At 37.2% G+C, this 288358-nt stretch overlaps 14 protein-coding genes, 1 long non-coding RNA gene and 1 other non-coding gene across 30 annotated transcripts in view; 8 read left to right on the top strand and 8 right to left on the bottom strand.

Annotated features, from left to right (window-relative positions):
* The window catches only part of ctnnd2b (catenin delta 2b), a 75235-nt gene extending 32686 nt beyond the window's left edge, over positions 1-42549 (bottom strand). For 3 of the 6 annotated variants that reach the window (XM_039677319.2, XM_039677321.2, XM_089131247.1), the window contains exons 1-8: positions 42278-42549; positions 27038-27171; positions 19806-19918; positions 9812-9846; positions 8566-8682; positions 3107-3273; positions 1297-1837; positions 968-1111 (exon numbers count right to left, since the gene is read on the bottom strand). In XM_039677319.2, the coding sequence (XP_039533253.1) occupies positions 968-1111; positions 1297-1837; positions 3107-3273; positions 8566-8682; positions 9812-9846; positions 19806-19918; positions 27038-27166 (1246 nt within the window). In that variant the 5' untranslated portion in view covers positions 27167-27171; positions 42278-42549. Of the gene's footprint in view, positions 1-967; positions 1112-1296; positions 1838-3106; positions 3274-8565; positions 8683-9811; positions 9847-19805; positions 19919-22021; positions 22169-27037; positions 27172-42277 lie in introns of those variants that run through there. The other 3 variants (XM_089131246.1, XM_039677324.2, XM_089131248.1) reach the window with 3 other exon arrangements.
* Positions 42550-49289: 6740 nt separating this feature from the next.
* Positions 49290-51360, bottom strand: gpr141c (G protein-coupled receptor 141c). Of its 5 annotated transcripts, none has more exons than XM_039678043.2 (4): positions 51181-51360; positions 50805-50935; positions 50669-50703; positions 49290-50512 (listed from the first exon to the last, which is right to left on the bottom strand). In XM_039678043.2, the coding sequence occupies exon 4, from the start codon at positions 50499-50501 to the stop codon at positions 49602-49604; it is 900 nt and encodes a 299-aa protein (XP_039533977.1). In that variant the 5' UTR covers positions 50502-50512; positions 50669-50703; positions 50805-50935; positions 51181-51360; the 3' UTR covers positions 49290-49601. The 5 variants fall into 5 exon arrangements, with proteins under 5 accessions (XP_039533977.1, XP_039533974.1, XP_039533976.1 ...); XM_039678040.2 differs by having other exon boundaries at positions 50805-50882; XM_039678042.2 differs by having other exon boundaries at positions 49290-50509; positions 50805-50882.
* A 3977-nt stretch (positions 51361-55337) lies between these two features.
* LOC120483135 (retinol dehydrogenase 12) lies at positions 55338-59306 on the top strand. The gene is given in 6 exon segments (XM_039678037.2): positions 55338-55432; positions 55434-55494; positions 56420-56524; positions 56736-56945; positions 57052-57244; positions 57358-59306. Coding segments are annotated over 6 exon segments (762 nt in total). The 5' UTR covers positions 55338-55351; the 3' UTR covers positions 57470-59306.
* Positions 59307-60378: 1072 nt separating this feature from the next.
* rp1 (RP1 axonemal microtubule associated) lies at positions 60379-67253 on the bottom strand. Its single transcript, XM_039677625.2, has 3 exons — positions 66585-67253; positions 65986-66142; positions 60379-65840 (listed from the first exon to the last, which is right to left on the bottom strand). The coding sequence occupies exons 1-3, from the start codon at positions 67251-67253 to the stop codon at positions 60379-60381; spliced, it is 6288 nt and encodes a 2095-aa protein (XP_039533559.2).
* A 4979-nt stretch (positions 67254-72232) lies between these two features.
* tcea1 (transcription elongation factor A (SII), 1) lies at positions 72233-77582 on the top strand. Its single transcript, XM_039677986.2, has 10 exons — positions 72233-72427; positions 72971-73033; positions 73123-73228; positions 73744-73843; positions 74015-74160; positions 76158-76214; positions 76354-76508; positions 76612-76758; positions 76849-76920; positions 77014-77582. The coding sequence occupies exons 1-10, from the start codon at positions 72353-72355 to the stop codon at positions 77020-77022; spliced, it is 930 nt and encodes a 309-aa protein (XP_039533920.1). The 5' UTR covers positions 72233-72352; the 3' UTR covers positions 77023-77582.
* Positions 77583-81375: 3793 nt separating this feature from the next.
* On the bottom strand, positions 81376-85112 carry rgs20 (regulator of G protein signaling 20). 3 transcript variants are annotated; one of them, XM_039675436.2, is made up of 5 exons: positions 85002-85112; positions 83227-83390; positions 82753-82830; positions 81833-82067; positions 81376-81746 (listed from the first exon to the last, which is right to left on the bottom strand). In XM_039675436.2, exons 1-5 carry the CDS (start codon positions 85065-85067, stop codon positions 81558-81560), a joined length of 732 nt encoding a protein of 243 aa, XP_039531370.1. In that variant the 5' UTR covers positions 85068-85112; the 3' UTR covers positions 81376-81557. The 3 variants fall into 3 exon arrangements, with proteins under 3 accessions (XP_039531370.1, XP_039531368.1, XP_039531366.2); XM_039675434.2 differs by having other exon boundaries at positions 81444-81746; positions 82753-82842; XM_039675432.2 differs by lacking the exon at positions 85002-85112 and having other exon boundaries at positions 81444-81746; positions 82753-82842.
* Positions 85113-95289: 10177 nt separating this feature from the next.
* atp6v1h (ATPase H+ transporting V1 subunit H) lies at positions 95290-133647 on the top strand. 2 transcript variants are annotated; one of them, XM_039676468.2, is made up of 14 exons: positions 95290-95401; positions 95972-96105; positions 98036-98135; positions 98419-98508; positions 100797-100910; positions 102976-103080; positions 109224-109277; positions 110309-110406; positions 111592-111784; positions 119787-119965; positions 120051-120176; positions 121849-121950; positions 124301-124414; positions 133298-133647. In XM_039676468.2, the coding sequence occupies exons 2-14, from the start codon at positions 96002-96004 to the stop codon at positions 133362-133364; spliced, it is 1446 nt and encodes a 481-aa protein (XP_039532402.1). In that variant the 5' UTR covers positions 95290-95401; positions 95972-96001; the 3' UTR covers positions 133365-133647. The 2 variants fall into 2 exon arrangements, with proteins under 2 accessions (XP_039532402.1, XP_039532403.1); XM_039676469.2 differs by lacking the exon at positions 109224-109277.
* Positions 127959-128093, bottom strand: LOC120483288 (U11 spliceosomal RNA). Its single transcript, XR_005623580.1, has one exon. It is a non-coding gene; the product is annotated as a U11 spliceosomal RNA (small nuclear RNA).
* A 13815-nt stretch (positions 133648-147462) lies between the features above and the next one.
* Positions 147463-150842, top strand: oprk1 (opioid receptor, kappa 1). Its single transcript, XM_039675371.2, has 4 exons — positions 147463-147571; positions 147795-148087; positions 148793-149145; positions 150216-150842. Exons 2-4 carry the CDS (start codon positions 147843-147845, stop codon positions 150749-150751), a joined length of 1134 nt encoding a protein of 377 aa, XP_039531305.1. The 5' UTR covers positions 147463-147571; positions 147795-147842; the 3' UTR covers positions 150752-150842.
* A 4288-nt stretch (positions 150843-155130) lies between these two features.
* Positions 155131-158340, top strand: chmp5a (charged multivesicular body protein 5a). Its single transcript, XM_039675612.2, has 8 exons — positions 155131-155316; positions 155453-155557; positions 156318-156364; positions 156480-156573; positions 156897-156968; positions 157066-157174; positions 157288-157403; positions 157520-158340. The coding sequence occupies exons 1-8, from the start codon at positions 155251-155253 to the stop codon at positions 157568-157570; spliced, it is 660 nt and encodes a 219-aa protein (XP_039531546.1). The 5' UTR covers positions 155131-155250; the 3' UTR covers positions 157571-158340.
* Positions 158341-159279: 939 nt separating this feature from the next.
* On the top strand, positions 159280-162196 carry bag1 (BAG cochaperone 1). The gene is made up of 7 exons (XM_039677369.2): positions 159280-159393; positions 159730-159855; positions 160100-160182; positions 160265-160378; positions 160769-160876; positions 161078-161140; positions 161265-162196. The coding sequence occupies exons 1-7, from the start codon at positions 159357-159359 to the stop codon at positions 161352-161354; spliced, it is 621 nt and encodes a 206-aa protein (XP_039533303.1). The 5' UTR covers positions 159280-159356; the 3' UTR covers positions 161355-162196.
* A 310-nt stretch (positions 162197-162506) lies between these two features.
* myl12.2 (myosin, light chain 12, genome duplicate 2) lies at positions 162507-164810 on the bottom strand. 2 transcript variants are annotated; one of them, XR_005623492.2, is made up of 5 exons: positions 164732-164810; positions 163922-164134; positions 163302-163463; positions 162886-163181; positions 162507-162669 (listed from the first exon to the last, which is right to left on the bottom strand). XR_005623492.2 is itself a non-coding variant. In XM_039677370.2 (4 exons), exons 2-4 carry the CDS (start codon positions 164103-164105, stop codon positions 163009-163011), a joined length of 519 nt encoding a protein of 172 aa, XP_039533304.1. In that variant the 5' UTR covers positions 164106-164134; positions 164732-164810; the 3' UTR covers positions 162507-163008. The 2 variants fall into 2 exon arrangements, 1 of the variants encoding a protein (XP_039533304.1); XM_039677370.2 differs by having other exon boundaries at positions 162507-163181.
* A 1427-nt stretch (positions 164811-166237) lies between these two features.
* On the top strand, positions 166238-190894 carry myom1a (myomesin 1a (skelemin)). Its single transcript, XM_039677672.2, has 37 exons — positions 166238-166860; positions 170221-170346; positions 170974-171151; positions 171364-171521; positions 171613-171705; positions 171907-171995; positions 172621-172656; positions 172852-173013; positions 173185-173346; positions 174228-174369; positions 174449-174648; positions 174744-174800; positions 175498-175622; positions 175704-175887; positions 176679-176853; positions 177045-177166; positions 178973-179169; positions 179338-179464; positions 180020-180195; positions 180436-180550; positions 180649-180805; positions 181077-181183; positions 181440-181484; positions 181655-181791; positions 181920-182064; positions 182612-182671; positions 182795-182862; positions 182970-183095; positions 185794-185865; positions 186107-186194; positions 186821-186859; positions 187010-187115; positions 187332-187495; positions 187692-187728; positions 187985-188007; positions 188241-188296; positions 189184-190894. The coding sequence occupies exons 1-37, from the start codon at positions 166727-166729 to the stop codon at positions 189442-189444; spliced, it is 4449 nt and encodes a 1482-aa protein (XP_039533606.2). The 5' UTR covers positions 166238-166726; the 3' UTR covers positions 189445-190894.
* A 521-nt stretch (positions 190895-191415) lies between these two features.
* lpin2 (lipin 2) lies at positions 191416-212976 on the top strand. Of its 2 annotated transcripts, none has more exons than XM_089131244.1 (20): positions 191416-191691; positions 197037-197237; positions 202559-202654; positions 202811-203115; positions 203197-203301; positions 203470-203596; positions 203881-204223; positions 204536-204635; positions 204762-204949; positions 205114-205207; positions 205312-205381; positions 205484-205576; positions 206129-206214; positions 206543-206693; positions 207398-207546; positions 208521-208607; positions 208736-208888; positions 210127-210241; positions 210572-210675; positions 210855-212976. In XM_089131244.1, exons 2-20 carry the CDS (start codon positions 197046-197048, stop codon positions 211000-211002), a joined length of 2706 nt encoding a protein of 901 aa, XP_088987370.1. In that variant the 5' UTR covers positions 191416-191691; positions 197037-197045; the 3' UTR covers positions 211003-212976. The 2 variants fall into 2 exon arrangements, with proteins under 2 accessions (XP_088987370.1, XP_088987369.1); XM_089131243.1 differs by lacking the exon at positions 191416-191691 and adding an exon at positions 194208-194447.
* A 465-nt stretch (positions 212977-213441) lies between these two features.
* emilin2a (elastin microfibril interfacer 2a) lies at positions 213442-233435 on the bottom strand. Its single transcript, XM_039677653.2, has 9 exons — positions 232824-233435; positions 225635-225760; positions 222801-222988; positions 220451-222352; positions 215196-215567; positions 215054-215107; positions 214903-214953; positions 214548-214685; positions 213442-214364 (listed from the first exon to the last, which is right to left on the bottom strand). Exons 1-9 carry the CDS (start codon positions 232958-232960, stop codon positions 214036-214038), a joined length of 3297 nt encoding a protein of 1098 aa, XP_039533587.1. The 5' UTR covers positions 232961-233435; the 3' UTR covers positions 213442-214035.
* LOC148981459 (uncharacterized) lies at positions 228853-231935 on the bottom strand. The gene is made up of 4 exons (XR_016168559.1): positions 231518-231935; positions 230833-230908; positions 230166-230252; positions 228853-229456 (listed from the first exon to the last, which is right to left on the bottom strand). It is a non-coding gene; the product is annotated as an uncharacterized LOC148981459 (long non-coding RNA).
* Positions 233436-288358: the final 54923 nt, after the last annotated feature.

The following is a 288358-nucleotide window of genomic DNA, read 5'->3' as shown; positions in this document are numbered from 1 at the left end:
TTATAAATATAAAAAGTAATCTTTTCTCTCTTTTTTTTTTTGATTTTATAAAGATGGCCGTTAGAAAGCTACAATTTTTCAACTTTTTACTTTACTCACACTACATTTTTTGGAATGTAATGGTACTTTTACTTGAGTGTATTGATTTACCTAATCAATTCTGAATCCATACCATATTCCACAGCATAATCCATATTCGGTTTGACCCGGAAATACATTATAAGGTTATGGAAGAAAAATTAGTTTTAACAAACAGCATTTGATGTTGACTTTCAACACCAGTCAGGTGCACAAATTTGATAACAAAGGTTCAAGGTATAGTTCACCCAAAATTTAAAATACCATTTACTCGTCTTTTACTCGTCTTCATGTCATGCTTAATCTGTATTACTTTATTTCATCTGTGGAACATAAAAGCGGATATTTTGAAAAGCGTTGGGGATCTTTATATACAGTATATATATATAACAGACATTTTTCAAAATAGTTTCCTTTATTTTCCACTGAAGAAAGAAAGTCATGCAGGTTTGAAACAACATGAGGGTGATTAAATGAGTCAATTATTTTTGACTGAACTGCTCCTTTTCCTTGCATACCTGCTTGTTATGGTTGTACAAGTAGAAACCCATTCAGCCTGCAAAAGTGTAATATAAGTGCAGGAAAGTCTGTGCTTTTATGGTTTATAATTGGAATGATATATTACGTCCAGCTCAACTGATAAAACAAAATGTGAACGCAAGTACATTTACTTTAAAACCTTTAAAGCAAAACTTGTTACTATCTGATACTGATGATGTCTGGTTGCTCACAGCTATTAATTGGGCACTTGGGAAAACACTTCTATTCTGAACAAAAATAAAGCTGAAACAAGCCTCTTATTTCATAAATGCACAGTCTGTACAAGAGCCATCTAGATGAAAATATTTTGACTTTAAATTGTTAGAGAACCTGATGTCTGCCATCTTACCCTGGCCTTGGTTGAAGTTTCTCAGGGGGGCTTTCTGATAGACTCTGTCCTCATAAATGGGGTCGATGTGGTGCTCAGGAGACTGCAGGGGTCTGAGCTCTGAGCCCAGGTGACTGTGCTGACTGCTGTACGAACCCCTAGAACCTGCATCATGGACAAAGGCAGATTTTCAAGCACAAATATGCTATAAATGTACAATAGTGCCAATTTCTTATCACCACGTCTAATGGTAACAAACACCCGCTAAGAGTGAAAATAACCAGCGATTACGTGATTTTGGTAGTGCTAGTACTAAACGGAAATGTCTGTATCCGGCAAAGAGCACTGACCTGCCAGACTGCCAGGTCTCTGGAGTGTGGCGTTGGCGTATAGATCATGAGAGATTTTGTACTGATCGGTGGTGTGCAGCATTCTCTTGGTGGGGGACAGAGTGGCGTAGCTTCCTACTGCAGCGCTGAGCTGGTGTAGCGGAGACGAGCTGGAGCCATTGCCCGGTCCGACCATGTGCAGCGGCGAAGCGGACGACCCTCCTCCCACCGCCATGTTGATGGGAGAGCTGGTGCTGTAGGACTTGGCTAGCCGGCTCGGGGACTGCTTGGGCGACGACACCCGTGCCAGAGTGGCGTAGCTGGGCATGTCGGAGGCTGAGCCCAGCCTCTGCAGTTTGGAGGGGGAGCCCAAAGCCTGCATGGAAAAGGGAGAGCTCACTCGCTGGGCTGGTAGAGTGGAGCAGGAATAGTTTACAGGGGCTGTTGGCGGATCGTCAGGCATGTGGAATGCACTGCCATGACTCTGGGCAAAGGAGTCTCGAGAATGGGCCCGGGCGGCTGTCTCTCTGGCAGCCAGCTGGGCAACACGATTAGACGTCACCTGGAGGCAAGTGACATGTAAAGAGCTAGAATTTCACTCATCTACTGTAGGAGCTATGAGCTAACTGATGGTGACCGACATGACATTTTCAAAGGGAAAAAGGGGTGAATTTGCTAAATGCTTGCGCCACTTTTTAGTGTGTGGAATTTTAGAAGAAAAACACCTCACAGTCTAGAATAAATGCAAATGAGTATCTATGCAAAGTGTCTATGTCAGGTTAATTATATATATATAATGAAAAAGTTGGTCCCGAACAAAGTTGACGGAACACAGACCTGCTTTTTGGGGAAAAGTGGACTCTGTGAGCGGTTTTAACGGTGTTTTTGCACCCAGCACAAACGCAGTAATTCACCAACGTGAAAATACGCCTGCGTATACCTAACCAACTAACTTAAATAACTAAATAAATAAATAAATGTCCTAAACACTAATTCTCTTGCTCAATCACTCCAATTATCACTCACAAACTCACTTTCTCAGCGACCTGGGGAGACGTCTCCCTCTTATGACGTCAAGCGATTCGTTTGGGGGGAGGTTTTAAGTGAGTACTGAAAATAATGAACTTTTTCATCTTATATTCTGCCTTTAGGTATCGAAAAACATACAATACATCAACTTGTCAAACGTGTATCTCCCTTAACTCTTTTGTGTTAATCATAATTAAAAATTTAACCTGACACACACACTCTGAGTCACTGTCATTACACTGCTAATCTTGCCAATGAAATTACTAACAAGAATGTTTGTTTACTAAAATGAAAAACGTGCATCATGATGAACAATTTTTAATTAAATTATACTACAGATGAAAATATGAAGAGAAATAATACCACACTGATTTTAGAGAAATTGTGGTGCTAAATTTTAACATGGATCAGCTTTTAACAAAAAAATTAAAAATGTAGTGTTATTTGTCTAAATAAAATTATTTAATAAATAAAATATTTGAAATTTCTAAAATTAGATGCCATTTTAGACTGAGTAAAAATTAGTAAATTTATAAATATGAGAATTAAATCAATTTTTTGACTAAATTTAAAGGATATTTTCATCAAATGACAAAGGCCATGACAGAACAAAAGGTGAGAAAATGAACACTGATCAGACACTAAATAAATGAAGGCAGCACATGTACATAAACGGCACTATTAGCAGACTTAATCCTTAGTGAATTCCCCCAGAGGGTCTTCTCGTAAAAACAGGTGGTAAATAACAGTTTAAGACAAAAGGGTCAAAATCAAGAGTTTTTAAAAAGAGATCAATCCCCACCTGATTATAGCTATGTAAGGCTCCTCCCACCTGACCACTGCGCGGGGGCTGGGAGGCCGACGGGTCTCCGAGGGCCAGGGTCTGGTTGCTATGGTAACTGACTGGATAGGGAAAGGTGCCCTCTTGATTATTGAGCTGCAAAGCACTTTGAGAGAGGATGCCTGGTCCTGTGAAGGAGGAATTTGAGAGGAAGAGAAATACTATTAGTTTGACAAACACTTGTTTATATCCAACAGAAATGAAGAATTGCAGTTGATCTTCTTAATTTGAATACTGAATTGTCTTTTGTCATCTGACGTTTTGTCATCTTTGCATATATTTAACCATGTTTAACTTCCTTTACAGTGACTGGTGATTCTTGTGTGCAGCCAAAAGAAAACAAGATGCATGATGATTGCCACCATGACAATGTCAAATCGGCATGAACCAGCATTACATTTACATAGATTCAAAGCTTAAAATCTAAACTTGCATAAAACGTTATTTCTTTGGCAGCCTTGCAAGCTCAGGTATTTCCTTCAGGAGATGCAAATCTTGTTACCCTCTCCTCTCAGTCCATATAATTCTCCTCCTCACCTCATTTTACCTTCGTAAAATTGGTTAATTGCTTTACCATTTAATCTCATATTCTTTCATTGTCTTCCAGCCTCAATCCACACTACTTTTCTCTGTTTTACTTTCTTTTATACTGCTCATTATTTCAAGCCTCACAGTGAGTAGATGGACAGAAAAGGCATGCATAATTAATCACTGCTGGAAGACACTCAATGAGCACACATTCAGGGAAATGGGGTCAGCATGAACCGAAATCACAGTCCCTTCTCTTTCCTCTGCCCTCCTGTGCTGACAGCCTGACACTGTACCAAATAGCAGTGATTCCCAGTCCTGTTTAGTCTTACAGTATGTCACCAACGGCCACATTAATAAGGCACAGGTATTCTTAGAAAGGTGTTCCTTTGAACTCATCATTCAGAATTATCATATACATTTGTAAACTTGACACTATAAACATGATTCACTTTGAAACAAACAAACAAAAAAATCATTCTGATGGGGAAAAACCAACTGATGTTTGACTCACCAACTGAAGTAGTTATAGAAGCTGTAGAGACTTGCTTTATAAATGTATTTAGTTTGATTGGCTGAGATATTTAATAAGTGAAACAAGAAAACTGTTAGAGAAATAATAATAGAGAAGCGTGTTATATTATAATCACTTTGCTAAAAGTCTCATTCACAAGCAAATCAATTTTTTTAGTAGTTGGAAGTTAAATAGCCTTTTACCATATTCACTTAAAATCGTACATATAGTGTACATTGATATATTTATAGTTTATATTCTGTACACTACTGTTCAAAAGTGTGAGGTAAGATTTATCTTTTTAAAAAATTAATAATTTTCTTCTCAATGGATCGATTAAACTGATCAAAAGTGATGGTAAAGACTAATAATGCTGCAAAAAAAAATATAATCTTGAGGAAAAATAGATGCTCTTTTTAGCATTGGTAATACTTAGAAATGTTTCTTAAGCAGCAAATCAACTTATTAGAATGAATTTTGAAGAATCATGTGACACTGAAGGCTAATGTGCTGAAAATTGAGCATTGATTTGAAATATGTTAAAATACAAAACAGCAATTTTATAAATTGTAATAATGCTTCATAAAGCTATTGTTTTTACTGGTGAGCATAAAATACATCTTTTTAAAAACAAAAAAATCTTAATGACCCCAAACTTCTGAAAATAGTGCACATTATTAAAAACTTTTATTGAAGGAATAATTGATTAATAAATCAGCATCAAAATTATTGTTGGTTTCATCCCTAAAGCACAACGCACAATCCAAATTTCTGTACCCTTGTGGTTTGTACCCGTTTGGTAATCATTGCCTTAGCAGCACATATCACCTGTGTGCAAAGACATGAATTTAAATGCCATTTAATCTCCGACAACCAGCAAAGTCGATCATGATGGTGTGTGGTTTTGTGTCGTGTTATCTGAAGCTTATTGGTGCACTGTCAGGGCATGTTTCTCCTCTTCTGAAGATGTTTGACAGCACCCAAAGATGTTGCATCTTTTAAAGAGATGCCAAGTTGAAATAGCCTGACTTTAGCATTATTCTCTGTTTTCAAAACATCTACATGCCACAACATGCTGTAAAATGAATCAAAATTATTAAACAGCTTATTTTAGTGATATGTACATGCTATATTTTCATCTGTGATGCTGTTTCAAACACAAATGAGCCACAAGTATGAAGATTAAAAGACAACCAATAAAGGCCTGTGGTCTATGAAAAGATTTCCCATAAATGGACACGCACAAACACACACAACAGAGTGACTTCACAACCATTGAAGATGATAACTGGGTCATTTCAGCTGAACCAGTAATATCAGAAACTGGCCGACTGCGGTTATTGAAAATGGCTGGGGTTTACTACTATAACCACTTTAGGCACTTTCAAATTCAAAAGAGGCACATTTACAATAAAAGATAAAAGTTTCATAAATGCATTATCAGGCTTCTGGCCCTTCTCCAGTCTCAACCCAAGCGTCTCAGACATCTTAAGATGCCATTTGCTGCCATACAGAGTGGTAGTGTGGTGGACTATCTGGTGGACTAAGTGTCCAGGTGGCTGGTCACTTATCTTTTTGGGTGTAGGGTTTTATCGGCACACTATCTGACCTGCATTTTAGATCAGAGCTGATAAATATTTCACCTGAATTCTATTTATAACTCAAAGTTAGAGAGAGTGAAACCACTACAAGCAAGTAAATAAATACAAAATGTACTGTCTTGTAAGATGATTCATTAAAAACCATTACGAATCCATGTGCACTGATTTATTTAGCAGTTTTCTCAATATGTCATGTTCTATGTTGCTTTGGTTCAAGTTTCCTGTACTTAAGTTTGCTTACGTACAGCTGTCAAACACTGAATGTTGTATTAATTAGTTTAGTCAGGTATTGACACAATGGCTAGTGAAAATTATGTGCAGTCTATCAGTAATAATTAAAACTAGATTAAAACCGTCTGTTGGAGCCATGATCAGAAACATAGTTCACTTGCTTTGGTCCAGACCAAATAAATTATTATTATTATAATTTTTTTTTTGGTACGGTTCGCTTTCACACTGCTCTTTTTGCAAGTGAACCAAAATTTGTAAACCAAACCACACGTGTGCTAAGGTCGTCCATTCATTGGACAAGGATTCTCAAGGGAAATCAGGAAGTGCAAAAAAGGCTCAGCATGGAGATATTTCCATATATTTCATACTGCAATATTTGTTCTTTTACTAATTTTGTGTTAATTCTGTACAAACGCAATATGAAGAAACTATGAGTATCATATGATACAATGTCATCTATACGAAGTTGTAATTCGGATTTTGAGAAGACGACGAGTGTAACGTTTGAGTGGCTCTATCCACAAGTTTCCGAGGGGCGCTCCTGTAAAAAATAAAGTGGGTGAAACTTCCGGTGAGGCGGCGGAAGTAGCATTCCAATGGTATTTTGTGTGTTAGTTAGCGAAGAGGCTAGCTGTTTTTCTGAGAATTATTTTACTATTTAAAGACGCCAATCTTTATGAGAGATGTCGTTACGGAGCTCAGGGACAACATGTGCTGTTCGCGCGTATAACCGGACTAAACTAATTCAGTGGCTTAAACGTGATTGTTTTGAACATAAGCTGAAAACGAAATCACAGTGATCCTACCAACGACTGAAGTTTCCATCAACCTCCCAAAAGACAACGAATCATCCTGTGTACATTTGTTTAAAATCTTAATGTTCTATAAACTCTATCAGCATTTGTTTGGCTGTTCTCTACTGATGTTACACCTAAACTCAGGATCAAAGCCTGTGTTGACAGAATACCAAATGTGCCAGTTAATGTATTCAAGTAGCACATTCATTTATAATTTTGAATAAACTCCAAAGCACAATGACTAAGTGTGTATTTTTTATTTTAATTGTTTGTCAGCTTGCACAACTGTCAACATGCCTTGATGAGTATTGATTATTAATAATTATTATTATAATACTCCCAATCAACTACTGCGGAGGGTAAAGGTACTGTTATTTCACCCTTTTTAATTTCGTTGAGGTTGTGTTCCCACATCGTTAGCTAGTTTGGATCTCTATAACTTGAATGATTGTCAACTGTTGAATGAACGAGTGTCAAGCATGTCAAGTAGCGCTTTGTTTACTTCAAACCGGAAGTCGCGCCCACTTTTGACGCAAGGCCTCGTGGGGCGTAGGAAACTTGTGGATAAACGCGGGGAAATACGACAACTCTCGTCTCTCGTGCATCTTTTCATTCGACCACCTTCTGTTTTTTTTTATCTCTGGGCAACATCTCAACTTTGCGTTACAAGTGGCACTGCACAGAAGACGGAGAAGGTATAAAGTTTTCATTCATAGAGAAGGGCTATGTTCACTCATTCAAATAATGAGATTCTTATTGTGTACTAACAAGTACTGTCAATGTTAACGCTTGCGATTAAGTTTGTCCAGTTTAACGTAAATTAACGCATCATCATCCTTGTGTTGTAACTATCATTACATTAATAATAATGATAATTCATTACATATAGAATTTTTCTAGGCACTCGCTTTAAGGGGGAAACTCGCCAACCACCACCAAAAGGTGGTGAACTGCAAATGCTTTATGAACTGCAAATGATATTTTTTTTGCATCTTTGCGCGATTAGACATTCACACACGACGCGCAGAAAGACGCGCAATATTCTCTTTCGACGCAGTGCTTTCTTGCAATTGGGTCGGTTCATGTTCACACCGTAAACGAACCGTACCAGAGTTCGGTTGGAACCGTACCGAGACCACCTCTTCAGCTGGGTCTCGGTTCGGTTGTTTGGTCCGCACCCGAGTTCGATTGCTGTATTCACACCTGCCCAAAAGGTCCGCACCAAGGGGGCAAACGAACTAGAGTTCGATTCAATCGAACCAAACAAGGCAGATGTGAATACACCCTAAGATAAATGTAACTATAGTTCACTTTAAAATGTATATTTGACTTTAGAAGTACAGCACCTTTGAAAAATATCATATTTAATCAGTTCAGATGACGTCTGATATTCTCAGCCAGGTGAATACTTGTTTCTTTAAAAACTCTGTTGAGAAATTACCCGTAATTCATGCATTAAGCTACTAGCATGCATAATAAGAGATAGGGAGGTTAACTGATGAATTTCACAAAACTGGAGACTAAAGCAAGCTCATGTCAATACACTCTACAGAGCAACACCTGCAAGCTCATATTATGGGGCTGTTACACATGCATTTCTGACAAAGAACTCTCAGAGAATGTCAATTATCAATCATTTCAGCTTAAGATCACCACTCTTCATAAGAACATTTAGGAGTCATTAACATAGTTCAGTCTCAGTAATTTCTTAATTGTGTTAAACTTCCAGCATTAAAAAGTGCTGCTTACTTTCGCCAGCAGTAAATTCCTGTGCATCCAGAATACCAGACTCTTGAAGAGATCGAATGCAGGAATCTACGAGTTCCAGACCTGTGGTAAGCTCCTCCTCTATGTCCTTCTGTCCGTCTGTGAACAAAGACATAAGAGGTAACTTTTAGGTTTATAGATGTTTACATGTTCAAATCAATGTTTTATTTAGGTTTTGAAATCTGTACATCTGAATAAAAAATGCAGTAAAAATATTTGTATTTACAGAATGGTTTATGACCAAAAACCAAACATATGCTATTTATGCAGATTACTTGATTCATATAGAATAGCCAATGAACATTTATATAAAAACTGGATTAAAAAAAAATAATTTGAAAGAAATATGAAAAAAGCCAGCACTTGAGTATTTGATCTCTGTATCCAAAGCATTGTGACAATATGTATTATGTTAAAAAAAACACCCCATCTGACCTAATAAGACCAATTCACACTGTACTTACAGACAGTGACCAATGTGCATAATCACCAGATTACAGTATGTCACTTCTCAGACATTCCACAACACGACAAACGCTGATTGAACATGAAAACAAGTGCCGTCCAATGCCAACAGATGCCGACTGGGGTAACACTGATCCGACCAAGTTTCTGTTGCCATTGGTCGGCATCTGTCGGTTCGGTGTGAATTGGCCTTAAATTATACTGAATAAAATGGTATCTCAAACTTTTTACAATTTTTTTTTATAATGTAGTTGTGGTAGTCCTATTTTGAAGGCCAAAACTGGCATGAACTAAAACGATACAAATTTACAGTACAAAACCATCCACTGAGAAAACCACTAAATCATTTTCTCCTGCATGAAAATGAGATGCTTAATCTGGTTTTGTTTTGATTCTTCATCAAGAACCCAGTATTTTAAAGAGTGTGGCGTGACCGCAAGCTCATGAATCATTTATGTGCTGCACTTCTCCTGCTCTTCAATCTCAACCTCTCCTCTGTGTTTTATGTTCAGGAAGGCAGAGGTTGTCATCTTTGGCTAACATTTTGCTGTAGCACAATCGATACAGTCAAAAAGTCAACATGTTTCACTCTGACATGAACGGTTTACCACGTGGGCAGTTAGATTATGGCAACTTTCAAAATGCATTTCAGAAGGTGCTCTTCATACAACATTCACCTTCTTGTAAGGTTTCAAATCATGGATTTCAAAATGTGCTGAAGAGAAATAACATTCTCATTTTAGAAAGAAAACAGTTCAGTTACCTTGGTTGTTCCAGCGAAACTTCTCATCCGCAGAACTGTAGGATTAAGGATAGAATAGATTTGTATGCATGGTCAACACAAACACTGAAGTGATCATATTATTTTTTTTATGGTAAAGCAAACACAAGAGCATCAGTAAGGTCAGGCATGATGGGGCCTAGTTTGCATTTTATGCCAACTGTGTTCAATGGTTCAGACTCAGTGAACATTTCCTTTATTGCTTTCTGCACAGGATCATGTCACTTTGGAAGGGCCAATTTTACAGTAAATGTTTGTCTAAGGAGATTGTATAGCTGTAAGCGTGATTTTATGCACCTGTTATTAAGGGATATAACTGAAATAGACATCTGCCATAACTTTGGAATCAGTAACAGAAAACATAGTAATATTTCGCAATATTACTCAATTTTTATTACATAAATGCAGTCTTGATGCGAGTAAGAAACTTCTTTCAAAAAAAATGTAAAAATCTTACGGACACCAAAATACTTTTGGCGATGTGCTGTTACCAATTAAATACTTTGTCTTCCATAAGCTGTTTGCCCATCAAGTTCATAAATCTATTTGCACGCTTTCTGAATCACATAACTCGATCAATGAAGTATCATCTCTGTTGTAGAACACACAAACCGTAGCTATGATGATTATGGATTGGGTGGAAATAAAGGCTTGAGGAAGAACGTCAAGTCACATACCCCTAATCAATGTCCGTGTTTGCCACCACATGGTATTGGCCTGCCTTACCCATAACGCTATCAGGAGGCTAAACGCTCACCCATTGTCCTTGGATCCTTACAGCAGCTGCTAAATCACTCTATTGATTTTCTTCCGGCGAGTGTGTAAGGATTCATTTTGTGAGTCTGTCTGTGTTTGTGCGGGGGGGGGGGTGACGAATCGCAGAAGAAAACAAAACGCCACATGTTAATAGGGCCACGGCGTTGTTCTCCTAAAACCCATTCATCACCGATTCTTCTGCAAACAATGCATAGACAGAGACAGGCTCCCTGAGAGTGAGTAACAGAGATGAGTCACAAGGCATTTTTTGACGAACCCCCGTTTTAATGAGTGTGTCGACCTGCTTTCAAACAAGCATTAACTGTTTTCATCCTAATAGCTCCCTATAAAAGACATTTACTGGCTAAATATGTCCGGTAATTACAAGCAAAATAAATAAATAAGTCCTCTAAGGTAGATGAACACTGATTCAGTTGTGAGATATGATTATGACTGCCTGCGACACAAAATGCTATAAGACTGACAATTGTGATATCCCTCTCGAAGACATCTGGCTAGATAACATCACATTGATGGCACAGAATGAGTGGGGATTATTGAAGCCTTTTGGGATGAAGATATTTTTCTCTCCCAAGATAATTACCTTGAGAATGGTAGACATGACAGATGAGGCAATCACAGCTGTGGGTCATTGTGTGGTCAGTAGTTAATCACTGTTCTTTATGTGCTCCATTTCCATATTGACTCAACATATTAGCTAAAACATTTGGAGCAATGTGATTTTCGACCATTACAATTAGCACTCTGATTTAGTGTTCTTTGCCTCCTTCTGGGTAAATTTAATTATCTACTGTCACCATTATGTTCAGTTTGTTTATTAATCATGGACTTTTAGTTTACATTCACTAAGTTTCTCCTATCTCCTTTTGTTCCGCCACTCCTTGATTGTCATGGTTTCTGTCATTATGAGTTTGTTTGTATCAGCAGTGTGTCATTGATTGACTTGCTTGAGTTCCTATTTAAGTCATATCTTTTCCTCATTCAGTGTCCAGTAACGTTTGTGTTTAGTGTGTGTTGCTCAGCTTGAGGCTAGTTATTTGGATTATTATTAAAACTTTGTGTTGGAAGAGTATTGTTCTTCTTTGTCTGTTCTACAATTATTCATAAGATAGAAATATCTTCTTGGATTGCAAACAACAAAGTGACAAGAAACTGCAAACCAATGCTAAATTGATGAATAATGTCACTTGCAAGTGTGTGTGTGTGTGTGTGTGTTTGTTACAGCCTGTTTGCTTTGGTTTGTCATAGGAGAAAGAAAGTTGAGATTTTGGTGTGAAAGAGTGAAAGTGTGCTATGAAAAGCTGGAACAAAGCTGAGAGCGGCTTTTGTTCACTGCTAACGTATGTGAAAAGAGTGAAAGAGGGAGGCCATCCCTAAACCGCTGGGGATCAATGAGTGCCTCCCAACTGACAAACAGAAAGATAGACGCATGCCATCAAGAAAGAGAGGTTGGTTGCTATTTTAAGCTAAATATATATCATATAGAGAAGGAATTTAAATGAAAAATAAACACAGCTTAAAAGGAAGAATATCACCCCAAATAGTCTTGAAATTTAAAAGTAACATTACTTGAAACTAACACACATGAAACTAACTGGTTTGATCGAGGGGGTGGGGCTAACTACTTTCCCATGTCTTCAGGCCATGCTGTCAGACAAAGCATGTGAAAGGGCTTCACGTGATTGTATTAATGAGTGCGGAGCAGAGGCACTCATCTGTAAGAGCCAGGCCACCCATTATTAAACTCTACATGACTAAAATCGTCCTTGTTAGTCCTGGTACTGTATGTGAGATAAGTAACATGGAGAGTAATTTATCATGAAACATTTCAGCTAGGCAGACTGAAACAATCTATTTAATCCATTTAGTCATTAGGGTTTCAAGATTAGACCACCTAAAAAGAAAAGAAATCTGTCACTTGTAAATTCAGACTTTCTTTCTTCCATACAACACAAACTGTTGATCTAAGACGATCCTACTCACTCCTTTATTTATAATGAACGAGAATGTGAGCTGTCAGTGTAAAGCTTCAAAATGACTATAAAAGTATTACAAAAGTACCATTTTCCAAGTCTTCTAAAGCTATATGATTTTTTTCTGTGAGGAACTTTTGACAATCGAAGCATACCAGTCCTTAAAAAGTCAGTTTATCAAAAACATGAGAAAAGCAGAAACAATGCTGTGTGGGCTTTTGGACTCTTCATGGAATGATATAGAATACTACAAATCAAGAGAGATGTAACAGTCCTCAGAAAGGAATACATTTCAATCCTAGTTCGAAAGATCATCCCATAATGAGTGATCCCCTCTTGAAGTGCTGAATCATGGCCATCTTTCTCACAACAGAATTCTGTCAGAGGATATGAAAGCAATGGATGGTGCTGATACAGATGCTGTACAGCTGCTCTGTGATGGTGAACTCTCTTTTACAGTTTATTACTATGAATGACATGAAGGTAAAACACTTTCACTACAAATCAGAGTAACATAAACAGGAGTCCCCAGACACCTCTGCTGCCCTGGCTGCCACAAAGTGTCTCTCGTCTTGAAACTGACTCATGAAAATTTACAGTAGTGTTAATATAGTAACAACTCACTGTGGTAACTTATTTACCTAAAATGTATAACATGGGTATCTAGCATTACAGATTTATTGAAATGTTTAATTTAGATTCTAATACAATAGTATTTCATATTGAAAAAGTTCATAAATGATGAAATCACGAAATCTCAGTGCGTTCCAGTGTCGCAGCTCATTTACATGCTTTGTTTCTCCCCCTTTAGATGTAAATCAATCCTTCCCCCTAAAAATGTATAACATTTGCAATGTAAAGTTCTCTTAATCAGTCTTGACAAGGACTACAACCAAGTCTCCTGGTCTTCACTTCTGAGACTTTAGAAGAAAAAAGTTCACATCAGTAAACTTTAATATTGTGAATTTGAAATATTATGTGTCAAGTTTTCCTTTGGAAATCATTATAATATACTCATTTGGTGCTTAACTAACATTACTTATTATAAACGTTGAAAAGAGTTGTGCAGCTTAATATTTTAATATTTTTTTGTGGGAAAAAAATACTTTTTTTCAGAACACTTTCATTAATTGAAAGTTCAAAAGAACATCATTTATTTGAAATAGAAATATTTTGCAATGTTGTAATTGTCTACTGTATCTTTTGATCAATTATAATTAATTTAATGTATTCTTGTAAAATAATTTTATTTTGTGTTATTAGTAAGCAATACAAATCAATATTATGCAATCCATGGTTTTGAGCAAGTTGACAAAACAAATACCAGTTACACTTTGGGTAATATTCAGTAACTATGGTACAGTCACTGCATTTCTACTTTAAATGTTTCAAAAGAAGTTTCCGGACTGATTTGGATTTAAAAAAAAAAAATAGATCTCAGTGTGCAGTAACAAGGCTAATACAACAGCAGTTAGCCTGAGCAATTACAGAATCAATCACTCATTTCCAATTGTAAGTGTGCTTTCTAAAAGGACGGAATGTTATTTCGACTGCATCTGAGAATGTGGCGGGTCATTAGGCTGACAGTGTGAGTGATGTCACATGTTGGGAACTCAGTGGTTGAGATCGGCGCTGTGGTTGAGATCGGCACTATGCTAGGCCAGTTTATTTAAAGGGGTCATGAACTGTAGTGTTTCATTGTTTTTTAATGTTTCCTGGTGTGCACTTATAATGTTAGCATGATTTTTTTTACATAATTTTTTTCCTACCCTGATTTCAGCCCTTTGATTTGAACACTCTGCTGCTACACAGACTTCAGTGTAAATGCCCACTGCTGTGATTGGCTGACATCTTTACACATGAAATGGCTAGTAGCCTATTACATGTGGAACTCTCGAAAACGTTTAGCACATTTTTACTATTATAGCAGTCAACGTTAATCTTGAAAACTGTTGATTATAGCATTATATTTAGATCTATAACACTATTTTTAGGTCATGGCATGAAAGGTTGCAGTGATCTCTTTTCAAAATGTATCTCTAACCCGATTTCTGCACACTAACAAATGCTTTCATCATAACTAACACAATGTAAATAAGAAATTCGTTGATTAAACCGAGAGTTTTGTCAATATCAGCTCAAATGGATAGTTCATCTGAATCAGATGTTGAACATCATTTAGTTAACAATGATCGCGCGCGCAAACACAACACCAATTTTTGTCGTTTTTAGTCTGTACTGACAAAACTGAGCTCAATGTTAAAATTGACCAGAGTTCTCCTTTAAGTCTACATGATTAGACTAAAGTCAAACAGTACATGCATATAACTGAACTTGGGCAGCAGAAGAAGCTTTCATCACCTCTTAAGCCAGACAGATTGCTTGCTAAATCAATATGCTCTGTATTCCCTGTACTGTATGGAGAGACACTTAGTGTGAGTCAGCCAGTGCACTAGACACCCTTAATATGCTTCTTATCCTGTAAGAATGGAGAGGGATTGTCTGAGCACAGACTCCCTGGGTGCACAGGCAGATGGGAAGGTTTCTTACTCAACCCTGTCCCTTCGAGAAGGGTTCAACAGGATAAATTTCAATGGGTGCTTGTTGAAAACAAAACAAAATCCTGAAAGATTATATTTTGAAGAATATTTGGTAACACTTTGCAATAAGGTTTCATTTGTTAACATTATTTAAAGCTGCAGTCCGTAGCTTTTTGGGGTTATAAAATTATCTAAAATACATATGAGAAATCATATATATATATATCATATACAATGAGAAAAAACATAACCAGCCAGTGTTCAACAACGCTATCTGCTTGCCTTGTAATAATGCTTTTAACTCCATGGTGCTGGTGGATTTCCGTGGGAGATTCAAGCATGTCTTTGCGTCTTTACATCACATTTGTACACATAAAGAAGAGTCTCGGCTAGTAGTCTATGAGTGTGTGAGGATTTTGGAGGTGGAGATTTATAGCCGTTTCTCACAGCACTTGATATAATTAAACCTATCAATTTGATGGCGGATTCAGAAAGGTTCAAACGACAATCACCAATGACAACTGATTCACCCGCTGTAAAATGCAAAAGACTTCGGACTTCAGAGTGGCTTGCTTACGTTGTTAACATTAGCAATTTGAGAACAAAGTATAATTTGCACGGTTTTGTGTGATATGATAACTTGTAAGCGATTGTTAGATTTAATCAGCGTGATTAACTGCAATGTCAGAACCAAAACAAAAGTAGATGTTTCTTACTAGTTCAGATGACATTTTCCAGTGAAAATTCTTATGTTGGTCATACTTCCAAAAAGAATAATCTGTGTTTCTGAATGCCAATATCCACACCGGCGCAGTGACTGACAGCCTCACAATCTCCTCAAACATTGTGTTCATCTGCGCTGTGCCATGTCAGTGAAACTGACATAACAGTGAACAATACTTCTGAAGCATTTATTAATCTTAGTAAATGTTCATTTCAACCTTTACTAATACATTATTAACATAAATTAACTGTTTTAATTGAATTTAATAACTGCTTTCGTCCATATAATAAAAGTCAGTGGGGTCTAAAACAACATTGGACCCCACTGACTTGTGTTGTACCAAAAAAAAACAAAAAAAACACTGGCAATAACATCCGAATAGTCTGAATATGCCTACTTCCATACTATATACAGTAGTATGCAAAAAAGGGCATGCAAAAAGAGTAGTATGCTTAAAGTACACTCTTCTACGCTGCATGCCAGGATTTAAAGAACGACGATAACTTTATTTACATACTAACGATATACTCATGACTTAATTTACACATGCACCGCTATTTCAGCTCACTTAAAAGCCAGGTTAAAGTAGATTGCTGGTGGTAGCAGATTTTTGTGCTCAATTACTGCATACACACACACACACTCACACACACACAAAACTGTTTAGTAAATTCAGCCCACCATCTTACTTTCCGTCAATTTATCCTCTGCAACTATATGGTGAAGAGAAATATCATGCATTTCAGTACATTCTCAATGGAAAAGCCTTTCAATGTTTTCTTTTCTTTTCACATGCAATTTCAAGCAAAGTGGGTATCTAATACTAGACGTACATTCATGGATTTTCTTTTTACATTTAGGCAGATGCTTTTATTCAAAGCAGACTACATTGTAATCAAGGTACACGCTTTACCCATTCCCATAATGTTGCTAGCATCAACTTTACCAACTGAGCTGCAGGAACAGACAAAAAGATTGTTTCTACATATAGCAAATGCTAAATACATACTTTACGAATTGAATACTAATAATACTATTTTCCCATTGCCAAATGTATAGCCAGTAGCTCTCACTTGCCGTTTTACTATACTGAGATTAGGGCTGTCAAACACATTGTCTCCTCAATACAACTTATTTACACCACATGCCAACAGAGCATTATCTCTCCTCGAGGCACACATTGTAGATGTGTACAGTGCCAGCGCAGTCCGAGCTCACAGGAGACTGGTGGACTAATCTGGCAGAAAAACAGTCAAACAGCTTTGGCTTAATACTTCCTCGCTGTGCTCGACAGACAGCGTTTAGCAAGACAACTCCATGCTACCGGATAGGGCTCGACAGTAAACGTCTAGTCAAAGTCAAAGGCCTCACTCAGAGCAGCAGATGTTTGACGCTGTGCCAAGGTTCGGTCCGACAAGAGAAAATAAGACAACTTCACGTGCCATTTCCACTGTTGCCGCAGAGGCATTTTGCATATCGGGTAATCAAAGATTTGTTTTTGCTGAGTATCAGATAGTTAGCTGAAGAACTAGGCCAGCATTATGTTTTGTTCAAAATGGAGTGCTATTTGAAAAGACCCATGTTTCATTAAACAAGTGGGTCATGGGCTGAAAGTGCTCTCTTTAGCCCATGGTGCTTCTCCTGATGCTGAATTTCAGCTCGTTACCTTATAAAAAAAAAGAAACATAATAGTGCCGTGTTTTGTATCTGTATTGTTATGCAATTGAAATCGAACACCATTTAGTAGCAACATCACTGAAAGTATGTCTGTTGAAGTGAATGGCAAAAAAGTGCACAAAGTAAAATAACCATGAACTGAGAGCAATCAAGATCCATGCAAACCTTGATTACCGATTACTTGAGTACCGTGATATTTGTCTAGCAGATTATATTTTGGCCTTGAGCTGCTTGTCTGTCTGTAAGCTGTATTTGTCTTGAGAAGAGATCTGACCTAGCCCGACTCTTTAAGACTAAATGACGGCCAGCAAAAAAAAAAAAAAATGCAAGAACATTCATCGAGCTTCATCAAAAATGAAAGACAGGTAAAATCAACAACACTGAAGTCATTATAAATGTCTTTATTTTACCTATACCTATATATATATATATATATATATATATATATATAGCATATATATATAGCATATATATATTTATATATACACACCAAAATGGGTATAAATTCTAAAAATGCTCAGAAAAAAACTTAAGCACTCAACTGAGTCAGATAAACTTTTTATCCGATAAGAAAACATGCGCATAAACTAAGATGGAAACACATTTACAGAATAAATTCCTCGATGTACGTCAAAAAAGACGAGATTTGCAACAACATAACTTGACTAACCAACTGACAGATCTTGTTGCACTGTTTTGGTTGTTCAGAAATGACTGAGCAAAGTCTGTGGTCAAAAGCGGTTCGGTATAATTTCCTCCCAGAACTGTCTTATATGACTGTGTTCCCAAACAGCAGGTCTCCGCCTCCGAAAGTAAGATAACTTTATTGCGTTTCATCTGCCCACTCTAAGGCGCAAGTCATTTATTATGTACAAAATTATTATAAACAGTGGCTTCTCCTACAGCAGCAACTTCCAATATTTTGTGATATTTAGAGCCAGTTTATCAAGAAGTGACAATTTTGCTCTCATCTGCTCACTGGATGGAAACGGTGCTTCATTCGCAAATTTGGCTAGTGGATTCTAAACTTACTAGCAACTCAGCATTTTCACTGGCCACAATTCTGGCATCGATACCATGGGGAAAATACATTTTTAATATCTCATAATTTGGCCCCTGGTGTATTAGGCTGATGTCACTTTAAGACCTGAGGCACAGACCCATTATACTGTTTTATATAGCTATATACTTGGTTTTAGAATCTGCGGGAATGAATAAAATTATGCACAATACACAAAATCCCACGCCGAAATTCAAGCCCCATATAAGCAACAACATTTATCCGGAGGCAGAGCAAATAAAACAGTAAGTGAGGGGAGGCGGGTGTGTCCGTCAACTCGCTGTCGGAGAGATGAGATGAGAGCGAGAAAGTGCAGCTGGTATCGCGTGTCTAACTTTACGGAATATGAGTATTGGGAACATTTCAGATATATTTCGGTATGTATCGAAAAATCTATATTTTTGACAACACTACATTGTACTTAGCTTATTATCTCAGAAGACTTTTTAAAATACTAAGATTGAAAAAATGTATGTTAAATATAATTTAAATCCGCCAAAGTGGCTAATAGAAGTGACTGCGTTATCCGCAGTGAAAACCACCCGCATTTGGTGGATGGGTGTTAATGTCAAGCCCTCTATTCAAATATATAACTTTAAACCTGATATCATCCTGTACAACAAAATCTAACTGACAAAGCAAGCAACGTGGGAGTCTTATTGACTGAACAGCTGAAGGACATTTGATTTATTGAGTTTTCAGGCTTGATGAATAAACACAAAATATTCTCCGCAGCAACAAGAGGATAATACAATGGGGCAATTCAATTCAATTTGAACATTCGATCGCTGTAAACAGTGATTAGAAGCACTTATCAGCCTCTGAAGGGTCAAACTGATTGCATATAATCCATAGTCTGTTTTATAATTGTATCTGTTCTCGTTTACTGTTGAGAATTTAATTACAGGCTGAATTCAAAGCTTGTGACAACTTAACCCTTTGTTTACTTAGCAGTACTGAAAGAGTTTACTCAAAGAGATGGAGTCTCCTCTGAATATGGTTACATTGAAATATGCATGATAGAATAAGCTGGGAAAGGACATTAAGATATTTTCACAGATTAAAAAAAAAACATGATTTTAATGGCATTTGATGGACATGTTTGATGATGTAGGTCTAGGGGTGATTGCGGGATGTGAAAGATGGATGGTTTTAGCTGGTTTAAGTGGTGATTGTGAGATGAGACAGATTGAGTAACTGAGAGGTGTCAATCCACTAGACCCACCTTATGCTGCTCATGCTTCCGGTCTCAGATCCCAGCTTGCATCTCTCCAGCTGGGTGGCAACAATCTGCCTCTCAGCCTCCAACTCTCTCGTCAGTCGTTCAAATTGCAGCTCCTGCACACATAAAGCAGTCAGAGCATATGTGTTAAGCCCTAAAGGAATTATTGAATTGATTCTGTGTATAGCATTCTCCAGTAACTACTACACACACACAGAAAGAGAGAGAGAGGGATATATATATATAGAGAAAGAGAGAGAGAGAGAGAGAGAGAGAGAGAGAGAGAGAGAGAGAGAGAGAGAGAGAGAGAGAGAGAGAGAGAGAGAGAGAGAGAGAGAGAGAGAGAGAGAGAGAGAGAGAGAGAGAGAGAGAGAGAGAGAGAGAGAGAGAGAGAGTGTTTGTAGGATGTCGAGAAACTGTTCACTGTGTTCAGCCACTCCTTCTCACTCATTCTTTCCATATTGATAAAGATGAGTTTGCATTCATTCAAACATTTTGACATACACAAAACTTTTGTCTCCAAAAACTTGATTAGGAACTGCGATTTAAAACACGGTCAAACTGTAAGAATGACTGTCCCTCGCTGACATCAGAAAGGCAGGCAATTGTAAATCAAAAGCATACAAACCACCCACTAAAGAAAACATCTTTCATGACTTGTGCATCTTCTGACAACATTTACCTTTTATTTTTCTTCTCCAGGAATCGATATAGAGAAATGTATGTGGAATGATCCTAGTAAAACCAACAAAACAAATATACAAAATCTTGATGATACAGTTTCTAACCTAATGTCTTACTAACGTAATATTGATGGAACGCAAAAGACGGAACTCTGAAGCACGGAAGTGCAGACGGTCCATCCGTGGCATACACATAACAGACGCGATGTCTGAGCGCAAAATCCAAACACCCTCATTAAAACCTGACGTGTGGAAATATTTTGGCTTCTATGAAGTTGAAGGGGGGAAAAGAGCTGGACAAGAGCCACACTATTTCTGACGATAGTAAAAGTTATATTGTCAAATATTACTTGTTATTACTTTTCAGCTTCAGAAATCATTCTAATTTGCTGATTTGGTGCTCAAGAAACATTTCTTATTATTATAATGTTACAAAAATGTTGTGTTGCTTAATATGTTTGTGGTAATCATGATACATTTTTTCTGGATTCTTTAATGGATAAAAAGTTCAAACAACAGCAATATTTGAAATAGAAATATTTTGTAACATAATAAATGTATCTCACCTTTGATCATTTTAATGTGTCCTTGCTGGTTGAACGTAATAGTAACTTACTGACCCCAAACTTTTGAGCAGTGGCGTATATATGCTTAATTATGGGCCCTGGCCATAATGAGCTAATTGTTTGCAAAGTAATGAAATCATACATAATTTAAAAATGAAATCATACATTCTCTTTAACTACTCGACAGTTTCTCCAGATATTCAATGGCAGCCTTCTGAACTTTCATAGTCACTGGACCATTCCAGCACTATGCACCACTTTCTCTCCACTCAATTAGATATGCACTGCTTTACATTTAATGACAAACTTGTCAATGCTAAATCAGAGATGAAATCCCAGAGCTCCTCTTTAAAGTAATCACTGTGAAAATCCAGTCAGAAACACTGCACTATGTGCCTGTGCCCGGGGCTACGACAGTCAATGCAACGTTCCCACTTCTTTTGTGACAAGGCTGAAATGAGTTCACTCAGCCACAAGGTCAAAGACACTCTTCCTAGAGCGGTTAATGCTAAGAGAGCTCCAGAACACATCACCTGCTATTTTGGGCACAAACCCAGATGAAGGCTACAAAAATATCCATTCAGAGTGTTGCTGAAAGCTCTATGGACCATGACGACTAAAGAGGCGCTAACTGCAGCATTTTCAACAACCATCATACACGTCTAGGGTTTCAATTAATGACGACTATATGGCAGACGCATCTCTGTGCATTTGCATCAAACAGGCAAGCTGCACAGCGATAGCTCTTCTGCTAAATAACATGCTCATTTCAACTCTGCAATTATGATTCTAACAAGCATAATCTCTGACCTTTCTTATTTCACATCAACAAGTTCATGATGGAGCCACCAACAGAGAACAACAACTGATTAGACTCTAAATCTACAACAACAAAAAAGCTGCTCCAGCTTTCCATCTACCCACAATATAACACCTGTTGCCTTCACAAATAAAATGACACTGTTCTTACCGGCACATGTACCATACTCCAGAGTCCGTCCGTGCTGAGAACAAGCAATGTTGGCTCACTATCACTATCCCACTAGACTGCGTTCATCTCTGCTTATCAAGAGAGTAAAGTCATTAGAGAAACTACAAGAGTGGCAGTGACTGCCTTCCAGCGGGAAAAAAAAGTGGAGTGCAGTCAGGCACAAAGGTCGTCATGGCAACAGTGAATTTAGAGCCCCTTTGGCATTATTTATGCAACATTGCATCACAAAGGGTCCCTCCCACCAGCCAGCCAGCCAAATACCACTGCCCTCGAGTCCCTCTTCCGCCTCCTCCTAAACTCTTCCCCTCTTTCTGACGCCATCTGTGATCCACTCTGAAGAGGAGAAGGGGGAGAAGTGGGGTCTCATTGAAAGGGTCGTAGAATGCCAGAGAGAAAGAGGTGTTTTTTTTTTTTTTTTTTTGTGGGTCCTGGCAGTAAAAAAGCACCATTCCACTGAGCAATGCTAAGCTTTGTGCTTCCTCTAGGGATCCTAACAGGCTGTTCTGCCTCAGTAGCCTGCAATGGACAGGCTCCCTGAGCGGGGAGTAGCCTCCACTTTCCACTTGTCACAAAAGTTAGTTAAATATAGCACTCCGTACAGACAGGAAAGCACTCAGTGAGTCACCTGGACCAAAAAAAATGGTTATCCTTTAGCATTCAATGCATTGTTGTTGTTTTAATGAAATGCCATTAAACCTATTTGGCTAAAAAATAAACATCCAATGGACAGAGAAATTGGTTTGACCGCTTCAAGAGCTGAATGTGGTCTTCTGGCCTAAATGCCTAATTGCGCCCTAAGGACAAAGATTGACATTTAAGTTTCTTCATTGGTCCGTTTGATTGCAAAATGTCATTTGGGGTTCGCCTTGCGAGTTCCTTTAAGGATTTAACCCAATTTCTATAATTTCACAGGGTTTAATGAGTCCAGATTCACTCCACATCCTGACCAAACTGACTGAGCACCATGCAGTGTTACAGGCACCAATGACTCAAATGAATGTACACGTATTCCTGGTTGCAAATTACAGCAAAAATGAATATTTTCAAAAGACCTCAGGATAAATTTCAAATAAACTTAAACCATCTTTTTTGTTAATAATTTGCTAATTTCTCAAAACAAACTCAACACATTTATGAATATTGCAAGTAATTAAAAGAACAGCTTTATTTGATTGAATATGTGACATTAATTATGTGACTGAGGAAATTCTAAATGACTTCACTTCTGGCTAAAGTAAATCACTCCTATCGGATGGAGATATAATGAGCTGATTATCATACTTTCCCTAAAATAATGACCAAAAATGCAGAGTTAGAATTAAATGCCAAGAAATATTCGACCTTAGCTGTACCCCTTACAAACACTGACGCTTTCCCCAAAGAATCCTTGCCATGCTCAGAATAAAACTTTACATGCCTGTGGCTTTTTTTGAGTAGTTAATGTGTCAATTTAACAACACTAAGATACATTTCTTTAATTAACATCACATTAAAGGGATAAAAAGCAAGAAAAATTAAAAGCTAAGCTTCTACAGCACCACTTCTGAAAATTAATTAAACATAGAATGTCTGTACTTTATAAATATGACTAATATAATAATTATTTCAACATAGTCTGAAAAAGAAACCCTCAAAGGGAAATAATAAAATTAAGTGTTCATTATATAAAAGAAATCCCACTCATTGATCTTATACTGCCGATGCAGCACCTACTGTTCTTACCATATTGTGAGCATTGCATATAAGTCCAAGTTGTTAAACATGTTCTCCCTTGCTGATTGACCAGTGAATGTGATTCTGTTTAGCACAAGTGATACAGGAGAATTTATTATGGGAGAGAGTTGTCGTATACAGGAGGGACTGTGTTCTGCTTGCACGTGCAACCTTGAAAACTGCATACAAAGCACATGTACAAGAGACCTCGACATTTTGGTACATTGTTTTTATACATGGCAGAGGGGAGACATGTCTTCAGTGCTACAGAGCATCCTTTGTCTGTATAATCTATGTTGGTTTTAGATTAACAGTTCAGTTTATTCTGTGAATTTTGCATCATGACCTCTGTCTAAATCACTTTTACCAAATGCCTCCAAAACGGGAGATTGCCATCTAGTGGAGGACAAAAAAAAAAGGTGATTTATCATAATTTGAGGCAGTAGACAAGCAGTGGCAGAATGATAAACATTTATTTTCAGTGTATTTTGAAACGGATATCATGGCAGCTGCACTTGATAACAGTATCCTGAATCAGAGATACTTAAAATGACTATAATAAAAAGCAGACGTGAAAAAATACTGAAAAACACACAGAAGGTCATACTGAAACATGGATGTTGTTTATGTATACTGTACAGAACACACGAAATCATGAAAATATGAGTTTTTGGCTTTTCAGCTACATTTCTGGTCTTCTTGATGCTAGTGTACTCCTAAATGTTGATAAAACACTTTTAGTAAAATATTTCTTTATGTAAAAACTTTATGTAAAATATTTCTCATTTGGCAAATGGACCAGAAAAAAAATTATGATTTTTCTTGTAAAAGAAATTTTTGTCCAATAAAATATACACAAATTATAAAATGAATGCCCTGCCTGGTAACATTACCAACCACTGATTAGCAATAGCAAGAAAGGTCTCTTTTGTCTGAATATATAAAAAAATAAATGCATTTGATCGGGACAAGCAAAAACAACACATTTTGAATGGCCATTGATGGAGAAATATAATTTTTAAAGCCAAATGGTGTAGTTACGGCATCTACCAGCTGGGGCTAAAATACTATCCCTTGATAGAGAGTAGCAATTCATGGTTCAAAAGTTTGGGATTGGAAAGATTTCTTTTTTCAAAGAAATTAATACTTTTATTGAGAAAGGAAGGATGTGTTTAATTGATCAAAAGTGTAAAAAAAGTGAAAAAAATACTAAGTGAAAATAGCATATTTTCTTAGCAATAGATGCTATACCCTAAGTGCAAATATCAATAGATTCTATTTACACTGTAAAAATAGCAGTGTTTTCTTTGCAACAAGTAGTTAGATACAATTTGTACCTCAGTCTGCCGCCTTATTAGGATAATAAAGCGCTCCCTAGACCTATCCCTACCCGATAAACACTTTATTATTAAACAACTGGTTGGCACTTTAATTCCACTTTTCACATATTTGCTTCATATTTATTGAAAATAAATTCCTTTCCAATCTGATATGCAATGGAGAAATGTGTCTGCCATCTTCTACTCACATTATTCCCTACACCACTGAAGCTGACAAATTACAGCCGTTTTTAGTACTTTGGTACCCCAGATATTGGTGGACAGAGTTAGTGTAAATAACTTCTACCTACAAGGCAGGCTATTTGCACTGATGATAATAATTATAATAAAAAGACATGTTTCTTGAGCTAAAATCAGCATATTAGAATGATTTCTGAAGGACCATGTGACACTGAAGACTAGAATAATATTGACTGCTAAAAAAAAATCAGTTTTGACTTCACAGAAATAAAGTACAATTTAAAATATATCAAAATACAAGACAGATATTTTACAGTGCAATAATATTTCACAACATTAATGCATTTTTGATCAAGTAAAAGCCTTATTGAGCATAAGATAATTTTTTCAAAAAAATCGTACAGACCGAAACTTTTGAACAGTAGTGTAACTAACCCTAAATTCTGAAAGTGAACTGCAGTGTTTTAGCATTACATAAACAGTAATGTCACAAATCTGACTAAAAATCTGTAATTTTAACATTAAAGGGAAAATGTGTAGGAATTTGTCCCATCTAGCAGTGAAAATGTATTTGTGCTCTCCAGCGCCTCGCTTTTTCAAATGCGCATTGCATCTACGGTAGCCATTATGTACCAAAAACCTTTTTGAATTTTCTCTCAGAGAGAAACACAGTATACAGCATAGAGTCATAGACCCTGTCCACCAGTACCCTCTAGTGAAAAGCATCAAAAAAATGATGGCAGACAAGTTTTTCTCGCTCTGATAGGAGAGCTATTAGACTGGCCCAGCGCAACCGATGGCTGTGGCCTACTTTAACACTCCCATGTAGATTTCCAACCCTGAGAGCATGTCTCTTGTTTTCTGCTCCATAGTTAAAAGCAGGAGTGTGAGCTAAACGCTAGCAGGATTCGAAGGGCTTGTCACAATCCATTTTATCTACACATAGAATGACTCAAAAATGGCCTCCAGCCAATATAGACATATACATTATTCACTTTGCATATATATATATATATATATATGCAAACTAGTGAAAGTGAGAAATACTATACATTATTAGACACTAAATTCTGACATGCAATAATCCAATAAATCATTTCATAAACGACAGAAATTATTATTTTTTGACAGGAGGGCATAAGCAATTACAATCACCTGTCATTATTCCTGTGAGATCATGCCAGTTTATCATAAGGTTATGCCAATGTCTGTGAAGCTGTCCATCTGCTGACAAGCAGGTGACCAGTCTTATTAAAGATAAGCTGCAGCGATGCAGCGTAGTGACTAGCATGCCATGGAGACCTGATTGCAACATGCCGTGTCAAATATTTCACATTTCTTACACCACACAGCCCAAAAACCTACATCCACTATTCCCTCTCGTCCGTAAAACCATGTGATACTGAGGCGCAACGGCACATTTGCAGTGTGGTGACCGTCAAAAACCATTTGTATCTGTGAATTTAGACACAAGGCGCTAAATGAAACCGGTAGCACGAGATGATGGAAATGACTCACGCGAAAACCCATCAAACCTTGCGGCTCCTTAACCCAGATGGCATATGCAGTTCATCTGAGGGCTGGTATGGTACTGTGTAATTACTGTTTATGGTATATAAAGATTCAGAGAGTTTCTAATTAAACTGTTGGGAAATGAATGTTTCCATATAACTTCAGACTATGAGTGTGAGGAGAAACATAACCTTCTATCAGAGACAATCTGTAAGAATTAATACACAGTAGTTTGGCATGAAGTACCCACCTGTTCTTTAACAGAAGCCAAGATGGCAGAGGTGGTCTCAGTCTCAGATCCATCTCCATTGGAGGCGTTCAGTACCGGGCTCAACATGCTGGAGTTTTCTGTGTCAAAGGGCTGGTCTGGTACTGGCATTACTTCTGTGAACCAAAACAATAGCATCAATAGTTATAGTTAAGACAAACTCTGCAAGGCTTTTGTCACTAGAGCAATCCATTTAAAACCAGTTTAAACAGATGATTTACAAAGACAGATTGTCAGTTAAAATTACATTAATTACAATGTGTGGTTCAGCACTTTTCAGCTGCCATAATACTAATCAAAGTGTTTTATCTACATTTTGATTGTTTGTCGTGATGTAATAATTGTTAGACATATTTAATTAACAGTCTCAGTTTCTTTCAGTCTCTCTCAGTCTCTTCATTGACCTACTTTTGTCTAACAATTATTACATCATCAAGGTTTGTGATTCAAAACAAAATTTCTTAGCTAACTAATGTACTCCATAATAAAACTGTATTTTATAAATATTTTTTTAAATGTAATTTAGTCCTGTGATGAAAGCTGATCAAAAAACATTTCTTACTATTAGCAATGTTGTGAAACAATGAAACGGTTGTGGTGATATTTTTGTGGAAACTATGATTCGTCTTTTCAGGACTCTTTGATGAATAAAATCTTCAACAGCATTTATTTGAATTTTTTTTTTTTTTTTTTTTGTATGTCTTTACTGTCGCTTTAGATCGATTCAATGTCTTCTAGGTAAATACAGGTAACAATTTCTTTCAAAAAAGAAATAAATACTGATCCCAAACTTTGAACAACCAGAAATATTTGACCCATTGTGTACTCTTAGAAATTTACCCATTCAGATGATCTCTAAAATGTAGGGATGGCTGACGCGAAACAGACGTTCCGAAGCTTTGCGAGATCCCGAAGCAAAAATGATTCGAAACACTGATCCGAAGCGTGATTCAAAACACCCACAGTCACGTGACAAAGGCTAAATGAAGCTTTAAGTGTTTCATCAGGTGGAGTGCTCAGCCGAATCAGGGTTTGATTGATAGGTCGGTCGGGAAGGATCGCGTGAGCAAAGTGCACACAGAATGCCCATTCTTAAAGTCTTGTGCTGTTTTATGAAGGCAAAAATATAATGGTTTCGATTTTAGTTCATTGGCAATATAACGCTAGAGACAATGTTAGTTTATACTTTTTACATCTCATGTTCGGCAAAAGCCAGGCTCGAACTCGAGGCCGAGCACATCAATTGCTCTTTCAAGGGCTACATGCTCTATGATCTACGCCACTGTAACTGTTTGTGACAGGCCTGTTTGAGGCCTGACAGGCCTCAAAACACCCCCCCCCCCTCCCCCATACACACACATACATACATACAGTACATACATACATATGAAGAGTTCAGATGCAAAAGCCTCTAAGTGCCATTTAAAATTTTCTTCTAGAATGATCATTTTTATCAAGCTTGTATATTTAAGTTCAGTGATTTCACTTAAATGGCAATGATGATTACCTATTAATTGTTATTTAAGTGAAATTACTGAACTTAAATATACAAGTTTGATAAAAATCATCACTAAAGAAGAAAATTTCAAATGGCATTTAGAGGCTTTTGCATCTGAACTCTTTTCATATATATATATATATATATATTGTCTATAGCATTATATTTTGCCAATGAACTAAAATCGAAATAATGGCTTTTTGCCTTCATAAAACAGCACAAGACTTTAAGAATAGGCATTCTGTGTGCACAATATAGACAGATTAATAGAAAGAACAGAAGATAAATTAATATTTTTAAATAAAAATCTATAAGAAAGTCAGACATTGTGGCTTGATTTGTTGTGTGCACAATATAGACAGATTAATAGAAAGAACAGAAGATAAATTAATATTTTTAAATAAAAATCTATAAGAAAGTGAGACATTGTGGCTTGATTTGTTTTATTAATATTTTTCATGACCAAAATAACATTATGCAATGTGAAGAGACTACAGGTTACAAGCATCATATATTTAAAAAATACAATAATAATAATAATAAAAAAACATTGTTGTAAAGGTTGTTTCAGATCAACACCTGCAATTGACCACTAGGTGTCACCATGGAGACGGGTGTCGGATTGATTCGAAGCCTCGAAACAACATAGCACATTTGCTTCAACTGTTTCATTGCTTCACAAAGCCTCGATCTGCCCATCACTACTAAAATGAAGCCCCATCACTAATACAGCAACAGTGATGTAACTAAAGACTAGTTCTCTTGAGAGGTTCTCTAGTATTGCGTAAGCTAGCTTACGCTACGGGAAGTTGAGGCCAAAAAAAATTATCCTAAATTTTTGTATCCATTGCCAACGCAGTTGAGTTCACCTTCAGTTCACCTTCTGCAGGCTGGCTGCAGACCATGAGCGGACTAACTAGCAGCGAGCTCATTGGTTCGCTCTGAGAGAACTGCTACAGCCTATGAGAGGACTCGGCTGAACTCGCGGCCAATGAGAGGCTGACACGCTCTCATTGCGTCAAAGCCCGCCAAAACAGGCGTGGCCCGCGTTTATAAAAACCCGAGTCTCTCCCGCAGCCCGCTGTTTTCTGATTTTCGTCTTTTTAGCGAGGCTCTACGCATCTGCTGATGTCCGAGGGGAAGCCGTGTCGCCGCCGAAAAGGCATCTCTTAGCGAGCGTGGACAGAGTCTGAGGAAGCCGGCCGTCTTCGCCACCTTCAGCCATCCGGCGACGTATCCTTTACATGTGTATTATGTTTGTATGACTTCACAAAAGAGCAGCGAGTGTCTTTTTAAAGGTGGCCCGCACACCTGCGGCTCATGCCGCCCCCCTCTCAGCGCCGGAAACCGCCTTCTTCTGCGCTCTCTGTCTGGGACTGGAACACGCAGAGCTCTCTCTCGCCGACGGCTGATTTTACTTCTGCGGAAAGGCTTCCGTTATCGACCCTGCGTGCCCGACTCGAAACGTTAAAACCGCCGCCCCCTCTCACGAGCTGCATTGCCGTCGCGCTGTATGGGGGACGAGCCGCTTACAACTGTGCCAACCGCGGCTAGCTTTCTTTACGTTACAAGAGACCCCCCTCCCCCCCCCCCAAGTTTTTCGCGCCAGAGACCCATGTTCGATTATGGCTCTTGCTTGCTGATAATTTTATGAAGCTCTGATACAGCATGGGGGTGAGTAATTAATGACGTTCCAGCTGATGAGGGTAAAACATCGTCGTCTGTTCGCTTAATTTCACTGAGGATTTTTTTGTAAACAAGACTGGATTTGCAGACGATTAAGAGTAAAGAACGTGCTGTGCCGTCTATATTGGATCTGACCGGAATTGTGCTACAAGCAGACTCTTGGTTGAACATGTATGGGCGAATCCGGTTGCCATTTGACAACATTGGACGTTTTTCCCCACATACACCGACGGGTGAGTTAAACTCATTATAATATGCAAAACTGTTATCCACTCACAGCAGTGGGCGTTTATTTCCAAGTTTTCAGTGCGACACGCCCATAAAAACCGACCGTTTTTCAGGAAGGCTCACAACTTGGGTACAAAATAGCCTATTACTTATTCACTTTGCAGGGTTGCCAACTCTCACGCATCTGGCGTGACACTCACGCATTCAGCCTCAATCTCACGGTCTCACGCTCAACATAGAAATCTCACGCTAAATTAGACATTCTTCTGGGCTGTATTTTTTTGTATTACTATAAGCAAGTTCAGGCTCTTAACTACTGATTGGACGCAGAGAAAAATCGCGGAAAAAGATGACACCGACACCGACAGACTACAGAGAAGTTTACTCCTGATATGGAGCGTTTTGGCGCTTTTAAATGTGACAGAACGCAGTAGCGCGTCAGTTCTAACGGTACGTGATACAGTTGCCTAGGCTACAACACCCACAGGGCACGAGCAAAAATCTCCCGCTTTATATTAACAAACTGTCAACACGGGCTTTTGCGATGCACAGAGAGACGCTGCGCTGCCTATGACCTTGAACGTGAGTTGAGAACGAACATTTGCACTACGTGCCTGTCTTTTTAGCAAAAAAGATATCTTTCACTAAATATCTACAGTGGCGTAGGGGGAGGGCGTGAGGTGCTGATAGCAAACTTTGACGCGTTCGACCCGAGTTCGAATCCGGCTTTTACTCTCTCTTCTCATCTGGTGTTTTCTCCAAAATAAAAGCTCAAGGGTTTATTTCTTGCAAGTGAAGAAATTAGGACAAAACTATTGTAATTTTCCTATACAATAGTGTAAGTAAAATATACTTTTGAAATATTCATTTTCATTTATACAGCAGCCTACATTTATAAACAAGGCCTATATGGATTTTACGTAATAGGAATAATTATATAAATCATTATTACATTATTATAATAATCGTTTGGCATCCTAAAAGCGACTGAGACTTTATATCATAAAGTCTTTATATCATAGACTTTATATCATAACTAAAAAGATGTTTGATCCCTCTTTAATGTCCAGGACAGGTACAAGTCGAGGCTTTTGCTTTGTTGAATGTCACAGTTCATGATTTGAAGCCGGTTAAAACTCTTAATTTTAAGCTCTCAAAGTGCACCAGATTGATGCATTTAACCTAAAAATGTAGAAAATTTTCTTACGGGGGAGCATGCCCCCGAACCCCCCTAGAAGGACAGAGGTCTCTGTTTTTTTAATCAGTAAAACTGTTAGCCTAATGCCAAATTAAAATTGGACAAACTATACATTGTGCCCTACAAGATCTTGTGACAACCCCCCCCCCCCCCCAAAAAAAAATCTCACTCCAAGCAAAACTCAAAAGTTGGCAACCCTGACTTTGATGTTTTTGAATGCAAAAACCAAGCGAACGTCATAAGTTGACCTCAGACAACAATATAATAAGATTTTAAAAGCCAGTTCATGACCCCTTTAATATTATTATTATTATTATTATAGAAATGGTTGATATTCAGGCCCGTTGCCCATTTAAAGGAGAACTCTGGCGAACAATGAACCTTTGGTCTAATAAAACATCGGTACATAAGTCAACCGTTCTCTGAGATTTGTTTTCATGATAATCGATTGTAAAGAGTTTTATCTCTAAAAACTGTTTACCGTATAATGCTAGTAATGGGGGCATTGACTAAGTAAAAGAAATCGCTAGTTTATACCACTAATAAGGCTCAAAATAGCCCCACACTAACACAGAAACATACTGAGGCTCCATACATGCAAAACGAAGCATTGGGAACTTTGTAAGTGTACAGACCATTTAATAAGAAGATACTTTATGAAGACAGTTCACTTCGTGTATACAGACAGGGGCCATCTTGAAAAATAGTCTCGATTATTCGATTATCGAGAAAACAAATCTCAGAGAACGATTGACTATGTACCGATATTTTATTAGACCAAAGGTTGATTGTTCGCCGGAGTTCTCCTTTAATACCGGATTTACCAAGCGTGAACACCGAATGACATGAAGCAAACGTACAAGCCATATGTGACGCGCGTAAACCAATGGTGTAAACATGATGCTACGGGTTTTTTATTTAAATGAAAGAACGTAGCCCTGCATTGCCCAACATCAAATGGCAAATGTAATGTAAAGCCAAACGTAACTGAGCTACTCATTATTGTGTCCTGTGTAGTGTACTTGTTAGCACACTACACAGGCTCGAGACTAACGGCATTCTGTCGTCCTGGGGACGATAGAAAATGTGTTTAGGATGAACAGAAATATTCTCCAGGATGCCTACAGGACGAAAGACATTTTGTATGCGTTTACGAGGCTCGAATCTGCCAGACGCAAGCGTTCTTCCAACTCTTCTTTCAAAATGTGTTGTGCAAGGCAAGAATCAAGCGCTGCCACGATAATACTCGTGTTCAGGACTCGTGACATGATGGTATATTCCAACGCATTCTCATCCCGAGGCGTCACATACGACGCTTTTGCCAAAGCGTAGACATCTAATACACATGGCACCCTTTAGCGTCAATATAACATGCACAGAGTATGGGTATGTTTAGGTCTGGGTTAGTGTTAGACCACTAGGAGGCGCCTTCTGCCCCATATATATCTGCGTCTCATATTGACGCTAAAGGGTGCCATGTGTGTTGGATGTCTACTCTTTGGCAAAAGTGGTGTTAAAGGATTAGTTCACTTTTGAAAACTTTTGCTGATGATTTACTCACCCCCATGTCATCCAAGATGTCCATGTCTTTCTTTCCTCAGTCGAAAAGAAATTAAGTTTTTTGATAAACATTCCTGGATTTTTCTCCATATAATGGACTTGCATGGGAACCAGACGGTCCAAGGTCCAAAAGACAGTTAATAACAGTTTCAGATGCAGCTTCAAATGTCTTTAAACGACACCAGACGATGAATAAGGGTCTTATCATGCGAAACGATCGGTTATTTCAAAACTTATTCCAAAAATGTAACTTTTCTAAGGACAAATGCTAGCCTTGCTCTATTCTGTGAGGCGCGTTTGCAACGTCACGCAATACGTAATTGCGTTCAAAAGGGCACGGGCGACGTAGCCGGAAGTACAGAATCAAAATCGTCCGACATCGTTGTTTTACCTTTTTAATTCCTTTTTTTGTAAACGGCGTTTGAGTTAGTTTGCACGTTCAACCTATGCGTTCAACTTGTAAACACTCTGACTCTGTACTTCTGGCTACGTCGCCCGTGACCTTTTGAACGTAATTGTGTATTACGTGACGTTACAAACGCACCTCACAGAATAGAGCAAGGCTAGCAATTGTCCTTAGAAAAGTTACATTTTTGGAATAAGTTTTGAAATAACCGATCGTTTCGTATGATAAGGCCCTTATTCATCGTCTGGTGTCGTTTAAAGACATTTGAAGCTGCATCTGAAACTGTTATAACTGTCTTTTGGACCTTGGACCGTCTGGTTCCCATGTAAGTCCATTATATGGAGAAATCCTGGAATGTTTTCATCAAAAACCTCAATTTCTTTTCGACTGAGGAAAGAAAGACATGGACATCTTGGATGACATGGGGGTGAGTAAATTATCAGCAAAAGTTTTTTTCAAAAGTGAACTAATCCTTTAATGACGCCTTGGGATGAGAACGGGCTGAATATTTACCTGCACAATCGGGCCAGCAGTGCATCATGAATGAAGTTTACCATTTGCATGTCTTTTTAAGTCTTACCAGTTTAAACATTCAAGCGATTTTAAACTAATAATCAATGCCCAATAATCAATTTTATTTTGGGGCGGTTGACATTCACTTTAGGACATGTAAAGACTTGCTGAAACTGGATGGAGCACTAAAAACGGGCTGTGCCGTGGAAGCACTATACATCAGCTAGGGGAGTTATAGGATGCATTAATCCAAATGAACATTTAATATATAATAAGTACTCCGGTTCTGATTCGCAAGGATATTACACCTTAAAAGGAAATGGCGAAACTTTTAGCATACTGAATAGACCATACAGAAGATCACCACCTGAACACACCCTGTGTTTTTAATAGAAAAAGAGAAAAAGAAAGGCATTACTGAGAAACAGGTAAAAGAGTCTAATTGTATTAAGTCTCATGATTGCTACAATCACTCCAAGGCCACAGTTACCTTAGAAACAGGCCTGCTGCTCAGTGAATGTTAACTGTAATTTTACTAAAACGTCTTTCACAACGGCCCCTGACCTGTCAGATAAGGCTCGAGACAGTAGACGGGAGAGTCCCGTAACACAACCTCAATTTCATTGTCAAACACTAAACAAATTGAACAGTGCCATTGTTCCCAACAAGCGGTTATATCCCATTTCACTTCCTCAATGGCACTTTTTCATTTAAAGTAACAAAAGCTACATTTTTGGATTAACGTACTTGAATGTGCTTCCACAATGACTTCTGTGTGAAACCACTGAGGTGAATGTAGACATTTTAAGCCTTTTCACTAAATTGGCTGCAGACATCAAATAGCCGAAAAGGGGAAATTGATATAAATTCATCAAATTTGTGAAATGTTCATAATTAATGTCAGCCGATAATCGCTGAAAGCCCTACAACAAAGGAGGATCTCTCTATTGGGGCTCATGTCTGAATGCCTAATTTGTCTATGACATCATGCTTGTGCTTGCTAACGGGCTCCTGTTACCATAGTGATATCAATCCATTATGACAGTCTCTCTCCAAGAAGGCAACCGTGAGACTTACAGTGGATCATATCAGATGCTGCACACGGCAGCTAATTCTTCTCAAGATGCTTTGCACTGATGATTCAAAAAACTAGGCTATTTTTGACTAAATCTGCATGAACATAAAATTATTATTTTTTTAAATCTCAAATAGTGTCTGCGCTGTGCTCCATATCTATCTTTCAGCTTGCGTTCAGAATGCTATCTTTAGAGTTTGTGTTTGCTGCATGTGTAGGTTCATGATGGTGTAAGAGTCTCGTGATTGCACCCTAAGGAATTGCTGCATCTTCTGTCCTTTGGGATTATATACAACTCATAGCAACAGTATCTACAAAAACAGAAACCAGCAGAAATGAACCAAAAATCAGAACCGCAGAAACCTCAGTCCAAACATCTGATCAAATATATATATATATATATATTTTTTTTTTTACTGTTTAATCTTGTTTTCTGCATTAAACATCTGCCCTGCCTTTGCATTTTCATTCCCCTTAACATCCCATTAAGACTGTGGCCATATGCTTTTGACAACGGCTTCCTCCCCTTGGACATCCCCGTTTTGTTTTTCGGCAAGATTCGGAAGACTTACTCCCAAGATCTGATCACCCAGTGAAATGCCAGATGTTTCAGAAAAAAGCATCTACCTAAACCCACAGGACATGGTGGTGTTCATTCATTCGGCGGATGTTGCTATTGGCAGGCATCACACTTGTGATCCAAGGTACACGATTAGTCATGTGATCCCGCAGGATACTAAAGTATCAAAATGCATAAACAAAAGGCACATATTCTGTTTACAGTCACACCCACATTCACACGCTTTTACACACCCAGCAGTATTTTTAGTGTAAAATCAGGCTTTATTTAGTTGCTGGAATTAATGAGACAAAGAAAGCAAGGGCAGTTCATTAAGAGCTAGCATTTGGAAGATAAATATTTATGTGAAATCTCATGTGAAATCATTCAAATAAAATTAGAATTATTACAAAATATTTAAGTTATATAACATATGCAGAGGGATGGGAAAACAAATATTTTACAGCTTCATTAAATCACACACATTAATCGGTCCTTTGTATTCTGACTGCAGACATATTTGTTTATTTATTGTCTCGACACACGACTGACAAGGTTGGGAATGAAACGGCAATAAAATTCTGAGCACACTGCAAGATTAAAATGTTCAATAAGGTCTTAAAGGAAACTAATCTCTTTTTCTGTGAGGCTGGCAAACTGGGAGATGACGTTATGCTCTCCTGCACAAAGCACCGAAAAGAGACTGGAGATAATGCGTCTTTTATATTGCGAAAGGTATATTTAATTAACCGTGTCTTTGCTGTAAACATTTAGTGGACTTAGAAGTGTATGGTACATGTATGATACGCATTCATTTAAATTTAAATAAGAATGACCACCACAAAAACTCGGTGATGTCATATCACTGCACATTCTAGAGCTAATTAACTGTCTGCAAAAGTCTTGGTGGAGAACTGTATAGTTTTTCCAAGACATGTCTCCTTGCCTAAAATGTCAATGATACATTAAGAAACAGCGCAAATGCGAAGCAATTAAAATGCTCTCAGATCATGTTCTCAAAGGACAGCTAAGCGTGACATCGATGATAAAGAGTAATTATGTGAGACTTGCTGTGATCAAACAGGCCCTACTGCTTATTAGGGCTTTTTCTCCTCTATAGTCTCTGGTGTTGATGTTTGAGTACATTTTATTTTTTTTCAATGGCCACCTCTTCCACTCTTTCCCCAGCAAATTAAAGGTAAAGCCTGTGCCCGTTAAGAGCTATAATTGAAACAATTATCCATTTGGTGTCCATCCATTATCCGTTTGCTGACTTTTTCAGTCTCTAGTTGGATAAAAACAGATAAAAACTCTCTGTTTAGTTCTTTTCTAACTCACTGATAAAAAAAAATGTTAACGTTTCACTTTATGATTAACTTTTCAAATATGTCTGCAACCTTCAACTTCCATGAAGGAAACTACTGATGATTTGTGACATGCCAGAGAACTGACATGTATTTGAAATTCTGCTGTATGCCTGCCTGGAAAATGCATCATGGGATATCAGTATACGGCATGGATTTTTCAAGCGTGGCACGAGGACATTTCTGCCATGCCTGTGTAGCTCTGGGTGGAAATGGTTGGCTCAGTAAGAGCCCTGACCTAGTATGGGATTAATGACTTTGCTGCTGGAGAGAGTTGACATTGCTGAAAGCTGTGTTTACTAGTGTTATCTATGTATAAGTGGCAACAGTGGAAATGTAATACACTCACTGAAGTCTCCAAGACAAAGCAGTGTGTTATTCCTCAAGGATAAAGAAAATGAATCTAATGAAGACCTCGAACTTGCAAATGTTCACTGTGTCATGTCAGCCCATTTGCTGTGTTTGATATATGAAAAGCTAGTTTAAGACCACATTCTGCATTTATTTCATATTGCTTTCACCGACATTCTATAATTGGCCGCTGAATGATGGCTAAAAGGGACCCCTACTGGTCAAACAATAGCAGGACCCAAAATTCTCATTAATACATTTTTTTTTTTCAATTATCTTACTTTGAGAGATGTCAAAATCAAAAATCAAATATTTTTATTCTAACCAGTGATAAAGCTTGCCATCACAGGTCTGTGACAAATGCAGCATCTTAATTATGCATTCTGAAAAACAATTAAGGTTATTAGATCAAATACAAAATTGTGGAGCATATTAAGAAGTAATATTAAGTATTTTTAATAACAGGAGAAGTAATTATAGCAAAATTAACCCAGAACCCAGATCCGGAATAGGGTTTTTGTTAAATGTTTAACACAAGCTCAATTTATTTTTCACTTTTTAGTCTACGAAACAAAATACATCAATAACAAAGGCAAACAATTTCCATGTTTTACCAACTAAATTATTATCATTTATATATTATGGAAAGGTCTTTCTCTAAAACATTTGAACAGTTTTGAGGTGTGGTAACCATGGTAAAAGCATAAAAATTGGCTCATGAATTATTGAAAAATAATGCACACCACACTAGGTGTAACTCTGCTTAATATTTTTCAATAATTTAACAGTTGCCTAGTATTCTGTGCATGAGAGGTTGGCTGTAGATGACATGGATGCCTAACAAATAAATGCATAATTGAATTGAAGTTTAAATTATATTGTTTTACTATATACTGTAACAATACAGTGGTCAGTGGTTGCCAGTGGTCAGTTGTCCAGTTGAATGGTCACTATGCAAAAGCATGAAGTATTCCTCTAATAATAATATACCATAGTATAATGGCATATTTCGCATAAAGAGTAACACTTTTTGCAAAAGCAAGCTCATAATGGCTATTTGACTGACAGTAATCTTATACCACTGACCTATAAAAATATACTAAACGATCATTCAGATGAATTGATATTGCATAAATAATCTCCCAATTCTCATTTAGCAAATCCGAGATATCTCAAATGAAAAGCAAACTATTACGGATTAGGTTGGGAACTTTAAACCATCCTTTAAACAAAACAATAATGACATCTGAACAAAAAAACAACACTATAACCTTCCTTTTGAATTTATTTTGGTTGGCAAATCTAAAAATAGGAACCCAGGGCCCCACTGTCTCTCATATTTCGTATTTCATGTGTCAGTGGATTCCTTAACCATAAATGCAAATGCTCAGTGAGCACAGCTTGTCTCTCCTCACTCCAGGTCTGCATAATCCAGGCAGTCAGGTAATAATGTTTTTTCTGCCCTCCTATCAAGTCTTTTCTGGAGCATTGACAGAGGCTACACAAGCAAGGCAGCTCCCCAGTGCATTACCAGTGTGCATATAAGAAGATGTTTCTATGGTACACTGGCTAAATGAAGTTGGGTAAAGATCCCTCACTCAAGCACTTGATCTGTGTGGAAGGCAATAATGGGAAATGAGGCTCCACATTAACAGTAAGACAACTTAATGCACACAGGAATTTAACAAGGGGGCGGGGGGGGCTATTCGATTTCAAAATCGTATCTAAATAATTCTGTATGGTCATAATTGCAAAATAAACAATAACAACTACAAACTGAATAAATAAATTTGTGGGCATTAAATAATGATTTGAGTGGAAATTATAATCTTACCTATGTATTATCTTAAAGCTTCCACTAGAGAAAAAAATAGTCTATTACAATGTACAAAACAATTATTATAGGCCTAGCCACAAGACAGGCAATGTTATATTAATATAACTTGAATAGTGAAGTCCTCTGAGGCCTTTTTTTTACTAAATAACCAAGATGCAAGATGGCATGGTGTAATACAAGACGTAAAAAATAATCAAGTTTTTTTCATAATAAAAGAATTTCAAAGAGCTGTGTAATAAATATTTTTAATCAGCTACTGTAAATGATATACATTTGTTGTGTTATGAAGGAAAATGCTAGTCTACAATGATTTCACAGTAAAATTCTGAATACAGTGTAATACTGACTGCCATATTTTACAGTGGCCCTCTAAGGCAGATTTATCACTGTCAAAAAATATTTTCATGATTTGTTATCACAACTTTTTATGTTTTGTCAAATCAAAGTAGATTTAATGTGAGTTTCTATCAAATCAATTTCCTTCGTTGTATTTACTCAACACAGTAACTCTAACTTACTTTTTTAAGTATTTTTTTACAGTGAGATATTAATCTTCAAAAATGACTAATAATATATGCACACGTCGTGTACTCAAACTCTTAACTAATCTGTTCTCTTGCGCATCCTTTGAGTTTAACTTCTATATTGGCTTAGCTAAAAATTAGGTGTACACCTCAAGCCTCAAAATGAGAGATCAAAGATTCATCAAATTTCAAGTCACTAGCCTATATTCTGCAGATGTTCTTAGGGAAAACGAAAATATAAAAGAAATGTATGATTTTGCACTCTCATATCCTCCTGTATGTCAACTATATAACTACAAATCAGCCAGTGAGTGTCATGAGACAACAGATGACAACAAAGACAATGCTCATATCAAAGCTGTGTCATCAACAGCTTTGTCTCTGGGGTCATTATCTAAAGAGGAGACTGAGTCAGTCCATACCAAGTGGCTGGAGTCAAGTCGGATATTTATCAATAGGTCTATTACTAAATGAACATGAAATGACGCATTTAAAACTACCTCTATAAGTGAACAACGATCAAATAGAACAGAAAAAATGTTAAAAACCTAAAAGTGATGGTTTTGAGATAATGACAAAAGATTATTGTCAAATTGCCTATTATAAGCACCACTGCACTCAATCTGTTGAAAGTGCACCATTTTAATAATTAATACCAGCACTTTGCTTTTGCACAGTTTGATGTCTTTGCACCAAATTTAAGCTATATATTACCTAGTCATTATCCTGAAATTGCAGGGCCAATGATGGGCAATGTCAGGTCATAATCAAGACATGTAATTTTCCCGTATCTCGAACATTTGAACAAAACATATAACTGCAACTGCAAACATTATAAATGATGATGGGTGTTTTGAATGTATACTGCAATAATTTGTTTGCTTTCAGCTGCTCGTCTATTTCTCCAGTGAGATACCTCAGCGAGGTCTTCAAGTGTACGTGACCTGTTACAAAATGCATACAAAGCTCCTACATTCTAAATCATATGCAGCCATATAGCAAGCAGGTTAATACTAGTATGCATACAATATTTCACAGTCATGCACTGTTGCTCCCTGAGAGCACACTCTTATGTATCAGTACATTAAAATGGTGAATACCAGGGCCAGAGTGCTGAAACCTTTTTGCACTGGAAAAAAAAATTCCATGTGCAATGTATAATTTATGATCAACCTGAGAATGTCCGATCCCTTGAACAATCAATATTCTCTCTTTCAATATCTCTCCATTTCTCACTCTCTCTCTTTCTCTCTCTCTCTCTCTCTCAATATCCCTCTTGATTTTTCAGCAGAAAAGTACTTGCGTGAAAATTCACATAATTTTATGGCATCGATAAATCAAACCATTGCAACTACACTTCGCCACAAGTACTTCTTGTGGCTGCAAAAAAAGAAAAAATAGTTGCAAATAAAAAGTTACAGTAAAGCTGGGGATTCCCAGAATTTTACAGAATTTCCAGTGTGAAATATCCCAGTATTTTTTACAGTAAAGTTCTTGCAACCACAGAAGCCAGGTTTTTATAGTGAATTTGACAAAAAAAATCAAGAATAAAATCCATCAATGTCAGTTCTATCCATTAACAACTGCTTGCATCTAGAGCACCAACATACTGATAACATAGCCTACATGTGCCATGTGTGGGAAAAGATAGCACATTATTCAAAATTCAACAAATAAACTCATGAGGGCCTAAAAGCTACTATGAGCTGAATTATTGTTTCTTCTCTTCCAAGACGGCCTCACCTAAGCAAGTGCAGAGAAAGCAGGCGACCAGTCTAGCCACATACAGCCCTCCCATTTCCACATCAGCACACCTAAACTAATAAGCTGTATTCATCTTTCATACTCAATTTAAACAATGTTTTCTAAAGAAATTTTCACTAACAGACGGTCAAAAAACCCGAGGCTACACGAGCTAGTAAATCAAGAAATTCAAAATGAATGGACACAAACGAAACGAAAACGGCTCTTCACAAGCAAAATGCACTGACAGTTGGGTTTTTATAACGATTTGAAAGACATGCTGTAAAACTACACAAAGAAGCAGCGGCCATATCCGTGGACTGGTGTAATCTTATAAATACATCATTGAAATTTAGGTCAATAGGGAAGTAATAGGTTTTCTGCTCCTGCCATCCCACCCCCCCCCACCCGTCTTGGATGGAGAATGATGCTCTAATGGATTCCATTTTCAGTTCCCAGCTTGCGCTCATTGCGCTGTGAATACGAGCACTAAATGCGATAAAAACCGCTATAAACACAAACTCGGCGACATCAACAAGCAAATAAACTCACATAACATGCGCTGTTAATACGCGTGCCAGGGGTTTCATAACTGTTTCGAGCTTTTTCTTGGCAGATATCGAGGTTGTAGGTGGGGAATGTGACAACTGGAAATGCAACTGGAATGACATTGCGCTTACCGTGTAATATCCAAAGGAACAACGCTCTTCTAGCTTCCCTTCCCCGATTAATGCCGACAATTTACAGCGAGCGACGCACGGAAATCATTCCCAACGAATGGCATTGAAAACAGAAGAGATGCTGGTGTGCCGAGGAAAGGATAGCATCCGTTAGGTATCCAAGGAAAATCGTGTGGATAGAAGGAGACCGGAAAACTGCGGTGGGTAGCCACAGACACAGCAGCAGCAGCGCCCTCTCTCTCTCTCTCTCTCTCTCTCTCTCTCTCTCTCTCTCTCTCTCTCTCTCTCTCTCTCTCTCTCTCTCGCTCGCTCTCTCTCTCCTCCTCTTCCCTGCTGGACCATCCCCATACAAGTACCTTGCTGCAGTGATGACGACGCTTCCCACAGCGACATCTCGCGGTCATGTGTGGAATTACATATCTATGCTCCCGTTTGAACGCCAAACAGAGGGTCGGAAAAGGACCAGGTTTAGTTTAGGCTATACGTACAATTTCCAAGTTGACAAATATGGCTTTATATAATCGAATATATTTCTTAATACGATTCATTCATGTCTTTGAACGCTAAAAATTTGATTAAAAAATCCTGAAAAATACCAAAAGGAATTGATTATTTCAGACATAAAAAGTATCCCTTACGAAAAAAGTAGTATTCAAACTTGTAAGTGTACTATTTTAATACTGCTCGGGACTAAATTGGCCCCCCCAAAAATAGTTTTAGTTAAAATATTTTTTAGTTTATGAAAGTACACTTTGAAGTAGCCTATACTTTTATAGTATAAAACTACTGAACTAGTAGTTTACTCAGAGTAGCTACACTAAAAAAGTACTTGCAGTATTAAGGTACTAAACTAGTATTTACTGAGAGTACACTAAAAGAGCAAAAATGGTATAATTGGTAAACTATAAGTATAATGTTACGTTCACTTAAAAAACTTACCATATTAAACTAGTAGTGTACTGAAAGTTTTTTTAAGTGAACTTGACATTGTACTTATAGTTAACAATTTATATATTATTTTTACACTTGCAGTAGGCCTATACTACCATGTTGACATGTTATTTTTTATACTTCAAAAAATACTTTTGACTGTGCTTTAATTTATATATATATATATATATATATATATATATATATATATATATATATATATATATATATATATATTAGCTTCATACATGCTTTTTTATTAACACTTGAATGTTGGTAAGTTGATCATGATGATCAAAACACAGATGGAGTCCAACAACCCCAAAGTTTCACTGTCATTTTCTCTTCATGGGTTACGCTTTATTTCATTTGTTAACATTAAGCAGTTTTAATTCACGCGCTGTTTAATGTTTGATGATCACGTTAAAAGTATTTAATAAGTTAATCAATCAACATAGTGAACACAAGTACAAGCCAAGAATACTTAGAATACACTTTTAAGCATATCTCCATCAACAAGTATAAGCCAAATATACTTAGACTTCTGTCAGTATAAGTCAAGTATACTTAAGTGCAATTCGAAGTATATTTCTGAGAAGTACATAAAAAGTAGACTGGAGTAGACTAGACTTTTTTTTAGTTTTCAAAGAAGTATACCAATAGCACACTTGAATAAACGTCTTTTTCAAGGCATAGCCTAGATATGAGTCTAAAACTAACAAATCCAGTTATTAGTTCTTCTTCAAAAAAGATGATTGTTTTTTTTCACACAAATATGCCCTGGTTTCCAGGCAGACTGAGAAAAAAAAATTGTGTTTCATTATCTATGAAAGCTGTCAGCCAATCAGATTAGAGCTTGCCAGACTGAGAAGTATAGGCTACTTTTCAGTTTTGTGTGCAAAATTCTTCAGACTGTCATTTCAGAGAATATGGGCAGTTGGTGGACATGCCATGTGCAGCTAATTTCCCCACATTTGTTTTTTAAGATAATTTTAAGAATGTTTGTTAGATTTAAACTAATATATTTATAATAACATGAATCATGGTTGGATGATGTTTTGTCTTTTTTTTTTAGGCATGGGGAGTTAATGGAGGTATTGGACAATCAGATAAAGGACATTTTCTGTTTGATCAGTTTAGATCGCCTTTGTATGCCCAGACCAAATGTCAGCATGATGTCATGTGAGAGGCACCATGAAAAGACTGTTAATCCCATTTCTGCCTGCCATCAGCCAAAGCAACACAGAGAGAGACAGCGTGTCTGGACGGGGTACTTCCGCTCTGGAGCAGTGGACACAGGCATTCATTCACTCCAGTGAATGTTGAGTTGAAGAGGATGAAAAGGCACAGACTTAGTTCCTTAATCAATTAGCTCCAATTCCATTACAATTTGTCATTTGAATATGAATGTTCTGTTTGGATACACAATCAGAATCATAGTCATATTCATAATCCAATGCATGTTGGCTTCATAATGCCACTGCAAAATAACAATAATAATAATTCTGGGACCTCCAGACCTAGAAGCTAGCAAAACCAGCAAAATAAAGCTATGATTTTATTTATAAAAGCAATGAAATGACACAAAATAATATGGATCTCCATTAGACTTGTTATTAGCTAAAATAATAATAATAATAAATAAAAAAGGCTAGAACCACACAAATTGTTCAGAATAAGATTGCCATGTGTGCTTGCATACTCAGGGACTTTATCTTGGTATTGAAGCTTCCAGGACACAAATATAAATATAACAAGGCATATAATAACATTTAAGTAAAAAAAGACAGGTTTAGTCAGAATAAACATTTACAGACAATGAACATACATTGTGAATTAATATGAATAAATGTGTCTTTTTATAAGGATACTGCACAGAAAAGTGGGGTATTGCACTTGGAAGGTGTTTAGCTGTTCCAAGAGGGAAATAGCCAGTGGGAAGAAACTGTTCTTGTGCCTAGATGTTCTAGTAGTTCCTGTAATCTGAGGCGCCATCCAGACTGCAACAGTTCAAATAAGTTGTGGCCGGTGTTAGTAATAAGGGAATTGCAGGACAGACTCAATGACGGATTGAGTCTGTCCTGCAGTAGAACTGTGTCAGCTGCTGCTTTTTTTATTATTATTATTATTTTTTACAATCGAGACAATGTGATTGCCCCACATCAGGTCCTGAGAGATGGTGGTACAGAAACCTAAGTGGAGGGAGTGCTGGGGTGTTCCTCCTGAAGTCCACTGTTTTGAGCATTTTCAGCTCCTGGTTGTTATGACTACACCAGACACCCAGCTGCTCTACCTCTTGTCTGTATGCAGACTCATCACCATCCTGGTTGAGGCAGATGACTGTGGTGTTGTCTGCAGTAGGACTGAGTTGAAAACATTGTGACAAACGGTAAGCCCATGTCATACTTAAATTAATTTCCCATCATTTATTGATACAAGTAGATGTTTTACAACATATTTTAAGGCAATTCAGGGGCATCAATGTGCATGAAATGTGACTTCCTAGATATACTGCATCTTCCAGTATTTTAGGGAAAAATCATGTCCATCAGAGACGTTCGATAGATTTATTAGGCATGCCGAAAGAACACCACAGATAATGTAATAATCACCATGGGAAAAGCCCTCTGAGAGCATTGGGGCATCTGTCAATGTAGGGAAAGTTTTAGAGAAAACGTTTCATATTCAGATATGAAATAGTTGCATATTCCATTTATTAAAGCTTTATGTTAAAGGGTTAGTTCACCCAAAAATGAAAATTAAGTCATTAATTACTCACCCCCATGCTGTACCAACCCCGTAAGACCTTCGTTCGTCTTCGGAACACAAATGAAGATATTTTTGATTAAATTTGAGAGCTGTATAACTACCACATTGGCTCCTAAAGGACTGCCTCTTGACGGCCCAGAAAGTCAATGAAGAAAATGTTTAAATATCCCATGTGCCTACAGCGGCTCAACTATAAGTTTATCAAGCGACGAGAATACTTTTGTGCGAAAAACAAAACAAAAATAACGTCTTTATTCGACTATTCCTTTTCTTCCTTGTTGGCCTGAAACAAGACTTCCTTAGATTTCCACGACGCATGTGCGAGAACTGAACTGAAGTAGTTGAAGGAGATCGCAATTCTCGCGCATGCGTCGTGGAAATCTAAGGAAGTCTTGTTTCAGGCCAACAAGGAAGAAAAGGAATAGTCGAATAAAGTCGTTATTTTTGTTTGTTTTTTCGCACAAAAAGTATTCTTGTCGCTTGATAAACTTATAGTTGAGCCACGGTAGTCACTTGGGATATTTAAACATTTTCTTCATTGACTTTCTGGGCCGTCAAGAGCCAGTCCCTAGGCAGCCAATGTGGTAGTGAGACAGCTCTCAAATTTAATCAAAAATATCTTCATTTGTGTTCCAAAGATGAACGAAGGTCTTACGGGGTTGGTACAGCATGGGGGTGAGTAATTAATGACTTCATTTTCATTTTTGGGTGAACTAACCCTTTAATAGAATATCATCAATTCATTGAAGAAATAGCCTATCAGGAATATTATCATATCATTAAATGAATTAGACAGGGTGTTGTAAGCTGTTATCCAGATAGGGTGACTAGACTTCCCGTTTTCCCGGGATAGTTCTGTATTTTAGCTTTTTTTTAGTGTCCCGATTTATTATGAAAAAAAAAAATCATGTCCCGTATTTCTTCTTTCCTAAAATTTCCTTGCTAGGTAATCATATAAGCGAGTCGACTAGCAGTTATCTGTCACGCGAGAATAGCCAAAGGTTGCCAATCTCGTCATATTTTGAAGAACAAACTTACCATCCAATCACAATACGTTATCGATTAATTTTCAGTTAATGAAGGCGGGATATTAGAGAGCGTGGAGGAGATCAAGAAGGCTGCATTCGAAAACGTAAAAATTCCTTGGATTCCAAGGAAAGAAAGCATCAATCCTGTCTTCATCTAATAACCCACCTTCATTCCGAATCCAATGTTAGCTTCACTTTCTGTCTCCTGAGATGCCTTCATCTCATCGATTTTATAAGGCAGCATAGTATCCTTCGCTACTTTTGAGATCCCACAATCCTATGTGTTCCATTCTGTGACATTTGAGCTTGAGAAGATGGCGTATGAAAATGACGGTTTCTAGTCAGTTTGTGTGTAAATGTAAGTTTTTGACAAACATTTTCCACTTCTGATTTGCACTTCCACTTCGTTGGGGTGGGTGCCAGTCTGTTTTTTCAGAATTAAGTAATAGAAAATTAGTCTTCCAAATGTTTATATCAGCTATGCATTCCGTTAATTTCTTGAATTGAAAAGTTTCATCTGGGCATCATCGGTATGACAGAGAAAACTAATCTAATGCTTCCTAATGAAATCTCCCAAGAACAACAGCAACGGTCCTAGTACTAGAAGTGTGGTACCCCATACTGAATTTGTTGATCGATAAGTTTCTTCATTTACTGTTACAAACTGATAACGGTCAGATAAATATGATTTAAACCATGCTAAATAATTCAATTTCCATCATTTTCCAGTCTATTTAAAAGTTACAGGCTATTGTTGGGACTGTTTAGAATAATGTAAGGGAAATCACTATAATTTCATGGTAATTTCATTTGATAAATATTCTGGATATTATTCTAAAGATTGATGTTCCTGAAAGGTGAAAGTTCAGTTAGGATTATGTCATTGAGCCAGCGCGGTAGCGTTGTGGAGAGCTCGAGCCAAGTGAAGTGATATAGGCTATATTGCTGACGTGTGAAGATGTGTTGCTTCGTGTATAAAAAAAAATAATTCCAACGGAACTGGCAAAATAATGTTGTGAAAGAGAAGACCGAGTCTGTTTCAAGTGTGCAACACTATAAAGTTCTGCATGCCTTTAAAAAACCATTACAACAATACAGGGGTGTTATGGTGATGGTTTGTTTTACATTAATTTGTGTTATGTTGCAAGCTTTTTTTTATGAGAAGACAAATATTTATTTTCGTTGACCACTAGCCACCAGGGTGCTAAGAGAGACCATATCTGCTGTGTTGCAATTTATATTGGGTGCTGATGATCGGTCATGATAATGTTTTTATGGTATGACAGTATGTATAATTAAACATGTTTACTGGAAGTGGCTTCTGGGTTTGCCAAGTGTTTAGTGCAGGGATGTAATTTTTAGTCACCAACCGACTACACACGTGGTTGGACTCTTAACAACCCTGGGTCTGGCTATTCGCAACACACATAGCCTATTACTTTGACTTATTTAATGGTGTTATTTTATTTACAAAGATTCAACACAAAGTGCGCACATCAAACTGGCAATAGGTCCAGAGTGTGCTCAAGCAATAACACATTTTTGGAAAAGGAAAAAAAATAGCACATCACAGCTCCAAACATAGAAAACCACAGGTGAAGTTTCGAGCCAAATGGGTGAGTCATTGTCTGATGATGAGCCAATGGGCTCGAAACGTCACATGTGTAGAGAACATTAAATGGGCCTAAATATTTTGCTGTCTGAAGCTGTGGTGTGGCAACTTTTACTTTCTTTTCTTTTATTAATCTTTGTGTGACACATTAAAGCCATGGCCTTCACTAAACAGTGATGGATCTGTTGTAAACTTTATGGTTAACACTAGATATATGAGGAACTCACACCCAAACCTTATCACTCTATTTAACAGTTTTATTCCAGACTCAGTTCTCCACAAGTAAAAAAAAAAAAAAAAAAACATAAAACTAAACACACATGAATGTTGCTTCATTCAATACATATACAGTATATAGTTTATTTTCCAATCATTCTGACTTGCAAGACAATAGTTTTAAGCTTATAAGGCAGCAATTCCCAACCATCGGTCCCCAGACCAGAGAAAAAAGGAAAAGCAAGTCGAGCTTTAATTGTAAATAATGCCTCATATTAAGTATGGATTTACGGCAACAGACGATTCCGTAGCGCCAAATCCATTGTGTGATCGTTGTGGTGAAATACTGCAGCAAGGGCGTCATATCTTGTTTCAAAACGATGCATCTTAAAATGGGCTTTATGCCCAGCTGCACTACTTCCTGAACTTCAGCCAGCTCCTTGTTTCCTGTCTGCCATTATTGGTCAAATTGATTAATTCAGGTGTGCTTGACCTCAGTAGTCATGGCAACAATAATCAGACACACCTGAATTAATCAATTTGGCCAATAATGGCACACAGGAAACAAGGAGCTGGCTGAAGTTCAGGAAGTAGTGCAGCTGGGCATAAAGCCAATTAAAAATGACAATTTTATGCCCTGGCACAAAAAAGGTTGGGAATGGGAACCCCTGTTATAAGGCATAAACACATCAAAAACAAATAAAATAAAATGAAAGTAAATTCACTAAATCAATAACAATATAGAAACTAGATAAAGTAAACATAGTTCTTATAAACCGCAACACCATCCCCTTGAATTAATACGTTTGCATATATCTCTACCAGCAAAAATAATCATATCAAAGCAACTGAAAGCAGTGACAGCTAGAAAAATTTCATTTATATGAGAAAGTTTTTCAGTATTGCCATATACACTCACATAATATAATCTGAATCCTTGATAGGGCACAAAACAAAAAAACATAATGGACAGGAATACAATGTTTTTCAATTGTGCCCAGAACTGTTGATGTTGACACATGGCCTTTCCAAATCTCTTTCTCACATATAGCAGGAAGTAAACTTGGAACAATGCCAGCAGACTCCAACCCAGTATCACTACAATGCAAATAACATAGTTTAACGTCTTCACAGCAGGCTTATGGAGAGCCTGACCGAATTGAAAGCACTGAGTGGAATCATTCTGTGCGATTCCGTATTTAGCCATAGTTACTGGGAACATAGAGCCAAATATGACCAACCAAACGATTGCACTTGCGATCGTAGCATGAAGGATACGATGAAACTCTAGCCTGTGCTGTGTATCAGATTGCTCCACATAACGCACAATAAGAAGAAAGGCATAAAAGATGAATGCGAGATACATGTGAGCATGGACCATAAGACTGACAATTTTGCAGAAATACATGCCCAGAATCCAGGCTTCATTAAAAGCATAATAGTAAATGCGAAAGGGCACCGTGAGAAGGAAAATGGAGTGCACTGCTATTAGGTTTATCACAGACACTTTGGTGAAAGATAGACGTCTTTGTGACTGTAGCATACAGGATATTAGTAAAACATTAAGAGTCCCAGAAAGAAAGATGAATGTGTATAAGACCAGAAGAGCAATTCTGAAGTCCTCCGGCAGGCCAGTGTGGTTTGTGTTGTTGTTGTTGTTTATGATCATGTCTGACACTGCTTTGAAAAAGAGTCATTTTTGGATTTACTTGCTCTCAAAAAGTAAAAAAAAGAAAAGAAAAAAATAATACTAAACATATTTAAACAAAGAGTCAGAGAAAATAATCTTAGTAATTGTATTGTTATGCAATTTAGGGTGAAATAGAACAAACTTACCTTTTTCAATTCTTTTCCTGGTTAAACGTTTTGCCCTGAAAAAGAGATATATTCATCACATTTCTTTTTATCAATGTTGATCTTCTACAATTTTGAAATACATGTTGGTACATCCAATAGCCTGTTCATTTCATACCTGTAAAGGTGATGAATGAATTGAAGATCTGGCCTTCTGTGGTGTTTTAAATGAGCTGAACTTAGCAGTTCATTCACACTGTAATATTAGCAGAAGTTTCAAAACACTTCCCTAGTAACTCTTCTAAACACCTTTCAATTTTAAAAGGAAGCACAAATTAAATCAAATTGTGGTCAAGGTAGCCAGCCTGTACCTATTATTTGTAAAACAGACTACATATATATTACATATATATTGCAATAACGTTTTTTTTTTTTTTTTTACAAAATAATATGTAACTTCGTATAACTTTTATTTAAAGGATTATTCTGCAAAATAATACTGAAACAACTATTTTGAATGATTCCAAAGAAAAAAACATATTGCAGATACTTACCCTTTTACCCTATCAATATAATACTGAATATCAATAGTACTTCAGCAGACGGCAGACAGACAGTTTGATGTAACAGAAGCAGTTCATCCATTCACTGTAGGTTTAAAGAGAGCTGAAGATGATGTGATGTCAGCTTGTCAGTTCATGTGTAAATCTTCTGTCAGTGTCAAACAGCCAGCCTCCAGAGCCTTCTGGAAACACCTCTTGACTGTTATTTGCCACAGTAGAGGTTAAAGATTAAAAAAAAACTTGACAGCACATATGAGGAAGTTAGCCAGTTTCATACTACATTGCAATATATTCTTCCCCAATCTGTCCTTCCTGCTCTCTTTTTCTCTCTACCTTTCAATAATGCACTCATCTAGTAACGGTACATTTTTAAAAGTAAGAAGTAGATTTTTTTTCCGTGAAACAATGAATATTTTATTTAATATGGGTCATGCACTGCATTTGATCTTATCACAAAACATTGGTGTGTACCACCATTGGCCATACTACCATTATTATATTACCTAGTTTTACTAGGATATATTGTAAAATAACAGTCTTATGAGAATTGTAACGACTGAGACAAATCAGACGTGGCGTGTACCACCATTGGTACATGTGGTGTACCGTGGTGGTAAATAATCAGCCCGTTCTCATCCCAAGACGTCATCTAACTGATACTTTTGACCATACATCAACATCCGACGTTTTAGGGTACACTTTAACGTCAGTTAGATGACGTTATCTAATCCTAACCCTACCCCAGACCTAAATCTACCTGCGTCATCTAACTGACGCTAAAGGTAAAGCATCAGTTGGATGATGCCCTAGGATCGTCAACTAACTGACGTTAAAGGGTACCCTAAAACGTTGGATGTTGACATATGGTCAAAAGCGTCAGTTAGATGACATCTTGGGATGAGAATTATAGTAAACAAATTAAGCAAAGTAAGTAAACATATTTTTACCTCACTCTGGGATCTGTGGTCCCATCCCCCCAAAAGGGCAAAAAAGATCTTAGTTAAAATGACCATGATCAGATAAGTTGGTTTTATTGCTGTTAAAAATGTGGCCACATGAGAGAGACGATGGGGGAAGACAGAAACGGCCTTTAATACAGACTTTGCTGCATTAATCATAGACAAACTGATCTATAAATAAACATGCATCCCAGAAACTGTGTGAATGATTTTCAGTCTTGTATTTTATATATTATGTATTTGATACCAAGGTATGTATAACCAACGGTAAATGTAACCCCAGCTGTATCATGTCTCGTATCCACACTTTAATGTACATCACCTTCTCTTAGAATGCTGTGTGTGTTTGATATATATAGCTGAGCATTAATTGACACAAATGGGAAGGCATTTGTCTAACCACACTTGAGATATCGTCATAATTCCTCCCCACATAGGTATCTCCTGCTTAGAAATTTCCCCTTTCTTTATGGTTAAGGTAACCCTGAAAGGTGTGACCTTTGTCAAGCTTTAAAAATGGCCTGTCGACAAGCCCTTCCTTCTCTTGGCCTTCTCTCCTTCAGTACGTTCGGTTTGCACCAGACCCCAGGGCAGCAGGCCTTGACTCACACCCAGCCATGTGCTCATTCAGGAGAGAGAGGACTCTCTCAACCACAACAGAATCAAGGACAACCTCAGGAGTTTGGCACGACGCCTTCATTCAACACAGAAGGTTTGTCCAACAAGATGGGCTCAAGTCAGGACCCAGAGTCCCCTTCAAACATGAATTTCAAGAATGGTCTGTGATGAAGGACTATCTGGATATGAAAGTATGTGTCCTTCAGATCCACTAATAAAAAACAATCCCCTGGGAAAATCTGCAAGTCTTATCAAAGCGCCTGAGGCCGCCATCCTTCTTTTGGAATGAGGAAGTAGCAGCTGTAAAAGCCTGACTCGCTGCAGGCCATGAGAACTCGCTGCAGCGCCCTTCGCTAACAGAGCTTGTACTTTGACTCGAATATTTGTGTGTGCGAACTGGAGTTAGTAAGCGATGCACTCGGTGTGCTCATCCGAGGGAAGCAGGGTAGCCATACATTGGCGTGTGGAGAGGCTTTCTATGTGTGTTTGTCTGTCACACATTCACAGGAAATTCACAGACAGCGTGTCAGTACAGATTTTTAAAAAAAGTTTTTGTATCTTATCATGTTTGAATGGTTTGATAGAACTTGAATGATACACTGTAAAAAATATTGTTGGTTTAACTAAAAAAATTAAGTGGTTGCCTTAAGACTTTAAGTTCATTGAAAATGAAAAATTTAGTTAATACAATGAAGGAGATTGATTTAATAATCAGAAACTCAAAATATTATGTTATCTGAATCACATAAATTATGTAAGTTGATTTGACAGACGAAGAAACATTATGATAACAAATCATAATTTTTTTTTTTACAGTGTAGCGCATTTGTCTAGCCTGACTTCGTCATACTCATATTCAAGAGAGAATATGAGTCTGAAACTCCTCCGTTGGGCTTTGATTATGAGGCGTGTCGTAACCGAAACAGGAAAAAAAAAAAAACCTCTGCACTCAATTGGATAGTCGGACAGACCTACAACCAATCTTAGCAACGCATAAGTCAACGCCTTTGCATAGCGCAGTTTTCAAATACAAAACGTAGCCTAACTTTATTTATTTTAGAAGTTAAATAACGAGTGTTGCTTCTTTACTTACTTCTCCATGAGTGCCACCAAAGGAGAAACAACAACGACCACAGTCTTTTCATTACGTCCCATCTTCTTAACGACCGTCAGAGCCAGCTGATAAGTTACACTTTTCCCAAATCATGTTGGAAGGACACCAAAAATATCTTTCCGATCGACAAATGCCTTGATTGCAATTCTCTGTTTGTCTATTAAAATGAATGCGCTGTCGAAATATTTTACAAAAAACGCGACAGCGGAATCTATGCATCTCAATTCTTCACCTGCAGTCATCTTTGACAAGCGCTCTTTGATAACGTGATGATTACGTCCCTGCAGATCATCTGTCCATCATCGTATAAAGCCCGCCTCGGCAATTTGATTGGCCCCATCATTTTTTGACTGATCATAATTACTCCTCAATGGATCGAGTCCAGACCGAACTTCCCGGCCAAAAAATGTTGTGGGCGGAGTTCGGGCTGGCATCCAGGCTAGCATTTGTCCCCTTTCTATTGCATATTCCTTTACAACAGAATTAATATAATCTGACTCAGCTGTTAGTAATTTCATATTTCTAAATTAATAGTTTTATAATCCACACTTCTGAGCATTTCGATGTATGTTTTAGGTTGTTCAAATTCAACATAAATAGGTTCAAAACATGCAGCAAGTTCCCAGAATCTAGTGAGGAATGCATTCAAGCTGAGTTAATAGTAGATCAGTGATTTAAACTGATTAGCCTTGGATTAGTCAGTTCAATTTCTAATCCAAACCAACGTTCTGCATGTGGCTCATGCTAAACAATGCATTGTCTTTCATTGCCGTTTCTGTAAACTACTCCAGAGGGAAGTCATGTGTTGTCTTTAGAGCATATTTGCATTGAGCAAGATGCCCAACATATACACTTTGAGGTAGGTTTATAATTATCATTTCTGTTTTTTGTTTTTTTTAAGTAAACGCACAAATGTTATAACTAAAATAGCAGTAAAGATATAAGCCTAAGTCTAACTTTTATTTATTTTGCAACAGTGATTGATATTTTGGTTTAGTTCCGAAAAATTTGATAATTGTTTATTTTACATACTCATTAAGACCAGATAGGACCTGCCACTGTTTAAATACTGTTTGTTTTTTCATTGAGTCATTTACTCATTCACTTATTGTGATTTCCGTTTCTATTCACTATTTGTTCTATCTCTTGTTAATAAATGATTCTTGAAGGAAGTACACATTTGTACATTGCCCTTTAAATATATTTCTGCTTACAGAGAACTTTTCAGTGGCCAGTGGTCATCTAATACACGACTCGATGGCAAAACAGTCATTATCACTGGAGCAAATACTGGCATTGGAAAAGAAACCACAAGAGACCTTGCAAAACGCGGTATCACATTTATCTTATTTTTGTCTTCTCAATTGCGGTTCCCAAACAACTAAAAAAATGAAATGTATTGTACACAAATTTATCTTTCTTGGACACCAATGATAAAAGTCATGGTTGTTCCACAGGGGCCAGGATAATAATGGCTTGCAGAGACCTTGAAAAAGCAGAAAGAGCACGTAAAGAGATCATGGAGGACTCGGGGAACCAGAATATAGTGATAAAAAAAACTAAACTTATCTGACACAAAGTCAATCAGAGAATTTGCTGAGGTAATCAGCAATGGTAAGAGTTTTACAGTTACACTCAAATCTGATTAAGTGTATTTGATCTAACAATTTTGAAAAATACCAATGTGCCTCCTACAACAGACTACAGAAAAATATATAATTAAAGGGGTGGTTGATTGCGATTTCCAGTATAGCACCTCATTGCAGTACACGAGATCCAGTGGGCGGAGTTGTATCCAGATCTGAGGGGTGGACTTGTGTAGGTTTAGGAGTGGGTTTAGTGATCAGGGGGTGGAGCTGGGTAGATTTAGGTATATGTAAGGTGGGAGGAGTTCTGGATCCGATTAGCCACTTAGTTATGCTATTTTGTGTCTACGACGAACGCGTACAAACATTTTGGACCTGTTTGGAATTTTGTAAATGTATTTTTCATGTATGTAAATACTTTATGATGTTATTTTTCAATTTGATCAAGAACGTAAACCAATGTCAACGCTGTTTGTGTATACAGTAGCCAGTCAGTTCGAAAACAAACGTGTATAAAGTTATAGGCAAATTACCATTCAGAAACATTTTGTAAGAGCCGTGTTTAGGGAGGTTCTGCTTGACTCTCTTCATCGCTACTTTCTGGGTCTGATTCTGGCTCATACTGGTACTGCAGTATCAACACAATTATAAATAAATAAAGGTAATGGGCGTGAAGTATCCGGACAAAATGCACTACACAATTTAGCCAATCACAACACACCAGCCCAAACTAACCAATCTGAGCCCACTGCCTGTTTTTGAGGGAGTGGTTTCATAGAATCAGGAAGTAAACCGGTCGTTCAAATGACAGAGGAGAACACGGCTTACAATAAAGGTGAAATTTATCCAAAAAAAACCACAAATACATTATATTGCACCCCATAAACACAATCATGCAAAGAAAAAAAGCAGTAAACCACCCTTTAAAGTCCTCTTTTCTTCCTCGTTTTCAGAGGAGAGAGCACTCCACATACTCATTAACAATGCTGGGATCATGATGTGTCCCTACTCTAAAACAGCAGATGGTTTTGAGATGCAGTTTGGTGTCAACCATTTGGGTAAAGTGTAAAGTTTTTGTTCATTCAGACCTCTGTGCGCTTCTTTAATGTTATATTTTAACATTATTATGCATGTTTGAACAATATTGTGCCTTTGCATATCCTAACTATCTTGTTCCAACTTTAAAATCCTGTCTTGCTGCATATTTAATCCTGCAAACTCATAAATGTATAGTAAATATAAATGTAAGACATAATTGATGTCACTTAGGTCACTTCCTGTTAACCTTCCTGCTAATTGATCTGCTAAAGAGATCTGCGCCCTCAAGAATCATCAACCTTTCCTCCATGGCTCATAGTTGGGGCACTATAACACTTGATGATATCAATAGTGAAAGGAATTACCACAGTAGGAGGGCATATGGTCAGAGTAAATTGGCCAACATCCTTTTCACCCGTTCCTTGGCTAAAAAACTCAAGGGTAAGTGTTCATTAAAAATACGGAAGATTAAATAAATGGGGAAATTAAAGGGTAATAGGGCAAATTTGGGAGTACTGTTTGATCTATCATCACATTTTATCCGCAGACACAGGTGTCACAGCATATGCAGTCCATCCAGGAATTGTGCGAACAGAACTTAAAAGACACATGAATCTCGGACTTCTAATCATGTGGAAAGTTGTCAGACCTTTCACAAAGACCCCAGTGCAAGGAGCACAAACTACCATCTACTGCGCAGTACAACCAGAACTAGACACAGAAAGTGGCGGTTACTACAGGTAACAAAGTTGCAGAGGCCTCGTCACATATAAATTGACCGGCGTATAAATTGAATTAATTTTTGTGTTTGTTTTTTTGTTTGTCCTCTCTATTCCTTACTCATTTTCTATAGCAACTGCAGACCTTCAAGATGCACCAGAGCTGCTAGAGATGATGAAATGGCTGAGAAACTCTGGGAGCTCAGCTGCAAAATGTTAGGTATTCTTTGGGATGGAGCGCAATGAGTGGAATTTTCTTTGTTATACATGAACAACTCAGTATACCCATCAATATTTGTATTATTTATATTATTATTAATTACAATTCATGTCCAAGCAAAATGCCATGACACAAATCTCATCAACAAATATTTAATTTTCAATTCCATGTTTTTATTTCAAAGTTAAATGTCAACACGTTTGTCCAAATGGAATAATAATTATTTTCCATTCTTGCAAAAAAAAAAAAAAGAGAGAAAAAAAAAAGTAGCTCACCATTTGCATTATTAAATCAAAACCTTTTGGATAGCAGCCAAAATGGTCTAGGTTCTGATATAGGCAATCACATTATATGGCAAGCATAACATTTCCCATATACTGACATTAAAGTCAAGTTCAGCTGTTCAATTTTTCCTTAACCCCCACTCTGCTTAACGACACAGTTTTGTGGGAACCAAGCTAATTTGTCCTCTTATCCACAAACCTTCAGAATGAGTCCTGCTACATCTCTTTTTAATGTGTTTTGGTGATTTCTGGTCTTTATCTGATCTGTTTGTAAAACATGTTAAATCTGATCTGTGTGTAGCTACATTGAGTTTCAATTAGCCTATGCCAAGCAGTTGAGGATGTCTCCATGTATATTTAAAGGTGCTATATGTATTTTTTAGTGGCCTCTATCAGTGATGTTTCAGATTGCAACCAAGTTTTACAAGAGCGTTCGTACTCTTGCGCGAACACGAGCGAGCACTCATGGTACACGGCCACACCGTGACTTTCAACACACCGGAGAAAGCATCACACAACATGCTGGAAACTCATGTAAACTCCCACTGCAACGTTACAATAAAAATATCTTTCACAATCAGCAATGTCAACATAGGTGATTGTAGAATATGATAAAGATAACGGTCAGTGAACTAGACTGAACAATTTCAGTGTAACAGTAAGATTGTAACATTACTAAACGTGTCTGGAAATGTGTATTATAAACAATATGATAGTAGTGGGATGAGTCACATTTGACAGTAGATCTAAATAAAAGTTAAATCCTGAAGCACCTACTTTTTATTATCCTGAAACAGTCTTTTGTGTTCATTTCATGTCCCTTATATGTTGTGGTTTTTCTTGCTATTTCGTTACAGTTTACCATTATTTCAGCATATCTGAAAACTCAATTTATCACAAAAAAATTGCAGAGGTCTCTCCATAATTCAAATGCTCTGCCGATGTTGATCCTTGTTTTCATCCTAAGTCGATCCGATTCACGTTTGGCCTGACGAGTTTCAGGAGATACATTTTTATTTAGTTTTTTTATATTTACATGGAGTTTGTGTTGGAGTCTGTGTTGTGCTGGAGGCAGGCCGTTTTTTGGTGTTATCAGACTCCGCGTCGTTAGCTGCAGTGCCGTCGCATAGACTGTATATGAAAAGGAGAGAGGCTCGGGAGCGCATGCACGGCACATCCGATGGATTTCGCAGAAAATCCGACCCGGAGACTTCACATAGAAATGGGAATACTGGCCTTCAGAGGCAATGGCAAATTCCGACAATTGGATCATTTTAATGTGTGATTACAAGCCCTTCACACACATGAAATAAAAAAGGATTCATTTTAGAAGTAAAGTTACATATAGCACCTTTAACAACAGCTTTTGTGTTCTTTTGAAATAAATATATTAGACCTATATCGATGTAATTGATGCATACCATTTAATAAGATGTATCCTTTGTAGAGGTGCTTAATGTATATTTTATTTGATCTCTGAGTGATCAGCACAATAAAAATAATCACATTTAATGTGATAATGATGACATGCTATCATGCACAATCATATTTTTTTTTAATTGTGCACTTTCCCAGGATATTGTGCTATCTTAATACTGCATTAAAAAATAACAAACTATATACAAAACATAAATATTTGTTTCGTCAGTTTGATATTTTTGTGCAAAATTTACCAAAAAAAAAAAATGCCAGAAAACTGAGCATTGTTCACACACTTCCTATTAACCACATGACGTTAATTAAAGTAACAGCAATCACTATATATAATGTATGATTTAGGGATTTAATTCAATATCCACATTGAAATGTGGTTCAAAGAGTGAGGCAACACATCTTGAGAGATCATTCAGCAGACCACCCTTCAAAAGGGTATTTTGCATGTTGTTTTAAACTTGCACATTACCTGTTTTTTTTTATTTATAATAACAATAATTATTATTATTATTATATTAGTATGCCAGAGTCCCTACACCTCTAAAACAAAACAAAAAAATCAAGCATATTTTGGGGCTGAATGTGATTTTTTTTTTTTTTCTACATCTTATTCAAATAAGATACAGGCCCACATTAGAAAGAGCAACAACAAATACCACTTAGGAAGTTCAATAAATTCAAGTAAATCAGTTCAATTGTGCAATATAGCCCCTGTGAAATGAAAAGACATGTTTGAAAAAGCCTAAAACCGTTTAAAACACTCAAATGTTTATAACTGAAAGCTTAATGTCCAGCAGGCACCCAAGTGTGAAAATTAAAGTCTCATTACTGCAGTGCTTACATGTGCTGTTCAGACAGTTTAAGCATATAAACCTCTATAAATAACTGAAATCTGACAATACCAGCAGCTCTTGTGTCTGGTATATTTTCCCTTTTGAACTATACAACGCATTCTCATCCTTTAACGTCATATAGAACGCTATATGACAAAACGGCGCTATACTATGCACATGGCACCCGTTATCGTTAATATAACACACGCTGTGAGGGCTAAGTTTAGGTGTGGGGTAGGGTGTGCGTGTCATATTCACGCTAAAGGATTTATAACGTCTTGGGTTCGCGTGTTATATTAACGATAAAGGGTGCCATGTGCGTAGTATAGCGCCGTTTTTGCATATAGCGTTCTATATGACGCTAAAGGATGAGAACGGGCTGAACTATAGTATTGGGCAGTGCTGCCCACACCTGAAACTTATCCCCTCCCTGGACTCCTCTTCTCGTACTGCCTGAGTGTCTTGATTCGATCTGTTATTACCAGATCCTGACCCCTCCTGAGGATAAACTTTTCCATCAGGCAGTTTGAACTCAACAGATGCGAATGAAGACATACTTCCATTTTTCTTTGCCCACATTTTAGAAGACTCGCCCATTGGAGATACCTTAGGTTCCTTGTTCCTCCTAGCATCCCCTCTACTGCTGCTACTTTTGACACTGTTGGCATCCAACAGAGGATCAGAGTCACTGCAATGTGAAATATTGAAGTATGTACACTTCGGTGTAGGGGGCTTAGCCATGTCCTCCAGCTCTGAAGAGGATATAACCGCCAGAGGTGAGGCTTGGTTCTCACAATTCAGGCAGGGTGAATCCACACTCCTGTTGTCTTGAGCTGTGTCAGCTGATGTGGTGTCTCTACTCCCATACATTCCCATAGACACAGGAGGTGAGTTTCGGATGAGGTGGTTTTCTTTGAGAAGCCACCTTCCTTTATCAATCAGCACTCCGTCTCCAGAGTCCACATTATCTTTTAAAGTCATGTGCTGTACAGACTCTTCATTAAGTGAACTTTTATCACTAGGCAATCTACTGTGGCAAAGTGGTTCTTGTATTGCACTTTTAGCATCCGGAAAAGAAGCAAGGCTACTGCTTTTTAAACTTGTACTGGGAGTGTGTTTTGTTGGCGTCCATGTAGATGATTTCATCAGACCGTTCTCTTTTACATTTTGTCTTTTTGGCTTCTCTGTGCTTTGTTTTATAATTTCTCGAAAGACACGTAACCTCTCCACCTCCTCTTCTCCACTCTCTGTAAAAAGCTCCTGCGATTGGTATCCACCATTTTCAGAAGTCTCGGGCCTGTAATCAGAAAGATCTGATGTATTAGGGCTCGGGAGACGTTTTTGACCGTACTGATCATCTTTTTTTTGGCAAGCCATGAATATCTCCCTCATTTTGCATTTGTCTGGCTCTATTCTGCGGTTACCATTTGAATCACATGTGACAGTCAGGGTAGAGGACAACAAAGCTGAATTGATTAAGTCTAAAAGCTCTTGTGAGATCTCAGTTGGATGTGTTAGATAATTATATCCATGTTCCATTCCCAAACTCTCTTCCTTCTCAAACTGGTGCTCACTTCTACCAGTACTGCTGCATGACTCCCTTTCCAGTGAATCTTTAGAATCAGTATATGCAATAGAGTGTTGAACACCATTCACATTATTATTATGAGAATCAAGCAAACCGCCATAATAGTTATCTTCATCCTCTTCAGAATTGCGCTCTTCAGTGGAACTGTCCTTTTTATCGGTGGGTCTACCTTTCTCTAAAGTCTGAACTTTGTAGGGTTCAGAATCACTTGACTTTTTTTCTGTCACATTCTCATCTACAGCCTCAGGATCATTTACTGTACAGGAGTCTGGTTCAGCATCTGGATCGGTTTCTTCACAGACTTCAGAGCTCTCATTATCCACCTCATTAATGTCATGTTCTTCTTTAATTTGTGTTTTCTCATTTTCAGCTTCAGGGGTCATTCTATTATCATCATTACTACCTTGTTGAGGGCTGCCTTTATTGTAGTGTGGATCAGAATCCTCACCTTCTGCAACCTCTGGAGTAGAATCTTCTTGTTGATCCGCATCTGGAGACATCACCTGATCATCTTCTTGACTAGATGATTCTAATGTTTGATCTGTACAATCACCCTTTGTATCATGGTGAGGCAATGACGTCTCTGAGGGCTCTGAGTGAAGGGACTCATGTTCTGATAAGATGTATTTGGTTTCTTGTTCTAGTCCTCTATCACCATTGGTTTCCTCAAAATAAGAATGATCAGCTTGCTCTCTGACACAGTTATCAGCTGTACTGTACTGATTTTCCTCATTTAGCTCAGCTAATTCTCTGTCTGGAAATGGCACACGCTCAGTTTCTGATGCTGAACATAAGCAGTTGGCATCTGTGTCATCAGGTTCTGAAGTATCTGATTGTTCACTAGGTTCTTGTATGTTCTGGATGATGTCTTCCTCCTCAATATCAGTGTCTTCTACACAGTTCTCTGAAGGGGTCTCTGGAGTTATATTGTCCTCACTTTCAGAAATCCTGTCTTGGTCATCAGAGAGCTCTGAAACAACTTCTTCAACTACATCTATCATCTTTCGTTCTGATGTGGGGGAACAATTTTCTTTTGCATCTTTGTTTTCAGATTCTAGGTCTTCATACATCATACTTTCTTGCATGTTCTCTGCATTCATCTGGTTGTTTTTAGATGTTTCTAAAACCTCTGCTTTACTTGAATCACTACCATTAGCCTCAGGTGATTGATTAGGCACTGCTATGCCAGAATCTTCATTACCAAGGTCCTTTTCTATAGTTTCTGAGTCAGGGGAATGAGGTTGAATTAAATTTAGTTCCTGAGACTCAGGATTTTTTGGGTCATTGGTTATGTCATCATTGGTTGTGTCACTGACTTGGCCATCATGGTCCTTTACCTCTTCCATGTCAGCAGCTTTCTTTAAACTACCACTCAATGAGCCACTGTCATTTTTCTTTTCTGTATCTGAGATTTCACTGGTGTTACCAGCATCTTTGATTAAGTCTGTTTGATTAAAATAAGTTATTTCTCCTTCAACAAGTGAGGAAATCTCTTTGTGAAGATCTTCAGGCATGTTCAGTTCATCCAGTAACTGTTCTATACTAAAACTGTTCTGTTTGCCTTGATCCTCCGTTTCTTCTTCTGAGTCTACTTCTACAGCAAACTCTTGCTCTGATAGTTTGGGTGAGAGTGGTGGACTCCCTCCAAAGCCATTTTGCTCTTGGAAATCTCTCCAGCTTTGTTTTAATTTGGATGAAGTTGAACTTTGAAGACTGGTTAAGCTGGCCTTTAGCTCATCCTCATCTTTAATATTGGATATTTTTTCCAAGGACTGCATTACCTGCAGGGCCTCTGGGCAGATGTTGGGGTTGCTGGCCTGAGATTCTTCTCTGTAGAGGACTGAAAGGCCATCTCTCAGAGTCATCAGGGACAAGAAGGACAGAAAAGCTCTGGATGGAGAACCAAAGGCAGAGGCCACCTGAGATGAGAAGTCTGGGAGGCTATTGGACTTTTCCTTTTCCAGAGGTGTTAAGCGGGTCTGACTCAATACCCGCTTGATTGACTGAACAGATAAAGACAGCTGTTGCAAAACTGGTTTCATGCCTGAACTAACACTGATTTCTGTACTTTGTGATGTCCTAGAATGGTCTGGGGTAACCAAGTTCTCAGATGACTGGTGCGTTCTTACAAGACCCTCCTCTTCAAAATTTACTGTCAAAACTGGCATCGACTTACAAAAGCCTATTGGCCTTTGTGGCTCGGTTGACTCTCCCTCACACCTTATTTGTACAGGTGGGTGAGACGTTGGCCTCTCTTCAGCATTATGTTCTAGAGCAGGGTCTTCATCCTCTACACTTACTTTTTCAGGGTCACTTATAATCTCAGAGACATCAGTGGAGTCATTCCCTATATGGAATACCGCCCTTAGTACAGTCTCAGGATGGTCCGTCTCATCATTATAGGGCACATATTCTGGTTCCATTTTCTTCAGCCAGTTTTCAACATATTGATTTACACTAGAAGAAGAGGACTGTAGCACAGGCAATGAAACACTTTCACTCAACTCCTGTTTTTGTTTAGAGGATTTTGATCTGACAGAATTCACTGACCTTTGTTTCTGTAACCTCTTTATCAGTGGAGCTGGATGGGCTGGTGATCGAATGTCTAAACCATTCTTATTTAGTTTAGGCCCTTGGGAATTACTGCCATTTTTGTTTACTTTGTTGGAGATACCTTTGATGGTTTTATCTTTTAACTTGAGCTCTTTATCTGACCATCTTTGATTCCCATTATCAAGATTCAAGTTTCTACTCTTCGGAGAACTTTCCAGTGTTTTAATCTTCTTATTTTTGTCTCTTACAGCTTTGTGTTCACGTTTGTCACTTTCCGCTGAGCTAGTCTTTTTCGCTGATCCAATGTGGCTCAGTGTGTCTGACATCATTTGGATTTCTTTTGAAGAGCTTGAAGCACTGACCTTCATTTTTTTCTCAAGCCCTGCAGATGATTCAGAAGAAGTACTTTTCTTTGATTTTTTGGACTTTGGTGTATTTTTATTACCAATGCTTTTATCGTCCGACTCTTGTTCCATTGCTGCTGCTGGATGCATACTTTTATTTGTTGGTTTTTTATCATTAGTGAGGATGAATGGATTGTTGTTTATATTTTTTGGAGGTGTTGAACTGGCAGATGACAATGACAGCATATTAGTTTTTCTACCATCCTGGGAGTTGGAGCTTATGGAATGTCTAGTGAGATCTACATCACAATCGTTACTTGAAGATTGGGGTCCTGAGTCTGTTGAGCCTGGCTTACTTTGAGGCAAAGCTTTTGTGTGGTATCCAGGCTTGTTGTCCACATCCACCTGTGTATTTGCAAAGTAATTGTCACACATGCCCTGTGATTCATAAATGTGCACCACAGTCTCTGTTATTCCCATTGTCCCATTGTTTTGTATCTGGAGAACCTCTGCTATGCCTGAGGATCTGAAGGAGGAGTGAGACTTCTTCTGCTTAACTTCTCCGGATTCACTCCTCCCGGGTTTTGACACGGTTCTTGTGCTGCTGCTACTGCTGCGACTGACCACACAGTAACCTTCAGTCAGCTCTCCTTGTGCAGTTCGCTCCAAGTATGAGTATGCACCCACTGAGTTATCCTGAACTTCAGTCTCTGAAACTGTTGTGATGTTTTCGACTGAGGCCTCATTTCTTTGTTGTCTGGGGCCTGGAGTGGGCAACCTTCTAAAGATGGGCTTAGGCTTCTCAGATGATGTATCACTGCCATAAAATTCTCTTTCTTCCTTAATGAATCCTACAGATTTGTTAGCGAATGTATTGATTTCTTTTGAATCTAGGCTGTGAGGTCCATTCGACTCTTTGCCTGAGTCATTGGTTACATCTAATGAGTTTTGACTTGATTCTGGCTTAGAATTGCACAGTGCTCTCTGCTGGTTATTAATGGAGGTGCGACTCAGTGTAGTTGTCCAGTGGATAATTTCCTCTTGTTTTATAGTAAGATGCACCTTCATCTCCACTGTCATGCTGCCATCCTCATTGACCCGGAATGATTTTTCAATGTCGTCTTCGGTAGGCATGATGGGCTTATTGCTCTCCTCCACACCCTCCATAAATTCACAGGTCCCCATCTCATCTGATCCCACAGGCTGACTATCTTTGGTCTCCATTGATTCATTCTTAGTCCTATTGTGCTCTGTCAGATTTCCATGTAGTGACTTATTGATCTGCTCTACAAGGAACCTCTCAGAAGATAAAGAGAAATTCCTTGATCTTGAAAAAGTCCTCGCTGAAATATTTTTTTCTTCTTATGGACGAATGGAAGTAGAAGATAGAAAGTGGTTGGGGGGGGGGGGGGCATAATCAATTAATCAAAATGTAAGATCAAAATCATTTATAGCTAAAGAAAAGTGCTAAATAAATCAATAATAAAAAAAGTAATTTAGGCTTACGTAGTAGTGTCTCAGTTTGTGTTGGACCCAACGATTCAGATATCCTTGACTGGACTTTTGTAGAAGCTTGGAGATTGTAGTTTCCTATTCTGAAGGGTTCGTTACCAGCTGCCACAACAATCCCCGAGCACAAAATTAGTGCAGGAAGTCCTTCAACCTATAAATAAAAAAGAAAGGTAATATGTTTCCAAGAAAAATTTTAGTCTTTTTTACATTTATTTTTAGTCCAAATATTAAGATATAAGTTTGACAGGTCACTAATAGGTTTAAAATTCTTGATAATGCAAACAAAACACAATTATCTAAATTATATTCCAGGACAAATATTGTAAAACAGTTCACTAAAAAGAACTAAAATATGTTGAACAAACCAAAACATAATGGTATAATATCACACTTTGTTTTTCCTGTTAATCAAACATAGAGGAGTTTAAACTTAATTGAGTGTTTTAACAAAAAACAATAAAATCACTTTTAGAATGTATTGTTACTTATGCTATGTTAAAAGATGACAATGTTTAATCTCACCATTCTTCTGTGATCATTTTAGCCAGAAAAAAAAGTTTAATACTATAAATATTTGTATACTATATACTTACTCTTCTGCCATCTTCTGTGTAAAGCTTCACAACTGGGAACTGCATCACTTGAGAAAGATAATCCATAAGCGTTTCAAAATTTGGTGCTGTTCTTCTATTAACTACAATTACTCGCTTCATGCTCGGATCCCTGTTTTTATACACCGTTAGTCTTTTTGGTGTCCGCACCACCACAGTGTTTTCTGCCATTTTTACTGTCCTTGTGATCACTTCATTTTTCTTTGCTATCTGCCGGACCAGTTCTCTGCGTGCTCTGCGTCCCGCACTGACAGCTCTGGTAGTGTTCCAAGGGACCTGTCTCTTGTGGACCTCATCTAAGTTAAAAGGCTTGACTTTCTTCTGATCTGAGCACAGATAAGCACCCCCATCCTGCACATCATCAAGAGTACGAACAAAATGTGTTCCCCTTGGTGTTGTGATGGTTCTTACTCCAAATGGCAGAGGCACTTTTTTGGAGAGGGCATCTAGAAGAGCATCAAAGGTCTTAAAAGTGCGACTGTTAATGACCATCCGGTGCCCCGTAAACTGAGGGTCCCCGCTTTTGTAGAAGCATACCCTCTTAGTGGTAATGGGTTCTGGGTGGGGGGGCAGGGGCCTTGAGACCAATGTTTGCATGCTCCCCGGGGACACGTCAGGATGAGGTGCATCATTAATGGGTGATGTGCTCATTTTAAAAGATACTGTAAAAAAAAAATGAAACAAAAATACAAAAAATAACAAAATAATTTTTTTGTGCAAAATAACAACATAAATCCTGCATTACATGCCATAATATTGTTCCCATTAGGTCTCATTAGATTCTACAGTACTGAAATAGCTTCCGCATCCACTTTGTGCCACCCATAAGTGTTTTTGTAAATAAGTGTACTCTGGAGGTCTTTCAGCTGATGACAACAAAACAAAACCTTTAAATTATATGATATTTATAAAATTTTAATGGAGTCTTATTGGGCAATTCTAACAACAACAAATGCATTAAAAGAATCAGTCTGTAGTTCATTTACAGCAGCAACTACATTCATCTTTTAGGTATTGTTTTTAGAGGTAATCTTTCATTACAGTCATTAACAAAATGGCTTCTTGCAGACAATAATGAAATGGCCTCTCTAAAGGACTAAAAGAATTTGCCCAGGAAAAGTCACTTTCCATGGCCAGGTCTAAGAATGGAAGTCAAATGCAATAAACATGCTTAAGCTAATATTTATTGAACTCAACTTAAACTAAATAGAAATAAAACAAATGACGTAAATTTGATATACACATTAAAACTGAAAAAGGACTGAGCAAACACTAAAAACTGAACAAACACTGAAACGGGTCACTAGTCCTAAAATGTACAGTACGCTGAAAACATAATTTTATACAGATTGCTTTGTTGTGTGGCACATACACCCTCATTCAACTGACAACTGATGCTCCACATTTATTTTTTCAGTGCGGTAAACCATTGCATAACAGCTACAAGACATGTTATGGAAATCATGATTCAAAAACAAATATATAAAGCTCAAAATGTCTGCAAATGCTAATACATAAACAGTCCATAACAAAACCAAATTGAATATTTATGATAATTAGCATACACTTTGTTTAGCAGGTTAATTTACCAATATAAACATTAAAACATATCTGGAATATGCTACTATTTTAAATAATACAAATCATTTGAAGTTTCTCAACTTACCTTATTTCACATTTTCAGAAGGGTTGAGTGGCGAGTTTGTTGTCCATCTACTGAAGAGATTATGAACAACGCTCATGGCTATTTTGGGATGGCAGGCATCAGGGTCGATTTGTGTAATCTTTGGTCATGGTTAAACAGCATTTTAAAGAAAGAGAGTATCAAGATTTTTATTTTTATTTTTTCATTTTAAGCCTCTATATATTAAAATAAACATTAAAAATAAGAAAAAGAATATTTTTAAAACTGGTTATTTATATAATCCGTGTTTTCAGTCATTTAACTGTAGGCTAAATATTAAATAATTTAACTGTATATTTAGTCTAACAATAAAGTATTGATAATCATTATACCAGAAAGTATGATAATGAATTATATCACACAAAACATTGTAATTCAGTTTTGCAACAACCTCCATGTAAACCTTTTGTTTGATCTCTATAATATCTGTTTCTTTCTCTCTTCTGGCTCTATATATAACCAGCAAATCGAATTGCAATTGTAATGTATTTTAGAAGTTTTCACTCAAACATAACAAGATCTGAAGTATTTTTCTGCTGAGTGTGATATCCAGCAGATGGCTGAAGGTGTTTCTAATTTCTTGCAGAGATATAAGCAGATTTAAGGGCTCTGTTAATAGGGATTAGAGTGGGGTGAAGTAGAGAGGTTTTATGCTGTAGCTGAATATAAGGGAAAGGAAGTCTCAGCTGGTAAAGCATGTGACTCTCAGTGGGAACATGACTGTGACTACGGAAGCACAGCAGGAATATTGTGATTGTGATTGATATACAGCAAGGCAACACTAGTTCTACTTGTTACATCAGGGATTATGTTAATCTTGGATCATATTAATCAATCCGCTCCAGATATGGATATAAACTGCATAGCCTAAAAAGAGTGAATTTAGTCTTGCAATGACTTGCCTGACGAACTTATTCACTCTTTTATTTTCATGAATTTGTTTTAAATGAGACACTGATGTTTGTTCAGTGATACTCAGCGGTTTATAGTAATCTCAATGCCTTCCTGTCATGTCTCAGATAGTTTTATAGGATTTCCTTAACAGCATGGGGTGGAGATTAGCCGTGCTGTGTTTCTAGGGAAAATTCAAGCAGTTTGATTTGAGCAGAATGGTTTCACTCACTGATCAAGCTATTACTCTATTCTATAACTGCTTGAGTAAAGTTTCAGAGCAGTATAAGGTACCCTACATTCTTGCTGTCATTATTTGCTATAATGGCATAATAATTTTTTTGTGTGATATTTTTGCTCATGTAGGCTAGGTAATTTACTGGATGTGCAGATCACGTTGTCTTGATCTCTAAGGATTAGAGGCTTGGACACACGCAGGGCCCTGAGTAAGACAAAAAGGGGATTTTTTTTTATTTGTTTTTTTTTTTAGTAACAAGAAAGCGCTGTCAAAGTGTGGCAAAATGCATTTACTGTAAATTCCCCATGAAATCAAAAGTTCAGGTTTTTTTTTTACTTTTAGTATGATGTGTTAGCCTTAAGGTTATCTATAAGGTTATCTATCTCCAAAACAATGAAAAAATATGCATTTAGAAGATATAAGTTTTCAAAACGTACAGTCTCTCACTTCCGCTAGTATGGATCAAAGATTTTGATGACATCACTCTGCACTTCAGCTTCTCATCAGATTTCCTGTCAAATCAAATGCTCACTACAATTAAAAGCGTCCCGCTCCCTATAATATGAATATATGCTGACGCTGCGGATAAAAATCGATCACTTGTTCACACAGTTACTTTTTTTCTATATGGTTAATGGCACATTGCGCACTATATAGGGGATAGTTATTGGGAATGATTTAGACTGGTTTAGAGTTAACGTCACTCGAACCAATGCAGCGCACACACAGTCTGCTTTAGTTCAGAGACATGATAGTACAGAGCTATTATTGTTGATCATTTTGTTTCTGCTATAGTCTCAAACCCATTTGAATTCTACACAGAATGCTGTAGCCTATTTTGAAACGATTTGGAGGTGATTAAGAGGAGAAACAGTAATACAGACTCGGCATTAGAAACATGAGTAAAAGAGATAACACGGGTGCCTTGAACCAACATAAATTACACAATTTTCAGCAAGATTATGTTCCCTGTTTTGCTTTAGTAGTTTAATTTTAAAGGCACACTATGCAGCTCTGATGTTTTTGTGAAACAGCGACCCTTGATTGTAATGTAAACATTACAAAATGTCAGATGACATCAATAAAGTTAAATGAAATAATGCGACATAGCATTATTTCATAACATTGGCCGTTATGGTTTCATTAGACATGATTATTACAATTTATCAAAATAGTTAGCAAAATGTACTCAATTTCACTATTTACAACCTCCAGGCTTATATATGTCCTAATAATTATGTGAGATATTGACTATGTCATCGTGATAATCGCAGGAATCAACATCAACAGCGTCAAGATTTAATTGACTCATAATCAACACAATTTGAAGTAAAGTTACAGTCGGGCAGCTAAAGTTTGTATAAGCACAGTACACACGCCATAAGAAATCCGAACCAGACACAGGACTAAAGTTACAGCTGGTTAATATAAATTGTAATATATCACCAATATAATGTAATATATCACCATGAAAAATATTTCACCATGTTGAGCTTGAGATCATGACGACAATTTGCTGGCCAAAATGCTAATTTGAAAAAACGAATTGCTCGCATATTCAGCTACCCCAATAAAAGGCCACAACCCTGCACACAAACAAGAAGAAATACATTTGAAAAGTGTCTTGCATATGCATGTTAAAACTTTCAAAAATATTCACTGCCTATATTTCACTATCGTGATACATTCGACTAATGCATATGACACATTTTCTGTAGTTCCCACAATTTCTGGAGACATCCCTCAATATCTGACTTTCTGTGTGTGTGTGTGTGTGTGTGTGTGTGTGTGTGTGTGTGTGTGTGTGTGTGTGTGTGTGTGTGTGTGTGTGTGTGTGTGTCAGCCACCTCATTTCCAACAGGTGAAGACACAGCAGAAAAAAACAGTTACATTAACATCCTTTAAACTGCACAACAAAGAATTCATTCAGAGTAATATCCTCATTAACTTATCTTGAAGAGTGGCGAAGTTATGACGTCACTTTGTAGGCCAAAACGTGTAAGTGGGAGATAGCATTTTAGCACTTCCGGTTCCCTGCCCATGTCTGTGTTTTTTTTGTTTGTTTGTTTTTTATGGGTTTTGCGTGGTAAACAAAGCCTCTAAATATTTTCACGTTTTGATCTATGACAAAAAAACAACAACAAAAAAACACACATGTTAGCCTATCCTGCTTGTGTGTTTTTTTTTTTTTTTTTTTTTTTTTTACTTTAATGTGTCTGCTTGTGGTTCTTTAAACTTTCTATAAGCTTCAAATGTACAGATTTTGGATTAACTTGTAAAGAATATCTTGATAGACAAAACATGTAAGGGTCACAGATCTTATTTTTTGCGAAGTCTATTGGGAAAATGCATAGCTTGCTTTTCGATCGAGGAAACCCATGGGCCGCTAACTTTCGAGTTATTGTCCTACAAAGTGACGTCATAACACGAAAGGCAGAAGAATCTGACCACATCACCGCCTCATCCGACATCAAAACTGTCTATGCATCAAAACCTGTTTCCATGTCATGTTGTCCGCGCCTGTGTTCATCATTGTATAAAAAGCACGAGCGCACTCTAGTGTTGCAGATAGGTTGCGATCTCACCACAGTGCTTTCAACTCATAGCATATGATTAAAACTATTTTACAAGCAATTAGCATTACATTTTAGACACTTGTGTGTGTAACTTTAATGTGGCTCAAATTATAAGCTTCAAGCAATTCAATAATGCAAAACCATACGCATTTAATGCGCGTTAGTTTTCCCGATTAGTGTTGCCTGGGCTTTACGTCGATGAGTAGTCAATGGGTTGATTAGTGATGTCTGAGCTTTTCATAGAAACGCCTTCCTGCCAGAGCTGTGCTGGTTTCGCCGCCGGTTGAGTGGTGTGTGATTCTACGTTTTGAACATAACGTTACTTTATTTTAAATTTATTATTTGCTACTAGTCATAAATAATGGGTAAGAAAGAAGAGGAAGAGATCATCCGGATTGCAAAGAAGATGGATAAAATGGCACAGAAGAAGAACGGGGTGAGGTGTTTTGTCATGAATGAAGTCCCTGCTACATTGTAACATAGCAAGCTAACCGCTACATATTAAGGAAAAACTAATTTCATCATCTGCAGCGAAAGTGGCGAACTGTCTTGAGAATAGATTTAGTGGTTAATGTTCAAGTGTGTGTAGTATATAGTGGTTTAGTTTACTGGTTAAGAAACTCAACGCTTAGCGGGAAAGTTAGCAACATTAGCTACTGTTAGCGCGGATAAATACACGGGGTCAGTTAGCGGGAGGCAGTAATGCTACTGATTTTATAGCGAATACAAACTGGATAAAGACTCTTGTTTTATTATACACTTTTATTAACGAAATTGAACGCAAGGTTTTATCCAGACTGCGGCAGTGAAGTGAGTAAAAGTGGGATAATTTGCAAAAGTTTGGCTACAAAGTGACTAACGTTACTGTTGACGTCTACGTAAGCTTGCGCATGTGTTAAAGTTCCCATACAATTTATTGTGTCTATTAAAGCATTTTAATAATGCATTTTTGTAAGTCGTATTTTTTTATTATGACTAGGTTGGTGCACTGGACTTACTAAAAGAACTAAAGAATATACCCATGACCCTGGAGCTTCTGCAGGTATGTTTACCTTGTTTACTGCACGCCGTTCTCGCTTCAATAGATAAGTATATGTAACGAGAGATTTACTCTGCTTTTCTTATAAACAGTCCACGAGGATCGGGATGTCGGTCAATGCCATCCGCAAACAGAGCACAGACGATGAAGTGACCTCACTGGCCAAGTCCTTGATCAAGTCCTGGAAGAAGTTGCTCGGTAAATAACATTTTGTGTAAATGTACAGTATGAATGAATTATGCTGAGGTTCACACAGGTGAGTAAATAAACAATTGTATTTGATCACATAAATTATCACCATCTACTAATATTTGGCAACCAGACAAGGTCTAAATATTGTATGGCTTAATTTACAATCTAACACATCATTTTACAAAATATATTTTTTGTGCTATTTTTAAAAAAATAAATGACATTTGGTTTGATATTTTGTTATATAATGTAATGATATACACAGTGTGGCTTATGTGTCTACATACTTTTGGGGCCGTGTAATATAATGAATAACAGTGTGTAAGCGTAAATCTCCTCATTTAGTTATTTAACAATAATATAAGTTACAATGGGTTTTTGTTGTTGTAATACCACTAATTGCCTGTATGTGGTAGCATTGTAGTTTTCCTTTTGTGCAATGTCCAAGATATATGTATGATTTTCTGATCATTTATAGCACTACACTTATGAAATGACTAAAGAGTGGTTTTGACATCCAGATGAACCTGCTGCGGATAAAAATTCTGAGGAGAAAAAGAAGGAACGCACAACACCAGTAGTCTCGCCATCTCAAGCCAGTCCGGAGCCCAGAGAAGAGAGGTACAAATACAAGATTGTGTCAAGATTGGTCTTGAGATTATCATAAAATGAAATAATCATATCTTAATCTTTTGATCTTTGGCCCTAAATAAAACTTTATAGTTCTAACTCTGGTTTGGTTTTTATTAATTTTCCCTCAATCTCTTTATTTCTCTTTATCTTCTCTCTCAGCTCAAGCAGTAATTCTAGCAGTAAGAGCGAGTCTGCCGATGTTACACCCAACACATTGATAGCCACTTTCCCACGAGCACCGGGCACATCTGACTCAGTCCGTATCAAGTGCAGGGAGATGCTGTCAAGTGCTTTGCAAACAGGAGGCAAGTCATGGCAGGCAATTCTTCTGCAATTATTCAGTTTGTGTGTAATTTTTTTTTAAGAATAAAACATTAAACAAGAAAATGTATTTCAGTTAGATCTGAGATCTGTATACTTATGCTTCATATATATACAGTTGTAATCGAAATTATTCAGCCGCCATTGCAAATCAGGTACGTTGGCAAAATTTACAACTAACCTGCTGTCGACACTAAATGTCTGAAGTAAATCTAATGCTACGTAAGAGATTATTCTCAAGCTGTTTTATTGATATCTTTCCGCAAATGAAACACTGGTTGAGAGATGTAAACATACCGATCATCGGTTATTCTTCTGCGCTTTTTGCTACCGGTGCATAACTGCGCGCGCCCCCCTTCTGGATTAGAGTGTTGATCGCCTGTGACTGACTATTCATTGTGCAACTGCATAGATATATACACTAGATGTCGCCTTAGCTACAGAACGAATGCATCAAAAGAGCTGCCATCTTGGAGCAGGGGAGCCCCTCCACTTTAATGCATCAGCGTCAATGTAGACAAAGGTCTAATGGAAATAAAATCACCATAAATCATCATGAATGCGATTTTCTCAATGTTTTGGTTCGTTCCAATGGTCAGACATGTATTTATCATTGATTCCAGAAAAAAAGAAAAGAAAAAAAAAACATTCTTCCTGGTTCAGATTTCATTCGTGTGAACATCATACACAGCACAAAAGTCCGCCACCATCAATTAATTTGAAGTAAAGGCAGAGAGAGCAGCGTTACCTAGCTACATCCTATGACAAGACCCCTGTTGCAAGATGGCGACGGTTTTGATGCATGCTTAGAACCCCAAGGTGACGTCTAGTGTATAGACGAATCCGACGAGCGTTCTGTGTAGGCTGCCATCTTGTGGCGACGCCATTACTGAGCTGTTACACAGGCATATAGACATATGCACCGGTATGTTAACAAACCTCGGTGATAACGCGAACTCACCCTCGATGACTGCTACAGCCAGGCAGAATGACTTGTTGGTTTGATCTGTGACTGCTGTGGCCTCCAGTCACAGATGAAGGTACAAACGATCTTACAGATTAACGTTATTTATGAAAATAGCTTGGCAAGCTAGCTAGGCTAACGTTTGCTAACGAGGAAACTATAAAAAGATCTGTCCATTTGGCAACAATAAATAAATAAATGAATGAAATCAAATAAACAAATTCATGTTTTTCATTTGTGTCCATTATTTATCTCATTTTCACATTGCAACAGGTAAGGGTAAGGTAACGTTACAGCTAGAAAGTATACATAATATCGACCAATTAGTGTTTTTAAACCATGGAAAGAGGTCAATATAACAGCAGGAAAACAATTATGTCACATAACGTTACATTTAGCTCAGGAAAGCCATTTAATGACCATAGCATGTTAATTGAATAGAAAAAATAGCAAGAGAGGAGATTTTGCTGATCACTATATCACATATTTATTATATTTTTTTTTACTTATGTCGTTAAATAATTGTTATTATACGCGAATGTCCACGTCTTGTACTCGCCCAGGAAATCTGTAAACCGTACGGCACCAGACAGGGGCAGTCGACCCGGGGTATTCACAATGTTTTCTCTTCAAAATTGAAATTTTACTGCCACCATTGAAACAATTTATACCGGAAACTGTTTACCCACTCGACATTATACAAGGGATAACGTTGTAACGTTAGTGACAGTCGTAAATCGCGGGCTGTTTATTCCAGTGGACACAAGTTGCAACTAAAACAATAGGAGGCAATGGCGCAACGCTACCCAGCAACAGCTCAGTAATGGCGCCCCGCTTACTTCCGGTAGTTTCGCCGGATTCGTCTATATGTCTGTGGTGCAACTGCATGTGACTTCTGTACGATTTGGCACGAATATATGTACCGTTACACTCCCAAACACACACATGCATTGTTTAAAGTTAAGAGTTTTCTTGTTTTTAAATGCCTGAAGTGTTTTGTCTTTTTTTTTTTTTCAGATGATCACATTGCGATTGGCGCTGATTGCGATGAACTTGGAGCTCAGATTGAAGAATATATCCTTGTAGTATTCATCCTAAAAGTTATTATTGCTATTGAAATGTGTAAAGTGTGATTATTAATATAAAAAAATCCTCCACATATTATGTATAATTTATATTACATTTTACTTGCATTTCCTTGACCAATTTTCACGTATTTTTTCGGAGTTTAAAAATACTGACATGAAATACAAGAATCGTGTACGAAGCCGAATCTCCAATCTTAAGGATGCAAAGAACCCCAACCTGAGAAGGAACGTGCTTTGTGGGAATGTGAGCCCAGAACGCATGGCAAAAATGACAGCGGAGGTGAGTAAGCAGTGACACGGTAGTGCATTCACTTTGCCGTTTTCTAATAGTTATAGGAACATGTTCTCTCAGAGGTGACCGTGTGGAAATCTAAATCAAACAGGAAATGGCAAGCGATGAGCTGAAGGAGATGCGTAAGAATCTGACCAAAGAGGCCATCAGGGACCATCAGGTGGCCACTTCTGGGGGCACCCAGACTGACCTGTTCACTTGCGGGAAATGCAAAAAGAAGAAGTGTACATACACCCAGGTAACCAGACATGTTTTCTGAATATCTGTGGAGTTGATTTTTATAAATACTTTTTATAAACAGAAATCTTTTTTTTTTTTTTATTATTAGGTTCAAACTCGAAGTGCTGATGAACCGATGACAACATTTGTCTTCTGCAATGAATGTGGAAATAGGTGGAAGGTATGCGTTTCTTTTGATGTTTTCTATTGTTAACTTTATATTACCTATAAACATTTTGTATTTAATTAACATTGTCTAACATTATTTCCACAGTTCTGCTGAAGTTGGGGGTTGTTCTCTTTGTTTGAAGAGGTAGCTGATTTCCAGGACCACGTTTTCTGTATCATTGATGACAATTCAATGGCGCACCTGATGTACAAAGGCCACAATAGATCCCATCAACTGTTTGTTTTATTATAACGGTCCACAAACTCATGTCCTGTGTTTTAACTTGACGTATAGCTAGGCCATAGGCCTTCGGACTATGATTAATGTTGTCGGATTTCTGTTTTCTTTTACCATCACTTTTTATATTCGTAGATAAACATTTTGACAACATTCATGTTTAGATAGTTTTGCTTTTGCTTAATGAAAACTAGTCAAAACTATTTAATTTTCCTTGACAAACCTACCCATTTTAAAATAAAATACTTTTAGCGTATGTTTGTTTTTCGGTAACGGCTCGAGAATTATTATTTTTTTTTTACCTTGTTTATTTGGAAGATACTTTTGAGTCTCTTTGTCACTCACTCTTTGAATTATACATATTTATATGCATGATCTACAAATTTTTACTGTGTACATGGCTTATACTTTCAGGAGTAAAATGTTTTAAAGATTGATGGCGAGTCTGATTTATACATCGTTTTAACAAGACAGCACCTTCCACATCTGAGACGATTGTCAATTTTTATTTTATTACTCTTCACAAAAATAATTTATAAGCTAATGGATAGTCTTAGATTAACGTCACCGTCTTGGTTCTGGTCCATGCCAACATATTTATTTTAAGGTGTCTGTGTTAAGGTGTCCTGAGTAATAATAATTAACTACATGTACTTACTGTAGGGTTAGGGTTTGGTTTGGGGTTAGTTGCGTGTAATTATGCATAATTTATTGTTATTACTGTAGTAACTTGTGTAATAAGGACACTAAAAATAAAAGTGTTACCATTTATTTGTTGAACGGATTATTTAGTTTGTTAGAGGTCACAATTTCTCAAAAGCAAAAAAAAAAAAAAACTAGGCAAGTCTTGCATTCACCATTAACAAATTAATGATCGTGTTGTAAAGGAAGAAAACAGCTTCATATCTGATCAGTCATGGCAATGTTACTTATGATGTCGGCGATCAATACAAAGTGGATAGAACTTGCCATTTGAAGGTAGACGATATCGCTCAGTTTCATGAATTTCTATCGCTCTCTTCTCAAATGATTTTGCTGTATTACCCACTGCCGCCTTGATGTCCTAACAAGCCCCTTGCATTAGCAATGTCTCATCTGAATAACAAACAACCTTTTGGTGGTTGTTCTTGACGTCCTTTTGTGAATATGGAAAACAGGAGGTGATGGTTTATCTAATCCTAAGACCACTGCATCTTTGCTCATCATTTACAGTAATTTAAGATGTTAAGGAGAGCAACTCACCCATTCTTTAATGGGAAAAGGTGTTTACATTATGAATGCTCTTTATGGATACACAAACTTTGCGCTTAGAAATGGCTAAATGGGGAGGACACTTGCTTCTAGGTTCTTTTGAAAGGTTCCCAGGTGCATCCTCTCCAGAGCAGAGAAAGTGAGTGGGCAGCACTGTAAATGGAGACCAAACAGAACCCCCTGGGGATATTCTGAAATTTTTGATTTATTATTTACATGTTAAATGGCAAATAAAGCCTAAAATAATGTCACTGTCTGTATACTTTATTGTATACAGTGCTGGTCAGAATTATTTGCCCCCTTGGTAAATATGATCAAAGATTTTAAATCTGCATTGTTAATTCTTTTGATATTTTATATAAAAAATAAATAAATAAATAAACATTTATTTCATAATGTGATTTTCCCTCCATTTTCAATTCTTTTACTTAAAAAAAAAAAAAGGTTAGATTTTTGGATTTTATTTAAATGAAATATCAAATGGATAAGCAATGCAGATTTATTTTTTACAGCCACCTTTGATCATATTTACCAAGGGGGCAAATAATTATGACCAGCACTGTATATTGTTGATTATTTACGAATATTTTTGTCTTGGACAAATAAGGGCACTGCATTTTTGTATAATTTTATTGGTAACACTACAATAAGGTTTACTTTGTTAAGATTAGTTGATGTGTTAACTAACCACGAGCAATACATTGGTTACTATATTTGTTAATGTCGTTAACCAAAATGTTAGTTCACAGTGCACCAACTTATGTTAACAAATTCAACTTTTGATTTTAATAATGTAGTAAATGTTGAAATTAACATTAACAAAGAATAACTAGTACTGTCGAATGATTGTTTATTATTAGTTCATTTTAACTAACTAATGAAACCTTACTGTAAAGTGTTAATATTTTATTTTTGGACTTTTCTGGCTTTATTTAGAACAATATTGGTTTGTTTTACAGACAAGGCTTAGGCCTAGTCCCAGACTAAAAGGAATGTTTGAGCTGTTTTAACTGAAAGCTACTTGCACTTACATCTTAAAATATGTCAATGCCATTGTTTTATCTCAAGATGTTTTTTTTTTTTTCCTCAGGCACTTTTATTTAAGCAACTTAAATGTCCTCCTAATTGAACTAAAACCTAATGCTTGTCTGTAAACCTACGAGTAGGGGTGAGAGACCCCGGATGGATTCGTACCCGAGTTCCCTGATCCCACAAGTTCATATATGGCATATACTCCAATCCGCTATTCCGCAGCTTTGATAACAACCACACGTTTTTAAAATTATTGTGCTTTATTGTATCTTAAAGATTCCAAATGCCCACAAATCATTATTTTTCTCAATTCAATAAAACAAGAAAAAAACAAATCTGATTACTGTAAACATTCACATATTATTAATCAAAAAAGTATTATAATCTTTATGTAAACTGATTGGAAAATAACACTTTTTTTGTATACTTTACAGAACAACAACAAAAAAGAGAGAAAGAAAGAAAGATTTATAGGCAGTATAACTCCAAACCATTGGCTTAGATTGTGTTTGAGGTTGATCTATGTGGTGAATCCATCAGCTCAAATTGCACATATCAATTGCACATTTCATATTAAGTTAGTCTAAGACAAGTAGAAGCACCACCATGAAATACATGTTGGTAAAAGTACATCTGGACTCAGATCAACAATCTTAATGAATTGTCCCGGACTAACCGACAAACAGACGTACTTCCACAAAACCAATGGTGTTTTTCGCTCCAAAACTACAGGCGACTGAAGTACAATAGTTCAATTCAGAAGTCACTGTGCAGGACAAGTCATCTCATGAATTGATCAAAGGCCCAGAGTCTATGTGGCAAGAGTTTAAATCAACTATTGCCAAAAAAGAGATGCCACAAAATTGAATGTCAAGGCACTTCCTCGAGTGAGGATCTTGTCTTTGAACGACATGAAAGTCAGGCAACAAAGTAATTCACAAAACTAAAAGTAAAAACTTGGCAGCTCCAATTCTAGTCAGTTGTATTGGAGGAAAACTAATCACACAGTTTTACTGGACTTGGATGCTTTGGTGTCATCTACTAATGAGGGCCCTAACAATAAAACCTGCACCTCTCCATTCAGGACTCTGATCTGAACCACATTTGATACTGAAGTAAAATGCCTGCATGTTAAATCTCTTCAATTAGAGGTCATTCCTAAAAATATTACTACCTCTACATACTGTACACAAATGAGTTGAGTACATGCAAGGAATACTTGACATGTCCAACCGTTTCTTAGCTGCTCATTTTGGGTGCAGCAGGAATAAATGAATGCAATGATACACAAAAACACTTATGGGTAAATTATATATCTGTAAATAAATTATTGATATTTTCAAGCAGTACAAAAAGCCGAGCAAATAATATTATTAAGCTGTCTGAGATATATTTAAAAAAAAAAATCAATTATGATATTATCTTTTTCTTATCCATGACATTTCAACATTTTCACCTTTTTAAAACTAGTATATTTCCTTTATTATCACTTTTATCATTTTTCTGATAATTGTGATTTCTCATTGGAGATGCCAAGTCATTATAACAGGGAGTAGTTAGAAAAGTAGCTGAAACAATACTGTGTACAACGTGAGTAGAGCCGAAGTGTTGCCTTGACTTGAGCTTTGATTCTCATACGCATTTTCATTAACAGGCAATACTTGTTACCCATAATTCCCTTTTCTTTAAATATTGTAACACAACAAATGTAATACAAATTCATAAATATATCTACTGTATATACTGTCTATAGCCCACAATTGGTATCACATCTTCCTTCAAACATTGATACAAAAACTTTGAAATAATAATAAATAAAAAAAACGGTAAAATAAATCAAATAGATTGTTTTCTCAAAAACATCGAAACGCACTGGTAATCCTTTGGAGCATCGTTTGCTATGCTGATCTGTAGCAGTACTTGTGGTGTTGAGCCCTCAGGAAATTTGAGACTTTTTTTTTATTTTATCCAGTGACCTGGAGACCTGAGCGTCTTTTTTCAGGTACAGATCGCTATAGCAGTAAAATCCCTGGGAGGACCCACGCCGAGGTCCTTTTAAACATATTCTACACAAGGAAAGCTACCAAACAAAAGATAGGGAGGGGGCATTTCACCGGGATCACAGAGATCTAAGATTCCACCGACATCTCAGAGACTGACTGAAGCATGTTTTTGTAGACTTGGGAGTTCATGAATCGCGGATACGAGTCTCTTTGCATTAGTGTGTATATCTGGAGCTGGGCGTCGTCAAACGTGTGGGATGTTGGCTCCAGCATATTCCTGTTTATAACCTCCCGAACTCTAGAGTCGAGGCTCACCTGAAAAAAAAGCACATAAAACAATGAATCCTTCTGATTATAAATGTGATTAGGCTTTTTCTACACGTGCTGATGCGTTCACTCACCTCTTTGGGTGAGAGAATAGAAATGTAGTCTTCATAAATTATCCGCGCCTTTTCCTCGATGAAGCTTTTATTGGTTTCCTTAGTAAATTCCTCGCAGGCCAACCAGAAGAGCATGTTTTCCTCACTGAACTCGGTGCGTAGAAACTGCCGGAAGGCACTTCTTCCAGAGGGGCATTGCATTAGTTTGTCAAAGGATTGCCCCCACAAGTGTATCTCCTCCGCAGTCGGTTTCGGACTGCCAAAAAACAGTTGGGTCTTAGTCAGTTTTGGCAACAACAAACGTTTGCTAAAAACGGCAAAAAATAAAATAAAATTAAATAATGTTTTAGGTGCAATTTCTCTGAAAGCTTGTAATTTGTTTAAATAAAAATAAAGAATATTTTAGGTGTATAAATTTCTCTTTATTTCTCAGAAAGTTACATCTGGAAGAACATGTAAATTAAAATAAAGAATATAATTTCTCTGAACGTTGCATCTCAGAACTATAGTAATTAATTAAAATTAAATTAAATAATGTTCTATGTATAATTTCTCAATCTCGTAGAACTACAGTAATTCATTGAAATAAAAATAAAGAATATTTTAGGTATAATTTCACAGGAACTTGCATCTCACGAAACTAACTATTACTTTAAATATAAATAAAAATCTAAAACACAACTTGGCAAACAATTTGGATTATGAAGCTATGAAAGCCTTTTTGGTTTCAATTTTTAAATATTTTGTGTGTAAATGCTTGTATTGTTTGTTTGTTTTTTTTACAGATAATTATAAAATTACACCCATTTAACATAACATTGTAGCTATCAAAGATGTCAGTTTTTTTGTTTTGTTTGTTTTTAACATAAAAATAAAGAGTAAGTTACATCTCTTTTGTAGTTTTACTAAAACTCTTCCTATAAAAAGCTGGAATGACTGACCTTTCCTCGAAGTCTGCATTCTCCTCTGTTTTAAAATCATACGAGGCTCTCCGGTTCCTCTCTTCTCTGTCTTCATTCCTAACAGTGAGACTGCAAGGTAGTAAACATATCATAATCCCAAGACACCTAACAGTCAGCATTAGGAAGCTTTGGAATAGCTTTCACCTTCTCAATGTTCAGTTAACTGTTACTGGTGCTCATTATAAGCTCACAGCCAGCACGCCATGAGTTCTGCTGATTTGCAAAGCAGATGTCTTGGGATCTCTGACACCTCAGTGAAAATTGCATCATACTACATACATGCACAATGAGCATTTAAATCATATTCCAGGTGCATTTACTGGAGTAAACACACACAAGTAACAGTCTTGTCAGTTGCAGTGATTGTCTTATAATAAGGTGATTTCCTGGCCCAAAACTAACCTTGTTAGATAAGATCTCACATTAGCAGTGTAAATGAGAAAAAACTCCTACCAGGAGCAGCTGCAGCAACAGCACCAACAGAAGCAGCAGGCGTTGGATGCACGGTTCCCCTGGCCGGGCTGCTCGTTCTGCGCCGGTGCTGTGGTGCCCGCCACCGACTCCTGCTGCACCGACATCTGCCTCTTTCGCATCTCCATCCGCTCTGATCCCATGGGCTGCAGGAAACAGGATGCAACTGAGATGGAGCCAATACAACTGCAGCCACAGAGATCAACGGGACGAATTAATGGTTCAACAAGCAATTGTAGGGTGTAGATATCAGAGGAAGTTATTTTCCTCAAGTCCACTTAAACATTCTGTGGTTTCCAATGGAGAAAATAATGCTTTTAAACAAGCTGCGCAGAAGAAAAAAAACAGAGGCCGATCAAACAAATATGCACGAAAGTGGTTTCCATTAACTGACTATGCTGGGGAAAAAAGGATGGAACGGCAACCCCAGCAGGATGCTAAAGGCACATATAGATTAGATGAACAAAACATGCTTTAACTTGACCAGAAACTAGAATGTCCTAACATGTCACAAACACTAACATGACCTAACATGTTTTATCATACTTAACTCAGAATGCTCTCTGCAGCTGATTTGAGTATACTTCCCATTCTTAAACATTGGCCATAATGTAAAATTTTCTGCACCAGTGGCATCGTTTTTTTGCAAAGAATTTCTAGATTTTCATGTGAGAAGGGTGCAAGGTTTTTTTTTTTTTAATTATTATTATTATTATTATTATTATTAAAAAGTTCAAACCTTACATCTAATAACTACTGGATTCCAATTTCTTCCATATCTGAATCATAAGCATGTTATCACAAGATAGGCTAATTATCACATTCAGTGTTACAGTGCTTCTCATTCTGCAAACATGCTTAAGCCAACAGCACAATACATTTAGACGTGTTGCCATGTGGGTGGGTTTTCTCTATTTCTTCAAGCTTTGGTGTCTGTACTGATTTAAAGAACATGACTTTGGGGCTCAAACAAACCATGCCGTTCATGGATAACAAGTGACTGTTATTTTAAGCAAATGTATAGGGTCCTGAATTGAGTTATCTTTAGAAATGCATGCTAATGAGAGTTGTAGGCTGATTATTAAGAAACTACAGATCTATTGTTTTAAGCTTACTATATATCTTGCTGTGTTATTTCCAAAGAATTTGTGGCATCAAATTCTGAGCTGGAAGATGTTGGAATATTTGGGGGTAGGAGGAGGGGGCGCAGCACGCTTTCTGGCTGCAGTCGGATCTCACAGCCGCGGTGCATAAGAAATGCTTGAGCCGTGATTGATGATGATAAACACGGTTTTAAAACACAGACATACACATTTACGGAGTATTTCATCTCCTTGATTTAACGACTGGCCAACGTTGATGATTAGATTGGCTGACAGAAAAAGCCTGATATGGTCGGCTTCGTTTCATCGAAGCAGAATTGACGAAACAATTAATATTATAGTTTTAAATGTGAATCGCATCCATAAAGATGGGGCACACGCGGAAAATAAAAAAAGACACCGCGCATTCTACTCTTGTCAAAAGCAACAACAACAACAAAAACCCGTAATGTACTAACAGCATTTCCATCGCATATCATCGCATTGCAAAAATCAATGCCACCATGAAGCACAGCTCCAATATCTCTTTATCACCCAGGACAACCATCGAAAAGACATTTCTGTCAAATATGACATGCCATCTTTAACAATCAAAGTCAAATATCGTTTTATCCACAGGCACCTAATCAACTTATGAATGATCCCCATACTTACAATTTCACCATGTATGCCCAGAGATAAGAGATAGCTATTCTTTGCCTTGATTACATCCGTTGGCATAAGGATTTTTCAAGACCGGCTGTTTGTGTCAATGCGCATGCGTGTCTCTCGCGAGGCTGTGGCGAAGGTAAGGTAGCGTAAATCCTCTGGATGTCACTGATTCATGATGCACTTACATCTAACAGTGAAATATGCCATATTTCAATATTGTCCTACACTCCTGGAGAACTAAATGCGCTTACTTGCTTTAAAATTATTTATAATACCAACGCGAAGCATTCGCATGTGTTTTAAGAAAACGATAGCCTACGCAATGTCGCAAACGTTAGGTCAATAAGTAAACAATGCAGCTTAAATATAGTTTTGAGTGTTTAATGCAAATGGATAGCCAGGTTTAATACTGCCACCAATTAAATGATTGGTCATCAAATCCAGACCGATTCCCATGCAGTTAGCACATGTACGTCTGCAAGATGTCTGTTAAAGATCACTTCATCTGGAAAGCATCTGCTGTTTACTAACATCTGATAAATATCTTTAAGATGTCAGTTTAACATACATTCTAAATCATTACATCTTAAAGACATCTTCTAAACGTCTATTTGACATCGGAAACGTCTTCCAAATGTAAACACACACACATCAAATAGACGTCTCTGTGATGTACGCGTGTCATCAAGGATTATGTCCCTGTGTGCCTCACTTGAGATGTCAACGTGTCATAGAATGTGACTGACAGGGTTATGATGGACCACGGGCTTGAAAATCTGAGGAAGATCCCTGCCCTAAGCACAGAAACATCACACATCCCTTTCTTGCCTGGAACCAGGGCTTCATAAGATCCACTTATGTGTGGTCGGGGTCGGGGTGACATAGCCTTTAACCTCTTGGATTGAATTAGTGTGCCTGAATATAGTCACAATCAGTGTTGGGTGCGTGTGGTGTCCAAGTTTGTAAATGAAGACTAAATGGCAGCGTTTCATATATTTAGCCCTCTGTGCTCGCGCTGGCCTTTGGAAAAATGGCTAATGGGTGAAGATGTCATGAAGAAGACTGTAGGCTACATTTGCGAGATGGACGTATTGCGTATTGGACTCTATACGTTCTGTGTTTTCTTTCTAAACAGATAAGATTATGTTGTATTTTTCACGCAATCATGTTTTTGATGTGGTTGTGACGCGTTCATGTAGCTACCATGTAGGCTAAGGGTGGCGGCGGTGCTGCCGATAAAGCACCTCCTAAAAGCTGTCACAAAGAACCGGCAAAGCAATGATTATGAATATGTTAAATATAGCAAGGAGATATTTTAATTGTTTATCAATAAAGATGAAGTTGACGACTTGCTAGTGTCTTGCTAGACTTCGCAGCTAGTGAATGTGCCAGAAAGAAATGCACATTTCGTTTCATAAGCAGAGAGCAATCTGTTTTCTTTCGTTTTGCATTGTTCTGTTGACAAGTAGATATTTCAATATAGATATAGGTTTCAAGTCTGTGAAGTAGGCTATACTTAGCCTATAGCCTACACTGAGTTTCGGTTCATTTATGAGCATGCGCTCCAGTAGCAGCGCCTACGTGCGGTGATTATCTATAATTGTCTGCTATTAACTTAGGCTATTTATTAAATCCAGGCAAACCCAGGCAGGTTGATGAAACATTGATTAAAATTAAGATACAATTAATACAAAACGGAATTCACTTTAAAGAAAGGATTGTGTATTCTGTTTTGATGTCTCTGTGAAAGTTTTAAAGCATCTTTTAGTGCCACTTCAGAGCGGTGTAACATTGTTTTTTCCTCATAAATGCGAACACGAAAAATGAAAGAGAATGAATAGTTTATGTTCTGTGGAGAGCCAACCCTTCTTCATCGGATTTGCAATGTTTAATTCACAGAATTACAAATGTATATTATATATTGCCTCCTTAAAGTTAAAAATTTTGTCAGGATGAATGAATGCATGTCTATTTCCCTAACATTAAATATAAAATGCATGTCTGGACTCTTTAAGGGAGTAGTATAAAACAGACGTTTCAATATTGACATTAAATGCATTTTCTGAGAAAGAATTTATATTTCAAATTTTGTCTGCAAATACATGTCCATAACGCTTCTAAATTTTAAATAATTTATCCTCAACTTTTGTGGTGTAGGATAACGTATTTTATAATGTAAACTTCAAATAATAATAATAGGCCTAATTTAAAGAGATGGTCACATTGGAGACTGTAAGGATAATAAGGCTTGGAGTTGGAAGGGGTGTGTCTCGATTCTGCAGGTTCGTGGATCTGAGTGTTGCCATATCGGTTTCATCATGTCGCATTTCGTTACAGCCATATTCATTTTAGAATGTTATTTTTGTGAAAGTAACTCAAAAGTAATACATGAGTAATGTAACGCATGTAATGTAATTAATTTGCCTACTTTTAAATAACAGTAACATGTAAAATATGATGCATTGCAGTTCGGAAGTACACTGGTCACAATAATAAGCATTCACCAAATTCTTCTCAGAAAAACAAAATTAAATTTACTCTAGAAGTAAATTATGTATGTGTCTGTTTAAAAGCCAAAATTTTAAAACATTGTATAACATAACAACCTACATATCCTGCATTCTTGTTTAGCTATATGAAGATTATAAAGAATAGCAGAATAAAGGCGGATAGCAGAACCGATGCCTCTGTCCATGGTGCTGAAATCGCTTTTCTAGCAACCAAAAGCACAAACTCCTCCTTGCACAATGAAATCTCACATTTCACAAGTTCGAGTACCATCGACTGATCCTGATGAAAACGTTTACTACTTTAACCGAACAACATGACGTATTAATTTGCTGACATAATTAGCAATTGCACTCAGTCGTGATTACCATCTTTGCTGGTTTAGGGCCTTTATTTAGGATATAAGTGCACTACTGACATCTGCTGGAGCAGTGCGAGGAACTGCTGGGGGAAAAAAACGAATTTGAGCTAGACATAAAGACGAGCCTGCATCGCATATCAGAAATGTCGTATTTAAAGCGCATGACGTGCGATGAGACTAATTCATATCCATCGGAAATGCTTAGAAACGTGAAACTGTAGCTAGATAGATATACCCTATATGAGATAACAGTATAATGACATTCGACCACTGTGTGGGAAAGACAGTGGGAGAGGTACAGCTCAACGCAAACGCTAGGTGGTGGTGTTTGAGCGCTTAGATCTATGGCTTAGAATAGATCTATCTTTCCCTCAAAAAACATTTTACAGTGTTTACTTGCTATGCCTGAATATCATTTGCATCACGAAATACCACTCAACATGATAATTATTTTAGTTTGCTCTACAGATTTTAAATTACTACCTGTTTTTAAAGAACGTTGGAAAAATATGTTCAAGTCTTAGACTAAATGAAAAAAAGTCTTCCTCTCACCACACTGAGAAAAAGAGAATGACAGGCCAAACAAGCACCAAGAACATTATCTTACAATTTATACACCTTCCAAAAATGCAAACACTGGCGCAGGCTGCTGTATCCATGACAGATGAAAAGTTTTAATGCTTTAACAAACATTAGGGAACTGGAATTACACTTAAAATGTGTGTGTATGTGTGTCTATGCAAACAGTAGGCAAGCCTACCTGATGGAATCATTTATAGACAAGAGAATATAAAGCCTATACGGCTTATTTTAAAATGTGCTTACAGGTAGGGTATAGGCAATTTTCGGAGATATGAAATATGAGGGATAAACCCCAGAGCTAAGTTGTGCCTAAAGCATCAGCTACCGATATCCAGAGGATTTTGCATTTCCAATTTATGTATTAAACTATAAAAATATATTATTATATAGACCTACATATTCTTTCATTAATATTACTATTCATTTGCCCCGCAATAATTTCACAGCACATCACTGCATAACCGATGCACTGCGAGAAAACCCTGACATCACAAGTACATCTCTGAGACGTCTATTTTATGTCTTCATTTATTTTTAAAGGGGTGGTTTAATGCCCCCTTTTATATACGTAAAATAAGTCTCTGTTGTCCCCGGAGTGTGTATGTGAAGTTTTAGCTCAAAATACCCCACTAATAATTTTTTTTTTTTTTTTTTTTATCAGTTTGGCCGGAAGCTAAAATTTTCAATCATAGGCTTTAAAGATCAGTGACCTCAGTGATTCTTTTCGGCCTTGAAACGCATAAAATTAAGTCATATACCACAAGTGTAATGTCACAGGTTTCCATCTCTTCCAAATTACATGTAGTTATGGCATGAACGCAACATAAGCGTGTTGTTTCGGTTCAGGAGGAAATGTAAAAGATGGCTGCTATATATATATATATATATATATATATATTATATATATATATATATATATATATATATATATATATATATATATATATATATATATATTTAGACCACTTAAGTAGCTATAAGGATGTGAAGAGACTTTCAACCAGCATAATTATTATTATTTTCTTTTTAAAGGGAACAAATCGCCCACCCTGCCTTTAATTAAGGTAAAGCAGTTAAACTCTACTGGTGACATACAGCCACTGGATTTCTTGAGAGTTATGAATTAAGACTCTACATAATTTCATATAATTAATTGTATTTTGTTCAATTAAAAGTATTTATTTGAGTGTATAATGAGTGTAGGCATTTTCTCATTTTACTGTTTATTAGACCAGCGTTCAGTGACAAAGCTTAGGATTTCTTTAGCTCCCATTCATACTGTTATGAAAAGGGAAAGGTCTGATCAGAAATACATTCACCAATAGTAGTGCGACCTTTGAAACAGAAAGGTCAGAGGAAACAGAAACCGAGAACCGAGAAGAGGAGAAGCTGATTTTAAGGTTCATTGATCTCCACAAAGGTCATTAGAGTAACTTATGTGAATTTAAGGCATTCATTAAAAAATACACCAGACGCCCACTGCTGTAAATTTTAAGGCAAGTCAACTGTCTATGAAATCATCGAACAAAGAGCTTTTTAATCTAAAAATTAAAAGTTAATAAAAAGTAAGAACAAGATCGGAAACTGTAATTTTTCCTCTGACATCATTAAAATAACTAAAAGAGACTGTCCTATTTCCATCCAACATGCTGAAGATGGCAGAGGGCAACTGTGTAGGGCTCAGTCTAGAAAAACCTGTCACATTTACTCAGATGTTTCACAATGATGAGTGCAATAGGTCACACTAATCAGTACCGCCTATTCACAAAAAAAAAAAAAAAAAAAAATGTATATTTCCTGCACTTTTTATATATTTCCTGCACTTTTAGGTTTTGAATAGCCTGCCACCAAAAGCCTGAACACAAAATACTTAAAAAAAAGAAATGGACGTTACAATAATGTGTTCTCTTTTTGGCATCCAAGTTTCAACAAATAAATTAGGCTTGAATTTTAGATGATAATGTTTTATGACAGTTCATATGCCTAATAAAGATAATGATAATGGCTTTCAGATTTCAACAATTAATTTACAATTACTATTAGTAACTAGTATCACTGCAATGTATGCCCCATAAAGTTGTTTTTTAATGAACAGATTCAATTCTTAAATGAGGTTTTATGCGCACTGTAGCACATCCCACAAACACGGTAGTCCTACTTTCACGATCAACATCAAATATAGAACATTTATTCACAACACGAAAGCGCTAATCCAAAGAAATCCAAAGAAACTGCATCAGAATCAGAAAAAGATTTATTGCCAAACAAAGAATTTGTTTTGGTGCTGAGTAATGTAAATTGTGACTGTTATAAAACTGAACGCTGACGTCACTTGCCATTATGTGACGCTAAGGTGCCTCACGTGATCCAAGTTAGCCGTCATGTTTTCCAACGTCAAAAGCCGAACAGACCCTCTCATCTCCCAATAATGACATTCTCTGCATGACTTTCAATTAACTTCCTGGTTGAACTGCTTAGAGGTGGGTGATATGACTAAAAACTTAAACCCTGTTATGTTTCCTTTTAAATATGGCAGCGATACACATCACAAAATATTTTGTCACTACACAAACAATTTATAAATTGAAACCAAAACTGCAAATGGAGCCTTATGCAAGATTGTGGCCATTACTGGTACTGCAATCACTTTCAAATTACTGAAGAGCGGTGTATCTTTTTTTTCTCTGATTTTGAAAACTCTTTGTGATCGACTTAAAATGCTTCTAACATCAACTTGTCGACCGTGATTGACAGGTTAGTGATTCCTGTATCATTCCGTTTTACGGTAAATGACAAGGGTACTAATCAGCTGTCTCACGAACATAACCAGCTCATTTATCCCCACATAGCAAAGCCATAACACAGCGCGGGAGAAGAACTAAGTTACATGTAACAATCCAACTACATATTTTACACCACTGACAAGGGAAAAGTCACTACTCGCAGTGTCTATGGCTAGCTTCTAGTATTCTGTAGAAGTTCTGTAACTTCTCTATCAGGGTATGAACGAAACACGCTCTGTAGCGCTATTTGTTCGCTAGAAACATGACTTTACAATACGACCTTCATAGAAGGGGGTGCCCGCGGTTATGTAGATATAAATGTCTCATTCTAGGGTTATAAAAACATTACGGTTTATTAAGTAAGTTCTTTATTCACCACTGAAAACATAGTTATGGATGTCATATTGCATTTCTGTTAATAGATACTCAGAATTTTTACACATTGCACCTTTAAGCAACTTCAATTACTAACTTCAATTGACTCTTATACCTGACATACCTGAATGTATATGGGATCCTTGAATCTGTCCTGCGTGTTTTCATTCTCGTCCTCATTTTCATAACTTTCTGTCGCTAAGTAACCCTCGTCGGGTCGACAGGCCAAGAGAAGATGCCGTAGCTGCCCCCACATCAAGTAAGGAGAAAGCTGAACACTGTACCACAGAAGACCGCCCACTTTAAGACGATTCTGTTATTCCTCACCTAAACCCTTTCCATGTTGTCAAAGAAACATCACGTTCACAAAGATCCAAAGCCATGGATCCATGGCAGTTTCACATATCTGGTCAGCAGGTACCTTAAAAAAAACACTTAAACAGAAGACAACAAATGAGAACAGCACTTGGTGAGCAGGGCATAAAAGGGATTACACTTGTTCACGTCCCATGGAGTCTGATCCCCTAGTGGTTTAGTGCACTTCAAAGGCTTAGGACAGATTAAACACAGGATGTGTGTCGTTAACAGAGTGTGGGGTGTGAGCAATGTTTGGAATAAAATATATGCATTTTTCACTAGTCAAATGTGGTTGACTTTATACAGTACACACTATCATTCACTTCCATGCACTAAAAAAGTGTAAATTAAAGTCAAGTAAATAAATTTAATTTCATAAAGAACAGGCAATACATTTTATAGTAATGACTAGGTAATTTATCAGGTAGAAAATGTAAGTAAAAAGTATTATAAAAAATCCTTATCCAGAAAACTAAGAATGACTGGAAAGTCCAAATATAGCCTATAAAGCAAAAAAAAAAAAAAAGGATCACAAAGTTCACAAGGGATCCCTGTGAACATCCTGTGATTAAAATGTTTGGAATTCTGAAACTCTGAAATTTTAGTTACATTTTTTGATTACACTTAGGCTATTTAATGGTCTACAATACAGTTTTCTTAAGCCCTATGTTCGATTCATGCTTCTTTAAATGATTGTAACCCATTAGAATGGTTTAAAAAGTATATCAAAGAACAGTGACACTTATTGGAGCTATGGGAGTCACTATCAAGGACTATTTAAAGGTGGGACGTATTTTTCTGACACATGGTCACAGGAGCACATGGTGTGAGAAGAAGGTAAGATTATTTGCTTCAGTAATGTTATTTAAAATGACATGAACTGTAAATTAAAATGTGTGTGTGTGTTGGTGGGGAGGATGGGAGGTAGCCCCACACCTTGGAGTCAAAAAGGTTGGAAACCACTGATATAAATACACATGGATGTAATAAATGCACATGTAGGCTATATTAAATTAAACTATGTTAATTTATTTACAGAACTATATTATGTCACTGTATTATTTATGTCATACCCTAAAGGGTACCTATTATGCAAAATTCACTTTTACATGGTGTTTGAACATAAATATGTGTCGGCAGTGGGTGTATACAACCACATTGTAATGGTACAAATCCGCCCACTCTTCTTTTTTAATCCCCATAAATCATAAGCAGTGTAGCTTTTGTGATGTCAAAAATGTCTAGGCCACACCCACGACTGCTGACGGACTCTGCCCTATTAGCATAGACCCCGCCCTGAGATATGTTTATCTCCTCGCCTGAGCATTTAACAGCATTCAAGTTAGAAATGTATTAAAGGTACAATATGTAGGTTTTTTTTTCAGTAAAATATCCAAAAACTACAAGGCCAATGTTAAATATTTTGTTTAGTTGATTACTTACAATATCCCCAATGTTTCAAACTATTTGTAAATCGTGAGAAAAACTGCGATTTAAACCAAGGAAACGGGACGTATCAGCAGGGGTGAGGAGTCGCCAGTCAATGGTGTCATATCCGTGTTATCCTTGGTTTCCGCTTGCACTGCCATAGAATCCATGACGACAGATGTGGACAACTGGGTTAAGCTTAGCAGGACGCACACGCTGTTGTTGTATTGTTCAAACATTTTGGATCATGGCAAGCAGACTTTGAGACAAAAAGAGGACTAGAACGAAGATCAAAATCTTTCGAGATGCTGAGAGCTCCATGTCCGCGACTAACTATGACTTGACAGTGAAGCGAGTGTTGCATGTACTTTATTAGATAGGTGAGGAAATGTACATAAAACTAATCAATATTATTTAGTTCAGTATGATGAAATGTTAGAATATGATCTGTATGTTATTCTAATGTTGATCTAGCTTACTTCTAGTCTAATATAGACAACAAACAACCTAACTGACAACATTCAACACACTCAAATGCAGTTTAGTGTGATAGTGTAACTGTTGGAGCAAGTGAAATAGCGCTGCGTTACCTCAAGTTTAATTCGTCAAATAAACTGACCTCTGAGTTATTTATTAATTCAACACTTGCGTGTAGTTCGGTAGAATGAAATGCGCGTGGCACTAGTACGTCTCTCATTAGCAATCGTGCCCTGCTTCATATCACAGTCATGTTAAAAACATCACTGTATTCACTCATCCATAAAAGATCCATCACCTTATAAGATCCATAATTCCGCTTGATGCTTTGTGTCATCGATATACGTCTTTGTTATTGTAAGAGACTAGCAACCCCTGATGGCCAAAAATGACATACTGTATGTTTAAAGGGGTGGTTGATTATGATTTCACTTTTCTAACTTTAGTTAGTGTGTAACGTTTCAGTCTGAGCATAAACAACATCTAAAAAAAAGTTATAACGCTCAAGTTCAAAGGAAAGGAAGATGTTTGCTTTTATCGTCATTTTGCATCATCGGAGGATTTTTTATCCTATGAATCCCACGATATCTGCCTTTGATCTCAGAGGTGTCTGATCCACTGCGAGAAGTGAGATCTGTCCGGCTTGCCTGCACTTTTTTCACTCCTCCTCTCACTGCTGCAGCCACCTACTCTCGACTACATTTCAGGCGAGGCAAGGTGCATCCAAACAAACTGAGTCAGTCATCTGTTCTAGGGGTACTTTGATGCCATATGTCATAGTGATGTAGCATCAGAACTGTCTCAAGTCAGACATAATTTCTAACCAGCATGCACTGCTTCAAGTCAGCTGCTGGTCGACGTCGGTCTGTGCAGTCGAACAAGCCTATTATTAGCCTATGACTAACTGAAGAGATTAATTTTAGGATCGAGTTCTAATGCATGACAAAATAAACCACATTTAAAATAATTATTGAAGAATTATTAACCGTTAGAAAATTATTTAAAATATATTTGGTGGGCCTAGGCACATATGAATTAATTTAATAAATTTAGCTAGTTACCTAGCTTTCCTGGTAGGCTATCGCCTTTAGTAAATTCACTTGTCTAATATGAAGCATACAGTCGACCCTGTTTACCTTCTTCACTGACACAGATGTAAATGTATACATCAATGCTTTGGGAATGGAAGAGTAGGGCCAGATATGGAGACTGGGAGAAAAAGAAAGAGAGAAGGTGATGGAGATGAGAGAGTGCAGGTATGACTAGCCTTCTCTATTATCCTCTTTTTTTGTCCTTAAAACGTCTTAAAATTGAGATCAGGGAAATAAAAAAATAACCCCCTGCTAGTAAACTCAATTTTGGGACCTAGGCTACCTGCATATGGTCCTGGAGACACCGAGGCGAGTCACAATCCTTACCACTGAAATTAGCCTACTCTTTAAAGGGTTAATTCGTTGGCCCGCTCACATGACAGCATCACGTGACATTGATCCCGTGACGTCTTGTAGCAATTTGACAGCAAAAGGCAGCAGGTACGTGAAGTCAGATATATTTATAATATTTCAACTATAAAAAATGATTTTGGATCTACAATTAATTGCTTGATAACTGTGTAGCAACGTCTTATTGAACACTGACGCAAGGCGCTACCTTTACAGGCCGCTGTTTGCTTGCATTAGCTGTTGTCAGTGGCTTAGTCCATTCAGAAACTTAACGTTAGTAGTTTTAATTAGAAGACATATAACAAATATGATTATATTATTTCGAAATGACGTGCTCAGACCTCCTACAAATTTAGTTGATCTCATTTACATTTTAACTAATGTTGCAATTCGCCTTTTTTGCCCGTTCAACTTAGCTAACGTTAGCTGTAGACGACCCCTACTACGCTAACGTTAATTCAGTTTTATAGTGTCTGTGTCTGTGTGTGTCTGTGTGTGTGAACAGCATACACTCCCGTTTGCGCAGTAATCTAATATAATATTTATTTAACATATTATTACCGTGTTATCTGTTTCTAACCTATTTTCGAGCGGAGCTAGCTGGAAGTACAGATGCTGCAGTATTTTTCATGGTGGCACATTACGATTTATTGTTTTCAGTTTTCAGGTCCTAATATCTAAGAGCTTAAGATGGATATCCGAGGGGCAGTGGATGCTGCCGTTCCTACCAACATCATTGCAGCCAAGGCCGCTGAGGTCCGAGCAAACAAGGTCAACTGGCAGTCCTACCTCCAGTGAGTAACGTTACTTTTGTACATCACTTCTGCTTCTGTATTTCTCTCCTTGACAATTAATTCTGAAATCTGAAAGATTGTTTGGCCTCATAGAATACTGTCTCAAGAGACTGAGCTGTTGTAAAATGATGCTTAAAGTCACCATTATACAAACCAAATGTGACGGTTATTATTTATTTATTTTTTGAGTATTTATTTATTATAAATTATTAAAACGGTGCACATCATTCTTTTTTATATAAAATGAATGTGCCCTTGCATTCTTTAATCAAAATAACTTCTCCCTAAGAGTTGGAATGACTTCTCTTCTCTAAAATGTTTACTGGCAAGAGGGCAGGACAACCTTTGATTTAATGTGTGATTTCACACATTAAATCACAGCAATATTAAATCACAGCAATAGCAAACCACTACGATCCCATCAATACCCGATGGACAAAATCAACATCCAGCCTAAATGTTTTTCTTGTTCTAGAGAACATTTTTTTCTTGACTACACGTCGTAATAGGGAAGGAAAGACTTTTGCAACTTCAGTCCCATGCCGACTATAAACCTTCTTTATGGAGTCCTCAATAAAATTTAAAAAAATAAATAAAAAATAAAAAAAACAGAAAACTTGTTTCATTCATCACTGAAAAACTTGTTTCATTCATGAATGATTGTTTTAACAAATCTAAACTTTTGAATCCTATGATCCTATGATATGTATATGTGTGTATATATATGTATCTTAGAACTTGGATCACGTACTTCTCTGAAACAGGAACAAGGTCTAGATCCTTTAAGGACACTGTGTCTGTGTCATTGTCATGTGACAGTTATAGTCAAGGTTTTGTGTGTGTGTGTGTGTGTGTGTGTGTAGGGGTCTGTTTCTGACATTGAATGTTTTAAGATTTGTCATTTCGCATATGCATAGTCCTCCCTTAATGTTATTCACCAACTAAGCCAGCACGTACAACTCTTTTTAACATCAAGCACGTACTGCTCTTTGTTTTTTTTAATGAATTTATTTATGTATTTCATTACTCTGAAGTGTCAATTGTGCTGTATATGTACATTCCGTGATAGACACAAGATAGCACAATCTCTAACGATAGATATTATATACTGTGGTAACGATACTGTGGTCATACTCAAATAAATATGACATATATTATTATAATATATGTCATTTATCCTCATTTATTTGGGGATATTCAAATAAATTACCCATCATACCATTGATCAGCTCTACCAAATTTGATTGTCTTTTTTCCATGAATAAACAAACACTGTTAAGTTGTCTTGATTGACACTGTGAAGCAGCTTTGATACAATTTGTGAAAAGCGCTATATAAATATATTTGACTTGACTTGACTCATCCCACCCAGCCTTATGTCCAATGTAAAGAGATAGAGCTTGCCATTTCCTTCTTGCATTACAAAGGCCCTGTCTGCTAAGTTTTTTGTTGTTTTTTTAGAGTGTTTGGTAACACTTTATTTTAGGGTTCAATTGTAGGTATTAAAGGGATAGTTCACCCCAAAATGAAAATTCTATCAGTAATTACTCACCCTTACCCATCATTCTTTATGTGAAAATAATCTTTGCCAACACTGGAGTAAACGACATTATAAAATACAATATGTATTTTTCATTTGTAAAAACCAGAAATTGTACTGAAATTTGTAATACAGTTTTATCAGTGAGGACCAACCATCAGCCCACACTTTTTGAGTCCTGCAAACTCTTCACAAATGAGAGAAAAATGATTTTTTGTGGGCTCTTGAGAATTAATATATTGTTTTAATCTGTTTATTGGACCGATTAAAACAATGTGTAAAAAAAATAAAACAGGTGAGAGTGAATATGCTGAACTAATGTGAATAATTGATGCATTTTGTTAGATTGCCTTTTGTTGAGCTTATCTCAAGCTTACCTTACTTTTTCAGGGGCCAAATGATCTCAGCTGAGGACTGTGAGTTTATCAAGAAGTTTGAGGTTGCCATGTCTGAAGACAAGCAAGCAATTCTGACAAAAGAAGGACATCAGGTATATATCACATTTTTCCTGGATTTTTTTTTTTTTTGCCCAGCACATCTGTTTAGCTTGATAGAATAAATGTACCACATTCATTTTGCATAACAGAACGACAGAGCTTTAGATCATTGCTTGTATTTTTATTTTTGGTTAGTTTTGAGAACGGAGACCTTAGATACCCTTTTAAGTAAACGAAAGCTTTGTGAAAATGACTAAACTCACATAGGCTTACATGTTGTTTTTCTTTGCAATTCTATATATTTAACTTTTTCTTCTCTAACATATTTTCTTGTAGTGTGCAAAGACCTTCCTCAACCTTATGGCTCATATATCTAAGGAACAAACAGTTCAGTACATCCTGACCCTGATTGATGACACGCTGCAGGTAAAAACATGCACCATTTCAGAGATGTAAAAAATTCAAATCTAATCTAATGTCTGTTTTCTCATAGTCTGTCAGACTTAAAGGCCCCTTGTGGTGAAAATCAAGTTTTTAATGTTGTTTATATGTCTATGTGTTGTTTTTAATATGCTTTAGGACAAACCTTGTGCAAATTCACAAGTCGGCACCAAGTTGTTGAGTATTTTCTCTTTAAAACTGTAGCGATCTAATGGCAGCTGCAAATTTAAATCGCTGGTGTTTCTGACATCACAAACTACCTTGTAACCAATCACCTCAACGTGCCTCAAGAGAAACCAGTTTATCCCTGTATATTTTAAAATTAGCGACACATTATTAGTTGTTTGATAATAGTCAAGCTAAAGGCCAATCATGTTAATTAACGTTATGTGTCCTTCATTGTAAAGAGCAATAAGGCCTACTGTTACGACCACAGCCATAACACAATTCAGGACATCACAAAATAGCTCATTCCATAGGGGATTTATTACAAAAAGTGTATACACATAGTAGAAGGAAAATGAATCGGGGTCAATTCAAACAACAAGAGCGCACAAAGAACCGCCACCGAACACCCGCCCAGCGAGCAGATTTGGTTGCTTAGATGATTAATCCCAAACCGTACATGATCCATAGGCGCAGGAAACCGGTTCCTAATAAGACAAAGACACAAACAAGAACATTGTCACCCCCTAGAGGACATACAAATAATTATACAGATCAAATATATCACAAATACATGCACATGTAACACCTACCATCGTGCAGCGTTTACATCAGTAAGTTGGCCGTTTGGATCTCTGAGCTCATTTGAGTGAGTGGAGATGGGCTAATTTGCATATTTATAGGATTCTCGTATACTAAATGAAGCGAGGGTATAGAGTCATATTCAAGCTTTGTTAAAGCATGAAGACATTTTTTTTCACAGGAATAACATTTTAAATATTTAAATTTACATTTACATTTTATTTAGCTGACGCTTTTATTCAAAGCGACTTACAATTGCTATATATGTCAGAGGTCGCATGCCTCTGGAGCAACTAGGGGTTAAGTGTCTTGCCCAGGGACACAGTGGATTCGAACCCGGTTCTCTCACACCAAAGGCATGTGTCTTATGCATGACTCTGAAAAAGTGAAAAAGCAGAGGGGGTGTGCACCTGAGACACGTTTCTCTGTAGGCAAGGGCGTGGTTAGCTGGTACCCCTCTTACGCAACAGCCACCGTTGATGTTTCTCTGATGTTTATGATGTTTCCATACTCAGATGTTTTTACACCATATATTGTAGAATTAAAACACTTTATACCCCAAATGGCGAATAAATTACTTGAATCAATGAACAGCATTAATAAAGCCCCATTCCTACAGATCATTGACTAAAAAAAGTTGTTTTAGGGTTTAGTTACCCTTTAAAATCTTTGGAGTGTTCATTTATAACACATAGATTGACCCTGTACTATCTCAGTTGAAAGATGTAGAGTGTATTGAAATGAGAAATGCAGACCGTTGCTTGAATATTTCTATGACATTTGTTTTTTGTCTCTTCACAGCCTTGGTCCTGCAAAAATGTCAAGTCCACAAGCTGATTTTGAATTATAATGTCACTCAGTCAATACTCCTTTAGCTTAGCTTATTCCCTGTATATTTTGTCAATATTATCTCTTAAGTTTGTGCTGATAGATGGCCTTTATAAAACCCACTTTCAGTTGCTTATATGGAGCCTGCAGTTCTGTGTACTGCAGCGTCTATACTGAGTGTTTCTGTATTTATACAATGACTCGTCATCTCACAACTCATTTAGCCTATGCCTCTATAATGACATCTTCTATTCATATGCAAAGTGGTAATAATTTTAAAACCGCGACAAACAGCCTAATCTTTCCATTTTAAATATCAATTCATTATATAGATGTGTCTGGGGAAACGGAAGAAAGGAACAGTCTGTCTCACCCTCCATGTGCTGTTTTGTCAAGTATCTTTTACATGATTTTTCAAGGACACAACAGTGCTACCAGGCATAGCTCATGCTGTAGTACCAGTGAAATGGAGGTATACTAAGGAAAATAATCAGATTACCTAAAATAATTTGACTACAATATTTTCTTTAATCTTTTTTTATTTTATATAAAAGGAAAAAAAAAATAGTGTGCCATCACTTTAATGTCCATTTGTGCAACTTCTATATTAGAAGATGTGTGTGGGATAATTTTTCTGTAATCACTCACCTTTTCTAATTTATTTGTTGCAATAATGTGTCTTTTGCTCTATCATGCAGGAAAATCATCAGAGGGTGAATATCTTCTTTGATTATGCCAAGAAGACTAAGAATACAGCCTGGTCATATTTCCTTCCAATGCTGAACCGTCAAGACCTCTTCACTGTTCACATGGTACGTTGCTATCAGACAATAAATACATAAATATATATATATATATACATACATACATACATACACACACATATGTGTATATATATGGAAGTGTGTAGCTTTTCATTTCTTAAACAACCATGTAGGAAGACACATCATGGCCATATTCCAGGATGACAATGTCAAGATTTTCAAATTGTGAAAGAATGGTTGGGATGGAACAATCATTTTGACACATGAATTGGCACCTGGCTCAGTCCAGACCATAAATTCTTCTTTGGGATGTGCTGAAGGAGACTTTACAGAGCGCTTGACTCTTGCATTGTCAATACAAGATCTTGACCAAAAACCTATGCAACTCTTCATGAAAATAAATGTTGTGATGTTATTTTTTCATGTGTGAAAATGATTCTTCATGCTCCATGTCAACCATTCTTTCACAATTTGAGCCTAATGAATCTCGACATTGTCATCCTGGAATATTACATTGTTGTTTAAGAAATGAAAAGCTACACACTCCATCAATTAGATTATAAGAACTGTTCCCAAAGTATTATCCATGCAATAATTAAAGTATGCAATAATTATCCAATAATAGATTAAAATCCAAACAGGTTTTTTTTTTTTTTTTTTGGGCCAGGCAGCGTGTATTAAAATAATTAAAAAAAAAATTTAATTTGAACAATATTTTACATTTTCATACCCCAAACTTTAAACAGCTGTTCTAGGTAGAGTATTTAATAATTTAGTCAACTGAAGAAAGTTCCTTTTTACAAATATGTTTAAAAAAAACAAACCAAAAAAAAAAAAAATCAGCAGCAATATTAATTAAATTATTTATCATTGCAGTGAAATTATTGTATTGTATTTTAAGGAGCTCATTTGACCTGCTTTGGCCTCATATTTTCTTCTGTAAAAGAAAATTAATTTCTACTACTAGCACAAGAGCTTAAATTTCACAGTTAATTTCAGGAATGTGTAGATGGTGTTTACTGATGGTTCAGCTGCATTTGCATAACAAAGTCACGGTAGAATGTGGACCAATATCACACAATCTTTTTCCCTTGGAAATCCCCCCCCCCAAGTAATTACTGAACTGTTAGCTTTTCCTCTCTGTTTTCTATGATTACTAAACAGATCGACCAATAAGGAATCACCAGTTATTCCCAATTTCAGGTGTTGTCCAAGGTCTGCCACAATGTATTCTGCTTATTACATAATATCATTGAGATTTGTTCTTAAAAGCAACTTGTACATCAATCCAGAACCCACATTCAGGGCCTTTTGTTTGAGAGCCCATAGGTAGAATGGGTCCATCAATAATTCATCAAAGAGATTTCCATGCTCAGATTTGAACATTCGCTCAAAAGCTAAACGATTTCCCAGGATACTCTCATTTTAAGGATACATTCTTCACACACAGAACAGCATGAAGTCGTCACAGTTTAATTACCCTTCAGGCAGACGGCGGTCGCAGGGTGCTGAACTGCGTAAGGATGGTATTGATTCCCCTTGCCATCCTCACCTCAGCTCTTAATGAAACACTCTGAAGTTCCCCTTTTGCATGGCAAGCAGAGTAAATGTCATGTCTTCTGGAAACATCAGAATGGCTCTAAATGCATTCATTATCATAGTGCACACACAGATGTAAGGAGCGAAAGAGCCCTTAGAGAATCACTTCACCTGTCCAATAATTTCAGCATATTCTGCAGCAGTTGCATATTCATTTGGCTGAAATGTTCATTTTGTGGTGTTTAATTTCAGGTTGAATGTTTCAGACTGATCTAGATAAAGCAACAGTCGCCATTACTTATCACAATTATAGCTGTTAATTGTCCAGAGAAGAGCAGAGAGATGACAGGAAATGAGATTGAATGAGAGCAGGTTTGGGAAATGTTATAAACTCTATTTAAACTCTTGTCGTCATTCTGCCCAAACAAGTGTGCTAACAACTAGTCCACTCCACAGCCCCAATAAGCCATTTTTTGAAAAATATTCTTATGTTCAAGTATCTGTATGAAAGCCACATTTAACAGAAATACATTTTTCAAAGCACTGATGTGACATTTCTCTTCACACCCCCCAGGCTGCGAGGATTATTGCCAAGCTGGCTGCCTGGGGACGTGACCTGATGGAGGGCAGTGACCTGAACTACTACTTCAACTGGATTAAGACCCAGCTCAGCTCTCAGGTAGAAAACAAAGAGATTTTATTCTAAAATCATCAGACCTTCTCTCTCCAACCAATTTAAGATTTTGCAATAATGTCAATTTCCTCACTCTCTTGTCATTCCAGACCTGTATGACTATCTGTCTTCATTGGAACACAAAAGGAGATTGTATACAGAATGTTTATGACTGAGACCCCACAGTCACTTTCATACAGTGAATGTGAATGGAGTTTGCAGCTAACATTCTGCTTAATGTCTCCTTTTTTTGTCCGATGGAAGAACGAAATGTATACAGGATTGGAATGACTTGAGGGTGAGGAAATGATAGAATTTTCATTTAAAGATTTATTTTTACATGACATTTGAAGATATTTTAATGATTTTATTGAAGGGTTCTTATTTTCAAATTCGGAACGCTCTTGCTACACAGACAGCACTCTATTTTTTGAAAAGATCTTCACCTTATCTAAGGCATCTGCTTTTACTCTGTCACTGAACATAACCTACTGTATCTGGATCTTTGTGCATTACCAGTGTTGCCTCTGTGCCTTATGATGTAAATTTTCCTATACAATGAAACTTCAAAAGATGCCATCGCTTTCTTGTTTTCAATCATCTTTCTTTCACTGGAGTGTGAAAGGCAGGCAGAGACATAAAAGAACTTGTGATGTGTCAAAGCGCTGGCCATTTGCTGTTTTCCTTTTGAGTTTTTTGATAGGTTTTAAAAAGAATGCCTTCTTATGGAAAAAGGCAGTTTGTGTCAGTTTAGTTTATTAACTTTATAAGTAACATTAACAAATGAAATATTTTATGTTGTGTCAAGGCCAAAAGTCTGAGACAGCATTGAAAATTTGGGATTCAAAATCTGATTTATACCTGAAAATAAAAAGAAACGTACAAAATGTAAAATAAATTAACTTAAGAAATTTTCGATTGAACATATCTATATCTAGATGTGTTATTAAAACTGGGTTAAATGTAAAACATTGAAAATATCAATGACTTTTAAAATCGTCCTTTCTAGGCTTGGTAAAGTCATGAATATTTGCATTATTAGTATTATTATATGATATACTGTATTAATATTCTAATATAATAATTATGGCTGTCAATTTACTCGTTAACACATTTTCAAGCCATTGTGATATCCAGTTTGTGAGCATTTGAGCATGTATTGAGTCATTTGTTTTTACTGAATTGTTTTAACTGGTTCACAAATTTGTCTGACTGAGTCATTGAATAATTGACGAATAGTTTTTTTTTTTACATTATATAAAAAATACTTATCTAGAAGTCACAACATGCCTGGAAAAATCATTGGAGGATTGGTAAAGAAAATAGGCAGTCAGTTTGATTAAAGAAAATTCAAGAAATTTTTAATTATATAATATTAAAAAAATAATAATTGTGTATTTACAGTATGAAATATAATAAAGTAATTGCAAAATACAAGCATTTTCACTAATGATCTCAGAATTTTGGAGCACACCCGTTTGTCAAGCAGCACTTGCACAGGAACGAGTGAATTTGTATTTACTGTGTCACTCCTCGTATCCCGCGTGTACACAATAGGGGGTCTGAGATCTGAAGAGACAGCCGTGCTAGGGCACTACTGCAGCAGAGTGCTTTTATATAAAAGGCACAACAAGAAGAATGAACCGAGAAGTGTGTGGAGCACGATTTGACCCTGGATCCTCCTGACTCAGAATGAGTTGAGCTGTGAGCTCGGCTACAGCAGGCCAGCCACAGATACAGATTAAAACATTCACTCAAGGGTCTAGTGGTGCTAAGTCCCGTATCTTGACCTTGTGGTGGTACCAACTTCTTTGCTTTTAAAAAAACAATTTAGATGTGCCGGTCTACTTTTTTTGTTCTGTGCCCCACTATACCTAATCTATGTTCATAGATTAAGTAGTCGGCTTGAAATGGATCGCATATACAGACAGTTTCCTGGGGGGTTAGACTAATTGACTAGTTGGTTGCTAAATTTACATTTAAACGTTAATAAAATTAGTCGTTGCACACTTTCCTAATTGTGATATAAGATCTTGGTCATATCGCCCACCCCTATTTCCATGTATATCTTGAGTTTTGTCCTAACCAGTTTGGCGGGATGTTTTGTCACAACACACAACTGTACATTAAACATCAAATATCTATCATTTGCTGTAATTGTGTCACCTAACAGTTTAGTGTGTTTAGAGAGTGTTCTATGTGGACAGAAAATTTTTTTCTTTTTTGGAAAAGTCCCTGTAAACACATTTTAAATGTTAGAAATGTATTGCTAAAACATGCATTACAAAGACTGTTTGATTAGATTGACCTTTTGCCGACCCCTTCCCCAAAACGGCCACACATCATAGCCACCGTTACTATGTGAGCAGGTCCGTCAAACATTGACTTCAAGCAAGATGGTGAAGCGGTGCGCCCACAGCGTTTGTAAATCAGACACTAGGTACCCTGAGAGATTGTTAGGAGGAGTTTGGAGGAGCCGTAAACACAACGTGAGCGGTGCCTACAATGGATAAAACAGTGTGGACGGTACCACTCCCAGTTTGAATGTGTCGAACATGATTTGCAGCGTGCGTGAGACTGAGACACTGAGGTTAGTCAAAGAAACATGGAGAAAGCAGATCAAGAGGATCCACAAAGGAATTACTTTTTCTAAAGGGTTGTTGTTAACTTGATATTCTCCGGGGAAAATGAGCAGCAATCAACTATCAGTGCAGCACCCGTAGCGACAGTTTAGAGGAGTGCACGTTCGCAACGGGGAAATCAGTTCATATATCAATATCGTGATGAATAGAAATAACCTTAAATAATGTATGGTTATCTGCATCTTTCCGTCTCTTATGTATAGTTACTTTTCAAACACGAAAATCGCATTCAGCATTAAATCTTATTTTTTCGAGATTTTGATAGCTCATTTTATGGTCTTGCCGGCTTTTTTTATCATTCAAATTTGTCTGGGTGGCTAATAACACATTTTTCTGTGGTGTGACAAAGTCAGAACACATTCATTTTGACTTTGCAGGGACTTTAATGTTGCGCCTAGTTAGTAAGCAGTAAGAGTATGTTTTTGTTGTTTGGATTTGAGTATGTTCTTAATCTTATTTTATTTTAGATAACCTTCAAACATGTTTATGTTGATTCACAAGCCTGAACTGGAATCCATTTACATTAAAATGCAAAGATGTGATTTGTTTGCACATGTTTCAAATTGACCCTCCATTCACACGCAGTACCAGTAACAGGATAAGTGTTTTGATTGCATTAAAGATTTGAAGTCTGCGTCAACATGTCAGAATCTCGTTTTCACTTGTAGTCATAATTTACAGTGGGGGTTGGTGGGACATGTCCCCACCTCTTCTTGTCAAGGCGGATTTTATTTCCACCATCATAGCTAAATGGCTCATTTCAATGGCTTGTTATGGTTTCCAGCGAAAACACAGATTTAAACAAATGTGGTCCCAACTACTGATATACACTGCCTTATGCACTGAATATTTTTTCAATGATTTGAAAGTGTATATATATTGCTCACCAAGGCTGCATTTATTTGATCAAAGATGCAGTAAATACATTGATTTTTTGAAATAGTTACAATTTAAAAGATCTGTTTTCTGTTTTAGTATATATTTTAAATATAATTTATTCCTGTGATGGGAAAGCTGAATTTTCAGCACCATTTCTTCAGTGTCACATGATCCTTCAGAAATCAATCTAATTTGCTGATTTGCTGCTCAAGAAACATTTCTTCTTATTATCAGCGGTAAAAGTGCTCAATATTTATGTGGACACCTTAATACATTTTTTTAAAGGATTCTTTGATGAATAGAAACTTCAACTGAACAGCATTTATTTGAAATAGAGCCTTTTTGTAACAATGTAAAGTTCATTATTAGAAAATCAATCAAATGGCTTTGAAATACATATTTGAGCTCAAGTGAACGGCACAGTGATAACAACTCAGCAGAGTGTATTTCCTTGACATATCGTACTGCATTAGATGGCTTGATTTGATGCCAGAGTGAAACGAGTGAATGAAAACGACTGTTACGATTTGTATGAATTTGAAAAGAAATCTGTATAAATTTGTTTTTCTTATTATATTAATTGTGAATGAATAGTATCATGTGGGCCATTCCACCGAATGGGTGACATTTGCTTGTTGTAACTCTTCAAAAATAAACTTTATTTTTGATCTTTTTCAACATTGAATCTAATACTACACATATTTAACTATTCAAAATTTGTATTGGTCAATCTCAGGCAACTTTATTTATTTTTTTACAAGGTTTAAGCAGAATATGGACGCATGTTTTCTCAATCCTGTTACCAAAAATCATGGGTCATTTAAAAAGCAAGTTTAGAAGCATGTCAATTAATTCCTTTGTTTTCCCCACAAGAAAGTGTTTATTTTAAAGAAACTATTGGTTATATGTTCAAAAAATTGATATTTGTGCCAATAAAATCACTATTAAAGCAAGGTGTATTTTGATATAAAAAACACAGGCATTTTTTTTTCATTTTAAAGACCACCGAAGCCTCAAGCTTATATATTTATTTAGAATTAATTCATTAAATAATTATATAAATTATGGGCCAAACAAAAAATGATAAAAATAGTGGTTTAATTTTATTTTTTTAGAAAAATAAACAAATAGTAACAGGACTGAAGGTAACAGGATTGAGTTTTTAAGCAAAAAGTTATCAAATATATGGCATATGGCCACATAGCATTGATGCTAATAGCGTGAGGACACTGAGCCATTTCTAGTGCCTTACCAAAAGTTAATATTTTTAAAATAAAACAATTAAATCTAAGAAAACGTTTAGATAACAGGACTGTATGTTGAGATTGACCTTCTCATTCATAGTTACAATTTCATCAAATATACAGAAACGAAAATGAGAGGAGTGACTTATAGTCACCCCATTGCCTTCAGAAGATCCAGATGATGAAACTTACTGTTGAAAATGTGTCTTGTGGAATATTCTACGTTATTCAGCAGGGGGATGTAATAGTGTAACAGGACTGAGTGAAAACCTGGGGACATGACTAAAATGTGTATTTTATCTAAAATATTAGATCAAATGTTTTTTTCTTTTTTCATTTTAAAGCAGTTTGGATATAAAGTCATCCAAAAATGCAAGAAAAATCAGATTTCTGAAGGATTTTAATCATAATATTTCATGGTAAAGTTTAGAGATAGAGAGTTGGGACATGCAGAAAATGCTATTTTTTAGTGTTCTGTGTCGTTTTTGTTAATGTTTTTAATTATACGTTTTAAATTTGTAGTTAGCTTAATGTGCATGACATTTTGCTTAATAATAAAATGTATTTTAGAGATAATTTTCATGCAATTTTATACATATAAGGTCCTGGGGACAGAAATGTCACCCTTTCGGTGGAATGGCTCATGTAATGAAATGCCTTTTACAATCCATGAACTATTAAGGCATTACAGATCCTTTGTTCAAGGTACTAGTTGTAAAGTCAATCATTCATACAAGTTGTTTTGTATTCATATAGTGAATGTTGGTTGGCTTTTAGTGAATGTATCTACTCATAGATCATGTGATAAAGTCCAGCTTTCATATTAAGTTCACCTACAAATCACCTTACGGTAATTGGACGTTGCACTTTTGCACGCGGGCCCTATGAATTAATTAATGTGGAAAATCATAAATAGAAGACCTCTCAAAGCGGTTCATGTTTATTAGCATTCACAGTGCACTCCATAAATTTGGTTTATTGTAGCGAAGCTGCGAAAGCTGTGAATAAAGATTTTCAATGAACCAGGGATGTTGTCTATTCTAAGCCAAAAATGACTTTATATACTTCAGTTAAATTATGTCTTGTCTTGGTTTTCATTTTAGATGCCTGTTGCAGGTCTTTTCACCCAAATTGTGACTTGGCTCTTGTAACAGGCTTAAACGTTTCATTTTGCCGTGCTGTTGAGTTCGAAATGAATTTAGGTCGGCTCTCCCACATAATTTTAGATGATTGCCTGTCACGAACAAGCCTTTTCACTCACGCGGGAGTCATCTATATTCCTGCCATCATTGTCCGAGCATACCGCTCAATTTCAAGCTCTCCAACAAGAGGCCCAAAATCACAGATTTTTTTTTTTTTCTATCTTTTTTGTTGTTGTTGTTAGAAACTACATGGTACAGGTGCTGAACCTGGAACAGGAACCATCTCCCCCACTGAAGTGAGTATGTCATGGATGAAGGAGGCGGATGTGCAGCTGTGTGAACGAGCCTCTGTCCCCTTTCAGAGGCTGGGATCTTCACCCCTATATTTTTCTAGAACAGCACATGCAGTTTCTTGTTCACTGCTTTTTTCTCCATTCATATCCACTGCAAATCTCCTACAGCTGCACTTCTGTAACACACCTTTTGTGTCTGTCCATCAATAAGGGTTTTTTTTGTTTTTTTTAAACAAAGATTCTTTCCTCTCGTCTGGCTGTGGACTTTCCAAATTCCAATATTTCAGCTGCTTTTTTTCTTTTTCCCCTGAGAAACCACTAGAATTGATAGTTTGAAAGGACCTGAAGGCTTTTGTTTTTCACTATAGCAATCTTCCTCTTTAATTTCTATTATTACCTTTTAGAGTTCATTTGAAAATAAATATATTTTTTTCTTTTCATCATGTGTCGCGAGTCAAAATCTGCTGGCGCTATGCAAGCGGGCACACATTTTAATTCAATTTCCTCTCATGTCACTTAAGATGTCTCCACTTTGCTATTCTACATGACCTGCCTCGCTGTCTGTTCTATTCTCTGGACCACTTTTATGCATTGGGTGCTGATGTGCAGCATCATCTCCCCCAGTTAATGACTGAGTCTCTTCTCTCCTCTCAGCCACATCTCCTCTAACATCTTTCTATGATTCACTCGCTCTGTCCAGGTTTCAAGGCTGCTGCTTTTTCTCTGCTGCATTGTGGGATTGTCTCTTTGATCCAGCATGTTACCTAAAAGGCGTTTTTTAAAAGTCAGATTCTTACTGCACGTGCATAAGTGAATGCAAAATTGTGTAAATGCTGCCAGAGCAGCCTATTTTCACTGTGTTCCTTTGCTAGTACCTGAATAGTTATTTCTTGTTATTTCATGCATCCATTTCCCTGCTTCTCTGAACTGTTTTGTTCTTTGTGTTCTGATTGTGTTGTCCTTTTGTGTTTGTGTGCATGCTAATTTGTGCGTGTGTCGTGTATGTGTATTTTTTTTCCTTCGGACCCACACAGAGCTCCCAGTACGTTCAGTGCGTCGCTGGTTGCCTGCAGCTGATGCTGAGAGTGAATGAATACAGATTCGCCTGGGTGGAGGCTGATGGAGTGAACTGGTAATACTCACTTTCACACTAATATGTAGGTCTTGTTTTTTGTAATATTGCACATAGGCGATACATGATGTGAGTTATTAAGCTTCCATAGTTATGGAAATCTGGTGATGGTTATCTAGAGGTATTTGAGGATTTTATAATCGTGAAGGCCTGGAGAAACTATAGAAAGTAATTATATTTCTAAAAGCATTTTATCAAATAATTATGTTTTTTATGTTATTTTATTTTTTAAAAAAAGCACTTCTATTTTGCAGTCAGAAAGGTTTTGATTAAAAAATACAGTAGAAATAATAATAATTTGTGATTTTTTTTTTTTTAATATTAGAATATATTTTAAAATGTAATTTATTCCTGATATAGCAAAGCTGAATGTGTAGCATCATTAGTCTAGTATTCAGTGTCACATGATCCTTCAGTAATCATTCTAATATGCTGATTTGCTACATTTATTATTAACATTTATAATTATTATAAATATTAAAAACAGCCGTGATATTTTTTTTTTCAGGATTCTTTAAATAAAATGTTAAAAAAAAAACAGCATTTATTTCAAATAGTATGTATTTAAATCTATTTATTTAATGTTTTGTCATTTAATTTTTATTTAAAATTTGATCATTTAAATATTTCATTGGCTAGGAATTGCTCAGTTTGAGTGAAATCTGTAACCAGTAGTTTTGATCAACATACAACTGGAAAGTTCAAGGAAAAGTTATGTAAAATATTTGGTCAAAAGAAGAGCAAACCCTGTAATTTCTTTCTTTTTTTTTTAATTTGTTTTGATGCTTTAATGCTTACTGCACACAATTAACCATGTGCTCTACTCGTGCCGCTTTTATGAAAAAAAAAATCTTGTTGAACAAGAAAGCATCTCTCATTGTCCTAGCAGATTTTAGCCCTGTGATCATGAAGGTTCTTTTGTTTGCTAGTGTACAGATAGAGTAAAAAAAAAAAAGGATAATGAGGCTTCTCTGAAGATAATTTTCTTTTTCTTGCCTCTCAAGTAAAATTTCTTTCATGTAATGGTCTCATTATACATCACAAAAATGTGGTCTATCCCTCCCCCCCACACACACATCAAACCATCAGGACTAACTTTGTGAAGAGCATCCTCTCAGCAGACCATTAGGGGTGAGATGCCCCACTGTTTACTAACTTCGACTGTTCTGTTTGTGCATCTTTCAGCATCACGGCAGTGCTAAGCAATAAGTGTGGCTTCCAGCTGCAGTATCAGATGATCTTTTGCGTGTGGCTCCTGGCATTCAGCCCTCAACTCTGTGAACAGCTGCGGCGCTACAACGTGGTACCGGCGCTCTCCGACATCCTTCAAGAGTCTGTCAAAGAGAAGGTCACTCGCATAATCCTGGCTGCTTTCAGGGTATGTGTCATGAAAAACGTCTGCTTTAAACCGGACTCGTTAGGAACCCGGTCTCCTTTCCTGACTTTGAGAAGGCAACTGAATGCAATAGTGGCAATCAAATTTTTTTTTTTTTAAATCACTCTTGTGGCTTTTTAAAAATAGCATTATGTGATTTTAGACCCTATTTAGTGGGGCTTTTATTTCAGACCCCCTAAAAAGTCTGCGACTGACTCAGTGCATTAAACTAATAGGACATTTCACACTGAGTCCTCTCAGGCACTCCTACTCTATCACTCATTCGTCTGCTCTCCATTACATTGAAATTGCAAAATAATGTGCAACGAAACCTACCACTGTCCAAAAATCTGAGACCACCAGCTAAAATGCATTCATTATGCATATTTCTAAATTTAATTTATACAATTGAAGCAATTTCTATAAATGATATTATTAGAATAACAATTTATTTTTGTTTTATTATACATGCTTATTTGATTAGAGAACTATAAACAGTCATATAATAGTCTAAAATATAAAAAAAAATATTATATATTTTTTTATTAAGTTTCTTTCTTTCAAAATGTATCAAAATCCTTTATTTACAGGTTGAATTTTGATAATGAATTCCAGATTTTCAATATGATCTCAGACATTTCAACCCCACTAAATATCTGTTCGTGAACATTGCTGTTTATTTGGGGAGCGGAAAAAGGCCATTAGAGCAAGATTTGAACCGAGACCTCTCGGCTCAAATGTAAGACGTTTCTCAGAGCCACAACATTTCATTTTCAAGACACTTAAGAGAAAGACACTTAACCCCAATCATTTACTAAGCACTGTCGCTGTGGAAATAGAATGCAAAGCATCTGCTGAATGAAAATAAGTAAAGGTACAATATAAATGTATCTCTAAAACTGCTTAATGAAAGCTCATTAAGTCTAATGTAAAAATATTTATCTTTTTTTTTGTGACAAATAGTTAATGAAGCGGTGTACTGAATCCATTTCAGATGGAAGGCTGTATCTGTTTTCTCACTTTTTCAGATCAGGGCATCGCTCAGCAGAAGGTGTCCTCTTCAAAGTCCATTAGCGGATCACTCACTCTTTTATTCTGAATGGATTTAATTTTACCCAGAGCTTTCATGGTGAATATACTAAGAACCCCATTATTACCTTATTAAGGTTGCAGATTGACAAAAGCGCTCATTTTAATCTCTTCCACACTCTCGCGTTTTTACCCATTCAGTGATTGGTTTTTAGAGACTAGGAATGGAAAAAAAAAAAAAAACTTATCCCTCTACATTACTCTTCCTGCTCATGTTGATTATTTGAATTAGGATATAGTGCTAGACCAAATGTAGTCCTAAGGCATTTTATCTTCCAGCGGGCTTATTACTTTTCCTATGCCGGCGCATATTTGTTTAATACATAGCCGAGGCACAAAAACAGGCTGCTTGTTACTCTTATTCTGCATTTCATTTTTCCGCACATGGCTTTTCTTGGTGCAGGCTATGTTCAAATTAACCCTGAAAGCTGGGCTCCGTTGGTATTAGAGTTCTGTAATGAATTCATTGTCCATGGCGCTGACAGTATTGAATTAGAGTGCAGCACTTCATTCATCTCACCTGCTCAAGAGCTAATTAAGTTTTCCTGACCAGGTATTCTCTCTCTGTGTCTGTCTATGATTACATGGCTTCCATTTTGCAGCTATCAATGGATCTGCCTTTGCATATTTGCCATTATTATGTTTCACATTAGTACACTCTTCACCACTGTTAAATAGTCTAAAGCAGTACTTTAAATACTCAAGATTGAGGATATTGGCCTTTAGTTTAGCATTTTTATTATTATGTAGCCAACATTCTTTATCAATATTATGTACTCAACTGCACAGCCCTTTCTCTCTGTTCTCAGTGTAGAGATTGGGTACATCACCATTGTCAGTTCTCCACAAAAGAACATGCAATTAAATGAAATAGACAACAAATATGACTGATTAATACAATACAAATTAACATAATATAGTTATTTCTTTCTCTGTAGTCTATTCATAGTGTATATAGTACATTTACATTTATTCATTTTGCAGACGCTTTTATCCAGACTTAGAAATGAGGAAGTGCAGCAAGCGATTCATAGTGAAGAGGCAAACAAAAACAATAAGTGCTAAAAATACAAAGTTTCAGACATTGCTTTAAGTGGCATCATTTTTTTTAAGTGCTCATGGAAGAGATGAGTTTTCAGCTGTCTTTTGAATGTTGTCAAGAATTCTGTATTCCGGATGAAGGTCGGGTAGATCATTCCGCCAGCAAGGAACAGTGAACGAAAATGTTTCCTTCGTAGAATTTATCTGTTTGTCTATGTCTACCCATTTGTCCACTGATCTCTCTATCTCTCACTATCTGTCTTTCTCTATTTTTCACTCTTTTCATAATTAACTGCACAGCTTTGTCTTTGTTTTCAGTATAGAAATGGGATTATATAGGAATGATTTGGCAAATAACTTGGTCTGAGTCAGTTCTCCAACAGAACACAAATATAACAGATGAATACAATATAAATGAGCATAATGTAGTAATTTCCTTCTCTTTAGACTGTTTATGATCTGTATGTAAAGGATATTTTTCTATTTCTATATCTATCCTGCCCTACAAAGGCAAAATGCAGTAACTTAATTTTTGGTTGAAAATTAGTTATTGATATTTTGGGACACTCAAGTCCCTCTTTTAGGGAGTCTGTCTTTGCGAGTCTGTCGGCATTCTATCTTTTTTATTGTCCATTAAATTTTGCTGCATTTAAAGGGATACTCCACTTTTTTTTGGAAATAGGCTCATTTTACAACTCCCCCAGAGTTAAACAGTTGAGTTTCACCGTTTTCAAATACATTCAGATGATTTTCTGATATTTAGAAGAATATCAGTAACCAGACAGTTTCTGGTCTCATTGACTTCAATAGTAGGAAGGAAAAAAAATACTATGGAAGTCAATGAGACCAGAAACTGTCTGGTTACTGATATTCTTCTAAATATCAGAAAATCGGCTGAATGGATTCGAAAACGGTGAAACCCAACTGTTTAACTCTGGGGGAGTTGTAAAATGAGCCTATTTCCAAAAAAAGTGGAGAATACCTTTAAATTTCAGCCTGTCTACTGTCATACATATGTCACTGAAGCACTTCTGACTCCTACGATAGCTGAATGAAAGTGTAGGTAAAGCAAATAGTTGAGTGGTTGTTTTTACTAAAACCATTTAAGGATGGCCCAGTGCTCTAGAAGGAAAATGATTGTTGAGATGGCTTTGAAACGCAGACATCAAGGTCAAGTAACACAAAAGATGCATTAGACAAACAAACTAGATAAACACAATCTACTAAATTTAGCCAAATAGGCTAGTCAGCTATCCAATGGATAGACTGCCAAACTGCTCCATATAACAAAGCAATTGTAAATCATCCCAAATAAATTCCACTAGATTTTATACCGGCATTACTATAATTAATATTGTAAATGGTGATCAGTAACCAAATATTGATAATGTTGAAGTTACTGCCATTTTCCTTTGAGTGACTTCTAACTTTTTATAATACAAAGGAAGAGCACAGTAACTTCAAAAAGTGGTCAAAAGTCTTGTTTTGTTCAAGATTTCTTTATGTAGATAATTGTCATTACTAAAATATCTGGACATAAATCTTTTAAGTTGGGATGCAATGCACTAATGCCGTATCAGGCCCAATAGTAGTTCATGTACTGTATTCATACTCAAAAAAATGCTCCGATACCAGGCTGTGTTTAAACAGTGTTTGTGTCCAGCCAAACTGGAATCAGATTCGTTCTGGAAAAAGTGGTATCGGTGGATACCTTCTTTAAAGTCATTTTCTCAGTTCCATACTCTAGCGAGTTTGTCTCTATCTCTCTGTCGTTCTATCTATCCAGATATCTGACATTCTATAGAATCTAGCACTGTTATGTCACTCCATCATTTTTCAATTCGCCATCTGAATGTCTCTTTTTAACATGTTTATTTACTCTCATGCCATCAAGCCACACTTATTGCTCATTCATCAATGTCTTATTTCTATTGAATGGGAAAGCAGTGTTTAAGTATGCATAGATGCTGAATATCAAAAAGGATGTGTGTAGGACAGCACTATGCTAACAATCCATCATCTTGTTAACTAGAGCTGTGTGTTGGGCTGATCAGATTTCTGACCTGTCCACCGTAATTTATTATGTGTTGCCAAATGTCATGGAAATTCTCATAATACAAATACAACCTTCTAATCTGATATTTTAATAACGGACAATTCAAACAACATCATAATTGCCAAAATTATATAACACAACGGCACCAATACAATACTTTGGGATTATTCCTGTCCTGAAAATAACACAATATAATACTACGGTATATTGTTGTAAATAGCATCTATACACTCTCACCTCGCCTCTTAGATGTTCACTGGTCCAACACAGGAACATTAATACTAACTCTGAGTAATACAGTCTCACTCTGAGTGTGGGCCTATAGTCTTCCAGCACTTTCACTGTCCCTTCTGTGGTCGTCTCTCAAGTAAGAGTCCTTGCTGACTCCCAAGTTGCTTTTTGTAAGAATAAAGTTTTATTCACAGCTAGGGACCTCACTGGTCACAACCACCACGAGAAAGATGCATATACATTTATACCTTGCAGTTAGCACAAATCGGTGTGACTCATGTCTTCTTAACTGTTAATTGGTTATACTGATCTGATGATTAGTTTGTATAATCATATGACTGTTCGTTCTACTGTGTTTTTTCAACTGTGTACTTTTTGAACAAGTGTGATGTGCATAGATATACATGGACTTTGATCTGAGCATCCTTAATCTGCACTTTTCTGAAACATTTCATGTTGAAATTCCTTTTGACCTCTTCTGAGGCCATTTTATAAAACATTTCCATCACAAAAACAAGCATAATATGGCCATAAATTGTGTTACAAATGTATGAAGGAGACTTCCTCTCTCGGGATAGAGAATGGGTGCATGTCATGGGTGCATCTGGAATAGGATCTGATAAAGGATTCAACTTGCTGTAATACATAATTCAAACTGAACATTTTTTGTTCATCTTATTATAATTTGTCTTCTCTCAAAATGAGACCTCGTAACAAAGATGATAAATGTGTCTGAACTGCATAAACAACGTACGTTTGCAGCAAGACTGCCAAAATCAAGGCATGTCAAACAGTCTGCATTAAAACAAAACGTTAGGCTGCTGCAAATGAAAACGCCAGCGCTGCTCATCACGTCTTTAATATGCATCACTGTTGTTGTTGTTCAATGCAGCAGTTATCGCTCAATTAAGATTCTGCCTCTGCTTCCTAATATGAACTCTTCCTTTGCAAGCTTGCTTACTTCTCTTTTAAATGAGTCATATAATGGTACATGAACTTTTTCAAGTTGATTGTACTGAAATGTGTGTTGGCAGTGCCTGTACACAACCACCATATAATGATAAAAATCTATCCAGTGTATTTGTTTTTGTGTTTTAATCTCCTTTTTCCCTGCCTCAAATCGAGCCGTTCGACTGTGTGACGTCACACGATCAGACGCTTGATTGACAGCAGCGAGCTGTCATCATAGTCCGTCATTGTTGATACGCTGGAGAAGAATGTCGTCTAAGCGATTGTGGTGTTTTGTTCTTGGGTGTAATAAGGAACACAGGCATTTTGATGTTCCTAAATCCGAACCGCTGAAGACGCAGTGGCTGAGTTTTGTTTTCGAAAGGGAATATTCCCTACAAGCAATGTCAATGCTTTCATGTTTGCGACTTTGCGTTAATCATTTCTCACCAAATTGCTTTATAAACGGGGATCAGCATAAAGCTGGTTTTGCTAAGAAGCTGCTCCTGAAAAAAGAATTAGTACCAACTATTTATGTGTCTGCTGCACCTCCAGAAGAAGTGAGTGTAAAATTGGATTAACCTTTATGTTAATCTTTGCAAATGGCTTGCACGCTTCACAATGAATGCGGCTAAGGTTTACATTCAGTTTAACATTACATTGCGGCATGTTTCCTATGCACAACGTTCTCAATATAATTCATAATCCCACGTTTATAATGAACAATGTGTTTTGGTTATTACAAACTATACATGTATACATCATGTATCTATACAGTATGTATACATCAGTAAACGCATAGCATTCGTAATATTACATCTCATTAAGTTACTCTATCCTGCCAGTAAACAAAGACATTATATTAACATTTAAAGTGACATTATATTAACCAACCATTCAGGAATGTCCTGGTCGAGCCTTAATTGTCGAACTTCTTTGTGGCCGTCATCTTGTTTTGGGTGTGACTCCGGATCAAATTGATACGGGTGCACAGATGTGTCCTCAGAGACTCCCGCTGCCATTCTTTCTCCAAAATATACCCTCAACTGTTGTCAAGGCAACACTCCACTTGCATTGTGTCAAAACGCCCGCAGTAAAGAGGGGTAGAGTGAGCGACACTCATTATTATTTAAAGGTATATGCACTGAAATGGCGTGCTGAAAACAGAGCTGTTTTGGACCAGGTAAAATTAGTGTTTTCTTACGATACTCATGAGAATTTTTAATTAAACTATATTACAAACTTTTCATTTAGACCCTTAAGAATCAAATTAACTTGTATTAAAATGGCATTATATGACCCCTGTTACATCTTTGTCTCTCATACATGTATCAGTATGACAGCTGAGCGTTCACTGACTTTAATTGTTAAATTTTGGCTTTATTATGTTATAATGCCACAATTCTGATTAAACACTGCTGGAAAGCAGTGAGATGTCAAATAATTACTTGGTTTTTACTCCACTTGCTTCTAATTGAAGGGTCTCCGTAACATTGATTCAGGTTCATTCAAAATTACATATGGTTCTGTTTCATCAGTAATCAATACACAATAACTTGTTTGAGAGCTGGTCTTAGCTGCTTGAGAGGAAAGAAACGTATTAACCACCTTGAGTCTTTCTAAAAACTTTATTAAGCCAGCAGACATGAAATGTGATTCATTTATTAATTTCCTGGGGGAGATGTTCTTATGAATCCTTTTGTCCATTAACTGATGATATTTTGGCAGCGTGAGTTGATTTTGATATTTCACCCAATTTAATCCAAGCAATTTAACTTGATGACTACCGGGAGAATCTAAAATAACAACTAAAGAAGAATGTTAGTAATTTCAGAAAGGGCATGTTTTCAAGGCTTTTAGGTGAGTTTTCAAAGAGCAACACTGAATTTTAGTACAGCTAAGAGCAAAGGGTTTTTAAAAAGGAAGTCAATGCTTGCGTTAGCATTCACTGCTAAATGAACCATATCCATTAAGAGTGTATTGAATTCTGAGAAATAAAAGCACTCTTATTGTAATTTGACGAGTTAATTTCCTCTTCAAGTCACATTGCTCAATGCTAAAGTTCTTTTTTAGTTGTTCAAATGGGTGCCGGTAGAAAATCACTGTGCATTGTTGATGCACACAGCTTGATATACCATTTTTAATATTAGAAGAACCATTCAAGAAAAAGGGGAAATCTTTTAAGAAAAGGGAAAAAAGGGAGTGCACATTTAGAATTGAAAACCCTCGCTTTCACTGTACAACAGTCTCCAATTATAATTGTAATTCAAATTATAATTTATTCATTCCAATGCTGTGCAGTATTTCTCCTTCTGGGATAGTCTTGAATTTACTAAATCATTTTGACTGTAAAAGCCAAGGACAGATCTTTGATCTTTTTTCCTTTAAGAACCATTCATCCAATGCTTGTCTGAAATTCTTTGTTCATCTTTTGTTTTGATTTTTATATGTCGTCTTTGTTACTACAGAAATGAAATCTGATAAAATGCTTGCTTTAATTTAAGTAGTCATTTTTGAATATGATTATTTTGAATATTGCAAAACATATCTTAATAAATGGTGCTTAAAATATGTTCAGTGTTCTTAATTATATTGTACAATAACGGCATTAACCTGATTGATGGTTGTTCGTTGCTGTAGAACCTGTTGGAGAAGTCAGCAGAGAAAGAGACCCGTCAGGAATATGCTCTTGCCATGATCCAGTGCAAAGTGCTCAAACAGCTGGAGAACCTGGACCAGCAGAAATATGATGATGAGGACATCACTGAAGACATCAAGTTCCTCCTAGAAAAATTGGGAGAGAGCGTTCAGGATCTCAGGTAAAGCCCTCATACTCTCTCAGTAAGTTTTAAACGTTTCTTTTTCCTCGCATGTTGACAGTGCTTTCCATTTTTTCTCCTGCAGTTCTTTTGATGAGTACAGCTCTGAGCTGAAGTCTGGACGTCTGGAGTGGAGTCCAGTGCACAAGTCGGAGAAGTTCTGGAGGGAAAACGCTGTTCGCTTGAACGAGAAGAACTACGAGCTGCTGAAGTAAGAAGCACCTGCTGTTTGGGACTAGGGCTGGCCAGTGAGTTGTTGCATGACTTGCATCGCTAGATATTGATGCTCTTCACATTCAAAATTTAACATTATTCTCAAATGTGACCCTGGACCTTAAAACCAGTCACGTGGGTACATTTGGGTACAAGGTGGGTACAAGGTGGGCGGGGTTAGGATTTCCCAAGAATTTTAAAAGATGGCGCCGCCCATACTACCCCCCCCCCCACCCCCCATAAACGGCCTCAAAACTGTTATTCATAAAGTCTATGGGTGACATCACAGATGCTTTATCCATTTTCTTTTTTTTACAGTCTATGGTATTTAATCATGCGTCAGCTCTACCCCTTTGACCGCTCCATTTAAATCCTAATCTACTCATCTCATTCCTCTCATCACCACCCTCTCCGCAATCAGCACAAAGGCTCCATTTCAGCCATCAGCGATTTGTTTTACTTCAGTTCCTCTCTTTTTTCCCCTCCATCTCTTGCTCAGTGTGCAGATGATTTATAGTGCTTGAAACCTCTCTCCATTCTGCATGACTGTTATAATTTCATGCTTTCATGCAGTGGAGACCTGTCTCATGCTTTATCAATCTATTTCTGCTCACAAACAATAGAAATTAAGCTTGAACCTCTCGCTTGATGCAAAATAAATCATTTTCTTTAGCAACATTTTTCTGAAAATATCTCAACGAAACATTTACTTAAGATACGCACATTTGTTTATTAAGACATGTTTTCTAAATTAAATTTTGTAATTTACCCCAATAAAACTTTCAGATACATTCAAGATGCAATGGCCACAAAAAGTATGTGGTTGCTTAAAAAAGTATAAATATAATTGATTTGAATATACACTATATGTAAACCAAGTGAATTTATTTTAATAAAATCTAATGCAAAAAAAAAATACAATTTTGGCTTAGAAAAGTGAAGTTAGTTGGTTTGAGAATGTGGTTTGATATTATGTTTTAAAATGCAATGAAATGTATATATTATCACATTATTGATCAAAAGTGGCAGTAAAGACATTTATAATGTTAGAAAATAATTTTATTTAATATTAATGCTGTTTTTTTTTTATTTCATCAAAGAGTTCTGAAAAAAACATCCATCATGGTTTACACACTATAAACTATTAAGCATCATTGATAATGTTTCTTGAACTGCGAATCAGATTATTGGAATAATTTCTGAAGGATCATGTGACACTGAAGACTGGATTAATGATGCTAAAAATTCAGCTTTGCAATTGCAGGAATAAGTTACATTTTAAAATAGAAAACGCAAACCTTTAAGCTGTAGTGTAAGTGTGACTTAGTCCAAAAGTGTCTAAATACTTTTTGGGCCCACTGTATTTTTTCTGAGAACATACATTTTTATTCTTCTCTATTATCTTGTTGGTGTTTAAATCTTTTTACTGGAAAAGTAGACAAACGTACGGTTTAAGAAAACACTTTTTTTGCAGTGTTACATGTTTCCCATTTTAGTATCTTACTGAACTAACAGAACCTAATATTTCCCTGGACTGAGCTAGACACCATATCTCCAGCTGTGCAATACCTTGGGATATATTTGCTCAGCGAGGGTTTAGTATTGCCCTGGAGGTGTTACTGATTGCTTTTGGGGACCAGAAATGATTGTGTGTTTGTTTTTCCTGCCAGGATACTGACCAGGTTGTTGGAAGTGTCTGATGACCCTCAGGTTATTGCTGTTGCAGCTCACGATGTGGGGGAATACGTAAGACATTACCCTCGTGGCAAGAGGTAAGCAAGTATCCTTCATCTGTAAATTACCATCTCTCTGACTCTGTGGAAGGTTTTTTTTTTTTTTTTTTTTTTACTATTTCTCAATACCCAAATATTCTGTAGCTTTTTATGATTATAGGGCTCAGAATCGCCCAGGTTAGAGTTATTACTCTCTGTTCCGCCCATTTGCCTGCGATGATATCGGTGTCAATTTAAACTTGCATCACTTCAAAGAGAGCAGCATACTAACTCTTCCAGGCAAACCTATTGCAAGATGTTGCCCAAGCTTTGCCACATTCTCGGCATGTAGCATTCATGATCCGCCAATCAATTTTAGACCTAAGAAGATTGCATATAGTTTCCCTCTAAAAGTAGAGCGATCCGCCACTTGTTTTCAACTCTGCTGTGAGTGGCTAATACCTTCTCTAATCCAGAATCTGCTCCCCCTGAGGTCAGCCACTCAGAACACACACTCTCACTTTCCTCTTTAGAACGCCCCCACCGTTCAAAGAAACCATAGTGAATCTATAGGGATTCGTTGGTCTGAATTAGCCTTGGTTCTAACCCTGTAATTAGACCACTCTAGAACAAATTAGCTTTTGCAAGCCAAAAGAATTGCACTCATTTGTGTTAAGTGGCAAGTTATTGCCTTTCCATCTTTTGGTCTCCAAGGAGGGATCTTTTAAAATCTTACCGGTCTAGTGACATTTGTGATGACATCTGCTTTAAATATTACAATGCTCATGATAACATTCGTTAACTCCACAATAAGTAAATCCACTTAACTAGTTAAATCTAGTTCGACATCGATGCCATAGAAATATACAGAGTGCTTAGCTGTCCATAGCTGATGGACAGTTCATTCCATAGCTGAAGAGTCTCAAACTTCCACTGGCATTAATATGGGAACTTCGTGAAATGGGTGCTGCACCACCACTGGATTTTCAGTGCCGCTGTAATATCGTCACATGATCAGTAATATCACGAAATTCACTTAATTTACTTGCACACCTAAAAACACACCGGCAGCTAGGGGCGTTGCTTGCCCGTGCCCCCGTATAAATCTGCTGTGCCCCAGTAAATCTGAGGTTTGAGTTTAACAATTTATTTTATTTGTCAGTGTATAATAGAAATTATATTATAGGGTAATATAAATGATCTATTTGCAATGCTGTAATAAAACAATCAACGCTTGTAAAAGCAATGCAGTTTAACTGAAAACAGAAGCTGACCTGCGCGACAGAAATCCACGTCTGTGCGCGTCTGTTTCCTAGCAACTGAAGAGCGGGGACGCACATCTGAGCTCACAGAAGGCCGGTGTTTGACTAAACAAAACTTTGTAAATAATAATAATCTTATTGTTATTCATTATTTGCTTCTGTAGACTTCTCTACATGTCACACTCATTTAATGACGACCTACACCAGTGATCATGTGTGAAACACTTATACATAAATTGATCACATAGAAATCAACTCAGTTTTGAGAAAGAAAGAAATTAATTTTAACCCATTGAATTAATTTAATTTCTGTTTATAGTGCATATATATATATATATATATATATATAATCTTTTGTAACAATATGCACTACTGTTCAAAAGTTTGGGGGTCAGTATCTCTCTCTTTTTTTATTAATAGTTTTATTCAGCAAGGATGTGCTAAATTGATAAAAAGTGATAGTAAAGATTTTTATTGTTAGAAAAGAATTCTATTTTAAATAATTGCTGTTCTTTTTAACATTTTATTCATTGATAAATTCTGAAAAAAGTATTTATAACTGAGTATCAAATCAGCATATTAGAATGATTTCTGAAGGATCATGTGACACTGAAGACTGGAGGAATGGCTGATGAAAATTCAGCTTTGCATCACAAAAAATAAAAATGTTTAATATATATATATATATATATATATATATATATATGAAAAAGAGAGGGGGAGAAGAGCAAACAATACAGGGGAGTACACTGTTTTGGGGCAAGTATATATTCACATATACAGTCACTGATTATGTAATGTATTCAATCTATTTCTTTGAGTATTTTAAAAAATACATTACAATAAATTATATTGTAAAGTATATTAAAATAGAAAATCATTATGCAAAATCAACATTTAGAACAGATCAGGCAACAATGTTTTTGTTTTTTTGTTTTAGTGTAAGAAAAAGACTTTTTTTGGATGTTGTGAGTTTGTTGGTCTTGCATGCCGTTTCATTTTAATGATTGCCATTGGCAGAAATAATGCAGCTCTTATTCTCTGTTATTCACAGGGTTAAATTGAAAGGCAAAGAGGCCCTGTGTTATTACCCATCTTGCAGAACATAATAATCAGGAACTGCCTCTCTCTGCTTCTCTGTTCTTTAGGGTGATCGAACAGCTGGGTGGTAAACAACTAGTGATGAACCACATGCATCATGAAGACCAGCTCGTTCGCTATAATGCCCTGCTGGCCGTCCAGAAGCTCATGGTGCATAACTGGTACGTTTAACTTCATATGCATTAATGAATCCAAACTTTATGTCTTGATTTATTTATTGCTATTTTTTTATTAATATTATTACAACTATTATTATTTATTTACAGGATACTTGTCCACACAGTTTTAAACTTTTTAACCTAACATCTCCAAAAAAATAGTATTCTGGTATTTATTCTTAAAGCAAAATAGCCATGTTGTTTGTGCCTGATTCACCATTGCCCTCAATATTGACCTGGAAATGAGATTTCTGTTTGCCGCGTAGAAGTATTTTTCTCACTTCAGCGCCACATAATGTAGTGAATTATTCAGTGGACCATTGTGTCTTTTCAGAGTTAGTTGATCTTTGATTAAGACCCAGGGAACGAAATAATTGGAGGAAAAAAACTTCCCCATGCATGTTCGATGTGTTTGTGAGAGCAGCGAACTGTTGAATTAAGCCGGCGAAGCACTGGCTCAGGTTCAGGTATACGACCTAATACAAGTAGCTTATTATTTTGTTTGCCTTCATCCTTATAAGCTTCAAATTACTCTTTCAACAGGGATGATAAAACCTCAAAGGCCCCAGAATATAGCATGTGTGTTTGAAACACAATAGATATGTACTGGAGTGGTGTCATGAAGGGTAATTGTTCACTGTCAGTGTTTCATTACAGTGGCTTGAAATCAGCCTTCAAAATGAAAGTTTAGTGTCAAATTGAGCAGAATACAAGTTGCTTTAAATGCAGCCTGAGTGGTATAGATCAATTCTGCATAGAGAGAATGCAGTAACACGCTCCATAAAGTATCTCAGAATAATTCATCTTTTTCTCTGGCCCCACTGCAGGAGAAATAAATTAATGGAGGCAGATACTTCGGGAAAAATGTATACGTTAGTATTTATACTGTGAACCCAGTATAACATTGATGTATAACATACATATAGACCATTTTGCAAGATGTAAACAACACAGAAGCACTTCCTGTTTAACACTACATAAAAGCTGGGATAAAATAGAACCAACAGAACATATAAAACTGAATCAAAAAGTTAAACAAATATCTTTAAGATGTTTTCTTTACATGTGAAATAAAGAAAACAGTTACAAACTGAAACTGGAAGTGTTTCTGGACCAGTGTTGTTTACATCTTGCAAAATGGTCTATATAACAATCTCTTTCCTGCAAAGTCCGACTCACTGTATCGTGGCAATTATTAGACATTAGCTAAATGACTCGCATGTAATTTTCAGGATTAATTGTGCATAATTTTGCTGCGGTTTAACGCGAAGCTTAGCATGTCAACGGCAAAAAAGAAGGAAAAAACCAAGCAGAGCAGTGAGTTTTGATTGTTCTCGTGAACAATGTAATGGTTGCATCTTGGTTATAGTCTTTCAAATACGAACCGAGGACTATTTAAAAATGGCTCTTGGGCTGAAGAGACTGAGAGTGCATGTGTTATTTGAAGATCTGAAGGGAGGTGAAGGCCATCTCTTATTTGCATTCTTAATTGGAGGAGAAAATTACAGGGGATGTGATAGTCGGATGATTGAGTTAAGATTCTGTGAATGTGGTTTCCAAGGTGCTGTTAAGAAGAGCCATACAAAAATGGCCTTTCACTGCCCCTTCTTAAAAGCCATCTTTGCAATCCAGTGGCATCCACGAATGCCATTTCCATTTGCTGCAATTTTTTTCGAGTGGCATTAATAGAAGAGATGTCTTCTCTCATCCATCATGGTTTTGATAGGATGTTCTCGTAGTAGAGGAACATCTTGTTTCCATGGCATTGATTGCATCACACATTGTCTTCATGGTTTCCGGTATAAAAGTACTTGGAGGTTTTTTTGTTGTTACGTTGTTTTTGGTCAAGAGCCTTATTTTTACACAGTTGGATGCCTTGTGTGTACAGTTTATTTTTACCTTGAGAGTTGTGGTGCTGTCGCTTTTTCATATTCTCACCCCAAAGAGACTGTTTGGTGTCATGGCAACAGGAGGATGAGAAGATGTTTGAGTTGGCACAGTTCTAGATGGCCAACTTTGCATGCTGTTAGCTTATTGTATCTGTACCATATGGGTTAACCCCTGGAGGTGTGCTGCTGTGTGGGTGTAGAAATTCAGCTAGTGGCTCCACAGTCTTGAGATGATGGTGACAGTGTTTAATTTCTTTTTTTCTTTTTTTCTTTTTTTCCCCCCATGTTTGTTTTGTAGAAGCCCTTACTCACTTAAGGACTTAATCCACTTTCTGATGCAGCTTAGCATGAAATCTCTCAGATGTGCTTCACTTTTATAAAACCTAATTTGATTCTGAAATGAAGTCATGACAGGAATCTGAAAGAATATTTAGCTATAGTTAACTGCAAAGCAAGACCAAAGATAATCACACCTTTGCTATGTTATGTACGTCATAACATTTAGAAATAATTCATATAGTAATTGGGGGGAAATTTAAAGGGAAATGGCATAGAAATGCAAAGAAAAATACATTGAAGTAGGGGTGAAATAAACGATGACCGGTTTCATGAAAAACCATGATAAAATGTCCTGACGGTTAGGATTATTGTTTAAAATTGAATTATCATTAAAACCATGTTTGATTAGCGTGCTTTTTAAAACTTGTGGTAAATCCTGTTCAGCCAGTTGTTGTTGTTTTTTGTTTTTTTTTTGTACGAGAAAACACTTTTGGAAGTATTTGGGTAATTCACACATTACTTGTGTATTTTTTTGTGATATCTGCCCAGGTACTACAGTTAAAAATTAGCTGTAATAGCTAAACTGGCACATTTACAGAAATGTTTATTAATGTGCACTGCCCTTTAATTCCAAACTAAATTAACATAAAATAAGCAAAGATATAAAGCACAATTAGAAAGGGCTTGTTGGACTGAACATGTATATAATGCTATTATTATTATTATTATTATTATTTCTGAAGACTTTAATCATTTTCCCCAAATTTCATCATGGGAAAGTGGTGACACCTTGAGAAATTGTCTTACAATTTCTTAAACTCAGAAACTCTTTAATGAGGTAATTTTAGAAACAGTTCTCAGAGTAATAGAGCATTCATTTGAATCCTCTTTGTCATTAGAGTCTTAGACGCCTAAGGACGCATGTAGATTGTAAATCAGCTCTTCATTTTGGAAAAATTCACTGTGTTGTTGATGCCTGATTGCCACAGCAGAGTCTTCCCCTTTTTTTATGCTATCAAAATCAGCCACAGCTCTTCTAACGCAAGGTCACCTTGGGTCATAGTCATATTTACCACTGGTTGAATGAATAAGGCCACAGACATAGTCAAGCGTCTCATAAGCCAAACTCAGAGGACGAGTCTGAAATCTTGCTCTATATACGGGATGAATGAGGATGAAAACTCGCCTTTGACTTTTCTCACTGTTAGTTATTGGACCTTGACATTGAAAAAAATGAAGGAGTCAGTGAAGAAAAAGTGTCTTGAAGTCATCACGTTGACACCATGCCCCTCAAATACATCTTGCGGTTCGGGTCGATTGCAGAAATTGAATGCGAAGTGAGCCCAGTCTATTTATTTTATTTATTTATTTATTTTTTGTGGAGCGACAAGAACAGTGGTCATTGACAGCCCTGATTTTTTAAAAAAATTGTGTATATGAAATCTCTTGATAGTGATTCAGTAACTGTGTCAGAGAATCCCTTCCACACTATGCCATTCACGGCAGATGCCTTGAGCCCAGAGTCTTTGCTTCAGTGTCAACAGTGTGTTTGTTGTCTGCTTTGTGTTTGTTCTGGAGGACTGTTTTTTGTGTAGGTTGTGTTTGATGCCATTTAGTCCAAAAGTCAGGGACCACGCTGTGCTAAAAATCTTATTTAAACCTGGGAAATCTTACAAAATTATACCACAGAGATGAATCGGTAGTGCTTTTTAGTTGTAAATGAAAATATATTTTCATATGCTTCTCTGCATACTCATTTTATACTGCACTGAAGTTTTTTTTATTATTATTATTATTCATAAGGCATTTATTTTATTTTTTTATTCATAAAGTCAGGGTTCGTTTTGACCTTTAAATTAAGACCTTCATGCAAGTTTGCATAGGACATTTTAATTTATGAATGTCATCTACTTCTGATCTTTATTTTAGCTTGAAGCTTTACTTCAATTAGCACATAGCGGTACAACTAATCTGACATTAATATTCATTTATTTATGACTCACTTATGATTTATTTATTTATGAGTATATAAACTTAGTTCTGGTTCTCAAATCGTATGATTTGAGAGACTTTTCCAGCAATGCAGTAATAGTACAAATATTACTATCAGTGTTGTGCAAGTTACTTCCAAACTGTAATACATTAGGTATTACTTGTTACTGTTATTTAAAAGTAATTCATTACCTTACAATTTTACTGTCCCAGAATTGTAATGCGTTACATTACTCATGTATTACTTTTGAGTTACTTTCACCAAAATAACTAAGTAGAACTTAACTTTTGGGCTGTAACGATAAGCAATATGAAACCGAAATCGCGATTCGCCACATCCACGAACCTACAGAATCGCGACACACCTCTTCCAACTCCAGCGTTATTCTCCTTACCGTCCAGATCCAATGCTGCCTTATCTTTAAATTAGGCTATTAGTATTATTTGAAGTTAACATTATAAAATACGTAGACCTACACCACAAAACTAGTTGAGGATAAATTATTTAAAATTGGGGAAGTCCAGCATTATGGACATGACATTTGCAGTCAAAACTTGAAATAAAAATTCTCCGAAAATTCATGTATTGAAACGTATATAGGCTACTTCCTTAAAGGACTCCAGACATTAGACAAATATCAGTCTATGTTTTATTTTTAATATTAGGGAAAAGACACACATTCATGCGTGACAAAAAAATAGGAGGTAAAATCGATTTTTTTGTAATTCTGTTAATTACACTGCGCAAATCGAATGAGGAAGGGTTGGCTCTCCAGTCTCCATAGAACTTAAAATATTCATTTTATTTTAGAGGAAAAAAACAATGTTACAGACGTGACCGCTCTGAACTGGCACTAAAAGACTGCTTTAAAACTTTCACGTAGTCTGTTGCCTTTAAGAAGTAAAAGCAGACAATACACTGTAATACAATTGTAATACAAGCCTCACTGAACATGTAACGAGTAAAATATTACTGAAAATTGATTAGTAATGCCTTACACTACTGCGTTACAGCAAAAACTAATATGTTACAGTAATGTATTACTTTTGTAATGCGTTACTCCCAACACTGATTACTATACATGGAAACCATTTCACAATGGTTTATTTGTGTGTCTTTGTATGTATGTACTGATGTGATGTAATTTTGCTGCCTATTGCAAAAGAGATCTTTAATCTCAATGGGTTTTTACCTGGTTAAATAAAGGATAAATAAAAAATAACTAAAAAAAAAACAATTTGTATCACTCCTCTTGTTTCCACCGGACATATACTGGTAGCATTTCTTATCGAGCATTAATAGCGGTGTTGCGAACCTACTATAATCTTACAAATACTTCTATTATTGTGTCATAAATGTAGTTGTAAGGGTTAATTAGGCAAGAATGTTGTTGTTTATATCTCAAATATGCCATTTATATATGAACATAGCACCTATTTGAAAATTTGTTTAGACAGTTTTGGAGTTTTGCTGCGATATAAACTGTGATGTTGGGAAAAAAAATCACCAGATGACTTGAATAGCTCAGGAATAGCTGGAAAGAATTAACCATTGCAGAATGATTGGGGTGATTTTGTAGGCAAATGAATTTGCATAGAAAATAAATAATAAATAATAAAAAAAAATAAAAAAAAATAAATAATAAAAAAAATTACAAGCATAGATAAATGCAATAGAACAAAGATAAAAAAAAATGAAATAAACAGTGCTTTATGTTTTTCAGACACGTCTTCAGAAGATAAATAATTGTTCTTAATTGTTTACGTTCACATAAGCCATCCTGTGTTTACAAGGATACTTGCCGAGACATTTTTTTGCATGTATGTATGAGTTCTCTTTCACGTCTTCTTGCACTCAAATGGTTTAAAATTGCTTAAATGTTTAAATTGGCAGGACCTACAACATGCAAATGATAAACTTTCGCTCTATTATGGTTCAACTTTGCAATTAACCCGAGAATCACATGCATTGTGACGTGTATTTACTCTCAAACTTGCATTGCTAGTTTTTCCTGCGGCTTCCCCCAAGCTTTACTACCAGGATGATTCGCCGTACTACGAGTTTGTTTACCACCGAAATGATTTTGAAGCTGTACAATTCTTACATAGTGTTCCTTTAAATAAGTGGTGTCCTTGCAAAAAAAATGTTGCCCGTCAATGACGCAATATTTGGACTATCCTTGGTTTCTGTTCATGCTACCAAAGCCATGACGTAAATATGACGACAGATTTGGACAACTGTGTAGTGCGTAACGTTTAGCGGCACGTAGTTCTTGTTTCTTTCAAACATAGACCATGGCAAGCAGACTTTGGGACAAACAAGGAGAACTAAAAAGAACAATATCAGCGTGGCATTTTTGAGATGCCGAGAGCACCACGTCCACGACTAACTTGGACTTGATAGAGCTTTACGAGTCACGACTTGACAACTTTATTAGACTTTATTACATTGAGCAAATGTACATAAAACAAATCAATGTTGATGAAATCTTAGAATATTGTCAGAATGTTGATCTAGCTTACTGCTAGTTTCATATAGCAAACGAACGAATTATCACGTAGTATAAAATTATAACTTTCGACACACATTTAAATGCAGTTTAGTGTGATAGTGTAACATTAGACCAGTTGAAGCAGCGCTGCTTTACCTCACAAGTTTAATTCGTCTAATAAACTTTTATATCCGCGGGACTCGCGTGTGATATCTCTCTTTAGCAATCGTGACCTGCTTCACACCACTGTAATGTTAAAAAACATGAATATTTGCATTCATCAATAAACATTATTAGATCCATCTGCTTGACAGCAAGTCCCATCATTCAGCTGTGTCATCAATCTACGCCTTCGTTATTTTTGTAAACTGTGTCCTCTTGTGGTGAAAAAACTACATATTGTGCCTTTAATATGGAAAAAAGGTACCCTCTTATCATCTGTTTTCGACCACTCACAAAACCCTTGCAGTTCCCTCATGTACTCCTGCTTGGGAAACCCTCCTCTATAGTCACTTAATAATCTATCTACTTAACAAAACCGTTCGGGATAGTTCACCTCAAAATGGAAATTCTGTCAGAAATCACTTACCCTCATGTTGTTCCAACCCCGTAAGACTTTTCGTTCATCATCAGTTAAAGACATCGTTAAAATAGTCTACAAGTGTACTACAGTGGCTCAATCTTATGTTTATCAAGCGACGAGAATACTTTTTGTGCGTAAAAAAAAAAAAATAACGACTTTATTCAACTATTAATTTCCTTTTTTGATGGGTTTGAGATTTCACGTAGTGGAACTGCGCAACGGTTCTGTACGTCACATGTAGGCTCATTATTGGCGGACGCTGGTCAATGTGTGTGATGCGTATGACGTACAACCTAGCTTTGCGCAATTCCACTACATCAAGTCTCGAGGCCAACAGAAAAGGAAATGAATAGTTGAATAAAGTTGTTATTTTAGTTTGTTTTTTGCGTCACTTTGTCACTTGATAAACATAAGAATGAGCCATTTCAGTCACTTGGACTATTTTAATCATGTGTTTAATAATTTTGGGCCGGCCAGTTTCGATCCCTTAAGAAGCCTATGGAGGAGTGATCCAGCTCTCAGATTTAATCAAAAATATCTTAATTTGTGTTCCAAAGATGAACGAAAGTCTTACGGGGTTGGAACAACATCAGGGCGAGTAATTACTGACAGAATTTTCATTTTGGGGTGAACTAACCCTTTAATGACATGCACATCCTGTTTTGCAAGCTAGCCACGAACATATTAGCTCAATTAATACATAAATTGGAAGTCAAGCTGTTATTAATCCTCATTTTATGCTGTTTTATCTCTTTTGCTGGATCCCTAATGAATCAGCCTTCTGTGATTCTCTCATTCTGACTCTCTGCTGATGTACAAAAGCTTGGCACTTATCTGCCTTGTTTCCATGCAAATATCAGCTGATGTGTTTGAAGTCTGGCAAGTCGAAATCAGTAGCTGTTGGACAAGCTGCCAGAAATTTCAATTAATGAATGGCGAGAAAAACTTGCCAAGAAAGGAAAAGAAGATCTTACTCGTATTGTTCCATCTATTAACTTCAGACTGTCTATTCAAGCGGATGAACTTCTTGACCGTTCACAGACTGCATCTCAGTGTATGCAGTAGGTCATGTGGGTATTGATTTCTTGGATACTGAATGCATATTCAGATGGGATCTATTTTGTGTCCTTTCTAAATTGTATACTCGTCTCTAAGCTCTGCAATCTTATTGGAAGCACCTGAGGCCTGAAGTAGAGCTAAACACTTTAAAAAGGTCACTATTTAGGAGAAACAGGTAATACGGTTTGACGGCTTTGGCTAGACATCAAGACGGTGGGCACTTTGAAAGGATTTAAATGACAGATAGCATTTCCCAACAGTTGATAAACCACAGGTGTCATTCAGAATTAACTCGCCTTGGTAAAATGACATTTTCAGTAATCAAAGAGGAAAGAATCGAACCTCATGAAGATTATTCAGGAAGGTAGGTTGAATGGAATATAGTGGTGGAGCTGTTGGGAAATGCTGCAATCAAACATTCACGTCTTTGGTAATCACCTCTTTCAGCATGCTGAACAGTTTTCTTTTTGTCTTACTGAGCTTAGAGCGCCAGCTCACATAAAGGGACCTCTAGAAATACAAAGGTGTGCACCACCATAGCTGTTCAAAAAAATAAAGTGGCATAATCAGTCTTTTGTGTTTTTTCTTTCAGGGAGTACCTGGGGAAGCAGTTGCAGTCCACCGAACAGTCGGCTCCAGCTGTGGCTGCCCGAAGCTGAACTGCCCATGTGCTTGTGTGTGAGCCTGAGTGTCTGATCCCGTCTTCTTGGTGTGAATGTAAATCTCTGCTATATATAATTAACAGGTTCAATAAAAAAACGATTTGATGTATTAAACCGTAAATGTGTAATTTAGCTCTTCTTTGTTATGTGAAGTTGTTGTGCGTCCTTAAGTAAAGTCACATTATGTGATCGGAACAGTTCTGAGTATTATGAAATGTTATTTATGTCTTAAATGTAAAACAAAGAATATGCATTCCAATAAAGAGTCTACTACAACAAATCCATCTGAATGAAGTGTTTTTTTAATTTTTCATTTGAAATTTGAAACATTAGTGGTTGAGTTGTCGGGCTGTTCAATTTCACTCAAAGCAACTTCATATTCCAGACTGACAGACAAACGGATGGATGGATAGAATCACATTATATCAGATATGTTTCTGCCAGGAAACATATTTGCACTTAATTCTCTGTGATATTGCAGTCTCACTCAAGTATCATATTTATATGGTAATCCTTCAATATCAGAAGTCCCTGGATCATATCATTCCTTTAGAGTAATGTGCAATATAACCACATGCAGATCATACTTTTATTTAACATTTTGCTGGTTAAAAGATCTCAGATTTTGCTCCAAGGGAATATTGTTATAAAACTTTAGGGGAGCTTTGTCTATTTTAAATTACAAATATGTCTCTAAACAGAAGTAGAGATCAGGAGCTCCTCACTATCCGCGCTGAAGCTGAGATCGTTCACCAGCTTTGTGGAACGGTATGCGCGTGTGCATGTTTTTGACGCGTACGTACGTTACACGTCTCATTCTGACGTCATGTGCCTTTCCGGGATCTTTACGGGTTTTGTGTGTCACTGGCAGCGTGAATGAACCGAAATCAAACAATCCCGGGACAAATGCCGGGTCACATTATCTGTGTATTTTCCAGAATCTCTGTGTGAAAGGGGCTTAAGATAGATATAGATATACAGTATGTAAGTAAAATATCTGTGAAGTATACATTTTTTAGCAGACCAGTGTGAAATTGTTTAGCTACAGTATGACTTCTTGTTTCACAGGAGTATAAATATGAGGAAACCCAAAGGCCAAATTCCCTTAATCATTTATCACAATGAGTAAAACCAAAGAATATAGTTCTGATGTGCAGCAAAAGATCGTTGAGCTTCACAAAATATAAAGTGACTAAAAAAAATAGCATAAAGCATCGGAAATTCCCATTTCCACCATCAGGGCAATAATTAAGAAGTTTCCAATCAACTAAAGATGTTACAAACCTGCCAGGAAGGACGTGTGTCTATATTGCCTTAATGGATGGTGAGGAGGAAAGTTTGAGTCGCCAAAGACTCGCCAAGGATCACAGGTGGAGAATTGCAGAGATTAGAGTCTTGGAGTCAGAAAGCCTAAAATAAAAAAAATCAAACAACACATGCTGTTTGGGAGGGTTTCGAGAAGAATCCTCCTCGCTCATCCAAAAACAAACTCCAGCATATTCAGTTGTCAGACATGGCCTATTTTTTTTTTTTTTTTTTTGCTGGAGGTCCTGGACATCTTGTTCAGATACATGTTATCATGAATTCTTGCAAATACCAACAGATAAAAAATCAAAACCCAACAGCCTCTGCTAGAAAACTTATAATTGGCCGTGATTGGATCTTCCATCAGGACAATTATCCAAAACAAACATAAAAATCAACACAAAAATGTGTCACTGAGCATAAAATGAAGCTTCTGCCATGGCCGTCCCAGTCCCTGACCTGAACCCTATATAGAAAATGAGTAGGGTGAACTGAGGAAAAAAAGCAACAACATGGATCTGGGAATCTGAAGTGTATGGAGGAACGGTCTCTGATCTCTTGTCAGCTGTTCTCCAAACTCATCGGGCATTATAGCAGAAGACTCAGTGATGTTATCTTGGAAAAAGGAGGTTGCAGAAAGTATTTAATTAAAGGGTGCCAATAATTATGGCACGTCACATGTCAGACGCATGTTTAAAACTGAAATATAATCTAATTTCAGTCAATACCATGGACTCGGCTGCAGTCTCTTTTTTTTTCTGCAGCCACTCTGAAGTCCGAAGTCTTTTGCATTTTACAACGGGTGAATCAGTTGTCACTGGTGATTGTTATTTTAACCTTTCTGGATCCGCCATCAAATTAATAAGTTTAATTATATCAAGTGCTGTGAGAAAAATCTCCACCTCCAAATTCCTCACACAATCATAGCCTACTAGCCGAGACTCTTCTTTATGTGTACAGATGTGATGTGACGTAATGACACAAAGACATGGTTGAATTTCCTGGAAATCCACCAGAACCACTGGAATTAAAAACAGTATTACAAACTTACCGCTTTGAATCGAGCAAAGGGTACACAAACAGATAGTTTTGAACACTGGCTGGTTATGTACCTGCTCAAAAATTAATTTTTGGATCATTTTTAATCCCAACAAAGTTACGTACTGGAGCTTTAAATTGGCTAGTTTGGATGGAGAAATAGCTGATGTGTTTTAAAAAACACACTAAGCTTCACTTTTTTTTTCTTGCTGCCATAGGTTTTTAAACGCATTCTCTGTGAATGGCCCAAAACATCAAACAGAAATTTAGATTCCTAGTGTTGACAGCGTCTCGAATATTTTCAATCAGATTCATGCATTTCATTTCATGTCACAGCAGGGCTATTTACCATTAGGTTATCAGGTTATCACACCAGTGTCATTCATAAACACAAACCCATTTGCCAATTTTCAGCATTCCTTGTGCATCCCATTTTTTAAAATAACCTTGCAGAACCTTTTCCATACACGACTGGTCAGAGCATCAGACGAGCGCGGATGCAGCCGGTGGGTAATTTGTGTTCTCTTTTTCCAGATGGAAATCAAGCTGTAGCTGCAGCACTATCGGTTAGCAAATAGCTCGGTATACTCCGTGTGCTTTGTGGATGTCCAGATAGAGATAACCTTCAATGCCTAGACCTTCAACGAGGTATCTGACAGATCCACAGCGCGTTATCAACTCATGCTAGATGTGTCGAGGGTCATTTGAATTCTAATAGGCGCATCTGAGGCTCACCAAAACCTTGTGAAACAAGATTGTTAGTGGCATTATCAGATGTTTGATTCAACCTTATTGGGAAACTTGTTTTTTCTTTCTTTCACACCTCCGACCTAAATAGATGCAGCCTTTTGTGTCAAGAACGAATTGACTCGAGTGAACCCACATCTCAGCGGCACTGTATGGCGTGTCAATGCTTGTATGACACTTCCCACACTTGAGTGGCTGCTTAATGTGATGTGTGACTCAGACGTCCTTTTGCCATAATCAATGATGAATTTGTGTAAGGGCTCTCGGCGGCATGTCGCTTTGAGAACTCTTCTCCCATGGCTTTTGTTAAGTCTTTTTAAGCTTCATGTAGCATTTTCAAGGGCTGTTTTTTTATTTATAAATGTTTCTTTTAGTTATGAAATGCACTAATCATGGTCTTAACATTTTCTAGCAAGGACACAACTTCTAATTGACTCAGACTTTACGAAATGGTTTCTGTAGGCCTATGTTTCAACAACAATCTTGAATGCTTGCCGCTGCAGCAAAGCTGAACCGTTGGCTCACCGTGGCACTGACTGACACCCGTTTCGCACATAGCCTACTCGGTGTGCAGTATGCGGTGTGCGTTGTGGTGCATATGCGGTACAGGAGCAGCCTATAGTGCTTTCACACGCGTTTCCAGTGTGAACTGATCCGCGGCTGAACCACAAACACATAGGCTACTCACTATTTTTATTTCAAATCCAGAAGTTATGCAGCAACTTTTATTTAAAAAACAAAACAAATTGTCAGCATTGCGATTCTCTTAAACGTGTTATTAACGCATTTTAACGGCGTCAAATTTTTATCGCGCGATTAACGGTCTTTTTGGCCTAGCAAACTTTGTAGTTTTCTTTCACATGCTTTTGCAACAGCACTCACTATGCTATTAAACACATTCATTTCAATGGTTTGAGCCGCACGAGGATGTTTTGTTGCTTCGCCGACCAAAGCGCAAGCAGATCTCGCTAGACCGGAAACAAAACAACAGGCGCTCCGCACACACTCGTTTAAAATAGTTGGTTAACGTTACGTTTTAAGTGGATGATGAGCACGAGACGCCGAAATGGATGCCAATAAGATTCTGAATGGAAAGTTTACTTTTAAAAAGTTGCCAAATGGTTCCATTGACAAGACCAAAGTGATCTGTGTGTTTTGTCGTTGTGAACTGAGCTATCATCATCGCAGAACGTTCATTCGGAAATACCGCTTGATGATAGCCAAGCACACACACACACACACACACAGCTGATGCGAATTCTCCACCCTCAGTATTTATTTCGACCTTGTATTGATGGACAGTGTTACATTGTGTGAGAGATTATTTGCTCCAAGTGAGAATTGAACACAATATGCCAATGTTGTTTTCAATAAAAAACATTTGCACAAAGCAAGCCGAGCCACTTTTCCATGTTGATAAGAGCATTAAAATGAGAAAAAATAATGGGGCAAAAAGAAATCAAGAGACATTTAGAATAGATAAAAATGTGCGATTAATTGCGAGTTAACTATGACATTAATGTGATTAATCGCGATTAAATATTTTAATTGTTTGACAGCACTACTTTGTATATAGAAACTTGAATGGACGTATGCACGTTTAAACACAATTTAACAACATAGGCCTAAAATTCCATGCTTATATATATATATATATATATATATATATATATATATATATATATATATAAAATATTTAACCAAATACTTATCTGTAAGTAAATCAATACAATAAATCTTGCATGTCACAAAGAACTTGTTTTTCCACCTCCACGAATGAGAGGAGTGTCCTTGTTCAGGTAAATTGTCATTTTCCTTGTTTAAAACCACAGCTTTAAAGTAAAAAGATGAAAAGTAGTATTGAATTAAATGTATTTATGGTGAAACTGCTACATTTTCAGGTCAATCTGTGTTCATTTTGACCACGAACCATGCGCTGTCACTTTAATTCAGCGTTTACAGCACAGCAGAAATAGACTCGGTGCGGAAAACGATCTCTGCACGCACCGCAAACAGCGTGTGTGTGAAACGGGCGTGAGGCTGTCAGTCGAAGACATGGCTTTCTATGGAATATTATCGACTAGCCATATTGACTGGATCTGCACTCTTGTTGACATTGGTCACAGATTGCCTGTTCCCATGGTTACAATTAAAACAGGAGAAACTCAGATTGGATTTAAGGGTGATTTCCCCTGTCATCCTGGTAGAAGATGGAATCTGATCTGAATTATGATTGCATTTTGTTGTTTTCAAAATGAGACAACAAGCTTCAGTCTCATCAGATCACTGTAATGCCAAACTATTCGGATTCATAAATGGCCTAGTGGCCTATGTTAAACATAATGTAGTAGCCTTGGCTACTTTCTGTGAATCTTTTCTGTGGATGATCTAAATTTGCACAATCACACAGATTAGGCTGCACTGTCTTTGGATATTGGATCACATTTATACCGCTTTGTTGCAATCAGTCTGCGATTGAATCCATTTGACATTTTTGCAGCCAGAAGCTCTTCTCGTCCAATGAACCTTTCACTAACAACAGGAGTTCTTATTCAGCTTCTGATTGCTGAGATCAGGGCCGTTTCATGGCATGCTGGCCCTGAAACTGCTTAACCCTGCAGCATCAGCCAATATGCTCATTTATTAAAATTGTGCTGTTATGAAAATCAGAATTACTGGAAACATTTCTCTGGAATGTGTTATTTAATGTAGGCTAGATAGTCAGTTAATGATCTTTGTTAAAAATATCTAAATAATGATGATAATCATGGAGATCAGAAACGTGAGATTGATAAAAGATATCAATATTCCTTTAGAGGAGATTTTACAGGTTTGTGATTCACCTCACACACCAAAGAACTGGTCTAAACATTCTTTGATGGTTTGTAAACTATTAATGGATTGATAGCTCCATGATGTTGGTCACTTGTTCAATTCAGAGTGCATTTTACTGTATACTGTAAGTGTTAAGGTTGAGTTTCTTTGTGTTTAAGGGTACGTTTACACAACAACGATATGCTTAAAACAAATAACCTTTTCCACACAGAGGACAATGTCATCCCCATTCACACAGATCCTAAAAATGCTATATTCTGCTGTAGGCCATTAGATGGCACTAGCCTATATATAGACTGAATCTGTAATACGCTTGTGCATGACGCCATCGTCTTCAGAGATTCATGTTTTGTTGTTTACATGGAGACTGTTGTCAAAACAATTTGAAACCCGTTTTCAAAAGTTTGCGTTTTCAGGCACCCAAAATGCCTTTGTTGTGTAAATGAACGACTAAAATGCATACTTTTTTTTACAGTTGGTTGAAAATGGTGTTGTTTAAACAGACCCTTATAGTTTGGTTTTCGCTCTGTTCCTGTTTGCTAGCCTGGGAAAACCCAGACAACTTCCAGCAAATTTAGATTTGCTCTGAAAGTTAGTCTGGCAAAGAGCTCATTCAAGCCCGTTTCCAATCCATCGAAATCGGGGCACCAATCAGAAACGTTGGGGCGGGCTTTAAACGATGACGACATTGCTGGGAATTTGAACATTTCCTTTTCGTTAAAAACCGAGCAAAGAACAACATTCTGAGATGTTTCTCCGCCGCTCTGCATACGCCATCTCCTTCGACGCTCTGATTGGCTTTAGATCTGTCCACGACGTTCGTTGGTGACGCCCCTCTGGAAATGATTTTTCTATGACGCTTTGCCAGATCATAAGTCAGTTACATCTGAGAATGGTCTGGTTTTAACCATAACTGTTTGCCTGTCAATATTAGTTTCCATAGTTGTTGATTAGTTAAACACCTGTTCCCTGTTCTGTTGGTTATACTCCCTTATATAAGCCTTCAGTTCTGTAGCCACTTTTTTGTCCATTTTTTGGGGTCAACAACTTATAAAAACTTAATTCTGTTTGTTTGTCACGTAGCAGCTTTTAGACATTGTTTTGTTTTTAATTATAAGTCAGAAATGACAAGGCAGTTTCTCGCAATGCAAAGTCAATGGAGACTTTTTTTCATTTTATTGTTTTTTTTTTTTTTGTTGTGTTTCTGTTTTTCCATGGGGGAAAAAAAATATTTTTTTCATATTTATTTGTTGCTTGTTTTGTTTTTGAATTAGATTTTGTTTTATTATTATTATTTAAATTTTTTGTCTTGGTTTTTATTTTGTTTCTGTGTTTTTATCATTTTGTTTGGTCATTTTATTTTATTTTACTTTATTTTTATTTAGCTTTATTTCATTGTTTGTGCTTAATTTTTATTATTTTACTTTATTTCTGTATTTGTCTTTTTTGTTTCATCGTTTTATTTTATTTAGCTTTTTTATTGTTGTTTGCGTTTATTAATTTTTTTTATTTGCTTTATTTTATTGTTGTTTGTTAAAAAAAAACAGTTTGACCAAAGTAATTACAAATAGTCAATGAAACTATGTGGTTAAATGAAAAAGAATGTCTAAAGCCAGCAATCTCTTAAATCTGACTAGTTTTAGGCGTGTGATATTTATTGCTGGTTCATATCATAAAATACAGAACCACAGAGAATAGCGCTCAACCATAAATTTGTCCTCCAGTATAGCACCATCAGCACTAATGGCAGTTTAAAAGTGCTCAATCTTCAGGCCTGCACTACTAGCACAACACGGACTTTGATCAAGCATAGGCACCATCAGCTGAGCCATCTGTGGCTTGTCTGTATTTAGAGAGGCTCTTAACAATGTTCAGATGGGCAGGAATGGAAAGCCTGAAGTTTGTGTTCCTTTTTAGCCTCACGTGCATGATGAACGCTCGCCCATTTTAGCAAAGACTGATGGTCACTGTGTTTGTGAACAACAAATTAGGTGAATATAGACTGGAAATAAAGCGGAAATAATCCAGTGTGCAGTCATTATGCAGCAGTACATTACTTATAGATGTGAACGTCAACATTAATGGGCATACTACAGTATGTGGAAACAGTCAATCTTGCACTGGAGAGACACTAAAAGGAATATTTACTACACAATATGACCTTTGTTAAATGTTAAAGGGATAGTTCATCCAAAAATGAAAATTATGTCATTACTCACCCTCTGTAAGAGTTTCTAGTAACACTTTACAATAAGGTTCATTAGTTAACATTAGTTAATGTATTAACTAACATGAACTAATAATGAGTAATACATTTGTTATTTGTTCATCTTTGTTAACTTTAGTTAATAAAAATACAGCTGTTCATTGTTTGTTCCTGTTAGTTCACGGTGCATTAACTAATGTTAACAAGATTTAAATAAAATACTAGTTAATATTGAAATAAACATTAACAAAGATCAATAAATGCATATGTGCAGTTCATATTAACTAATGTAGTTAACTAATGTTAACTAACGAACCTTATTGTAAAGTGTTACCGAGTTTCTTTCTCCTGCTGAACACAAAAGAAGATATTTTGAATGATGTCTGTAACCAATCAGTTGATGAACCCCATTGACTTCCATATTTCTTTTTTCATACTAAGAAGTCAATGGGGGCCATCAACACTGTAAAAAAAAAAAAAAAAAAAAAAAAAAAAAACATGATTTTTAATCACATTTTTTCTTTTGTCAAATCAACTTAAATTATATAGTTCAGATAACATAATATTTTGAGTTTCTGATGATTAAATCAATCTCCTTCATTGTATTAACTCAATTTTCAATGAACTTAAAATTTTAAGGCAGCCAGGTTACTTAATTTTTAAGTAAAAGTTAAAAAGTTAAAAAGTTAAACCAACAATATTTTTTTACAGTGTGTTTGGTTACCGACATTCTTGGGTAAATGATGACAGAATTTTAGTTTTTGGGTGAAATATCGCCTAAACATTTGATAAAGGGCAGACAGATTTTTTGTTGTTGTTGTTGTTGTTGTAAATTTGTTCCACTACAGGCTATTTGTGCATATGTATGAATGCACAGACTGTATGTCTGGTAATAGACCCTACATTTTGAACCTGCCGCTTGGTTTATGACAAGCTTAGCAGACAGATTTGTAAGGACCTTGAAAGATGTCCCTTAGGTGTGAGAGAACGTGTTGATAACCTGTCCGTTATATTTTCAGAAACTTTATGATTAGCCCTTGATGTTTGTTTTCATTATTTTGCTCTGGTACAACAGCATGCAGAATGAGTAGGATTGTATCTCTGAGTTCCTTGCGGGCAACTTTCTCGAGTCGTCATTGTAACACTTAATTTCAAGGGCCCAAATAATCAATTTGATGGCTGGGAGGTCTGAGGTTTGGCATGAAATCGCACACACTCTGAACTGTTGCACCTTTGTGAATATAGCCTATACATAAAAGAATATTTGGTTTCCATGGAAACTGTTTCTAAACAAACTGATGCCTTCACACAGTACACTCCTTTCATTCTTCAAGGGCACTGAAAAATTGGAAGAACAATCCAACCATCTCTTTTTTTTTCCCTCTCTCTCTCACACACTCTTTTTCTTCAAATGCAAAAGAGAAAAATAACAGATAGAAAAGCATTTCTCTACATAATTTTTCTTACTGGTCAGTTTCAGCAGGTTATTTCTCACTTTACCCTCGCTAAAGATGCCACACATTTGAGAAATGATCATTCATTAGTGTAAAGCACAGCTGCAGCATGTATGTAAATATATTTGTTTAAGTGAGATTGTTTAGTTGTTGTTTTTTTTCAACAATGTGTGTGTTGAGATTTTAAAAGACTATCATAAAAAAAAAAGATTCATGTGACTCTGATGGAGTTTTTTTTTTTTTTTTTTTTTTTTTGTGGTTAATATTAATGACTAAAGCCAGCAATCTCCTGAAACTGTCTTTTACTAATTTTAGGCAGAAAATAATAAAAGCCTTAGGGTTTTAGTGCAAAATGAGATAGAGTAAATGTGTTAGGTCATCTAACCATTGAAGTTGTTGTCTTATATATTTGGGTTTTAGCTTCCAAAATAATAAATAATTAATGTAGGCAATTACACTCCAATCAACTTTGGTTCCACTCAATTATGGTTTATGCATATGAATATGTAGACTAAATGAAAGAGAGACTAAATAAAATAACCGATTAAAATAATTTTTTCCCTTCACAAGCTGTCCTTCAGTGGGATTTTGTGATATCTGATGGAGCTGTAATGTTAATTATCCTTTACCTGATTATGAAGCACAAGCACTGGGAGAAAAATTAGCAGACAAACAACACCTACCTTTGTATCTTAGCAACATGTGAAGTTCTCCTATTTTTGCCTAGAAAGAACAAACAAGAATTCGTTCACAGAATGTCAAGCTGATGAACTAGATGTTTGTTGTGTCCATTACTGGTAATACAAGACTATGCTGTGAAATATGAAAGTGATTTTAAAGGGATACTCCACTTTCTTTGGAAATAGGCTCATTTTACAACTCCCCCAGTGTTAAACTGAGTTTTACCATTTTTGAATCCATTCAGGCGATCTCCGGTTCTGGCGGTACCACTTTTAGCATAGTTTAGCATGCATCATTGAAGTGACCAAGACTATAGCATTTCTCAAAAAAAAAAATGACCAAAGAGTTTTTTTCAAAGACATTTTTCCTATTTAACGCCTTCTGTAGTTGCATCGTGCACTAAGACCGACGAAAAATGTAAAGTTGTTATTCCTGCGTAATAATCAAGAAACTTTACTACCAGTCCAGAAGGCGTAATGATATGACGCAGTGCCTAAAATAGGCTGATAGTCTTAAAGGCCCGTTCACACCAAGCACAATAACTATAAAGATACCGATAAAGATATAATTCTGAGAGTGTGAGTAGGAGCTGTCCTTGAGCTAGGAGCAGGAGAAACTTTTGCCTCCACGTTTCCCCGATTGCCCGCGAGCTTCTCCGCCTGTCCATACGGTAATCTCTCTGTGCGACAGAGAGTCGCGTGGTTATGACACAATCGTTAGCCTATTTACAAAAAACTGCTTCTATGGGGCCATAACATAAGCTACAATGTAATGGAGCATTTTATACATTGTCGTGTTTCTTTAGAAATAAATAAAGGACAATGGAGTCTTCAAACGCCTCAGATGTAAAGTTATTCGCTGTCAAAGTGATGCCGAAATGAATGGGAGTCAATGGAAATCCTAACGCAAGTGAAGTTCTGCTACAAGATGGCGGCACCCGGCCGGCTTCAACTTCTGGTTGATGGATTACCCCCTCAAAAAACGCAAGTGCGCAAACTCAAGTCCCAAGATGTCAGCGCCATATCGGGACATTGATGGCTTCAGTTCTCTCCGATGGAAAAGAGCGAAGGGGCGTCGTCCATCTTTTTTTACAGTCTATGGTGTGAACACATGAATAGTTATCTTTTTCGTCATATTTATAGTTCTCGTGCTTGGTTTGAACGGGCCTTAATACCGAGCTGGGGACTATTTTCAGGCGCTGCGTCATATCATTACGCCATTTGGTAATTTGATCATTTTTGAGAAATGCTAATTGTCTCGTCCAATGATGTATGCTAAAAGTGGTACCGCCAGAACCGGAGATCAGCTGAATGAATTCAAAAACGGTAAAACTCAACTATTTTAACTCCGGGGCAGTTGTAAAATGACTCTATTTCTTAAAAAAAAAGAAAAAATGCTACATTGAAAAACTGTAAATTGGTTAACAGAAAGTTTCCTGGCCATATCTGGTAAATAACTGATATATAATGGTACATTTAATGTAATTTTACTGTAAAATACCATTAAATTTACAGGTTTTGGAAGTGAAAAAGAACAAGTCGTTGTATAATTTACAGTAGTAAAATGTAAATTGACATTCCCATGATTCCCTGTGTGACGCTTCACATTTAATGTATTTTTTTTTAATAACTGTTTCTTCCTAATTATCTTAGTTTTTTTTTTCTAACCAGTTATGTACATTAGGGTTTTATGTTCATGTAATGTTGTTAAATGAATCCTTATTGCATTTTTAAATTTCGACATGTTACCATGATGCTGTTTAATGTTTGTGTGAATGACGCTGTGCTGCTTCTCATATTTAAAAAAATTTTATATTTTGTGGAAGAGCTGCTTATGATGAATCAGTAAAACTTTTAGTCAGTAAAACCTAAAATGTTGCTACAGGAAAACTCTGGTAACCGCAGCTGTTATTCCCGTAAATGTAATAGATTTTTTTTATAGTGTATGGTTAGATGAGTAAAATCAATATTGAAGAGTAAATAGTGGGTGCCATTAGAGCTCTTGCTGTGGTCGACCCCGGTCATGTAGGCCTATTTTGTTTTCAAAGCTGTTGTTAGAAGAAAAAAACAAGCACACTATCATAAATCATATGCTGAACCCTTTTTCTTTTTTCGCTTCATTCCATTTTTGTTTCAAAAACTGCCATCTAGAATGGACAAAGAATAATAAAGTGATATTCCATAGTAAACCTGGATTAGACTCTTACTTCTTCTCAACCTTTCAACCTTACTTCAGAAGTATTTTATGGCCTATTTTGGAAAATGTACAAGTAGTATCATGTAACATAATCAGAAAACCATATTGGGTTTTATTTGTTTTTGTTGTTGTTGTTTTTGCCATGGGGTTCAAGGGAGGCAGTGCTCCCTCAAAAAAACAAAAAAAACAACAACAACATATAGGTAGTCTTCATTGCTATTTAGGTGAAATGACTGAACTTAACATGGCAATGTTTACTGTTGGAATTACCATAATTGCAAGATTCTGGCTTGTAAAAGGCATTTGCATCCATACTCGTAATTCCAACTTGTAAACTAAACTTGTAAACTGAATTTTCCGAGAGCTTGGACTTGTACCACATGACTGATGAAATATACCTGACTGCTGCAGATTCATTTTGGCGCTGATAGTGTTCCCATAATGTCTGTTGCCAGCACGTACCAATTTTGTAGAGTTAGACGGATAAATATATTTCAACGTCCTAAACCTCTTACCCATAACTTAACTAAAACACCTTAGTACATGGTCCATGTGGTGTACGGTGAGGCTCCATCTTCTTTTACATGTAAATCTCCTCTGGTTCATTTCTCCTATTCAATCCGTCCAGGTCGGAAGTCTGCAAGTAAAAACATGAACATACTGAAGAGCCATTTTATGGTAGAAAACAAAGTTGTATGCCTATATTCTGATCAAATTAATAAGACACTGACACTTGTTCTGTAAAGTTGCTTGATTTAAAGCAATCTATTGTATAAAAATGTATAGGCTTATATGCCTATAAATAAACGTGACTGCTGAATTGCAGAGCTCATACAAACATAATAACATTGCAACGATCAGATGCTCGTGCTTTTTTATACTAATATAGTCGAACATAACTTTGTAGGTAGGCCTATATGACTTTATGCAATTTGTCTTTAATCAAAGTATGTTGTTTTACACATGGGATATAAATAAGCAGGCTAACACACACACAGAGAGAGAGAGAAAGAGAGAGTCTTTGTATTGATTTTTTGTATCTATTTTACCCAGAAACCATTCAAACATCAAATGGAACAGGCATGTGATTTTATATTGCTATAAAGACAAGACAGATGGACTGCCTGTCTTCATTTCAGAAGGCCACGCCATCACTCGTTAATCCTGTATTTAGGCTACGTCTCGCCCCCATTGCCCAACACAATTACGCACATCCTTCTTTGACAAACCAATGCGATTTTGCCCATCTTATATGTCTCTGTGAATAAAAGCTATATGCTAATGTCCACATACTCAGAAGCGCTTCAGTGGCTTTACTGCTATATTGTACATAAACCGCAGTCTCTCCGGTTGAGTTCTCACGCCACAGTGCGCGCGTAAAATGTCTCCAGATATGAAGTTTGGCGCGCGTCATCTTATAAAACTCTAAAAGTACTTATTTAACGATAGCAGTGTCTTACAGGCTTTTAGATTCCTAAGAAATGTTTGAGGACAACTTTATTTCCGCCGATATTTAAGAGTGGCAGTGAGACACTACAGCTGGTTAAAGGACTGTATGGAGACCGTCACATGAGATCTGATGTCATACGGGACGCGCGGCAGAGGCAGCTGCTCTCGTAAGGTGGCAGTCAGTCATCAATTGAATAGGAGCAAAGAAATCAACGCATTGCGCACAGACATTATTGTTGTTATAAAACCTTGGGATTTTCAAATTAAATTAGCGGTTTGCAGTTTGTAATAAGGTAAGACTGTTATATTTGAGTGTTTTGCAATGTAACATACATTTTTAGGTGTAAAGTGTAAGCAGTATCAGTTATCAGTATCCGTTATCAGTGTGTATAGCCTATATACATATATGTTTTTAACAATTCATACTAAATAATTATGTTGAAAAAAAAAGCTGTCAGTTATTATTTTTCAATTTCTGTTTATTAATTTGCCCTTTTTATCACCTTTATAATGCAGCTGAACTTTTCCAGCGACATTTGATCTTATTTTGCAAATCGACAGACGATGGACAGCAACGTGGTGCAGATTTTAAGGGAGGACAAATGCCCCTTATCTCACCCCGAGAAGTGTTTGCCCAACTTCACATGGCAGTCTGTTGTCTCGGACATTTATAACTATTCACTGAATGAAAGCTGGACGAACGAGCAGGAAACTAGGTCCCCTATCATTCCGATCATCGCTGCCGTGTACTCTGTGGTGTTTGTTGTCGGACTAGTGGGAAACTGCCTTGTGATGTATGTCATTATCAGGTAAGAAATGCCATTGTCCTAAGCTACTGCCCTTCATTGGTTATCAAATTGGGACCTTTAAATCTCAATTTGAGAATATGTATCTACATTTTGTAATAGCTATTGATAGACATTATTTTTATACAATAGTTTGAAACGTTTCCAATGGTTTGGTTGGATGAAATGTCTGTTTTTTTGCAACAAAAAAAAAAAAAAAAATTAGTCAAGTCTTCAAGTCGAATACGGCAGTTTTGCTCCCCCCGGTGGAGTAATAAACGCACAATGCAGTCAAGTCAAAATTACCTAGTAAATATATGCTGCTTTGAGCAGGGTTTGTGACTGTGTCTGCTCCACATTCTGTATACACAAATAAAAATCATACTAAAACAGGGCTGTGATATGACATATGTGTGACACACATGTGAGTAAAGACTCATTTTGGAGACAACATTTGAGATAAAAACTGCACAGATAATGCTTGTTGAATAATATATCACAGACATATGATATAATCTGAAAAAAATAGATGGGCTTGACCTGTGAATGATATACAATGCCTTTACACAACCGGCAAACCAATGAAAGACAAATGTCCGTATCATTTGGAAATTTGCTGTCAGTTTGCAAAGTATGACCTGAAAGCAATCTCATGCATGAATTTATCACACTGATGGGTTGTGTTTCATTAATTTTGACACTTTCCGGTTCATTCATTTTTCTTGAAAGATACACTAAAATGAAAACCGCCACCAACATCTACATCTTCAACCTGGCTGTTGCCGATGCCTTGGTAACCACCACCATGCCCTTCCAGAGCACAGATTACCTACTGAACTCCTGGCCGTTTGGTGAGGTGGTGTGTAAGGTTTTCATCTCCATCGACTACTACAACATGTTCACTAGTATCTTCACTTTGACCATGATGAGCGTGGACCGCTATGTGGCGGTCTGCCACCCCATAAAGGCCCTGGACTTCCGGACTCCGATGAAGGCTAAGATCATCAATATCTTCATCTGGGTGTTGTCCTCGGCTGCTGGGATCCCTGCAATGGTTCTTGGGAGCACTCAGACAAACAATGGTAGGGATGCACGATATAAACACTACTGTAAGTCTTTTCAGTAAGTTTCTTATGCTCACCCAGGCAAAAACAGCAATATTGTGATGTATTACAATTTCAAATAACTGTTTTATGTTTGAATATATTATATTATAATATTATATACATTTTATTTATTCCTGTGATGGTAAAACTGAATTTTCAGCAGCCAATACTTGAGTTTTCTGTCACATGATTCTGCAGAAATCATTGTAATATGCTGATTTGGAAACATTTCTTATTATTATCAATGTTAAAAACAGTTGCGCTGCTTAATATTTCCGTGAACATTTTGATACATATTTTTTTCAGGATTCATTGATGAATAGAAAGTTCAGAAGTATATAAATTATGTTTATGAATTAAATGACCCATTTCTTTCAAAAGAATATAAATAAATTAAAATCTTAATTACTGACCCATGACTTTTAAAAGAAAAATAAATAGTGTATCGGCTATCGACCAACATTAGAATTTTTTCAGGTGTCAGTATTGGATATTTGGGGTAAGTCCCTCATCATCTAACACTGGTTAATGTTCATCTTTAAAAATACTGAGAATTTAATAACATTCTTAAAAGTTATCTTTAGTGAATCTCAAAATGAAAAATTCCAATCTCTACATTATCATGTTGTGATGCTTAAATTGACATATTTTAATTTTTTTTATCGAATTAATACAGTTTTGAAACATTCTAGTGTTGTATTTTGTATTAACTAAAACAATATAGCAAATAGAATTCTAAAATTGGCAATTATTGTATTGTTATTGGCCATAACATGAAAACTTAACAGTCATATATTCAATATCGGTGAATCCATAAAATATGGCACTGAATACCTTTCAATTTTAAGATTCAAAAGTCAACAGTACAATATTTGTTGATGTGGGACCAAAGATAAATCCCAAAAAGATGATGGGACTGTCAGTTCTCTGCTTCACCCTAATGTACTTGTTGTTCCTTCCCACCGTGGCTTCATTATAGCATGCATGATTAACCTGTCCTCAGTTCTGATTAATAATTAACCAGTGTTGTTATATTTCTTCTGCAGGCACGACAGAGTGTGCTCTGCAGTTTCCAGAACCGTATATCTACTGGGACACAGTGATGAAGATCTGCGTCTTCATCTTCGGCTTTGTGGCTCCCCTCCTCATCATCACCGTTTGCTACACGCTCATGGTCCTGCGCCTTAAAAGCGTCCGCCTGCTGTCGGGCTCGCGGGAAAAAGACCGCAACCTGAGACGCATCACCCGCCTGGTGCTGGTTGTGGTCGCTGTGTTTGTGGTGTGCTGGACGCCCATACACATCTTCATCTTGGTCAAAGCTCTCGCGCACGGAGTGCCGGAGACCACAGCGGTCATGGCCGCCTACTTCTTCTGTGTGGCGCTTGGATACACCAACAGCAGTCTTAACCCCATCCTGTACGCTTTCCTTGATGAGAACTTCAAACGGTGCTTCAGGGACTTCTGCTGCCCGGGTCGGGCCAAGGGGGACGGGCACGGCGTCAGTCGGGTCAGAAGCACTCTTCGTGAGCACACCTGCCCGGCAGAGGCCAAACGGGACGGAGGCCACGGTCGACCCGTATGACTAGCCGTGGAGCTATCATCCTTTCAGGGTCGAGAGGACTCCAATGACCTGGGACTGACACAGATCACCACCACCATCTGAGGAAGAGAATGTGCCCTTTATGTTTTAAAATAACTATTGCTAGAGTTTGCAAAAAGTGAAATCATCGTCTTGTTTGGTCTGTCCATCCATATGCAAATTTTTACAGTATCACTTCATTCAAATCTTTGTTTTTTTCAAATCACTTTCATCAAATCATGTCCATCGACCAAAGATGTTGTATGGTTAAAATGTCATTGCGTAATGTTATAAGTCTTCTGTGATATATATATATATATATATATTATTTTACTAGCCACTATATTTTAATTCAAACATATAGTTTCCTTGGGTAGAAATGATAAATATAGACAATGTAGACAAAAACAACAAACAAACACATTTTATGTTTGCATTCGTTTGTACTGGTAATTGTTTATTTTGGATTGTAAAACAGCCCTGTTTTCTATAAAAAAGACAATAGAAAGTAGATTAGTAGACAATAGATTGTTATAGATAGAAAAAATCTACGTATAATAATAATCAGATTCAGCAGTGTCACATAATTTTGACTCAGGAAACTATATATCTCCAATGACAGAAAAGTAAAAATGTATGTCGTCTAAGCAGTGTTATCGGAATTGCTTACTGTCTGAAATGCGCTTTACATTCTCTGTATTTGATTTAGATTGAAGGATTATTATGTATGAAAAGGATTATGAATGATTGTGGATAAAGGATTATGTATCTAAGTTGCCTTGGGAGTCTTAGCATTTTTGAGCTGTTTTTTTGTTTGTTTGGCTGCGGGTCAGGGGGAGATAGGGCTTTAAAACAACCAACTAAAGAACTGAATCTTCTTAGTCAGGTTGTTCTTGCTTAATACAGTGTATTATCCTTTCTATTATCCTGGAGGGAAACATGTACATCTCTATTGCATGTTTGACAATGTTAAAAATGTTGAAATCTTTGAGTAACGTTTATGTAAAAACAGCTTTTAAAAAAGCATTTATGTGAAAAGGTAGAATGGCAGTAAAATGTCTCAAGCAAAACACTTCAAACATGTGTCAGGTGCCTTACACATTGTTTTGTATTGATGTTATTGATGTAACAGTTGACTTTAATGAAGTATTTCTATATGTATATACTATCAGAGAGGAGAGACATTCTGCCTATGATGGCTTAAAAATGTAATCTTTTAGTGTTTTGTTTTGTGAGTGTGTATGTGCCTGGAGGCAGAAGTCTGTTATTGGAAGATTCACTCATCAAAAGAGAAATTATGACATCATCAGTGCTCTATTGCCATAACAATTACAAGTAGCTAATTGTAAAAATCTTGTTTTGAAAAACATAATTGATATATATATATATATATATATATATATATATATAATTGTATTTATATAATTAATATAATTATACTACATATAATTGATGACATTGATAGGGTGCACTCCACTCGTGTTAATTAAATAAACATGCTCCTCCCGAACTTTGTTAATAAATCATAATTTTTCATAAATCAAAACAAAAAAACATTATTGCAAGTTTTTGGTCATCTTATTTGCTTTATTGGACAGTGAAGTGCAGAGTGAGAAAAGCTTCTGTAAGTTCCACTGTACTATTAGTAATGTGCTTGTACTACTACTATATAACAGCAGATTTGGAATGTCTTAGAAAGTTTCTCTCTCCGCTTGTTTTAATATGTGCAATTTCAAAAAAGAATTCATTTGAAATCGAATGAAATGAGCTTTGCTTTGCAATCAGTTGTACTAACTTGTATAATATTACCTGTATTTGAAAATGATACTGTCATTAAATTGAACGAATCAGTGTTGAGATGAGTTATGTTGTGTTCAGATGTCAATATAGTATAAATATTTGAAATTATGGAGCTTTCATCCATCAGTTGAATGATGTGACAACAAAGCCAGATGAGAAAAATGTGTGACAAAGGCAGTATTGCCATGGCAACTTATTATGAATCTTATAGCATAATAATCAACAAGCCAGACACATTCTTTTTTTTCACAACTTTGATGTTTGTCAGTAAATTGAGAAGAGCAATGAGATCATTTTAAAATAATTTCATTGAAATGAAATGAAAAATAAGTTCCACCTAGAGGATGACATCATGATGAGGGTAATTAATGAAATATATGGATACTGCTTCTATAGCCTTAATTATAAAAAAAAAACAAGAAAAAACAAACGAAAAAACCCTGATTTGCTATCAGTAAGCTGATCATTTTCATTGAAAGTCGTTGAATTAATATAAAACATAAATTATTTATAAATATAATATAAACGGTATAAATATAATTATTTTTTCAAATTGATTTCTTTGACTTTCTTTCTTTCATGGAACACCAAAAGAGATGTGTCCATGTACAGTACAGTATATTTGACGGGGACCATTCTGCTAAATGTCTCATTTTGTAATGACAAGAGGATGAATAAATGATGGCAGAATTGACATTTTTAGTGAACTGTTCCTTAAGTTTCATAGCCCCTGAAAATAATGGTAGGCATAAGAGAACTGAAAATTAGAGCATTTTTTATTTTTATTACAGATATGTCCATGGCAGATTATGTGCATATTAACACTTTTCAGAGTCAGTTCGTTCAGTACTCGGTTGAATAGTTCTTGGTGTTGCCGTTGCCATGGTAGACATTAATGGATAAATAGGCTTCAAGGTCGCTCTATGCGATTGTGAAACATGTTTTGTCAGAGCAGCAGCTCATATAGGCTCATAGAGAATGAACATATTTCAATCACCTCACAGATTTCAATTTCCTTGAAATCTGTCAGGTGTGATTACAAATATATTTTGAGAGTTTAGTGTGTTAATTGAAATGAATTAATAAAATTGCACACTTCTTTCCTGACTGGATTGGGGTCATTCTCACATTATCATGGTCATATCAAAATGTAAGTTGTAGGCTACTGTGAAACTACATTGCTAAAAAAATGAAAATCAGGCTTATGAATGAAACAGTCTGAAAATTAATTTACTCACATTACCATGCAAGATGATGATTCTGATTCTAAATGAATGAAAGACTTAATTAACTAACATATGGGCCTAACTGAAATTAAACGCAGTTTTATATTTTTTTATTTTCAAAAGTTAACTGTCACAGATACACTATCTATAAACATAATTTAAAAGAGAATTACTAAATAATTATATCAATCATACTGGTAATACAATGGTAGCAATAATTAGGCTACTTTATAATATGACACTATGTTGCTCTCTGGGTTGTCATCAGAAAAACTATCAAAAAGCAAGAAAATCTACCAGACAGCAACATAGTGTTGGCGATTATGACGATTATAGACAATCCATTTATTTAAATAGCTATTGTTGGTATGCCTAAATTTCCTATATTGGTTGGTTAAGATATGGGACAAAACAATTTCAAGGGGAAAATGAAGAGTAGAAAAAACACACCACAATAAGAAGCATCGATTTTAAGGGAAATACTTAGACTAGGGAGAGCGGGGCACAACATAATGCTTTTTGACTTTCTCAGTTTGTGTAAATCTACTTAGGGTTTAGAGTATTTCTTTTTTCACACATTAATTTCCCACATGTCTAGAACAATTATGTGGTTTTGTTTTATTAATACAGTGTATACTTTTTTCTTGATTTACCCTGAAAGAATGGAAGTGAAATGTGACAACATGCCCCATAGATAGGGCACATTGTACCATCACCATGACAGCTTAAAATGCTATCTGTCAAACCAAACCAAAATATTTTCTTAATAAAATACAATTATTAACTTTTTCATATGAAATAATGGCATTTTTAATAATTAAAAATATACAAATGTTATACAAATGTTTGACAACAAACACACCAAAAACACAAATACAACATATCAAAACAAATTAATAATTAATCATTATTTTACATTAACTCTCAGTCTTTATTTACATGTTTCTCATGTTTTCTCAATAGAATTCATAAAACCATAGAAAATAATAGCATATTTCTAATAGGCGAACATACGTAGTGTGACCGCATGCCCCAACTGGGGTTTAAAGTTTAAACCCTGCTAGTGTCTTTTGCTAGTTAGCGAAGCATTAAAGAACTATTATCCAACTGATAAACAACAGATTGAAGATTAAAATAATATCCGATTTGTCTAATTTTAAATAAACACAAAAAATAGTGATGAAAAATTATCTTAAGTAAGAAATGTACTTTTGCAAATGGAATTTGGCGCAATTTTTTTTCTCTATAGAGTTGAAATGACAACTAGTAAATACACCAAGTTTCGTCATGCTAGCATGTGTTACGGTTACAACTAGCCCCGTGTGTGTGTAGCCACCCCGCGCTCCCCTACTATCATCCTCAACCGTGACTTTTATTATGGTGTGTGAATTCTACCACCAACCGGAACAAGCCCGTTGGGATGGTCAGCATTTAAATACCTCTAGAAAGCAATTAAGTATAAATCCTGTTTAAATAATGAACCGAATTTTCGGTCGGAGCAAACAGACGCCTCCACCCAACCTTTCTGACTGCATAGGCAATGTAAGTAGCTACTGTATGGTTGCGTGAATGTCTCGCAATCTCAGTACATCACTGAATCATCCTGATTGGTGTTTGCATGTCAGACACATAGGTCAGACATGGATGTACAGTGGATGCTGTCTGTGTGGTGTTATAGGTGGATACGAGGGTCGAGTCAATCGATAAGAAAATAGCGAGAATCGACGCAGAGCTAATGAAGTATAAGGACCAGATGAAAAAGATGAGGGATGGACCCTCAAAAGTGAGCATTGAAACTCGAGTTGATATATGTCACACATACTAGCCTATTCAGGCTACTGTACAGTGTGATCCACGTCTGAGAAGACTTTGTCTGGCATTTTATAAATGTTTGTATTATAAATTATAACAACTAATGATTTTTAAATTTGAAATAGTAACATTCAGTGTTGTCCTTCTAGCAGCAGCACCAAATATAGTTAATTATTAAAGTTTTGTTCATATTTTGAATTCTTTTTTAAATAAACATTTGCCATCTTAATTTCATCTTAATTTTTTTTTTCCAAAAAATAATGTTTCAGTAGGCTACATACATTTTTTTTCAAGTATTTTTTATGGTTAAAAAAACATAAAAAATACTTGAAAAAAATGTAGCCTACTTTTTAGTTTTTAGTTAACTATAATAACCCAAGCTTAATAAATGTAAGCTTAATGAAGTCAAGCTTAATGAACTCCACAAGTTTGTGTCAAACCTAATGATCATATTTTCCACCATAGTTCAAGAATGATCCGAGCATCTTGTGCTTCATAACATATGTCATATATGGCACCTTTAGGAGTTCACAAGATCACAAATTTACTTTATTTAAATTGATTACTGACCTTGGGTATATCATTTTTTTTTTTTTACATTATATTCTCAAAATACTGAAATTAAATTAGACCTTCAATCCCAGATTTTCAAAGTGTTCTCAGATTGTTGGATCCCACAGTAAATCATAAAGAATTATGTAAGCATTAGAAGATGAACAATCTCTTTACAGAACACAGTAAAACAGAAGGCGATGAGAGTGCTGAAACAAAAGAGAATGTGAGTTAATGTTTATTTCAATATCTAGTATTCTGTTTTCATTTCACATTGAGAAAGGATGTGATCAAATGTTTTTAGTAATAATATTAAATGTTTTTTTCACTGTATAATGCAGGTATGAGGGTCAAAGAGATCAGCTTTCCCAGCAGTCATTTAATATGGAACAAGCCAACTATACAATCCAGTCATTAAGGGACACCAAAACAACCGTAAATACTTGTTATTAACTTATTTACTGCTATCCATATATTCCCAGCACTGTTTAATTTATAATTTCATTTAATCATTAATAAATTCCAAGAAATTTGATTTGCAAAGAGCCCACTTCTTAAATAAAATAAATAATTTTCTAACATATTGTTTTTTTACTTTCTAAAATGTCATTCTGAGAATAATAAAAACAACTTTTTACTGGTGTATATATTATTCCGAGCATGAATACATTTTTAGTTTAATTTATTCATTCATATTTTTATTTTTTAACTGTAAGATTCTACATACCTTTATACTTTTAAAAAATATATAATTTTAGGTGGAGGCTATGAAGATTGGAGCAAAAGAAATGAAGAAAGCATATAAACAAGTGAAGATGGATCAGATTGAAGTATGCACACTAATAATTTTGACATTACTGTTTTTTTTTTTTTTTTAGTAATGTTTCTGATTCATGATCAGTCATTACCAGTGTTTGTGGATGATAGGACCTGCAGGATCAACTGGAAGACATGATGGAGGAGGCCAATGAGGTGCAGGAAGCTCTCAGTCGCAGCTATGGCACACCAGAGATCGATGAGGATGAACTGGAAGCAGGTTGTGTGTGTGTATGTGTGTGTGTGTGTGTGTGTGTGTGTGTGTGTGCGCGTGCGCATGCGTGTGTGTGTGTGTATTTGGAGCTTCGAGCTTCACTTTTTTCTCTGTTGCAGAGTTGGATGCTCTGGGAGATGAGTTACTGCTGGATGATGACAGCTCATATTTAGATGAAGCCTCGTCTGCACCCTCCATTCCTGAAGGAATACCCAGTGACACTAAAACCAATAAGGTGCAGATTGCATTGATAATGTTGTCAATGACAATATATACATATTCATTATCTTTGTGGAATATTTATTTTTGTGATTTGTTCTGTAATTTTGTTTTTGTATTTGTATTCCTCAGGATGGCGTTCTGGTCGATGAGTTTGGCCTTCCACAGATCCCTGCCACATAAGAATCTGTTCTCTGATCAGTGTTTTATATACATGCGTTGGAGGAAGTTATTAGTGCTGGTAAATGGTATTGGACATGTTTTGTTGTATTAATTGCCAGTCTACCATTTGTCAACTAATCAACTGTTTTTGTTACATGTTGAACATGAAGCACAATTTTAATTCGAATTTGGTCATGTAAACATGTTAGCCTGTTTGACAGTGATATTCCAGTTTTTAGAAATTTAAAGAAATCTGGTATAAACCTTAAATCCGAATTTTGGGTCACCTACTAAGAATTTCCATTATTTCCTGAGCATACCTTTATATCAACGCATGTCCTAACAAAAGTAATTTTGGATGATACGAGATCCAAACAGTTAAAAAAGTCAAGCTAAAATAAATACATAAAAATACAGACATTTAAACATGTAAACCCATGTTATTTCATAATATAGCAGTTTCTAATTTGAATATTTTTACAGTTAATATTAATGTCTATGCCCTTGCTTCACTCTGGACTCTGAAGCTGAAATGTTGGCAGAATTATCTTGACAATATTATAAGTATTTCACGTAGTTCTGTGTGGCATGAATGAAGAATCTACCTTATTGCTTTAAAGCAATGTAAAGCAAGGCATATTCAGATCTGAATGTTCTTTGAATTATCAAAGTTACGTCTTTTTCTTGATAATAAAATTCATTAATATACATCAGGATCTGAAATATTCTGAAATGTGAAATGCATCACTGGAGTCTGTAAGAGTTGAAATAAATGGTGGTATTTAAAAAAATGTGGATTGTTTTGGAACCACTGGACTAGTTTTTTGGCAGTAACACATTTTAGAAGAGTTTTCTTCTAGATTGTTTTCTATTAAATTCCACAAGAACAATAAAAGTATGACAACGACACCGGTCAGGGGTTTGGAGATTTATCAGGGGAAAATGAAATGCTTGAGGGAGAAGCCAGGACAAGGGCCTCGCATTGATCAGTTTACAAAGTCAGTCGAATGAAACCCAGCGACAGGAAGCAAACCACAGCTTGCAGGATATCAGCACCCCTGTCATAGTGGAGAGGAGGGTTTGCACAGTTAGTGGTGAACATATTGATAGTTGTGAACCTGGTCAGACTAAACAGCATAAGATGGAAAGAGCTAGATAGTTAGACCTGGTCAGACTAACCAGCATAAGATGGAAAGAGCTAGATAGTTAGATGGCCAAGAGCTTGTGAGAAAACTGCATGGAACACTGTAAAAACAGATCTATGCTTTGCATTGGAAAGATTAACTGGTACAGTTAAAAATGAGCTGGATAAATTTGGGGACATCATTTACACATATGGAAGTGAGAGGTTTGGTGTCTAGATGGCAGCAGAAAATTGAAGGGTTAGTTAGAGTAGACAGCTGAGGAAGCAATGAAAAAAGCCGAACAAAGTCAGAAGGAGGGACTCAATCTCTTACAAAGGACCATAAAAGATAAGCTGGCAACATAACGCAGAGCTGAGCGCCTACAGAAATGCTACAAAGAAGGAACGTGCGAGGATTGATTTCCATATTAGATTCATTTACAAAGACACAAAGGCTCTCTCCCTGAAATAGCACACTTCTTGCGTGTATGGTATTTTACTAATGAAATAAATCGTTGCATAATGAATTGGGTTTTTTTTTTATATTCCTAAATTTATTTTTGTAAATAAAAAACAAACAAGTGCATCCCGGTTTTCTAAGGGGCGTGACGCATTTAATGCGTCACTTCCGGTTGCATAATGTACACATTCTAAAGTTGTGAAGCGCTAGCTAACAGTGCCGACATGGCGGAGAACACCTTGACAGTGACAGTTGCTTATGGTAAAGATAACTGACCACTTTTCATACTTTAAAACCTGAATATATATCGAGAATAAATGTAGTCGCTATTTTATTGAGGTTAGCTTTAACAGTTACTAGCTGTTAAAGCTAGCTAACTAACGTTGCCTGCAAATGATCCGAACATCACTCTAACGTTAGACGCTTACTTCACCATTAGTGATATATCGAGGCTATGAATTTATATCTTGAGTTTTCAAGTCAATTGTAATCTGATTAAGGTTAAATGAGTGGTGAACGTTAATGCTGGATTTGGAGATACATTTCCAGTTAGCTCTCGATCATTTTGAGCATTAAACCTGTGATATTCTGTCTCAGGCACGACCAAACACAGCATCACTTTAACTGCGCAAGATGGACATGAACCACTGTTGAAGGATTTGTGTGAGGCGCTGACAGAAGCCACAGGAGTACCAGCACCATCCCAGAAAGTCATATTTAAAGGTAATACAGCTATGCTTTAGGCACAACTGTTTCTCGGCTTTCTCCTTGCACAACTGTAAATGGTCTGTGTTTTGCGTATTAACTACAGTAACTGTCGTGAGTTGAAGTTTGTGAACTCAACTGAACAATGCAGTTTTATAAATAAAACTATCATTAGTCTGCCATTGCAACAGTAATGGTATAATGCTGTTGCAGGAGTGACCTGGATCACTGGAATTGTAACCTTATGTTGTTCTGACTGTAGGGAAATCATTGAAGGAGATGGAAGAGCCTCTGTCTGGCTTTGGAGTAAAACAAGGTTGTAAAATGATGATGATTGGAAAGAGGGTAAGACATGTAACATATCGTTCATTCGTAAAGATATATCTGTAATTATTTCTGATTCTGACAAGCTGCTTTATTTTTACAGAACAGTCCTGAGGAGGAAGCTGACCTTAAAAAGCTCAAAGACATTGAAAAGTCAGTGGAACAAACCGCCAAGAAGCTTGAGAAGGTGGATGGTGAACTCACAGGACTGAAGAACGTATGTGTGACATGTTTTTAAAAGATAAGTCTGTAGGTGCATACCAATTCATGTATTAATGGCACTATTCTATGCCTTTTTATAGTATAAATGTAATGTGAGTAGTGCGTTCACACTGAAAATTCAGAAAAAGTGTGCTTCAAATATCTCGATGATGCATTGAATTAACCCAAGTGTGGAATGTTGGACGCACTCAACCATCATAGCTTCAATTACGTACCAATGAGGGGCTAACAGATTCTTATGTTGGACTAGACAGTTGGGTACACAGTGTATAGAATGTAATTTAGGACACACCATTTATTTTTCTTCTTGAACACTGTACCTGCTGTACAAGGCTTGGCAATATGGTCATTCTCATAGTTGAATTCATAATGTAATGATTTTCAGGGTTTTCTTGCAAAGGAGTTGCAAGCTGAGGCTCTTAACAAACTGGACCACAGAGTGAAAATCGCTTCTGAGCAGTTCATGAAGATCCTAGAGGAAATCGATGGACTGGTATTTATTTTTTCGCTTCTTAAAGTTTAAAACCCGTTACACTCAGATGTAATGTCACAATAAGAAAGAACATATCAGCAAATTGATTATTTTAGAGATAAAATAAAACTACCATCTATTAAATGTATTGAAAAACTGTTGTTCAGTAAAGCCGCTTTATATGTGCACTTTTTTATTGATGAACTCCAACATTATTTACAGAACTTGCCTGAGAGTTTTAATGACTGCAGGATGAAGAAAAAGGGACTTGTGAAAACTGTTCAGGTAGGATTATACCTTATTGATATTAAGTTTAAATTAAAACACTTAAGACTTTAACATAACCATGAACAATATTTGATTTCAGATCATTATAAACTATTGTTTTCCTTATTTTCCTCATGCTTAGGGGTTCCTAGCTCAGTGTGACAAAATTGAAGCAGGAATATCAGACCACTTGGCCAAGATTCAGACGAAAAACTTAGCCTTAGCAGAGTGATCGTGAATAAAGACTTTTGACATCAGTAGTTACTGGTGCTGCTCTGTGAGCTACTGAAGAACCTCATTGAGAGCTTTGGCACTGAAGGTGGTCCTGCAGTTCCTAGTACAACCCATGACCTACACGTGCACCTGTCATACGGAGAACGGGCGGCATTTGATTACTTATGAGTTTATATTTTTCATGCTAAGTGTTGGAAATACTTCTGGCTATGGATGGGACTGAAGAGATTTGACCATCTAGAACGTTCTCTCGTTTAACTTTGTTACCTAGCCTAAGTTTGACAGATGTCGGATTCCTAATCTTGTTTTGGTCAAAGAGAAGAAAAAAAATAATGGTGCTGGAAAAATATCTTTTCAAAGGACCCAATTAAATGATCTAATTAATAAAATAAATCAGCATTGTACAGTAAAACATTTGGATATAAAAATGCGAAATTGTTTTTTGAAAGCAAAGGATTGTAGCTCGATAATCCTCATTTTGTTTTTATCATGATTAAATCTCAGGGTGCTCCAAACCACTGGTTGTTGTCTCCATCGGTTTCTGTCTCTGATGTTGTTGTGAAGTTATTGACAGAAATTATACATTTGCAAACAGATTTTGTGTTGTCTTAGTAACCATCCTTGGCAGTTTATCTTATTCTGTACAATCCCAAATCTAGGTTTCAACGAACCAGCATTTTTTTATTGTTGTGAATTTTTTTTCAATGTCATTACATTATTTATAGCATATGAAACAAATGATTTTTTTTTTTTTGTTGTTGTTGAAAAAAATATATGACCTCTGTAAAGTACGCCAGGACTCGATTATTAAGAAAATAAAATGGCATGATATGACATGGATAGGCAAGTACCAATGTTTTTTCAAGTACCAATTCATTTTTAGGTTTCAGGCTATTTTTAACCAAACTTTGTAAAAATATGATTCTTTAGAAGATGAAAATGGCTATTAATAGGTAGTCCCAATCAATACAATGTATATTGTTGCTAATTTGCATATTAATGTGTTCTTGACATAATGACCTTAAATTTCATAGGCATATGGGTATATAATATATTTCCCTATTCCCTATTCTTGTTGTGTCTCCAAAAATGCCTGATAAACATGCTGTAAGTCTTGTAAAAGAAAGTAAAATTCAGATTTGAAACCCCATAACATTTTCCTGAGATGTTTATTTCTGACAAACAATTTGAAAATTAGATTTAAATGATTATTTCAAAATATAAATACATTGTATTTCCATAAGAGTGCTAAATTTGATAATTCAGTCAGTCAGTTTTTAAAGACCAAGGAGAGGGAGTCATCATGATAAAACCTAAAAAAAAAAAAAAAATTTGGTATTTTTCTTTAGAGGACATCTAGACTTAAAACTGGCATGTGTGTAATATAATAATAATAATTCCATAATTTATTTCTCAACACAGCATTCATTCACTTTGAGGTTTACCACAGATGACATGTCTTTATGTAATTCATAGTACAAGTCTACATAGACTTTAAGAGAAGGTCCAGTACAGTCAAATGATCTCACCTTGCTGATGAATAAATTCCTTTGCACTAGCCCATGTGGGGATGATGAATGTAGGGAAAAGGAGACAATGAAATGTGTATTACAGTGTAGTTTTCATTCATTTCGGTGGTGATCGGCCTCATTCTAATCATCCTTGTCTTTAGCACCGTGTTTCAGGATGCGTGTGAATTCCACATAGTTGAAGTTTCCTTTCTTGTCAATAGGAGCCTCTCTAAACAGCTCATCCACTTCTTCATCTGTGAACCTGTCTCCCATTGTGGTCAAGAGCTCCCTCAGGTAATCCTCCTGAATAAAACCTAGAACAAATTAGACAAATTGGTTATCAATGCTGAAAATAATTTAATAAATTTATACCAAAAAACAGAATATATTATATTTATTTTGGTGAATGCCTTACTTACAGAAGTCTTACTTACCTGTCCCCTCCTCATCAAAACAAGCAAAGGCGTTTTTGATGACATCCTCAGGGTCTGTTCCATTAAGTTTCTCTCCAAACATTGTGAGGAACATGGTGAAGTTTATGGGACCAGGAGCTTCATTCATCATCGCCTCGAGGTATTCATCTGTGGGGTTCTTACCTGCCAATGAAATAACTTGTCAGTCAAAACCAGTTTGTATCGGATTAAATGTAGATTTTTAAGTTTTGTGGCATTTAAAAATGTTAGTTTTTTTTATTTAAATCATTTTTAATTACAATGAAATCAAAATAGGCAATAATTCTTTTTTTATGGAATATTGCATTGTTTATTAGTTTAGAGCTCAATTCTCACTATTAACTAGTTGCTTATTAGCTTGCATATTACTAGGGTATTGGCTGTTTATTAGAACTTAAAGCACATATTAATGCCTTATTCTGCATGACCATATTCAACATCCCAATTCCTCAACTATCTTACAAAATATTAACAAGCAGTAATTAGGAGTTTATTGAGGCAAAAGTCATAGTTAATGGCATTACAGTGAAAAGAGCGAGGGAAAGTGATGTCCATTGGAATGGAAACGGTGTTTTGCTTTTAGAAAACTACTTTGTCCTTACCTAATGAGGCCAACATATCATGCAGATCCTCTTTATCAATGAAGCCATCACGGTTCTGATCGATCATGTTGAATGCTTCTTTGAATTCCTGGATCTGTGATTGGTCGAACATGGCAAACACGTTTGACGTGGCCCGCTGGGGGCGCTTTTTGGTGGTTTTTCCCTTAGCCTTTTTGCTGGACATTTTGACAGTTCTGTGGTATTAAAATAAATCTGAAATTTACAAAAAGACATTTTTCTTGTTAGTCAAATTAAAACAGATTACAAAAGTACAGGAGCTATTCAAAAAGAAGAATTACTAAAGAAATAACCCAGCAACGATGCCGACCACAGCAATGGCTTTTAGTTTTATTAAAAACAATTTACTTTTAAGACGGAGTATTGTGTAGGCCTATACAAGACTGTGGTTATGAGTTTGTTTAGCTAAGTTAAGTTAACGTTACGTCAATATTAGCTGAACAGCCCACTGACTGGCTAAATAACGTTAAGTTAGTTGTCAAAAACTTAGCACTTAAATTCTTTAAAGCTTACGTTATGTTTTATTTTCATACATCACTTCAGTTCGTCCGTCCACATTTAACGACTTTGTAAGAGCACTAATGGCCAATAAAAAAAGCTTGAAATTTTGACAGGAAACAGTAGCCTACCACATAATTACTAATAACGTTAAGCTAACTAGCACGGAGCTGGCTATTTTGTATTTAGGAGTGTCGTGTATAATATAAACTATAACGTCATATTCAACACATAACAATAGAAATATTGGAGATTTGAGATACTCGTGCAGTAAATTATGAAAATTAGACGTACCTATTCAGGTAAAAAAAAAAAGGCAAAACACAACACCGGCTGCCACGCTGAAGCACCACAACAACACCCCTCTATTAATTAGTGTAATGGGAAAGTCCCATCGAAATATCATTGCATCACGGACTGGAATAGCCCATGTGATCCTGAAGGGGTGGGTTCAAATGATCAAATAGGAAAAATAACAAAATGACTTCTAAATCGAAAGGTGAATTGTTAAAGTAAGGTGACGGGTGTGTTTATGGTTATTATGTTTTTCATATAGTAGCTATAAGTCAGATTTAGTTTAATTAAATTAGTTTAGATACATTACAAAACAACAACAACAACAACAACAACAGCATGGGGGCGTCAAACATCTGGCTTTTTTTTTAAAACAAAGCATTATGTTATATAGCGCTATTAAAAAAATAAACATACAAACCTCAAGAATAGTTTTTATATTTATATATAATCGTTGTGTAAATAACAAAAATCATCATATTATTACAACAGAGGATATCTTTCACTTTAGCTGGAAGCCTTACTTGCACACGCATCTAATAATTTATATCATAAAATAATCATTTCTATATATTTGTTCGTTTGCCTGGAAAATGACAACATTTACATGTAGGCCTACACGAAACTGACCAAAAGGGTTAAATGGGGTAACTTTAGCCCAAATTACCCTATTTTTATTATTAGAGGACATCTTTCACTTTAGCTGCATGGAAGCCAAATTGCTACACGCATCTAAAATAATTTATATCATAAAATAATCATTTATAGGCTATCTATGTATTTTTCGTTTGCCTGGAAAATGACAACACGACTGATCAAAAGTGTTAAATGGGGTAACGTAGCGCCAATTATCCTTTGTTTAATGTTTATAAAACGCAACATCACACCCAATCGCTTGATGATTACGTTTGGCACGAGGATGCCTACAACAGTAGTCTTGCTCTTGATTAAAATGATATACGTTGGTTTTGCAGTGTTTAGAAATTAAATTACGCGCGTTTTCAGGGTTCATGCTAAAACTGCCTGCCGCCTGGTCAGAGTCTATATTTAACAGACCCAGTGGCCATACAAGGTCGTGCCTGTAAGCTACAATCTGCAGAGTGGCAGCATTATTTTTGTTCTGCGGAGTCCCGTTCTGTCGGCTGCCCCACACCCGCCACCGTGCCTGGATTTTCAGTAGCTTTTAGTTGTTGTTGTTTTTTTTAGTTTGCCCCTTCTTCTTTTTGAAAAAGCAACTTTGACCTGGTAAGTGATTTTATATTTCTCACAGAGACTAACACCGGCTCAATAAGGGAAGTAATGTTTAACAATTGTGTGTAGGACTTTGTGAATTTATGAATTAGTTGCCATAACAGACAAAACTAGTTGCTAATCTTTTGTGATCTGATATTATACTGTAGCCTACATAGGCCTACTTGGAGTTTTATTGCACCTTGTAGCCTATAATATTAATATGCTGTTATGATGTTAAATTATTTTAGTTATTTAAGTCATTTTAATTATTTAGCCTATGCCATTATAATGTGAAGAACAATGTTTCTGTTACTATTTTGAAAAGCAAACAGAGACATAGTCAAATCTATTAGATATGTGTGCTGGCCTACAGTATTTCCAAATAGTCAAACTTGCTTGCAGAAATAAAATGTGCATAAATGGTACCTTAGGGGTACAACAGCTTGCCACTAGGCAGTACACTTAAAGGGACATCGTTGTACCTTCTATACCACTTAAAGTTTCATAGTAGTAAGGGTTCATACTTCGTATCACTACTCTAAGATACAAAGATGTCCCTTTAAGAGTAATGCCCCAGTGACAAGCTTTTGCACACATCACTTTTTTTCCTGACACTGTAAATTCATTATCGAAATTGTAAGTGTTTGCTGTCAGGTGTTGTTGTTTTTTGTGCATTTGAATTAACATTCATTGGGAATTGTACTTGAGACTGCAAGCGGAGAGAAAAAGGTGTCCTCTGGACGATCTAAAAAGCACCTCAGGATGTCAGAATCCTTAAAACTACAAAAGGAACAGCAGCAACGGGACCTTGAGACGCGTTATGAGAGCAGCTATCACCAAAGCTCCCTGTCATCTGTTAGCCGCCAGTCTTACGCTGCTTATGTGGGCGGCCATGGGTAAGAGGACATATAGGGGACAGTGTGTCCCGTCCCTGTGTTCATGCTGCCCTGAAGATGGCTCCCTGTAGAGCAACCCCCTCACAAGCACTGCTTTTTAGATAAATACCAGTGCTTTTATAACACATTACACGCTGCTTATTTGAAAATTAATGCAACAAATGAAGTAACAAATAACCCTTTCATTATAACATTATGTTGTTTGTTTGCTTTAAAACAGATCAGCACAGTACCTCCAGAAAAATCTGTGTGGTTTTTGTGTTGGGAACTGTGAGCCTAATGTTATGTTACAAAGAGCTAAGTACGCTAATGCATTTTCTTTCATTATCTGTGTTATCAGCTTCACTTTGTGATGACCACAAATGACATCAGTGCTTAGTGATCTCAATAACAGAACAATAACTAAAGCAAATCACAACATAGTTTCCAAAAATTCTAATTATCTACAGAAATACTTTTTCTATTGCATTTGCAGAGATGTATCATGTTTTCATCTTTTTTTATTTGGTGAGTAAATAATCATTGGTGGTTTTATATGGATGATATAGTGCGCAACAGTTTCAGAAGCAAAAATCTGTCCTTTTCTCCATAGATATATACTGTAGATTTGTAATGATAAATAAACCTTTCAAGCAATGTTAAGAGATGATGTATGCTTTTGTTGAAGCTTAAAGGAGTAGTTCACTTTTAAAAAAAACTTTCGCTGATAATTTACTCACCCCCATGTCCTCCAAGATGTCCATGTCATTCTTTCTTCAGTCGAAAAGAAATTGAGATTTTTTATGAAAACATTCCAGGATTTTTCTTCATATAATGGACTTCAATGGGAACCAAATGGTTCAAGGTCCAAAAGACAGTTTCATTGCAAACTGCAAACTGTTCAAAGGGCTTTAAACGATTCCAGACGGTGAATAAGGGACTTATCACGCGAAATGAGCACAAATGGTCGCCTTGCTCTGTTCTGTGATGCGCGTTCGTTGCTCTCATGTTCAAACTCGTTCATCAAAATGAACAAATCTTTTTTCGAGTCATTGGTTCATTCAACGAACAAAATGAACGAATTGACTCAGAAAAAAGATTTGTTCGTTTTGATGAACGAGTTCGAACAGGAGAGAGTCACACAGAACAGAGCAAGGCAAGCATTTGAGCTTATAAAACTTAAACCTTTTTTTTTTTTAAATGACGATCGTTTCGCTTGATAAGACCCTTATTCATCGTCTCGAATCGTTTAAAGCCCTTTGAACAGTTTGCACTGAAACTGTCTTTTGGACCTTGAACTGTTTGGTTACCAGTAAAGTGCATTATATGGAGAAAAATACTGGAATGTTTTCATCAAAAACTTTAATTTCTTTTCGAATGAAGAAAGAAAGACATGGACAACTTGGATGACATGGTGGTGAGTAAATTATCAGCAAAAGGTTTTTTAAAAGTGAACTACTCCTTTAACATCAGTGTCATTTCAGCTTAGTTTTTTTAATAATAGCCAAATACCTGTTGAATAACTTAAACATCACTTCACCAATCAGAGAAGATGCTACTGCCATGGAAATGAATATTGATTCTCAGCAGCAACCGCACACTCCTGTGACACCTTGCAGAGTTTTCAGACACTCTCAAACTACTTGTATATTGTGTATATCAGAATGTGTTTTTAATCAGTCAAACAGATGTGCTGCCTCGAGCTCACTTCATTGGTTGATCCTGTTGTGACTGACTCATTCTCAAAAAGATTACACTAATATTAGTTTTTAATGTTGTGATTCATCTCTTCTCTAGTTGTTTTGGTTCATACTCGTAGCTTAAATGGGAAAACACTTTAGAAATTAGCTTGCTGAGTGTGCTGTCGCTGTTGTGCTCTATTACAGAAGTAATTTTAAGTGTTTTTTTTTTTTAAATCTATCTTCATGCCCATATTTCTGAACATTGGAACTATGTTCATAAATATTTAGGTCAGAGACTTTTGTTATAGAGGAACATATGTGCCATTGAGGACTGCACTCTCTGGCAGGAAGAATTTGAGCCTCTGTGGGAATGGGCCAAAGTTATTAATGGTCTCTCAAGGATTATTTATGGTTACTGGAAATTGAAATCACAGTAGTTTAGCTAGACTGTAACTGTACATAAACTGTACAACACTTTGCTGCTTTAAATGGAGATTTCATCAAAATATGAAAATTCTGTCTTCATTTATTCACACTCATGTCTATTAATTCTGTAGAACACAAAAATATATTTTGAGTTTTCACAATAATCTTCAGAATATCTTCTTTTGTGTTCCAAGTCAGACAGGTTTGGAATGACATGAGGGTGAGTAAATAATGCCTGAATTTTCACTTTTGGGTGACCTTTTAGGCAGATTACCAAGAAAGTGATGCAGGAAATCTGAATAGTTGTTATTTGTGCTCCTCTAAGTATGGCAAACCAAACACTCTTTACTCAATTTAATTTAAATTATTTTTTTAACTTGTCGAATGTTCCTGACAGAGATTCTGAATTTTTGTGATATATGTAAATATTTTAGATTAATCAACTTCTAATCTTCTTATTTACAATTGTATTGTTTAGCCTATAGTCGTTCAAGAGAACAATTTGCAATATATGACAGCACTTTGTATTATTGTGTTTCTTATGAAACAATATTCTTATAGACTGGAAGCTGCTATAATCCTAAAATATTTTGTAATAGTGTTAAAGATAGAAAGGATCACAGACAGAGCTCTATTATTTATCTATAAATCAGTCCAAAGCCTATAATGTTGTTGGCAGTTATGAGTGAGGATCATGATTGAGTGAGGATCATATACGATTTATCTCCAGCTAACATGACATTTCAAGTATGTTTATTTCCAACTGGTCATGATCATTCTTTTACCAACTATCAACAAATATGGGTATTGAAAAAATAAAGTTAAGATAAAACTGTTTTGAGGAACATTGGAACATGTATAACTTTATTATGAAGTAAAAAAAAACTGTGCTCTGCCACATGTAGTGTATATTGGTTTAATCGCTTTTTCTAAAGAGCTGCTTATTTCAGGCTTTTTACATTTTTATTTATTTTTAAATAAATGCTTAATTTAGTGGGTGTCTGTGCTAATATTTACTTTACACTAACACACTAAGATTGACTTTCAACTGACTATTCCATCCTATTCCATTATCCCTGCTGAAATATTGAACATTTTGTTCCATTAGCGTTAGGAAACTATAAGAAAAATAAACAACTGACATTTTTTGATGGAATAATGGAATAAAGTATTTTCATCCATTTACTAAATCTTTTAGTAGTGGCTTAGATGTTTTTTGCCATATAATCCTACTGTTTGTTTTTTGAAATTGCTGATGTTAACTGTTGTTTAGGCACAAGATCTCAGGGAAGAAGGAGAAGAAACTGAGTGCGCTCTCCAAAAAAGAAAAGCGCTCATACCTGGCGGTGGACACAGACGACGAGGTCATTGGATACGTTGTGCCAGTCTTCAGAAGCAGGTGATTGCATAGTGCACTTAGGTGGTCTGAAAAAACTTGGTTATTGTAGTTGATGTGGAATGTTTGCTTGCGAATGTCATCTAAACTTATCAATTAATTTGGCCAAACTAAAGGGTACATGCCTTTATGATTTACTAATGTAAATGTAACTTATTAAATTATAGATCCTATTATAGATTTCATTAGTTTTTGTTTTTATATGTAATTTATTTTAGTTAAAGTTTTAGTAATCTTTGGTGTTTTGTTTATATATTTATACAGCAAATATATTTTTTATTTGTCTATATAGTTTTAAATTATTTTATTTCAGTTTTATTTACATCAAGTTACACTTAATGAAAAAAAGAAATGTTATCTTGGCAACTTGCTGAAATAAGTTTTTTTTTTCCACTTAATTTTTATTTTATTTCAAGTACAAAAAAAGTTCCAAGTACACTTTGATGTCATCGAAACTTGTTATGCCTTTTTTTTCCCAGTGGAACACAAGTTAAGTCAGGAGTTGTTCCCAGGACCCTTTGCTGTCTAAATAAAAACTGTACCTCTAGAACAGTTACACATAACATCTGTCAAACAGTAGTTGTCAATTTTAGGCTAGATTGCGCTCATTAACTTAATCCTCTGGATTAGTCATTTGGCCACCCAGGATCTGATGGAGACTCAGGAGGAGGTGAAAGAAGAGGGTGTGGGGTATGTCGTCATGAGGAACCTGTTCTCCAGGGAGACCGACTTCAAGATGAAAACTGTGAAGAAGACCAGAGAGACCAGTATGAGAGAATCTGCTGAACGCCTGACTCTGAGCAAGAAGGTTTGACCTAATATATGTAACAAGATGCTTGTATAAAACCTTATGCCTTTAAATGTTAAAACGGTTAGTGCAAGTTTTTGTATGTTAAAACTGTATTTTTAGCTTAAAAGAGGTTATTCATACTGCTTTTTCTGATAGAACTATTTCAACAGTGTCAGTATTTGTATGATTGTTTTCATCCAAAGGTCTTAATTATTCTTTTTTTACTCAAGATGCACGAGAAAGCAGAATTCCAAAAGAAGATGAACCCAGACAGTTTGACTCACCCCCCAGAGTTCATTGTGAAGCCACGTGGCCAGACCGTGTGGGAGGGGAAGAGTTTGACGCTGCACTGCACTGTGGCAGGATGGCCCAAACCCCGCGTGGCCTGGTCAGAAACACTGCTGGATAGATATAATCATTAGTCATTAAACCATAATTTAACCCTGTTCTGTTTCCCTCCATCTAATTCTGCTTTTCAGGTACAAAAACAATGTTTTAATCGATGCTAAGGCTCACCCTGAGAAATACTTCACAGAGAGCCAATACAACATGCATTCTCTGGAAATTAAGAAGTAAAGAAAGTTTATTTATTAAGTTTTTTATGATTCTTTATTATGTTACACTAAATGTGTGGGAGGATTTGATTTATTAGTAAAATCAGAGGGATGCAAAAAGATAAACAATAAGGGGACGGCTGTTACAAACTGCATAATTTTTTATTTTATTTTGTTAAATTGTTGAAATTATATCATAATTATTCTTGTGGGTTGCAGCTGTAATTTTAGCGACACTGCTGAATACAGGATCTCTGCACTCAACGTGAAGGGAGAAAGTTCTGCGTTTGCTTCTGTCATTATTAAAAGTGAGGTTTTTTTTTTGTTTAATGCATTTCAAACCATTCTATTTAATCAGAAATGATCTTAAAACAGGGCTTTAAGTGTAAAATACTGAACTTATTAGTGAACTAATTACTGAATTAGTGTTTTACATGATTGATGGCTCAGATCTTGGCTTCGTATAATAAGTCGATACTATTCATTGACCTGAATTATTTTACAAATACTGTAATGATGTATATTTTTAGTTAATAACAGTCATAATCAAGGGATCATTCTGCAATGCATTTGTTTTGTCTACATAATTATTCTGAATGAAGAAACCGTGCTGCGTGTACCTAAACTAGTGTGTAACTCACTCTGGTCTGGTTTACACCTGCTATCCTCTTGACATTCTATTTTAAGACCCTTACAGCACCTCAGTATGCCAGTATGTTATTCTAGATCGTCATTTCACTGCATCTGCACAGGCTAATGCTATTAAATGTCTTGACTGGATCTTTATTATTTTATTCTGTTAGATGTAACATTTGTGTGCAAGGTCAATTTCAATATTTATAGGGGATAAGTTGGTTCTATATGCAATGCAGCATTCAGTTATGTAGTTTCATTTAAAAGCACCAAAAGTTTATTTGCACTTTCATTTTAAAGGATTCAAAGAAGGAGAAGAGGTGATTGAAAGGCCCTGTAAGTTCCCCATACAACTTTATTCTTTTTTTTTTACTCATAAACCTTATGCATAAAACTTTATATGAGTTCAAATGTAATGTTTTGGCCCTTACAATAAATTATATCTTTATATAATTTAGTAATAATATCTTTATTTGAATGTATAATAATATAATTTGCTGACCTTTTAGTTTCTATTCATATTCTGCTCAGATGGTTACAGCCCTGAATATGGTGTGACCTTCAACACTGCTATCATTGACAAGTTTGACGTTTCTTTTGGCCGTGAGGGAGATACCCTGAGTTTGGGCTGCACAGTCATTGTCTACCCCACTGTGAAGCGCTACCAACCAGAGATAGTGTGGTACAGAAATGGTAGGTGTGGATGTATTGCACCATGCTGTTATTGTGCATCTTAAGAAAAGATACTTGCAAATTTACTGAAGCACCATCTCCTAATCCCTTTCGTCCTCTGTGTTATTTATTTGCAGTACCCATTAATTAAGTTGCAGTTTACAGTCTTTAATGATCCCTATTCTTAATCAGGTGTCGTCTTGTCACCTTCTAAGTGGGTGCACATGCACTGGAGTGGTGAGCGAGCAACTTTGACTCTTGTGCATCTGAACAAAGAAGATGAGGGTCTCTACACTCTGCGTGTCAACACCAAGTCAGGCTTTGACACCCACTCTGCCTATGTGTTTGTCAGAGGTGAGCCCAGTCTTCACATTTGTGCGGAGTAATCTTAACTTGTCTCATTTCACTATGAACGGCAATGCCTTATTGCCGGTGCACAAGTTTGCACTGTATCCTTAAGAAGTGAGTTGCTACAGTGTTCGGTTTCTCCCTGGGAATGTTGCTTCTATCTTTGGTTGACAGCACTAAAGACAGCCAGTGTGGAGAACAAGTTACACTATCTTTCAAAGGTTTGGGCTCTGTAACATACGTTTTTTTTAAATACTTTTATTCAGCAAGGATGCATTGAATAGATTTAAAAAATTACAGTAAAGAGAACTATACAAATATTTCAATATACAAATATATCTGTTTTAAACTTGGAATTAGAAAAAAAAAATTAGAATTAGAATTTTAAAATTAGATAAAACTAAAAACCCATTATTTTAAATTGTAAAAATATTGCACAATATCTATGTTTTTACTGTATTTTTGATAAATCAATAATAAACAAATAAATGCTGCCTTTGTGAGCATAAGAGACATCAAAAAATCATACTGACCCCAAACTTTTGAACGATAGTATAAAATATCATGTTAATCTATTTAAGTGCAATAGAACATAAATAAAATGTTAATGTCGAATTTCTATATATTTATTCATGACTAAAAATCTAATTATATCCACTTCAGTGGATTTTAGGCTTGTCGTTGGCTCAAAAATGGGATGTGTTTTACAAATGTTTTAGGAAGTATCTTTTGAAGCTTATGTGATATTATCATTAAAAAACTTTCTAATTTAAGAGAGAGCTGAAATTAGCTAGCTGTGTTCACAGAGCGGAGGCGCTGTCATGTATCTTACTTTGCCATAATTAGATATGACAGCAGGGTGCTAATCAAGCTGATTTGTGTTTCAGATGCCAATGTGGAGGAGGAAGGGGTTCCTGTTGCTCCTCTTGATGTACGTTGTCATGATGCTAATAAAGACTATGTGGTTGTTACCTGGAAGCAGCCTGCAGTGGAAGGGAGCAGTTCCATTATCGGCTACTTCATTGACAGGCGAGTCATATACCACTAGGATTGGGATCACAATGCCCATGTTAGTGCTCATATGTCATATTTAAATATTTCTTTACAGGTTGGAGGTTGGCACTCATCATTGGACCCAGTGTAATGACACTCCGGTGAAGTATGCCCGTTTTCCTGTCACGGGGCTTATTGAGGGCCGCTCCTACACCTTTAGGGTGCGAGCCCTAAACAATGCTGGTGTGAGCCGGCCGTCCCGGGCCTCTGACACCGTAGTTGCCATGGACCCATCAGACCGGGCCCGTCTTAGAGGTGAAGGATTTATGTAAAAGAATAAAGAACGAATGGCAAAGAATTAAAACAAAGACAGTCAGTTTTCCTTATGGGTATTATTTTTTTTTTCACAGCTGGCCCTTCGGCTCCATGGACAGGAATGATCAAATTCACGGAGGAAGATCCCACGGGTAAAATATTACACACACAATTTGTCTGAACTACTGTTCAAATGTTTGGGGTTGGTCAGATTTTTTGAAAGAAGCCCTTTATATGCTCACCAAGGCTGCATTTTTTTTTTCTTTTTAAAAAATCAAAAATATTGTGAAATATTATTACAATTTAAAATACCTGTTTCCATTTTAATATATTCTAAAATGTAATGTACCCCTGTGATTGCAAAGCTGAATTTTCAGCATCATTAAAATTTAAAAAAATCTTAATAACCATACATTTTGAACAGTAGTGATAAAAAAGAAATGCTGCAAACTAAAATCAATTGTATTAAATGCTACAAGTTTATTTTAGCATCACAAAAATATAGTGTACAGATTTGTTACATAACATTTAACAGTGTTTTTAAAGATTAACTTCAATCTTAATCTAAAACTGTCACCAAATACATATCTAATATCACCCAATAACCACTATATTGTTCATCTCTAACATGGGGCGTACATTAAGATAACACATCTGACCAAGTCTGATTTTATGTTGCGTTTAAATTCACGTCAAGCTCCCCGTTCACACTGCCAGCAACACGCAGAGACTAGCGACAGACAGCGACAAAGTTGCTGGCAGTGTGAACGCAGCTTAAATGTACTACTAAATATAAAATGCAATATTTGCTGTGATTGTGTGAAGCATTATTTCACTCATCTCTTTCAGTGGGTGTGGTCCCTGGTCCACCTACTGACCTGGCTGTCACTGAGGCGACTAAGAGTTACGTGGTCCTGAGCTGGAAACCACCAATCCAGAGAGGACACGAGGGTGTCATTTATTATGTGGAAAAGGTTAGGCAGAATGTAAACAGTTTAAAGTATTTGATTTCCCCTTGTATGTTTATCACATTTGAGACTAACATCTATTCCCAGTGTTTGGTGGGCACAGATTCATGGCAGAGGGTAAACACTGGGATGCCAGTGAAGTCCCCCCGTTTTGCCCTGTTTGACCTTGCTGAGGGCAAATCCTACAGCTTCCGTGTCCGCAGCTGCAACTCTGCTGGAGTTGCAGAGCCGTCGGAGGAAACTGGGGCGATTACTGTGGGAGACAGATTGGGTGAGTATTAGCACTTGACACGAAAAAAGAAAACAGGTTAGTGACACATGTTCTAGATTCTAGATTGTTTCATTACTTCTGTGACAAGTGCCTCAAGGGTTATACATTTGTATTTTATACACTTTCTAATCCGTCAGAGGAACAACACATGGCAATGAATTTTGGACAGTACTAGTAGTATCATTTCAGGAAAGAACTATTCAAAAGATTTGCGGTCCCTAATATTTTATGAATACTTTTATTTAGTGAGGACACAGTACATTGATTAATTGACAATAAAGGCATTTAGATTTCTATTTCAGATAATATGCTATGATTTTGTGATTATCAAATTATCAAATTTAGGATTATCAAATAAAAATAAAAACAAAATATTATGGTTTTCACAAAAATAATTAAGCAGCACAATTGTTTTCAACACTGATAATATAAAAAAAAATTTTTTAGCACTAAATCAGCATATAAGAATGATTTCTGAAGGATCATGTGACACTGAAGACTGGAGTGATTCAGCTTTGCCGTCACAGGAATTACATTTTAAAATATATCAAAATATAAAACTTATTTAGAATTGTAATTATATTACAGCATATTGCTGTTTTCACTGAATTTTTAAAAGATTTAAACCCCAAATTACCCCAAAATTTTGAATGGTAGAGTACAATGAAATGTTTTGTTTCAAAAGAACAAAAAATCATTTCCATTATTGCTATCATCCTGTAATTATAAGTGCGAGTATGACATGCTTTAAAATTGGATGAACACTGTTCTCTTGTTTTGTTTGTTTTTAGACCTGCCCTCTGTCCCAGGGCCTGTTGTTCCCATCAGAGACACTGACACTTCCGTGGTTGTGCGCTGGGGGGCATCTAAGGAGGTTAAGAATCTGGTGGGCTATTACATTGAGGTCAGCATCAATGGCAGCGGTGTGTGGGTTCCTTGCAACAACAAGCCAGTCAAAGGCACTAGGTATGCCAACCAGTGGCTGACTAGGAGCTCAAAGAGAGAAAACCGCTATACATGTGCATTGTTATTAAAATTGGAGTGTTTTTTTCAAATAAATGACAATAAAACATCTTATGTCGATATTTATACCAAGCTATTATTATGTTACTGGTCTAAACATGTCTTTAAACTTATCAATTTCTTCTGGTGGTCAGGTTTGTGTGCCATGGGCTGAACACTGAGGACAAATGCGTGTTTAGGGTGAAGGCTGTGAACGCTGCAGGATACAGTGGAAGCACCGCAGAATCTGAGGCCTGCATTGTGCAAGCAAGCATTGGTGAGGATTGCTGGTGCCAGTAACAGGCCAAGTACCCCTTGGTGGATATAGAGACTGAGCAGGTTACAAAGTTGCATGGCATATAATTAACAAACTTAGTTTACATTGAAAATTCATTAAAATTGTTTTATTTTACATTTTAATTTAGCTCTGAGGCATAATGAAATATTTAGCTAAACTTTGGCTTTAGTTTAAATTAAACAAAAAACACTATATTAATTATTATTATTATTATTACTACTACACTCTAAAAAAAAGGTTCTTCAGCGGTTCTTCAGGGGTTCTTTGCTGTGTTCATGGTGCTATATAGCACCACTACCATTTAAAGAACCTGTTAAGCCCAGTTTGGTTCTTCAGCGGTTCTTCAGTGGTTCTCTGGGGTGGTTCTCTGGGGTCGCTCTTATGGTTCTACATAGCACCATTTGATAAAGATAAGTGGTTCCCCTATGATTACAAGCCAATGAACCACTTTTAGTGCTATATAGCACCATTTTTGTTTAGAGTGTACTACTAATAATAATTGTTATAATTACAAAATTCACTCTATGTATAATATCTTCTTGCTTGGCCTTTAATACTATCCCGAAGCACCCTAATGGCTGTGCTACTCATACTTTGCATATTAGTATTGCCAAGCTAAAAAAAAACACAAGACTAAGCCTGCAATGCACGCTGCATGAAGATCTTATTAAAGCAAGTCCTACCTCTGCATGCCCTGTCCTGCTATTAGTACTCCTTTAAGTAGCATTACCTGAGTGTATCCTGCGTGACACAAACATCCAGGTACTAAGATTAACAAAGCAGCCATGTGAAAGAGACTATAGGGGAATTTCTTCAACTTTCCCTGAATGTAAAATATTTGTTGACTGAAAATCAGACATTTTGGCTTGTGTGTTGTCATGCAGGTGTGTCTGTGCTGTATGTTTCATGAATAACTGCAGGGTGTGTGATGCAAATCCATGCATGAGCAAGTTGGGTGGTAGAACAAGTTGAGTGAAGGTCATCTTGCATCCTTAGCACAGTAAGTATAGACCTGTTCAGACTTTGAAAAATCTATCTCTATCATTATGTGTAACATACAGGCGGGGGAATCTCATAAAGAATATGCTCGGTCATAAATTTAAAAATACAAAAAAAAAAAAAATACAATTTATTACATTTAAAATGTGCACTTTTTTATATTTTTTTATAACAATTATGCACATGTTTGTCATTAGTGTAATGTGAACACTGTATTACAATGTGAAAACTGTATTTTACTGTATTACAGTAATGAAAATGGACACAGTAATATATCTATGAAATAAATAATATTTTTGTTAAATAGTTGAGAATAAAAATTTTACTTATTTATTTTTGCATTACAATTATCTCATAATTGGATGCTGAGAATGTTAAAAAGGCTTCATTTTATAAATGCAATATGTAAACTCTAAATCTAACTCTTAACATTTGCATGCTTACAGACTAACTGATTTTGTGAAGATCACAAGCAGTGTTTGTCTGTAATAATTGAATGTTGGGAATGAAATTGTTGTGAGTTATTATTTTGACTGCATTGTTCAAAGAATGTAAAATGCAGAATGTATGTATAAAGTAAATGATTTTGTTTTAAGAGCACACAACAGCTAAACTTCAAATGTCATCAGATTTTGAAATGCTGATGTCCTGCAATGAAGATCCACAAGAGATATTCTGCTCTTTCGGAAAAGAGAATGCGCATTAGTTCTTTGTTGGGGTAACAGATGTAAAACTGTCAAGGGGTGAACGGGTTGTTGGGCTAAACTAAGTCTTATCCTTCCATAGCCGTCCCAAGCCCTCCCACCGGTGTGACCCTTCTGGAGAGGGTCCGTGACTACATGGTTCTGGGCTGGCAAGCTCCTGCTAATACTGGTGGAGCAGACATCAGAGGTTACTACCTGGACTACAGAACAGTGAAGGATGGAGTCACAAGCAAGTGGCATGAACTCAACCTCCAGGCAGTCACTGGCACATCTTATAAGGTAGGTCATTATATCAGTGTTGGATTTAAGAAATAAAAGCTCATTTGAATAGCAACACATTTGACAACATTTTATCCCCTAAAATTGAATGAAAGAAGATTGAAGATCAACACTGATTGTCTAGTGTATAACTGTTTTACCTCTTTCTCTACTGTCTTTTTGACTTAGGTGACAGACCTGAAGGAAAACAAATTCTACCAGTTCCAGGTGCGTGCATTCAATCAAGCTGGTATTAGTGAAGCCTCCATTCCCACTGTCGCCCTGGAGTGCAAGGAATGGACTATTGCTGTTCCAGGTAAACCAGTCAGAATTTATATTAGACACTTTTATAGACATACGTTCTTGTTTAAATCAATAAATCCGAGAGACTATAATGGGGAAACGACAGACCACTCGTAGAAAAATGACTGGGAGAAATAGTAATGCTCAATATGTTATATGAGCTATTTAGAGTGTAAATTGTCTTTTTGAGTTAGTTTACTCTAATACAGTGGTTCTCAACCTCAATGCCTCCTATTATCCACAACAATATTAAAGGCCCCATGACTTTTTCAGCTGTTCACGATTTACTGGCTGAGGAGCTGATAAAATAGAAAAAAAAATAATATTTATTATAAAATGAAAATTCTATTAGTTATTTTTTACAGCTTTAGAACTATGTAAAATCATACTTATAGGTTTTTTAAGACATTGAGAACACTATTTCTTCCTAGGAAGCAAGGGAATTAATTGAGCCGCACCCTAAATGTAGTCAACAGTAATTACATTATCAGGTTTATTTGTCCATTGTACCTGAAGTGATGTATGACAGGTGTTTCTTTGTGTGTATTTTACTTTTCAACAAACCCAGGCCCTCCTCGTGGCCTCCGTGTCCAGGAGGTGCGTAAAGACTCCATGGTGCTTCTTTGGGAACAGCCAACATTCAATGGCCGCAGTCCTGTGACTGGATATTATGTGGACTATAAGGAAGAGAACGGCAAATGGAGATGTTTCCAAGAGAGATCCACAAAACATACTTACATGCAGGTATTAAATGAGTTATTTCTTAAAGCGACTGGGTTGGTTCTCTAACTTTAGTCAGCTCATTTTTATGGAGACAGAGCTGTTCTCACGGCGTAATTTCTAGCCAATTATTTTGGTACTGGCTGTTTTTGTTAAGTGTCTATTTTTTTTTGTGCTGAGACATTTAGTTATTGTTCAAAAGAATAGGAAGAACAAAATGTCAGAGGGCTTTTCACTCATAATAGTTTTCTCTGTTTAATGAAGTTATCTGGTCTCCAAGAGGGTGTTTCATACAGGCTGCGCGTCCATGCTAAGAATCTGGCAGGTGTTGGACAACCATCAACGCCAACTGATGCAATTTTGGCTGAGACCCGCCCTGGTGAGATTTTATTCAAGGACATGGATACAGTGTCATAGAGGAAAACATCTGTCTCTCTCCACCTGCACTCCTAATTTCTTTTACGCATGGTTTCACAGGCACCAATGAGATTGTGGTGGATGTGGATGACGATGGTGTGATCTCTCTGATCTTTGAGTGCTCCGATCTTAAAGAAGACTCCCAGTTTGTGTGGTCTAAAAACTACGAGGCCTTCACTGACACGTCTCGTCTTACCATTCAGACTGCTGGGGGCAAGTATGTTGACTTCTGAACTGTCTAATATAGTTATGCAAAGTTTTATTAACTAATCATGTTTTGTTTTTATGTTTGGGCATTGAAATAATGTACTTTAAAAATAAAAAAACAACAAATACCTGTAATAATACAGATATCTATTACTGAAGCTTTAACTTTGTATTTATATTATATTATGTTAATTATATACCGAATATTAGGGTTAACTATGTCTGCGAGTAATTTCTTTATACGCAATTGTTGATTGATCTATTGATTTGTCTTTATGTAGGTCCAGAGCCATCTTTAATGACCCATCATTGGATGACTTGGGCATTTACTCCTGTGTGGTGACCAACACTGATGGTGTCTCTGCCAGCTACACGCTCACTGAGGAAGGTGAGTCACTTTCCTTTGATACACAATCGCAGCTGGTGATATTCCATCCCATTATATTTCTTTGAGTGACGCTCGCGCTTAAGAAGGGAACATAAGGAGATCACTGCTTCTCAGCGTCAGCTGGAGTGGACAGCAGCTGCAGATTTCTATTCCATAAACAATAAACAAATGATTCCACACAACAAATAACTAGGGTCCTGTAAGAAAAGCACATAAGACAAGCATGATTATATGAAATGTTGTTTACTTTTTGTAGGACTAAAGCGCTTGTTGGACATCAGCCGTGACCACCAGTTCCCCAGTAAGTGGTTTACCTAGTAATATAGCAATTGCCGATTTGTATATTCCTTGTGTATACATTATCGTGTATATATTATATATAATATACTGTGTATGTTACAGTATGTTTACTTAATATGCATTTACCACTCAGAAGATTGTTATAAGTTAATCGTGAGCAATTTTCTTCAGTAATTCCCTTCAAAAGTGAAATGGCCATTGAGCTGCAGGAGAAGGGCCGTGTGCGCTTCTGGGCCGAAGTTGCCAAGTTCACTTCTAACTGCAAAGTGGAGTATGTCTTCAATGATAATATCGTCCATGAAGGAAAGGTATATATCAGAAGATAGAGATATCAGAACATTTTAGCTCAAATGGACTTTATTTACAGACATTATTTATCAGTCTTTTACAGCATACATGATCATGTTTTGATTCTTTTGTTTGTCAAACTATTCAGAAGTACACAATGAACTTTAACAAGACCACTGGCATCATTGAGATGTTCATGGACTCACTGGAGGTTACTGATGAAGGAACCTTCACATTCAACCTTGTTGATGGCAAAGCAACTGGTCGCACCAGCTTAGTGCTTATTGGAGAAGGTGATGCCATGTCTTTATTTATTTTATTTTATGTATTTGCCTACTACTAATTTACTACTAATAATAATTAAAATAAATATTGTATTATTTTACAACTTATGAAAAATTAGTGACAATCGTACAAACAGATTTTTTTAATATTTTCCATTCATTTTACATCATGACTTTTCTATGTATTTTTTAAAATGAAATTATGTAATTTAATTAATGAATTAATTAATTCGATTTTGACTCCCATATTTTGGCCCCATCATATATTTGTGGTCATTACCTGATCAAATATAATTTGCTGCAATCCTAGCATGGACCACCAATCTCACTAGAACACCAAACTAATAGAGCTTTATTTGAGTATGTCCTTTAGGGGGCAGAAGAGTACCATTTACAGTTCCAAAGACAAATTAACTAGACAGGTGGTGTGACAGCAAATGTGTTTTGTTCTAGCTCTGGGAAATGCTTATGAATGGCCTCTAAACAGTATCCGACACTCAAAACAGGCTGTGTTCTGCATATTTTGATCATTTCTGTTTATAATGCTGTTTTACAGAGTTTGCTGAGCTTCAGAAGAAATCTGAATTTGAGAGAGCAGAGTGGGTCAGAAGGCAAGGTACGCTGTCCTTACACTTCAGAAGAAATCTGAATTTATATTGGAACCTTTTTTGTATTTAATCACATTTAAATTTTTGAAGAGATGTGAAAGAAAAGTATTCTCCCACACACACACACACAGGTCCTCACTTCGTTGAGTATCTCAGTTTCGAGGTCACCTCAGAATGTGATGTGCATCTGAAATGCAAGGTAAGGCTCTAGGATTCAAAGGTAGGTACATGTAAACGTCTGTCAGTGCTTCGGGTTGAAAAGATACTTGTTAAATTCTCCCTTTTTTCATCTTTCTCATGCTACAGGTTGGAAACATCAAACCTGCCACTGAGATTGCCTGGTTTAAGGATGGAATTGAGATAGAAGAGGATGATGAGGATGCTAAGAAGATCGAAAAATCTGATGAAGTGTTGACCTTTGACATTGGCAAGGTCAGACTATTATGGGGATGTTTTTGAGCTGGGATTCCAGCATTCATATGATTTTTATAATGATTGCATTTTTGCTTGACGCAGTATTATACATTAGGGCAGAGCCGGAATGATTGAAACGCGGGACGGATGAAACATTGAGATTTCCTTGAAAACCACACACGTCATGTACGTCAAATTTCGTCAGCACATACAGCACGTAATGCTTTAAAGTGAAATTCGTTTTGTATAAATTGTATCTTAATTTTAAAAAATGTTTTATCAACCAATTGTCTGGATTTAATAGATAAGAAGCAAACATAGCAGACAATATACTCATGACATGGAGGCGCCGGCACAATCACTTGTTGTGCGTGAACTGGAGCGCACCTCATCATAAATTACCGAAACTCAGCGTATGCCTCACAGGCATTAAAAATGTATCTCTATATATATATATAAAGCTCGAAATCTGTCAAATGACGGAGATCGCTGTCAAATCTGTTCTTGAGAAAAGTAACGTTTCGCTGAATTGAAAAAAGGAACTATGTTTGGTTACCAAATTTTGAGTATTAGCGCGTTACACTACTTTTTACCTGTGTTACACACAACACTGGTGCCAGTTAAGCCTGGTCATAGGAAAACACTCAATATGACTCAATCACTCAGTATGACTCAATCATTCAATATGACTCCAGGAATAAATGTAAGAAAAATAATTGTAAATGGATTTGTCTGTCTTTCTTGACTCTAAATAGCCTATTAGAAAGATTACGCAAAATGTGCAAAGGCTTATCGCCCTATTGTTTGTTGGGGACAGAACAAAAATGTTTATATGAACCTTAAAATTAAAATAAATTACAATATATGTTTGTAACAATATGTAGGCTACATAAGTTACTTGTCAGGTATTGTTCATAAAAACAAGCATTAGATGAATAGTTACCGTTTAAACTGTTATGTTTCATCCGTCCCACCCCTGTGATTGAAACAAAGCACAACTACCGTTCATAGTAAATTTTTACTTAAATAATTCTATAATTCTTCCGAATAACACATGATACTAAGAGAACACATATATGAGTTGTTGATCAAAAAAAAAATCTATCTGTAACGTTATCTTAGAAAACGACATTCATCTGAAAGTGTTTCAATTGTCCCGGCTCTCCCCTACATATGCTACATACTTTGCTATGCTAAGAACCATTCTCCTCTCTGACACACGGATTCATAAATGATGAGATATTTGCATAGTACTGGAGAATATTTTTTCTCTTCTTAGACTTAGGGAGATAAAGTTACCCTTCATTAAATGTAATAGCTAAAGTTTAAAATCAACATGAATACATGTTCCACACAATCTGAATACAGGTTCCTGGTCTAAATTCCTGGTTTTCCACAATTTAGACCCGCTACTTTTACTCAAAAAAATCTTACAGCAATAATAGTAATAAATTAAATTAAAATGGCACATTATGGAAGTAAAATAGCCAAGTAAATATGAAATGGCATATGTATGGGGATAGCATTGTTGCACTATTCCAAATAAATAGATTGAGATTCACAAATAAATGTAAAGAAATTCATAAATAAATAGATTAAGATCCACCTGGCGTTAATTTGTGAATCGCTTCTTGTGCATTTTTGGATCCTCGCACGCATTTGTAGATTTTGAAACGCTTCTAACTTCAAGACGTGTAGACAAATCCACAAAAAGACTCCACTCACCAATCAGATACTGTAACAGCCACATTGCGCTGACCAATCATAGCATGTCCTCGCTACAACCAATCACATTTACCTTTAAACTCGCTTTGTTGCCGCGGTTACGGATTCATTTTGCACCCCTGAAAGCAACTGTGTACGCTTTGTTCAAACTGAGCTGAAGTGCTTTTTTTTGTACAAATAGTATCAATTATGATAAATAATAATACTGTCCACACTGGACGTGACGCAGTGCAGTGCGACATGATGATTCACCAACAGTAAACAGCTGCCCGTTCTACTTCTGAATGACTACACAAATGATTTGCACATTTGCTTTGATGCATCCAGTGTATACAGCCTCACACAGGGTAGACATGATCTAAGACATGGCACGTCTGATTTTGCCTTTAAAAGGACAATCGTGGTGAAACATATAGGACAGAATAATATCATGTTTAATTCTAAATATGAGGGGGGGGGGGGGGGGTCTGATTTAATATATTTGTGAATTTTATACATTTTTGTGAATCTCTTTACATTTATTTGTAACAATTCTATCCCCATAAATATTGAACCTATGTTGGATACAATTCTTTTATCATGTTTTTCATGTCCTGCACTTTGAACAGACAGGATGCATAACCTATTCATTTATGTATTATATTTATCAACATTTATGTCCATATATCATAAATATATCGTTCTTCCGTGTGTGTGAACCTTGGTTTAAAGGGAAGGCAGTTCCTGAAATCAATCAGATTCGAATGGCAGTTTGTAAAGTAATGGAAATGATCATTGTGTGCCAGTCTGACCTCCATTTAACAATATTAATTGGTTATAAATATTGAAAGCCATCTTAGTTTGACTGAATTCAACTGAATACCAATAAGGTGCCAGTCCAGATGGACTGAGAGAGGGGTGGATTTAGTGCATGCTGCAGAAGAGAGGCAAACTCCCTTGCCAATCCAGTAGGGGGCGCTGGCATTAACTGCAATGTTTGTTTAATTCACAGCTTGTTATTAAGAGTGAAAAGGCACAACGGAAAAAGAAACCTGAAACCGAAGAAAGTCCAAGCAAGCCAAAAGTCCGGAGCGTTGATTTATAAGTTGCCATCAATGTCACTGTGTTGTTTTTTGTGATGGTGCTGTCTTTTCCTCTCTTACTCTGTTGGCCTGCAGCATCTTCCGCAGGAGAAAAGCTTGGCTTTTCGGTCTTTCCTGTTTTGTTTATTTAAATGTTGTTCAAATATGTTTTAACTTCTGATTTGTATTGATAAAACTAGTGTCCAGTATCTATGCCTGACTGCTCCCTCAATTCCCCAACAGATTTCAAAGAAAGATGCAGGAGTGTATGAGGTTAAACTGAAGGATGAAAGAGGAAAGGACAAAACTTTGCTGAACCTGACAGATGCAGGTATGAGCTACTTTGTCATCAGGGTTGATTAAAATTCACAATTTAAGGATTGGCTCCTTTTCAGTCCATGAGATGAAATTTGCATTGAACTGGCCACATCATACAGGATGTTAAACTGGAATTTGAATTGGAATGACAGGAAGTGGAATTCACTCATTTGCAATTCAAAGAAATTCAGCACAGACAGACACAACTGAATTTCATTAGTCCAGCACTTCAACAAAGGCCTACAAAGGTGATTCTAATACAATGGCTTGAGGGAGTGATGGCAAATCATACAAATCGACTTCATTCTTTCTTCTGACCAACAATCTCTCTATAGTTTTTAGGAAAAACTCTTTTGGAAAGTCATGGAAGCTCTGTAACTGATTTTGTCTTCTGCTATTAGAGCAGTTGGAAATGCAAAAATTATATTTGCCGTCATCTCTCATTGACCACTATAGAAGTTTACCCAACTGTGACAACTTCCATTTCGGAGAACACCTCAGAAAATATATCAAATATAATATATCATTGTTTATTCTTTGCATCTTGTTTGTCTTAATCAGTAAATGTATATTTAATTTTTTTTTTTCGGTCGATAGGCTATTTAAATGTGATTTGTGATCTGATCATTTTCTCAAAAGGTTATCAAGCAGTGCTGAATGAAGTGTTTAGAGTTATCGGTAAGTGTTCTGCCATCAATCTTTCACCACTCAGTGTTATTGATGAATGTACAGTAACATGCTTCTCCATTACGAATGCGTTCTCAAGCACTTGGATTGAATCAATGAATGTCACGTAATATTTATGCATTTGTTTCTCTGTTCTTGTAGCCAACTCTTCTACTGAGCTCAAGATTATGAGCACTGAACATGGAATCATTCTCTACTCATTTGTTGTGCACTATATTGAAGATCTCCGTGTTGGCTGGGTTCACAAGTAGGCTTACTGCTCGCCTTCTCTATCTACCAGTGTCTGTAGATGCTGTTTTAATGTGACTTCAGCGTCACATTAAATTTGAAAGAACATAATTTCTTCCAAAAACCAATCCAGTCCAAAGTTTTGTCAATTATTTTGCTCACTGTACCATATCACCACATGAAACTATGGCCAATGACCATGTATGTTTTCCCTTGTGTTTCTAATTGGTACCAGAGAATCAAAGATCTCCCACTCAGACAGAGTGCAGTGTGGAGTCACCGGAGAACAGCTGTGGCTCAAAATTAACGAGCCCACCGAGAAGGATAAGGGCAAATATGCCATTGATATCTTCGATGGCCAAGGCAGCGTCAAGAGAGTTCTTGACCTGTCAGGACAAGGTAAGAGTTCAGGTGTTCCAAATCACAGGGCCTTGCAGTCCTTCTGCTTTCATTAGAAAATCAACTTACCTTAAAGTTTACTGTAATTTATTCTATTTATTTGTACTGTAATTTAAGTATATATTATTTTTGTAATATTATTTACATACCTGGTATGGCCTTTTATATTATTTTTCCCTGTCATTCCACTGCATAGTATGGGAGGAAGCATTTGAAGAATTCAAGAGACTGAAGTGAGTTTAAACTAAACAATCATATTCTATTATTGTGACATGGATGTGTTATCTTTCTCTTTTTCCATGGTCAAGACGTTCTTGCATAAGCGGTCAAAACAATACTAAAATAGACCACCCATGATTATACTACATTAGGCTTGCAGTGAAGCATTTCCTGATATTGAAAAGTGTGAGAAGCATGCATTACCTTTGCTGTCACTGACACTTATTTAAAGACCTAAATAACTATGTGTTTATCTCTTTCCTTCCTCAGGGCGGCGGCCATAGCAGAGAGAAGTAAGTGACTGTCTTTGTGTACAGATACCAAAGCATGCTATACAAGCAATCCAATCTAACATTTCACTTTTTAATAGGCATAATAAATATACCCAAAGAAATATTTCAGACAGCTAGGAATGTCATTCATTTCTTTAGAGAGAACAGATATCGATTTACTTCATCATGAAATCAAAACATTTCAAAAAGCTTCTTGAATCTGCAGTTTATTAAATGATTTTTTGTATCTATAGACCGTGCCCGTGTGGTAGGTGGCCTGCCTGATGTAGTCGCCATTCAGGAGGGCAAGGTAATACAATCAATCATGTGCATCACATTTCTTAAAGCTGCAGTCCGTAGCTTTTTTGGGGTTAAAAAGGATCCAAAATACATGTGTGAGAGCCAGTTTTCAACAACGCTTTCTGCTTGCTGTAGCTCGAATTCAAAGCGGTAAGCTTGTAATAATGTTTTTAATTCCAGTGGTACTGGAGGATTTCCGTGGGAGATTTGAGCATGTCTTTGCGTCATTACGTCACATCTGTACACATAAAGAAGAGTCTCGGTTAGTAGGCTATGAGTATGTGAGGATTTGGGAGGTGGAGATTTATAGCCTTTTCTCACAGCACTTGATATAATTAAACTTATCAATTTGATGGCGGAGCCAGAAAGAAACGACAATCACCAGTGACAACAGATTCACCCGCTGTAAAATGCAAAAGACTTCGGAATTCAGAGTGGCTACAGAAAAAAGAGACTGCAATCAGATCCATGCGAAAACAAGGATACATTACTGAACGGAAGGACATTACATGTAGTCACGCAATGCTGACATAGTTAACATTAACAATTTGAGAACAAAGTATAATTTGCATGGTTTGATGTGACATGATAAGCTATTTTTAGATTTAATCAGCGCTATTTACTGCAATGTAATCTGTAATCCGTGATTCTGAATGCCAATATCGGCACTGGCGCGGTGAATGACAGCTGCACACTCTCCCGAAAACATTGTGTTCATCCGTGCTGTGTGGTGTCGAACTACAACTCACGTTAAGTTGATAATTCCGTGAATGACTGCAATTGCAGATTTCGAACAGAGATGGCGACAAAGAGGAAAAAATGCGGACTGCAGCGTTCTTGATGAGTTTATTGATATTGTGTTATACCTAACATTTTATCCCTCCTCGCCCTTTTCAGTCCCTCAACCTCACTGGCAACGTGTGGGGTGATCCTGTTCCCGAGGTTAGCTGGATGAAGAATGAAAAACCGCTGTTGTGTGATGAGCACTACTCACTGAAGTTTGAGCATGGCAAGTTTGCCAGCATCACTATCTCTGCTGTTACCACAACCGACTCTGGGAAATATGCCCTGCTTGTGAAGAACAAGTATGGCACTGAGGCAGGAGTGTTTACTGTCAGTGTCTACATGCCAGATGATGAAGCGGCTGCGGAGAAGTAGTAAAGACGCACAGAAGGAGAGAGGGTTATAACAAATGACCAGTATATCTTCCAAAGCATTTTAATTCAAAGCATGCACACCCACAGTGCAATATGATATGGTTTTACTTTAAATAAACTTGTTTGTGGTTAAAAACTGAAGGAATTTGGCCAAATGATGTGGGCCAGTTATGCCTGGAATTACTTCTGGGTGTTTAACCCTGGGTTAATGCTACTCTGGTTTAAGCAATGTTTCACATGTGTTAGGAGGTTAGCATGGTTATGAAGCCCTGCTTCAGAAGTGTCAACCCCAAATTGTGGGGCCAATGCCAAACGTGTACCATGTGAACTGCTAACTTAGGCTAATCTATTAAATCATGTGGAAAAAATAACATATTGAGGTGTTACCAAAATTATGCAGTTTGAATTTCTAATGTATAAACCTTATAAAATGCGGCCGTTTATTAATCCTGGGTTAACAATTTTAAGTGTTCAAAGCCCATTTATCAACTGAAGATACTGTATGTGCATCTCATTGCTTTATATAATTGCAATGCACCTGCTGCAGGTAATAAGGCAAAATGAACTTCTAAAATATAATTTGAATTAAAAAGCTTTGGGTGTTGCTTTATTTCTAAGCATAAACTGGAAAATAGTGCAAAATTAGTGTGTAACTCAACTGTCATCTCATTTTAATTAAAATTGGTGTAGTTTCCAGTGTGAATTCACATTATTTTTTGACAGCATATCATTAAAAAATGGCCTAACATTTTACATTTAAAAGTAGACAGCATGTTAAAGTTGGCTAAAGGTTGCTAAAACAATGACATTTTAGCAAATTCTGGATAAATAATTCTTGGTTATATGATGTTTTATACACTCAAGACAATCTCCTGAACTCCAAACTGAATTTCAGAATGGGAAAGAAAGGTGATTTATGCAATTTTGAGCGTGGCATTGTTGTTGGTGCCAGACAGGCCAGTCTGAGTATTTCACAATCTGCTCAGTTACTGGGATTTTCATGCAAAACCATTTCTAGGGTTTACAAAGAATGGTGAGAAAAGGGAAAAACATCCAGTATGCAGCAGTCCTGTGAGCGAAAATGTCTTGTTGATGCTAAAGGCCCTTTATGGCCCCCATGGCATGTACCCATCCGGCTACTTCCAGCAGGATAATGCACCATGTCACAAAGCTTGATTCATTTCAAATTGGTTTCTTGAACATGACATTGAGTTCACTGTACTAAAATGGCACCTACAGTCGCCAGATCTCAACCCAATAGAGCATCTTTGGGATGTGGTAGAACGGGAGCTTCGTGCCCTGGATGTGCATCCCACAAATCTCGTTCAACTGCAAGATGCTATTTAATCAATATGGGCCCAACATTTTTAAAGAATGCTTCCAGCAACTTGTTGAATCAATGCTACATAGAATTAAGGCAGTTCTGAAGGTGAAAAGGGGTCAAACACAGTATTAATATGGTATTCCTAATAATCCTTTCGGTGAGTGTATGCCTGCTTAATCTTGCTTAATGCATATTGTCGCTTTATATGTAAACATAAACCCAGTAAATTAAGTTGGCACTGTTGCAAGGTGGTTTTATCTGTGTTGTCTTTCAGATATCATTGGCACAGCTATATTGTTAAGAAGATTTTGTTGTTCTGTGCTCATTCAGCTGACAAAGATCTTAATCATGAAGCCAAGTCAGTGCTATGCAATACAATGACTAGAAAACCTGCACAACCTGGAGTGCCTTGGAACTGCCCTAAACATGCTTCAAATGCATGTATATGAGGCTAAGCACATGTCAGTCAGGATTCGTAAATTAAACCAGTTGTTTGCTTAATAGTAAGTGAACAAAACAATCACAAACAAACTCCTAAAAGGAAGTGGTGGTGGTTGTGGTTATCTCGTGAGTTCTAGACTGCACACGGGGGAATTCTGCTTTTGAGAGTCACGTGGAGAGGCCTCTTTATGAAGTGCCTGCGTCACGTCATGTCACGTCACGGCCACCCGCCGCCACTGTGTGAGCGGCTGCCTGACCGGTTCACGGTGGTCGGACCATTGATGTGACCCTCTGAAAAACTGCCCACTGTTATGATACACGAGAAAAAACAAGAGGGATCCGGTCGGCGGTGAGAGATGTAAATATTCGGTGCTGTCTTCCGTGCTCGTTCAGAAATGAATGAATAACGTCAGCGCGAGAGAGCAGCGGACAAGCAGACGGCGACATAACGTCCAATTTCGAAACAACAACAGCAACTGAAAGGTAAACATTACAAGAGACCATTTCTGAGTTAACCATTTGGTCAAATATACAATATAAACGTATATAACATGTATTTTAATTACATAAATATGTTGTTATTTGACTATAGAGATGTAATTGTCAGTTTAGCCGGTTGGCTAACGTTAGTCGAGCTAACGTTAACTAGACGCTGATGCTGTGACAGAAACATTCTCTCTGTAACCGAATAACGTTATCTCGTTAAAACAAAACAAAACATGTCTTTATTTTATTTATGTTATGTATTTATTCATCATTTCATTAGAATTGCTTTAAGGCTACATTTTGAGATAAAATGTCACTTATATTCTGAGTTATTTGTAAAATACGACAATTTCACTGAACAACAGCATTGACGTTATGTCATTGCAATTTTGCACACTTTGCACTAAGTTAAGTGTGGAGGTGAATGCGATTTTTAGATTTTTCAGTAAGTACGATTACAAAACTGTTTTGCTGTAATAACTGCTACAAACAACGAGGGCTGTTTAAGCAATGACAGACACAGTATTAGTGAGCATTAGGGCTGATAAAAACAGCTGAACAGGCAAACTTGCCTGAACTTGTTTACAACTGCGAGCAAAAGCACTTTTGATTTTAACTAAGTATTAGTGAGACTTTAAATGCACGATACTGTTTTAACTTTTCTCTGCATCCATATTAGGTTACACTTTATAGCCTAACAATTGACAATATAGTATGACTGCTCTTCTCGTATATCCTTGGTACCACCAAGTCATGTTGTTTACTTCTGAATGTCAAAGAATTGAAAATGAAACCTTAAACCTCAAACCTTTATCAAGGGTGAGTAAAAATTTGAGGAACTGAATTGTGTTGGTGTATATTTTGAAACTTATATTGGCTTTATTACTCTTTTATAGCAAGACAAATTCATAAGGCTATATATTTCAGCTAACTTCATTGCCCTTTGTAACTGAACTTGAACCGAATCAACTTTTTTATGTTATGCAAGTGAACCTTCTTATGTTATGCAAGACCGACTCCAACTCCATGCAGGCACCACATCTCATGACACAGCAAAGCACTAAAAATGTAAAGCAAAGCAGGTGGTTGAACTTAAAAGTAACGTGCCATTTAGTAAATGCTCCATCTAAAATAACTCCTACTACATAATTTGACCATTAAAACCAGTAGAATGGGCTAAAGTTTGCTACTCAAAGTCACAGGGGTGATATAAAATTGTGATTTATTATTATTTTTTTAAATTATTTTTTAACTGTTTTTCCCTGGTCACGTCTTAACTTGCAACCTTTGTGTCAACAGCACAGTGCCGTAATAATTTCGATATCCCCACACAAAAGTCTTAAGTTCTTGCAAGTTTTTGTTTGCTTGTTTATTGTGGAGATCACTTTGCTTCATAATAACGAGAGAGAGAGAGTCTAGAGAGTCTAGCTAAAGAATAACTGTTATTGTGTTTTTGTGTACAGCCAGATATGACTGTGTGCAATAGCACTGAATCCTTAAAGGTCAATAGCCTTTGCTTACTTGGCCTGTCATGGCAAATAGCAGTCATTTCGCACTACACCTGATATTTCCCTAATGAACAGCAGGACTGATACAGTAACATGTACTTAACTAATACACGTGCCCTCTGTAATTAGAGGCGTTCCTGGAAACCACAGGTACACAGACCAATTTGGATCCAGTCTAGGTATTGTTTGTCAGTTAAACAGAGCAGGTGAATACACAAACATTTGGATATCTTAGGTTAGAGAGCTTTATTTGATTAAATTGTAAATCAATAGAGACTATTCAGGATGTAAGATCTACTTGTATCACATTTGGCTATTGGTCAGTTATTATATTGCAATCGCATATCACAACCGCAATATTGACCTCAATAATCGCAATATGACATTTTCCCCAAATCGTCCAGCCTTAGATAAAATTATAAATCTTTACCCGGACAAGTGACTTTTATGCATGAACAAGTGAAACATAAATTTACTTGTCCGAAGGACAAGTGCCTCAAAAAGTTAATGTCAAGCCCTGTTTATAATATTTTCCATTTAATTACTTGTTAGCAGTAACATGAAAAGTATCGAGCTGAATTTTAATATCGGTGCAGTCCTAGTTTAGACTCAGAATTGGAATGAGATCAGTTTCATTATTGTGTCTCTGTGAGCTCCCATGAGAGGATATTCTGAGTTGAATCATTAACCAAAGTAAGTCGAATGTTTGTTAGAATCGGCATGGATGATGTTTTCCTCATGTGATTGCAAAGAAGGGTGCAATACCACTACTGTTTTCCTCTAGCTCCCTTTTTCAAGGCCCTTATCAGTGGTCAGCCTCCCCACCGGCCCCCTCGCCGGAAACGAGTCTTATCTATTGAAGAACTGCTGACCCCTTACTCTAACCTCATTGGCTAATGAGAGTAGGTTCTTGTACCTAATTGGTTGATTTCTCAGGCCTTCTATAATATGAAGTGATTTGACGAAACTAAAATACAACTTCTGTTATTCAGTGTATGGACTGTCAGAAAGGTTACAGTCCGTTCATGAGAAGATCCTAGAAGTTCTGTCATTCAAAGCAAGTAGGTGGGCCACCTGACATAGTGTTTAGGGTGACAGAGGTAAATGGATTCTTTGTAAGGGAGGTAACTCTTGAGATAAACGGGGATGAAAAGACTCCATCCTAGGGAAAAGCCAGAACTCTCTGGCAGCTGCACTGAGGACAACAGTGAGCAAGATGAGTCCTCATCCCTAAGGGCGTCATGGGTGAGTGAGACAGAAGTACAAATGAGACATCATTGATAACTGGCTGGGTGTGGAGTAAAGTGTTCAGCTAAGCTTTAATTATCTGATCAGCAATTATCACAAAAAATGACTGTACATTGAGTGCATTTATGTGTGCATTTATCATGCACTGATTATGCCTAATAACATGACAGTTTTACGTTATTTACCTAAATTTTTTATTAGTCAAGTATTTTTTTTATCAGGTGAAGTAAACAGTTTATGGAAAAACAGACTGACACATCTGTATTTTCAAGTTAAAACTGTAGGGGAAAAATAATTTCAAATCTTTTGGAATAAGTGGAGTTTTTGTTTTCCAGCTAATTAATATTTAGTCTAAGATTTATGTTTGTTTTTAGCATTAGCCAGTGACTGAAGATTGTATCCGAATGGATTTTACAAATAATGTTGCTATAGTGACAATAAAAGTGTGCTGTGTTTTAGACTTTTAGCCTTTTATTTGTTAAATTCTAAAACATTCATAGCCTTCAAAAACTTCTGGGCTTACATTATGAGCTTGTTGTTAAGATATTGGTATTACATATTAATGATCTTTTTAATAGTTCTTTTTAACTGTCCAGTTCAGTGTCATATGGTGTTGGAGCAATTAAAAGTTTGAAGTGACAGAAGTTTTGCACCTAATTTTTCTCAGTAAGTCTTAAAGATTCAACTTGACTATGGGTGTTGTATGTTTGTTCTGTTCTGTTGATTTAAGGCTGTTTTCTGATATTTAGAGATATGTGGAGATAGCTGATATTAGTATCTATGATCCATGCTCACAGTGTCCTCTATAAATTACCCTGCAAATACACTGTAAGACTGGGTTAATTGTTCTGTTTTGCTGAATCAAAAAAAAAATGTTTATCAATTTCCCTTTTCTACAAATGTTTTCTCTACCATTTAAATGTTTAGGGTCAATAAGATTAGTTTTTTAAAGATATTAATACTTTTATTCAGCAAGGATGCATTATATTAATTAAGTGTCCAGAAATACATTTACAATACTATGGGGAAAAAATTGTAAATAAATTGAAATTTCTATTCATTAGAATACTGAAAATATGTGACCATTTCCACAAAAAAAAATTAAACAGCATAACTGTTTACATTGATGATGATGATGATGATAATAGGGAATATTTTGTGAGCACAAAATCAGCATTTCTTTATGATTTTTCAAGGATTATGTGACACTGAAGGCTGGATCAATGCCTGCTAAAATTCAGCTTTTCCATCACAGGAAAAAAAAATCGAATTTAAAATGTATTAAAATAGTTATTTTGAATTGTAATAATATTTTAAAATATTGCTATTTTTGTGTTTTTGATCAAATGTTGTTATTATTATTGGTACATAAAACATATCTTACCGACGCTAAATGTTTGAACAGTATTTCATAAGGTTAAAATAATACATTTAATAAAAACTTATTTTCTGCCCCGTATGGCCACTTTTTTCACAACACTAGGTACTGTTTTGAGCACACTCTAAAATATCAGAGTCTATCATTTGAAAGCATGCTCTTTGTATCGACATCTTTTACAGTAATGTACAGCATGGTATACATTTTTCTTAGTGCACTTCTTATTAGGCCTAGTGTTATTTACTCTTATGCTGTACTCAGCTTTTTGCACATCCCTTTTCTTTCTCCCCTTAAAGGCAACTGCATGTATGCAGAAACCAGCTTTATATGGTTTATGTTAATAGTGACTGTTTTGCCAAAGAAAAAGTAGGTTAGCCATGGGTGCAAAGTCTGTTAAGACCTTTCTGGCTGCCCCTATGGTTGGAGAGAATGTTCTACTTTAGTTATTTGCCTTTCACCAACCCCCCAGGCATTTTTACAAGCCGTAGTCTCTGATGTTTAAAAAACATTGCTAGACCTCATAACAACTAAAATAAGCCATGTTGTTATATCAGAATCACTCATCGTCATTAGCATAATAATACATTCCAGAAATAGTGTTTCTGTGAACTTCACTAGCACAATTTACTGGGAATTAATTTAGTGTCACTTCATACCCAAGGCATTAACCTTAAATTTAGACAAGATTTTTTTGAAATGTAATAATTTAAAATAGTTTTATTTACAATTAAATCATTGTCATAGTTAAACATGCTAGTCATTTCCAGACCCAGACCAGCAGGTCTTTTATACTCGTTAAACAGGTACTGAAAGTATGCCAGCAGCAATTCAGTGGATATGTACATTGATATTTACATTCAAAGTATGTCAGAAAAACACATTTCTCGGCTCATCTTGTGTCCTTAAGTTTGTGATAAGTTTGTTCTCTATGTTCACATTTTTTTTCCGTGCTGTTGGGGTACGTTCAGATGACCTCTCATGAAACAGCATTAAGCCGTCTGCAGGTCTGCTGATAACAGTTTTAAAAAGGCAGGCAGCCAAAGAGAACTAAGACTTTCACTTTTTACACGAGTAAAGGGGTGATTATGCCACATTTGCCATGTACAAATATAGTATAGGAAAAGATTTACAAAAAAGAAAAAACTTATTTTGCAGCGTTTGTTGTCTTGTGGTTAAATGTGTTTTGCTTTCTGTTCCTCTTTTTTTAGGCAGGCACCATGAATTACGTTGGGCAGTTGGCAGGTCAAGTGCTGGTGACCATGAAGGAGCTGTATAAGGGCATTAACCAGGCCACGCTCTCAGGCTGCATCGATGTAGTGGTGGTCCGCCAGAAGGATGGCACCTACCAGTGCTCTCCTTTCCATGTGCGCTTCGGTAAACTGGGTGTGCTGCGCTCCAAAGAGAAAGTGGTGAGTACTATAGGATGTTTAAAAAAAATAAATAAAATAACTGTGGAGTCATCAAACAAGTCCAAAGCATATACAGTGGGGCCAAAATGTATTTAGTCAGCCACTGATTGTGCAAGTTCTCCTACTTCTGTCATTTTCATCATAGGTACACTTCAACTATGAGGGACACAATGAGAAAAAAAATCCAGGAAATCACATTGTAGGATTTTTAAAGAATTTATTTGTAAATTATGATAAAAATTACAGACCTCTCATCATTTTAAGTAGGAGAACTTGCACAATCAGTGGCTGACTAAATACTTTTTGGCCCCACTGAAGCTTTTTCTCGAGCAACTGAGATTCTGGAAAATTTACATAACAAAGAAAAATCCACAGACAAGTCACTGTCAATATAATTGATCTGAGCTTTGGACAATATTTGCTTTTCTGCTTTCCAGCCTGGAATATGGAATGCTAGTATTACTCACTGTTGTATTGCACTAAGGCCCCGTCCACTCTACTGCGTTTTCGTTTAAAAATGGAGACCTAAAACAGGAAAAACGAAGACCTAAAACGGAGAAGTTTAGAAACGCTGCAGCTCTGTTTTGCGTTTTGAATCTCCGGAGGGCGTTTTAGTGTAGACGAGACAAAACGGAGGAGTTCAGAAACGCTGGCGCAGAGGCTCACGCTCGGCTCTATGATTGGGTGTCATCAGTCATGACGTATCCTTCCCTGATTCATCAATCACTGTTTACACTGGCGCGCGCATGCCCAGTGTTGGTGAATGGTTACGTGTCGTGATTCGCGTTTTCAGTCGTTTTAATGTGGACGGAGATCATTTCTAATATGCAGATAAAAAGTATTTGTTTTAATTCTCCGTTTTTAAATGAAAACGCTGTAGTGTGGACGTGACCTAAAATGGCTTGATTTTAGAGCAAACACGTGTACAATCAAGGAAGTTGAGCTCTAATCTTTCAAAAGTCTTCATGATTCTGAAACCTTCAAATATGCCTTCATCTGTGCCTGTCTGTGATGGCTCATTTGAAAATACTGTCTTTGTACCAGCCATAGGCACCGATACCATTGGTGCTCCAGGGATCAAGCACCCACGTGTGCCAGACTGCCAGGAGGCTTCATTTATTTAAAATTAAACATTGCAGTCAGTTGGTGCTATGTGAAGTGTCTGTCACACTGTGATTGGTTATGTCGCTGTCAGTCACCTGCTCCATATCCTATCCAACAATCCCAGCGTTTCTCGAATGGAAACGCCTCTTTAGTGACCCCGTTACATCCCCCCACTATACAGTGCTGTGTGCGTTTATGTACTTTCAGTTATCAGATTCAGAGTGAGACTAAAATGGACTGATTTCTTATTAAAAAAGCAAAACCTAATAATGATGCGAGTGTATCAACACCCACCAAAAGTGCCCTGTCTGAAGCACATAACAGCGAAGCTGTTCGCGGTTACGTGTCAGTTAAACTTTTCATCTCAAATCCTGTCTGTATTTGTGAGAAGTGGCGCTGTCTTGAGTCGAAAGATTGCCTACTTTACGGTTTTATTATGAAGTAAATACTAAATAGGTGTGTGTTCGACCCGCCCGCTGTCCATTACCAGGTTGTGAAATCAAATGCAAACATTTTTGACTACTTTTTGGGTGGCGCCTATGTTACCAGCTCAATAAACATGTCTCTGTGCTGGCATGTTCATGACAAGATTCCTGCAAAGGGTACTGCATATAAACAGACAGTTTTGTCTGTGTTATAACATAATGCGTTATAGGCTCTGTGAGCATTAACAGGACAGGCTAAATCAATGCTTGAATAGAAAGACAGGAAAATCATGATTTATTTATTGTCTTGTGAGAGCGGAAGCAGTGTGTACAATTGTACTCATTTAAACACAATACAATTTTGTAGTTGTTGAGGAAATGGGCTGCATTTGTGCATTCTATTTTATCTCCAGCAGTAAATAACAAGATTGTAGACAATAAATAACATTTGAAAGCATTCTGGTCATATTGAAGCCATTCTGATGTTTCCAATAATCTATAGTACACAGACAGAATGTGTTAGTGTTTAGCATAAAACATTTAACAGTGTGCATTTGCAACAGCAATAGATGGGGGATGGAACATTTCTCACTATCTACAGGATGTGTGAAGAGGTTTAGAAAGAAGTGGTCGCTATGGCAACAGGTTTCTATGACTAAAAAGAGATAGGAAATGGAAGCAGAGGAGTGAGAGTTTTGTCAAGGTTGCCTTTGCGATTGGAGAGATTCACTTCTTTTGAAAGGTATTTCAAGCTCAGTTTTGCCATTTTTAATCCCAGTTTCTCGCTGGCGTTTTTTGTCAGAGACTGTGATGAAGCACATTCGCCCACAGTGCAGATAAAATACAGGTGACCTTGCTCTCTTACCACCATTATGAAATAGATTTATTGTTTAACTTAAACTATATTGCTGATACAAAACAGCAAATTAAGAGTCACAGCAACATCCGTCCCTCTGTTCTCAGTTCTCACTATGCCATGAAATTAAATCCAGATTGTGTTGTCCATAAGCACACAAGGAAGAGAGCTCGCTGTCTGAGATTTACTCAGGGTGATAATTTATACTGAGTGACATTAATATTTTGCCCTGTTACTCTGCAGTGTCTGCACCCAACAGGGTTGCTGGGGACATAAATCACCCAGCAACCCTGGCTTATACTGAGGCTCAGATGCCTCCAAATAGACAAAACAAGTTGGTATGAGAGGAGCCCGAAGAAACAATTTGAGAAAAAAACAGGACAGGGGAATACATTGTATTTCCCTGGAGGTCTGTGTCTCTGTCTTGAAGGCTAATGTTTCTCTGGATGTCATCTGAGACTCAAACAGCTCGATGTTAGGCTGCCATGATGCTGGGTCGCAGTATCAGGTGTGTGATGTGATCATCTTTGCAGGTCAGCTGGCTCAGAGCGGCACATATTTACTAATTGTTGTTTGTGGCTCTTGGCAAGATCTTCTTCCAAGGGTATTGTGTCTCCTGTGAGCAAACGATTAAAACTGCATGGGTGGACAGGAGAGTAAACCTTCTTTTTGTCCAAGTTTGGATGAGTACTTCTGGGAGAGTGAAAAGTCATGAGTTGGAATCACAGTGTAAATGTCAACTGATATTGGCTTTTTAAGGTCATTTAAAACATATGCCGTACATACAGTGCCCTCCACAATTATTGGCACCCCTGTTTAAGATCTGGTCGAGGACTTTTAAAAATTCTCCCTTTTTTTTAAACAACATAGAATCCAAATGCAAAAAAAGAGAAAAATCCAACCTTTTATTTAAGTACATTACTTTGGTGGTAAAAATTTTTTTTTAAATTTAAAAAAATAAAAACTTCAAATCATGTGTCCCACAATTATTGGCACCCCTGATGTTAATACTTTGTACAACCCCCTTTTGCCAACAAGACAGCACTTAATCTCCTCCTATAACATTTCACAAGATTGAAGAACACAGAGAGAGGGATCTTTGACCATTCTTCTTTGCAAAATCTTTCTAGATCATCCAGTATCCTGGGCTCTCTCTTGTGCACTCTCCTCTTTAGCTCACCCCACAGGTTTTCGATTGGATTGAGGTCTGGGGACTGAGATGGCCATGGGAGGACCTTGAGTTTGTGACTGAACCATTTTTGTGTAGATTTTGCCTCACGTTTTGGATCATTATCCTGCTGAAAGACCCAATGACGACCCATCTTCAGCTTTCTGGCAGAGGCCATCAGGTTTTTATTTAAAATGTCCTGGTAGTTCAAAGCGTTCATAATGCCATGCACCCTAACAAGGTTCCCAGGGCCTTTGGAAGAGAAACAGGCCCACAGCATCACAGATCCTCCACCATACTTCACGGTGGGCATGAGGTACTTTTCGGCATACACATCTTTTGTTTTACACCAGATCCACTTAGAGTGTTTGTTGCCAAAAAGCTCAATCTTAGTCTCATCCGACCAAAGCACACGATCCCAGATGAAGTCCCAGTGCCGCTTGGCAAACTCCAGACGTTTACGTTTATCAGTGTTAGTGAGAAAAGGCTTTTTCCTAGCATGCCTCCCAAACATCTTGTTGGCATGTAGAGAGCGTCTGATGGTTGTTTTGGAGATTTTGTGACCCCAAGATGCCACTATTTGATGCAATTCTGTGACAGTGAGCCTAGGACTTTTTTTTACTTCTCTTAGCATCCTCCTCACTGTGCGTTGTGGCAAGATAAACTTGGGACCTCTTCCAGCCTTGTTTGTCACTGTTCCAGTTTGTTTTAAACTTCTTAATGATTCCTCTAACTTTAGATACGGGCAAGATAAGGTGAGTGGCTAATGGCTATTTTCTTGTAGCCATTGCCTGACTTATAAAGGTCATCACACATCTGCCTTACTTGAATGGTGTGTTCTCTTGTCTTTGCCATGTTGACAAATGGGTAAGAGAATTAGGCCTCTGTGTCATGTCATATTTATACCCCAGGGAAATAGGAAGTCATGAATTACTAATTAAAAGTTCCTAGATACCCTGACCAACATTAGCAACTACAGAAAATATATTTTTTTAAAAATCAATTACATTTTTCAGCGGAATTGTTAGGGGTGCCAATAATTGTGGGACACAGGATTTGAAGTTTTTATTTGTCTAAATTTTAAAAAAAAAATTACCACCAAAGTAATGTACTTACATAAAAGGTTGGATTTTTCTCTTTTTTTGCTTTTGGATTCTATGTTGTTTAAAAAAAAGGGAGAATTTTTAAAAGTCCTCGACCACATCTTAAACAGGGGTGCCAATAATTGTGGAGGGCACTGTAGATATATATTTTTTTATAAAAATATAAATGAACATTGCAAAGGTCAGACATCTGATTTAGAACCAAGGTGTCAGACAATTAGAAAAGTATAGGTCTTAAAGGGTTACTTCACCCAAAAGTTTTAAATTATGTCATGTAATGACTCACCCTCATGTCGTTCCAAGCCCGTAAGATCTTCAGAACGCAGTTTAAGATTTTTTAGATTTAATCAGAGAGTTTTCTGTCCCTCCATTGAAAATGTATATACAAGATATACTGTCCTTGTCCGGAAAGGAAATAGAGACATCATCAAAGTAGTCCATGTGACACCAGTGGATTAGTTCGAATTTATGAAGCATCGAAAATACATTTTGGTCCAAAAATAACAAAAACTACAACTTTATTCAGCATTGTATTGTCTTCCAGTTATAAGTTGTACCTTATAAGTTGTAGTTATAAGTTGTAGCTTATTGAAAGTTTGAGGCTACACATTTTGATGGTGTCCATATTAAGGCTGTTTTAAAAGAATTCTCTGCACTTCCTTCAGATTGACATAGAGATCAACGGGGAGCCTGTGGATCTTCACATGAAGCTGGGAGATAATGGAGAAGCCTTCTTTGTGCAGGAAACTGAGGAGCAGAATGTAAGTGCCCTAGTTCACAGGTGCTGTCTCTCATAATCACTGCACCGAACATCTTCATATTTTAGTATGAAAATGGCATTTTGTTTTGAAAAACATTTGCATTGCAAAGACTGTTTATCTGCCATTATTTAATGGTGTCTATATTCTTTTTTCTAGGAGATTGTACCAGCTCACCTGGCCACTTCCCCCATCCCCACTGACAGTCACCTGTTTTGGATCGGAAGCGATCACAGGCCAAGTCAGAACCTGGATGACGATCCACTGGACCCAGAAGACCCTCCTGATCCCCCTGTTGCCAGCACAGGGGGAGCCAAGAAGAAGAAGAAACGGAGGAAGAAGCATAAAGGCGACCCACGGCGAGAGGAGCTGACCCCACCTGCCGTCATCAGCTCTACCCCTTCTACAGATGACATATTTGAGATGGAACTGAGTTCTGATGAGGACACTGCTTCCAACACCAGGTAACCAAATCACAGATGCACCAGACCTATTGATATCTGATGTTTAAAGACATCTGTGATTAAAGGAAATATTTCTTTCAGATCATCTTCAATCAATACTGTTCGAGAAGTTGAACCCAGGATACAAACAGTTCGTCATTCTTTAGACTACCCTTACTCTGACGGAGACTGGTCTCCTTCAAACAGGTTTGTTATATCGCACACACCTCAAAATATGGTGATCCTTATAACATTGGAGGACTGGCCAAAATATGTTTTTAGACTTTGTCCCACCCCCCCTTTTTTTTACTTTCACTTTCCCATTTGTTTTTATCAGTTTATGTGAGTTGCTATTTGTTATTATATTTTGAGCAGTCATGCCATGTCAGAGGCCTTTTCTCCCAAGAGTGACTCTGAACTGGTCGTTCGGCCATCAGAAAGCCTGCTCAAAATGGAGTCACACATGCAGTGGACATGGGGAGAGTTTCCAGAATCTACCAGGGTAAATGACATTTCTCAAACTTATTTTCTTTCAAATTCATGTTATTTAGATTTATTTCATTCACATGAATGAATTACTGCAGATTTCCATAGAACCTGAATCTGTTCTAGATGTGTTTGTTTGTTTAATAAATAACACATTTTGTCTTATTTAAATCCATTCTGCTGGAAAATCCATCCCCCAATTTGAAAGAAAATCTTTAAAAAAAAAAAAATGCAGCTTATTCTGCCTTGCCAAAGTAATAAGTGAAAATAGTATGCAAAAATATTTTCTGTGATTCCCAGGTTTCTAAGAAAGAGAAGATGGAGCTACCGAAGACTGTGACCATAACGCCTTCAGAGAACACTCACTTCAGAGTCATTCTCAGCTCAGAGGCCATGGAGACGGATGACAGAGAACGGGCCTCAGGGGCCCCTGGCTGTACCATAGTCAAGCCTGAACCCCGCACCCCTGTGACCCCCAAAACTACCACGGAGTTGGAATTGGAGATGGTACCTAGTGGAATGTTGACCTCCACTCCTTCATCCATTCTCCCTGATGCTGCTGCCGTTGCTGCCTCTGCTGCTTATGTAGGTGCAGACATGGGAGATGTTGGTGCCAAGACTGACTCACCGTCCAAGAAGAAAGGTGGGCCTGTTAAGCACCACTCCCTTTCATACTTTCAAGGAAATTCTGCCCATAAACTGATTTTACCAGTGACTGTTATCTTTATTTGATAGTGGAAGTGTGGGAGTAGATAAAGTTGAAAAAGTAATGGCTGATTTATGTTTAACAAGGCTAATTCAGTGTTCTAGAAATAATCGTTGTGTACCTAAATCAAGCTAATGGAGTTCTATCAAGATAATGTCTCTTCAGTTCAGAGGGTTTGTTTTAGTACTTTAGAGCTTGCTGTTCCGATTACTGATTTAAACCTAAAATGCTGACTGCAAATTTGTTCAGGCGTCCCAAAAAGAAGTCAGCACCAGGGCCCAGAGGACATCTACCTAGATGACCTGAATGTTCTGGAGCCTGATGTTGCTGCTCGCTACTTTCCTAAGAGGTAGAAAATGAATCACACATCTGACCTACAGTATATTGCTTTTAAAATTAGATTACGGTACTTGGAGCAGTTCATAACAAGTTTATCAGGTGTCAGGTGACCTTGATGTGTTATGTGTATTTGCAGTGATTCAGACTCTGGCTCCAAGCACTGGATGGATTCTGGGATGCACTCAGGCTCTCAGTCCCCACAGTCTGTGGGCAGCGCTGCGGCCGACAGTGGCACTGAGTGTCTGTCTGACTCTGCCAGTGATCTGCCTGATGTCACACTGTCTCTGTGTGGAGGTCTCAGTGAGAACGGAGAGATTTCGAAAGGTATCTGAATCTTTCTTGTGTGTTCTGTAGCTGTGGAAACAGTGGATGTGGTTTATTCTGTTCATTTATAATAATTAATGGATTTAGCACATGCTTTTATTCAAAGAGATTTGCAAATGAAAATAATTCAAGTGATTTAAATGTCTCTTTCTGCTTGTTTCTAGAAAAATTCATGGAGCATATTATCACATACCATGAATTTGCAGAGAATCCAGCTATCATAGATAATCCAAATTTAGTTGTTAAAATGGGAAACAGGTTGGTTTGAATTTAAATTTTAAATGAAAAATATATTATAAATATTTTTGTATAATGCTCACATTAGTAAGTAAATTGCCTTGTTTGTTCTTTGTTTTTTTTAGGTATTACAATTGGACATTGGCTGCCCCTTTGATCTTAAGTTTGCAAGCATTTCAGAAGAATTTACCTAAGGTATTTTGTTCTCCCTAATAGTATATTTTTTACCTCAGAAACCCTTCAAAAGTTGTATTGTGCAGTGCTGTGACGTACTCTAGTTGTCAATTATGTGTTCAGGCTACAGAGGAAGCTTGGGTGAAAGAGAGGATGCCAAAGAAATCGGGCCGTTGGTGGTTCTGGAGAAAGAGAGCAGACAGCACTATTAAACAGGTAAGACCAAAGCATTGTGACCTATAGATATGTATACCATTTAAAAATAAATGTTTTATTAAGTTATAATCAGGGAGTTGGAACAAAACTTTCGAGCAGTTATTGGTCTTCTAATCCCACTGCATTTCAGCACAAGTCTTTAGACTTCTGTCAGCAGATCTGATTACAAAAGCTTCAACATTCACTTAATTCAAGCAAACATCTTTGTTGTAAAGAAGATTGAATTGCGCTGCCTCTGAGATCTTCTCTCTGGAGCTTCTGCTGTCATTTAGGCATCATACATCAAGCTCTTTCGCTGCCCTCATCTGGCACTTCTGTAATTAGCACCAATTTGCGGTGTGGAATTTTACAGCCTAGAATTAGGCCAAGCAGCTCATCAGACTATTAATAATAACCTGGAGGCATGAGGATGAAATGGTCATATAGTCAGTCATGTCACAACAAAAGCAAATAGTGACACATAGTGTTTACACAGATTTGTTATTGCAGTTTTTAAATGTGTGGCAGTGTGATTTGATGCATTAATGCTTTTTTTTTTGTCTTGTTATACAGCCAGAAAGTACTGGAAAGCTGGAAATGAAGCAGTCCCAAATGGAGGATGGCAGCTCCTCTTTGTCAATGGAAAGTCATTCCCGCAAGTGAGTCAGAATATGGAATATGTGCAGATAATAATGAAACTTGATGTTGTTGTCCCTGAATGTAGCCGAAGGTTATAGACTAGCTATGTTAACTGACTTAGTTGTACAAAAACAAGTAAAAGATAAATGTTTCAGTTTTATCCTTGACCCTTCCTCTGATTAATTGTTGACTAGTTTTCCGCCCCTTAATGCACAAGAAGTGAATCAGGACGGCCCAGCCTACTTTCTGTTTTGTCTAATTTTCTGTGGTGCTCTTGTTGTAATCTAAATTAGGAATGTATGTAGTTGCAAATTTAGTTCACTGATTCCCTGTTTGCTCTGAGTGCAGAGTGGACACCAGGGACTCATCCAGTGATGAGGAGGGTAAGGAGGTGAGCGCTGCCGCATCGTCAATGGAGCGCAAGGTCCATTCTGAACCACACGGGCACACATCCACTCACTCCTACCGCAAGTCCCTGCGCCTCTCCTCCGACCAGATTGTGAGTCTACATTTTTGTTAGGAGACGGAAATATTTAGTTCTGTAGACATACTATATGTTAAAACATTCACTCACAGTGGCTATTATTTACATAAGTATCTTCAACACTTGCTCAAGTGGTTTTGACTGAAAGATCCGGAGTTCTGTAGTGTCTGTAGTGCAACTGCTCTCTGTAAGTCAGTTGATTAAAGCTGCCCCTTAAGCTTCCTTCAGGAATTTATGGAAAAGCTCTGTGACTCATTCTGAAAGGATATTGTCTTGATGTTGATTTGCACTAGACCACCCCCTGTTGGCAGCTTGAGAAAGTTATGCAATAGAAAATCTACTTCATTAAATAAAGCTTATGTCTTTTTTTTATAAATTTATGAGTTAATACATTTATGAAGACTTTGTAGTGTGAATGAACTGATTGCATTGCAAAAGTAAGTCTCATGAGTCAGATCAAATTAATTTGAATCTTTAATCTTGTTTTTATTATTCAATTAAAGCACATGTTTTATGAATTTTGCAGGATTCAGTTGTCAAGTGTGTGGTGCAGAGGATTATCTATCTATTAGTTAATTAATATTAGTTAATTATACAGATAATGTCACAATTGTAAACCTACAGTATAATTTGTTGCAAATGCAATTGTGGTAATACAGATAGAAAAGATGCAATGTGGTGATAAAGAAATGCATTGATCAGGTGGTGTTGACTTACAGGCTAGTTTGAAACTGAAGGAAGGACCCAACGATGTGACATTCAGCATCACAACACAGTACCAGGGCACGTGCCGCTGTGAAGGCACCATCTACCTTTGGAACTGGGATGACAAAGTTATCATCTCAGATATTGATGGAACCATCACCAAGTATGTATTCCACAGGCATGCATCACATTAATGAAAAACATTTGCTGGGTTGTTTGTTGAAAATCCACCTTTGTTCTTTATTTTTATAGTTTACTGTTGTCATGAATGGGGGGAAATGCTGAGGTGTGCATAAACATTTCCATTAGTTAGTGCAGAAAGACTCATTCACTGCCAGATTTTTTACTGCCAGAACCAAAAGCGGTTTATAGATCAAGGCCGAGCTTGTTTCGTCAAAAACAAGTACTCTGGGTATGTTGCAATAATAAACCGCTAATAATGATCTTGCATCGCAACCCACTCCATTAACGCTTACAATGACAAAGACAATGTGCCATTTAACAGACAATGTCTCCCTGAGTTTTACTGGCTGTTTGATGGAGTTCACAGCTCCAGTATTAGTGTGATACCAGTCAGCCATGTTTTTTTTTTTTTTAATTACTGCAAAGCCGGCTGTAATATAAACGCATCTATGCAAACGAATGCTCTCTGCCTACAGACTCGTGCCCTCAGTGGCTGGTGGGTGGGAAACATCAAACGAGCAGATTGACTGCCGCTTATTATTTCTCTGACCTGCTTGCCTGACACGTCTCTGTGAGGCTGTGAAGCAGGGCGGCTGACTGTGGGGTGCGCCCAGACCAGGGTTGGACTAGGAGGAGGATGTCACCGTAATGAGCCAATTTAAATCTTGCTCTCTCATAATGCCACTCAGAAAGAGTCTGAGATAAAACGCTAAAGTGGGGAGAGGATCCTCATTAGTAGATGAGACAGAGTTTTGCCCAAGCTGAGAAAAAAAAATCTCTTCTTCGCAAGTCTATTAGTTCTCAGAATAAAAAGAATGTCAGAAGCTATATTTAGGAACCCAGTTGAATGAGACTTGGACTTCCTTCTAAGTAGAAAAAATATGCACTAGAGGATTTTGCTCCTTTCGTTTGCTAGTACATGCTATGTTCACCCGTATGTTTATGTGCTTTCAGATCAGATGTGTTTGGCCAGATTTTGCCTCAGTTTGGGAAGGACTGGACGCACCAGGGCATTGCTAAACTCTACCACTCTGTGGCTGAGTGAGTTTGCATTCTTAATCCTCAACCCCATGAAAATGCACTCCTCGAAGATGTTTTAAAAGGGTACAAGCAAGCTTGACTAAGTCTTGAAACAGTAGTTTTGATAAAAGGGTGCTTGTGTTTTCCAGGAATGGATATAAATTCCTGTACTGCTCAGCAAGGGCAATTGGCATGGCAGACATGACGCGAGGTTATCTGCAGTGGGTGAACGACGGAGGCATTATCCTGCCCCGTGGACCCCTCATGCTCTCTCCTAGTAGCCTCTTCTCGGCATTTCACAGGTATTATACAAACTTCATAGTTATTAAGTGATAGGTCAGCCACATTTTGTTCCAAACTGGTATGACTTTCTTCTGTGGAACAGAAAAGATATTTTTAGAATCCCTCAGTGGTAACCAAAACGGTTTGGTTTACCAACGTTCTTTAAAATGTATTTTAATAGATAGTAGGGGTGTAATGGTACATGTATTCGTATTGAACCGTTTTGGTTCGAGGCTTCCGGTTCGGTATGCATACAAACCGAACGATTGCTTGGACCATTTTTCTTGCCGGCAAAATTTGTGCTGACGCGGCCAACACAACGTTGCGCAACATCCAAATGGCAAGCGTAATGAAAGCAGAATGAAACTGCGCTCCTCGTTATGTGCTTCACGGATCGTTAATCAGTTCGGACCAGCAACATCTGTGCAGCGCGAGCCGATCTCGATCAAGCAACACTGTTACCACACCGCGCTAAGAGATCCGGTAAAGAAAACATTTGAATTCGCCACTGAGGTAATAACATCGCTGCCAGATCTAGTGAGATGGATTCACATTTCTCCGTTATTAACCGTAGATCTCTATTAGATCAAACAGCGCTGTCATGGAAACCAGGAGAAACATTGTGCCGTGAATGAACTAGTACTTTACGTCCACAGACCAGCAACATTCACCATGGATTTAATATAGTAACACTAACTGGAACCAGTTTGGCTGGAATGGTGAAATGCTTTCAAGTACTTCACACATCTTTTTCCAGCACTTCAAAATTCAAATATTATATAAATAAATATATATTTAAATGTTATTTTTAATGTGATGACCAAAACATTATTTGTTCATCCTTCAAAGATGACCCCTATTTATAAACCTGAAGATTTCAAGATCTAGGAAAACTCACACTTATTTAAAAAAAAAATTTTCTTTAAACAAATAGGAAATTTCTCTGGCATTTCTTTCTTTTTGCTGTATCGAAAACGTACCGAACCGTGACTTTAAAACCGAGGTACGTACCGAACCGTGATTTTTGTGTACCGTTACACCCCTAATAGATAGACAACAAGATATCTATCTATTTGTGTTCCAGAGAAAAAAAGTCAAACAGGTCTGTACATGAAGATGAGTAAATGACAGAATTTTCCTTTTTGGGAGAACTATTCCTTTAATAATAATAATAATAATAAAAACAATGAAGCAGCATTCATATACAAGTACCAAGTAGTTGATTTAATTTATTCTATATGTTTTCTTTTTCTCAAAGGGAGGTGATTGAGAAGAAGCCAGAAATCTTCAAAATAGAATGCCTTACTGACATCAAGAACCTTTTCCTGCTCAACAAACATCCCTTTTATGCTGCATTTGGAAACCGAACGAATGTAATTTGGACTGCACTTAACTTTCTTTTCAATGCATGCTGACCTGATGAACCTCCCAAATAAAGGTTGTGTGAGGTTTAAAACTTAGAGGCGCTGTCCCCTCTGACTACGCTCATGACCAGCTGCTATGCACTGGCCAGCTGAATAAATTCTAATGTTTAGGTGGAGTAAGACTTTGGATGTTTATTCAGGCACAAATGCAACGGTTTCGTCATAAAATGTCAGAAACTAGCATAGAAGGATGTTTTTGTTTGTGGACTTGGTGGAAAGAACAGCAGAGATTGTCTTGAGTTGACAACTGGAGTGTGATCTTCTTACTGTCTATTTCAGGACGTTTTTGCCTACAAGGAGGTTGGAGTGCCACTCTGCAGAATCTTTACGGTTAACCCCAAAGGAGAGCTCATACAAGAGCAAACCAAGGGCAACAAGTCCTCGTAAGTACGCACATTGATCTGCAGAGTTACATAAGTAACTCTGAAGTCAACTTCAAGATTATGCTGATGCGAAGGTTGAGAGCTGATTCTTGAACTTTGTTCAAGGTCTTCTTGAGAGTCGAAGGGTGCTTTTGTTTGTTTAGCTGTCTTACACTTTTTCTCTTTCTGTTTGTGTGTAGGTACAGTAGATTGAGCGAGCTGGTGGATCACGTCTTTCCCTTGCTGAGTAAAGAACAAAGTTCAGCTTTCAGTTTCCCAGAATTCAGTACCTTCTGTTTTTGGCGTCAGCCTATTCCCGAGATCCGCCCGGAGGACCTGAACTTATAGACCATGCCTGACGGCCCATCTATTACATGGTCATCCCTGCCATTGGAACCATTAAATGGTACACTGCAACATCTCTAGTTAAAGACAAATAAAATAGCCACTGTATTCCACCTGGGAAACATGAATTCCACAAAAAAAAGAGAGAAAACATCAAAACACACCCCAGAGTCACATTAATGGGATGTAGGCAGAACTTGCACAAACTAAAACACCTGGTGCTGCTCCAAAACAATATTTCTAATCTGTATCATTTTGTTTAGCTGCTATAAATTAGGCTGCTTCAGATCTGAAGGAATTTATTGATAATGGGCTAATGTTTACAGTATTAGAAAGACGATGAGTGGCCAGTGGAATGAGTGTGCACTGCACAGCTGTTTGTTTGGGTATGTGTAAGGTTAAAGGTGGCATAAAAATATGCTTACAATTGAAAGTAATGAACAAAGATATTCTTTACAACCACTAATTTGCATTTAGAGCATAGATTATTTATATACAAAGGCTTTAGTTAGAACTAACTAATTAACATGCACTGCCTCTAAGATGTGGTGACGGTATGACAGTTTGAATATGCATTGCCAGATGGTGTGAAATGAGCTCTGAATCTTGTAGATACTGGAATACTGAATGAGCAATGCCACGCGAGGACACAGCTCATCATTTACAGTTCAGCAGATTTAGCGCGTTCAGCCTCGTATAGTCGACTGGATTTGTAAGAAAAGTACACCGTGGAGTTCATTGTAATTGGGCTTTCTTGTTATTTGCCAACTGTTGACATTTTCATTGTCTGGTTGCTGCAGAACGCCTTACCGATCGCACTTTTTCAGCTGCAACCAAGAGAGGAAAAACACCAGATCGTCTTGCACTTAACTCACGACGGTATTGCAATAACGTTCAAAGCTTTTTAGCAAGCCTTTTGTGCACAATGCGAGGATTTTATGTAAACCTCAGCAAGAGATCTGTATTAAGTTATGAAGAGTGTAGTATATATATGCTTTCAAAATGAAGGTATGTTCGGCTGCAGCCCGTGAGAGAGTAGTGGCATCAAATGGTCTTTAACATTTTTATTTTTTATTTTCCACTAACCAGGCTTTTGCATGCTTCATTTGCAATATAAATAGGACAGTTTATGTTTTACAAATGCATTGATGCTTTCTGATGGGGTAGACAGTCTGACGGGTGTTTTCGCTATTGGACGATCTTGAGCTGCAGAAACCTAGTGTTTATTATTGGAAAATATTGAAGGTGATGTGCAAGTAAAGGAAAAAAAGTGTTCAGATCTTTCTAGTTGATCACCCTTGACTAATGTTCCCTTTTTTTCCACTAGCTGGTCTCAAAGCTCTTGGGCTCCACATAAGGGGTTTGGTCAAGTTGCTTTAGAATCTCTTAAGGGTAAGATTTAGAGCACTGTGTGCTGGATGTTAAAATAGATGTACAGAATTAGAGCACAGTAAAATAATTTCTTTATGTGTTTAAGTCCAATCATTGTTTAGGGAAAAATTGGGGCATTTCATGGTTCAGTTGACTTGTGATTTAATACGTGTGTGTTGCACTTCTTGTCTGCAGTTATGATGTTTGGAAGTGAAATATGTTTATTGTTGACAAAGGAATCCCATTCTTTCTATGAAAGTAATACCTCTTGTGTGAGATGAACACACTCATCTTGTATGAAACTAAAATTGATGGTAAAAAGAGAAGAAAAAAAAGTTAACAAAAAAGCCTATTCATTAATGAAAATACTGTTATAAGTGCTGAATGTTTTTTGTCATTCCTCTTGATCTTTGATGCCTTTTGTTTTACTTGCTTTTATTTCTTGCTGTGTACTCAAGTGGGATGGTGTGTTTCATGGTTTAACTCCATAGATTCACATTGCATTTGACCAACATATATACCTTTAAATGGATAATTGAACTATAAATTAAAAAAAAAACTATGGTTTGGACAATGTTTATGAATCTATTAAATATGTATTTAATACCGCGGTGTTGACTATTTATAGTGTTGAGAAGTCGTGCTAATTTAATTTGTCACATGGATTGTTAATTTGCTCTGCTTTAGAATTTTAATGTTTTCAATATTTTGTTAGTAGAATAGTGTAGATGAGACATGAAGCAACAGGCAAAGGACCTCAAACTGAGACTTGAGCTCTGGTCGTCTGAAGCACAGCTGTGCCATATGTCCGAGCGCTACCTGCAAGGCTGAGTTTTTATTTTACTCATTTTACATTTTATTCATTTTATTCTTGCTAAAGACGACAGATCAGTTTTAAATTTTGCACACCCAAATGTGAATTTTGCCGTAAAAAAAAAAAAATTTTATAATTGTCTCACCCAAAGTACATTGTTACACTGGATTGCTGCTATGCATTTTTTTTATCATCTTTTGGCAGAAAAACTAAACAAAAAACGTATCCCATACCCTGAAAATAACATGCACAAGCCCTTTAATCTTTGTATTTTATTTTTATTTATAGATACAAATATTTGCTGTAAAAGTGATGTTCAAACTGAAGAACCATTTTTAAAAGGATAGAAAAGTATGCATTTGTTAATTTAATGTTGAAAAAAATATATAAACCTGCTTTTACATTTATATATATATTTAAGATCATAATTTTACAAGAAATTATATAGATTGTTGCAAATATATGGATTACTACTTAGATCTAATGGTATGCTTAGTTTCTTTGGCAACAAACTTGGTGCATTGATGATTGATATTTTAACATCTTTTAGATTGAAATTCTAAGTAACACAATTCAATCTTGTGCTTCTGATAAATAACCAAAACCAAACTATTACGTAGTCTTAAGGTGTGGTCACATTTACAATTTTTCAGTAAATTTCCGCTGGCCAAATCCAGTCAATCTCAATAGGAATTCATGTGATTGGGAATTTGACTTGAGGGTGAAAGATTTCCCCATGCAGGTTTCGCAAATACGTTCAAGTTGGTCACACCAATTCGTCTCCTTGAAAATGTTGCCAGTTAAAATTGTGTTAAAAGTCACATTAGTAACCCTCTAAGTGATGGACGGGGTTATCTCTTTGCTTGCGGGGAGTAGAGGAATATAGCGCTGAAGGTGGAAAGGATCTCTCTAGATTCGGAGATCGCTAGCTTCCCGGCTGTGCGGACCAAGGCCACGGTGTCACCTTGCCGGAGAGGGAGGATGAGGCTGAAGGACGCAGACCCCCCACACGAGCACTGATCTGGGGTCAGCCGCGGGTGGCCACTCCAGTAACCCGCTGTGTCCAACTTCTGCACGCTGCGATTGGACACTGAGAGCACAGCTTCTGCATGCTCGCCCTGTGGCGCTGTTAGAACAGCAGTCACCAAATAACGGCCGTTGATGGGAACCGTGAAGATCCCTACAGAGGGGGGAGGTGACACATCAGTGGCCAAATAGGATATAGGTTGTACACTTAAATCCCCTATATAGGGGAAACCGCTAAAGAATATCAAAAATGTCTTCTTGAAGTAAAACCAGTTAGGAAACTCAACTTGTATCTGAAAACATTTATCTTAAATAGAGTTTGAGGGTTTGTGTTTACCTGTCTGAGGGTTATAGTGTCCTCCATCATTGACTAGCACCCTATTAAAGCAGATGATACCGAAGTCTCCTGAGAAAGTTTGCCGTGTAAGGCCAGCGGAGAAAGAAAATGGGTCTGTCAAGGAGTTCTGCTGTGACACTATTGGGAAGAAGAGACATGCATGAAGAATCACATGTTTGAGAGATGTTTAGGGTTAGACATTCTGATCTTTACAAGCAAAAGTCCAAAATTAACTTTGACATGCCTGCCAATGGTGAGTCAACCAAGGTGCTCTAAAAAACGGCTCAAGCGATATTTCAGATCTGAATATTTAATAATATGATATTAGTTATTTTATTGTATTATAACTTGTTACCTGGAGTAGCAATGGGTCTTTGATATGCAGGACTCCATGGGACATGGACAACTGTAATGAGAATTAATACTCATAATTATGTCAATTAAAGCAATTTTTTTCACCTAAAATATGTTATAAAGCAAACACTGAAAAGAAAGAAAAAATATACCTGATGAATGGGGTTGTTTGGTATCATATGAGACAGGATGGACAGGAGCATAACCTATGGGAAGAGGGGGGAAAACAACCCAATTTTGTGATGCTTCAAGCATGAGCTTTCAAATATTTCTATTATTAATTCTACTTCATACCTGGAGCACCAGCAAATCCTTTCACAGGTGTTTTTGAGTCCTCTGAGCTCTGATCCCGTCTGACCGTGACCCTGCGCACATACCCAGGTGGGCCAGCTTGCCCCGTGACCACCACTGGCTGGTGTACGGCAGGTTGGTGGGGTTGAACGGGATGGATGGGATGCTTGGGGTTGCCGGGTGGCTGAGGGAAGTAGGGCTGGTGTGGGACGTATGGCTGTCGCACAAAGGGTCGGCCAGTGGGGACTGGCACTGTTCTATGGGGTATGATCAAAGGTATGTGGATATGAGGAACATGAGGTCTCATGGGTTGTGTTGGAGCTCTAGTGTCAGGGAGTGGGACAGACGCAGGTCTCGCTTGTCGAACAGGCAGCCCTGTGAGAAAAAATAAAATAGAGATTTAGGAATAGACCCAATTGGCCATTAAATAAACAGGTCAATACCCTACCCATTAAGGGGTGGGAGTTTAGTGTAAGCAGAGATATCGTCTTTTAAAAATCAGGAAGTATATTGCCTACAAAAACGACTCGAATGGGACTACAGCTGGGTTTTAGACGTCACTAACCCATACTTTTGCATCAACCCCTCCCTCCGGAAAATGCAAAAAAGGGCATGACCATATTTCTGTCCCTCGTCGAGCGTGTTGTGTTCATACAGCTGTCAGGTCTTCTGTGTTCGAGCTTCCCACGGACGCTGTACTTCGTCAACAATGGATACAATTTATGTTTGATTATGTTCCTGAAAATGATGATCGTAATCTAGCTCTCTTTGCAGCGCATTTTCGGAAGACAGCTTAGAATCTCCACGAATTCAATGCCGGATTCAACAAGAAACTGTTACTAAAACATGAAGCACTTCCAACTTTAAAACCAGTGGGAGCAGTTGTTGGGCCACAACCTGTAAGTACGCTAAGACTTAATAATTTTAAATGTATTTGCATGTATAATTCCAGACGTAGCCTTGTTTTATTTTTTTCAAATGCCGCTGGCATTATGGACCTGAATTTTGTATAGGGGCTAATGTTGTAAATGTATTTTTTTCATGTATATATGCTTTATGACGTTATTTTCGATTTGATCAAGAACGTGAACTAATGCCAACGCTGTTTGGGTTAGTATACAATAAAGGGGCTATAAAATAAAGGGGGAATTTATGAAAAATAAGACTTTTTAAAAAAGAAAAAACATGAATACATGTTATATTGCACCCCATAAACACAATCATGCAAAGAAAAAAAACAGTCAACCCCCCCTTTAAAGGTCTGTAAACATTTTGAAATATTATTACAAAAAAAAACATTTTGAAAAATATTTAAGACAGTTGCAAGAACACAAATAATGTGCTCTATGTATTCATTCATATGGTTTTGAAAAACGTAACATTTTATGGCTGTTTGTGTGTTTGCGCGTGCGTGTGTTAATGAGGTTAACACGTGTTTTCTTCATTATGGACATTGATGACATGATGACAGAATTTTCATTTCTGAGTTAACTGTCCGTTTATTAGATAAACAGGGCATTTCTGACCCAAACACAAAATATAGCCCAAGCATATAGGAATGCCAGCTTGCCAGTCCTCTTTTAAAGGCATCTATAAAGCATTTTAATGGTGTTGAACACATCGTAAGCTGTTAACCTTTGATTTTTACTAATATTTCAGCCAAAGTACTTTTGCCAATACTTGTAAATAAAACACAGAGAGCGTTAAATGTTCAATTCAAGTGTTTTTGAACTTCACTCTTTGGTTATAAAGGCTTTTTGGTTATGCAGTGCTGTCAGCTTGGAGTCTAATGAGGGAGAAAATCTTTTTTTTTTTTCCAGCTTACACTTCCACCCCTCAAGATCTTGCACTTCTCTCACTCTTTTCCAAAAACCTCGCTTTTTATTTCTTTGATCCCCTTCCACTGTCAGTGGGTTACAAGCTTTTCTACAGCGATGTGAGAAAACAACTTTTCTGTCCTACCAGATGCTGCTGTCTAAATTGAGAAGTGTAATGCGTCATTGCTGACATTAGGGTCTATTTGGACTCCGGATTCTATTGGCTATAGTAGGACGTGATTCAAAAGAGGGGCGGAGCTTGAGTCCCATGGGTTCACTTCAAAACTAATCAACTCATACTGGCAAAACGGACACAGCTAAAATCCTGCGTCAGTGCTGTTCGTCTGCATTTAAGATGCTGCCCAAATATCGGATTTCACACAAACATATTCCCACCCACATACATTAAATCTCCCAAGGGATAATATGCATCTATCTGTGGGTTTCCCAGAAGTCTGTTTGGCAGTCTGAGCAAATAACAGACTCATCACACGCATAATGCCTCACGGCAGCAAGACAAAACACATGCTTCAGTGTAAATCATGGAGATACTGATTTTAAATACTGGATGCAAGGACTCATAGCTGTGGGTTTAATGAGTCAAATGCACTCAACTGAAATTAAGGATTCACCACCCTTGTGATGTGGAGAGCCTTATTTAAAAACATATTTAGATGATGAATGGAAGATCTGAATGGTCTTTCTGTTGACAGCTTTGGGTTTGGAAGGAAAAAAGCTCCTCAGGGCGTGGTGATTTTGTGCATGGATACATGAACACAAAACACACAAAGTGAAACAACTAAGGGCCAGTTCATACAGAATACGAAAAAAAGCGAGATTTTTAAAAGCTGAACTTCTTTTATCTTGACCGCCACATTTTTAAAATGCCCTGTCAAGCACAAGACGCTGACATGGAACGTGAGCGCAATGCTCAAACATGTACGTCTAGTGCGTTCACATTGAAAAACAATGGAAAAGTAACAGAGTGGAATGGAAAAACACGTTCTCTGTGAACTGTACCCAGCTGTAATGATCAGACCTTTTGGCCTGATCCAGTCTGAGAACTACTACATTGGTTTCTTTAACCCCGGACCAAATGGGAACACCTTCAAGTTTGGCACATAAAGGTCTGTTTATGGCTTCACATGAAGTTACATGAAGTAAAACAAGAGTATAAACACATTCAGTGAGAGCAGGAAAGAGCTTCCCTGACATCCTCTTGACATAGAGATATTAATCAGCAGGAAGAGAAAGAAAGGAACGAGGACAGGGCTGATAAGAGTGTGCGAGGAAGGGGACACTATACCTATTCAAAGTTCATATCCATTTTTGGGGGTATCTGGAGAATGCGAAACAACATCATTGCCTAACAAATGTTTCCACAGTACATGGAAATTGTTCAATATGTATTCAAGAACTGAAATTAAGTCATTGTCTCCAAAGCAAACAGTGAGGAGTTTTCTGAACACGCCTGATTCGAGGCCACGGCCAGGAAAATGAATCATCATTAGTTGAGTTGACTTTCTATGCAGCCCTCAAAAACATTCCCAGGCTTAATTGATGCCCTGAACTATGAAGAAGAAACTAATGAAAAATCAATGAAGAGCCAGTAAATTACAAGAAACTGAGCTTGGTCGCTTTGTCACAGACACACAGCTGGATGGGCCGTTCTGCTATTGTGCAATGTGCCTCTGCCATGATCAGCGGCCAAAGAGTTTGAGTAATGCTGAAGCTATTCGGGGATAAGGGCTATTGTGTTTCTGACTTTAAAGTTTTAACTGTATCATGTCCCACAACTACAGATGGGAATCAAGAAAGATTCAGATTCGATTCCAGACCCATTACTGAATCTTTTTAGAACTCGTGAGGAAAAGTAATTTGGAAATAAATAAATGGAATTTATCTGTTATTGACATTAATTCATAATGTGGCAATTAAATTCCATTTCTTTATTTCCAAATTAAACTTCCTTGTTTTAAATTGACATTGACATTTTTACATGGAGTTTTAAGTCTATTTAGAGACAACATGCATAATAAAGACTGCAACCCAATAATTAGTCTAAATATTATGCTATATATTACACCACAATACTAAACACACAATGTGATCATAATCTCAATGGTGTTTTTCTCCTCTGACAGCTGCATGTGTCCGATTCATTTAAAAGAACCAGCTCATAAGAGTCAATGTTTCAGCAGTCGACACTGGTTTCACTCTGTGCTTTTGATTCGCTAAAAAGAACCCGCTCATATGAGTTATATATGTTTGAGAAACAAGCCACAGTGGTTTCACAAACAAAACTCTATCAGAGCATTTTACTACAGTCTTCCGACCACATCGGATTTAGCTTTTTAATTGGCTGCAACTTTTTTTTTTTAGATTAAAGGACAAATTTATTGTGTATTAACAGTGCGTAAGTGCCCTTACATTTAAATATATACAGATCTTTGACAATTGGCCCATCATCACAGTCTGTCTGTGTCTGCTGTTTAGCAAGAGCACTTGAAATGGCTTTTGTTTCTGCAAGAGACGGACCTCCACCCTTATCAGGAATGATGACATCACCCTTTAACGGGAGTTTAAGAGAATGTATGTTCTCTAGTGACATCACAGTCATCTCATAGCTGAACATCTGCAGAGGGGTGTGGGAATTCGTCACCTCCTGAGGCCCGCACATTGACTTTGCAGCTTAATGAGTAACAGATCTGCCTGCAACTGAACTCGCCAGTACTAAATGTTATTGGCGGAGAAAGCTGGGCATGACTAAAAGATATCCGAAGACCACACAACTTCTCCACTTATAAAGACCATTGAACACTGAAGACCAATGTTTCTGTGATGCTAAATATAAACATACTGTGAGATATGTACAGCATATTTGCATCGGTTAAAATGTACTGATCAAAGTAAAGGGAGTTCAACTTTTCAGAAATTCAGTTAATAAATAAATCATTTATGCTTTCAAAAGGTACGTAATGTTGTTAAAAAAACAAAAACTACGATTGATCAAGTTATCAAAGGTCACATACTAAGGATTTGGGAATAAAAAAGCAAAAGAATCCATTACAACATGCTTAACGACATATTACAAGCACATACAAAGGCCACAGGAAACCTTTGCTGGCCCCCTGCCTCTCAACAGCTTGGGGGCAAACAGGTTATTGTATATGAATCCCCTTATTGGTTCAATATGGAGAAAGGTTCCACTGCAAAACATAGCATGCCATAGACTCCAAACTGTTGGATTAATGGAAATACCACATTTGGTACCCAATCCCAATAGATTACACCAAAAAAATTGATAGTTACAAGTGGATGGCAAATACAAAGACTGACTTTCAAATGCTTCAGTTTCCATTTTCCAACACTAACCTGTTAAACACATAAAAACGGGTTTCTCTGTCTTCCTCATTTTGCCTTTAACATCTGAAAGCTTACCTTGTTCTTTACTTGTATGGTCCTTAAGGATCTGCTTAGCCATTCCTGCTAGCTGGCTCTGAAAATTCAGAAGGGAGTTCTGAAGGGCTGTGATTTCTCCTGAATGACTGCCAAGAGTGCGGTTCATCTGTGCCACCTTCTTCTCCAATTCTCCTGAACGGACCTGGAAATTGTTTGTTCCACCGTCAAGTCTTCCACAGATCTTCTCCAGAGCCATCACCCTGTCACCCACAGCTGACACACCCTCAGCTACTCCAGCTGTGTTTAACTTACACACGCTCAACTCTGTGGCCACATAAGCGTTCAGTGCATCCACTATGTCTTTTAGCTCCTCGATCTGGTTGTGGGTTGGTTTCCCAGTTTCTACCCGGAGATCAGGACCGCTTACCTGTCCTGCCTGGCAACAAGTAGAGTTCAAAGTGTAAAGGTCTTGGCTAAATTTGCTAACTGTGTCCCCCAATCCCGTCATAGCTCCAGTCAAGCCATTGACGTTGTCAGTCAAAGCATTTAGTCTTTTGCTGGTGTCCTGCAAATGTGCATTGATGAATTGTTTTTCAGGTGACGTCCTGATAGTATCCTCTAATGCATGAATCTTTGCTACGTTGTTCACAAAATCAGAACGTAAAACATTCAGATCATTTCTCAAGACCTTTAGAAGACTATCCAACCCTTCTGGCTTTTGGGAATCAGTAGGTAGGTTGGTTTTGCAGTCGGTGGCGCATATCTGCCCAAATGCATTAAACTTGTCCTCCAACCCCTGTATAAGGTGCCTGTTAGTGTCAACCTGAGTTTGCAGTGCATCGTCAGAATCGCTGGACATCCCCGGAAAGGAGTTGTTGCTCATCTTGATCAACATGGAAGTGAACTGATCCTGCATAGCATTGAGTTTCTGGTCCAGAAGTTGACGTAGCATAGCTACTTCATCCATAATTTCCTTGGTAAGTTTTTCATCCACATAGAAGCAATAAGTCTCTGCATTCCTCTCAGTGACGTTCATCCTGTCCTCCAGGTCCTCAATGCGTGAACCAAGCATGTCTTCCATCTTTAGCGAGGACAGATGCTCTAGCTCGTTGTCCACTCTGGCGTTCAGGACACGATGGGCTTCTGCCACTCGAACAAGTTCCTTCCTCAAGTCGTAGTAGTCACTATCGTCTTTTCCAACGGATGTTTGACGGTTTGTGCGCATTACACCATCTGACATGGACAAATCCAATCTGAGCTCACGGATCTCCTTTCGAAGCTCAGCTTCCTTGTTGTGCACGAGATCTGTGAGGCTCAAATAGCCGCTTTCCTTTCCTTCTCCAGATGCTTTTTGAAGAGATTGAATCTTTTCATCACACATATTTTTTAGCTTAGCCATCTCGTCTTCCATGTTTACAACAATCTCTGTCTTGAGCTTCTTAAATTTCTCATCGATATAAGTCTGTAGGATGTCTATGTCTTGAGCAGCAGCACCTGTGACTGGAAGGCCTTGAGAGGCACTATCCATAAGCATTCGGATCTGCCCGTCATGCCCTGTCACCGTTCCCCTCAGTTCCTCAAGAGCTTCATCTTTGCTTTTGAGAGCATCTGTCATATCGTTGAGCCTGGCCAACACCGTCTCGATTTCTCTTTCTCCGTGGATGTGGCCTCTCATGGCCTGGTGGCCGTCTAGATGCCCCACACTCTCCTCCGTGCCTCCCGTTCTTGCGCTGTCAGGTGAAGCCCTGTCATTGAGGAGGGTAATGAGCATCTTGCTGGTGTCCTCCTGTAAGTCTGTCCGCAGGTTCTCAGCCATGCCTGTCATGGCTGCTTGAAGATCCAGCACAGTCTGAGAGAGACGCTGCACTTCTTCCTCCAACATGCGTGTTTTGTCAGCTCCTCGTCTCATATCATATTGTCCGGTTTCTCGACGTTCTGACCCTGTGGTAAAAATAACAAAAATGAAGGCACTAACAAACAATAAATCAATGAATATATGAAGAGTTCAGATGCAAAAGCCTCTAAAAGCCATTTGAAATTTTCTTCTTTAATGATGATTTTTATCAAACTTGTATATTTAAGTTCAGTAATTAATAGGTAATTATCATTGCCATTTAAGTGAATTTACTGAACTTAAATATACAAGTTTGATAAAAATCATCATTAAAGAAGAAAATTTCAAATGGCATTTAGAGGCTTTTGCATCTGAACTCTTCATATATATATATATATATATATATATATATATATATATATAAAGTAAAGTGAAAGAGAGATGATCCGTTCAAAATCAGCGGAACAAAACCAGTCCAATTACTATTTAAATCCCACCCAATCATGGCCAAATTGTGCCGAATCCAAATTCAATACTTTTTTATAAACAACGTACTTTGTGCAGGTCGAGTTTGTCCATGCTGTGGGTGTTGTGGGTATGATTGTGGATATTCTGTCTGTCTGTTAGGAGAGCCTTTCACTTCTCTGCAGTCTGGGCCCTGGTATCCCGGGCAGCACCTCCATTCTAACTCAGTTACAGTCTTGTATGCTATCTTGTAAGTCGGCCGAAACCGAGTACGGTATCTGAAAAAAAAAAACATGATTAGAATGACATTAAATTACATGAATCCCCGCCCAAAAAAATGACTTGATCAAACCATCTTTTCCAAGGCTTAAGCTACTTATTGCTATTACTTTGGTTGAACCGTGAGTAATGGACCATGAAGCATTGCCCCTATTACAGGATAAAATCAAAGGTAAAGGCAAGCATTAACTTGCACAGATGGAGAGATTAATAAGAAGACTCTTCTGGCCTAGTCTGTTCAGCTTCACTTAATGATGTTGATCTTGTTACCTCTGATGGATAATGCTGCAATTAGAAGTTCCATCATTCTAGTTCTTATGCCACATAGTTCTTATGCAACAGTTGCTTTAGATGACAGCAAAAGAGCCCTTGGTAAAATACTTCTATAGTGCAAAAGCAAGTATTCAGACAAAGCCATACAGCCTTGTAATTCCTTACATGACCTAAATGTGACCTCAGATTTTCTTATTTTAAAGAGAATGAGAAAATTAATCACTGAAGTATAATCTGTATTAAACAGGCCTTAAATATAGCTTTTATTATCTGTATGTGTCAAAATTCCATTGTAATTATTTCAGCTTAGTGTACAGTTTAATGTATATAGTGCAATACCTCACAGTCTCCACATATTCAGTTAATCAAATACTTGTCTGCCCCAAAGGGCTTTTAAAGCAAACAACAGCTTGCATGATTTCTTGTGGCAGTAGTGGTGAAGCAGGAATGAATCTCAGTTTGTGAATACTGCGAGTAACATTTTCTAAAAATTCTGTCATAACAATTAAAGACTGGGACTTTCAATTGAATAAGTGAATGTCTTTAATGTACCCTAATCTAAATGTTTACTATAAGCAAAACTGACCACTTGTCAGAGCTATAACAAAAAGTTATATATAGCAGCACTATACACTTACCTAAAGGATTATTAGGAACAGCTTACTAATACTGTGTTTGACCCCCTTTCGCCTTCAGAACTGCCTTAATTCTACATGGCATCAACAAGATGCTGAAAGCATTCTTTCGAAATGTTGGCCCATATTGATAGGATAGCATCTTGCAGTTGATGGAGATTTGTAGGATGCACATCCAGGGCACAAAGCGCCAATTCTACCACATCCCAAAGATGCTCTATTGGGTTGAGGTCTGGTGACTGTGGGGGCCATTTTAGTACAGTGAACTTATTTGTCATGTTCAAGAAACCAATCTGAAATGATTCGAGCTTTGTGACATGGTGCATTATCCTGCTGGAAGTAGCCATCAGAGGATGGGTACATGTTGGACATAAAGACATGAACATGGTCAGAAACAATGCTCAGATAGGTTGTGGCATTTAAACAATGCCCAATTGGCACTACGGGGCCTAAGAAAACATCCCCCACACCATTACACCACCACCACCAGCCTGCACAGTGGTAACAAGGCATGATGGATCCATTTTCTTATTCTGTTTACGCCAAATTCGGACTCATCTGTATGTCTCAACAGAAATTTAGACTCATCAGACCAGGAAACATTTTTCCAGTCTTCAACTGTCCAATTTTGCTGAGCTCTTGCAGATTGTAGCCTCTTTTTCCTATTTGTAGTGGAGATGAGTGGTACCCGGTGGGGTCTTCTTCTGTTGTAGCCCATCCGCCTTAAGGTTGTGCGCATTGTGACTTCACAAATGCTTTTCTGCATACCTCGGTTGTAACGAGTGGTTATTTCAGTCAAAGTTTCTCTTCTATCAGCTTGAATCAGTCGGCCCATTCTCCTTTGACCTCTAGCATCAACCACAGGACTGCTGCATACTGGATGTTCCTCCTTTTTTCTCATTCTTTGTAAACCACAGAAATGGTTGTGCGTGAAGATCCCAGTAACTGAGCAGATTGTGAAATACTCAGACCAGCCCGTCTGGCACCGACAACCATGCTACGCTCAAAATTGCTTAAAATCACCTTTCTTTCCCATTCTGACATTCAGTTTGGAGTTCAGGAGATTGAGATTTCATCAATGAGAAATTGAACAAGTGTTCCTAATAATCCTTTAGGTGAGTGTATATTATTTATATAAAGCCAAATGTGAACAGCTTGTGTACATCTTTGGTGTTGACATAGAATTTTCACAATTTGCAAAACATAAAACACGCACACAAAAAAGGTAATTTCAGAAACACCCGTTTGCTCCAAGAGTGCTGATATTTTGTATTGAGCAGCACCGAGACATTTTACTGACTATCACTCCGCTTTTGTGTATGCCATTCCAGACTAGAGTATGTGAGCTGTGTGGAAAAGCGTTTCTCCCAAAAGCAGAGCATGTGTTTTCTGGAAAATCCAGAATGAACACAGAACGCAATGTGGAGGGCGGGGAAATCTCTGTCCCTCCGTTCCACTCACACTGCTCCAGAGCACAATTTTTCTTGGTGTTTGCACTGCAAATATTTTACCAAACTGGCTAAGTTATTGAATATTATTTGTTTTTGTTTTTTGTCGTAAAAGCAAAATCACACTCACAATTAAAATGGTCGTCCATAGCCACTGTGTAGGCTATGTGTAACTGGGGATAGCATGAATCATGGGTTTGTGTAGTAGTGTCTTTGAGTCCACAAGGAGCATGAGAACTACCTAACATCAATACTTCCACATACCCCTCCCGGTCTCTCGAGTACTTACATCATCTGTGGCTCGCAGTCAGGCTGATGCTCGGGACACTGCGCGCGTTCAGGTTCAACGTGACTTTCCACGCTACCTTGAACTGCGCAGCTTACGTTCTTTTGGACAATAAAGGCGCACCAGTTTCTGTACAAGAAATAGATAAAGATAAGAATAAGCATAGTTTGAGTTGGTAAAAACTCATAGCAAAAACAAACTCGTGTAACGTTATTTTTTTTTTTAATTTCCAACCCAGCTAAGAATGTTACGTTCCCAGGACGTTCTCAGAACGTCCCCACTGGTGTCAAGGACGTCGCCTAGTAACGTTCCGGGAACGTTCGGAGACGGTCATGATGTGGAGTTCTTTAAAGGTTCGGAGAACGTTATTTTGCGACCTTCACGGAACATTCGGGACGTTCTCAGAACGTTTAGGGGACCATGTTTTATTTGGAAATGTGATGTTCCCAGAACGTTCTCAGAACGTCCCCACTGGTGTCAAACACGTTGCCCAGTAACGTTTCGGGAACGTTCGGAGACGGTCATGATGTGGAGTGTAACGGTTACCAGCTGGAGTGCCCTATTTATCCACCAGAGGGCACTCCAGATAAGACTAGGTTTCACACGAACTCCATTTCCCATAATGCCCCGTACCTAGGTCTAATCACCAACACAGGTGTTCCTCATTTACCCCTCCATATAAGCTGCTCTCTGACTCTCAATCAGGGCGAAGTCTTGTTTTGCCCTGGCAACATTTCTGAGCGTTTTCCCTGTGATTATCTGGATTCTCTGGTTATCGACCCTCGACTGTTCCTGGACTTTGATTCTCTGTTTGCTGCCTGCCCCGACCCTTGCCTGTCTCTCTGGATTACGATTGTTGCCGCCTGTCCTGACCTCTGCCTGGTATTGTTTATGATCTGGATTGCCTGCTCTATATTGAATGCTGATCGTTGACTTCTGCCTGTCTGACTCTTCTTAATAAATATAACTGCACATGGATCTGCACGCTTCTGACTCTTCATGACAGAAGACTTCGCCGACACAAGATCCAGCAGCCATCATCGTCATGAATCCAGCAGTCAAGCTTATGCGTCTCCGTCAAGGAGATCATTCCATTGAGAATTATGTTGCTGACTTTTTAGAGCTGGCTCACCTGACCTGCCTAGATGAGGTATGCTTAATGATCTTTTTTCGTGGAGGACTATCTGAACCGCTCAGTTCGTTCATGCCCTTGCATGATCCTCACGGGACTTTAGAGCAATACATTGACCTGGCTCTTCTGTTGAGCGGATCATCTTTTACTGTGGGCTTTGAGGAGAAGGCCGAGGGGGCGTTCCCAGAGACCGTCCAGCCAGTGACCGTCCAGCCAGAGACCGTCCAGCCAGAGACCGTCCAGCCAGTGACCGTCCAGCCAGTGACCGTCCAGCCAGAGACCGTCCAGTCCGAGACCGTCAGCCCTGCCGAGCCTGCACTTCACTCAAGCCTCGCGAGTGATGAAGCTCGAGTTCAAGTGAGTCATCATGAGTCTTCAGTTCATGTGATTGAATCTTCAGTTCAAGTGAAACGCCGCCGCAGGAGGAGAAGGAGGGCTCGTTCAGTTCGCCAGGCTTCGGTGAGCTTACCAGGACTCCTCGCCCTGCCGGCCCCGCCTCTGCGCCTCGCCCTGCCGGCCCCGCCTCTGCGCCTCGCCCTGCCGGCCCCGCCTCTGCGCCTCGCCCTGCCGGCCCCGCCTCTGCGCCTCGCCCTGCCGGCCCCGCCTCTGCGCCTCGCCCTGCCGGCCCCGCCTCTGCGCCTCGCCCTACCAGCCCCGCCTCTGCGCCTCGCTCTGCCTGTGCCTTTCAAGCTCTGTTCAAGCTGTGCCCTTCAATTCCCTGTGGACTTCTCCAAGTATTTTTTGGGGGGGGGCAGTAGGTACCTTGTGAGGGCCATGGAGGCGATACAGACATGGCCTTCATTTCGTCCTGCTCCGCAGTGGCCGCCTGAGGGGTCTTCACCGCCGTGGCCGCCTGAGGGGTCTTCACCGCCGTGGCCGCCTGAGGGGTCTTCACCGCCGTGGCCGCCTGAGGGGTCTTCACCGCCGTGGCCGCCTGAGGGAGCTTCACCGCCGTGGACGCCCGAGGGTCCCACAACTCCGCCCTGGTCACGTCCACAGCCTGCTCTGCCCTGGCCATGCCCACATTTTGCTTCGCCTTGGAAGCCCGAGGGTCCGACAGCGCCGCTCTGGTCTTCGACTGCTCCGACCTGGTCGCCTCCACAGCCAGCTCCGCCACAGTCTCCAGGTCCTCTTCCGCTCCACGGGCCTGGTCCTCCACATTTCTCCTGGACATTGTAAGGAGCGTCTGGAATCCGCTCCTTAAAGGGGGGGCTATGTAACGGTTACCAGCTGGAGTGCCCTATTTATCCACCAGAGGGCACTCCAGATAAGACTAGGTTTCACACGAACTCCATTTCCCATAATGCCCCGTACCTAGGTCTAATCACCAACACAGGTGTTCCTCATTTACCCCTCCATATAAGCTGCTCTCTGACTCTCAATCAGGGCGAAGTCTTGTTTTGCCCTGGCAACATTTCTGAGCGTTTTCCCTGTGATTATCTGGATTCTCTGGTTATCGACCCTCGACTGTTCCTGGACTTTGATTCTCTGTTTGCTGCCTGCCCCGACCCTTGCCTGTCTCTCTGGATTACGATTGTTGCCGCCTGTCCTGACCTCTGCCTGGTATTGTTTATGATCTGGATTGCCTGCTCTATATTGAATGCTGATCGTTGACTTCTGCCTGTCTGACTCTTCTTAATAAATATAACTGCACATGGATCTGCACGCTTCTGACTCTTCATGACATGGAGTTCTTTAAAGGTTCGGAGGACGTTATTTTGCGACCTTCACGGAACATTCGGGACGTTCTCAGAACGTCCCCACTGGTGTCAAACACGTTGCCTAGTAACGTTTCGGGAACGTTCGGAGACGGTCATGATGTGGAGTTCTTTAAAGGGTCAGAGGACGTTATTTTGCGACCTTCACAGAACATTCGGGACGTTCTCAGAACGTTTAGGGGACCAATGTTTTATTTGGATATGTGACGTTCCCAGAACGTTCTAAGCCCGTCTCCAGTGTTGTCAAAGACCTGTAGGTAAACAAACTAGAATGCAGAAACTTTTTCAAATTTGTTCTTGAAGAACCTTAATCAGGAATAAGCATGCATTTAACGTTTTAACACATTCAAAGATACAATACAAAGCAGAGATTCGTTATTTATTTATTTATTTTGTGTAATCAAAAATCAGATTATGAATTAATAATAATGTGATCATGCATAGGCGTAATAAATCAACAGTAAATAATATTAGGACAAGACAAAGATTTATGTTAATTTAATGTTATGTAAATTATGAACAACAAGTAAAAAGAAAAAACTGAAATATATTTAATTAAATAACTATTAAATATATACAGTGTGTGTGTGGTGTGTGTGTGTGTGTGTGAGAGAGAGAGAGAGTGTGTGTGTGTGTGTCCTATTCTACAAATTAGCAAACTCATAGGGTCATATTTTTGTTGATAAACATTATCAATTTGGCCAATTATGCACATTTCTTGGTGTATAATGGTGCCAAAAAATTGTTTTATACTTATATAAAAAACTTTCTCTCTGTGACTTTAAATGTACTGATGTCTGACTACTTTACATCTACCACTGTCGAAGGTGCTCAGTTTTGCTATTATAAAACTTATACAGAACATGATAGTAATCAGCCATCCATCCAAAAGCAGAGGTCGGTGTGGTGTACAGGTACATCTGTCCAAGCCAACATCTCATGCCTTGATCCCTTCCGCTGTGGATTCCAGAAAACCTGCAATAAAAAAAAATAGTACAGTTCAAAATCTATCATGCATACATCTCATCTGGTATCACAAATTATCATTCCACGTTCAATAAAAAATTAGAGTTAGGTTAAATGCTAAATATTACGGCAGGACAATATTGAAAACCTTAAATAAAATATCTATTTTGTTTATCTGCTGCTATATATATTGCGATATAAAAACAAATTTCAAGAGATTATTTATTTAGAGTGAATCTGCATTGAAAATTATAAACAAATTACAAGCATAGATAAATTCAAAAGAAGAAAAATACAATTGAAATAAGCAGTGCATGATGTTTTTTTTTAGGAAAATCTAACTTATCAGGTACGGAAATTGAATTATCGAATGTAAAATAAGTCTTTACTGAGGTACAGCCTCTCCCTAGTCTTACAAAATGACAAACAACCAGCCTGGAAAACACATGTTGTATGAAGACTGTTTAAAACACCCCTCCTAATCCTCACAGAATTTGCAAGACAATGTCTAATAGTGTGTGTAGTTTCTTCAGTACCGTCAGCAGAACCGAAAACATCTGAGCTTATCGATACTGCGGTCTTCCTTAATTTGACCCCCGTTTAATGTTTAATACCGGGTTTCGGAACCTATTCCTATGCATGGGTGAGTTCATATGGATGAAGGCCTGTTGTGTTCGGTCTCTTGGTTTGTGATAGTGGCAGCTATTGTGAAACTCACCTTCGTCATGTACGATGTCATGTTCAGTGTGGATGGCATCAAGATCTTGTCCTGAAGAATCACAGGGTCAAATGATTGACATCTCATCTGGTAACAAGAGCATAGCCATAACTTTAAAAACTCTAATGATATCTTTACCCCCTGATAATGTATTGCAGATATACATTCAAACATTTTAAAGGCTAAGAGTATGAGCCATGAGTAAACTGGACAGATATCTGTGAAAAATAACTTGCGTGCCTAAAGTTGTCGACTTCCTGAATTCAGCTTTTGAAAGTAAAAAGAATTTCAGTATTTATCAGAAAAAAAAACTACATAAAAAATACCTTTGAGTTGGACAGTATGATGTCTGTCTCATTGGCTAACATAATTAAAAACACACCAAGAGAAAAAAATAAAAATAAATATATATATATATATATATATATATACCAATGACCATTATCCTGTTATAATAATAGTTAAATGAATTATTATAACTATGACCATTTTTATAACATTATATTTGCCGCCTATTATTTAGCTTACTGGCTTCTCAAGGACAATCTCCCTGAAAAAAACTGGGGTTAATGATTTTAAAGTGTGTGACTTCATTCAAAAGTATAAATCCTACAGAGTGCAGACCCACAACAATTGAACAGTAACTTATGTTTGAAGTTTTGCTTACTAGTCGAGTTCATAGCCGTGGAGAATGAGATTGTCTTGGACAGGGGGTGCAGCAGGCCAACCAGCATGATGATCTTCTAGAAAATAACATGCAATGTGTCACAGAGCCAACAATGTTAGCACATAGAATTTACAAAAGAACAAAGGGTTTATTACAAGGAAGCAAGCTAGAGCAGAGATAAAAATGCAGAAAAGATAAAGAATATATATAAAAAATCTTAAGGTAATATATTGTGCAAAAAACGCATATGAAATTGTTATCATGATTAAACAATAATTCCCCCTTTGTTGTGAAGGTTTTTTTCTGTTCCTCCTGAAATCACTTATTATCAATCTTAAGTGACGTCATTAACAGTACGTTACATTGAATTATTTCAGGTTAAATAAAAGCTTACTTCCCACCACCACTGACAAATTACCAGCAAAACAAAACTTTTAAAAACTGTTATCAACACACAAATGTGGTTAAAAACCCAAACTTATGTAAAACAAGAGCTCAATTGTAACGTAAACTTATAGCTGCTAAAGTTAGCTCTTCTGAAAACGGAGATGCTAACGGACTTTTTCGAAGACACAAAACCATTTCTATAAAGTAAATATTCAACAGAAGTGTATCAATTACACGTAAGACATATATCAGGAAGGTTTGTATGTATTATTTGTGTGATTTTGGTAACTAAACTTACCTGAAAGCAGAGAAAACAACAGTGAGAGACGCTAGTTTTGCTGTTTGACAGTTGATGAGGTTTCCTCGTTTCCATGGTTTCCATCTGCTCACGCGCGCTCCTGTCTTTGAATTGCGACTCAATGTTTACGCGCACGCCCATTGAAACCATAGAACACGTCAAAAGGCACGCAGCATTTAAATAAACATTATAACATTTAACAATTTGAAATATCATTAATTTTAAATAATGAATTTAAAACTCATTGTGTAGTTATATGACCCATTCACTTGACAATTATGTTTTTTTATACCATTTTGCTATTGTAAAATAAATAAACAATTCGTTCTGTTGGATGTGTTACTTTTCAAAACACATCAAACAGAACAAAAGTTGTTTATTTATACAATAACGTGCTTATTTTTCAATTAAATGTCATCTATAGAATACAGTACAATACAACAATTTTCAATCTTCATAGCAGATTTGTTCCCTTTTTGTGGTAGTTTATTTTGAAAAAATAAGCAGATCTGCCATGTCCTCTTTGTAACGTTGTTAAAGTAATAACGGGGACGTTTATATGACAATCAGAGAACCGTATGGGAACGTTCTGTTGACGTCCCGAATGTCCTCTTTGTAACGTTGTTGTGTGACCATAGAATAACCAATATCGAACGTCCCCCTGAAGTCACATTGGGAACGTTATTATATGACCAACAGAGAACCGTATGGGAACGTTCTGTTGACGTCCCGAATGTCCTCTTTGTAACGTTGTTGTGTGACCATAGAATAACCAGTATGGAACGTCCTCCTGAAGTCACATTGGGAACGTTATTATATGACCAACAGGGGACTGTATGGGAACGTTCTGCTAACGTCCCGAATGTCCTCTTTGTAACGTTTGTTATGTGACCTTAAAATACCCCAAATAGAACGTCCCCCTAAGGTCATATAAGGAACCTTGAACTGCAGCACTTTCATAACCAAAAGAGGACGTTCTATGAACGTCCTCAATGTTCTATAAAGGTTCGGAACTTTCGTTACCTTTAGAGAACTTTTAGGGAACGTTGCATAAGGTCGCGAGAACGTCCCCTCCTACGTGGGAAAATCCCGAATGTGAAAACGATCTTAAAATGTTTTTAACACCCTGAAAAATCGATTGACCTAGCCTGTTGCTTTATCGATTAAACAAACAAATAATAGCATTAAAAGATTAGAAGATTGTTGTGAGTTATCATGAGATACAGAGAACACCATTTAGCCTAAACACATTGTCATTGAAGATCCGCTGTTAGTTAACATTCGTATAATTTATTGAGCAACTTACTTATTTCTGTGCCTGTGAACGGCTCCTGAATATGCGTTCCCCTGGAACAGACTTGACGGATATCCATGAGTGAGAGAAAAGCTTATGATAAATAAAACTGATAACTGTACACTAGGGAAAGGTGGCTGGCAAATCATTGTCTAAAATCAAAATCAAAACAGTCCAAAACATGCACAGTGTCAGCGCGAGAAAAGTTGAGCAGCGTTTCAGGCTCTGGAGACCAGAGAATAAGGAGAGCGCGTTTAACTTACAGCTAAGTTTGACAAAGTTCGAAGAACTCCGAAAAAAATTGAAGGTGGACTCTAGTCTGCAGGGGTTCAGCCCGCCGCCTATCTGAAAGAAGAAGGGGGTGGTGGATGGGGGTAGGGGAAGTCATTGGAAAAAAACAAAAAACAATAGCGCCCCTGCATACCCCACCATGCGTGCTTTAAATGAACACGGTTTGAGAGCTCAATTGAAAACATCTGTCTTTATCTCTGTTACAGGAAACTATTATTTGGTGATCGTGTGCACGCAAAACTTCTCAAAAACAGTGAATAAAAAAAGAGAAATTCTTCGATTTGTTTACACAGAGTTGCAAAAGCATTTGGCACTTTTAACCCCACCTATGTGTGCTTATCAGATCGCCTATTCTTGCCTGTGTTGTCTTCAAAATGCTGATTAGGTCATTTTAAAGCAATAAATAAGGATTGATCATAGATAGATAGATTTCTTTCATGGGGATATGGGGATTATTTAAAGTTATTTTACTTCAAAAAGCTTTCACTGATGATGACTATTAATCCACAACCCAGATAGCACAAGTGTATTTGATGTAATATTTACATCTGTAAGACGTATTTTTAAGAGTGTTTGCTCATCTGCAATACGTCTATAGGACGTCTCCTGTCAGATGTCAAATAGACATTTAGAAGATGTCTTTAAGATGTAATGATTTAGAATGCACATTAAACTGACATCTTCTAAACGTCTATTTGACATCTGACAGGAGACGTCCTATAGACGTATTGCAGATGAGCAAACAAAAATACGTCTTCAAGATGTAAATATTACATCAAATAGGCTTGTGCTATCTGGGAAGTGATGCCAAATTAGCAATTATTTCAAATTTTAGCAGTAAACAAGATGTTATCGATCAACTTTATACCAAGCATAGGCAGAAATTGTGTGAAGCTGGACAAGGCTTCTGGCCACGCGTGATTTTTACTCAAACCATGACTGCTGCTGCATCTGATTGCTTTTGGAGGTAAAGCTTGCCCATAACTGCTGGTCAGTTTTCTCTGTGATAACAGCATTGGTGATTTGGCAAACAGATCATGTGTTCGGCAAAGGTTTCTATTTACAACAGTGTTTTTGCAGCATTGTAGTTCTGCACATCAGAGATTCATTGTGCTGTGTTGACAGAGAGCTTCATTAATTATAAAAGAATTTTGTGAGACGTGATTAAGATGAGACAGCTTTTTAGTGTTTAAAGGGTGTGCTCTTTGTGCATTTTCTATGCGTAAAATTATGTAATTAATACATTCAGAATTTGAATAAAACTTTTGTATTGCCAGTGGCCACACACATGCTGCAAAGTTTCAGAATTGACATAGAAATTGCTATAATTGATATAGTGATAACCATAGCAATGGATTGGACAAAATTGTATGTAGAATAAACCCGGGTACAAACACAGGAATCGGCTGCATTAGGTAAGGCAATTAGCCAATTAATTTTCCATGCCAAATCATGCATATGCTTACATTTCTGTTCAAATTAACAGTGTGAACATAACTGCTTTAAAAAATAAATAATTTATCAGGAGTGTTTATGCTTGGATGTGTAGGTTAGCAACATGTACAATATGTAAAACTATTTAATGGAAAGCTATTCTTGTGTTTTTAAAGGGGAAAGCGCTTGGAATTGGCTCACTCTGCTGTGGTGCCAAGTAGATCTGGAAAATGAGATGTCCTCGTTCTACTAAATACTACATATCCACATACTAGCTACTTTTTATCACAGAAATAAGCTCTAGCCTCTCCTCATACAACCTCGTCATTGACTGCAAGTGGAGGATTCCACATCGAGGATGATCGAAGAGGATTTCTTTGCTTCAGCTGCCATTAAAGCCAACCTTCATGTTTTAAATAATTCAAATGTAAATGACAACGTTCAATAAACAGGAAAGCCTATTTTCAGAAGTATCTTCTGTAAACTACTTCATCAGACTGTTTATAAGGAAATTTTTACTAGAGTTTGTGCTCCAGTAAAAAGGGAATAGCGACGCCCCAGGGGATTTATTTGATCTCAATAACTAAAAAGTAAAAACTAAAATAAAGAAACTACTGAAAGAACGTAAAATATGAGTGAAAATGCAGCAGTTGAAAATACTTACTCATTCTCTAAACCTAACTTCAGAGCCTGAAACTGTTCCATAAAGCAGCCTGAACAGATTGTCCTCAGTATTGTTCATGACTGATGCATCACACTCCTGACAAAAATGCACGTCTTTGTGTTCATGGCCAAGGCTTAGGCTACATTGTAAGAACACTCAATCAACATACGTACATGATTAAATCACTAGAGATGTAATTAATTATTCTGAGAGAATGTTAATGAGGTAATTACCAGAAAATTGGATTAAACAAAAACAACATCCTATCACAGCTATTACGAGATGCCAAGCAGCTTCTTGTTCATTCGTGTTGGTTTCGGCTGTGCTCGTGTGGTCATACTCCAGCAGAGGGCAGTGTACACCCATGAAACATTGAACGCAAAACGACGACAAAAAAAAAAAAAAAAAAAAACGCTCAGCGTGAAGCGTCTAGGTCTAGGCTTGCGAAATCATGCTGTTGCATGTCATCGCGTTGCTGAAAATGACTCAAGATGCATGTGCAATCACCATACAGATCTCGTTATGAGACAATACATTTTTCCTTATAAAAATGTATATAGATTATGAACTTAACATCATGCAATTAAACACAAATATAGCCACAAACAAAAAAACTTGACTGTTTCTTATCAACATATTTAGTTTAGCTGATTTGCTAATAAATTGTGTGTGTGTGTGTGTGTGTGTAAGAATAAAACAATTATATAAATGTCTATAAAAATGTAGGCTAATAAAAAATATAAATCTAGGGATTGTACACAGCATTTTTTTAAATTGTGAATGCTTCGTTTTAAATTAAATCATCACTTATGGCTGTATTTCTTAGAATGAAAAATCTACTTCATTTTTTGGTTTATAGAGCTCAGTTGGGCCCACAGGCAACTAAAATTGCCAGAGGCTCTACCATTGTTTTATCTTTCATTTTTGGGTAAATATAGCTTTATAAACAACTGGCATTCAAGTAGCCTATAGATGGAGCATTTGGAGTTTAATTCATTCTGCCACTACTGGGTGTTTACTTTGAAATGCACAGTATTATTTAGGCTACCTTACTTTTTCATAATATAGTTACAAATAAATAAAAAAATAGAAAATATCTCTGGGCAATATGGGTTGAGACCGTGGAGGTTGAAACCTGTCATACTTATGATGGATTATAAAAGGATTCCGTGAGTGTCCTGTGTTCACGCGCTTTTAACAAGCACTTCTTTTTGAGGGCTCACTTGTCCAATTTGTGTCAGATCAGGTTGTATAGATAGTGGCAGCGTGTAAAGCACCTCTGGACCTCGTGCTGCTGGCAGTGTAGGATATGTCACGATGAAGAAAGTGATCTGAGTTTGGTACGTGTGATCACTGCTCCACAGTCCACACTCACCGCAGCATAATGCCGCTGTCCTGACAGAGAAGGTGAGTCACCGTGCAAGGCTGCTCCTTCCCTGCCAGGACTCGGCACCAAAGATTGGCCCAAAGACCGACCGAGCTCGCACACTTCTGCAGCACCAGTCTGTGCCCACACCATCACCTCGACGTGTTTTTTTTCTGCGTCGCTTTGTCTTTAGTCTCAGTTGTTTGTGTGAAAATCCTCCTCTCAGCACTACGCCCCCTCTCAGGCAGGCGGGTGTCAACGGGAGGCGCGGAGATGGAGACTCTCACGCTGTTTATGGCAAGGTAATGGATAGCATCTTACTCCATGCGAACAAAGGGCAGAAAAGCAGCCTCGTGTTCCTCTTTGGGGTTTTGCTCTGCCTTTGTGGAGCGTGAGATTCATCTCGCTTCTTTAATTAGTATAAAATGTTGCGTTTTAGCACAAAATCAGTTTGTTTAATTAGCAGTAGCATACGTTCTAACCTTTCTAGTAGCCTAACTTACTTGGGGAGGTATTGTTACGCTTGAGAAGACTATAATGTTTGAAACTTGCACCCACTGCGTTTGAGAACTCACAAAGCAAGAGTTTCTCATTCTCTCCCTCACAGATCAAACAGACATACAGAGGATTGTAATTTATTGGCTCTAAAATGTTAATATGGCCATAAGCCTTACTCATGAATTTTTGATAAGGGCCATGGCAGTCTTGTCACCTAAAATGTTAATGAGGTGAGATTACATTGGGGCGGGAAGGTCCCTGTCAGCAACTGAACAAATAGCACTGATGAGCTAAATTTATAAGACTTTCTGATGAGAACAAGACAAGCAAAGGGCATCTTTTCAGGTTGAGCCAAAATGATTGTGAATGGATATAATGAATTGCACCAAGTGCATTTGCTCAAGGATAATGAATCATTTGTTTAATGTAATGTTGTTATTTTTCAAGTCTTTTGCTCTACATGTCTGAAATGGGTCACGATGTACATTTAATTAATCCCCTCCTGCCAGATGTAGTCTGAGAATGTCGTCCTATTCGTGTCCTGATGTCTACGTCATCAGCCAAACATTAATCTGTTTTTTTTATCTAAAACTTGAGGGTTAGTTGTTGGGGAATGACGTGCAGGGAACGATTATTAAAATCATTGTATTCTTAATGTTCCATTTCAATGAACTCGACAAATCCATCATTGATTCATCTCCATTGTTTTAAAGCTCCCACGCAGTTTCACAGCACTCGGAGTTGTCACTCCCCCATGTCTTTAGCACTTTTTTTTGTGAAGGCATTCGTTACCTTACATGCATCCTGTTGAATTAAATAGCTTTATCTTCCACGCTTTGATTTCATTAATTATAATTCAGCTATATCACTTGCATGCACTGAGTTGACCTGTTAGAACATTCCATATCTTTTAAAATGATTTGACTCAGGTGTCAAATAAATAAATAAATAAAACTTTTCTATGCTGCTTTCAGATGTTGGATAAAGGGATAACCTTGAGCGCCATCATGACGTGACTTTGCTCTTCTCTTTTGCTTCAATTAAGTGCAAGTCTTTGAAAGAAGCTGCAATCCTTCATACTCAAATACCACCTCACCATCTGTCTATTTAATCAAATATAAGCAAATGTGCGCAGCTGAATCAAGCTTTGAGTGAGAAGCATTTGCAAGGCCTCGGAGGACATGCATTCTGGTCAGGCAAGAAAAGAGGTGTCTGGCAGGTTCAGGTGCAATATTACACTTTCACAGGTGAAAAGAGAATGTGTACTGAATTGATGTGGATGATAGTAAGGGCAGGGACGAGCGACTTTTATTTCCTGAGGCAAAAATAATTCATTCACCCTGTTGTTCCAAACCGTATTACTTTCTTCAATTGAACGTGCAAGAAGCTATTTGGAAATATTATGAAACCATCTTCATAATACCTGCTTCTTTTGATATATTTTTTTGTATTCCACAGAAGTCAGAAAGATTTGAAACTTACTTTTAGATAAGTAGCCTAAATTATGACATAATTTTCATTTTTGTGTGACTATCCCTTTAATTTGTTGACGAAGTGAGTCTGACTAGCATGAGAATCATTAGCATCAATATGCTAATGCAAGAAGCCTACAGTATGAATATAAACTTTATCTATAGGTTACTAGGTTATTCATTGAAATATGAATATACGTTTTCTGCCATTGTGTATTTCACAGCCAAGGTGTGTCTGTGTCTGAAATGTTTTCTAAGCACTTTGTCTGCCCACATTGGTTTCTGACAGTGGAGACAGTTATTAGGAGACTCAGATCAATAATAAATGCTAAAGACCAACTCATGCTCCATGGAGACAGACAGAATTTGTTCATCCTGTGGCTAACATCCAATCTTACACACACTGAATGAAAGAAGGATTGTGGGAAAGGCAGTGAGGTTGGCAGGCACACTGATTTGGTCCTTCAGCAAGCAACAGGTTACAGCCTATGCACAACACTGAGCCGAGATTCAATGTGTTATGGAAATGAGATCATTCTTTATTTGATTAACGTTCCAAAGAGGAAGCCACGTAGCGGGCAATATTTTTGAGACTTTCATAGAATTTATTTTATCGACTAGCGGCAAACACACAAAAACAACGGAGCCAGAAGAAGTGAGAAGAGGTAGCAAACAAGCTTATTGCAGCCTTCCCTCAGAGAAACGCTTTCATTCTCATATTGCTGTAATGCTTCAAAAATCAATACCGGGCTGCCAAACAGGTCAAAATGCAATAAGTGTGCAATCTGTCCGGGAAATAACATTGGCAGAAGCCAGTGCCACTGTCCCGTGGGACTGCTCCTCTCCCTCGGCCAGAGAGTGCAGGGTTAATGCATTTCCCACATCACTGATCCCAGAGCAGTGCAGCGGTACGTCAGGCTACGCCATCTGAAATGCCAGATAACACGAAAAAAGACAATAGTTTGATTATCTCATTATGTGCTGATTGGCCCAACTGTCTGTTTCCTCTTCTGTGACCGTTTTCCTGTGTCTCATTTCCAGGACTGGACATCTCTGTGTCATGTTTCTTTTAGACCATTAGTCCACAATTAGAGCAAACGCAGAGCGTGCTGCAGAGGAAGTGTCCGTGCAGCGGTGTTCACAGCTGAGTGTGTGTCAGCAGGTCAGAGTTAGTCTCATGCCTCAAGACTCACGCAAAAACAAACAGCAGCGTCGTACGATTGGTTATCGTCACATTTTCCTCAGAACCCTTTTTGTATTTCCATTTGCTCCAATGCTAAAAGAAAAAAATTCTTGATACCGTTTCCATGACATTCCAAAACATGGAAATAAAAATATATAGACCTTATTCAGAGCAGCGCCATGACAGGTATGAAAGTGAGGCTGTGAGGGATAGACTTACCGTGTTTCCAATGGCATGCGCTGTAAAAAGCTGAATAAAGCTCCTAGATTACTTACAATTATCCACAGCTTATATTGTCGGGAGTTTTTTGTCAACTAAAATTTCTTGGAAGGATATTTTTCCAGTGTTTCATGAGCAGAACAATCCGAAAACACATTAAATAACAGTACAGCCCATTGAAGAGATGCATGTCTATCCCTCACAGCCTCGCTTTCATTCTCATTAAAAATCAAAGATGGCGCTGCCGTGAATAAGGCGTATAGAGATTGATTACAGCAGTCAGAAGAGACAATGATGTTAATTTTGCTGTCACTCCCTCAGTCGTTGTTTTAGAATCACCCTCGCAGCAGCGTTTATAAGTTTTCGTTTATTAGTTTGTCTTTACTGCCAAGGTAATATAACACAATATGTAGAGTTATAAATGTGTATTGCAATTTTTAAAATAAAAATGAAAAAAACGTACTATATTTGTGATGTTGATTATGGTGGAAACTTGTGGGAACAGAATGGTGGCCATTGTAAGTCCACAAGACCGCAAGTGCACATGAAGTGTGGCATTTGAGACAGGGCTAAAGAGGCATTACATCACAAAAGTTTGGACTTGAAGTAAGATTGCGAGGGCTTGGGGTTCCATTTGGGAAAGGGCTGTTGTTACTGTGTGTCAAACCCGTCCTATGTTCATTTTCTAGAATTTGTTTGGCTTAGTGATGTTCCAAGAGAGCTGAGACTTTTCACTGTTTTTATCACTCTACTTGTCTTGTTGTTTTCTCAGATGCAGTGTGTATTATGGTGGGGATCTTTCAGTAACTCCTTCTGCAAGTTAAATCGATACACGCGTAACTCACACTCTGTGCCCGAATATTCTGACTTCATGTAGTAGGTGAAAAGCAATATGTGAGCAGAGTAGTACACCTCATGGGACAGTGCACTTCATTGGAAGTAATTAGTCATCTGGGTACTTTTCACCTAATATTTTATGAATACTGTAAATTCATCAAAAGCCGCGTTTCCATCACAGGAACTTTCCCCAGGAGCTAGGAACTTTGGGGTGGTACTCGGTGTGTTTAAACCGCAGGAACCAGGGTCTAAATTAAGTTCTGGGTAAAAAATTCCCCCGTAGAAAGTCCCTGCTGGCAAGGTAGTACTTTTTCAGAGCTCGGGAACTTTCGGGGTGGGACTTGTGCGTTGAATATGCTGATTGGTTCTCACCACTTGTTCTTTCAGCCCGATGGCGCGCGTTCGTCCCATCCATCCCGCGGTCAATGTCCGCTGATAACAAAATGTCTACTTTTATATCTAGCATTACGAGCTTTCTGAATATGCTTTGGGTGCTCGTCTCTTTTCCGCCGTTTTGTTAATTACCTCGTTAGTAAACCAATCGCACACAAAAGCAGCACAGCTTGGATCTCCTCCATACGAAACTCAAAGCAAACGCACAGACTGGGAGGAGCAGTCGCACGCAGTTCAAAGTCACTCCATAATCTTCACGCGCCGGACCGGTACTTTAGTCCGTGGTGGAAACGCAGTAAGCAAGCGGTCTGGGGCAAAAAAAAGCTCCTGGGACAAATAGTTCCTGGTAATTGCAGTGGAAACGCGACTATGCTCATCTTTCGCGTACTTTTTTTCACCTACTATATAGTAGGAAGATGTGGGATTTCAGATGCAGCCAGTCTTTATGGGTGAAATATTGAATTACTGATTTGTTCACAACAATTATCGATTCTGGATGGAAGCAAGTTGCTATGAGTTATTCATTGAACAATTCGTTCAAATCGCTGATTCTTTCAATGAATTGTGACGGCCTTATGGTTAAGTCATTGAATCATTCACCCATATGACTTGACTTGTAATGACCTGCATGAATGGGTGAACCTGGAATGGAGCTGGAAAACAATTGGAATGTGATTACAGACCACTTTGATTACTGTGGGTGTGATGATTGCGGCTGAAAAAGCAGGATCCAAATGCAGGACAACTTTTATTGAATAAACTCTAGACTCAGACCACAGAACAGCATAGCATAACATAGCACTAAGACAAACAAGAACTCACAAGACAGGGCTGAAACACAGGGCTTAAATACAAGGGACAAACAAGCTAGACAAAATAACAAGGGGGTGTGATTAATCAGAAACACCTGGGATAATTAATAGACAAGACAGGGAACCGCTGAACATGACAAGACACAAAGCCCACACTGTGACAGTGGGTTTGCTTAATGTTTTTATTTATTTTAGAGCAGTGTTGGTAGTGATGTTGTGAAGTCATTTTGTTTTAAATTAAATATTTTTTCTTTTCTAATCCCACATCAGAACAAGTGATTCTTAGAATGTGTGATTCTTAGCCTCATCACACTCTTGATGTGAGTGTCTGCATAAGCCAGACCTGTTTCCAGTGTTTTAACGAGACAGGAGATGTGGGTTTGTTCAGGGAAGAAGATTGTGCTGCCATGCAACAAAAGCAATCAGGGACTCTCTGCTTAGGCAGAGAGAACCATTGTACAGGTTGATCGAGTCTAAAAAAGTGTTCCCAGGGAAACGCAGGTAAAACTATTGAAATGGCTCAACTTGCAACCTTGGGTTTTTCTCATCTGTAAGGTGGTGAAGAATCACTGTAGCATTTTTTCTCCCATGCTTTTGCCCAGATAAAAACAGCACATATCATGTGCATGGGTGGCAAATATTTCTGTTCTCTCTAGGGCAATGTTTTTGAAATATCCATGTGTGTATGTATATATGAAGAGTTCAGATGCAAAAGCCTCTAAATGCCATTTGAAATTTTCTTCTTTAATGATGATTTTTATCAAACTTGTATATTTAAGTTCAGTAATTTCACTTAAATGGCAATGATAATTACCTATTAATTGTTATTTAAGTGAAATTACTGAACTTAAATATACAAATTTGATAAAAATCATCATTAAAGAAGAAAATTTCAAATGGCATTTAGAGGCTTTTGCATCTGAACTCTTCATATATATATATATTTTTTTTTTGTTTTTGTTTTTTTCAATACATAATTTCATTTTTAAAGCTGATGACATAGTTTGACATGGTCAATTCAACTGCAGCAGTCATTGCAAACTCTTCAAGCAAGTGAATGAGATCTGAATTTCAATTTGGACTGTTTACACAACCATCCCCCCCAAAATGCAAATCTTATTGCTTATTAAAATGCAGCATACAATAAAGGAGCATCTATTACAAAACACTGGCAGGGTCTGTTTCTCTGTTATCATTGTAGAGTCTGGGGTTAACCTATGAGGGAAAATTTCACCATCTTAGAGCGGGCTCAGAGCCATCAGCAAACTGCCCGTCTTAGACTGGGATGGCATTTTCATTCGACCTTAGAGTGACATCCTCATAATGGAAAGGCATCAAAAAGCTATCTGTAAAATGGAATGGATTTCAATCTCCGATGTCTGCATTGATATGCAAAATCGGTTCATCAACTGGATATAAATCTTTGTTAGTGATGCCATTTCCACTGAATAGCCCCATTTTCAGGTCACTAAAGGATGAGACAAATATTTACAATCGTAAATGATGGATTTTAGTTTATTCTAAACAAAAAAGCATTCATTTGTATAAAGCTCATGCCTCAAATTCTTATTTTTGAGGGTAATTGAAATATAGCATCTTATCATTAATCATTTTGCAATGATTCTTCATATTCATGAACATACATATGAACATATGGCATTTAGATGATCAAGAATAAGAATGGGAGTTGTAAAGACCTGAGTGTGTGGGGGACAAAGAAATGCAATTCCATTGCCAAATTGATCATATTATTTAATTACATAAAAAAGCTTGCAACATTTTCACTTGAAAACGTCCTATCCAGCATGTCACACCCTGCAAGCATGAAAAGGAAATGGATTGTAAAACCAAATGAAAACAAAATCAGCTAATCACTTCTTAAGAGCCATCAGACATACTATTATTCTCTTAACCCCACACTTCTCCTCCCCTGCTGCAATTTTCCCTGATGTTTCTCCAAGGATGAGACAACATGAGCCGTCTCAGTAAGAGCAATTACAGAGAGGCGTGTCACTAAGAGTTTTTTATTTTCCCTCATGCCTCAGATAAAATTACTTTTATTGCTATTCTCCTTCTCCCTTTGAAACCCATAATCAAAGAATATTTCCTAAGGGGGGAAACACTAGGCTAGGTTTTACATTTGTAAACTTCATTAAACAAATAAAATGTCTGTCTTTTATTGCCTCATATTGCGGAATATACAAGAAACAATTAAAGGGCATCAAATGACAGAATTTTTTTTGCAAAGCTGAGAAAAGTTTATCAAAGCTAATGTTTCTTATATAGCTTAGTATTTCAGAAAAAAAGTGTTTTTATTTATTTAATAACACTCGCAAGGTTCTTTGTGAGGTTCTGGGGATGGATCACATAAATCTAGAATGATTTATCTGAGTTTTATGCTTTCAGATTATTGCATGTTAACGTGGGAGACAACTTCTGTGTTCCATGTTATGCATTTCTCTTTTCCATATCCCTGGCCATGCAATGTTATGAAGCAGAAGCACCTTTCATTTTAAAGTAAATCACCTAGACTATTTCAAAAAGCTAATGTTTTGCTAAAGTATCATCATCATGGCTGAATTCAATATCATTGTAACAGAAATATGGAAGTTAACTTACATTAAAGGAATCAATAGAAAAATCAAAATATTATATTATCTGAATTATCTAATTTGATTTGAATGAATCATGTACATCAATTTTTACAGTGAACTTTATCGCAAAGACATGTAAAGTTGTTTTCAATACATAATTGAGTGAATATGAATACAAAATAATGGATAAATATATCTGACAAGCCTCAGTGACTTATTATTGAAAACTTCAAGTCTGTCTTTTAGGTCCACCTTGAGATTTACTCACAGTTTACAACACACTGTGATCAATATTAGCCCATTCTCGAATATTGCCAACATATAACTTCACTGTATTATTATTTCTCCTGTGTTTAAAGAGAAGAAGATCGGAATGGAACAGTAATTGATGTAGTTCTTCATGCCACACCTGCTCATGACTTTCCCTCTCTCATCCGTCTAGTCTTCTGAAGCGTTACTATGGAAACGGTTTCAGCCTGCATCATATTCAATCCTCGTCTCAAAAAGTAGTATTTTTGGTTTATCAAGTAAACAAGGCATCAAAGATTAATACTTGTATTGCATTTACATATGTTGCAGGGAAATACTCTCAGGTGGAAATTATAGGTGCTTTACCTCACTTAGGGGGGCATCTCATTGGCTAAAAGAAGCCTTCATAATACATAACTGAAAACCATCAGCAATACATTTGCCAAACATGATGCATATTATGAGAGTAATTCATTTCTCGGCTCTTCTAGCCTTACTGTTTGATCCATTGTATCATCTCAGGCTATTTAGCAGCACTGTAAAAACTGTGTGCAAGTGTCTGTGTGTGTTGTATTTAATTGTCTGCATGATTTATGGCATCAGGAAATTACAGAAATAGAGCCATATTAAATATACTTTGAGCTTATGTGATTATTTCTTAATATGTATCCCAGTGTATTTGAATTCTTGGTTGTTATTCAAAGCAACATGCTTTTGAGGCACTACAAGCAAAGCATCCGTTATCTGAACCCAAATCACTTCTCTGCTCTAATGTCATGAGTAACTCCAGCCTCATCACATTTCACTTTACCAATTTATCATTAGAGGAAAATGTGATAGAATTTCCCTACATTTGTACAAATTACAAATTATTTAGAAAATAATGTCCACAACAGAACCATCTACACACGAACACCAAACACTGACAACTGAACTGACAAAGCACAAGGGAAACAAAAGGGCTATGCAGGGGCAAACAAGATAATAAGGAAACGAAATAGACATAGGGAGACTAATAAAAAAAAAAAAACTACAATGATCTTCAAAAAGTTATTCAAGACAGGAAGTAACACAAAAGTCCTAAAACCACAGAGCACATGTGACAGAGTGCTATTGTTACAACCTACTGTATAACCTAATGCTGTGGTGGGACCACATGGACAACAGTCTAAATTTATATATTTATTTTGTTATTATATCATTTTTAACAATCCCCATTGACCCCTTTACCCAACTTCCCCCATTTTATTTTAGGCATTTTAACTCACGAAAGTAAAAAAGAAAAACCCAGGACACTCAATTCAGCAAATAACAGAAAACAAGCAGGAAAAAAAGACATGGACTACCAATTTAAAGTATTACTTTACTAAATTACTAAAAAATTAAACAAAACAAATCAGTGAAATGTTGGTGTCTACACAGTCCCATTTTGTTTTTATGGTTCTAAAATGAGGAAAGAGATTTATGATCCTCCCTATTTGCTCAGACACAATATTTTTAATCATTTAGGTGAAAAAGAGAATCTGATACAAATATAGCTGCCAGCAGCAATTAAGAAGCCACGAGTTATACATATATTTTTAAGTATATTTTTGTATCATTGTTCTCTGTATGTGTGCCAAATTTCATAACTTTCCCCCAAGCGATTCTATGGGCTACTATAGACTTCCAAAGTGGAAGAAGAAGAAAAAAGATGAAGATGACAACAAAGACTACAGATACAGTTGGTGCCTACAAAAAAAGTAGGCCTATATAGTAAAAAAGAAATATAAACTGGAGATTAAGACACGTGTGTTTGACAGATTGCGTCAAACTTCGCTTTTCTCATCCGCATAGTTTTGCAATCGTCACTCAAGTGGCTGTATTAACAAAATAAGTCTGACTGCAGATGTGACCCCTACTGTCACAACCAGCACCGAGGTACAGATCTGCGACAAAGGGAACGCTGTGACTGGCAGGCAGCGTTTGGGTGAGACATGCGCCTCGGCAGCGCTGTGTGAAGAGTCATATGGGACGAGTGGATGGGGCTGTTCATCATGTCATCAGACAGGATGACGAATTGGCTGACACTGCTCTGAGAGGTGCTGTCATATTCGTCATCTTTATTGAGCCAGACTTTAAGCTGCTCTTGCTCCCCGTCCAAAATAGCACATCCACAAATACTATACGATGACGTCACATCCTCAGTTTTTAACCGATGAGAAAAAAATAATTATTAAAAAATCAAACCTTTTTAGATAATACCAACATTAATTACCTCCATGAGAAGTCCATGGACAGTTCAGTGATCAGTCAAACCGAAGCAGACAGTAAGACTGACGTATTTGAAGAAAAAGAAATGATTGCGTTTGCTCCCGCTGCCACCTTAAAAACAGCATGCCTAAAATTAGCATCAGGGGTAATGCTGATGTCCAAACCTGAAGAGTGAACATCCCTGAGGATCATAGCCTTTCAGGCTGACTGCTCCATATAATCACCTGCAGGAGAAAATCTCATTATTCTAGGGCCTGATCTCTGTGTGAAGGGCAGAATAGCAACTATGGCTCAGGCTGAATTAAAACATTGACCCGTGTCTTAATCAAGTGCATCTGAGCTGGGGTCAATGGCACCATAGAGCCCACTGGGACCTCTTGAAAAGGCCTGACAAATCCCAAACCAGTGCCAGAGCCAGTTAAGGGCAGGGACCAGATCACCATTCTGCAGGTCAAGAAGCTGATTAACCATCTGTACTGCAGACCATGTCGAAACTCCCCGGCTCTAAGCATGATCCGCTTCGTGAGTATGCATCTATGTCTTCAAGTGACACTAGTTGTGGAGATTCACTTAACTTTTTTCAAGGCTGAAGTGATGTTTTCAAAATGTTCTAACCAGAAGTCACTCTGTCACTCAGAGGTCAGTCGCTCAGAAAAACATTCATTATTCCATTAAATTGCAATCCATAATTGCATTTTGAGCTTGACAAAATGGTTTCTGAAAATACGAAGATTCTAAAAACCAGTACCTGGTGTGACCACCGTTTGCCTCACTCAGTGCAACACATCTCCTTCACATAGAGTTGATCAGGTTGTTGATTGTGGCCTGTGGAATGCTGGTCCAGTCTTCTCTTCAATGGCTGTGCGAAGTTGCTGGATATTGGCAGGACCTGGAACACGCTGTCGTATACGCCGATCCAGAGCATCCCAAACATACTCAAAAGGTGACATGCCCCGTGAGTATACTGGCCATGGCAAGAACTGGGATGTTTTCAACTTCCAGGTATTGTGTAGATCTTTGCAACATGGTGCATTATCATGCTTCAAAATGAGGTGACGGTCGTGGATGGGCCTCATTGCACAACAATGGGCCTCATGACCTCGTCACGGTATCTCTGTGCATTCAAAATGGCATCAATAAAATACACCTGTGTTCATTGTCCATAACATCCGTCTGCCCATACAGTACCATAACCCCACCCTAGCTCGATCCACAACGTTGACATCAGCAAACCACTCACCCACACATCTTCCATCTGCCCTGTACAGTGAAAACCGAGATTCATCCGTGAAGAGAATGCCTCTCCAAAGTGCCAAATGCCTTTGAATGTGAGCATTTGCCCACTCAAGTCGGTTACCCCGAGAGACCAGGTCGAGACCCCCGATGAGGATGACGAGCATGCAGATAAGCTTCCCTGAGACGGTTTCTGATAGTTTGTGCAGAAATTCTTTGGTCAGTAACTTATTCAGATCAGTTGGACATGGCTGTGGAAACATGAGGTAAAAACGATATAAATACTGTTCGTTTTCTCACACAAACCGCTCGTTTCGTGTCTTGGGCCATCAATGTGTACTTACATTTACGAGTCATTCAATCATGTTTAATTTTGACTTCTCTGTGCATGCTCTTTGACGTGGACCCCTTAAACCTTCATTATATGACTGACAGACAACAACGGTTTGACCGAAAAATGTCCTTTTCCTCACCAAGTGTCTCAGCATCCCCAACCCATCACCTCACAATCGGCTAAGTCTACCCCAATATAGGGATGGGTACTCTGGATTTGGGGAAATTTCCTCCCTCCTTCGGACAGCAAGCCAAATACGCATACATACAACTTTAGATTTCATGTACGTGTGAGCTTGTGAATACAGACAGATTTGTGAACAATATCTGAGAGAAATAAGCCTTTTGATAGATTTAAAATTCCAATATTGCCTTTAAGATTTGCTTTTTGTTTTTATGGGAAATCTTTTTTGAATGTGTTGTTGAGTGTTTTCAGTCAGAGGCAGCATGATCCAAAACGACGCCCACTGCATTAAAAATGTATTAATGTTACCTCACAGGAATGATATCGATTTTAGATTAAATATTTCAGAGTAGAAATCTGACTCAGAGTAGAGTCAGATTTCTTGAGGGTAATATCTCTTAATGCCGTCATCCCAGTGGACAAGGAAATGGCAGTCTTGACATTGCGATCGATCAAATAAATCATATAAATATGTTTTACTCATTAACTGTTCTCTCTGTCTAATGAGAATGGGAAAAGAGATCAAAAGGAGGATGACGCGCAAACAACACTGCAAGTTTTGATACTTTTAATAGCCTACATCTTAGTGTGATAGTATATACAGTAAATCATCTAATGCAGCATTACACTGCAGCAGATTGAAAAGTTGCATGTCTAGATTCACCAATTAATCGATTAGTGTCACTTTTCTTGTGAAGTATTTGACTAGAGAAGTTTACAAAATACTGTACTAATGTAATACTGCACTTTCCACAAATAAGGTATAAAGTAGAAAACAGGGGGAGTTGTCGGCGCCAATAGCCTCACGGGCAGCGTGTCCCGTGTTTGAATCAACAGGACGTGCTGACTTCAGGATGTACCCAGGTCTTGGCATAGTGTTTTCTGCAAACAGGAAGAGAAAAACAATAATGGATCATCACAATGTTCTCTTCCAAAAGCTTAGTCATTATACAAGCTGTTAAATACCACTATGCCAGAACTCCATTAGGTTGCTGGGTAGAAAAATAATCACCTTCTAACTAATAGGAGTCATGCTGCTGATGACCAATGATTTACTTTGTTTTTCAATTAATATACAATGGCATGGATATATGGTTTTGAAGTAATACTGTAGCCAGGAGCAGACCGTTCTCCTTTTCCTGCCTCAAAACCCATTGCAAATCTTCCCGGGTCAGAATCTTATTTAAATGACTTCGACAAGGATTCATGAAATAAATGACAAGGCATTGCCCACTCGTGCTGCTCTCAACAGAAGATAATAAGAGAGCTGTTCCTTCTCACCCTAGAATAACAGGCTTTGATGGTCAGTGGTTTAATAAGATTCGGTGCAGTCACATTCAAAGATAATCACATTTCCTAGAGATGTGTGAATATCTCCCAGACATATTCACACATTTCTGGGAGATGTGTGAAGAACTCTCGTAGTTGCGACAATATCTGCTCTTCTGCCACCCTTTGCTGACCCATTGCGAACTTGAGAGTCCTCAAAAACCCGAATGAAACAGACAAACCCGGTTTGTTTTTGCTGCCAAACATATCTCCTTCTCTCTCTCTCTCTCTCTCTCTCCCTCTCTCTCTCTCTAATGTCATAAAGGGTATACCTAAAAATGAGATGGTGACATTTTAACAGTCATCACAAAGAGGAATGGCTTTCATTAGATCCGATCTCCTCCTTTGAGAAAATTTCATTTGAGCTGTTGCACAGAGCAGAAAACAGCCTGAAATTTACGTTGAGGTGCAGCTAGAAGGAAGGCCTCTGGCCTCAGCCGGTCATCAAAAGCTAACTTCTGCTCGAGAGCAGGGGAATCCCGACATCAATCATAATTGCATTGTTTCTCTTCCCGCCCAGCTCAATCCAGGCCCCGGAGACACGAGCGCTTGCTTATCCTCCGCCTGATATAATGATGCTAAGTCTCTGATCCTGATTCTCTACACACAACATCACACTTCAAAGTCTCATTTATAAAAAAACAAAGCAATCTGCAAAGTCTTTCCATCAAAAAACAAACAAATCAAAAAACACAGCGAAAGTGACGCTAGCTCATCCTTCTGTTCAGCTCATCAGTACATACTTGCTTTTACAATGCAAAACGGAAGCATTGGAATTATGTGACATTTTACTTCATGCTTACGGCGCAACTCAAAAAGTACTGAGCCAGTTTGTCTTTAATTCATTCGCCCGATTCAGCCGCTCTTCACACAGGATGTCTGATCCCTAATAATAAAATCATTCTTATTATGACAGCTTTAGTGCTACTATTAGCCTAGGATTAGAAATTTACAAGCAGTAGCCTACAAAACAGGATTTTCCATACTTCATTCAACTAATTATATCTAATCAGTTCCATATTTGCTCTGACAAGTGCTATAGATATTTATTTAAAGGACATTATTGTTCTTGAAAGCAGATAAAATGTGTCAAAATGGCATTTTCATAAATTTATTTTCTTTTTCATTATTTCTAAAAGATGCCTCACTGAATTCTCAAAGGTGCTTTCCTGTAAAGGTCAAAATGTGTTTCTTCTCTAAGAAATAATTTAGCACGCTGTCATTTATCACAGAAACACAGATTATTATAATTACTGCCAAAAAGAATCATTAATCGCACCCCTCCCGCCCAAAAAAATCCAAATGGCTTTTAAAATGCTTCAGGTGCAAGATCACATGCCATTTAATGTCACCTGCATTATCTCAAAAGGACGTTTAAATTAAGTGCTCTCTCCTTTAAAACAGTGTCAATCCATTGTATTTTTTTTCTTCAGCTGATCAGTAATAACCTTGCTTTCTTTTATTTTTCTGCCCGTTTTGGGTAATGGGTGCAATGAGTAAGAACAAGCTGTTAGTCAGTCCCAACAGGTGTCTGCATGAGCTAACTGTTCATTTTTAAACTGCCATGTGTTTGTAAATGACTGATTAATTTCAGTTATCAGATGAGAATATAGTGGCCCATAATTTTTATTCAATCGATACTCACTGCACCCAGGTATTACAGCACTTATGTATATTCATACTGTGAAACGGCAGCATGATGTTTTAGAAAGTGAAATTGATAGCTCGCTGTTTTATTCCCATTTTCAACCAAATGTGTTTGCCCATTTGTAAAGCAATGGCAACAATCATTATATTTGTCTTAATGCGTCACTGGTTGCTGGTGAAGGAGACGGGTAGGATGCTGTTGGCACCATCATGCTTGTCTGGCTGCCTAGAAAACACTGCACAAATACATTCACTTTAATTAGAGTGATCATTAAGCTAGAAGTCCATGATACTATGAGGCATGCAGAGCAACAGTTTTAACTACAGCTTGTGACGGAAGAGATACAGTGGATAGACAGTCGATTAAAAACGCATATCATTTGATTATATTAATATTCATTTCTAAGCTATTTTATTTCTTCTAATAATATTCATTTCCATTACTTTTAATGTGCCTATAATAAATAACCTTAAACAAATAACATTGGTGTGCTTTTGAAGGTTACGAGCAGTACTTGACATGTACTTTGCTATACATTACAGATATGGCACCTGGGGACTAATTCTAATTTTTCTCAGTCATTTTGTTTGTTAATGGCTCTGGTTCATACGTACTTAAGCATGTACGCACATGCGCAAACACAGTACTTGAATCTCTTGACAAACTAAAAGACGTAAACGACTTTTGTATACAGGCTATTCGAAATTAAAGATAGGCCTATAGATCGTACTGAATATCAGCGTGCTTATTTTGCTCAATATAAATATTTAATAAGTCCACGTGTCATGCAAACATGAAACCATGCTTCTAACCACAGGTCGAGAGCTGTCGTTCCAAACCAGTCTATGTTCCAACTTCTAAATGTTAGCCTGGCTCAAAGCAAGCAACAGAGTAGGGAAAGGCCACAGATAATGTTCTAGATGTATTACATGAATAGAATAATGAAGTTGGCTTTGAAAAATAAAAGTGTAACCAAATCATAGTATGTTGAAATGAGTGTTTCAAAGATGGTCTACTATGTCCGGTTAGAATCCGAAGTATAGATCGATGACTCTAAGCGCTTGTACGAGGATTTGGTTAGAACTACAAACAGGAGTGAAAAGACATGGAGGACGTGCGAGTCTGGCGGTTGTGAAGAGATTTAGATAAAGGGGTTTAAGTGATTAATTATCAGTATCTAACCTGACGAAAATGTATTTAATCAATGTTGGCTACATATTGCATCCGCAGAAGGGTGTAAGGGTCACAATTCTTTGTTGAACACAGGTCTTATTTTATGCAATTTTCCAAAAGTCTATGGGAAAAATGCATAGCTTTTCGGTCGAGGGAACCCATGCACTGCTAACTTCCGAGTTGTCCTATAAAGTGACGTCATAACTTCGGCACTCTGGTGGGGCGCAAGCAACTGACTCATTGAAATATGCTGATAACGACAGAACTTGTAACCTTAGTTGGCTAACAACGCTTTTGACAACGCACCCCGATCAGTGTTTTTATTGCATCAGACACAGTGTTTACATTTGTTGGAGGAAATGAACCTGCAAATGGCTAACATTAATTAATTAAAAAGACCTTTAAAGAACTTGATTTTCAAATCATAAAAAACTTAAGAAATCCACACTGACGATTATTTAAAGCAATAAAGCAGTTAGAAACACTTGACGGCACAATCATTAACAGAGTTTACTTCCAATGAGAATCCCACTGATCTTCTCCTCTCGGCATCTCACTCTGTTATTTAAAATGGAGACTGCATTTGCATTCAAATCATATTTAAACGCAGAGAGTCCTGAATCAATCAGTGATATAAAAAGGAAAGGGAGCGTGTTACTAGGTAACAAACTTCCAATAAAATTATAAAAGATTAAGAGCAACTTGTCTTCCAAACCAGTGTTCATGGAGCCTGTGTGTGTTGGTGTCTTTTTTGTCTATAGCTCTATTTGAATGGACCTAAAGTTTTCAGCTCAATTTGTGTTTCACAAACACACTTTGTGATTTAGGCTATTGCTTCTACACATTTATGCACTTTCATCAAAAACTGTAAAGCTCCATTTATTGTTGTGCTGCCAGTGCCAGGTTCACCTTCAATAACTGATCAACTTTCTGAGTAAAACAACAGTTGGTTCAAGTACAACACCTGTAGTAGTAAAGTACAATCTTCACCTTAATTAATTCCTTTCATCTACGTACATACTGTAAGACATTTAAATGTGATCTAGTTATTCAAGTACTATGTCGCATCTCCATAAAATAAAGAACTTGTTTAGATTATAGAGACAGTCCCCTCCAAATTAGAACTTGAAATCACAAACATTCAATTGTAACTTAAAGGTAGCCTACAATATGCATGATTTTTGCAGTAAAATATCCAAATACCACTAGGCCAATGTTATATATGTTGTTTAGTCGATTACTTGCAATATCCCAAATGTTTCCTATTTGTAATATCGTGAGAAAACTCAGATTTTAACCAAGGAAACGGGGCATGTGTGCAGAGTTTTTATTTATTTATTTAAATTGAATTTTAATAATAACAAAACATTTTACATACAAGAGTACATAACCATAAATAGAGAACCATAAATCATAAATCTCTACCCCCTGGTAGAGAAGAAAAGAAAAGAACAAAGAAAGCAAATAAATAAAATAGGCTACTGAAAGACGTTTTACAAAAAAGCTTGTATTTGTCAAACAGCTGTTTAAATAGTTTGTTTTAATAGCTTTCAGATTTTTACTTTTGGGAATAGTTTCTAAATATACATTAACATCAATTTTTAAATGTTCAAAAGTTGGTATTTTTACATTCCATTTGACCTTATGAATATAGTAACAGGAAATTATAACAATTAAATCAAAAATAAACAAAATGTTTTTTTCACCCTCAAATGAGAATAGAAACATTTTAACATTACATCAATTTCTTCAAAGTTAACAGGAGTCCTAACTTAACTTTGCAAGTAATTACAAAGTTCTTTCCAAAACATTGCGTCTTGGGACATTCCCAAAATAAATGCTTAATAGTCTCAGGGGTTGTTTTTACAAAAAGAACAAATATATTTTCAATGTTCTCTTTAAAACGTTGTACCACAAGCGTCTTTTATGCAAGGCAAGCGTGCGTGCAGCATGTTTGTGCAGGGGTGAGGAGTCGCGAATCAATGGCGTCATCATGGCGTTACCCCCGGTTTCCGCCTGGTCTGACCTCGTGCTGCAGCAGTAACCATGGCGGTATACGTTGACAACTGTGTCGGTTATGCCTAGCAGGACGCTCACGCTGTAGTTGTATTGTTCAAACATTATGGACCATGGCAAGCAGACTTTGAGACAAAAAGAGGACTTAAACGAAGATCAACATCTTTCGAGATGCGAGAGCTCCACGTCCGCGACTAACTTCGACTTGACAGAGACGCGAGTGTTGCATGTTACTTGAGCAATCAGGTGAGCAAATGTCTTAAAAACTGATCAATGTTATGTAGTTCAACATCATGAAAAGTTAGAATATGATCTGTATGTTATTCTCTTATGTTAATCTAGTTTAGTCTCATTCAGCCAACAAACAACCTATTCTATGATTCAAACACACTCAAATGCGCAAATTAGTGTGATAGCGTAACTTTTAGAGCAGGTGAAACAGCGCTGCGCGTTACATCAAGTTCCTCTAATAAACTGACCTGTGTGAGTATTAATTATGTAATTATTTAAATTAAATTATTTAAAATAAATTATTATTATTTAAATTATTTAATTCAGCACTTGCATGTAGTTCGGTAGAATGAAATGTCCTTATTCTTTTATATCCGCGATGCGAGTGGCGCTGGTAACGTTATACGTAGCAATCTCGCCCAGCTTCATACTAACTACAGTTATGTTAAAAACATCAATGTATTCACTCATCCATAAAAGATCCATCAGCTTGACGACAAGATCCATAATTCCGCTTAATGTGGTATATACGTTATTAATATATGCTTTTGTTATTGTAAGATGTTAGCGACCCCTGGTGGCTAAAAATCTTTTAATAATGTTTAATAATCTAATTCTGTGTGGATAGCACATATGACTTTTTGTTTGCTTGTGTATGTGTCTAATGTTTATGTGCATGTGGTTGTATAAATTGGGATGTCTCACAGAGGCGGTGAGTATAACAGACTGTGGTTGTAATGGTCAACCATCAATCACACAGACAGCAGTGGGGTTCACACTTTGAACTAGCAACTCTCACACACTCTTACACGCTGTGCTGACCATTACCTGCTTTAGAACTGGCAACGACCAGAACTAACTACTTTAATAGTTCCCTCACACAGCATTACACCGTACAGAGAAATAGCTCATATTCAAACCCTGATTAGAAAACACACACTTAAGATGAGCTTAGGTTTTGGTTTAATAATCATATCAGCTCCCTCCCACTCCCACCAGTTTAGTAGTGCATTTAATTTAATGACTCTCATAATGTGCCAATGTTATTATTGACATGTTTGATCAAGCCACTGAGAAATGGAAAAAAAACATTAAATCCAAATCTAATCTTCTCATATTGTCTATATCAATGACATCATTATGTCTATGTCACTTTCTATGGAAGCCTGTTTTTACCTTAGATTAAAAAAAAAAGAATCATAAGATATGGTCATGAGTTAGTTGCAATTACAAGAAACAAAGTAGCAATATGAGCTATACGTTCCCATTGGAAGATATCATCACAATTAGAAAAAAAAAAATCAATTGTGAAATATAAAGACGAAATTATGAGGAACAAAGATGCAATTACAAGATATAAAGTCAATTCTGACAAGCAATGACACTAGTACAAGAAGCCACCATTTTTATTTTCATGCTGATATTGAAAAAAAGAAAAATTACAGGAAAATGAGTTTTACAAAGCAAGCTGATATACTGTACATCACATTCTTTGTAACCAACTCGCACTCTATAGGGGGTGTTGGCAGTATTCTTTGTTTGGACTCCGTGCCTCTTGTCACTTGTTATGTGAATGTGAGAGCCATTTTCTTCTCATCTTTCTCAGGGAGCTGCTGTGGTGAGAAAGGAGTGGGACTTCAGATCATACTGTGAGATTTTATTGGTTCTCTTTGGAGGGATTCCTTGTTCTGGTTTCATCTTCCTCTTAAATCCTCCTCCTCTCTGCTTCTAAGCTCACCAAAGGAACCTCTCAGCATCTCCGTCTGTCACTAAACAGGTAGAGATGTCCCCGAGCAAGCATCCCCAGAAATAGCTCCCATATACAGCTTTTTATTGTCTCAGAACTTTGATCATAGAACTCGGTAACGCATGCATTGCCTCCGCGTTTTTTGAGCATTTTGTATTTTTTACGCAGTTCTTTGGGCAATACGTTTATATGTGATGCCTATGATTTGATAATTTGTGCATTTACAATGGGATCCAAACATCTTAGGCCATATTAGCTATGTTTTCATTCAAGATTGCAATATAATTTATGAAAACTAACCGGCATATGCAAAAAATAATTCCATCCCATGTGTTCAAGAAAACAAAAACATCACTTTTGGGGAAATGACAAACAGAAGCAGAAATTTTGTTATAAAATTCTAATGATAAATAAATTACTTTAAAAGCACACAGATGATCTGAAAACGATCTAACAAAACTGTCTCATTTCGAAGGCAAATGATGTCTAATTTCAGAAAAGAAACCATTATAACATTGTCCATTATTCCTTGTGAAGCATAAATAGCTGTAATATTTATGACTGTAATGCTTACTTTACTAAAATGAGGCAGCCTCAATGACATAATATGCAGCTGACAAATGCAACCTCTGGAGAATGCTGCCTTTGAAAGAGACACAGGCTGCATCCGAAATGATGTAAATAAGTTAGGACATGCTAAAGTTGCCTAAAAGAGGAATAAAAAATCTTTTGGAAATTTATCTTAATGCCTTAATTAGAACAATTAGGAGAAATCCAACCCCTAAAATACAGGGTGCATAAGTCAGGAGACCCCCTGTGTTAAATTCCCATAGAGTCAGGCAGATTTTTATTTTTGAAGGCCAGTTATTTAATGGATCCAGGATAATATGCATCCTGATAAAGTTCCCTTGGCCTTTGGAATTAAAATTGCCCCATATCATCACATACCCTTCACCATACCTAGAGATTGGCATGGGGTACCTTCCATAAGATCATCTTTCAATGCAAATCAAATCAGCTATTAGGCAAACTGAAATAAAACCATGGCAAACAAATGATGTGGGGCTATTTTTTCCAAAGGCCAAGGGACCTTTATCAGGATGCATATTATCCTGGATCCATTAAATAACTGGCCTTTAAAAATAAAAATCTGCCTGACTCTATGCACCCTGTATTTTAAGGAAGAACATTTATTTATTTATGATACATTATTCATTCACAAAGACAATTGGTGTCCTTAAAGGTTGGAATTTTACTATTTTTTTAAAATTAAGGCATTAAGATCAATATCCAAAAGATAAATTTTTCCCCCTCTTTTTAGGCAACTTTAGCATGGGTGTCCTACTCCTAACTTATTCACATCACTGTACTTCCCCACTATATAGTAGATGAAAAACAATATGGGGAGAAGTATGTCTGAATTCCCAGTAGAGTAGGTACTACCCGGTACATTAAAATGTACCCGGATAAGCTATCCATCGAGATTCTGAAGTTTGCATATGATCTGGACACTTTACTCTCTCATGAGGCCACGGGAGAGGATTTGTGAATGGCACTGAAGCACTGATGGTACTGGCAGGTCAAAAGATAATCACAACATGGTGGATGTAGTAGAGATTACATTCATTCTATATAGTAAGTACTTTTGTATCGGGAAGTAATTACTTATTAAAAATACGTACACTCAAGAGAGTATGCCATTTAAGATGCAGCTATAGCTATTGTGTGTGAAATTAGCCAACTATCTGAGCAAACTTTTTTGATGTACAGCAAGGAACTTGAATATTTCTATATAAATATGCCTTCTCACCCAAAAAACATTTGTAATATCTGTTTTTTCTTTAAGCATATTTTAATGTAATTCTCAATGTTTGCATACAAACATGTGGATGTAATCCATTCCAAATAATATAATGCGGAATATAATCTAAATTGAATCGATTAAATAAGCTTTTAACAGTGCGAGAGTGAAAAGTGCAAAACAAAAGCATTTTTTCATTGGTTTCAAACTTTTGGATCCCACTAAATGTGTGTGCAAGTGAGGTTGCACATTATGTTAAGTAACCTGATATGTGCCTGTGTGTGTGTGAGAGAGAGAGAGAGAGAGAGAGAGAGAGAGAGAGAGAGAAAGTGTGTGGGTTTGTGTACACAAGTGTCTTGGTCTTTTACTAGAATGACTAAGAATCGACAGTGACCTTAAAATCTGATGGATGGCTTGCACGGCGGCAGAATACAAAGGCAGACATGACTCCCCTTTGGCTTAGCTTATAAGGTCGCCACCAGTGACTCTAGTCTGGGTGTAAAAGACAATTCATTTTCAGTAATTTCAAGAAACCAAGTATCCCTCATCTCCACCTCGTCATTGCTAAAGAGGTCAAAAGGAATTAGAGGGACTGCGAGTTTAATTAATCTCTAGGAAGGGCAGAGAGTGACATTAGGAGAGGTGATGGCACTCTACTAGATCTTTATTTGGGTCTCCACCATATAACCTCATCCAGCTGCATTCTGATATTTGGCAAAAATGTCACAAGATTGTTTTGGACCATCATTGTGTGACAGCAGTGAACGACATTTCAAAAATAGATACAGGGAATGAGCCTTTGTAATCTAATGAACCAGTAAAATGGGATTTTGTATTGGAAAGAATCATCTTATTGTTAGCAGTGCATCATGCGCTGAAGAGAGTGCTGAAAGCTCACATCCTGTTTTGTCTTTCTGCCAGACTTGCCTGAGGCTGTTTTGATATGCCACATTTGGAGACCCCTTAAAATAAATGCGAGGATTCAGCAGAATTTAGCTTTCACGACAGGGATTAATCAGACCACTTTAAAGGAAGCATGTACAAAAGTAGCTGAAGCTTAATACATGTTTCACTGAACCAAGATTCATATGCCTTGCCCTTGACTATAAATATGCAATGCCTCACAGACAGCCTGACACTGTCTGAGAAAACATATGCGAAGGGGCCTCAGTTCAAACCTATTTCTGACTTTTACACCTGTTACGAGCCTTTTCAGATGTTTGAACTGTTGGAAAACGTCACACTCAAGTCTAATTGATTCAATGGTGAACATATATTTAAAGTCAGCATGAAAAAAAACACATTACTAATCTTGTGGTCAACAATTAATTTGTACAAATACACATAATCAATGAATTTGTCTTTGTAATCTTTGGTTAAAATCTGACAATTTGCTATAAAAAAACCCCTGCCCTCTATTTTTTTCTCATTAACGTTTCACTCTGACATACGTCAATTCTGAAGTTGATCAACTTTCGGTTCAAATAGACTTTAAATGATAATCTGCTTTTCTTGAGGGTCCTCATCATTTTGTTTGTTTCTGAACATTGTAATTTGGGATAGTTAACCCCAAAGTAAAATTTTCATCATTGACTCACCCTTGTATAGTTCCAAACCTGTCTGACTATAATCTGCAAAACATAAAGAGTCAACAAGTTACAAAACATTCAATCTAAAAAAAAAGACGTTTATCAACAGATCTAAAGTTTTTGTTCCTATTCATTAATGTTTGCAGTTTGTGTCGCCATATTTAATGTAGTCTATAGGTATGAGTGCATATAAAGTGATTGTCTCAAGTTCTCAAAACTGACCTGTCGAAGTTGAGTTGTATGGATTAATTTCACCTTTACCTTTGAAGCTTGAATGAACAAATAACATTCTTCAAATATTTTCTTCTGTGTTCTGCACAAGAATGAACATCATCCAGGTTTGGAACAACATGAGGATGAGTAACCGTTGAATTTTTGGTAGAACTATCCCTTTAATGATGTAGTGTCTAAGAGAGCATTTAGAAGATCTATTTCTGTCTCTTACTAATACACGCACTTACAGACATCAAACAACTTAATTTGCATCTTACATTTGCATTTACCTAATTCATGCATGCATTTTTTTAAGGACTTGTAAGCATCATCACATCCTTGAAAGACACTTACTATTTTTACCAGCCCTTGCCTTTTCTTACCAGAACAGACATCATTAGCACTCCCATGGGAATCAATTGCTCCATGAATATTCCAAAATGAATGGATCGTCCACAGTGCTTATTTACAAATCATCCGGTCTGGACTGGAGCGAAGCAATCATTAGTGTGGATAAGAGTGGGAGGCTGTGCAGGAGAACTGGCCTGCAGCTCTAAAGCTCAGGAGGCTGATGAGGCCAGTGTCAATGCACAAGATCAATAAATGACAGGGATGTATTTAATATCGTTTCTCAGCCCGTCAGCAGTCTTTTCCCCATAGACCTCTCTGGCAGGAACGTTCCTTTGACTCAATCTCTCATTTCAGCCGCTTTACCCCGTGAGAATGAAGGGGGCGGTAGATTTCAGAGCTAATTCTTTCCTAGAGCCTCCAACCTGCATGCGTGTGTGTTACTTTAAAACATAGTCTACCATATAAAAGAATACAACATATTAAATGTTATTTGTAATATATTCCATCTGATAACTCAAGGTAATGTTATTGAAATCCTTTGTACTGTTTCTTTAACAGAGGCAGTTAAAAAAAAAAATGAGTATAAAATTTAAAAACAAGTTAAAAAATCTACCAGTACAGTATGACACATTAAACTTGCATTAAAGATACACACTCTGAAAACAAGCCTAAACATCTTGAGCAGTGTTGCTTTTAAGTAAATCTAAATATTTTCATTTTTAAAAGACAATAATTCTCATGAAGGATTTTTTTGTGTGTGCGTCTTTTTCCTATCAAATATCAAAAAACTTTTTCAATCGGAAATTTCATTCTTACTAGACTTAAAATAGAATTTTGCCTTTTTAAATTAAAACTATTTTTTATTTAACTTTAATTTAATAAAATTATCTTTGTTTGACTTGATTTCCTGTAAAATGTCAAAATATACTTAAAACAAGATCAATTTGCTTGAGAAAGCCAGGATAATACAGTCTTTCTCAGTCGTTTTGGCTCAATTCTCCAATGAGATTTTTTTTTCTTCTCAAAACAAGTTCAGATCTCTGAACAGTTAGTATCTTGTTCACATCAGATTTGAATTTCTTATTGATTTAAGCAAATTGCATGTGTTTCAGTAAGTGTGCAAATGTCTACAGTATACACAATAATAAGTACACTTGATCAAATCTGATGAGTTGATTCTCAGCGAAATTGTCAATCTCTTCACAATTTTTAAAAATTCTTTCATCGTGTGAGCCTTCTCAGTCAAAATAATTCATTCAATTATCAAAATCTGTCAGACATGCATGTATATTCCATAAATACATGACATAGAATGTTTTTTTTTAATGTTTGCTAAATTGGCAAATGGCCTGCTATTGAAATGAAATGGGAATAACAATCTTACCAATCAACCAATCAAGTTTGAAAGCATACAGTAGACTATGGAGTTTGCCCAGCACTACCACTACCATTTTTGAACAAGAAGGAACCTCACAACGCCTAAAAAGCAACAGCATAAAAAAGGAGGGATGTGTTACATGTACAGTAAACTGAAAATTCACAGTTGCTAGTCGTTGATGGGAACACATGTAAGAATGTCTGGTGTTTGGGGAAGAAAAATGAACAAGCAACTGTGAATTTTCAACACATTTTAAAATAAATGTTCTGTTTAAGTAAAAATGTTTATCCCACTTAAGGTCTTTAACTGTGTACTAACATTTAAATTAATAATTTGATACATTTATTGTGTACATGTTTTTACATTGTACTTGCATGTTACAGCTGTAATCAAATACAGAATTGCACTGTTGACCCTTCTCTTGCCCCTTGACCACCCATAAACCTACCCATACCACTAAACCTGTCCCTAACCACCTGTACCCCCCCCCCCCCCCAATAGCAGCACAAGTGTTCTGCAATACTGTATGAACACAATGAGTGCACTGTACTTATTTTCATGTAAGTACACAGCAGTTAAAGGAGTAGTTCACTTTTCAAAAAAACTTTTGCTGATAATTTACTCACCCCCATGTCATCCAAGATGTCCATGTCTTTCTTTCTTCAGTTGAAAAGAAATTAAGGTTTTTGATGAAAACATTCCAGGATTTTTCTCCATATAATGGACTTCAGTGGGAACCTAACGGTTCAAGGTCCAAAAAAAACTTTCAGTACAAACTGCAAACTGTTCAAAGGGTTTAAACGATTCCAGACGATGAATAAGGATCTTATCAAGCGAAACGATTGCTCATTTAAAAAAAAAAACAACAACAAACAAAGTTTTAAGTTTTATAAGCTCAAAAGCTCGGCTTGCTCTGTACTGCGATGCACGTTCATGACTCTCCTGTTCGAACTCGTTCATCAAAATGAACGAATCTTTTCAATTCGAGTCAATTCGTTCGTTTCGTTAGTAGAATGAACCAAATGACTCGGAAAAAGATAGTTTCACTTCATAAGACCCTTATTCATCGTCTGGAATCGTTAAAGCCCTTTGAACAGTTTGCAGTTTGTACTGAAAGTGTCTTTTGTACCTTAAACCGTTTTGTATCTTAACAGCTCAGTGATACACAAGTTTTCAGCTAGATAAAACTGACATTATAGTTTAGTGTAGACAACAGACAGTGTCAACTAAAAAGTAGAAAACATGAAATGTGTCTGCTTGTACATCAAAAATGTGTACGGTGAAAAAAAACCATTTTGACCTTTGTGGCTGACACATTGACAAAACCACTTTTTATTTTGGTGGCATTGGCCAATTTACTGACACAATAACTAGGTTTTGGAGCATGAATTAAATGTTTTAGGTGAGGGTAACTACACTGTATAAATATTAATTAATGAAAAATATCCCATAAAGAGATTAAGAAAAACTGTAAAACAAAACTTCTCACTGCACAGGTATATTTTTAACTTATAAAAAGAATAAAACAAGTGGAAAAAAAAACAGTCAGTGCAGTAAGACACAGGTATGAACATTATGTACATTATGAATATATGCAGTGTTGATTCATGTTTATCTTGTTTTAATGCTTTTTAAATATTGTAATTGGTAAATTAGACAAACATATTCATTAGGAGTATGATTTTTGCATTGTTGTAACAGGTGTATGTAAGGACTACAAATAGCAGTTTAGCTTAACATAAAGCTAAATGTTCACATGACAGTTTATTGCTATTTCTACAATTTCTACTGCTCAAACTCACTTCAAACCAAACCATACTCTTTACAATTGCATGTGAAAATGGGAGAGACTGGAGAGAAAACTCCAGGCGTGCAAGAGCATATCCGTCATGGTCCATGCACACTCCCTGTGATGACTCATCTGCTTGTCCTGCCTGTTATATATGATAGTGAGAAACTTTATGACTGCAGTGAGCCACAGATAGAAAGTGTTTTGAAACATTTCCCTAATAGGTTTGATGCTTTCCTGATTGACATTATTACAAACTGAGCTTCTACAATTTAGCAGCATCGAAACTAACAGAAATGATGAGATATGCTCTCTAAATATGTTAAGTCATCTAATTTGCTGCTTTATTGCCTGTCAAATATAATTACTTAGCGAACATTAAACTTAATCGATGTAAATTTTCTTGCCAATAAAGCAGTAATTTCTTAAAAACTCCTTAAAATAACTTCTGCTAAAGTACCCTATTTTTTTTTTTTTTTTTAAACGCGTTACACTCACAGCCTGACGGTAGCAAATTACCACTCTCTTAATGGTCACCATTAATGAGGAGGAAGTGATAACATGTCTCACCCATTTCACACTTACAAGTAATTTGCTTGTAAGTCAAATGAGACCACTGTGACTCTCGCTTTCAGAGGGGTTTAAGGGCCAAAGTGCGTTTTTGCTTGGCCCTTCAATAACTGGCAGGAGGTGGGGCTGACGATGTACTCAGGACCCATGAGCTAGCCGTGACTGAATGACTGACTGATGGGAAATGAATTGATGACAGATAACAACTCTTCCAGTAACTCCTGAGCCACTGTCAGAACCACTTTGGGATTATGACAGTTCTCACTTCTGTCCCCTAAGGCTGTGGTTTTTTGCATGCCGGAGGCAAGTAAATTTCAGGGCTGAAGGTTTTGACATTGAGACAGAGCCGGTCCTGCAGACAACATATCAAAACTTGAGCAGACCCAGACCCTCTCATTAATAATGTTGTATTGAAGGACAAAAATTAGAGCAACATTAGAATTTGAGTGAAAGACTGGATTGAAATTTGTATATTAATTTCAAAATTGTTTTATTTTTGGTATAGCATCCACTTGAGCTGATATGAACACTAATTTAGACAGACAGATAGAGACAGACATATTGATAGATAGATACATAGATAGAGATAGCCAGACACACTTTGTCTCAGCAGTTTATGCCTATATTGAACTTTTTTTTTTTGCTTCTTTGTCTGTGTACAATTGGCTGACATAAGAAGAGTACACACAGCAAAATACAGTACATTAGGATGATGGAAACATTGCTCACATAAAAAGTGCTTCTGACATCACACTCCTTCATCAAGAAGAGCAATAGTCTAGGCGGACTGGAGCATGATGTCAGCTGTTCATTTATTATTTATTCTCAATCCCCTCAACTCTTTCCATCCACTTTTTAAAAATCGCTTTTTTGCTTTTTCTCTATTTATTCATCACCAAGACATGCAGACAACATGTGAATCATTGACTAAGAAGTAAAGACTTTTTCAAAGAACATACAGTTTTCTCGGAACTAAGTTACCTGCAGTGCTCCAAACAGTTCTCAAGAAGGATTTGGAGGTTTAGGAAAATCTTAGGGCAAATCCCCGGCATAGAAGAGTGTTCGGAGCTACCCTGAAGGGCTCTGTTTCTCTTGAGCTTTGATTTGAGTTCAAGTGACTCAGATGAGTTTACATGAAGGCCTTTTATATATAATGTGATTCTCTTCTGCTGTACATCAGCAGTGTCTGTGAACAATGGACAGTTCATGACATGCAATACAGTAGGTACAAAGAGTTCAGAAACATTAGCTTTGAGCCACATTATTTTTGCTATCTATTGTCAAGCTGCTTAATTATTGCTTTTAATATTTAGCTTTGGCATTAATTATTTTGAGACTGCACCTTGGTGAAGGGATTTGAGGAAAGCTTTTGTGCTTGTTGTACTTGCACAAAAGACATCTGTACTTAATTAATTCAGAAGGGGAAATAAAGAGGGGGATAAAGGAGGGGAAAAAACGTATAAGACCAAGCAGGTTAAATGTTTTTTTTTTTTTTTAAGCTGTATCTTATTCATAATTTTCTTTGGTGACATTCTGCAAAGAATGGTTAATAGATGATTCAACAAGCATTTAATAGCCTTTGTATTCCCTCGTCAGACGGTTCACTTGACACTACATTCAACCCCCAATCACCCCAGCCTCTGCCATTTCTAGGTGTTTCTTTTTTTTACTGGCGGTCTATAATATAATAGCTTTACTTGTGGGGTGCTTGGATTTACTGGCAGCAACATGACAACTTCAACAAAAAAAAATTATCCTAAGAGGTTTGCATGCTTGTGATAACACATGCTTGTGAAGTGATAACACACACACACACACACACACGCACACACACACACGTCACATACATATAAATATATATATATATATATATATATATATATATATATATATATGTATTTATCCCATCCCCTGTATATTAATATTACTGATTTAGACAGATATCACCCTAGCCTGTGCTAGTCAGATGAGAGCAGTCCGTACACGCCGTGGGAGATGGAACCTCTCATTAGCTCAAAATTTAGCTGGTAAATCACTTTTAGATTCTGAAAAATAGAAAGAATTATGACCCCCTGCTTACATCACTTTTAGTGTTATTAATGGAACAGAAGCGGTTATTTTTAAAACCAAATTCTTGAATTAATTTATTGTGATGTAATATTAATACAGGTAGACTGCAAATTAAAATACGGATCTGATGAAGACATGAAGAGTTCAGATGCAAAAGCCTCTAAATGCCATTTGAAATGTTCTTCTTTAATGATGATTTTTATCAAACTTGTATATTTAAGTTCAGTAATTTCACTTAAATTGCATTGAGGATTACCTATTAATTGTCATTTAAGTGAAATTACTGAACTTGAACATATAAGCTTGATAAAAATGATCATTTTAGAAGAAAATTTCAAATGGCACTTAGAGGCTTTTGCATCTGAACTCTTCACATTTTCTCATTTTTATCTAGCAAGCTATAAAATAATATTAATATGTTACAAAATCTTTGGTGGCACAACATGGGCATTACTACATATCATATATGTAACATATACGTTCTCATATCATAAATGTTGCTTATAAAACCCCATTTTGTAACCCCAAAGGCTCAGAGATTTTTTAGGATACAGTCTCACAACGATTTCTCAATATAATAACCTATTAGAGCTTTAGTTGCTGTGCTCATACGGCATGATCCCCCTCTCACCCTATTCCTTGTGGCTTCGTAAATGAATTTCGCTCATTAGAAACCCCTTCCCCCTTCACTGAAACTTATCTTATGAAGAAATGATACATGATAGTCGCAGCATCTCTGCCTCCGTATTATTCAGCGCTCCATCATGAAATGGAAACCTTAATTTTACTTTTACACAATAAAGTACCTTTATTTATTTAGGTATACCTTAGTTGTATCAGATCACACATCTGCGTGTGTTTACCTTTAAGACCGGAATGCGCATCTGTGCGTAGTCACCATTAAGCCTGGCAAATGCGTCTGCATCGTTTTGAGCGGTGTCGGCTTTTTATTCCATGTTTTTATCTGCTATAGAGCCTGAGTAGGCTTTGACAAATTTTGACAAATATTTCTGGAAACCCTAAGGTTTTGGGAGGTTGTTTTCAGAAAAGTACTTTTTTACTTTTTTGTGCTTTTTTTTAGCAGGCGTTTTAGGCCTAAATGGGTTAATATAGGAATTTATGTTACTATAGTGATGCAGAAATAGTGTAGAACCTGTGCGTGTGATATGTTACGCATATTCTAATTATAGCTTAGACACATCTCTCCATTATTGCATTCCAGAAATACGGTTGATTCTTTTAAAGCAGCATGAGCACATTTTGAATGAGCCCCCTAACTGTGTTCAAAAGCAAGAATGAAAGCTTAGAGTCAAATTCCCATGAAAAACATCAAGCTGATTCAGATGAAGAAGCTGACGTTTCACAGCAATGCCACTAGAGTTCACTCTAAATCAAAAGTAAAACGAGGCAGGTAACAGATGCATACTCATCCAGGAATAGAAACATGAAAAGAGGCATAAATCTGTCTTTCTTATACACTACCAACGCTCTCTGAGAGAAGAATGTTTTATTTCTAAGAACTGTCTGTTTCCTTGCAGTAATTGGAGCTTCCCCTCAAAGCTAAAGCGGTTGAATGTCAATTAGACAAGCTATTTTGTAGCCCATCGGGACTTTATTGACAACAACATAATTCCTTTCTGGCAGACTGTCGCTAGTTTTCAGGAAACGACAGGTCAGGAGTCAGTGTCTGATTTGAAAAATTTTGGCGTGATGAAAAATTCTACGAAAACCGTGTCAGATTAGACCCGTAAATCCGTATTCTTTTTGCGAACAATGTCTGTTCAGTGATGTAAGAGTTCATATGTTGCCGGAGGTCCATTCCAAACGTGACAAATATTCATTATAAGGCATTAATAATTGAATACCCACTCCCACAGACGCAGGAACCAACTCCACACACACTGCAGTGGCACCAGTGCTCTAGTTTTATTTGAATCTGAGAAATATTAACTAGAACTGACTTGATCTTCTAGGCGAAAGCTCCAATTATCACCTTGCATGGCTTTGAGATGTTTTTATGTCTGCCAATTAAACTTAAGCAACATTTAATTGCATAGAAGAAAAGAGCTTACAGCCACCTGCCACATTTTACAACAGTGTGAACATGTATTTGCAGTTTCACACCTGTTTGATAAAGACATACAAATTTTAAATCATTGCAGACAAATTAGTTAATGAATTGAAAGCACTTTTAAGACATCTAAACGACGTATTTGTGTTCCAATACAACAAGGTATCTGTATACTCTAAGAGTGACCGGCACCTCTGGCCGGTTCTTAAAACAGCTCTTTATATTCTACTCGTTCAAACACTTCTATTTCGTTTTAACAGAGAGCTGTGGTTGTTTTAGATGGTGCGGTAAGAGGAGAGTGTCACCTCTGGGCTCCAAAGAGACACTCAATCAGAGACCTGGTGTAGGATGTTTTCAGTCCAATCAACAATGGACAAAAGAAGCCCAAAACTCCTGCCTGTTAAGAGGAACTGACAGGCCCTGAGGTGCAAGAGGGAGATCACTGAGCGAGAAAAGCGAGAGGCTTATGAGTCAACTTATGACCGAGTCAATTAAGTCCGTGCCCTGACCAACACTGCTGACTTTAATAAACTGCCGAGCGTGTGAAATCCAATAACTCATGGGATGAAATGGACATAATTTTGACAGAAAGGTGAGCCTGGGGATGAATAAATTCCATTGGGGTTGCTCCACACAGCTGAAGGTGGGCTAAGAAAGCAAAGAAATGGTATGGAATAGTTTATTCACTTTAGTCATTATAATAAGACAGGCTCGGGTGGAAAGCTCGATATTGGAAGGCATGCTTTCGTTAAGCTGAGAGAAATCCTGTTTCATAAGTCTCTTTTTCCACTTCTACCAGTCATTGATCTGCAACGGTAGAAAAAAATACACAAGGCCTAAGTGATTTATTGAAATTGTTCTTAAGACAATGACATTCACACAATATTACGTTTGCTCTGCTGATTCCCCCCCCCCCCCCCCCGCTATTTATTCAATGAACGCTTGAAATACCATAGGATTGCTTTTGATTCTCATAAATCACTACAAATTATTAATTCAAGTATAGCACAAAGCCAATATTGCATTATTTTCTTCCTTGGTTATGCATGTTAATCAAAGGAAAAGGAGAAGCAGCATAATTTCCCTAGTTGACAAAGCCCTCATCTGACTCTCTCAAAATCATAAGCCACATGACTCATCTCCAAGTAAACAGCCCTTGAGGTGTTGCATTCAGTGGAGGAGAAATAACATCAGGCATTTATCAAAGCGAAACCAATTTTGGATTCAATATGTCATTGCAAGAGATGTGGGTGTCTGGCGATGACCCACTCTGGTTCTTCCTCGGTGGCCTTTATATGACTTTGATTCCTGACCTATTGCCACAAGACCAGATCCACATGGATCAGCTGTCATGGCTTCTGGCTTCCTACATGACTATTTTATCACACATTCCTAAATTAATTATGAAGAGTCTTTACCTTTCTACCCAATATTGGTTTACCTTGAAGGTTCAAAGAACTCAGCTCATTTAAAATTGCAAGTTAAAAACAAAACAGAAATGTATTAGAATGCAAGGCTCAGTCAAGAGTATGACATACAGGCCTTGGAATCTATCAGCATGGTTGGAGGGCATCTCTGGGTATCCAACTCAATCATGGATCATATTCTTTAATAGTACTGTTGCCAGGCTTTTTGGCGACTATAGATAATTAATGAGACCTTAAGGCTAGACTTAGCAGGCAAGCCAACTCTTACAGTTATTCCTTTGATTATTTTGAGTAGACAGCGTTTGATGTGTGGAACAAAAATGAACTTTGAGATCTTCATCAATACAAAACATGCATAAAAGCTCCCATGAGACGGTCACTCAAAGAAGCCTCACTTGAAGCTAAATGAATTGTATTGCATTCATAAAGTGAACAGAAAGGGTTTAATTGATCTGTTTGGACTGTCCATTTTTTGTAGTGCTTTTAACCTTTGCTTGACACACATGGTGAAGATGACAAAGTTTTGACTGCATAGCTGACATCAATAATATCATGAAATTGCAATGATGCAATTTAGCTAATATTGACAAAATCTCTTTACATTTTTATATCGAAACATATGACAATGACATAATCTGCTGTATGAGGATGACGTTCTAGATCACATAACTTAGTAAAAGATTAAAAAAACTGTATTTAACTCTTCACAGACAATATGGTTGTGTGTTCAGAGAAGCTACATTTTGTGTTTACTGCAGGCTATCATAATTGAAAATTGAAAGCTGAAATGTCTAGGGAACATAATATTAAAGCTAATGAAAATAGTTACAATGTGGATTTGCGTCTGAAATCGCATACTTCCCTACAATATAGTAGGCGAAAAATAGTATGTGACAAAAGAAGCTTGTCCGAATTCATAGTAGCTACTCATAAAAGAGCAGGCAAAAAGTCCCTGGATAACCTACGGCGAGATTTCTGTTCTTAGTGTGCACTTCAGAATCTCTCCGGAAGTAGTAAGTCTCCTTGTCGATGGACATTTTACTAAGAGAGTGTCCACAACAAAGTAAAGCGCATGTCCGCGTGAAGACTGTGCGCGAGCCACAAGAGAACTCTGTATCTGATCGCAGTCAACGAGCACTTTAATCACTTTTCAACAACACATTTCACCGTGCTAGATCGCCTCTTATTTAACAAACGTGGTGGGGACATTTCCCACCTGCAAATTACGCTTATGGTTTTCATATTTTTATGTTTATGAGTGAATTTTTTTTCAATTGGTGTTTGTGCAATACCGGTACTATCTATCACCCTTATAGGGAATTTGAAGGTCACGCAGTGTTGTATATACTTATAAGTAAATTGTGTGACAAAATACTGTTTTTTTTTTTTACACGCAAAACATGAACACAAGTTATATTGCACACTGTAAACACAATCAAAGCTTCAAAAAACATGAAGAACAGGACCTTTAATCAATCAGTCTAACAAATTCTTGTTTGAATGACTTGTAGAATTGGTTTGAAATCAAATCCTTATCCAATAATCTCAAATGACTGAGAGATCATGATGGAAATATCACGGAAATTCGTTCTTGAAAATGTGCTAGAAGATTTTCTTTAAAAGGATACTTCACAATTTAGCATTAAGCTTTGTATTAGTACAAAACCTGTACTATTTTCGAATTACGATGCTTTCCACCCTCATATCCCCCTGAGATGAGAGATTTATGTACAGTATTTTTTTGTCTGGAAAAAGTCCTCCTCTGACACAAAAATCATCATTTTTTTTTGGCCAAAGGCTAAACAATACAGTCAATAGTAGGGGCTATCCCACATGTTCTCAACCCGCCCATAGAGGGTGGGATCTCACTCACAGAATGTACACATAGTGCCAGCCATCTTGCAGGCTCTTGTTCTGTGGAGAAAGCTGAGTAACCTGAGTACCATTCATCCTCTTTTTCCCGGACATGTCTGGGATTAAGCTTGTTTACATGCACACCTTTTGTTTCAATCTAACTGAATTAATTCCGATTGGTAAAACTGAATGTAGTGTTTACATGAATGCTAAACAAGTGATCTGTTGATGTGCCTTTTAACATTGCTAAGAAAATTCCTGCTCCTCCGTGAGAGATACTAGACCGGTGCGTCTCACAGGTGTCGGTCATCGGTAATCACGCCACCGTCCTTGCGCCGTACTCCCGCGGCCCTAGCCTCGTCCTGCTCGCCACAGTAAACATAATGAATGGCAACTGGAAAGCCAAATCCTGGACATTTTGGGCGATCTCGAAATACATTTTCAGGCAAACTTATCACAGAGACTCACTAGTAGCCCAGACTTGTTGTTTAACTGCTGCGCTCTGTTACCGGTAGGCGTGGCCTCCTAGGACAGCAAAGCAAGTGCATTCTGGGAGTTTCTGGCTTTTCTCAGTTTAGAAAGCTCCAAATTCAAAAATAATTTCACATTTCTTCTATATAAATGACCCATTTTAAATACACATTCATTTCTCCAGAGGTGAATTATCCCTTTAAAGAATGTGACCTCCAAAACTCCCTGTCTATTTTAGACTAAAATTTAAGTTAGTTAGTTTTTCATATAAGACTGTCATTTACAGACAAAGCTTTATGAAATAATTTAGCACACTTGTGTTTTGTGATGCAGCTTCTTTCAGATCCAATACAGTTAGCAGGTTTGGAAAAGGTGAGTAAACAATGACAGAATAAATATTTTTGGGTGAACCATCCCTTTTAGGAAAGTCATTGACTTTGACATTTACCTGAAATAAATCATATTACATGTGTGTTGGCATGTAGCTTGCATTGCAGTACAAGTCATGGAAGCTGGACAAGTGACAAAGAGAAAAGCAGCTCACTGAATATTCACGAGTTGTGGCATGTCATTTCAGTCTAATTAATTTGATATTCTCTCCATTTAACTGTTTATTTAATACATTATTTATGACCAGTTCCTCCCAATGCTGAAAATTTATATTAAGCAGCATAGATATTTATTTAGGCCCTAGGGAGTTTCACATTTGCATGGGTTTGTCCATGGTTTGGAATAACAAAATTTGAGTTCCTCATATTTGTAATTAGGGTTGATGAATTGATTGTCTTAGTCACACTTTTATTTATTTTTTTAATTTATACAGAGGTACATTGTTTTCATGTAGGAAAATTAAATGGTTTATTTAAGTGAAGGGTATTTTATAACACAATCCAGTAATCTCCCTTGTTCGTTGTCTGATATATGCCATTCTCCAGTGAGTGGGTTATTCGTCCATCTGCCAGGCTTATTATTTTTTTGGTACCATACCATGAGTCATAAAATAAGAATGATATGCATGGACATAACCAGATTGACAAGCAGACATATGACAGGATGATGCATGCATAATGACAGAGCCTGTAGCGTGGGTGCTTGGGTGAGGCCGCCCCAGGGCCCCTTGCCAGTTAGGGGCCCCTCAAACGCCGCTGATCTTGCATCACTGAATGGGGCTAAGGCAAAGTACACCCAGCAAACACATTTACGTTTTGGAAATGTCTGTGGCACGTTGCATTTCTGCACTTGGCGCATCAGCACACACAACGGCTGCAACTACAGTGTGGTCTCCCTAGTGGACAAGCACAACCGTCTGGATTGAGCCGAGTAGGGGATATCTCTAGGGCCTTCAAGTGGGCACCTTCCGTCCTTAGTGTTTCGTCGACTAGCCCACGACACATCAAGAGGGCTTGACAGTGACTCTGGCATCACAGAGTCACCCCCCTCTGTCCCCCATTCAACTTAGCCCAGCTTACTGACCTCTACATCCCTCCTGCTGCTGAGACCTAACCACAATCTCACAATCTCTCCGCAACCCAACCATACGCGCCAACCCGTTTGACTAAGGCTGTCGAGCCCCACTGGTGCGTTAATGCAGTTTCAGTGGCAACTAGGGGTGTAACGGTACATGTATTCGTATTGAACCGTTTCGGTTCGAGGCTTCCGGTTCGGTACGCATACAAACCGAACGATTGCTTGGACCATTTTTCCTGCCGGCAAAATTCGTGCTGACGCGGCCAACACAACGTTGCGCAACATCAAATGGCAAGCGTAATGAAAGCAGAACGAAACTGCGCTACTCGTTATGTGCTTCACTGATCGTTTATCAGTTCGGACCAGCAACACCTGTGCAGCGCGAGCCGATCTCGATCAAGCAACACTGTTACTACACAGCGCTAAGAGATCCGGTAAAGAAAACATTTGAATTCGCCACTGAGGTAATAACATCGCTGCGAGATTTAGTGAGAAGCATTCACATTTCTCCGTTATTAACCGTAGATCTCTATTAGATCAAACAGCACTGTCATGGAAACCAGGAGAAACATTGTGCCGTGAATGAACTAGTAATACTTTCGTCCACAGACCAGCAACATTCACCATGGATTTAATATAGTAACACTAACTGGAACCAGTTTGGCTGGAATGGTAAAATGCTTTCAAGTACTTCACACATCTTTTTCCAGCACTTCAAAATTCAAATATTATATAAATAAACATATATTTAAATGTTATTTTTAATGTGATGACCAAAACATTATTTGTTCATCCTTCAAAGATGACCCCTATTTATAAACCTGAAAGTTTCAAGATCTAGGAAAACTCACACTTATTTAAAAATATTTTTTCTTTAAACAAATAGGAAATTTCTCTGGCATTTCTTTCTTTTTGCTGTATCGAAAACGTACCGAACCGTGACTTTAAAACCGAGGTACGTACCGAACCGTGATTTTTGTGTACCGTTACACCCCTAGTGGCATCGGTTCCGTATGGCATACCACCTACCGCAAAACACAACCCGTCATTCACCACCCGTCATTCACACAATATACACAGGAATGTAATGACTGTAAATACTATGCAATCTATACAACTAAACCAACAGACTCTTTAAGTTTTTTAAGAATTCTACGAAACCGTAGCGTGGTAGCCTGTACACAGCCAGCTAGAATCTTTCCGTCTCAACCACAGCCTGTTGCTGCTCCTTTCTGCTGCTTCAGATAAGTTCTTTACTGTGCGACGCAACTCTTGGCCACTGAATCCGACGTCTCTGAGGAACTGGGTTGTAGAGTGTGCCACAAAACCTTGACAACGCTCTTCCACTGGATAAACCTGGACTCTCCATCCTTGCTGTTCTGCTTCAGTGGCCAGATGAGCTTACCTCAGCTTCTTCTTCTTATATGGCTCATCTACTACATCCTCCTATGGCACTGTCAACTCTATCAGTTGAACAGTCTGTGCTGATCCAGACCACAAAACAAAATCTGGTCGTAGGATAGTGGTGGCTATTTCAGGTGGAAAAATACGCCGTTGATCAAGATCAGCCAGCATCTTCCAGTCCCTAGCAGTTTCCAGTTGTCCTGGGCGAAAATTGGTGTTAATGCCTTTACTTGGTGGTTGCTCACCTGGGCGGAGGAATATTGTCTTCTGCGTGTAATGTTTTGGTAGAACAGGTGGCAACTTATTGGTCATATTACGCTTTACTTCCAAAGCTAAAGCCAAACATCGCAGTACTTGGTCATGGCGCCAAGTAAACCGACCTTGGTGTCTATTTGTTCAGAGCCGGAGCCAGTGTCTGCTGTGCTTGAGCCGGAGCCAATGTCTGTTTCTGTGCCTGAGCCGGAGCCAGTGTCTGTTCCTGTTTCTGTGCCTGAGCCGGTGTCTGTTCCTGAGCGGGTGTCTGTGCCTGTTCCTGAGCCAGTGTCTGTGCCTGAGCCTTCGCCATGACCACCCAAAATGACGTCTCCACCCTGGCAGCCTTTGGGAAGGTCACCGCCCTTGCTGCCCGAGGGGTCTTCACCGCCATGGGCGCCAGAGTGAAAGTCTCCACCCTGCTCGCCCGATGGACAGACGTTTCCACCTTGGCCTCCCAATGGGTCGTCTGCTTCACCCTTGCCGCCGGCTAAACAGAGGGGAGGTGGATGGATTCAGAGGCACTCTGTGGACTGTAGGACTAGCCTACAGCTAACACTGAATCCAACTATTTAAATGTTGAGCAAACATTTTGGCTGCAGAATCAGCACAGGCCAATCAGCTTGTGCCATGTGGTAATAGTGTGATTGCTTGCAGATGTGTAGGCTAAACAAAGTTATATATTATATATTACATTATATATTAAACCTATACATTCAGCCATATTATCTTTGCAAGCACAGACTGTTTTTAGATAAATCAGTCTTTCTTTTAAAATGTATAATTAGCATCAAACAAAAAAAACAATATTGATAAGATTAAAAAATGATTCCATTTTATTTTTTGTACTTTATTAAGTGATAAAAAAGATTCTCAGAATGTACAAGAGAATTGTATGTTAAATCATATGTTTTAATTAAAGGACGTTTGATAAAAAAAGATTCCACAATTGCCTCTTAGGTGGCAATATATGCTAAGAATACAATTGCACTTCCTCTCAGGGAATCGCCTCCACTTTTTGGAAGTCTGTTTAATTCAAGTGCCAAGGGAAGTTTATTTGGACAGACATTTGACCCCTTGCTTTCAACCGAGGGAGTCAGTCTACTGAAGATGTATACTTCAGGCAGATAGGGTTTTTTTCCCCTCTATTTTCTCCCAACAGCATAAATAGAATGGTGTGTAAAACGAATTCATAAAGACTTAAAAAAAAAAAAACTGTAACCAGTAGTGGGCACTCATGGAGCGTAAGCAATGACGTACAGTACATCTGAATGAATGAGATGGAGGGAAAGCTAGTGAGGGAAGGGCATAAAAAACAGAGATGGTCTTATTTTTGCGAGATATGAGGGTCCGTGAGTCTACCATTGGAGAAAGCATAACGGGTTACTTGGATCACATGTGTCCAATGGCGCCACCAGGGGGTGGCCAGGGGTGGCCCTGGCCGACTCCTGGCCACCCCATTGGCCACCCCAATGGCCAGTATTAATTTTTGTAGCATCAGTTATGCATTTTATAAATAAGTCAAAAATATTCTTAAGTAAAAGAAGACGGGGAATTATGTGTCGTGACGTGCTTTTTAAGTGCCAAATGGTATACTGTTACAGCAGCTTTTAGGTGTGTTTTTGCCACGTTTGGACAGGCAGGGATGCAAACAGCGCGCTTTTCGGCGCCTCCCGCTTTTTTCACGTCAGTTTGGGTGACAAAGTCATCTGAAGTCATTCCATAGCTTAATGTGAGGGACAGAAGTATATTTACATCATTAAAGTATAAACTCGTTTTCCCTTCTCTGCGGCTGTCATCATTCTCCATTCATGTTCAAACAGCACGCGCGCCTCTTGGATGCACGGTAAAACTCTCTCCAATATGATATATTGACATTATAAATGCATGATCTGTAGATAAAAGTCTGTATATTTGCATAAAATTACTTTATTTTCTTGGAGTTTGTTGCTGTTTTTAAACGACTCACTACCGTGTTCTGTTAGATCACACATACATATCACAAGGATTATGAATCGGCATCAAACGCACAATAACTGTGAAACAAAGGAACAAATCGCACTTGGATTTGTGCGCTCAACATTTCTTCGATTTGTGACATGAGCTTTTAAATGCACACTTATGAAGCGCAGTGCTGCTGCACACTGTGAGTCTGTGACTCCATGTTGCTTTGAGCACATCATTCTGCACCCGCGATGCGCATACACGCTGTGTGCTCTCTGTTTTTCATGTAATCATGGGTTTGCGCACTGAAATATTATTAAAAGCCAATATATTTTGTTATACCTAGCCTGCTCAATACATTTTAAATAAGCATAATTTAATTGTATATAATTTATTTGTAGTTTAGGCTATGCACTTCTGAATTCTTGACATTAATATATAAATATAAAATTGTGACATGATTGCCTGATTGAATTTTAAAAGAGAACTAATAGTAATTTGTTTTTATTAACATATTTAGATTTTATAAAATTACTGTGCAGATTTTTTCAAGAATTACTTTTTGCTGCTGATGTATACACTCATTAAGTGTATTAAAAATTCATAATACATTTATGTAATATTTAAAGGTGTTAACTGTAATCTTACACTGCAAAATAATAACTTAAAAATGATTAAATTCATCACAATTATGTAAGTATCTGGAAATTTGCTGTGGGGCAAGGACCCTTATATCATATAATATATATCATTATATACAATGTAATATATATTAGTTGGGCCCTACTAATATCATTAGTAACATTAAATATTACACAATAAACCAAAGTATATCAGTAGGAGTTTCCTTAAGTCTTTCTGATAGTTTTCTACAGGCTGGTTTATTACAACAGTAGAAAACAATTATGAAATTATGGTTTATACTGTAGGTTTGGTGTGCCACCCCAAGATTTTAACTGGCCCCATCTGGCCACCCCTACGAAAAATTTCTGGAGGCGCCACTGCATGTGTCTTGGTAACCAATCACCTTATGTGACCATCAGTCAATCACTGTTTGCAGATATGAATGAGAAGTGCCATACTATCGATGATACCATATTTGTACGACAGTCAATCCCTGTTTGCAGAGACCATAGAAATGAATGAGAAGTGCTGTAAACTGTATCTGTCATGCAAATGTCTGTGAATTCTCTTATGACTTCATTTTTTTTGGTGAATGTCTACAAACAAACATTGAAGATTAGTTGATGACCTGTCAATTAGGGGTGGGCGATATGGAAAAAATATCATATCACGATTTTTTTAGGAAAATCACGATCACGATTTTTTATCACGATTCTTTTTCAAGTTGGTTTTAATATTTTGCAAGTGGCTGTTCATTACAGCCAAACTAATGTCCCTATGTTAAAAACAAAGCCTTAGGTAACAAAAGAAAAAAGAAAGCCACACATTTAGGCCAGTGGCGAAGATAAAAATCTTTGTCATTATTTTCTTTGTTATTAAAAAAATAAGACGAGATAAACATTACACAAATTAATATTCATATTAAATAAATAGTGCTTTATTTTTTCAGATGCAGTAGGTGTATTTAGCAGTTGCATTGAAGTAATTAAATGAACAAATATGAAATTAAAACACTACATAGACTTCACTGAATAAATTGATTCTTATTAAAGATATATTAAAGTTCTCAGTCAGTGAGTGATTTTCTCCTTGTGTTTTGTTGTTTTAACACTAAAGGGATAGTTCCCTCAAAAATGAAAATTGTCTTAATTTACTCTCTCAAGATGTTTTAAACCCAAATAAGTTTCTTTCTTCTGTTGAAAATAAAAGTTATTTTGAATAATGTGGGTAACCGAACAGTTGCTGGTCCCCCTATAGTTTTTTTTATAGGTTCTCTCCTGGAAGTTAATGGGGACCAGCAACTGTTTGGTTACCCACATTAAAAAAAAATTGTCTTTTGTGTTCAGCACAAGAAAGAAATTAATACAGGTTTGGAACAACATTAGAGTGAGTAAATAATGACAGATTTTTTTTTTTGTGTGTGTGAACTATCCCTTTAAGGACAAGCGGCAGTAGGCTACTATTCCTGTTGCTTTTAGACCAGCACGCGACGCGTTTAATATAGACGCATATTACACCAGATATTCTCTCAAATGTTTGCTTTCACTTTAGACACAGCCTGTTTATGTAAACATTGTGTGTATTTAACAGTATTAGCTTAATAAGACTCGAGAGATAACTTAGTCCAGTATTCAGGCGCTGTTTGACAGACTTCTAGTGCATGTGAGCGTCGGGGGTTATGCGGTCAGGAAAGCGCACGTTAGAACAGCGCATCGGCGTGAATTAAATGTTTAACCGGCAAGGCTTATGCAAATAATGAACTTTTGTGAATTGCGGTGTCCCGTACCTATTCCTTAACGTGTGATCATGTGTAGGCTACGTCGCGTTGTACAGTTGAGAGACGGAGGCGCCAGAACTGAACTGATAGAATGCACTGTAACACGATACTACGATATTTCTTCAAAAGCAGATCGTGGAGACATTTTAATCGTCCACGATTAAAAATCGTCATATCGCACACCCCTACTGTCAATTAAGCTACTTCCTCTCAAAAGCAGTTTATTCAGCATAGTAAAGCCTCTCCATTGACATCCATTAAAAAACTCTTGTCTCCTTCCCTGCGTACTGCAGCGTTAGAAGATGTTACACTTTTTTCAGTGAAGGTTGCAGCCTTGCCTTCCAATGGCTTTAAGATAACCCAAACGCAGCCTTTTTCCTTTTCTGTGTTGACTTCTGAATTCGGCACTCTGAATGTCTTTGTGTGGTCACTGTTAACTCTGGGTTGACTGAACTTACTCCAGACCGGGGTTTAGGAACCTGCATACCTCAGTTTAGCAAGATTGGTTTAATCAACTGAGAGTTGAACCGAGGAATGCCACCCTGGCCAGTGTAATGTGCTGATTCCATTCCCTATCTTCCTTCTTTTTTCCTATCTTTTTTGTCTTATAAGGCTATACATTTTCCAACCAGAGCAGTTCCATTTTCATGTTTTTGTGGCTCATCACAACCCAGCTGTTACCACTGACAAATACTGGCAATAATCCACATATCATGTCATTAATTTGCAGTGTTATTCAATTGACATCTTTAGATTTACAAACATTTTTTTTCAGCTATTTAAAAACTTTTGCATATGTCCATAAGCAGTGAAGACGGCTATAATTGCATGATCAAAATAATCTCTTTGTCTACACACTCACAGCCTCCTTATCCCCTGACTCACTGCATAGACCCACTCCTCCTACAGTGAAGTAATTAGAAAGGAGGCTTGTCACACATTAGCATAATTAATACGAATAACATACCCGCCCTTAACAGTCACAACACTGTATGGTCATTATTAATTCTCGGTTATGCTGGAACAGACAGTCCATCATCAACGTGGAACTGGCAGGAAATTAAAGTTAAATCCTGGTGCCCTTTAAATGCAAAAGAGATTAGCATGACACAATTTGCATACTGCATTTCAGGATATGTTTCACAGCTAGAAAAAATAAAACAAGAAGTATATGTGTGCACTGATCAGCCACAACATTAAAACTACTGACAGGTGAAGTGAATATCATTGATTACATTGTTACAATGGTATTTGTCATACAGTATATTAGGCAGCAAGTGAACATGTGTTAGGTCAAATAGTGACGCCAGACAACTGGTTATTGTTGGTTGTTCCAAGCATGCACTTCAGTGGTTAGTACCTAACAAAAGTGATTCAAGGAAGGACAATTGTTGAACCAGTGTCAAGATCATGGGCTCCCAAGGCTCAGTAGCTACGTTTACATGGTTCAACCTGAATGAAATCAATCCGATTGATGAATCTGAAAACGGTGTTTACATGAATGATAAATAAAATAATCGGGTTGATGTGCGTGTTTATATGTCACAATAATCACTTAACACTTAATAAATTAGTCACTTAATACATTTTAGTCACTTATAATAGTCACAATAGTCACTTAATAAATTTGATCCACCTCTGGTCATGATTTGGAGACGATGAGCATGAACCGTTTTGCCGCCCCGCGCCCAAAAGTCGTGTGTGAATGTGAATCTAAAACGAGCACTGGTGGGACGTTGTCCTGCTTCACTTCACGGACACTGAGTGAAATGAAATTTTTTTCAAAAACGGAACACTCATTTATATGAAACTTTATTCAACAGGAAGAACAACTCATTCCGTGCGTCATACGTCATTACGATATTGCAACGTCATTGCACATGCGCAGTCCTTTTAGTTTCGGTTTTCAATCCGATCTAGTGTTTACATGTTCCCTCTATCGGATTACAAAAGGAGTAAATCCTGTGGGTTTGCTGCCAAAAGGCTTTTTTTTTTCTTTCTTTTGGTTTCATCTGATTCTGACCATAGAACCTGGTCCCATTTAAAGTTCCAGTAGTGTTTGGATGAATATAATTGTTTGTGGATGCGAGCACATGATGTATTTTCTTGAAACCCTTTTTTTAAGGCTTTCTGACCCCAAGACTTTTGCCCCAAGAAGAGTCTTTTGCCACTCGAACTATCTAAAATAACTAATATCTGCACCGCACAGTAATACAAGATAGACACATGCCTTCTTCCAGGTAGATTCATAAGATCTCCAGTTGATTGGAACTTCCAAATTATTGCCCTGATGGTGGAAATGGGAATTTGTATGATTTTACTTGAATGAAATGTTATATTTTTGTGAATGAAAAATCAAACGATAAACAATTATGCACATTTATTTTCACAGCCACCAATAATTCTAATATTATTTCACAGCCACCAATAATTCTAATATTGTGAAATTATTAAACATTTTTATTTTAATATATTGTAAAATGTATTTATTCCTGGGATGGCAAAGCTGTATTTTCAGCATCATTACTCCAGTCTTCAGCGTCACATGACCCTTCAGAAATCATTCTAATTTGCCGATTGATGCTCAAGACACATTACTTATTATCATATATATTGGACAGTTCTTCTGTTTAATAAACAGTTGTTCTGTTTAATTTTTAATAATAATAAATTAATAATAATAATACATTTTTGTGGAAACCATGCTTTTTTTTATAGAAAAGCATTTGTTTGAAATTAAAATCTTTTTTCTGACAATATAAGCCTTTACTGTTGCTTTTGATCAAATTATGGATCCTTGCTGAATAAAAGTATTTTATTTAGTTTAAAATGGGTTTACTGACCCCAAACGTTTCAAATAAATGTTTTACGTGCAGAGTAATTCTGATGTAGCATTGGTCATTGATTAAACATAATTTATATTTTCTGCCTTACAGTACATATCTAACTTTTTTTTTTTTCTTTTTGAGTTTTTTCACTCGTGGCTGTTTGATTGACAATCTATTTCTCTCTGAAAGACTATACACTTTGAAAGACTGTGGACTTCTTGGGTAGAAGTAAGGCTGCACAGCAAGAGAAGTCATGCAGCGTCTGAATGCCTCTTCTTTTGTCTGGGGGGAGACTGGCTGCTACCACCTCACAGACACTTTTTTATTTTTTTTTATTTGCTGAATCGTTTGGAAGTAACTGCGCTGGCTGAGAGAATGGAATGTCCTTGGTGTTGCCTAACAACCAAGTTCCTGTTAGAGGAGGTGGAGATGTGGCTTGCACTAATTGAATTTCGTCTCTTTCAAACGTATTGGCGCTTAGACATTATTAAAAGTGCTGCATTTCTTTGTCTAGGTGAAAACAAAACATGAGCATGACGCTTGCTTCTGTCAAGGTTATTCATTTTATTCCAGACCAGGGGCCTCATGCATAAAACTTTGCGTAGATTTCATCCTTAAAGTGTGCGTACGCACATAAGGCAGAATTTGCGTACGCACAAAAGTTTTCAGATTTATAAAACCGTTCGTACGCCAGAACCTGCGCAGAATTCACTTTATAAATCCCAGTCAGCGGGAGATTATGCGCACGTGCGTCTCCTCCCCGAAATAACCATATATGGAGATTACAACGCCTAGTTTTACTATGCATATCCTCATCTGCATATCATTTGCATATGATTATTCATCCACGTGATACCAAGTTTAACGGTACAAGACGTTAGGAAAATATGAAATGCGGATGTGCCGTCACATTATTACAAACATTTTTTTTTTGTAGCCTATATCCTTGCCTTGTTTTTGAATGAATAAATCAAATAGTGTTAAATACATTTCAGAGAAAGTTTTTCTCAATCTTTTCCACTGGCCAAATAGTATTTTTAATTGATTTATATTTTAATGGATAATGGAAGAGATTTTAATGGAAGAGATAGACATGGTTGTGCATTATTTGCACGAAACAGTTTTCTCAGACAATCTGTAGTTAAAACATTAAAACACAGCATGCCAGAAGAAAAGTGTTCAAAAGCAATGTATCCACAACAAATAGGTCTATTTCTATTTATTGAATATATATATATATATATATATATATATTGTAACTTCTCAGTAGGCTAATGATTTCATGTAGTTTAAGAGTTTAACTCCATTAATGAGAATGGCATATTTAATCTAAATGTTTATATCAGAAGTAAAACATAGTACCATTCTTTTATTTATTTAAACTATTATTGTGAATATGGACTGTATTTATGATTTGGACTCATAATGAAGATTTACGGTTTTACTCCATCTGCCGTTAGATTATAGGCTATATGTGCGTCAGTTTCACTAAACGGAACGCGCGTGCTGGCGCGGTCATTTAAGAAGGGATGGATGTTTGCTTCAAGTGATAGGTTTGTGAAATTATATTTGTATTATCTTTCTGTAGATGTATAATTTTCTTTAGATTCTCTGTCTAATAGTGAGCAAAAAGACATTTGACTCCAGCTCACCATCGGTGTCGCCAAAACCCATAATCTTCTAAAAGAGTGCGTACGCACGGTCAAGAGCATCCTTACGGTGCGCACTTATTTACGCCAAGTTTATTTTTTATAAATCCCGATGTGCACGTGGAAAAATGCGTACGCATATTTCTATGCCCATTTTGTGCGTACGCAACGTTTATACATGAGGCCCCATGTCTTTTGTGATTTGTTGAAGTGGTAAACTGATGTTTCATATTTCAGTCACTGATATAACTTCAGCGATGAAGATGTTGCTTTTCATTGACTTACAGTAAAGCACTCAGGTTATGACCTGCGATGTCGCAGAGAGGAGGAATCTTTGTTTGATATATACCACCAAATCGGCACTATCGTCATAGCTGACTCATAATTCTACATCATATAAGTCATGATGACAGCTATGTTAAGATTAATATGGCAAAGTTATATTGTTGTATTGTTTTCACAAACCATGAAATCAAAATCGACCCCTTTTACTTTCTAAGTGCACAATAATGTTCTGATTGCAAATTATTATCGGCCTATGCTATTCCAAAGAAATATATTTTGTTATATTTAATAAATACTAGATCTTCACTATAAAAGTGAATTTTGCACAAGTATTGTTCTTTAAGCATTGTAAGCAAACTTTCCTTTGATCAGACTTAATTTCTGGTATAACACGCCCACTATTAACCATTCCATCAATTCCCACACACTACTTTATTTGTTATTAAATGTCCTGTTTCACTTGGAAATGCATTGCGAATTTCGAAAATTGACTTTGAAATGAATAGCACTGCTGATCTGGAAACGAATTGATGGTCTGGCTTTTAATAAGCTACCAATGAACTTCATTATTCAGTTTTCCTTGGAGACAATGTGCCTTGTTTTGTATTCACAGCTAGGCAAATCACTGATGACTTAAAGCAATGTAATATGCTGAGGAATTGTTGCTTGTCTGTAGACATCGACTCACTGTCTGCATTTTTATTCGAGAGAGAAGGAGAGTGTTTGGCTCTGTGTTTGTTCAGATCTAGAGGGGGAGTTTACACTTGGTGAATGTGACATAAATAAACTGGCACGATTTGATGAACATAAGGTGTAAAGACATTTTAACCAATCATGTCTGGATGTGTTGGAAAACATTTTTCTCATAAATGCATAATTCTGCATAGAAACATAGCAGTACATAGATTATATCAAGCAGCTGACATTTCAATATTGGATTAGCTGTCTGTGACAGTTCTTCAATCCAATAAGCAATATGAACACTGCCATAAATAATAAGAGCAGCAAGTTATCAACTTCACATTTACTATTAACATTCCTTCTCGCTAGATGTGCATAAATACTACAGGCTTTCTTTGCTTTAAACCAGAGGTCTTTTCTGACCCTATATTGACTCAGTCACAGCTAAAACAGAGACCCCTTTAAGTTAAAGTTTCATTTAACAGTTTTATTAACGAATATTATACTATAACTAATATTATATTAGTTCTGGTCCTCAAATTTGATTGGTTGAATGATGTTCTGAGAGTGCTTGTAAGGTCCCCCAGCACTAGGTATTTTCACAGTTTGTATCACTGCTTATCTGCATTTTGCGTATTTCCATATTGGCTTTGAATTCGTGGGGTGGGGGCAACTCTCTGTATGATTGAACCATTTTTTCAGCCAATTCGTTCAAAATGCTAAATCATCAAGCAGAAGACCCCACTGGGTACCACTCATGTCCACTACAAATAGGAAAAAGAGGCTACAATTTGCAAGAGCTCACCAAAATTGGACAGTTGAAGACTGGAAAAATGTTGCCTTTCTGATGGTCTGATGAGTCTCGATTTCTGTTGAGACATTCAGATGGTAGAGTCAGAATTTGGCGTAAACAGAATGAGAACATGGATCCATCATGCCTTGTTACCACTGTGCAGGCTGGTGGTGGTGGTATAATGGTGTGGTGGTTGTTTTCTTGGCACACTTTAGACCCCTTAGGCTGCATTTACACTGCAGGTCTTGATGCCCAAATCCGATTTTCTGACTATATCCGATTTTTTTTGACGACCTGCTTACATCATCTTTTAAAAGTGACCCAGATCCGATTTTTGCATTTACACTATACACTGCTGAAACTACCAAATGCAGACGTTCTGACCCGGGAAATTAAGCAAAACACCATGAAATTCAATGGATGCAGATGCGAATAAAATTATCCAGTGTTTTCTTTCCACAATATTTCAATAAGTCATCAAAACATTGGTTTCCTATGGCGGAGAAAAAAGAGGAGAGGCTCTAGCCACGAGCACTTAAAACGATGCCTCATATCTTGTGAAATGTCTTCAAAAACGGATTTATTTCTGTAACAACCCTGCATTTTTTGGCCTGCACTCTTCACCCCAAACACTCAAAAGACATGAAACCTCCGCATTGCTCCACTGTGTGTATCCTTTGTTCCATCGCGCCTATAATCGCGCACTTTTTAATGACGTACGACTTGCATACCGGGGAATATCCGATTTGTCTGCTTACATGGCACACGTATCCGATTCATATCTGATTTATTACCACATATGAATGAGGCCTGAATCCGATCTGAGAAAATCGGAATCCATGCGTTTTTTTCCTGCTTACACGTTCACTGGTCATATCCGATCTGTGCCACATGAGAGGAAAAAATCGGATTTGGGTCACTTGAACCATGCAGTGTAAACGAGGCCTTAGTGCCAATTGGGCATAGTTTAAATGCCACGGCCTACCTGAGCATTGTTTCTGACCATGTCCATCCCTTTATGGCCACCATGTACCCATCCTCTGATGGCTAGTTCCAGGAGGATAATGCACCAAAGCTCAAATCATTTCAAATTGTTTTCTTGATAATGACAATGAGTTCACTGTACTAAAATGGTCCCCATGGATCTCAACCCAATAGAGCATTTTTGGGATGTGGTGGAACGGGAGCTTCGTGCCCTGGATGTGCATCCCACAAATCTCCATGAACTGCAAGATGTCATCCTATCAATATGGGCCAACATTTCTAAAGAATGCTTTCAGCACCTTGTTGAATCAATGCCACATAGAATTCAGGCAGTTCTGAAGGTGAAATATATATATATATAAATTGAGGTGACTGTGTGTATATATATATATATATATATATATATATATATATATATATATATATATATATATATATATATATATATATATATATATATATATATATATATATATATAAATTAATTTCACTGAAAATGTATGCACATTTTTAGATTTCTCCCTTTTGATTTAAAAAAAAGTCATGCTTTGCTGCATACCTCGGTTGTAACGAGTGGTTATTTCAGTCAAGGTTCCTCTTCTATCAGCTTGAATCAGTCGGCCCATTCTATGACCTTTGGCATCAACAAGGCATTTTCGCCCTTAGGACTGCCACATAATGGATATTTTTCCCTTTTCACACCATTCTTTGTAAACTCTAGAAATGGTTGTGCTGAGCAGTAACTGAGCAGATTGTGAACAAATACTGAACAAATAACTGAGCAGATTGTGAAATACTCAGACCGGCCCATCTGGCAGCAACAACCATGCCACGCTCAAAATTGCTTAAATCACCTTTCTTTCCCATTCTGACTTTCAGTTTGGAGTTCAGGAGATTGTCTTGACCAGGACCACACCCCTAAATGCATTGAAGCAACTGCCATATGATTGGTTGATTACATAATTGCATTAATGAAAAATTGAAAAGGTGTCCCTAATAATCCTTTAGGTGAGTGTACAGATCCTATATTGGAAATTAACATCCAATAATGTAAATCACGGCAGCTTCTGGTTGGTATTCCAAGGCATTTTTATTTATATTTACTTCCGGAGCCTC

Source organism: Pimephales promelas, chromosome 5, assembly GCF_988280905.1.
Source record: "Pimephales promelas chromosome 5, fPimPro1.hap1.1, whole genome shotgun sequence".
Taxonomy (NCBI): domain Eukaryota; kingdom Metazoa; phylum Chordata; class Actinopteri; order Cypriniformes; family Leuciscidae; genus Pimephales; species Pimephales promelas.
The sequence above is the reverse complement of the archived record's forward strand: the minus strand, read 5'-3'. Positions and strand labels throughout refer to the sequence as shown.

What these genes read in the sequence shown, in the direction of transcription:
- gpr141c (XM_039678043.2), bottom strand. Translation starts at nt 50,501, where the DNA reads ATGATCATAAACAACAACAACAACACAAACCACACTGGCCTGCCGGAG.
- rp1 (XM_039677625.2), bottom strand. Translation starts at nt 67,253, where the DNA reads ATGAGCACATCACCCATTAATGATGCACCTCATCCTGACGTGTCCCCG. An exon ending in ACACAGAAGATGGCAGAAGA is followed by an intron (nt 66,143 to 66,584) that starts GTAAGTATATAG and finishes TTTTATTTATAG; the next exon opens with GTTGAAGGACTTCCTGCACT. An exon ending in ACAAACTGAGACACTACTAC is followed by an intron (nt 65,841 to 65,985) that starts GTAAGCCTAAAT and finishes TTCGTCCATAAG; the next exon opens with AAGAAAAAAATATTTCAGCG.
- tcea1 (XM_039677986.2), top strand. Translation starts at nt 72,353, where the DNA reads ATGGGTAAGAAAGAAGAGGAAGAGATCATCCGGATTGCAAAGAAGATG. An exon ending in GTCCTGGAAGAAGTTGCTCG is followed by an intron (nt 73,229 to 73,743) that starts GTAAATAACATT and finishes TTTGACATCCAG; the next exon opens with ATGAACCTGCTGCGGATAAA. An exon ending in TGGAGCTCAGATTGAAGAAT is followed by an intron (nt 76,215 to 76,353) that starts ATATCCTTGTAG and finishes ACCAATTTTCAC; the next exon opens with GTATTTTTTCGGAGTTTAAA.
- rgs20 (XM_039675434.2), bottom strand. Translation starts at nt 85,067, where the DNA reads ATGCCAACGGATGTAATCAAGGCAAAGAATAGCTATCTCTTATCTCTG. An exon ending in TGTTGCTGCAGCTGCTCCTG is followed by an intron (nt 82,843 to 83,226) that starts GTAGGAGTTTTT and finishes ACTACCTTGCAG; the next exon opens with TCTCACTGTTAGGAATGAAG. An exon ending in CTATTCTCTCACCCAAAGAG is followed by an intron (nt 81,747 to 81,832) that starts GTGAGTGAACGC and finishes CTTTTTTTTCAG; the next exon opens with GTGAGCCTCGACTCTAGAGT.
- atp6v1h (XM_039676468.2), top strand. Translation starts at nt 96,002, where the DNA reads ATGGATATCCGAGGGGCAGTGGATGCTGCCGTTCCTACCAACATCATT. An exon ending in ACCTCTTCACTGTTCACATG is followed by an intron (nt 100,911 to 102,975) that starts GTACGTTGCTAT and finishes CACACCCCCCAG; the next exon opens with GCTGCGAGGATTATTGCCAA. An exon ending in GAGAGCGTTCAGGATCTCAG is followed by an intron (nt 119,966 to 120,050) that starts GTAAAGCCCTCA and finishes TTTCTCCTGCAG; the next exon opens with TTCTTTTGATGAGTACAGCT.
- oprk1 (XM_039675371.2), top strand. Translation starts at nt 147,843, where the DNA reads ATGGACAGCAACGTGGTGCAGATTTTAAGGGAGGACAAATGCCCCTTA. An exon ending in GTGATGTATGTCATTATCAG is followed by an intron (nt 148,088 to 148,792) that starts GTAAGAAATGCC and finishes TTTTCTTGAAAG; the next exon opens with ATACACTAAAATGAAAACCG. An exon ending in GAGCACTCAGACAAACAATG is followed by an intron (nt 149,146 to 150,215) that starts GTAGGGATGCAC and finishes TTTCTTCTGCAG; the next exon opens with GCACGACAGAGTGTGCTCTG.
- chmp5a (XM_039675612.2), top strand. Translation starts at nt 155,251, where the DNA reads ATGAACCGAATTTTCGGTCGGAGCAAACAGACGCCTCCACCCAACCTT. An exon ending in TTTCTGACTGCATAGGCAAT is followed by an intron (nt 155,317 to 155,452) that starts GTAAGTAGCTAC and finishes GTGGTGTTATAG; the next exon opens with GTGGATACGAGGGTCGAGTC. An exon ending in TGAAGATGGATCAGATTGAA is followed by an intron (nt 156,969 to 157,065) that starts GTATGCACACTA and finishes TGTGGATGATAG; the next exon opens with GACCTGCAGGATCAACTGGA.
- bag1 (XM_039677369.2), top strand. Translation starts at nt 159,357, where the DNA reads ATGGCGGAGAACACCTTGACAGTGACAGTTGCTTATG. An exon ending in AACTCACAGGACTGAAGAAC is followed by an intron (nt 160,379 to 160,768) that starts GTATGTGTGACA and finishes AATGATTTTCAG; the next exon opens with GGTTTTCTTGCAAAGGAGTT. An exon ending in TAGAGGAAATCGATGGACTG is followed by an intron (nt 160,877 to 161,077) that starts GTATTTATTTTT and finishes CATTATTTACAG; the next exon opens with AACTTGCCTGAGAGTTTTAA.
- myl12.2 (XM_039677370.2), bottom strand. Translation starts at nt 164,105, where the DNA reads ATGTCCAGCAAAAAGGCTAAGGGAAAAACCACCAAAAAGCGCCCCCAG. An exon ending in TGATATGTTGGCCTCATTAG is followed by an intron (nt 163,464 to 163,921) that starts GTAAGGACAAAG and finishes TTTCATTGGCAG; the next exon opens with GTAAGAACCCCACAGATGAA. An exon ending in TTTTGATGAGGAGGGGACAG is followed by an intron (nt 163,182 to 163,301) that starts GTAAGTAAGACT and finishes AATTTGTTCTAG; the next exon opens with GTTTTATTCAGGAGGATTAC.
- myom1a (XM_039677672.2), top strand. Translation starts at nt 166,727, where the DNA reads ATGTCAGAATCCTTAAAACTACAAAAGGAACAGCAGCAACGGGACCTT. An exon ending in ATTCAGACTGCTGGGGGCAA is followed by an intron (nt 180,806 to 181,076) that starts GTATGTTGACTT and finishes GTCTTTATGTAG; the next exon opens with GTCCAGAGCCATCTTTAATG. An exon ending in GGCGGCCATAGCAGAGAGAA is followed by an intron (nt 188,008 to 188,240) that starts GTAAGTGACTGT and finishes TTGTATCTATAG; the next exon opens with ACCGTGCCCGTGTGGTAGGT.
- lpin2 (XM_089131243.1), top strand. Translation starts at nt 194,349, where the DNA reads ATGAAAAGACTCCATCCTAGGGAAAAGCCAGAACTCTCTGGCAGCTGC. An exon ending in GCCTCTCCTCCGACCAGATT is followed by an intron (nt 206,694 to 207,397) that starts GTGAGTCTACAT and finishes GTTGACTTACAG; the next exon opens with GCTAGTTTGAAACTGAAGGA. An exon ending in CTCTTCTCGGCATTTCACAG is followed by an intron (nt 208,889 to 210,126) that starts GTATTATACAAA and finishes TTTTTCTCAAAG; the next exon opens with GGAGGTGATTGAGAAGAAGC.
- emilin2a (XM_039677653.2), bottom strand. Translation starts at nt 232,960, where the DNA reads ATGATTTGCCAGCCACCTTTCCCTAGTGTACAGTTATCAGTTTTATTT. An exon ending in GTTCACAGGCACAGAAATAA is followed by an intron (nt 225,761 to 232,823) that starts GTAAGTTGCTCA and finishes TTTCTTGTACAG; the next exon opens with AAACTGGTGCGCCTTTATTG. An exon ending in AGGATTTGCTGGTGCTCCAG is followed by an intron (nt 215,108 to 215,195) that starts GTATGAAGTAGA and finishes CTCTTCCCATAG; the next exon opens with GTTATGCTCCTGTCCATCCT.